Source organism: Alligator mississippiensis, chromosome 11 (genome assembly GCF_030867095.1).
Source record: "Alligator mississippiensis isolate rAllMis1 chromosome 11, rAllMis1, whole genome shotgun sequence".
Lineage (NCBI taxonomy): Eukaryota > Metazoa > Chordata > Crocodylia > Alligatoridae > Alligator > Alligator mississippiensis.
The window spans coordinates 11,368,313-11,656,670 of NC_081834.1; the positions used below are offsets into that span (position 1 = coordinate 11,368,313).

The 288,358-nt window shown below is 46.3% G+C and overlaps 3 protein-coding genes and 1 long non-coding RNA gene across 13 annotated transcripts; 2 read left to right on the forward strand and 2 right to left on the reverse strand.

The window, feature by feature from the left end:
- Positions 1 to 25,167: 25,167 nt before the first annotated feature.
- On the reverse strand, positions 25,168 to 49,696 carry LOC109280697 (uncharacterized). The gene is made up of 5 exons (XR_002087113.2): positions 49,441 to 49,696; positions 43,906 to 47,103; positions 29,990 to 30,110; positions 27,176 to 29,612; positions 25,168 to 27,093 (listed from the first exon to the last, which is right to left on the reverse strand). It is a non-coding gene; the product is annotated as an uncharacterized LOC109280697 (long non-coding RNA).
- Positions 49,697 to 67,275: 17,579 nt separating this feature from the next.
- On the forward strand, positions 67,276 to 102,234 carry RGMA (repulsive guidance molecule BMP co-receptor a). The gene is made up of 4 exons (XM_006265405.4): positions 67,276 to 67,578; positions 77,112 to 77,227; positions 94,583 to 95,094; positions 98,780 to 102,234. The coding sequence occupies exons 1-4, from the start codon at positions 67,565 to 67,567 to the stop codon at positions 99,488 to 99,490; spliced, it is 1,353 nt and encodes a 450-aa protein (XP_006265467.1). The 5' UTR covers positions 67,276 to 67,564; the 3' UTR covers positions 99,491 to 102,234.
- An 8,890-nt stretch (positions 102,235 to 111,124) lies between these two features.
- On the reverse strand, positions 111,125 to 187,153 carry CHD2 (chromodomain helicase DNA binding protein 2). Of its 10 annotated transcripts, none has more exons than XM_019477553.2 (39): positions 186,617 to 187,153; positions 186,117 to 186,251; positions 171,216 to 171,447; positions 167,776 to 167,862; positions 160,020 to 160,081; positions 158,618 to 158,740; positions 157,952 to 158,101; positions 156,999 to 157,132; positions 155,863 to 156,088; positions 154,626 to 154,726; positions 153,019 to 153,063; positions 152,713 to 152,888; positions 151,142 to 151,266; positions 150,052 to 150,268; positions 148,883 to 148,972; positions 147,738 to 147,928; positions 145,823 to 146,011; positions 145,135 to 145,297; positions 144,597 to 144,749; positions 142,954 to 143,025; positions 140,945 to 141,094; positions 139,411 to 139,559; positions 138,192 to 138,288; positions 135,798 to 135,890; positions 135,051 to 135,224; positions 133,883 to 134,058; positions 131,058 to 131,099; positions 128,952 to 129,085; positions 128,283 to 128,421; positions 127,990 to 128,140; positions 127,026 to 127,148; positions 126,291 to 126,434; positions 125,476 to 125,616; positions 121,226 to 121,360; positions 119,479 to 119,657; positions 117,453 to 117,552; positions 117,010 to 117,226; positions 116,178 to 116,427; positions 111,125 to 115,147 (listed from the first exon to the last, which is right to left on the reverse strand). In XM_019477553.2, the coding sequence occupies exons 2-39, from the start codon at positions 186,176 to 186,178 to the stop codon at positions 114,814 to 114,816; spliced, it is 5,526 nt and encodes a 1,841-aa protein (XP_019333098.1). In that variant the 5' UTR covers positions 186,179 to 186,251; positions 186,617 to 187,153; the 3' UTR covers positions 111,125 to 114,813. The 10 variants fall into 10 exon arrangements, with proteins under 10 accessions (XP_019333098.1, XP_019333096.1, XP_059570559.1 ...); XM_019477551.2 differs by having other exon boundaries at positions 128,946 to 129,085; XM_059714576.1 differs by having other exon boundaries at positions 151,124 to 151,266.
- Positions 187,154 to 204,324: 17,171 nt separating this feature from the next.
- On the forward strand, positions 204,325 to 221,441 carry LOC132243976 (uncharacterized). Its single transcript, XM_059714582.1, has 2 exons — positions 204,325 to 207,925; positions 210,464 to 221,441. The coding sequence occupies exon 1, from the start codon at positions 204,425 to 204,427 to the stop codon at positions 205,508 to 205,510; it is 1,086 nt and encodes a 361-aa protein (XP_059570565.1). The 5' UTR covers positions 204,325 to 204,424; the 3' UTR covers positions 205,511 to 207,925; positions 210,464 to 221,441.
- Positions 221,442 to 288,358: the final 66,917 nt, after the last annotated feature.

Genomic DNA, 288,358 nt, shown 5'->3' on the forward strand with positions numbered 1-288,358 from the left:
AAACTGGCATTTCAAAGGGACTGGCTAGGCACATACGGATTTTGCTATTTCCTCCAAGCCACAAAAGTGATCGAGAAAGGAGCCGAATAAAAAAAAAGATGGTGGTCCCAGCCCACTTTTAAGTGAAAAATTTGCAACTTCAAGTGCATTTTGCCAATACTGTCAAGCAAAATCCAGATGAGCCGTGCAGCTGGGGTGCACTCCTCCCTAGGACGAGGTGGTTGTTATTTCAGGAGCTGCAGGGCGCCTGCAAACTCAGCTTGTAAAATCCAAAAATGTGCCGTCACAAATTACAGTAATCCCTTCAGAAGCAAGAAGGTCTTGAAAAGTCAGGACAGGGAGCAACTCTACCTGAACTTTATGAACAACAGTGAACTTCCTTCTAAGGGGAGTGAGTATGATATGAAGCCTGGAAGATGCTAGTTCAAACCCAGCCAGGGCAGTGAGGGCCAGAAGTTGTTACTGTCTGGTTATTGTTTGTTAGAGTCTCAATCCAGTTCCAAGCTGACACGGATCCAAAAATCAATTACTACATTAATTGGTGGGATTATCAGCAACAAGGCAACAGCTCTGCATAGATAAGCAGTACAAATCTTCTGTCAAATCCAGGCATGGCCAATGAAGCATGAGAAGTACACTGCCCCGGCTCCCAACAGCATCTGGCCCGTGCTTACAGAGAGGACTTCATAACCAAAGTGCTGTCAAGCCAGTTTCTAATACTAGATTGAGCACTGTCTCCATCAGAGGATGCAAGACATGAGTGGTGGGCTAGGAATCTGGTATCCTGATGGTCTTCCCTCTGAGCCCCATGCTGTTATTTCCAACATATACATATGGCTCGCAGCTTTTCTGCAGTCCAGGGAAGAAAAAGAAAATCCTCACTGCTTTCCGAGCGTGGCTGCAGCCCATCATCCAGAGGAAGACATTGAGTCCCACAATTAAGAGCATCTGTCAGTAAAGCCGGGAATGTGTGACTCCTTCTCGCAGCTCTGAACACACACCTTGGCCAACAGCCTTGGCAATTATCGAGCATTTGGGAAACATATATTACTCCATGTCAGACATCATCATTGCTTGTTTACCTGGCAAGCAGACCTAATAAGGAGCTTGTTAAAAAGGCTTCAGGGATACTAAAGTCCTGACCTGTCGAGGAACCAGTTTAGATTGTTGTAGATGTTTCATAGTGGGGAGGCGGGGAGGGAGAAGCGGGGTTCAGTTAAAAACAAGCCTAGAGACAATATAAAACCAAGCATGAATTAAATAGTTCCCTAAAAACAAAAAGTGACTCATACAGGGGGCACAAACAGAAGTGGCAAATTAATTAGGGTTGCCAATAGAAGAAAAAGAAAGCAGTTTAATTAGGGTTACCATATTTCCAGGTCCAAAAAAGAAGAGGATACCTGAGGGGGTGGCAGGGCACGGCAGGGAGAATATGATGGTGGGGGGGGGCAGTGACATGCCAGTGCCCTGCCCATTATGTTGCTCCTCACTGACAAGCCACAGCCCCCGCACCAGCCCTGCTGCTGCCCCTCACTTTGGACCCACTGACCCTAGCCCTGCCAGTGCACCTCACCCCCCAAAAATAGCACCTGGCCCCCCTCCCTCCCTGCTGGTGCCCCTCGCTCCCAACCTGCAGCCCCCTGGCACTGCCAGTGCCCCGCACACCCAACCCATAGTCACCCGCCACTTACTCCCGACCCGCACCCCCTGCCCTCTCCAGCCCTGCCGGTACCCCGCACTCCCGACCCTCTGTGCTCCCTGCTGCCTTGGATCGCCCTCCCCCTGCTCCCACCAGCAAAGCAAAGCAAAACCGCGAATTCAGCTCCCGATCACGCATGTACCACATGTGTGGCCATGTTGAAAATGGACCAGAGGAGGAAATCCTGGACTTTTTGCTTGTATTTAAAAAACACAGCACAGGGGATCAAATAAGAGGATATGTCCAGGAAAACTTGGACGTATGGCAACCCTAGTGTATAGCCATAACCAAACACAAGTGCAAGGCTGCAGACAGCTTCAAAAATGGCCAATCGGGTACAAATTTGATCCTCATTGCATGAAGGGCCAGATGAAGATGTTTCAAAATACAGTGTTTTCTGTAACTTAGGTCTGTGCTGTCTGCCAGCCCATCACTGTTTTCAAAACAGGAGGGGGAAAGGGAGCGGGGGTAGTTTGGTCTGGGGGCATTCTTCAGCGCTCCAGTACTGGCTGGGGAAGCCCTAGAGCAAGGGGTCCCCCCCACCCTCCAGTGCTGGCTGGGGAACCCCCAGAACCCCTCTCTCTCCTCCATCCTGAAAACTTTGCAGCCTAGCAGGGAGCAAGGGCTGTGCTAGGGGGAACCAGCTGCAGGCTCACAGCCAGCAGCTAGATCCCCCTCCGCACTGGATCCAAAAGTGAACTTCTGTTTTTTCCAGGGGGTCATTGCAACTCAGAACGCCTCCTGCAAACAAGGAGCTGCACTTCTGTCTGCACCCAGGCTGCCTACCTTAGACCAGGTTCCACCGTTTTTAAACCAGTCTATGTATGCCAAACTTCTGTTCTGTTTTGGGGTTTAAACCGGTTTCTGATCACTTATAGCAGTAAAAGTGTAATATCTGTACCCAGCCACAGACTAAAGTAAGAGCTGAACTTGCTCTTTCGCCCAAATAGGCTATTAAGGATGCAGACACTTTACAATAGCTCACAGATGATCAGCTTAGCAGAACCTCCAGCTGCTCTGGGACTGGGTGGAAACTGAGTAGCGTCACCTTTTTATTTCTTTGCGGGGATGTCAGAGTGGAAGGGAGAAAGAATTCAGGCTCTAGATTCAGCTCCTCCCTTACAGGGTCTAGCAAGGAGCGGAAGCAGGGTGTGCTACTCGTTGCTCTCTCAGGGCACCTACACACATGATGGAGCTCTGCTCCAATGCGTGCTAATTAGCGCACTCCAGCAGCCTCTGCGTCACATGTTTTCAGCATCCCTGTGTTTCAAAATGGTGGTGGGGGTGCTTTAACTAAAGCTCATTGAACAAGCATTAGTTAAAGCACCCCTGCTGCTATTTTGAAGCATGGGATGCTGAATACACATGGCACTGCAGGCACTCGAATTAAAGCACCCCCCGACCCACCCTGGAGCACATGTATAGATGCACTCAAGTAGCGGACATCAAAACACTGTGACATTTCAGTTAAAGCGGGGTAAAGTCATGGCATCCAGACACACCAGTTTGTCCTGAGTGACCACAAGTTAATATAAGTACCTTTATTGAGACAGTGAGTTCAACATTTGAACCTCAGATCTTCTCTATAATGGACTGAATTGTCCAAATGGGCCTTCCTGTGCTATGCATGGTACCCAAATGAGTTGCTCACACAGTGTGTCTGTCCCTTACATTACTTTGAATGTTGCCTTTGCATCTTCCTCAGTTTCCAGTTCTAATTCCTGCCACCACCATGGATTCATGTATGGGGCTCTGGGGCTGAGAGACTCTCTAGAAGTATTGCTGCAAGTGCATAGATGGGTCACTGCTGTCCTGTCTTTGGGGACCTCATTCTCAGACTACTGCACCATTTGCCAGGGGTGCCAGCCAACCAGGGCTCTTTTATAATCCCAAGGAGTCTTTAATGTGATTGAAAGGAGGGATGGGCCACCAGAAAAAAATGAAATCTCTTTCCCTATTGCAAGACTGCCGGAAGCAAGCTCTGCAGAGCACAGAAGAACTCTCCAGCCCTGGCACACATGGCTGTTTCAGTAGTGGCCAGCCCAGTGAGGACCTTTGGCTGACAATGGCAAAGTCTTTCTTACCTTTGGCCAACCTCTGCATGCAGCTGGAGAGCGCTGACCTGGGCTTGGGTTGTTTTCCTGCTCACCCCACCCACCCGTCCATCCAAGGAAGCCAGCCATTTTTTTCATAATAATTTCAGCCCTCTGGAGCCTTGTCTGCAGTACTTCATTCAAGTTTCCCCACCCTTCCTAAGCAACCCGTGCTCCTCCTGGCTTTTCATAATCCAAGGAGGAAACATATGGATTCCACAGAGACCCCATATTCAGATACCAGGGTACTATATTTTTTAGGAGACCAAACCTTCATGCCTTAGCAGCAAGACCTCAGGATTGAATAGACATGGACTCAGCCTTGTGTGCCCAGTCCCAGGGTAAGTTAGCAAGGGAGATGTATTCACTGCCTATTCTATGTATCCATGCTTGGCCGCTTTGTCCCTGAGTGACAATACAGCACCAGGGGTGTAGGCTGTAGTCACGTTGGTCTAAAGACATAGGCAGACAAGGCATACAGCACCATCCACCAGATCTTGGTCTTCCCATGTTGGCACTGAAGTGCCCTGTGCCACAGCCTCCCCATGTGTTCGTTATGGTGGAGGTCAGCAGCTAGATTCAATTCATTCCTGTTAACAAAGGGGCTGGAACTCTTTGGTTGAAGAGCTTACATAAGTGCAAAGGTATTATAAGCACATTGCTGAGATGCAAGCAAACCTGACAGACCGCAATACAAATAAGAGGGAGATTTGACACCGGCCTGTCTCAGCAAAGACGTCTTTGCTTTGTCAACAATCAACTGCACCTTGTCAGCTGCTCAGCCTTTTCTCCCAGGTGTCACCATACAACCCCACTTGTCCTCAGCTAATATTTTGCTCATGCGTTAGGGAGAGTAGAGACACAGGTCCCAGGCTGAAGTTTAATGGTCTACACCCCCCCCCCCCCCATTAATTCAACTCATTTAAAGGTTTTAGTTTTCTAGCCTCTTTTTTTTTTTTTCCTAACGAGGAGCATCAGATAACCAGTCCCACTCTGAATTGCTGGGCACCCATTAGCAAATTTCATGCAATATTTACCATGTAGAATTATCAGGATTAGGTCAAGATGTAAAGACGTGATGGCAATAAGTCCAGACTTGCTTTTTATTCCTTCTCCAACTGATGAAGTCTAAGCTGAGAAATTCCTGCTACCCCTCCCCTAGTGTAAATTTAGCTGTCCTTTGTCTCATTTCTGGAGCACGTCTCATTGCAGACCTGGATTCTTCTCTAGTTTCTCACTCACCGGAAGAGAAACGTGGTCAAGTTCAGCTTCCAAGGACCTCTTTAAAGGTCCTCTCAGAATACACTTAATAAATACACTTAACAAAAAGGCCATTTGTCCTTTTAACAGCTTTCTTCTCCGATTTCCAGGTTTTATTTTCACTTCTTTTTCTTTAATTTGCATGAGAGTTAAGCCATTTGAACTGAGAGCTGGTGAAAAAAGTTCCCTTGTTGGTAGTCTTGGGTCAGCAGAGTAAAGCCTGAAGCTTACACGAATACATGGATGGCACAGAGGGCATTAATGCAACCTAAACACACACACAGCCATTTTGCCTCTCTGCTGAGGACCCCTATAGCCCCTCCGTGCCTAGCCACTTCAGTGAATGTACCAGTTAAAATGCCAGCTCTGGTGGCTATTTTATGAAATGACAAGAAGGAAGTGCAACAAGAAAGTGAACCAAAACCTACCACCTGCTCGTTCATTAGACTATCAGATTCAAAGACCTGTGTCTCGCTATTCACTCAGCTGCTATGCCTGCCTGCATCAGCACATATGCTGATTTTCCCCTTGTTTCTTTAATTTTTCTCTTTCTTCGAATGTTTTCAGATCCAGAAGTTCTTCAAAAATGTAAATCAAAGCTTCTCTCATTTCTATCAGCAGAGGTGAGATTGTTCACTGGGCCATTCATTTTTCATAGGGAAAAAATCCACTCAGCCCTTCCTATATGTGTTACTTATAAACAGCCCCAAAACCTCATCTTCCAGAAGTTTGTTCTGCCCTGCATTTTTTCCCTGAATGTCTTAAGAGTTCCTCTTATCATTGAAGCAAGATGAGAAGAGAAAAGATGATCCCATAATTGGCCCCTAGCCTAAGATTTTGGGCACCCAGCTCCTATTATCCACTCTGTGCAAGACAACCTGGGTGACTTTGGTCTAATCACTTAGACTCTTACGTTACCCCACAGGTAACATGGCAATAATAGTATTTCCCTGTCTCATAGTTCCTACGGAGAACCAACCATGGGGAAATGTGACAGAGAGCCCTAATGCAAGCACTTCAAGGACACTCTGAAGGAGTCCTGTTCTGCCTGCAGTATTGACCATAAACGGTGGGAAACACAGGCTGCAGAGCGTGATGCCTGGCGGCTCCGAATCAAAAAGGCAACAGCTTTCTTTGAATGTCAGCGCAGAGCCAGCATCGAGAAGAGGAGCAGGAGGAAAGATATACCCTCATTTAGAAGCATATACGTGTGTAACCAGCCATACGTGTGTAACCATTGCAGCAAGATTTGCGTCTGTAATTGGACTGATTAGTCACCAGCCGGCCTACAACCGGCATGGGCAGTTAGCTTCGTAATATCTTCGCCTGCAAAGAGCCGCCAAGAGTCCCTACAGAAAGGGGGGAGTTGTCCAAGCCCCTCCGCTAGCTAGCAGGATGGAAGCTCAGCCCTGGCCCCTGTCCATCTTCAGCATGACCCTGGCTGTGGTCCCAGGGGGATTTGCAGATGCTGTGGGCTGTGGCAGGGGATGCTGTGCTATCCTGGGGTCGTTCCAAACACATGATTCATCTTCTGGGTTGCGTAAGCCTGCAAGCTACTGGTACGGTTTATTCATAGCTGGCCTGTGGCACATGGCAAGCCCTCTCCCACACGATAGCTCTGCTTCAGTTCCTGCTGCAGTTTGATACAACTGTATTTATGCCATGACCCATGACAGAAGCCTGTTTTCCCTGGCTGGGCTCCATCTCAGCCTCTCCCCTGGTGCCTGCTGTGAGTCCATTTATTTTTCTAAGCAGTTTCTCTCTGCTGATATTTTCAGCACCCTCTCCATGTGCTAGAGGCACTTCATCCTATGCGATACATGGCAAGGACCACGGAAATATTTCCTGTTGCTGCAGAGAGAGGCATGACTTCCAGAAACAACAAATCATGGCCGCGCTTCAAAAGGCCTGCCACTCACAGTGGCAGAGAATGTGCCCATGCTGGTGAAGCGGCTGGGGGCAACTATTCATCGCTCCATCTTATCATGCAATTGCCTCCTTTTTCAAGGCATGTGTCCCAGCTCCCATTGAGGTTTGCTCCTGCAAGAGCCAGCTTTGAGAGGTGACACACATGCAGTAAATGGCTCTGCTATTGCAGAATTCATCTGAAATCCAACAGTATCACACACAAACAACAAGAACAATTGCACCAGCTCCATTTATACCGGGACCGATATGTTATTGGGAAGAGCAGATTTCCACCCCTGCATCATGCAGGGTCCTTGCTGGGTGCAGAATGCGCCGCTTGGTAGACCAATGGCCTAACCCTCAACAACACAGATCCCAGTAAAGCACTAGGTTATAATGGGTGTGATGCTTTCAGGTGCCCCACACGCCCTTTAGTGCAATAGACTCCGCCGCAAATTCACTGACATTAGACAGAAACTCAGGACAAACCCAAAACATCCCAGCCGAGTCCATCTCAGTTGCTGTCAAGACTGCCAGTGCCTTTCCTTTCATACTTCCCTCCTTACAAAGGGGGTACCCCCAAATCTGTTCACGATGCATGGTGGTGGGTGGACACTCCAATTACAGGTGGATGGGAAGGCTATGCCTCATGGGAAAAGGAAATGGGAAGAGCATTTTTCTGGCCTTTTTCCCCTGTAAAAGTGGGGAGATTTTTAGGGAGAGCAGAGATGGGCGACTGTAGCAGACATGGGAGTGTGAACAGACAGACCAGATCCATGATCCAGGCTGGATGTAACGAATTCATGGCATCTTGAAGGTGAAACCAGTTTCCTTCCTCAGACCTGACTAGTCTGCCTTCCTTTCTCTGCATTTAGGTTCGTTTGCTCTCATGAAAGTTGGGAGGAGCCAGGGGCTGGGGAACAAGCATGTTCGGATTGTACCAGGAAACCTAAGCAAAACACATCTGCTCCTTCCCTCTGCCCATGAAGCCGCTGGGTGGTGGGGGCAAGCGGATCAGGAAGGGGAACATGAGGGGGCCCCCAGTGGCTCTGAAGACAGTAGATGTCCTCAGGTGTGAACATGTTATTGCAGACATTCTTGTGAGTAAAGCAGTAAGACATTTATTACCTAAAGAGAACTGAATCCTGACGAGTGATGTCTTCATCTAGCTGTCCAAGCAGAGGTTATTTTGCCCAGAGGCAGAGGCTGTTTAATCAGGGCATGCATAAGACACTGACTTAGGTTTTCGAGGTCCTCGCAGCTCCGGTGAAAAAGGGAGGGGGCAGAAGGTACGGACGTTTCACTGGGGACGAGCGTCCCATGCGAGCCTCCAAGTCCTTCTGCCCCCGCCCCTGCAACTCGAGCGAAAGGGCCTCCTCCTCCTCCTGTCTGCATGCAAGCTCCTCGGTGCGAGACCTGCAGAAACCTGTTCCCCCTCCGAATGAGCTCCTGTCACTTATCTGGCAGCTTTGAACAGGGCGGAGGGTTGCCGTGCTGAAAAGCCCCAGCTCTGGTGATGAACAGAAGCGTGATCTTGGGAGAGTTTCCACAAAGAAAGAGCGAGCAAGGTGCTCGGTAGGAAGAGCGGTGAGGGTTTGGAAGAGGTCAGTTATGAAGAGGACGAGGACCTAGACTCCTGGGCTCCACACCGGACTGTGTTTCTTGTGTCACTGTGCGGCTGCAAGCAAATCAAATTTCTCTGTGCCCCCATTTCCTCATCTTTACAGATGAGAGAGCTATAATGACACTGCAACAGCGATGTCAGCTCATGGGAGACTATCGCCCAGGACTGCCCCAAATGGAGGAAGACTCTGCTGCGGGGATCTAGGTACTTTGAAACCTTACGGCAACAACAGGAGATAGAAAAGAGGGAGCAGGAGAAACAGCGTGTCACGGACCAAATCATGAATCCATTTCCACCCACCCCGCACAGAAACACAGGTCCGGGCTGCAGTAAAGTCTGGATCCTAGGTAAGTCCCATCAGCCATCTTCGGACACAAATAAAACAATCAAGACAATCATCCTTGATGGTGAGGGATTGCTGCAGAAGATAATGAGACACCCTGCCTCCAGGGAGTCCGAGGCTTCATTTATTAGGGTTGGCGAAGTGCTGTGTGCACCGTGAAAAGAGGCACTGTCACATAAGCGTCACCATCGATTCCTGATGCGCCACACAGCTCTTCTCTTAAAGTTATGAGGCCAGGAACATTTCTGATACAATTACTCCCGTCCACACACACACACATATTATATCATTCCGGCAGGTCTCCACACTAACTTCTAAACTCTGCCTCATGCTTGCAGGGCTGATGCTTGTCCCTAGACACTGAACTACATCCTCCCAATATATTCCATATTAGCAACCTTTAAATGGCAACATCTTCCATTCCCTAGTCATCTAGGTAAGCGTTGAGCTTATAACCCAGATGTGAAGGGTGTCATATTGAATGTAATAGTCTGAATGTTTGTAATAGTTGCCCATTAGCCAGTTTAGAAAAAGACAAGATTCATCTTCTTATCTAGGCCATTGTTTTGGCCTACATGCAGAAGGTCCTGCCCTTGCTCAAAGTCTTAGTTCTTGAATTTTATCTCTAGAGGCCTTTAACAAGGTTAACATAAAAATGACCCTTAAGCAAACATCCCGAGAGATCAAATCCTAGGGGCTTTTGAAAGGGTTGGAAAGAAAGATCACTGCAGTGGTGTGGAAATTCCCCAAAGTAACTAAATGGTCAACAAAAGAAACTGAACCCAGCGGAAATCTGTTAAGAAAGATCCGAGCCCAAATTTGGGAGTAGTGACAGGTTTGGGTAGGAGGGGCCCAAGACGGCAACTCACTCGATAAAAACTGTAACCTACTGTCCCAATTTGGAGGTATCCTCACTTGCAGAACAACAAAGGAAGAATCGCAAGTGTAGGCCGGATCAGACTGATCACCTGAACCACCCTCTCCGTGAACATGAATCTCTTCATTCACGCTGAAGCCGCGGAGCGCCAGAGTGGGACTGAATGAAGGGGACTTGTTCCTATCACTGCTGAGGCCAACCCATTGAACCATACTGCTGAGGCAAGCCCATTAAATTGTACTACTGAGGAATGAAACCATATTTAGGTGTTTGGCTTCTCGGAATTCTAGGATTGTAAGTATAATATAGTAATAACTTTTCTGGTTAAAGTTATATAGTTAGTTGTAATTGTTTTAAAGAAATGTATTTAGAGTATTGTTCCATGTTTTTTTTTTAACACATAAAAAGTGGAAACAGGGAGAGATTACCAAAGAGGAGTATACTTCCTCTGCTAGCGCTTGTAGGGAGGCAGTTAGACGGGCCAAAGCTACCATGGAGCTGAGGATGGCATCCCAAGTTAAGGATAACAAGAAATTGTTTTTCAGCTATATAGGGAGTAAAAGGAAGGCCCAGGGTGGAATAGGACCTCTACTAAATGGGCAAAAACAATTGGTGACAGATAGGGGGGACAAGGCTGAACTCCTCAACGAGTTCTTTGCCTCAGTGTTCCTAAGCGAGGGGCACGACAGGTCTCTCACTGGGGTTGTAGAGAGGCAGCAGCAAGGCACCAGACTACCATGCATAGACCCTGAGATGGTACAGAGTCACTTGGAGGAACTGGATGCCTTTAAGTCGGCAGGCCCGGATGAGCTCCATCCGAGGGTGCTGAAGGCACTGGCCGACATCATTGCAGAGCCACTGGTGGAAATATTTGAACACTCATGGTGCACGGGCTAGGTCGCAGAGGACTGGAAAAGGGCCAGTGTGGTTCCCATTTTCAAGAAGGGGAGGAAGGAGGACCCGGGCAACTATAGGCCAGTCAGTCTCACCTCCATCCTTGGCAAAGTCTTGGAAAAAATTATCAAGGCTCACATTTGCGAGAGCCCGGCAGGACAAATTATGCTGAGGGGAAACCAGCACAGGTTTGCAGCAGGTAGATCATGCATGACTGATCTAGTCTCTTTTTATGACCAGGTTACAAAATGCCTGGACACAAGACTAGGGATTGACGTCATATACTTAGACTTCAGGAAGGCCTTCGATACGGTATCCCACACCATACTGGTGAACAAGTTAAGAGGCTGTGACTTGGATGACTACACAGTCCAGTGGGTGGCGAATTGGCTAGAGGGTCATACCCAGAGAGTCGTGGTGGATGGGTCGGTCTCGACCTGGAAGGGTGTGGGCAGTGGGGTCCCGCAGGGCTCAGTCCTGGGACCGATACTCTTTAATGTCTTCATCAGCGACTTGGACGAGGGAGTGAAGTGTACTCTGTCCAAGTTTGCAGATGACACAAAACTGTGGGGAGAAGTGGACAAGCCGGAGCTCAGGGAACAACTACAGGCAGACCTGGATAGGTTGGACATACGGGCAGAAAACAGCAGAATGCAGTTCAACAAGGAGAAATGCAAAGTGCTGCACCTAGGGAGGAAAAATGTCCAGCATACCTACTGCCTAGGAAATGACCTGCTGGGTGGCACGGAAGCGGAAAGGGATCTTGGAGTCCTAGTGGACTCCAAGATGAACATGAGACGTCAGTGTGACGGAGTCATCAGAAAAGCTAATGGCACTTTATCGTGCATCAGCAGATGCATGACAAACAGATCCAAGGAGGTGATACTTCCCCTCTATCGGGCGCTGGTCAGACCGCAGTTGGAGTACTGCGTGCAATTCTGGGCGCCGCACTTCAAGAGGGATGCGGATAACCTGGAGAGGGTCCAGAGAAGGGCCACTCATATGGTTAAGGGCTTGCAGGCCAAGCCCTATGAGGAGAGACTAGGGCACCTGGACCTCTTCAGCCTCCGCAAGAGAAGGTTGAGAGGCGACCTTGTGGCTGCCTATAAGTTCATCACGGGGGCACAGAAGGGAATGGGTGAGGTTTTATTCACCAAGGCGCCCCCGGGTGTTACAAGAAATAATGGCCACAAGCTAGCAGAGAGCAGATTTAGACTGGCCATTAGGAAGAACTTCTTCACAGTTCGAGTGGCCAAGGTCTGGAACGGGCTCCCAAGGGAGGTGGTGCTCTCCCCTACCCTGGGGGTCTTCAAGAGGAGGTTAGATAGGCATCTAGCTGAGGTCATCTGAACCCAGCACTCTTTCCTGCCTATGCAGGGGGTCAGACTTGATGATCTATTGAGGTCCCTTCCGACCCTAGCATCTATGAATCTACACTTCTTCAAAATGATTACAATATAGTATTTGTATATATAGTTATTGTATTCTTAATGTTTGTGGTATTTCTTAAAGCTAAGCAGTGTTATATGCGTAGCAAAGAAATTTAAAATAAAATTGTGTTGTATGAATTAAGTGTGCAATCATTGTGAAATCGTGCAAATCAACTAGATACTCCCCCATCCAGGCGCATCAAACGAATCAGTAAGTTGTGTGGGATCTTTTCTATTCCATAACCCACTAGAGACAAAGGGGTACTGGCCATGGATCCTGAGACACGCCCTCTGTGGTTCATTTCTGTGCATATTTAGCATGTTCTTTTGCCAGCAAGAAGCTTTGGGGAGCAAGAAGCAGCAGGCCAGAGCCTTCCAGGCCCAAGGCAAGTTGCGATAAGAGATGTAGACAGGAGTTGCTAGAAGAATGCTCTGTCTGTGAGACTGTGCAGCCAGAGCCCTTCACAACAGGAGAAATGGCATGTTTGACTAATCCCAATTTAGAAACACATTTTTGGGAGCAGCTCAGAAGGCCCTTGAGGCTGTTTACCTTTAGTTATACACCCATTGGATAAAGAGAGAGAGAGAGAGAAACTCAAGCACATTCACATTCACTCCACCTCCCTACCCTAAGACATGTCAGCGTAACCTGCCTTATTGACGTTTGAAGCCACAGGCTCAGCAGCCTAGCGAACAACCATGCGGACCCTCTCCTGGTTCAAGGATGTCCCAAAAGCAGGATGCCAGAGAGGCTATTCTTAGGAAGGAGATTGAAGAGGATGCTTAGGGAGCGGGTTATTCCCCTTTCCTTCTGCCCGGCTGTCTCCTTGCAGACTCCCAGGAGACTGCGTGATTATTTTTCTAGCTTTCTTGGCAGCCACTGGCACCAGGAAAGGTGGTTGTGTGGTAAAGGGGACTACACTGAAGTGATGAAGAGTGGTTCAAACTGGAGATATCCCAAGTTAGTTGAGGGAAATGAAAGTTTCTATAGGCACTCAACACACTGCCCAGCTTTGGGGGACAACAGAAAGGGCCTTCTGCTCTAGGACTTGGATGCCAAATGAAGGACCCTTTAGGCTCTGGAAACATGAAACGTTTGTCCCAGGCAGTCATGTTACCACTTCAGCCTGTCTCCTCAGTGCAAAACGGTCCATCTCAATGCCTCAGAGCAACTGAGGATTTTTTGCATTTGCACAACAAGACGTGAGACCCCAGATGGCCTCACAATACAACACTGCAGAACGGTTAAAAAAGGCTCATCCTACAACTCTTGTTGCTCCTCTTTTTATTCCGGTCATGTCCAGCAGCCAACAAGGACTTCAAAGCTCTTGGGGGTGGTTTTGAAACTCGAGGAAGGGAAGGTAGCAGCTGGGTCTAGGTTTCCAAACACATAAAGGCTGACGAGACTGGTTGCCTCAGGGGCTGCTAATGCCTTTCATCTCCAGGTCATCCACTCAAATCTGGCCTAAATCAGTAACAACAAAGGTATTATATGAAATGAATTGCTGGTCTCAAGTCCAATTTCTTGGTCATGCATGTCCACATCACTAAATCTAGCACTTATTCATTGGCCCCTTATATGGCAATTTGAGTGCAGAGGCCAAAACCTGAATGATAAGCGGATCGCCCTCTCATCCCTAGAGGTAAGCCCTCATTTGGCATGGGTTAACATGAGGAAAGCTCAAAACTGTTGTCCCTCCCATTCATTCCTCTGGGTTCTCATCCTGGAACTGAATTTGCTTTAATAGATACAGAATCTGAAACTCGGTCTTAACATCATATAATCTAGAGGCAGAGTCAACACCTGGTCATGGGCTGAGTCCCTTTATTGGAAAGAAATGATGAGCGAAGTCTGGGAGATCCAGGATAGATATATTTAGGTTGGATGGTCTTGGGGAAAGGGATGGACTTTATGTTCTGTATTTATGCAAGGCCTAGTACAGCTCCTAGCACAATGGTGTTTTGATGTGCGCTCTAAAAGCTATCATAAATGATCATACTAATACATATAAATAATAGTTTCCTCACTAGCATAGAGCATACTAATGCCACAATGCTGGTGGTTCTTAAAGGGAACTAACTTCTCCTTTCCCAACTGCTTTAAAAATAAGACTTAGGCAAAACATCACTTAAAATCTTCCCTTAATACAGAAGCAACTCCTTTAGCTTCCACACTAAAACACCAGAGCAATTTCACACAAGCAAAAAAGAACAGCACAAGGGTTTGGGGTGTTTTATGAGAATGGGTGAACTAGAGCTGGTGGCTGTAGACAGCACCAGTCTCTTGGAAAAGACCCGAACATGTTATGAACCTACTTTTGTGGGATCACCAGGACTCTATGGTAACAAATATAAAAGGAAGGTCTGAACTGAAGCTAGCAGGCACAGACCAATCCTTGCTCCCTGTCCCTTAATCTCCCAGATTATCTAGGGCTGACCGGAAGACTTCCAAAAATGTTCACAAAGTTTCTTTCCTACTTTGAAGCCTGTGATGCCTCATAGCAATAGTCAGGGTTTCCCTAATTCCCAGTCTGGGTTAAACACAGTCATAGAAGGAATTGTTAATGGGTCGCTGGACTGAATTTAATCGGCTAGTATAGAGGTCGACAACCTACGGCCCAGAGGCCAGATCCAGCCCACGAACATGGAGCTTCAGTGGCATTCAGCAGTGGAGGGCTTCAGCTGTGGGCACTGTCCCCATGGTGCTGTGGGGACAAGCCACAGCAGTGCCTGAGCCCTAGCACCTACTTATCCACCCCCACCCACCTTCGATTCGGGGCCTGCAGCCAGACCGGGCTATCTACCCCTGACCTCCAGGAGTTGCATACTTAGTGGAGGGGCCTCACTTTAAGGACCTTCATGGCCCATAGGCAAAAGTTTAACATATGCATAAAACCATGCATCTAAACACAGGAGCTGGTCTAAGCTGGAAAACGCTTTGCCTCTGCTTTATAATCCTATTTTTCACAGCTACACTTATCTCCCAATTAGAAGGCGAGCTGCAAGCAGTCAGGTAGGGGTTCATTTGTTAATACAGCTCATTGTATATTGACTCCAATTTAAAAATAAAAGATTGCTGGTCTGAGTCACTGATTGCAGCATGCACTGACAATAATTCTGGGGAAATTGGTCATTATGACTGTTGATGACCATTAGAGCACTGACCTCTTTTGACTTTACCGTCAGCTTTAAATATCGAATTGGTGATTAACTACTCCTGATAACAACCTTTCACAGTGAACCCAGGGCTTCTCCTAGAAGGTAGACTCCAAACTGGATCATTATCAGAGCTTGTCATTTGTCAGTGTTTAAAGGCACTGGAACTCAAGGGTGAATATTTAAGGAAGGGCATGTGACAGCACTGGCTTTGTTGGTGTTTTTACTACTGCCGTACCTTTCCATCAGCTAGTGGTATGTAGCTGAGGGAGAGATGTTCTGCCTGACCTCTTCAGCAAAGCATCAAATCAACAGCAGCTGCTAACAGAGCAAAGCTGTGATGAGCTGAAACACCCTAGGAATTGCATGGCCAGGCAGCTGAATTTGAGTCACTATATCCATGCCAGTGAAAATGTCTTGATAGGTTTACAGGGGCTGTCTTAAGAGCTCCCCAGGAGTTGTACTTCAGTGCCAAGTCCTGCAAAGAGCAGGTGAGCACTGCTAGTAAGCTGCCCTTGTTCCACATCTGCAAGTACTTTAGGATCCTAGAGAGAGGATCCTTTGTAAAAAGACTATTTTTAGTGACTGGAACTGGGACAGAGTTATACAATGCTTACCCAGCACAATCCTGCCAAGGGAAAAAGAATGACTCTTTGTCAGGAGGACTTATATTGGAGATAGTGGAGGTGCCAGCTCTTGGTGGAGATTGGATGAGAGTGAGAGGTTCACTAGGCAAAAGCAGGAAGGTGAACCAACATAGTGATTATAGGAAGAGCTGTAAAGCCCACAGTGGGAGTATCCATCTGCATGATCTGGCTGACAGATAGTCAGGAGATCCAGGTTCTGTTGTTTGCTCTACCCCAAGCTGCTCGTTGAGCTTGGACAAAGCATCTACCCTCTACCTGCCTCAGTTTCCCTTCCTCCTCCTCCATAAAGAGAGATTTGGGGAAGTTTCACTACAGCAAAAGGGTTGTCACTTTCTCTTGGAGTCCAGCAACTTCCACAACTAGAGAGAACTCTAAATCGGCAAATCTCAAGAAAAGTGAAGCAATTTTAATGAAGAGGTTCAGAATGCATGAATAAGTAAAGCTAAAAGACAAGCAACATTTCACTGTTACAGTCAGATGATTAAAAATGAAGGAAGTATGTAGGCCAGATGCATTTGGTGCTACCCCACTCACTGAACTCTATCATGCAGCTCATTTACAGCAGTGTTTCTCAACCCATGGATCACAACCCAAAAAGTGGGTTGCAAGAATATATGAAAGGGTCACGAACAAGTTTTAAAAGTCGATCAAATGTTTAAAAATGGATTCTCCTTTAAAAAAAGGAAACAAAAAACCAAACCATGGGAAGCCACAGCTTTTCCCTTCCAGGCTGTGAGAGCTCCAGCCTGCAAGGGGCTGCTTGGGCTCCCCCACACACTTCTTGCCCCACACATTGGGGGGCTACAGTCTGGGGGGAGCAGGTCAGGAGTGAGAGGCACCATGTTAGGACTGGCCATTGATGTTTACAGATAGGTCCTGGTACAAAGAGGGTTAAGAATTAGTGGATTTAGAGGATCCTGCAATAGCAACCCCTACTTCTCAGCCTATTATTGATAGAGACCACTCCATTGTACCACTCCTAGCATAAAGGCTTTGCAATCTTGACTAGGCCCCTGATCTATCACAGTAGAGAAGTATCATACCTTTTTCCCTCTACAATCTTTCCCAAAGAAAAGTATTTCAGGTGGCTCTGAAGAGGTGGGTGCCTTATTCGCTGTTCTGAGAAACAAGGAGAGATCAGAAGAGTCTGCCTTTCACTATAAAACAGCAACAAGAGAGTCAGACTTATAACACCACTCCACACAGTACACACTTTTGCTTTACATTCAAGCACTGTTAACCTGTTTCAGAGAGGCCACAGCCATCAGCAAGAAGACCCAAGCTTGCCAGTCCCCGAGGGACATGCAACATTGCACCCTCTTTGCAAGATTCTGCCAAGTCACTTTTCCCTTCCTCTGCTTTCACAAACTTTCCTCCTTCCTCATATGCTGCACCTCTTCTCATTAACTCTCCAGTTCCCTTCACTGAGGTCCCTCTCATCCTACTAGTCACAATCCTCCCAGTTTATGTGTACTACAGCAAAAAGGCTTTGCTATAGTCAAGCTACTGATAACCCACCATCCCTACCCTCATCATCTGCTTCCTACTAAATGCTCCACATTTACAGTAACTCCTCCTTCCTTTAGTACTGCCCAGCTGGAAACATCCTCCACTCAGAGGACCCAGTCAGATTTTTGCCTCAATTAAGCTAAACTGGCATCAGGCTCAGTACGTTTCCCAGGGTTGACCACAATGCTCACTTAAGACACAAGCATCCTGCCCTTCCCTCCAAACAGGGAAGATGTAAAATAAATAAAAACCTGCTCCAACAGCGCAGCTGCCCAGAGCACGAGCGTGCAGAGCTGCTGGAAACTGCAGGGGTTGAGGCCATGGCTGTAAATCCCCATTGTGTTTTAGTCTGAGAGCTGTAATAATAATAACTGTGTTGCAGTGGCAAAGCATTAGTCTTCGCAGCATTCCTGCGAGCTAGGTAATTAGGTGTCATTATCCCCATTTTAAAGATGGGTAAATTAGTGCGTTCCCAGGTGAATGGCCTGATTTTCACAAAACACTCGGCACCTCACAGTCAGAGCTGCGTTTTCAAAAAGACGCAACTCCTATTTAGGCACAAGAACAAAGGACTTGATTCTCGCAGGAATCCAGGCCAGGTTGCAGTCTCCTTTACAGCAGTTGGTTGCAGTCTCCTTTACAGCAGGCTTTCAAGAGGAAGCTAAATAAGCCCCAGTCTGATTAGGAAACAGTATGCCTGAATTCACCTAGGGCAGAGGGTGGCACCCTAAAGCCCCTGGGTCAGATCCAAGCCATAGAGCTGGGAGGGCTTCAGCGGTGTTTCTGTGGCAGGGGCTTTTGTCCATGCAGCAGACAGGTGATGAGGACAAGCCCCGTGGTAGCTCTGCAGGGAAGAATGACTGTGGATCCAGCAACTCGAGTCAGGTTGGAAGTGGCCCATGCACGAAGCTAAGCTCCCCTAAAGCAGACCTTACTGCAACAGCCTCATGGGTCCCTCCTGTAGGGGTCTGGGACAGATGACCCTTGAGTTCCCTCCCAACCCTATGACTTTGTGATTCTCCCACATGCTTCAGAGTCCCTGTGGCACCACTTCTGTCCTCAGCCATGTGATCTCAGGGAAAAAGAGAGCACAACTGCTAGAAAGAGCCAGCTGGAAACAAAACGAGCAGGACCACAAACCAGCAGCTTGGACAGGGACCTTCAGATGTTTGCAGCATCATCGGTGCTCCAGGACTTTTACATTTTTTTTTTTAATATGGACACTCTCTACCCTGGGCTACCTGGCTATTCCCTCCCTCTCAGTCTCGTCAGCTCAGCATCACCCCAACTGGTCCTTCTCCTCCCCTCCCTGCTGTCTCTTCTCTCCATTTTGCTAATGCTTCCCCCAAAAAGAAACCAAACTGAAAACCAGTGACAGTAACATGCTACTTCCCCACTATCCCACCCATCATCTTGCTTGTAGGGTCTGTCCTTCAACACTTTGCCTGTCTTGTTCGTTTACAGTGTAAGCTCTTTGGGGCTTGGACCGTCCCTGTGTCAGTACACAATTTGCCGCGGCCAAATCTATTCCAGCTTTGAAACAGAGTAAGATCCATTATGTAAGTAGTAGCCTTTCTGCTTAGGATCTCAGTTGGCATCTCCTCTGTGGAGCCATCTCCGTGGGGCATGTATCTGGCACATTTTATGGACACCCCCAACACCTGCCCCTTCTGGCAGCAGAGGGAGACCTGGGGGCACACCTACCATGAGTGCACCAGGTTGCAGCCCCTTCGCTTCCTTCTTGGGATCTTCTGGCTGAGGTTCTGGCTGCTCCGCTTTGTTTCTGCAACCCCATCTGTGGCCCCACCAGATCTCCGGACCTCCTATTCAACCTCCTTGCCAAACTGGCCGTCTACCTGACCAGGAAGGAGGCTTTGGCCAGAAACCCCTGGTGGCTGTGTGGCCACCTTTCTGGCCCTGATCCATTCACATCTCTAGGGAGAGTTTCACTGGGCAGTGTCTGCTGGCTCCTTGGACTCGTTCGAGGGCCAGCAGGCACTAATCAGTGCACTCTGCTTCATGTCCCCCCCAGATCACTCATTACTGATCTTTGACCTGTACTCCTGTCCCTGTTTTCACCTACTTGCACCAAGTAGTTAACATTTAATAGCCTCTTCTAATAACAGAGGAGTCTAACAGTTTCTTTGTGGGCCCAGCCCCACAGTTACCCCCATGTAACAAATAGGCCTATCTAAGCTGGTTTGAATGCAGTGTACCAGCTACCCAAGACTGAACTGGAGCTAATTCTCTGTACAAGAAAGACACTGAATCCAAATTTAGAAGCCAGGGAATCCCAGCCCCCTAGGTGTATGGTCAGGCCACATCGACTCCAGCTGGCAAGTTTTGCTTTCCTGGGGAAGCAGATTTCAAGCTCACCTTGGATTTCAAAGTGACACTTGACCAAAATGCTCTATTTACAAGTCAAAATAGTTGCAAACCCACTATATCCAGAGACTGATCATCTGACTGAATGGACCAGAGATTTGTCTCCCTGTGGCAATTCCTCTGCCCTTATCTCTATTTGCAATGCCGTTCAGTTTACAAACCGAGGAGCTGCCAATATGCCACAGCTGGAAAACTGCAAGGTTTGGGGCTTTATGATTCCCGTGACTCACAAGGGATGCTCATGCTTAAAAACCTCATTGCATTTCTTTTCCCACTGACATTTTATCAACTGCAGCACCCAGGTGATTTAGACAAACAGAGCTGTGATCTCGTGCTCAACAGCAGATGGCAATCTGCTGATGGGAAGAAAAAAAGTCATTAAAATCATGAAGCAGGTTAGCAAGGAGATAGCGAAGGGAGAGGAAAGCATTTCTTGCATGGTAGATAGAACGTTAACTCTGATTAACGTGGTCCGCCACTGCTTGGGGATTAACAGGCAATTATCTTACTGGCCACAAACTTATTAATAAAAGGAAAAGAAGAGATGAACCCGTTCCAACTGTCCATTTCAGACTTGGGTTCCACACACTGATAAAAACAGGGATTTTCACTGATTTCCCTGGGATTTGGGTGTAAGATACCCTATTACAGTTATAACCCCCAGTGTACTTAATAAACCTGGCCATGAACCAACTGGTAATGGTGGTTTGCTGAATGAATTTCAGTCCCTTTCCCCTGGAACAGACATCTGTTTCACAAAGAGACACCCTCACAATCAGTAAAATGTTCATGCCATCCTCACCATCTCAGCAAAGGGGCCAAAGACTGGGTGGCAGCGCATAATAGGGCAGCTGGGCATTTGGAGAGGTGGCAATACACTGGGGCAGAAGTGCCTTCTGGGTGGCTGTCATTTTTCCACCATCTCCCCCCAGTATTCACCCAGGGCTGCTGCTCCAGTTGCCCTGCCCTAGTTACCCTATTAGTGGGAAGGACAACTTCAGTACCCTTGAGGATGATTGATCCAATCAGCATTAAAATACTTTGGCAATATAAGGAAACAGAAGAAAAAACATTCCCAAGTCTGGTGGTGATGATCACATTTCAGCAAAAATCGCAGTCCCATGGTCCACGTGGTAGAGGCACTGGCAGAGTCTGGAGCTATGCACCCTTCAGGAGCAAGGAGGTCCGAAAACCAGTTTTCAAATAAGAAAAAATGGCTATTTCTATTCCAGATCTCCTTCCTGGAGATCATTTTTTTTTGTTGAACATCTTGGAGATGTCTTCAAATGTCACCAGAACCTTTGATTTAGTTTTAGCTCTCTCTGTGGGGAAATATATATATATATATATATATATATATATATATGTGTGTGTGTGCCTATATCTATGAAACCAGAGGAAGTGAGTGGAAATCTGAGAGCTGATCTAGCTACTCAAGGCCTGGCAGAAGGACTATACTCTTGAAAATGGCTGGCAAGCTTTCCTTAGCCTTCAGAATCATAAACAGCAGGGGACTTTTCAGCCGGCGTGGCAACACATTTGCATCACTGTAGGGACATGCAGTGGCAGTCAGGGTTGGTATTCTAACTTTCTAACCCTAGGCTGTGTTGCATCCCAACCAAAATCAAAACTACCAGGAATTGCCACATTTCCAAGGGCATTTTCAGCCAGTTTGGTGACCTAGAAGGTCTGGATAGTTCAGATACGCTGCATCCAGGGGGAACACCCTAGCTATTGGGACCCTCCATATTCTTGAAGACAACAACACTCTTGCATTTTGAAAGGTTTAATTATTGTTCTGATCCTGAAGTAAAAAGCAGATTGAAATCTGGACTTTTTGTTAAGCAGAATTCTTATTTTCTGGCTGTCCCGATTCCTGGGGAGGGGTGGGGGGGGGGGGGTTATGGCTTCATAAAATTGCAAACAAAAAAACATCCACTGGGATTGGCCTCCTATTCTTCTTCCCAATGAACAAAATCTGTCCATCAGCAGCCCAACTACTGCTGCCTGTGATCTTAAGCCCCAGTACGTTGAAAAAAGGAGGCTGTCGCTTTTCAGCAACGGTTGCTAGGAAAAGATTGCAGAGCGAATCTAAGTGTCATAAGGGATGAGATCTGGGATGCAACAATGTGGGTTTTGCTTTAAGATGAAAGGACTCGCTCCAGCCTGTGGCTTCTCAGACTTCCAGTTGCGTCCTTGACTGTTTTGTTTCTGGCTGGTGGTAAGTGCCAATGTGGTTCTTCCCCAGAAAGTCATGTTTTCCATTTAGAGATCGAGTCCTGAACTGTTTAAGAGAAACATGGAAAAGGTAGCTCTTTCCACCAACCCCCAGAAGATGCTCTGGTGTTCTGACCTCTCTCTTTCTGATAGGCCCTTCGTTACCCGCATATCTAAGTGCCAAAAATGTGTTGAGCCTTGAGAACTTTATCTGGAAAAGGGATAGTATTTTCCTTTGCATTGATAGTGTTTTCTTTCCTGCAGCACCCTGCACAATGAAGCCCTGATTTTAAGAGCCCTGGGCCCTATAAGCTCTAGTAGAAATCCCAATAATAATAATAAATTATTACGTGATCTAGTATCCTGAATACTGGGCCTGGAAATCAGGATCTCCAGAATTCTGCTACTACCATGAACACTTAACCTCTCTATGACTATGCAAGTCATTTGGCCTGACTGCCTCCGTTTCTCATCTATAAAATAGGGATAATCATGGGGGAGAAGGGGAGGGAGTAATGGCAAACCAGATTATCAAACCATGGGCCTTATGAAGGGATGGAGGGGATTTTGAATGACGATCAGCAGCCATTTGCCTTCGGCACGGGGCTGCTGGGCTGACTAGAATTGAATAGGCTAATGTCATAGCCTGCATCTAGTGGCCTAGCATGAGAAACGCTTTGAAATGTGACTTCTTATAGCAAAGGCAGATGCATGCTTTTCTGCACAAACATCTGTGCAATAGAAGCTACAGAGAATTTCAGCTAGCCCTGGCCCAAAACAATGACAACTCCTGCACCGTTTTTCCTTCTGTAATGTATATTATTTAATTCTGCCCTTAATAGAATAGCAACGGTATTTATCAAATGAATCATTTCAAGTCCTGTCAAATGCAGCCGCTGCTGGGTGAAACGTGCCCAGAGGTATAAACTCAAAAGCGAAGCTGAGCGAGCGCATCGCCAAAGTCCTCCCAAGGAAAGAAAAAACAACCTGTCACCACTAAGGAATCATTCATCATCACCTCAAAGCCAAAAAGGGCCCTTTTATGGCCTGAATGATTCAGGCTCATTTTGTCCTGCTAACAAGAAGGTTCTGTGCTGAAGACGGTAGCGTTTGATTCTTTAGCCGCTAGTTTTAATAGCTGCAGCAAAAACAATCAACTTGATGTCACTGACGGCTTTTGAGATGTAGACTAAGGAGCTCTGGAGGGCAAAACGCATTAAACAACCTGGAAGGCCCTCCCTCCTCCTCCTCTTCCCTCCCTGCACTTGCCTTGTTCCTTCTGTCTCTCTCCTTTTTAAGTCCCTTTTGTGGACTTTGCCCATTCTCTCCAGCACTGAAAAGTCCAGGCAAGTGAATCTCCTCCTCCTTTTTGAACATTGTGTTTGCGAGGGATAGCAAGGCATTCACTGAGCTGGGGTCCCTGCCATGCTGCTTTGTTGGCTGGCCCTACATTGTGCTCCCATGGCAGTGCAGGTGCACAGGGGTTTTGTCTGGGGGTTATGTGCACACTAATTAGCCAGAGGGAGGGGAATGGGAGGGGGGGCTGCGGCTGCAGCTTTCAATAGGGACGTGCACTGAGGTTCGGCAGGAACCTGAATCAGCCTGATTAGCTCAGTACAGGCTTGATTCAGCTCCCATTCAAGACAATGGAAAAAGCTTCCATTGATTGAATGGTGCAAGCTCAAGCCTGAGTTGAGCAAAAGAGGCACCCTCGCTACATGCATGTGCACCTCATGGACACTTTTGCCTGGGGGGAGACTGTCCTGGGATTGAAATAAAATGTGATCCAGTCTCCTCTCCTCTCAACAGCTAGGAATGGAGATTAGGTATTACCGTCCTGAAGCCAAAGGATAAGCAGACATGAGATGCATAAAATACCTGAAATATAAAATGCTACACAAAGCCTTGGCATTCAGGCACAACATACGCTAGGGCAGATCTGCACACAAACTTGCATTAAAATCAGTTGAAATTCACACTTCATGTTATTTCAGTGCAAGTCTGAGCATGGACGGACTTATTTTGGAAAAAAAAAAGTCTGATTTTGATTTGACTGAAATCAACTGGGGGGCGGGGGGGGGGGGGGGGAGGCTCACACTAAACTGGAATAAAATAAGGTTAAGCCAAAACAACCATGTCTATATACAGAAATAAATAGAAGGTATGTAAAAAACAGTTACCAGTAGGTACTTCACTGCCACTTTGTGTATACACCAACTGTCTTGTATTTGACTACAGTATTGTTCAAGGCAGCACTTGCCTACATTTATAGTTAAACCAGATTCAGTGCCAATTCTACCACACCTATCAGTGCTGTTTAGTAGGGCTGTGTGAAATTTCACCGGCCGTTTCATTTCGACACTGTTTCGACCAATTTCAAGGTCGAAACAGCAAAATCGGAATGAAACAAAGGCAGTTGAAACACCCTCAAAACAAAGCAAGGCTAGTCAAAATGTTTCAAAAGTCAAAACATTTCGACTATAGGCTGGGAATGGGAAGTCAGCCCAGCTGGGTTGACCCCCCATCTCCCACGCTAGATCCCCATCCCCAGCGCTAGATCGTACCGGGGGCAGTGAGGCAGCCCAGCCCAGCCCACCCCCCGCTTGATCTAGTTCCAGGGATGGGGAAGCAGCCTAGCTGGGCTGCCTCCCGCCCCTGGCTCAATCTAATGCTGGGGATGGGAAGTCAGCACAGCTGGGCTGACTTCCCATCCCCAGCAAAAGGCTGAAACACCATCGAAACAGCCGTTCTGTTTCAACAAAATGGAATGAAACAGCTGTTTCAACTCAAAATTAAATTTGGATCAGAACGCTGTTCTGTGGAACTGTCGAAACTCAAGGCGAAATGTAACAGTGCCATTTTGCATAGCCCTAGTGTCTATTGTCACCAAAAGGTCATTTTTTTTTCTGAAACAGGCAAAGCAGAAGTACCTGTAGAGTGGGGAAGGGGAGTAACAGGAGGGAGAGATTGTTGTTTGCATGTTTATGTGAATCTTCCTCAAACTTGGGCCTTTGGATACAGCATTTCCAAGACTCAACCCATGCCTTGGATTTGGTCCTTCCATTTTGGACACCAGCCCAATCATGGCAACTCTGAGCTAGTAACATTTTATATACATTTTGCAGTGGTAAAAATGACTGCACAGATTGCAAGGCAACAGAGATCTGGGGAAGTATAAAGGGTTAAAAAATATTACACAAAATTCTTAAAAAGGAATGTTTTCAAATAGTGAGACACATTTTTGGATTAAAAAAAAATGGTGTACTTTGGGTTGAGCTTTGGGTTAGGGTGAAGCTGCTTTTTTTTTTTACTTGACCTGAACCAGATGGTGCTTCCCTCATTAAATGAGGGACAATTTTTCAGAGATTTTCTGTGAAAGTTTTTGACAAAAGGTTTGAGGCAACGTAAGACATTCCTGGCAACATTTTTAACTGTCTGTCCCAGCAATGCTTAACACTGTACTTAATTCAGTTTAATAGGCTGCGATTATATTAAATAAATACCAGCTGAACTGATTATTTAATACATAGTTATAGCTCTTTTAACAACTATGCAATTGACTGTTATATCTTAATAAAGGCATGTTTCCCAACAATTGCCTGATGTTTTATTTAACATCCGATAATTTTTTGCACTTCTAAAGCACTGCCAGGAGTTTCACAACTGTCATGCTGGTCTCTCCAACATCCAGAAGGAGCACATGCAGCAAACTTCACCTTCCTTGCAATTTGTCCTGGCCTAGCTCCAAGCAAGGTAATTACACTCCACCTGTCACAATGACATTCCCCTGCAATTTCAGGTGGGTACAGAAGTCTTCTTCCCATCCTTTCCTAACCTGTAATAGAAGCGTGTATCGCTAAACAGCTGCCGTGTTCCACCCCTGAATAAACCTGATTACAAGATGTTAGAGGTCATTCCAGTCGCAAAGGTTTGTAAAGAGTGTAGAGATCTAAAAAAGCTCTAGTAATGTACGGCCCTGTCCTTTAAATACAAATAACTTCCCATTCACTGATGTCCAGGGATCTTCCTGATGCTTCCTTTTTAAATCTAAGATGAAGAGTCTTGCTTTGTTTTCAGGTGCTTGAGCTCTTCTGCACGTAGCTAACGGACATCTTTATTGCAGCACTGTCAGATATATTAAAATGATCAGGAACCATAAAAATAAGGACTCGTTTCTAGAAACTTCATCTATTTGCAATTCTTTGTGAATCAAATAACAAACTGTTATTAAAAGCACTTCTGTTGAGATCTGACACGTGCATAATAGATACAGTTTCTGCCGTACAGTTGTTTAACCTCAACAATCACTTAGCATTTCAAAGGGCAGTGTCAAAATAAAAATGATATATATCAATATTTAATTACTTACCAGTGCTATTAATAACACGCTGATAACCAACAAAAGAGGCAACATTTAAATTCATACAAACATCTGCAGATATTGGGAGTACATCCATTTACTTGCACTAACAAGCACATTTAAAAGCTCAGTTGAGCAATTCAGCATTCAAACAAATAGCAGATTAGCCAATTACCTGATTTGTGTGATTATTTTTGGGGTTTGTTTGTCTGTTTTTGCCTCAGGAAATCAATCAGCCTGAAATTTTGCAGGCCATCTAAAAACCTAATGAAAAAAAATAAAAATACTACCAGGTAAAATTATCTGTTGACTGGTTTGGAGGTTTGGGGGTCTTTGGGGGGGGGGAGGGGTTTCTTTCAACCTTTTACTCATCACAAGCAATGAAATTAATCTGATCTGTCTCGTTTTCCGACGGTTGTGCGTTCCACTTTCCTGTTCAGACACTGGGCTGCTGAAGCTGGTGGGAGGTCACAAATGCTCGATGTTTGATCCCCTTCAGGAGTTAGCACTCTGGATTCCCAAAGTCGGGAATCGTCATCTCACACTGCTGTAGAGAGCCCAGGATTTCGTTCTTTAAAACCTCCTGTTCTTATTTCTCTGTCAATCACTATTTGACTGAGCTTTCTTCTGACAGCGTTGTGAAGTCCAGGTTTGTATCAGGATCTTTGCCATCCTCCATCTCCATGCAATACTGCACACAGAGACAATTATGCAGGGGTGTCCATGTCTAGGAAGTAGACCGTGCTTATAGATAGTTGTTGAAAAGAACTAACCTTGAATCCAGCGGAGAATTTTCATCCTGTTCCAATCAGCACGGTCTTTATTCACTCCATGATTGCTGCAGTTCTCCACTATTCCATATTACGACATAAGCAATAATTCACGATTTCCTGTGTCTTCTCCAGGTTTCTCAGCCTAGCAATGTTGTAATAATAATAAAACGCAGAAATAACAATGAAAACGGAAAGAAAAAAAAAAATGAGGGACTTCTGTTGGGCCAAGGAAGCCGCTGGACTAGACTATATGTCTGGAAGCTGCTCTGTTACATAGCACAGTAGACAAGTATTTTGAACAGAGACCAAATGACTACTTGGGAACCCTCTCAAAAATCCGCCAAGTTAGAGTATCTGGACTCTGAAAACAGAAGGAAGAAAACTGATTGGCTTATGCTCAAAAATGGGTAGAGTGTTGAATCAACATGGGATTTTAGATTAAATATTTACAGAGAAATTCCCTCAAATAGACTTCTATAAGGTCAAATAAGACTACCATGTGTGCTGCAAGACAGCAAGAAATTCAGCAAGTTGGGCCAGATTCTCATCTCACTTAGCACCTACTATTACACCGATGTAACTCTATGGACTGTTGGGTTATTAATTCTTTACGAGTCCCCCAAACATGCTACAGTGCAGTGACTATATGAGTACAGGCAGGATTCAAATCAGGACAGTTTTCAGCAAGTATTTAGTGAACAATTCTGAGAGCAAATCTCTTTTAAATATACGCACACGCGTGCACGCGCACACACACACACACACACACACACACACACACACCCTCAGCTCCCACGGCCAGCCCTCAACATATTTCTGATAATACTTTATTTATGCACCTGTGGCATTTGATACTGCAAATGTCTTTACCCAAGAGAAGCCATTATGTTATATGGTTAAGATTCTGATAATTTGATTAGCTTCAGTTTCCAGGAGTGTTAATACCACTGGAAATGTCATCTCAAGAGCTGGGAATTCTCATAAAATATAACAAAGCAACTTCTTTGCAACTGTGTGTAGAGTTGAGAAAGGGCTGGCTTTGCCACTGAAGGACGTCTGTACACGATTTGGTATGGGGTGGATTTCTCCTAGGCCAGATTCTGGACAGCAAGCTTCACAGATAATTATCGTAACAGGAGGACTTGGTTTAAAGAGAATGGAGGATTTGATTTAAGGTAAGCCTGGGCAATTTAGACACGCTATATAAGTGGGCAATGTTTTTAGCCATTCCAAGCAGAAATGTATTGGGTGTTTTACCTGTAAAAATAGAAAAGTCACTCTCGTTCCTACCATAAGGCAGAACTGCCAAGCATGAAGCAAGGAACCCAGGTCCTCGATTCCCCCACGCAGTGAGGATGGCTTCTCAGTATGTAAGTAAGTAGAAATGAGACACTGATAGGGTTTGTCAGGTTGGAACAGGCCCCTGGTCCCCTGGGTGGCTCTGAAAGTCATAAACGTTGGGTGCTTCAGGGGAAAATGTAAATCTATTAGAACATACACAGCTGGGCAAAAGTACAGTAGGGGTAGCTCTTCTAGGACCCTCTCACATGGTACTTCTGTACCCTTTGTCGTAGCTTACTACTGGCCCTGCCTCATGCCCAAAGTCAGGGGTAGGCAACGTTTTGGGGCAGAATGTCAAAAACACCCACAACCTCGATTTGTAAGATGCTGATGTGCCAGGGCAGATGGTGGAGGAGCTGCAAGGGACCTGATTCTTGTTGTGGCCACGCAGCCCCGGTCCTTTCCCTACCATCCACCCCAAGGCACACGTGCCAAGCAAAATGCCTTCATATGCCACATTCTGGCACCCGTGCCGGGGCTTGCCTACCTCTGCCCTAAGGAAATGCATAGCACGGATAAACCAAAAGTGACAATGGAATCCTGAATCCAGAATCCTGGATCCAAGAAACATTTTGGGAAAGTTCAGATCCAGTCACCACTTCCTTATTTCTGAGTCAGCAATCATAAAAAGTAGATGTTCCCCATGAAAAATTGGGCCAAGGAAGAGAGAGACACTGGATTGTCTTTCCCTGACCCCCTGTTGATCCACCCCTGAGAAAACAGCATTCTTTAGCCACACTTTTCAGTCAGTGCTCATCAGCTGAAATCTCACCCGTCTGCAATTAGAGGAGACTTACAGTGCAATAAACAGCACTGAGAAGATTTCAGCACCCCCTGGAGCAATCTAATTTTGGTGCTATGACCCCTTTAAAGTTGAGCAAGCATATACTTAGCAGGAAGCAGCATTTATACAGAAGACTCTGGGTTACAGAAGAGGAATGGGAGGGAAGGAAGAAGGGAGGGGAGTAGAGGCAGAGAGTTGTACGTCTCTTCTTTGAGAAGGTATTGAATGGGTTTAGACCATCCTTGGAGCCCAAAGGTCCTAAACAGGTCCTAAGCAGGGAGTTACATCCTCAAAGAAGTGGGCAACCAGTCACTGAAACCAGAGAGATAGAGGCATAGGGTTAGAAAAGGAACTTCAATAGTTATGTAGTCCAATCCCACATCCCAAAATGTCATGAGCCTGATGAATGCACCAGTAAGGGCTACAAAAGGTCAAACGCCTGAAGACATTTCTTATGGGTGGAGGGAAGACACGCACATGGCTTTTCCCATTAAATGTAGAAAGGTCGCTTCCTCCATGGTACTAACTCCCCAGGCCTGTGGAAGGATATCTGCCCAGCACCTTTTCCTTCATGGCTTCTTGTGGATGATGAAGTCTGCTCTCACTCTCACTCTGTCCTTGAGGCAGCCTCCTCTGATCTTGGCTGCTTCTGCATTCGAAGAATATCACTTCTCCTATAGAAACATTACCTTCTCTCCTGCCCAAGGCTCCTCTGTCTCCAGGGGTCCTTCTTCTGAGTTTCACCCTCTTAAGTCTCTGACAATGTTGTCCTGCTTCTGGGGACTTTCCACTGTTACCAACCCCAGCTCTCTGCAGAGAAGTTAAAAAAAAACCTGGGTCTTAGCCAAGTCATTGCCTTAAGGTGTTCCCATTTGACTCCCATTGAGTTTCAGTGACCCCCTATTTTCCCTGATCTAAGATACAGGTGACAAGCCTTGAGAGCAGATGGTGGGTGAACACAATAGAGGCTAGGGATGAGCAAAATTTCGCTGGCCGTTTCATTTCAACACTGTTTCAACTCATTTCGAGGTCGAAACAGCAAAATCAAAATGAAACCAAAGGCTTCAAAACAGCCTCAAAACAAAACGAGGCTAGTCAAAACGTTTTGAAAGTTGAAACGTTTCGACCATAGCATTGGGGATGGAAGTCAGTCCAGTTGGGCTGACTTCCCATCCCCAGTACTAAATCGAGTGGGAGATGGGAAGTCAACCCAGCTGGGCTGACTTCCCGGCCCCAGGCGATCTAGCAAAATGTCAAAACAGCATCGAAACAGCCTCACTGCTTCAATGAAGCAAAACGGTGCCGTTTCGCACAGCCCTAATACAGGCATTCAATGCTAGAGCAATTTCACAAAATCAAGCATAGGAGGCTGCCTGTATAAGTCTCCCCAAAAATGCACTCCAATGAAGGTGGGTTGTCAGGGGTCAGAAGGAGTAGCATGGGGTCTCAGAGCCTGCTGCAAAAGGAAAGAAAAGGCCTGGATAGGCACATAGATGGTTCAGTCTCTCCAGAAAATTATCCACAGCTGGGAGGACCTGCTTCTTTGTCCATCAGTGGTTTGCAAGCAATGTAAACACTGTTCCACTTTTGAAAGGACTCAGAGGAAACTTTGTGAGGTTGCATTCAAGGCTGCTCATATAAACTTCCTGAGGAGATAATATGGCTCATAATTTTTGCTCCGCTTTTAATCCACTAAAATTCTCTGTGGGCCAAATGCCAGATCCAAACTTCTCACAAGCGTGGTGGAATTTGGATTTAGGGGCTTTGAGCATAATCTAAAGCAATAAATATTAAAGGCAGCCTGAATTATTACAGTGATATTTCTTCACTAAAACTAGAATTGGCTGAAACTATGTCAAGTAAGATTTTTTTTCCCAAGCCAATTAAAAAAAGTAATTGCTTCTTTAGAAATGGGTCAGTCCAAGTCACCTTCTCCATGGAAAAAAAAATCCTGATTATGCAGTCATACAGGAGGCAAAATGGTCTGGGAGCAGAAAGTCAACATAGCATCCCAGACTTGTGCTACCCAAGCTTGTGCTATACCCAGCTGGGGAAGCTGCAATAACATGCAAAGAAGCTCGACTGACTTGTAACCACTGCAGGGACAACAACAGGGGACTAACAAGCTCCGTTTTAATTCTTGTTTCTTGTACCATCAACACATTGGCCAGCGATTCCAGTGATTTTTATCTGAGGAGATGATGTAGGAGACCGGAGGTGGACAACTCTGATTTCAAGACATGGGGTCAAGCTTTAGATAGAGAAGAGTAGCTATTCTGCAGTCTCTACATATAAATGGGGGGGAAGGTATCCCATTTTCATTTTTATGGGGTCCCTTCCCTGCCTATTGTCAAAAGTCCACCCCAGTTTAACAGCCCGTTGAACTGGCAGGTTTAAGGCAGACCGGTTTCACAAAATCAACCATAGGAGGCTGCCTGTGGGAGTACGGGAGTCCAAAGTGCACAGGGGAGTGCTATGGCTAGCATCGCATGCACCACCCCCCAGCTCCCTGCATCATCAGCTCCCTGCACCCCTCCAGCCTGAATGATCAGGGGCCCATTTACAGCCGAACAAAAGTCCAGGACATGCCTCCTTATTTATGCTGCCAGAGCTGTAGCAAGACACTTCAGCCAGTCTGCCATAATGCCCCAGCCTCCTGGCTGTAATGACTTTTTAAAGGTATCTTTACCTGCAACATCAGGCTACAAGTGAGATTGTTCCAGATAACGGAAAACACACTCCAAACTACATCAGGCACTTGACAGAATGACCAGAAACGTAAATAATTTATCTTGGCTCGGAAGGGAATTGCATACCATCTCCTCTGCTGTTTGATCCAGCACCTGTCACCTGAAACCACCAGCTTTCCCCAGCATGAATGCTCAGGTTACATAATGGGAATAGTGGTTGCTTGATGCAGCTCTGTTCAAAATCTGACCCAACCATGCATGATGCATATGGTGCCAGAGTTGGTTGACCTTCAGGGCCTGCTGTGAGGACCTGCATCTCTCCTTAAGCTTCAGTCTCATGTGATAGGGGTTTAGTTATCCACTGTGTGGAAGGGTATCTGCTTAAAGAGGCAGCAGATTGCATAATTTGCTTTTAATTTATGTCCTTGTACCTAGAGAGTGTTTAATGGGGGAATTCAATACACCTAAAGATAAACTCATATTTGCAGAGTGCCTATGGGCAGGCAGACTGGCAGACAGTTGCTTATATTACAAGTCAACTTATGCCAAAAACTCAGATGAGCCATTAAAGATGCCTGGGTGCTCTGGAGGAAAATGCATTTAAAGGAAAGGCTTGGAAACTCCCACGCCACCTATGAGGACCCTGGGCAGGACATGCGGAGTCACTGTCATTGCAAATTGATTTCAATCAGTCATTTAACCATGTCTCACAGGTTCTCTGACTCTTGACCTGCAGGCCTAAGAGGTCCTTGTAGACACGTGTTTTATTTAATCGATTTAGGATTAAGACAGAAAATGAGAACTTATCAAAAATACACCAAAAGGACGGCACTCCGATAACTGTATGGAGACACAAGCCAAGTGGCAGCCTCTGTCCCAGAAGAGGCTCTTTTATTTATTCAGTCCCAGCCTAACCTTTCATTCAGCCCTCGCCTCTGCACAGCCCGACGAGAAACACAGGGCAACCACTCTAGTCTCACGTTTTTTACTTGGACACCCGGGGGTTTATTTTAGGGCTTCAAGGGCCAGCAACTGTGTGCATGCAGAGGTCAAAAGGATCCCTCTGGTTCTTATTTTCCACACGTCGTATTTGGGGCATTCCTCTGTCCAAAGCATCCTGGTATTGCTAGATGGGGATTTTCTATAAACCCCTTGAGATGTGATGACCCTTGAAGATGGCATTTCTTCCTCTTCAGGCTGAAGTTCATCTGGAAACTGCCTGTCTTACCGTCATCTTGGATCTATACTCAGTGTCTTTACTTCCATTAGCACCCTAGCCGCCAGGCTATCCTAATCTCCCGAAGCTAGAACTTGGTCCATTGCCTGAAAGATTTTTTTTTCTGATACTCATTTAAAGGGGCTTCCTCTTTTTCCCCCCAGGGTGTTTTGGCTGAGTAGCTTGTAGTTTCCTTCCAGTTTGTCTCAAAGGAGGCACTTCCATTAAACAGAACAACAGCCTGCATTAACTACAGAGATCCACTTCGCTTAATTAGGGCAACACCAAAAAATACGTGCGGACATTGCCATACAGAAAAGTCTTTCCCCTTATTAATGTATTCATCAACAGAGTAATTAAATCTGTATTTTAGCCTTATCCCAAGGAGCCCTTGGGATATTATTTGCATCCTCAAAATTCATTATTTGAGTGAGCAACGGGAAACAGAAGCAGTGTGGGCAGCTGATTACCCAATTTGGTGAGATATACACATACCATTATGTTCAATAACAAAAGCAAAGGATTTGTCTGTAATTTTCCTTTCAGTTAAAAATGCATAGCTCAGCTGTTCGCCGGAGATATTGCTACACGCAGAAAAAAGTGTCTGAGTCTTCGCTTTGAGGCACATTTGACGTTGACTTTCCTCGCTGCTCTTTTTTGACATCAGTCACCAGTCAGAACAATTTCCTGCCTGTACTTTAGCAAACCTTGCATGGGGTGCAGAGCTGGGCATTTAACCCTGTCTGGGAAGACAGGTTCAGCCCTGGTTTACATCTCATTTCGAGCTGACTGAAGACTTGCGATGCAAGCACTAGCTCACCCAAATGTATACTGAGATTATATACCTTATATTTGCTTGTTTGAACTGAGATTGCTACACCTGGATCCTTCTGAACTCTCTCAATTAGCTGGCCAGATCACCAGTAAGGATAGGAGAGCCATTCTAGAGAAAATTAGCCCTGTGAAAAACCTTCACCCAGTTTTAGCTACTACTCTCTTCTGGTCTGTGGTATATTTAGGCCTGTGATTTATTGCAGCTGCAAAGGTGCATCCACAAAAAAAGAAGGACACTCCTGGCTCATTGGTCGCAGACCCCCAGGGCCTCCATGCCAATGGAAACTCCAGAAATGCTAGGTTTTAGCCATCACAATTTTAGGAAATAAGCTTGTGGAGAGGAACTGAAGGTGAATGGTCAGGTAGCAGTAAAGTTGCCAATTCTGTTTGAATCTATTCCAGGAGGTTTCCAAAATGCCAACAAACCCACGACACACAATGCAAATGTGCCCGCATGCTTGCCTATATCAGTTACGGATTATGGTGCGTAGACGTTATGTCAGGAAGGCAAATGCACATTATTATTACATTTTAAAAACCCACGGTACTACTGTATCAATCGGATTCAACATTTAATATTTATTCTAATGAATGCCCTATCATTTATCTCCCAGGTGACTCTCAGCAGTGTCCTAGAGATTTATATCCAATTCCTGGAGACTCCAGGGCAATCCTGGAGGGTTGGCAAACCTAGGCAGCAGCCCAGCAGGACGCTGATCTCACCAGCTACAATAGGGCTGCAAGATGTCTTGTGCAAGATGCGGGAACAGAATTACAAAGTCAGGGTGGCAGCAGGATAGCATAAGGGTCGTGGCCTGTTAAAAGCTGAGGGAAGTGATAATATAATAGTATAGTGAGCGTAGGAGAAAGAGCAGAGAAGGCAGGAGCAGCAGGCAAGGGAGGAATGGAGACATTTGTTTAAATAAGGGCACCTATACACATGCCCAACACTTGCTATGACATGTTCTAATAAAGCGCCTTCGTGTCACATGTATTCAGTGTACCTGCGGTTCAAAGTGGTGGCGGGGGCTGAATGAGCTTTAGTTAAAGCACCCAATGCCATTTTGAAGCACAGGATGCTGAATACACAAGATGCTGTGTGCATTTTAATTAGAGCGGCTCTTGGGAGCCACTTTAATTAACGCGACCCCGCACCCTGGAGCACTTGCAAAGATTCCCTACGAACCAACCAGAACTGCAGCCTGAACCTCAGTGTGAACCAAAAAAGACAGACTGCATAATTTTCAGATCCTGTAGAATTCCCTTATTCTCCCATGCATTTCTTGCTTCTGCACAGTGCTGGACCCCTATAGAAAAACCTCCTGAATTTGAAAGTGAATGATTGTTTTTCTATAGTTTTCATTCCAACCGTCTTACAGAATCTGAGAAAATGGCCATCATCGCGCTATTAAATTCTGTAAGATGCTTCATGAAGCCTATAGAAAAATCCTAAGTCACTGCTTCTGCAGGCTTTTAGAGTAGTTCCATCTCTATTAACTGGTATAGATCTTTTTTCAAAGGGGAAAATACTGCCAGGAAAATGAGTTTTCCAGCCTATATGTTTAATACTCAAGAGGCTCAGGTATGACTGCATGGTAGGCTCTGACTTTATGGTGCTTAGCATTAGGAAAAAAAAAATGTCCAAAGATCTTGAGAAGCAACCATCGCTACTAGAAATATAAACTTTAAAACACTCCCCTGGGGGGAGCTGGCTGCATCTGACATCTTCACAAAGATTTTTATTTCTAGTTCCTGCAGTGGTATTTCTTTGTCAGCTTCACTCCCCCCCATCCCCCCTCCATTTCCATTTTACCCTTCCTGCAAGGGTGAAAGGGTTAGAAATCCTCTTTTTTTATCTTTTTTTGTGTAGAGGCAACATCCTATTTGCTCATGAACAATAATACAGGAACAGGGAGGAAAAAAATCTACTGTGGCATCCGGACCTTTTACAATCTTGACAGCTAATTTGGTCCTCTCCCTTATTACGGAGTTGAAGGGAGGTCAGAACTGCAGGGGTACAAAGAGCTGAAAGCCGGTCTTACTGAAATGGACTTACACAAACCCTAGAAAATAAAACCTGCTTAGAAATAAAATGCATTTGAAGATATTAAGATCGAATCAAATGTGTTTGAAGAAGTCATGTTTCCAGCCTTGAATTACATTTTGTGCCGACTTAAAAACACACAACTGTCAGGCCAGGCAAAAGTAAACGTGAACTCCTCTGTCATGTCCAAGCAGTCATTTATATATGCAAGCCAGCTTTATCACTTGAGCTGCACACCGAAGACATACGCAGTTTGAGTGTTGTGAACACAACCAGTCAAATGAGAAAACACTTTGGATACAGAGGTTAACCTGCTGCCTTCTTTGTCAGCCGCTGTCTTTGTTTTTTGCAAGTCAGCTGGTGAGTTGGAGCTGTATGCCCGGGCGAGAGATCCTGTGTGGAATTGTAAAGTTAGTGTTGCGGAAATGTTTCTGTAACACTTTATTGGATCTGCTCATAAAAAAATCACTTCAAATAGATGGATGCATGGAAATGGAGCTCGCCTTGAGCCTGCTGAAAATTTAGCTAAATAACTATATGGCTGCCCAGATACTTGGGTGACAGGCACACCAGACACAACCGTGGACAAATGGATGAGGTTAGCCCAGGAGAAGACCCCACTATCCCCTGCCACATGCTGAGATCATTTGACACCCCCACGTTACACAGCCTCTGTGCTTCCCTTCCCTGGGGAGGAAACCAAATTTTTCAGAGGAGAACAAGTCCTCCTTCCTGCAATAATATCAACAGAGCAGTGCTTGTGGTAGGAGTTTGCCAGGAAGGGAGCTTCAAGCTGAGGATGTTGGTCACCAAAATGTCCCTTCCCCTTTCCTTTAGCCTTCTGGCCTCTCTCTCGCATCCCTTTTCCCCACCAGGTGTCCTGGATCTGAGACAGAAGTTCAGTAAACCAATTTAACCTAAATCAGTTCAGCCTGATACTACATCCATCCAGGTTTATCCGTGGGCCATTTTGAAAGCGGTTTACGTGCACTGAACTTCTGTTATGTTACAGATTTGAACCGGTTTCCAATTAGTTATACCAGTTTATGTGCACCTTCTGTCCCTAGCCCTAGTCTCCTTCTTTGTCCATCTTTAGGGCGAGTGGGCCCAGTCCTCTCTCTCATGCTCTGAATAACAGCTAGCCCCTTGTCGGGGAGCTGCAATACTCACTGCCCAGACACAGCAGCAAGAGGACGGCTCTCTCTGCAGGCACCCGGGGCTCAGCATCAGTCGTAAGGCCTGAGATAGCCCAGCAGCGTGCCAGGCTAGGCAGCAGCTCCAACAAGGCTCTGCATCTCCAGGCCAATTCCCTGCAGGGGCAAATGCCATCAGGCTGCAACAGGCTCCCTCATTCCTTTCCTGGGAGCCTGGACACCACCCCTGCCATGGCTGAAGTAAACCTCCTCCTCCCTTCAATGTGATTAACATGCTCTTCCCACCTCACCGGGGACAGTAAGCAATTAAACCTTAACAAACTCGTAGCTCTAATTCTTTCCTGGCCTGCCTCAAATTAGCTGACAGATGCCCTCCAATTCGTTTAAATTCAAATCCAGCCTCTTCCTCTAATAAAGCCAAGGGCCAGCCTGCAGCAGGAGGTCTCCATCACTGTTCATTATGGGAGGGAGGGCAAGAGGGAAAGCTCAGAGGTTGTTTTAATTTTCTGGCAGCGGGCTCTCGGCAGCCCCTGGGCACACACTTGCTTCCGACCATCACCTTGAAGCTAAAGTCAGCACCACAGGTGAAATCCTAGGAGCTTCACTACCGACTTCAAAGAGGTTGGGATGTCAACCTGAATCCTCAGATTTTCTCCAAGTTTTTAACTATTTAGACTCTTCTAGCTACCAGAATCCTAGACGTTAGAGAAGGAGAGGACGTGCAGGAGACCCCACTTCAACTGGCACTTTCTGCTAATGTCGCATTTCCCCACTTCCAAGTTCAGACTGACATTAAGTGACTTGCGGGACGGGGCCTTCCATCACTTGCTTCGGGAGACTGAGCCCGTCGTCTAGACAAGTGTGTTTTTCAGAGGGACAGCCTTCCATCTTCAGCTCCCTCTGTGCAAAAATGAAGTTTGTTTCCTACCTATGGGGACTTTCTACCATCTTGTACTATCTACACTTTTCCCAGAGCCTGATGAAGGGACTTTGATCCCGCAATCTTGCAGAAAAGGACAATTTTCTTGCCATTTTCCAGTTGGTCTAATAAAAGGTATAATTTTGGAACCAAGAGTCCTAGTTTTTTGTATGTCTTTTTCCGGTAGCACTGTTTTAACAGGATAAGATCGGGAGGTGCTCAGACATGACAGGACCAAGGGACAGAAAATCACTTCGGATTGACGGCATGTGCAAGGGCACCCCATCGCACTGATGCCCACCTGCCCCCAAGGATCTGTCTAGTTCTCTGTACCATTTCCAAGGCTCCCTCAGGGAGAGATGCTCTTGAGGACCTGCCATCCACCCGTTCCTCCTTGCACGCACCAAACCCCGAACAGCGGGGATCCGACCTCTCTGGAGGGGTGCGCTTCACCACCACTCTGAAGACCTGAGAGCAGCTACGAGCGACACCCCCAGAATGGCTTCACTGCCACATTTTTGGCTTGCTTCGGGTCAGCAGGCATGAGTGGGGGAATGCACGAGCAATCCCCACGGGAGGGAAGAAGTGGCAGCAGGAGTAACCTTTACCCCTCGTCCGGCCTCCTGTTACCTCTACACAGGGTCTATGAGAGGGAGGCAATGGGTAGTTATACCAGGCTCCCAAGCTTAGAGCCTGCCCACAAAGTAAGATCATTCTCTATGTCCTGTTTCCCAAATGGAGGTCCCTACTAAAACGTTCCAGGCTCCCAAATTTCTCTCACCGGGTACATGTACCAAGCCCAGGAAGAAATAACTTGCAAGGCCTTTCCTGAGGCTGACACTCTTATGCTGAAATGCACAGGCTCACTAGAAAGGAAATGATGAAGTGATGGGAGAGCATCTCCTTTGCTCCGGTGGTTGATGCCAGTAGTGATTCATGCCACGGGACTGTGGTATTCCTGCCAGCTTCCATCCCCATCAGTAAGAAGCATGCAGTGGAGTTGGCTGCCGTCAAGCGATCCTGGGTCTCCTTGATGAAGAGACTTAGGGAATGGGAAATAACCGAGGTTGAGGGCAGATTGTGCTTTGGGCTTCCTTTTTGTGGGTGAGAGCCATGTGCTCATGAAGACAAGGGGCCATCCACACCAGCGAGTCCAAGGGGCAGGCTTGGACCCAGGCGGGTGCCAGGGGAACTTCCCACACACAGTGCACTTCTGCCAGCCCTGCAAACCTTCTGCTATTCAAGTTGTAGGCCCACACACAGCTTTCGCAGCGTACCTCGCCGTCGAGCTGGCAGCGTTCCCAGCCCTTTCAGATTTGGGTTTCCCCTTGAGCAGAGCCGGTGAACGGTGCCAAGTGCAACGCGGGCTTCACGAGAGGACAAGCAGTCACCGGAGGCTAGGAGGGGACTCGCACGCATCTGACAAAACCGTGATTTAGCTTGCGATAGCCAGGAGGTCAGGCTCGATGATCTAATAGTCCCTCCTGGCCTTGCACTCTATGAAACTATGAAACTTATACTCTGTCTCCAGATGTGGAAGCTCTACAGCAACGGGCCTGAGCAGAGTTTGGAAGGGGGCTGCTGGATTCAGGATAGGGTGAAGGTGATACTCAATGTTTCCATTAAGCCATGTCAAATCCATCCCATTGTAGAAAACCCTCTGGAAACTTCCTCCTCGGTTACCTTGAAACACCCCCCAGCGAGTTTTTATAAGCAGGAAATATACTGGAAAGCAGTTTAGTCTGATCTGTTTTAAAGGGAAGTATTCCTCATCTCCCCCTCTATGTCCTTAGTCCCAAACTATTTATGGGCTTTAATTCTCCCTCTCTCTGTCCTCTGCACCCTGGATTTTTAAGCTTCACAGACACCAAAAGCCCCTTTCACTTCTAGCCTTACGATGTCACCCAGAAATAATCTGTATAAGGCTCTATGTTATCAGTGGGGCTTTCTATGAATAAAAAGGCCTTTCTGTGGCTAATACCACTACATGCTGTCCTGAGCCCTTAGAGAAACCAACTTAAGAGAAGGATTTTGCCTGGGGTGAAAGCGGCTGAGGGGGGAAGAAAAATAAATCCAACCAAACCCATCGGAATTAAATTCCAGGTCATAATTGAACTTCACAAGCTTTTCAATTCCTTTATGATTCTCCTTTTCTTTTGTCTAGGACTTTGCTAGCTTTTCTTGCAGTATGTTAGCTGCATATTATAGAGCAAATAGCCCGGCAGTGATCAGCCTGCCTGTATTCTCTCTGTGCGCTAAGCTGGGATTTCTCATTTCATGCATCATTTACAGCTTGTAGCAGCGATTTTGCAAACTTCGTACATCACCTTAACAAAGCAAAGGGGGCTCAGTGGCACAGAGGGAGGCAAGTGTATTAGCCTTTCACCTTCAGAGGCCTTAGTTCAAATGCCAGCTCAGGTTACCAAGGACAATGAGCCTGATAGTCTGTAATCATTACCCTTATGGGGAACAATTGGCTGCATCATAAAATGACCACACCATTTGGTGCAACTGAGCCCAGCCACCACTCATGGGAAACCCAGGCTGGAGTTAGGAAGGAGGGGTATTGGCAGAGGACTGCAACAAGCTGGAGCTGAGATGCTCAGGGATGAGATGCATGCAAAGATCCCATGACTAGAGTAGCTGCAGGTGCTGCCTGTTGAGCTAGAGCGAAGGGCTGGGAAGGGAGGAATTAAAATATTGCTGGGGACACTCAAGTGTGAGGTGCAACAGCAAAGATGTGGGGCAGGGGATGTCAACATAAGCGGCAGATACAATAATGGCTTTTTTGTAAAGCCTGCAGCAAGAAGCAGGCTGAGAGGATCAGCTTGCTTCATACAGGTTATTACACTGCCGTCACTGCTATGGTCTTCCCTGTGGGTCTCCCTCACTCACTACCCTCACCTCTACTGCACCTGTTGTGAGAGCACACCATTCAAGAAGCAGCCAGGACTGAAGGTTATGCCAGCTGCACAAGACGCCACTTCAAAGGTGACCTTGGTGGGGTCAGGATCTCAGCCTTTGAATTGCTGCAATCCCTGGGAGTGTCTTCAAGGCAAGTAGCATTCATAGGGCAATAGAAGCAGGATCTAGGCAGTTTGTATAACGTTATTTCCCCATCTATCTTCGTCTAGATGCCTCATAGTCATTTGATCTGCCTGTCCCCATTTCTCACTTTTGTCTCCAACCCCAATGGGCCAAATTGAGATTTAATGTTTGTCTCCCCCCTGCTTTGTTCTCGGATAGATGATGCAGTGTGCAGTACATAAAAATGATGGCCGAACAACAGTACAAAATAACTAGGATCATCATTTTTCGTGGGAGTTCTGCTCCATGTGATACCAGGCAGCTGTAGATTTATTTCTTTAATTACCCTAGAGGAAATCAAGAGTATTGATACTGGAAAAAACCCAGCAAGCAAAATCATACATGTCGTAACACTGCAGCAGATACCACTGAGTTTGACGTGCGACTCTTCTTGATCCTTCTAGGAAGAAAAGTAGCTGCACTGTTTTTATCTTGTATCTAACTCTCCCCCAACATAGTAAGCCCTTAGCATAATTGGACTCGGAGTACATTTTATGGTGATCACTGATTGTTTTTAGGCATAAATCTCCAAACTTTAGAATCATAGAAAATTAGGGTTGCCAGGGACCTCCACAGGTCATCTAGTCCAACACCCTACTCAAAGCAGGACCATCCCCACCTAGATCATCCCAGCCAGGGCTTTGTTGAACCAGGCCTTAAAAACCTCCAAGGATGGAGATGCCACCACCTCTCTAGATAACCTGTCCCAGTGCTTCACCACCCTCCAAGAGAGAAAGTTTTCTCTAATATTCAACCGAAAATTCCCTTGCTAAAACTTGAGACGGTTGCTCCTTGTTCTGTCATCTGCCACCACTGAGAACAGTCCAGCTCCATCCTCTTTGCAACCCCACTTTAGGTTTGGTTTAAATCAGCGGTGCTCAACCTCTGACCCAGAGTTGAATCTGGCCTGTGGGGCCATGTCATCCAGCCCACAGGACTCACCATGGGTTGGAAATTTGGTGGCGGGGGAGCACTGGCTCTGGAAGTGGCTCTTGAAGTTGTGACATTTACTGCTGCCGTGCTCCCACACCCCCAAATTTCCAGACCTGTGGGGAACCCAGTGGTTCAGGTGCCACGGCCCCATACCCTGGCATTTATACATCTGCTCCCAAACTTAGGTCTGTAAAAGAGAATGATGTCTCTCATTAGAGGCTCTGTCTGTCTCATTCCCACTCAGTCTGAACATACTGGGCAAACAGGCACTATCCATTGGACTTTGGCATTTTCCACTTCTAATCCTGGGAAGAGCGAGTGGAAGGCCTGAATGAAAGTCCGGATCACAGCAATTATGCCCAGCAGCGAGTGGCCTACAGAGAACAAACCTCACTTGCTCTTAAAACATGGTTTCCTTCAGGGTTGAGACACCCAAGTGGTGTTGGCTGGCATGAACCTTCACTGCCATTGTCCCTATTGTCACTCTTTCAGGGCTAAGCAGAAAGCCTCCACTGTCAGGCTGATACTTGACACTGGTGCTAATTTCACTTTAAAAAAATAAAAGGAAAATCAATATAACATCCCCTCGCACCTGGTGAGAAAGAGCAAGTTGTTTAGACTATAGGGTGAAGTCATAACGGGGAAAAGATGCCCCTGTACAGTCATGGATACTCACCTGCTGGAAATCACAATGAAGTGCAATTACCCATTGTCATTCCCAGCTGTAAGTCTGCTCTAAGACTCTCAATCCTTCTGCTATTGCTTCCAGTTCTTACCTCTGTAAATCTGGAGTGACTTTTATCAAAGTAGTTTAAAAAGGATTCCCCTGGGTGGGAAAAATAATCCTGCCTATCTAATTTACCTAGCAATTTGCATACCTAACCCATAAGGCTCTGTGGGAGCCCTTGCCTAATCCTTCCCAGCTGTGGAGCCAAACCCATGGATCTGTTATCCTGCACTTCTTTGGGAAGGAGTTTCACTTAAAAAAACATGCTACTCCACTGCATTTTTGCTTCTTGGAAGACAAATGGAAACCTAAGCATTTCTTCATTTGCATTTTGAAAACAAGGGCTTCTAACATCCAGTCCATTAACTCACTTAATGTTCTCTCTGAGAGACTAGTTACCCATTGTGTGTTTTGTTGCCATTAGGATATATTAAATACTATCAATTGCGATGTCTCAGTATTATACTGGTTGGAGACCGGCCATGATCGCGCTTCCACCCAAGCAAGCTGTATTATTCTATGAACCTTCAAGGCATTTGAAACATCTCTTACAAAATTCATGAACGTGAAAAGTAGCTTGTCTATACTTCTAGGTGTTGGAAGCTTGCAAGAAACCAAATTCTGATTCATGCCAGGTCACTGGCAGCTACTAAATCTCAATCAGACTCACGAAGCCCAACTGATTACCATGCACGGTGCGCTCTTTCTTTCTAATGAATATAGGCTTACATACATCTCATGCATTATTTACCAAAGCGTGCTTATTATTATTGCAATAATTTAAGGCAGTTTGTTACAGGCACAGCTCTGGGCAATTGCAATCAATAGAAGAAAACCAAACAAGCCAATATGCATGAAGCACAGCTGTCTCAGTTAACCCTTTCTAACCTTGGTGCACAAGAGGTGGGCAGGTGTGGGGAGCAGGGTGACCAGTTATCTCCACACCAAGATCCTGCTGCCTCAGAAGAGAGTGGGGGAGCAGGGTGGAGGAGAGGCAGTACCTGCATGGCTTTAATCCTTGAACCATCTCCTACAGCAGTAGTCACCAATCAGTGGATCGCGATCAACTGGTCAATCGTGGAGCCTCTGACAGTCCATCTCAGTCTCAGTCCCCCGTATCCATAGGCAGAGGGAGAAAAAATTATTTGGAGGGGCTGAGCATGTGTGCATATGTGCACGCACATGCTCTGCCCCCAGTCCCCTCCCAGCAGGTAAGTCTTTGGGGAAGGGGGTGAGGGGAAAGAGATGGGGGGGCAGATTGAGGCCATATGGTGAGGGAGGGAGCAGGGCAGGAGCAGGGGCTGGGGTGATTGGAGCCAGGCCGGGTGGTGGGACAATTGGAGCCCGGGTGGCTCGTCCAGGGGTGCAGGGTGACTCCCACCACGGTGCACACCCCAGCAGAGGTCCCAGGGGGTGCACATATGCCCCCCAATCTGTGCACGGGGTGGAGGCAGCTGCCACTGTGCGGTGCACTTTGCACCCAGGTGCAGCTGCCACTGCCTCCAGACCTGCGCGACTCCACGTGGTCCAGCTGCCAGGCGAGCAGGGGTCACGGTGCAGCCCAGTGATGGCAGGCACTGGGGCAGCTGCAGCAGGGTGCAAAGCCCAGCACGCAGCAGCAACCACCTCCACCCCATGCACAGATCAGGGGGAACATGCCCCTGGGGCCTCCTCTGGCATGAGCACAGTGGTGGGAGCCCCCCACATCTCTGAACGAGCCGCCTAGGCTCCAGTTGTCACAGTGTCACACTAAGACTTGGTAAGTAGGGAAAATGTATAATTATGTATATTAAGCACTTGATCTCAGCCTTATATAGCATAAATATAAATATAAACTGTTATTTCTACGTTTTCTTTGAGGTAGATCCTGGGTTGCACGTTAATTCAAAAAATGATCTTGTGCTTAAAAAGGTTGGAGACCACTATCCTAGAGAAAAGTTTTCCATGTATCATGTGCACCTCGTGCATACGTAGCTGTAATCCACTCCCCAATGTGTGCTTCACATCAACCTCTGTGCTTCATCCACAGAGGATACGGTTACACTATAGCTTGCAGACAGGGGGTAACCGTTCTTTAGCTCAAGAGGTAGAGCCTTATGTTCTTAATTGTAAAAGTTTGGGGTTCAGTCCCTCATCATGATAAAGACAATAGGTGTTATGCAATTACTGCAAGGCCCATGTCTGATCCTTCTCAGATGGAGATCAACAGAGCATCTCAAGGAGACTTGAAGTAGGCTCCTGAATCCATCAGGATCTTCTCCAGCATTAGATGAACACAGTCATTTCGTTTCATCGAATACTGGTCTCATAAATACTGACACCCGCAACCCAGATTGGTCGGAGATGTTGGTTCGATGTGCTCTTTGCATTATAGACTCATTAGATGAACCCATAAGCAATCCTCAAAGCAGACCAGAACCTGGGACTTCCTCTTTCCAGGCAACTGCTCTCGTCATTGGGCTATGGATTCATGCTCCTCCTTGCTTGCTTTCTCCCTGGCCTCCTGGGGGATTTCAGTTATGAAATTCAATATCTAGGTTGCAGCCGTATTGGTCTAGAGGAAAAAGGAATCAGAACTCATGGTAGAGGTGGTCTCTTTTATTAGACCAACTAGATGTTTGCAAAAAAAACCTTTTTGTAAACATCTAGTCGGTCTAATAAATAAGATCATCTGTACCGCAAGTTATGAAATTATGCATTTGTTCAGTGACCCGACAACATGGAGCACAGTGAGGGCCATCACTGGAAAGATCAGATCCAGTGACTTCACCACAAACGAGTACCAGAAGGTACTGCCTGGGTGCTAAGTGGACCCAGTTTCAGCAGGAAGGATGGGAAATCCACCCATTTCAGCCCTGCCCTACAGCGAGGTGGGGAGAAGCATGGGTTTATATGCCCTCAGACTGAGTTTGGCATGAAACCTGGGCATCTCACTTGCTGGGACATACTCTAACCACTAGCATATTGTCTCCAAGGTAGGCACTAGCACCACCACTGCTACTGGTGCCTTTGAACGAAGGGTGCTGTGGCTCTTGTGCTGTGTGCACAACTCCACTCTGTCAGGGTTTGTAAGGCATAATCTGAGCACATATACCAGAGCAGACCCTCAGGGGATGTAGACACCTAAGCTTCTGCTACATCCTGGGCCCAGAGATGCCACCATCTTGTGAGCTGGGTGTCTCAGTGCCTAACTCATGGTGAAGGATTTCCCAAATTAGATGTCCCAAATTAGAAGGTAACTTTATTGGCAAAAATTGAAGCACCCCGGGCATTTATACACATGGTCCAGGAGGGGTGCTTTAATCAGAGTGACTCTAAGAGTATCTTGTGTAAAATGGTAATGGGGGTGCTTTAACTGAAGCTTGTCAAACAAGCTTTAACTAAAGCAAACCCATCACCATTTTTCACCATTGGGATGCTGATGCACAAGATGATGGAGTCTGCAGTAATTACTGCACTCCAGCAGATTCCAGCATCTTGTGTATCAGCGTCTCACGTATCCATTAATCCAGTATCTCGTGTATCGATGAACTGAGACTGCTCTAACGTGCTGTAATTACCGCATGTCGGAGCAATCCCACTACATGTGTATAGGTGCCCCCAGAGCCTCTCAGGCATCAACATGAACTTTGGCACCTAAATTCTACCAAAGCACCTTTTTGGATCTGGCTTTAAGTGACTTGCCCAAGGTCACAAAGGTAGAATGTGGCAGAGGAGGGAATTGATCCCAAGTCTTCCATGTCCAGGCTCCCCCCCTAACCAGTGACACATGTTACCTCTCTTTTAGCGACTCTTACAACTCTCACAATTGACTTCGGTGGCTCTGTTGATATAAATAGGAGTTTCCAGGAGTCAAAGTGGTGACCAGTCAAAATCTGAAGCAATTCCTGGTGAAGAAAAACGGCATGCACCACTGTCTCTCTTCCCCATGCTTCTGCTCCCTGCTGTATACCCAATTACCCATCAAAGCAAGCGCTGTACCACAGTCAGAGACAAGTACCTTCTGGTAGTTGCTTGTGGTGAAGTCACCAGATTTGATCTCTCCGGGGATGGCCCTCGGGGTGAGCCGTCCAACTGTGCTCCATGTTGTCGGGTCACTGAACAAATGCATTATTTCATAATTGAAATCCCTCTTTAGATTAAACCAAGATAGGGTTTCATTAGCACAGAGCTTGTTCCTTCTATCGCCGCCGACCACTCTGGGGAAAAGACAATTGAACCCTTTTACATTACAGCAACAGGGGAAAAAAGAAAAAGATGAGAATAAAATAGTCAAGTTATGAAAATTGTTTCCAGAGTAGCCATGACCCTGGCCTAATGGCAGGGATTTGATGACTGCTTTCTGTTCAGCCAAATCCCTCCCAACACAATTGCCCAAGGGACACTGTTTCTTTTTAACAGAGAAGGAACTGGGAATGACAGGGTGGAGGACCTTGGCTCATGGTGTCTGCTGCTGTTTCATGATGGATAAAGAAGGTATGAAGAATTTTTGTCCAAACAAAGTGTGTGTTTTCCCCTATTTGTATTTTACATTAGGGAATTTGTGTTTTGTCTAGCCTTGAAGCCTGGAGGGTGACTGAAGAACTGGCAAAATTGAGACACCGGAAGGGATTCAAAACTAAATAACTGTAAAGGGAAACAATTTTTTGGTTAGACTGCTTTAAACTCTTGCTTATTTCATTCCAGGATCTAATGAACACCCTGTTAAAAAGAGAAGACAGAAGGGAGAAAAAGGTGATTAGGAGCAGTCAGCATGGCTTCACTGGGGGCAAGGCATGCCTGACCAACCTGATTGCCTTCTATGATGAGACAACTGGTTCGGTGGATGCAGGGAGGCAAGTGGATGTGGTGTACCTTGATTTTAGCAAGCCTTTTCATTTTGTCTCCCATAATAGTGTCACGGGCAAGTTAAGGAAGTATGGGCTGGATGAATGGACTCTAAGGGGGATGGAAAACTGGCTGGAGCATCAGGCTCAGAGAGTAGCAATCAATGGCTCAATGTCTAGTTGGCAGCTGGTATCAAGTGGAGTGCCCCAGGGGTCAGTCCTGGGGCCAGTTTTGTTCAATGTTCATCAATCCTGGAAGATGGCATAGAGCATACCCACAACAAGTTTGCAGATGACACCAAGCTGGGGGGAGTAGTTGATATGCTGGAGGGTAGGGCTAGGATTCAGAGTGACCCAGACAAAGTGGAGGATTGGGCCGAAAGGAATCTCATGAGGTTCAACAAGGACAAACACCAAATCCTGCACTTAGGATGGACAAATCCCATGCACCGGTACAGGCTGGAGGCTGACTGGCTAGGGAGCAGCTCTGCAGAGAAGGTCCTAGAGGTTACAGTGGACAATCAGCTGAATATGAGCCAGCAGTGTGCCCTTGTTGCCAAGAAGGTGAATGGCAACCTGGGCTGCATTGGTAGGTGTGTTGCGAGCAGGTCAAGGGAAGTGATTCGTCCCCTCTATTCTGCACTGGTAAGGCCACATCTGGATTACTGTCTTGTTTTGGGCCCCCACTACTGAAAGGATGTGGACAAATCAGAGAGTTTGGAGGAGGGCGACAAAAATGGTTCCAGGGCTGAAGGACATGACTGATGAGGAGAGGCTGAGGGAACTGGGCTTACTGAGTCTAAAGAAGAGGAGACTGATAGGGGCTATAATAACCACCTTCAACTACCTGAAGGGTGGTTCAAAAGAGGATGGAGCTGGATTGATCTCAGTGGTGGCAGATGACAGAACAAGGAGCAATGGTCTCAAGTTGCAACAAGGGAAGTTTAAGTTAGATATTAGAAAAAAATTCTCACAAGAAGAGTAGTAAAACACTGAAACAGGTTACCCAGAGAGGTGGTGGAAACTCTATCCTTTGAGGTTTTCAAGACCCGGCTAGACAAAGCTTTGGCTGGGATGATCTAGTGGGGGAAGGTCTTGCCTTGAGCAGGGCGTTGGACTAGATGTGACCTCCCGAGGTCCCTTCCAACCCTCATTCTATGAATATAAGGGAGACTTATATTAGCAGATCCATGGTCACTGCTCACCATGCCCTGTGATAAATGGAAGCTGAAACAGAGTAGTTTCACCCTGGATGAAACAACTGCTGAATTAGAACAATTTAGCTTCCACTTACTGTGGGATAGAAAAGACGGATGAAACAGTTATCCTTACCATTTCTAAGTCATTATAATTGTCTCGTTTGCCCCATACTCCTGAATTACAGCTGTGCTGCCTCTCTGAACCCCGTGGGGCTGGTATAAATGAGAAAAGAACTTGTCCCAATGGGCTGAAGTTCCTCCCTGCCAGCTTTCATAGGGTTTCACTAGGCATACATCAGTCCCATTACACGTTAGTTCGAAGTCACCCACTGATTTCTAATAGACGACGCCGTTGATAAAAGCACAGAACGGTCCGGCATGCAGCGCAGTTGGTTCTGCTCAGTTTTTGTGGTGGTGGCTGGGGATCTTGCTAGCAAACCTTGAGGCTTCTTGACTTCTCTGCCAGGTCAACTAATCAAATGCTGGTAGATGGGTAAAAACCGTGACATACCTGAGCAGGGAAGGCCAACTTCATCCTGATCTGGGGAATTCTTCTCCCAGCTCAGGGCTTCTTCCCCAGGATGCTCCCTTGCTTCACAAACTACCACTTCAGCAGGCAGCAGTTGATCCTGGACTATTCATTAAGCATCTGCCTCCAGCTGCCTGCTGATCAGGCTGCAGAGAAGGTTAAATGTCACTGGAGTCTCCCAGCTTAAGCAGCAAGACTGGACCTGCCCTTCTCCAGCTGTATCCGCTGCGCTCCTGGGCACAGGCCAGGCCCAAGATAGAGGATCTGAGAGGATGGAAAAGGAAATTCTGTGCATTCCTCCTCCACAGTGCACATGCCAAGGGAAATGCAGTGATGAGCAGCAGGGCTGGGGCTTTTGTCTTGGGCTCAATACTATATATAACAATAACAAGGGGTTCAGTGAGAGGCTATCGAGTTGCCTCCAAATAATCCATACAGCCCTGAGTTATAAAATCACTCACCAGGCAGCCTAGTGAGACAGGTGAAATATGAGGACAAGCTGGAGTCCAAGGCACACCCTACAGTGACTGAATTCTGGCTTAGGAAAAGCACCTGCCCATTCCCCGAAATGTTCAGAGCATGTGCTTTTAATTTCATTTGGTCTTTACGTCTCATCCCAGCCGTGCACTATAAAACACTTGTACGAGAATGCTTGTCTGGCATAGATGAACCTTTCCTCCTAAGCCTTTCTAAAGAGGAGAGAAGTATATTGCACCCAGAACATTATTGCTGACAACACCAGATACATAAACAGCCCCCGCATTACACCAGAGACACCAGTACACCGGAGTGGGGAGCAGTATTGAATTCATTATCACATACATGCAATGGTAATGATCACCAGGAGAATCCACAATAAACGTAAAGCATTCCTGATCATTAACTACTGCACTCACGTGAGTTGGAAGATTCAGATTCAGACACTGTGGTTATTAAATGTCTAATGGCTATTCACACATGAGAAGGGCCATATTAATCACGGTGTCCTGGCCAAACACCAAGCTCAGTAATCCCACTGTCTCCCTAACATCCTCTCACTTTATCCAAAAATGTCAGGATTGCTTTCTCCTGCCTATTACCTTCCAGTTGCAAGTCCTTCATCTCCTCTCCTAAAATGTTGTGTGGTGTCTGTGAGAATTGCTGTCCCAGGAGAGTTCACCGCCCAGGTGGCCTGACTGCAATGATGTAAAAAAGTGGTTTTATCCCTCCTGGTAAAGTCTGTGAAATACTAGGGAATGAAAAGTAATCTGAATAAAAAGTACAAGGTAATGTTCTCATCAGAAAAGCAGCTAGCGTAGCTACTGGGAGCTTTTGATAGTCAGGTCCCTCATTGCATGCCTAAGCACCAATTAGTCTCCCTCTGTTGAAAATGTTCATCAAAATCCTGAAGAAAAACCACATGGTGGAGAAACTACTGCACACCCAGACCCTTATGCAGATCTACATGCACTGGTCTTGTTTTCCCATCTCCTGTATCTCCCATTATTGCAGCCACGAAGACAGCTCCCTGCATGGCAGTGCTACAGTGGATGCTGCTGGTCACTGGCATCTTCATCACTGCTGTGGCGTCTCTGGGACCAAGCTGAAATGTAGCAGCAGTGGGACGTGTTAGGGGCAAAGTGCAGGCAGTAGCAGTCTTGAGAAGTCATGATAGGGTTTAGATGTGAGGCGTGAAAGAGATGGGAGAATCTGAGGCCTCCAGAGCATCAGCTTCATTTTAAAATTCTCAGAGAAGGGAAAAGATAAGTGATGCAAAAGACTGGAACATCTGTCATCAAAATCAAGGAGCTTTTCTTCACTCGTGCCTCGTGCATCTGACCCTGGATTATCCACTCTGCACCTAGACACAGTGTACAACTAAACTAGCTATGTGGGTGATATTCCCTCTGGAGTACGGAGTAAGGTGTGAGCGCAGATAAGTTTGCCCCACAGAGGAGCCCTGCAACTCCCAAGTGGAGACCAAGTACACAGATCTCCTGACTCTCAATCCACTACCCACAGTGAAGTACCAGTGAATAAAAAGTGATCTGAATAAAAAGTACAAGCTAATATTCTCATCAGAATAGCAGCTAGCATAGCTACTGGGAGCTTTTGACAGTCAGGTCCCTCATTGCATGCCTTCCAAAAATCATGGCTGGGGGCAGGATCCCTGGACATTTCATGTTTAAACACTGTCACCTTCCAGGGAGGACCGTTTCAGGCTGGGAGGACTCCAAGCTCCCAAATCCTTTTCGGTATGATGACCTGAAGCCAAATTGAGTCAGGCTGTGGCTGCATCAGACTTCACTAAGTGTGATGGGGTCACGTTTGGTCACAGCATGCAAGGAAAAGCCAGGTGCTGTGAGGAAGCAGCATTGGGGATTAAACAGCAGGCCCTCTTCCCTCTGAGTCACAGCTGAACCAATGCCCAGGGCTGATGTCAAGGGAGAGAGCTGTGCTGCCCCGGGCCTTCAAATATCTCAGGGTTTTAAACGCATAGTCCCAGCCCTGAACTCTGCCATACTGAAATCCCTTCAGTCCAAGTGGATGCAGTATTCCTCCTCCCTTTCTGTCTTAAATAACCCTGTAGATTTGCTGTTCAGGCACATCACAGCTTTTCTCTTCTCTCCACACCGGCCTCCCATGGTATGATGCACACAAGTTCAAGGTCTCAGTCATGGTAGCAGCCGGTGGACTGGGCCCAACGTCTCGGAAAGCTCCAGGTTGAACATGGTGATCAACAGTTTTGCTCCTCTGGCACGGTGGGATTCTCCACCCCTCCTGTGTCAGAGAGATGCAACTTTTCAGACCTTGCAATGAACTTCCTCACCTTGTTCTCCGGGCAAGGTGCCTTTCTAACTCCCAGGTGCATGAAGCGCTGGCACAGCCTTCCAGTGGGTGGCTAAGGGAGGGCAAACAATATAATTCATTTTAAGATAAGGCTGTATAAGTGAATGTGAGGAATTATATAATACAATAACAAGGGGTCAGGATCAACAACCTTTGAGGCTCCTATTTCTTTGACCTTGCTTTCTCTAACAGGAGTAGACTCCAAAACGTGCATGTGTCTTTAGAAACCTACTTCTAAAATAAGACACTCCGCTGCACGTACTTCTCCCCCTGAGAGAATAAAAAAGCATGAGAGACGTGGGTCACATCACTCAGTGAAAGACTGCAAGGCACACAGGTGCTGCGGTGGATACGCGTGGTATAATAAGACCCTTAATAGAAGACGGAAAATTGATGGGTCTTGAATAGCTGCCACATTTCAATGGCAATGGCTGTCCAGCGGCAGGTGAAGTGATCCCCGTATATAGCCCATAAAGACAGCACAACTGATCCTCTAAAAATGCAGGTCCTTACCCTTGCTCAGTGATTATAAGAAAAACAGGCAGGGTCATGATCCAGGCCTCCACTTATGGTCATGCCCTGGGCTATATATATATATATACACATGCTTGTCAAGAGAGCTCAGCACTGACAAGTTTTGCTTCCTGTTGTGGATTGGAGTTTGATTAGCTGGGGTTTCTTTTAATGTATATTAAATATCATGAAATATTAATAGCCACATTAAAGAATAATTTCTCTTAAAAAAAACCCCAGCACAATAGCAAAAAGTGTCCAGAAAGGAGAAATCAAAAAGCTCCCTAACAAATGGAACAATTAATTATTTAGATTAAATAACCACACTCAAGATAAAAGGGCGACACTTATAGCACGATGAAGTGAACTTCTGCAGCAGGAGTTTCGATCTGGGGACTTTTTGGCAGATGGCGGCAGTAGCGTTAGCCCAGTCTGTGTGCAGGCTTGTTCTCATTTTTGTCCTTTGACCCCCGGAGGCAACCATGCCTTGTTTACCAGAGGTTAGGCAGGCCATCTCCTCTTTCCATTAACCCTCTAAGGAGGTGAGAGCGAGATCATGAATGGGCTTGTTGTGCTGGGTGTTTGCTGCTATTAGGCTGAACACACAGCGGCTCTGAGGTGTGCTCAGAGAAGGTGGCTGGGCCAATATTTATTGATAGGAGAGAAGCAGGAGACAGAAATTTGACATGTGGCTGCTGGGTTGGTTTTTCTTTTGCCTGTTCTGTGTGTGCTGCCAGGACTAGCCAAGGTGACACTGAAGAGTAAATATGCTTGGGTTCCTTCGAATACACAGTGCAAAGGAAGAGGGATAAAGGCGGTGTTTGCCACCTGTGGATGGGGAGATGAAAGCTCAGGGAGTGGCCTGTTATGGGCCAAATCCCATATCCCTATTGGCGTAATGCCCCTGGCTTCCATGACATTATGACAGGAGAGAATTTGGCCTTGCATGTGCTGCACAAGCTCTGTTGAAGCAGAAAGCAAAGCTACTCGGTGCAGATGCAATGAAACCCCAGACTGGTGGAGAATCGCAACACAAGGCCAGACTCTAGTCCACCTAAGTGGCCATCTAAGTGGACTAAGGTCCTGGGTACAATCCCACTCCACCCTGTCCCAGTCCCTGAAAATCCATTAATGCATCAACTTCTGCAACATACTTCAAGCATGAGGCAGAAAAAAGCAGCATGGAAGAGGACCCACCCACCTTTGGGATTAACTATTGTTCAGCCACTAAAGCAAAGTGCAACAGAGTCACATGTAAGTGTCCAAGTCCATTTACACACCTGGAAGAACAGATCCTGGCCCACTGTAACCAATCTGCTGGACAGCCTAAGGTTCTTGGTAGAGCACCAGTGCACTGGAGATCCAGGCAGACTGCAGGTTTGTCTCCTGTAGCAGGTGCTGGTGCTTAATGACTGACCAGAGGTATTTGCCAGTGATACCAGCTGAACATGGCAGTGCAGCTGAAAGCAGGCCATTTTGGCCATTCTGCTCCCAGCTGGTACAAAGTGCAGGGACAGCATCAGTGGGGCAGGAGAGACAGATAATCCATATATGTGCAAAGCTGGAAAGAGGTTTGATTCAGGTCCCACTTATAGGGGAGGTCAGGATGGATGAAGAGGACAAAGGGGCATTTACTTTATCCAGACTAAGCTCTCATCCCCAGGCTTCTCCAGTCTAACCTGACTGCAAGATTTCTCCTTCTCTCTGCCATGGCTTCAGATCAGATCGTATGCACCAGGATTATTTCACTCGCTTCCCTTTTCCCGCTGCCCTCCTTCCCAAACCTCGGGACACCCTCTCGCTCCAGCTGCACAAGCTGGGTCTCTGGGCTAGGAACAGGTGGCTGCAAATCGCTCCCTTGTCCTTTGAAGTCCTCACCCAAGCCCTCCCCTGGATTTCACTAGGTTCAAGAGGGGAGTCCAGCATCTCTCTGTGTTTGCTGCGACTTTGAACTCCCACCCTCTGCCCTCCGGTTGCTAATTGCAAAATCCTGCCAGCCCCTCCTGCTTGTAAATACTCCCAGCTGGAGCAGAGCTGTGAGATTCCTCTTATCCTGTTTGCTTCGGCTGGGGGTGGGCAGGCCTCTCCTCCAAGACTTTCTTCTCTTGATTGAGCAGGCAGCGGAGATACAAGAGATACTGCATTCAGGGAATACATCCAGTGCCATACCTAGACTCCTGGCAGCCTCGGGCGAACTTTTAGTATTGGGCCCCTCCTTCGCCAGAGATAATGAATTTTTGGTTGCAAAAGTCTTTATCCCATCTATGGTATCAATGTCTTTCAATAGGTCGTTCTCAATTGATAACATTGCCAGTCCCATATACATGCAATATTAAAACTTTTTTCTGCGATTGTAATTTTTTTTCTAATTTTCAGGCCCCCTTTCTGTTCGGACCCTGGGTGGCCACCCGGTTCGCCCATGCCTGTGTCCAGGTCTGAATATAGCCATTCAGCGTATAGACACTCCACACTGCAAAGTCCTAGGTCAAATTTAACCTTGGAAAATAATAAAATACAAAAATCCACTTCAGAAATGATACCGATCCTTTGACATCCAAGCCTCAGGAGTTAAATCTAGTATTAAAATATATACAATGTCTTTTCATGGAGCAAAGCATATGTCACCACTGGAAAAGGGCCAACAAGGACTGGAAAAGGGCCAACGTGGTCCCCATTTTCAAGAAGGGGAGGAAGGAGGACCCGGGCAACTATAGGCCAGTCAGTCTCACCTCCATCCTTGGCAAAGTCTCTGAAAAAATTATCAAGGCTCACATTTGCGAGAGCCCGGCAGGACAAATTATGCTGAGGGGAAACCAGCACGGGTTCGTGGCAGGCAGATCGTGCCTGACCAATCTAGTCTCTTTCTATGACCAGGTTACGAAACGCCTGGACACAGGAGGAGGGGTGGATGTCGTATACTTAGACTTCAGGAAGGCCTTCGATACGGTATCCCACCCCATACTGGTGAACAAGTTAAGAGGCTGTGACTTGGATGACTACACAGTCCGGTGGGTGGCAAATTGGCTGGAGGGTCGCACCCAGAGAGTCGTGGTGGATAGGTCGGTCTCGACCTGGAAGGGTGTGGGCAGTGGGGTCCCGCAGGGCTCGGTCCTGGGACCGATACTCTTCAATGTCTTCATCAGTGACTTGGTCGAGGGAGTGAAATGTACTCTGTCCAAGTTTGCAGATAACACAAAGCTATGGGGAGAAGTGGACACGCCAGAGGGCAGGGAACAGCTGCAAGCAGATCTGGACAGGTTGGACAAGTGGGCAGAAAACAACAGAATGCAATTCAACAAGGAGAAATGCAAAGTGCTGCACCTAGGGAGGAAAAATGTCCAGCACACCTACAGCCTAGGGAATGACCTGCTGGGTGGCACAGAGGTGGAAAGGGATCTTGGAGTCCTAGAGGACTCCAAGATGAACATGAGTCGGCAGTGTGACGAAACCATCAGAAAAGCCAATGGCACTTTATCGTGCATCAGCAGATGCATGACGAATAGGTCCAGGAAAGTGATGCTTCCCCTCTATCGGGCGCTGGTCAGACCGCAGTTGGAGTACTGCGTGCAATTCTGGGCGCTGCACTTCAAGAGGGATGTGGATAACCTGGAGAAGGTCCAGAGAAGGGCCACTCGTACGGTTAAGGGTTTGCAGACCAAGCCCTACGAGGAGAGACTAGAGAAACTGGACCTTTTCAGCCTCCGCAAGAGAAGGGTGAGAGGCGACCTTGTGGCTGCCTATAAGTTCATCACGGGGGCACAGAAGGGAATTGGTGAGTATTTATTCACCAAGGCGCCCCCGGGGGTTACAAGAAATAATGGCCACAAGCTAGCAGAGAGCAGATTTAGACTGGACATTAGGAAGAACTTCTTCACAGTTCGAGTGGCCAAGGTCTGGAACGGGCTCCCAAGGGAGGTGGTGCTCTCCCCTACCCTGGGGGTCTTCAAGAGGAGGTTAGATGAGTATCTAGCTGGGGTCATCTAGACCCAGCACTCTTTCCTGCTTATGCAGGGGGTCGGACTCAATGATCTATTGAGGTCCCTTCCGACCCTAACATCTATGAATCTATGTATCTATGAATCAATGAACTGTCAGCTCCAGGTATCAGGTCCAATGGAGTGTCCTAATGATACCTCAGACCCACACAAACTCTGTATGAACGCACAGCTACAATCACAAATAATCTGGAAGTGTAAAAGTAGAGGTTCCTGCAGCAACCTCGACCCTGCTGCATGACAAGACCCATCTGCTGTCCTGTACATGTCGGGGTTGCCAGCTGCTTTGGAGTGCAAACAGTGTCTGAACAGCTCTTCCTCTGGACCCCTGCAGTCCCATTCACTACAATTGTACACACTGCCTTCTCTCCCACTTGCCATCCTTGTCGGTACCCCAGGAAATGCATGGGAAAGGGGCAGGAGGTACGGTTCATTATTTATTTGCAGCAACACCTAGCATAGACCAGGACTCCGCTGTGCCGGGGTCTGTACAGAGACTAGAAAGACAGGCTCCTATCCATCCAAAATCCCACAGGCTTCACTCCTGCAGCCAGTCGGTACAAATGGGCTTTACCTGTCTGGGGGACCACATTATATATTTTTGGGGGTATATTTGAAGGGCACAGGGGACAATCTGATGTGTCTCTTAATGCATCCGAGCAGCTGGAAATGAAAAGAACCAGCCTCCGGGTCACCTCCCAGCTTCACCAAACCAGCAATAGCCGTGCTTCAGACCTCAGCTTGGGAAAAGCTGCTCTGCTGCTAACAAGATAAACAGTAATATTTAGTGTGGCCCTTAGTGCCTTCTTTTCCTAGACCAGGGTTGCTTAACCCCTGGCCCATGGGCCAGATCCATCCTCTGGTGCCTTGTCATCCAGGCTGTGGCACTCCCCACAGGTCTGTGGGGAACCACATGGACTGTAGCCCTGCACGCTAGATAGGGCACGCAGGGTGATGCACAGCCTGATCCCGGTGTGCAGGAGCAGCGCAGGGCTCCCAAACCTGATCCCAGTGCAAGAGACCAGGCAGAGGTGGCTCAGGGTCCCCAGGGTCCCATCCTGACAATGCAGGGCACAGCAGGGGTGGCACAAGGCCTCCAGAGTTTGATCCTGGCATGCAGGACCAGGCGAAGGTGGCGCAGAGCCGCAGAGTCTGACCCCTGCACTTGGGAGCAAGCGCAGGCAGGGCCCAAGGCCTCAACCTGGCACATAGGGTCTAATTTTCCCCATAGACCAGCCCTGTACCCCTCATTTGGCCCACAGAGTCAAAACGTTGAGCACCAGTGACCTAGACCAGATAGAGCAAACACAAATAGTGTGTGGGGATGGAGCTCTAGTCAAAGTCAACATGCCCAGTGCTTGGCTATGCCAATGGCACATGCAGTACCCAGCAGTCCCAAACCACGGAGAATATAACAGAACAGCTGTTCTACCCCTGCACAGCAAAGGGTAAACTCTCTAAGCCTCTCACCACCCCAAGCCCTCAAATGCATAACCCCCTCCCACTGCCTTTACTATGAGTTACCAACCAAAATTGATGCTGAACTGAGAAATCCCCTGCAACAGCCGCCAGCCTTTTCCTCTGCTCTGGGCACCTTGAATCTATTGCATCGCTTCTCCTTGGGCTTTGTTGGGATCGGGACCCTCAGCAGGTAGGTCCAGATGCACCCATATGTGGGATACATGAGGTGGGGCACCAGCTCCCACAGCAGCTAGCTTGTGCTGGGGCTGCTGAGGAACAGCCATCTAATTGGAAGGAGGCATTCTCCAGGCCAGCCCTCTGACTGGAGAAATTAGCTAGTTTATTCCAATAAAGATGCTAATACCGTGGCTTTGTGAAAGGCGAGAAATTTCCATTGTCATTCAGAAGCAATTTGTAGCGGATTTGAAGCCTCTGAAAAGGTGATGTGCTGGTGGCTGGGTTTGTACAATGCCCGGCCCGAGATTCACAGCTGAGCATTCTTCGCCTCCATATGCTTCAGCAGTGTCCAATTTGTATTCTAATGGGGAGGAGGCGCTGGAGTGGAGCGGCGAGAGACAGCCAGCGCCTGCACAGGGGGGCCATCAACTCTCCTGGGTCAGAAAAGGGGGGAGCAGGGAGGCGAGACCTCATCAGACATTCACGGTTTGCTCTTTCGTGCTGGGCCTCTGGGAGCAGGAAAGCAGAAAGCCTCTGTGCTGCTCCAAGCCCCTTGGGTCTCCCTCTCAACTAAATGGGTTGCGGGGGCTTTGCTTGGTGCAGGGGGACTGGACCCGGTGATCTTCCGAGGTCCCTTCTGGCCTTATAATCTACGTTTGCTAAGGCACCGATGGCTACTGATGTTAACTCTTTCTGCTTCCAAAAGCCCTTTGCCAACAGTTAGGGGCTGAATCCTCCCAGCTGCCAAAGCAGCCAGATACCATTAGCAGGAGCAGTATTAGTATTGTCACAATCGGATATTAGCACTGGTTGGAAAGAAAGGGTAGAAAGCACCCCAGAGGAAAGCCTCTTGCTCAGGTTTTCACAACAAATCAGCATCTGAGCCTGGAGACCTTGGTCCCATTGGGAGGCCTAGCCATCATTTAGTTGAGGCAAAACCAACTCTTTATGCCCCACAGACTAGGGGTGCACTGATAGACTGTTTTGGTCGATACCCATGGCCAATTTTTAAGGAGCCATATCAGCCGATACTGATCCGATTGTTAATATGCAGCCCAGCAGCTTGAAGAGCAGCATCCACTTGGTAAGCCCAGCCCAACCCCCCCCACCGGGAAAAGTCCAGCACTGCCCCAGCCCCAGCCTGCCCTTGCCCCCCACACAGATCTGGGGGTACACACCCCCCATGCCTCCCCCAGGGGTGCGTGTAGTGGCAGGAGCCGTCCTGCCTCCCCAACTCACTCCGGACGAGCCACTCATGACTCCGTCCCGCACCCCGCCCCGGCTAGGCAGCACCTGCTCCTGCCCCTGCCCCTGCCCCACTCCCTCCCTCACCACTGGGGCCTCAATCTGCCCCTCCGCCTCTTCCCTCACAACAGACTTACCAGCTGGACAGTGCTGGGCTGTGGTCCTGGCCGCCTGCATGCTGCATGCATGCATGGGGGCATTTATCAGTGACAGTATTGGCCACATCATCCAAAAAAAGCTGATTGCTGATACTGTCAATTTTCCTTATATCGGTGCCGATCTGATATGGGACCGATGTATCGGTGTGCCTCTACCACAGACCCCTGCACACCTGGGGCAGTGGCAGGCAGCAGAAGCTGGGGAAGGAGGGGGAGCCCTGAGACCTGGGCTGCTGCTGTAGCCAGAGCAATAGAGGAAGCAGTGGCTGGGTGGGAGCCCTGGGACTGCATGTTAACCCTTTTGGGGCCACCAGTCAAACAGTCAGGCCTAAAGTATTTGTCTGTCACATGCAGTCTGCTCATGCCATCTTACACCAGGGTCCCTAGGAAAGACTACCTTTTCTTTACCAAGCAGCAGAATACCCTGGTGAAACAAAAAGAAAGCTTAAAAGGCAGCCATGTCACTTCTAAAGATAAGTCACCAGTTCCTGAGAAGAGAGTGATGTAAGGATAGTGTCCTTTATCCACAAGGACCCCCAAAGTACCTTCCAAATTGCAAGCCTCTGGAGTTAAATGCTACAGTCCTTCCTCAGTCAAGCAGATCCACTGCAGCAGAAGGGCAGTGAGATGATTTGCCTAAATTCAAATGAAAAACAAATCCTCCCATGCCCACCCCACCTTACCTTTTGCTGACTTGCTCTGAAATAAAATGCAATCAACATCGTCGTCTGAATTGAAGTTAGATCTCAGTACAGCAGGCTCCATTACCGCTGGTCGTGCCGGCCTCCTCCGCCTGACCCTACACCTCTTGCTCTTTACATCATGTGATGTAAAGTTTAGCAGTGACAGCAGAAACCTTCACAAGACAGAGCTGATGCAGGGAGGCCAGGCACGCTCGACACTTCTCTGCCACTATATCACCTCTACCACCCTATCTGAGAATAACCTTATGCTGAATTTCACATTTACTGTGAGCCACAGACTAGTGAAATCAATGTCACTGCCAAGGCTTGTTCTAATATAAATGTCATGTGAGGGCCCAATTCAAGAAGCTACTCAAATACATGCATAACTTTATATGGCAAATAACCCCATTGCATTCAGTTGGGTTATTCACATGTTCAAAATTCGGCCCAGACTCAAATACCCTGTAAACTGCAGCCGAGCAGATGAGGACCATCAGAGCTGCCACACTGGAAAGTAGGCTGGCTCCATCTATTCCAAGACTGTCTTTTTTGCAGTGATTCAGGAGAGGGGTTCACTGCAAAGAATAAAAGCCCAGTGTGGTTCAACATCATGCCATGAGAGAGAAAGATCTTCCCGGTCCCAGCTGTTGATCAGTTTGGTAACCTTTGTTACTGGCTAAACTATTTGTATACAGCGAGTGTCTGACCCTTGGTTTTTGCTATCACTAAGTTATTTTTTCACTTTTTCACAGTCCTTCATGTTTGGTCATTCAAAACAGTTGCAAAACTTTCTAAGGTCCCGGTGGGACAACTGTTTTAAACATAGAAACAACCCCTGTTAGATCAGTGGGGCCACCTCTGTGGTTAAAGCTAGGTGCTTGTTACATGCTTTTCTGAACTGGGGTAAAATGTTTCCCCCAGACATGTATCAGTGCCAGGGCTGGTTTCTGGTACCTCTCCATTGATTGTGTGCTATATTTGCTATTCAGGTTGCTGCTGTATCAGTACCATTTCTCACTGTCTGAGGACAGTGTTAGGTTAAAAGTTATAGATTAAAAACGCTAATAACAGATTGCACACAAGGCGGAAGGTTTGGTCGCCAGCCAGTGTAGCTGGTATGTTTTATGCATGTGTGAGATTATGTTCAGTCATGCTGTCTGGCCTAGGCCAGAGCTTGGATAAGGCAACACTACCTTCTACACACCTGCTGAGCGCTTCCCAGACATTGTTTTACAAGACGAAATAAATTAACTCAAAAAGCAAGAAGCCTTCGGCAGAGACGCAATGTCATCCTCTGTGCTACCCAGGAGTAGCAAGTAATTCTTAGCAAGAATTGCATTTTCAACAAATTGGGAATTTCAGTGAGAAATAGGAAAAAATGAAACAAAACGTTCACAGATTTTCTCCCTGTTTGTGAGCTGCTCTTGGATTATCCAGCCGGATATAAGGACTCCAAGCTCACTCTACTATTTTTGCTATTCTTTCGCCTCAAGGAAAACAAAGCAAAGCTGGCTGGCTTTGTGTTTTAGCTTTGCTCAGTCTCCGTTCTAGTCGGGGATCTGACCGTTGCTAGTTTGAACCTGGGGCTAATTCACAGCCATTGTCCACCTTTGTCCAGTACAATGCTGCTGTCTGATGCTCGACACAACATGGATGCAGAGAAGGGAATGTTGCTACTGAAAGAAAATGGTTTTCACTAAAATAAAATTTTAAAAAGCACGCACCCTAAGGTTTTCCTATCCCTCTCTTTGCAATCTCTTCCAAACAGTGCTCTGCCAGCCTTTTTCATGGGGGAACTTTGAACTTCTCTCACAACACCACACCTCTCAAGAAGCTTTGGCCTTTGACAACTCCCTTTTTACCCAGATTGGTACACCTACTCTAAGCCTATGGTGTAGAGTTTCACATTTAGGGTATACCCTTTGTTATGGGCTCCCATACAGCCACGGGAAAACAAGGCAGGCAATGAGAGCTGCTCTCTTTAATCTATCCACTGCCTCTGCCACCACAAAACGGAAACACAATAGCAAAACCCTGGATTGGACTCTCCATCACTGGCTTGATTTTTGCCATTTCTTCAAAGATGCCTTATTCAGTGGTCGTGTCGGGGGAGAAAGATGCTTCCAGATTTTTAGACAGTGTTTGTTACTGGTTCAGAATACTAATTTTGGACCAAGTCCTTGGAACGGTACATCTCAGGTTCATAGATTTTTTGATATTAAAGGGATGAATCCTGGATTCGTCAGTAGAGGGGCTTCCCGGGGAGAATGTCCAGCCTCTGGGATACTCACGCTACACAGCATCCTTGTCGATCGGCAGCTGTATGGGGTAGGAAGATGTCCCAGAAGTAGGTAGGCTCTGGGCTAAGTTTAAAAATCAGAAGAGAGAAGCTCACAGCAGATGGTGGCTGCATCTCTGCACAGGGCTGCTCTCCAAAGAGAAAAAGGGGAAGGGCGCGATGGAGCAGCGATGAGGCACTGTCCAATCTAAGAACACAGGGGCAAGGGTCAGTCACTACACATGTGAGCAAGGAAGGCCCCGACGGGAAGGAAGGATGCAGAAGACGAGCCGCCTCCAGGCTGTGACTCAGGAAATACACATGCCGCTGGAGCAGACAGCTCTCCCATTCATGACGGAGCCCAGCCTGTGGCCACTGCTGATTGCTAGCAGTTGAGGAGAGCTTGGTAAGGCCAGCACTTACCTGCGGGCTCTGGATACCGCCACTTGACATCCCACTGGACTGTACTCAGTTATATGCAAGCAAGCTCATATTCGTGTGTCTCTGTCCTTCCACACCCCTCCCTTCCTGGGGGACATGACTTTGGCTTGCATCTCCAGTCGGCATCTGGGGGACAACTGCCCGTCGGTGTGTAGTCCTACAACTGTGGGTGTCGACCATTCGCAGACAGCTGGGTGCTCACTGTGCCACTTGGGGCCATTACTGTCCATGAGTCCCTCTGTGTAACCCAGGCTGCCTATTATAATGACTGTTCGCCCTCCCACTGGGGCCCCCGGTAGCTTTGCTCTGTGAAGCGCTTTGAGATCTATGGATGAAAAGGACCATATAAAGAGCTAGGGATGAATAAGTATAATACGCTTCCCTTGTACTCCACCCCCTCCCTGCTGCCAGACCTAATGCCCATTAAAGTCAATGGCATTAGCTCTATTGAATTCAACTGGCTTCGGACCAAGCCGCTGGTGCACATCGCCACCCACACTGGTGGGCAATGCCATTGTAGAGCCATCTGCTCCTTTGTTGCTACCTGATCCCCTCCCTTTGCAACAGTACTCACCCCCACCACCCTTTATATTGCTGTGCCCCTGCTTTAGCTGCCTACTCACCTGCAGAAAGTTCGACTGGTTCAGGAAGCACTAGCTGTGCTGCCACTGTTTGTTCACTTGTAACTTTTGTACCTAGCAGAGGAGGCTGGTTCATCCCTGGTTTAAGCTAGTGAAACTCCAGGGGCAGGAGCACTGTCTGTGGGACTATGAATGCAGAGAGCAACTGCAATGCCCCAAGCAGCTGCTTTCTCCCACATCCTTGCTTAGGCGTGAAATACTCTTCTAGACCTAAGCCCTAAAGCTTGAACCCTGTCTTTCACCCAACGTCTATTCTATTCTACTCTGTTTAAATACAGTGCGCCTTACCACAAAATATGGTAAAATATTTCAGCAGTCCATTAAGTGACATGACTAATATCTGTAGTGCAAAAATCTAGAACTCTTGGTTCAGAGATGATACCTTTTATGAGACCAACTGAAAAATTGCACACAAAAAAAAGATATGGGAACTTTTTACCATCTTTAACTTTCCCTGCACCTGATGAAGGGTGTGTAGGCCTAAAAGCTTGCAGAAAAAGATACATTTTTTGCAATTTCTCAGTTGGCCTAATAAAAGGTATCTTTAAACCTAGAGTTCTGGATTTTTGCATTTCTTTTTGACTCAGACCAACGCGGCTGCCAAATACATCCCACGTGACATGGCTAATATCTGTCACCTGCGATTTGTTTTTGGGATCCTCTCCCAGTGGGAGAAGAGGTGGCCAGTGGAGTGTCTTATCCCAGTCTGGAGTTCCCTCATTTAATATACACGTTGCTGCGTATTTCTAATAGAGAAGACAAGGTCAAAGAAACACACCTGGCACTTTGGAGCAAAAGGTGCCAACTCCTGCTGAGAGGCCTAAGATTAAGTTGATAAGCATTAGGTAGGCTGCCAGTGGAGACTTCTAATAGTTTCCTTACTTATTTATACACCATAGGATGTGTTAAATGTATTTGACTCCAAGGCACCTAGCTGTGAGCACAGCTGGCTTGTGGAAGTGCCTGTTCTCCTCACCACTTCTCGCCCCCTCTCTCTGTTTATTATACTCCCTCTCCTGTTATGTCTTGTCTTAAATAAGATCTCAATGTCTCTAAGGCAGGGTCCCCATTTTACTATGCATCTGTGCAACATTAAGCACAACCGCTTCCATTGTCCAGATGGAGGGAGGTTATTAATCTTACTGTAATGCCACTGCAAAAAAAATTACCCTTATTAGTATGCAGTGATGCTACTAGGTTTATGCCAGGCATCAAACTTTTCCTAGCCCCATCTTCGTTCTTTGCTGGATGAGTCCAGATAAAAACTCTCCCTGGTTCAGAACTAGTTGCTTGAAAAAGGGCATCTCTGACCTCCTGGGGTTTTGCAGCAGGGATGTTGATATTTGTTGCTGTTAATGCACATCAGTTTTCTAATTTGTACCTAATGCACCCTCAGCTATATCATTAAATTCTGACTACAGACATGCCATTTTTTTGTGCCGACTTAATCAAGCAGTTGATAGCTGTCGTTAGCATTTGTTGCCTTCCTGGCTTGAAAAAAAAAAACAAAAAAACTCCGCTTTGCAAGGAGCTGTTCCTACCCTCTTCTCTTGCAAAGGCAATCACATATTTAGCATGTTCACAGCTCTGGGACTGCAGTAATTAATTGTCTGTCTGACACACAGGCTTCCCTAGCCCTCCAGTCATTCATTTCTGTAATAAATAAATAAGAAATAACAGCAATAATCATCAAAATGAATAGCTCCCTGATGGTCCATTCCAACATTTCTGTGCCCAAGCCCCCTTTCGCTGCAGACCTGGATGGGTCACAGGGACTGCGGTAGCACAGCTTGGATCTGGTGGGGGAATGGAGGGGTTCCTAGCTGAGCCAAGTGGTCCTGGATGCAGATGAAATCTTACTCACATTCTGCCTCCCACTGAAGCCACTGGGAAGCTCTGTTCCTAGGGCCCGGCCTGGTCCCCCAGTCTGTTGTGTGACGTGCTACTTAAATTGAGACAGAGGCATCAACCTCTGATCTGTGAGGCTGACAGCACCAGATCTTGAGCACAGCCCATCTCTGCTTTACTTAACTGCTTGGATGGACTCTCTTGTTTCCTTTCCCCTCCTCTGGTCTTTGGGTCTTTCCCCCTCTCCCTGAAATTTCTGGCACCCAGAGCCATGCCGTGCGTAGAGGCTCCTGCGCATTCATACAGCTGGGTGATGTTTGCCCAGCAAGGATCATTTGAAAACATAGCATCAGCTTGTCGGAGCACATAGGGGCTTCGCTGCTTCGCCCAGCCCATTCCCCACCGTGCCAGGGAATACCATAACCATACATGTAAAGAGCTCTTCATTTGCCAGTCCTGTTCTACCCTATGCTGTGCCAGGCAAGGCAAGTCCAGACGTGCTTGGGTGTGTATGAACACCCACACATGTGTGCAAGGGCAGTGGGGGGGGGGTGTATGGATACCCACACATGAGTGCAGGGCCAGTGATAGTAGGCAGGGGGTCTGTGTGTGCATGTGTATCTCTGTGGGTGGATGTGTGTGCACATGTGTGTGCATATATGTGTATGTCTGTGTGTATCTGTGTGCATGTCTGTGCATGCATGCATGTGTGCATGTGTTATGTGTGCGCATGTGTACGTGTGCTTGTGTGTGTGAGCATGCGTATGTCTGTGTGTTCATGTGTGTATGTCTGTGTGTACATGTCTGTATCTGTGTGCATGTCAGTGTGTGGGGGTGCTTCTGTGTGTGTGCATGTGTCTGTACAAGTGTGTATGTGTGTGCGCTTGTGTGTGCATGTGTCTGTATGTGTGTATCTGTGTGAATGTCAGTGTGTGTCTCTGTGTGTGCATGCATGTATCTGTGCATGTCAGTGCGTGTGTGCATCTGTATGCATGCCAGTGTGTGTGTGTGCATCTCTGTGCATGCCACTGTATCTGTGTGCATGTGAGTGCATCTGTATTCATGTCAGTGTGTGTGCACATATATCTGTGTGCATGTGTATGTGTATGCCTGCCACTGTGTGTATCTGCATGCATCTGTATTCATGTCAGTGTGTGTGTATCTGCGTGCATCCGTGTGCATGGTGTGTGTATGCGTGTGTGTGTGCATCCGTGTGCATGTCGGGGTGTGTATGCGTGTGCACGTGCATCCGTGTGCATGTCGGGGTGTGTATGCGTGTGTGTGCTCCCCCCGCGCGCCTCTCACTGCAGGTGCAGCGCTGCCGCCGCCCCAGCGCCGGGCGCCGGGAGCCGGGGCAGGTCCCGGGCGTCTCCGCCGCCGCCCCTCGCTCCTGCTCCTGCTCCTGCTCCTGTTGCTGTTGCTCCGGCCCTGGCGGTGCCTGCGGAGCCCGGGGCACGGCCACCCCCAGCCGCCGCCTCCTCCGGCCCGCCCCCGTGCATGCTAACTAACCTTCTCACACCAGCCCGGGGAGCTCGCAGAGGGAGGGAGGGGGCTTGCCCGCCTGTCCCTGCCCCTCTCTCGCAGACGGAGCGATCTGCGGGGGATTCACTCGCTTTCACACCCTGCCCTGGCTCCACCAGTCTCTCGCAGACATGCAGCTGGAGAGGAGGCGGCGGCTCTCGCTGTCCCGCTGCTGAGCCCTGCGCCCCGGGGGCTGCTTGGGGCGGGGAGGGGGTGCCCCTGTGCGGACAAGCCCTACCATCTCCCCCCGCCCGGGGCTGGGAGCATCCAGCTGCCCCTCCCTGCCCTTACCCCCCGCGGGCTGGACAGGCTCATGCAGCCCTTCAGGTAAGCCGGGAGGATGGGGAGGAAGGGGGGCTAAGCCTGGCAGGGGAGCTGCTGGCATGGGGCAGGCTCCCTCTGCATGACTTTCCATCCCCTTTGCCTTGCCCTGACTCCCCCTTTCCCCCCCATTGCTGTTTGATTTGCTCTCCTGCTGCCTGGGGACCTGTTGAGAAGCTGCTGCAGGTCGCAATTCCCAGGGACAAGCTCGTTCCCTGCCTCCATCCTTTCCCCTTGGGGCTGGCATATACCCCCCCGCCCACCTCCCCTCCCATCCATCATCACCACCACCACCCTGCCTTGCTTTTGATGACTGTCCTCAAAAACGCACCAAAGGAGCTAGATTTGAAGGGGGCAAAAAGTGCCCTTCATTGAGAAAGGGACACTGAAATCAGTTCCCCCACCCAAATAATAATTTGCTTTTCTTCCCTGGCAGCAAGGCAGGTGCCTGCCAAGCCCAGAGGGAGTGTGATAGGCAAAGAACTGCCATCTCTATCTGCTCAGAGTTCAAAATGTTTGCAGAGCCCCATCCAGAGTGTCTGCCACTGCTTGTGGCTGTCAGAGCCCGCTGGTCCCTAGAGAGACCCAGCAGTAGTTGTAGAGGAGAGAGAGGGCTAGGCTGCTTCTACCTTGACTCTTAATGACCAGCGCCTTCTTCTGCAGCATCCCTGATTTCACTTGGTAGCAAGCTGCACATCAGGGACAGCACAGCCCCGAAGCCAGGGCATTTAGAGAAAGCACTCAGTGGGCTGGCAAAGCAGCCTCATCCAGGATGGCTCTCAGTCCGAACCCGACATCTCTAAGGAAGCCACCCTGCATTTGCAAGACAGGTGCCTTTTGGGTTGCGGTGGTGCCAGGTCCCCGGCAGGAGCTGGAAGTTTGCTGGTGTTTTGATGTGATTCTTGATTGCTGCCTGTTGGAGTAATTGCCTCCCAGTCGCTCAGAGGTAGAATCAATTTCCCCAAATTGAGATTTTAATGGGAGCTTGCAAGCTGCTGTTATGTCATGTGGTTTCAGGCGGCCTTGGGTTGCATTTATTTTAGAAACTGGATAGTTTTGCAGGCGGTGTAGGGAGAGCAGTGCCACCTACCGGGTGTTAAGGGCCCTGGAGCGGTGTGTCTCGTCCAAGGGGAGAGCACATGTGCCCCTCTGAAAGCTTTTCAGATGGACAGCATCCTCCCCTGGGAGGAGTGGAACTGATGTGGAAAATCTGCAGGGAGAGAGACACTGAGATTTGTACGTGTCTCATTTTTTGGCCATTACTCTGGCCAAGAGGTAGGCAGATTTTTAAAAAGGTCTACTGATACTTGCCCTAGCCTGGCATTAGCATGTCAGCACAGAGAGCAGAAGTGGTGGGATGAGTCACATGCCTGCCCCCATCATCAAATGTCAGCACCAGAGGATCTGAGTGAGGATGGCTGTGTGACAGAAAGCAACTTAAAATGCATTTTCTGCCTGCTTCTCAACCTCCTCCCCCTTTCTTCATCCATAATATATTGAAGATCCAGCTCTCAGAGCACTTGGGGGCCAGAGTCTATTCCACCGATTGGGCATTTAAGTGGATTTAGGCACATAAGTGCAATTCCATTCCACCCTGTTCAAGTCCCTGAAAATCCATTAATGCATCTACTTTTGTAACACACCATTATCCTGCCCTTAAGACTGAGTCACAAAAAAAGCAGGGAGGGGAAGGAGGACCCACCGGCTTTTGCATTAACTGGTTTTCAGAGACTTGAGCAGGGTGAACTAGAGTCACACTTAGGTGCCCAAATCCATTGACACACCTAATTGGTGGACTAGAATCTGGCCCTTGGTGTTTCATACCCAAATATTGCGTAGAAAGCTCCAGTACCTTTTATGGATGAGATCTAGGTGATGTCCTTAGATAACTTATTTGGTTGGGGAGGGGAGGATTGGACAAAATACATTTGTGGGAACTCCTGCCATTTCTCAAGACAAAAGTAGATTTTAAAAGCAGCAGGGAAAGAAGAGGCAGCATTACTGTCCTGCTCTGTGCATTGATTTCTGTCTCTTCTGATAGATATTCAATCCCTTTTGATCTCTGTGCTATTTATTTTTTGGCAGTTAGAAGTTATGCAGATTTTTCTACTGAGCAGCACCCACTTCACCAACAGGGGCGTGAAACCAGCTCATGGGAACAGCTGCTTATTATAAGCCAATGTGAAGTAAATGCCATAGGAAGGGGGTACTTACTCCAAATAGGAGATAGGGGGTGAATACTAGGCTCCCTGTAGAGAGCTAAATGTATAAAAGAAGATTTCCAGCCAGCCCTCTCCCCACTGGAGAGCAAGGAAAGGTTATATTATGGATGTGTGTGAGCCAAGCCAAGTCAGGGGAGGGGGGATTGCACTGTCACCTGTCAAACAAGGTGGCACGAGCTCTATTTCTCATACGCCCCATCCTTGTCTGGCCTGCTTGCCTTCGGAAATGACACCCTATAGTATTAGGGCTACATGTTGGAGGCAGGCATTTCCAACAGATGCCCCAAAATAGCTTTGCCCTCCTCATAGGGGATGGAAAAGCTTAAGCAATTAGTGTTTGCAAAGGGATTTGAGATTTCTGAGTGAAAGGTGCAATAATAACAATACTAATAACACTAGTATTACTACTAATAATATACTTTCAAAGATATACATTCAAAAAAAATCTCAGTAGCAGCTAATTATTATCACATTACTACTGGTGGTGACGGCAGCTTCAGAACTAAATTTTGGTCCAAAAGTGACAGCACTCCTTTAAACTGCGACACTGATGAGCCCAGGCTTCATGTAAGCAGTTGCACCCAGAGATTTCTTAAGCTCCAAAAAAAGCTGCTGTTGCAATGAAAGACCCTCTCCACACTTTGCCAAGCACAAGTCAGCCTGCCTGCAAAGCCTTTTTCAGATACCATCTCCTCTGACCTGCTCCATTAAGATACTGTAACAACTCTGCGCAATGCACTAATGAAACCTGCAATAGAATACATTTCCTATTAGCTGCTTTGCTCAGACTTTGTAGTACAGGGAAAAAAAAAAGGTTAGTAGGGTTAGCATTTTGAGACACTTATCCAGCAGTCTCAAGAGTTCCCGACACATAGACAATACCAGCATCTAACTTCTAAGGGCTAAATGCAGACTTAATGAGAGTGACTCTATAGCCCCATTTTTGAGGGAAAGTAGCACAATGAGTAATTAGATGTCCCATAAAAGCTCTCATTTTAAAAAGTACCGTGGCATTCACCTAATCACTCTATTGAAAACTCTCGAGGCTTTGCTCATGACTGCAGGGGGATAAAGGGGGGAAGGAGGGTTGGTTCTGTTGTTTTAAATGCTTCTTCCTGGGAACAAGCCTGCGGTTTTATTTGCATGTACCTTTTGACATCACTTGTCAGTCTTCCCCAGATGGAAATCCATTCTGTTTCACCCCAAAGACTCAATACATTCCCCTTCCTTTTCTTTTGCAAATGATCTGGGCTCTGTTATTTAAATCAAATCCCAGCACATGTTGTTGATGCATGTTTCATACCCATACTCCTATGGCAGCGCAGTTCAGGAAAGGACAACCACTCTGTCCAGGGCATGAATAAAACACACCAGCCCATTTGAAGACATCTAATCATGCCTCAGTGACCCACTGTAGTAATTAATGGTGTGTATTCCAGCAGCATCTGCTCACTGTGTGCCAATGATAGTTTCTGCAGAATAGCCATTGGAGTAACACGTCTGGGCCAGAAGTGTGTGTTGTCTCCTCCAGCTTTTGCGCTGCAGACAGTCCCTGTCTTTTGGGCATGGTCGGGTCCCCGAATGCGCTCAGGAAGGGCCCATCTAATGGTTCTCAACCTTTATGGATTCAAGGAACCCTTCATTAGACTCGAACCATCCTCCTTTTGTGAATTGAGTGGCACCCCATTCAAAAATGAATTTGTGTATTACTGTGCTCACCTCCTTACAGAGGAGAGGGGCTGGGCAGTAGGAGTGGGGGATCATTGAGGCAGGGAAAGCCTAAGGTACTAAATCTACTTAGGTAATCTACTTACCTCCTCTTACCTGGAGGCACCCTTCAAGGGATCTCGTGGCACCCCAGGGTGGCCTAGACAGCCTGATTGATTGTTGCTGATCTAGATTTTTGGCATGTTTGGAGAGGGTCTTTCATTTTGACATCTACCCTTCCAGCCAGTTCTAATTTGAATACCTTGTCTAGTTTTAAACTTAAGCTCTTTGGGGCAGAAACTGCCCTTTTTTGTACATCTACTTCTATTATTTATTTTACTACTTCCCCATATTCATTGTATTCACATTCACCACAAAAATATGTTCATTCATCCAAATTCTCAGCACTGGAGGTTGTCAAGAGGCATGTGCACATACACACCATCTTTCATCTTAATGTGCCTGTCTTTGATAGCTAAACATGTGGGGTTTGTTTTAATCATATGGAAACACTGCAATAGCAGTAATCTCTCATCAGGAGCTGCATAAATGTCCAGGCATGTGTGATGTAGATAATTCACGATAGAGGAGTATAAACTATAGGCCTCTGCAGTCCAATGTGTTAAATGACATTTCATAAACTAAAATGAAGCCATTCATCCTTAGAAGAAATGACAGCAAACCAGCTCTTTTGGGGCCTGATTCTTCACCTGGCATAGTAAACAGTGGGCACATCTACACGTGCGCTTTAAGGCACAGTAGCCTATTTTACTGCACACTAAAGCATCACACAAAATACCATGCAGTTACATTAATGCAGAGTAAAATAAACTCCTGAGCATTAAGCACCACATAAACAACGTGTGCTTTCAGTATAAGGCAGCCTAATGCGCATGTATTTAGTACCTCACATTGGAGGTACTAAATTTAATCCACATTAGGAAAAGCACATTAATGCATATGTAGACACACCCAGTGTTCACTATAAGAGTTTTGTCATTGACTTAGATGGGAGGAGAACTGTGTCTTTGTAAACTTTCTGCACTTTGCTAACATTGATGATTAAGTTCCCTAACCCCTGCAAGGTAGGTGAGCATTGTCACAGAAAGGTGATGCACGTTTCTTAAGGGGCTTGTTAGCTAAAGTGACTGATAAATAAGAGTCGTGTAGGTTAGACAGACTAGTGAATATAGGCCACACAGCAAGTTTGTGGGAGAGTTAGGCAGAGAACCCAGGTGACCTGACTTAGTCCTCTGCTCTAACTACTAGCTACAGGCAGCAAAGAGTCTTCAAAATTACCCATATTTACTATTTTAGCAGTATAATTATAGGTACTGAATAAATTCATTAGGAAGGCTGTAGGGGGAATTATCCCCTGTAAACCTTATGGTTCAAATTAGGTTTACATTCATTCAGCCCCATTGAAGTCCATGGCCTTGCATCACGTATCTTAGAACAGGGGGTTGTTTGGTATCTAGATACCAAACAAAAAGCCATGCAGCTGGTCCCTGGTGTCATTTATTTTGGGGATTATGGTATTTTATAGCTTTTACTGCCAATACGAATGCCCTGGGAAGCAGCATACATTAACTAACATTATACTGACAACCACTGCACCTTCATAATCTGTGTGTGTGTGATATGTGTGAGCGGGTGCTATAGTATATATATTCCATCCAGGAAGAGCACACACCAACTGCTGAAACTCCCTTAGCCTGACGAAGGGTTTTTGAACCCAAAAGCTTGCTTAATAACTATTCTCCAACTATTTGGGTTGATCTAGTAAAAGATATCAGATTCACCCAAGGAACCTTGTCTGCCTATGTCCTTAGACCAACACGGCTACAACCTACACCCCTGCATAGTATATATATATATGTATCACACATAATTAAAGAGAGGGTCTCTATATAAAAAGGACAGAACATTTTCAGGAGATGACAAACAACAGCTATGGGATCCCGTTAGGCTTGGTGCTGCTCTTATTGAATTCAGGGGTAATGGAAAGACAGGTTTGACCTTGTCCATCATACTGTAGGAGGTCCCAATCCCTGTTTACTAACCAGATGGCTCAGGTACGCAGCAAACTCCTACTGCGGGGAGAGGGGGAGCTCAGCACAAACCAGCGGCACTACCCCAGGGACAAATCTAGCCATACCAGTCCATACCATGCTCTGCTGTGGCTACATGTGTCCAAAGTCTCACTATGGGGAGACTTCATGAATCATCCTGTGTTTCATGAGATGCCTGCACCAGATACCTGCCAGCCAGTGCTCATTTATATCCCAGTGTCCCTTTCATCAGAGAGAAGTGGTTTGGGAACCCCTGGTCTGATGCAAATTCAGGTCATTATACCCTGCCAGTCTATATTTTCCTATTGGCCTCAGTTGGATCAAGGGGGATTCTTTGCTCCCTGAGCCAAGCTGTTGTGCAGCATTGCTATATTGCACCCCAGAGGTGGCTGCATTTCAGAGGTGGGTGCATAGTGCTGGTAGAGAGCTCTAGGATCCTGCCTGGGGGAAAGTGCTGTGCGAATGCAAGATCTTTGTTGACTGCAGTGTTCAGATTTCAGGAGAAAAGATATAAGGGAAAATGCAGTCAACATCTCCTCCCACTTCATTCCACATCTAAAATCTCCCTTAGGCAAAGTTCAGATCCGGATTTCAAGCCCCCTGTTTGGGGTCATTTAAAATCCCAGGCTTTGGGTCAACCCACTAGAAAGGTAACGGTCATTTGCCAGATGCAGAACGGGATCCCATATGAGATATCAAAAATACCCACATATTAGGTCTTTTTGGAGTTTTGGTTTGGAGCCATCTTGTTTTCACCAGTTGTCCCCAAATCAGCATTTCATTTGCAGCCTGCTTCATACAGATGAACCAAAAAAAAAAGGGAGGAGCGAAACTTTAAGAAGTGGAGCCAGCTGCATCAAGCCCTTGCCTTTTGGCAGCACAGTTCTCACTAAAACCAAAGGCAGGAGCTTCACAAGGGTCTTATTTCAAAAACATAACATTGTTTTACCAGATCCCAGTCTATCCTTGCACGGCCTCAGTTTCCCACACAGCAGCAATACGTGAGAGTCATACAATCAGCCCGGTTTCCTGTACACCCATGTGGCAACAGAATTGTAAAAGTTGACAGTTCAGCAGTTTTGTAGATTGTACAAAAAAAGCAATGAGATTTTAGATCCTGGTACAATTCAGCAGCCTGCAACCCATCAGAAGCCATGTTAGTCTAATTAAGATTGTACCCCATTAAATTAGAGCACAGCTTGTATTGCCTGGGATGGAAGAAGTATTGAGACCTCTGTTTTTTAACCCACTCAAGCTAGTGCTGCCGGCTGCCTACGCATAAGACTCTTGCCAGTGCCATAACATTAGGCTACATGGTCAGATCAGGTTCAGGCTCCAGCCCGCTACGGCCCTGGAGGCAAGAAGGCTCCTAGTCTGCAACCACAAACTGATTCCAGGTATAAACACCTCGAGCCTTGTCACTCTGTCGCACCCTGGACAAAAAAACTCAGGGTTTTCACTCAAGCTGCCTTTGTGGATTGTCAACCCCTACCATTTCACACCGCAGCCAGACAGGGCCATTAGCCCAATCAACATCTCCAAATCTTTGCTCCTGCTTCATCTGCCACACTTTACCCCAGGCAGGATTTTTGTTACAGGGGTGATCACAGGGACTTGCTGGAAACCTTAAAGGAACTTAATCTCAGCAAACTATACTCAAGGTTATGGGAGGGTGGGGGAGGGATTTCCATGAAGAACAAACAGGAAAAGTAGTGGAGTTGTGGAGCCTGGCGAGTTTTTTTCTGAGCTGTAGAAGGAAAAATTTGAATGACAATAGTTCCTTTGTTAAAGGGCACCTGCGGTCAGGAGAGAGACTAGGTAAAGCAGCACCTTTCCTTGAGTACAAGTTCTGCGAGAGATGAAACTCTAGGGCTTATTTGCACGAAAATGCACGTGAATTCACTAGAACGGGGGAAGTTAAATGAGTTAAAGCCATGAAACCTGCGTGGGGACGCGTTCCAAAGTACTGGGGTCCAGTTTCACTGCAACTTAATGCTCCTTCAAGGGGTTTTTTGATATAGGCTAAGGAGTGAATTTAAATAGCTACGCAGGCAGAAGTCCCACGTGAACACTTTTTTCTGGTACTAGTGCGACATGCTTTCGTTTAGCTACCCCAGTTGCAAGCAACATAAACTGAAGCAAGAAGGCAAGTCTTCCACTAAAATACGAATGCCCAGCAGAAATGTGGGAAGCACCGTTCCTGCACACACGTGAAACCGGTACAGCTTTCCCATATAAGCAGGGACAAGATGAAATCAAGACCAACTCTGGACAAGGAGGGTTCGGGTATAATTATCCCATCAAACGTCTGGCAGAGCCTTTGCCTGGCTATTTAACATCATTCTTGAGAGTAGGATAGAAAAGGTGCAAGACGGATCAGTCCTCCCCTGGCTGGGAGCTGGACTAGCAGACCAACATCACTATGACATGACTAATACCATAGGTCATTTCCATCTCTAGGGCCTGCCAAACGAATGGAGAGTATCTGTCAGACCTGCTACCTGTGCATTTCGGAGTCAGGCCAGCTTCATTCAGACCTCTCGGCAAAGCTGTGGGGGAGCAGGCTGGATTATTATACACATTGCCAGATATCAGACGTGGCAGGGTGGCCCTGGGGGGGACTGAGCACAGGGCTGGGAGCCAGGTGCTCCTGTCTCCTGGATCTGTGCCATGAACTCAGCAAGGTAAAGAACTTCTGCACTCTGTGCCTCAGTTTCTCCCTCTGGAAAACAGAAGTGATGGCCCTTTTCCTTTCCCATATCAACCTTTACACAGCCTTTGGTAAGCTGCGAGTGCCCAGAGCTCAGCATTACTGTCTCATTCTGCAGCAGGCCAAGGGGACCCAGCTGGCTTTTCACATCCCAGGCACTTGCTGGCAGCTAGAAAAATCATCTCTGGGCTTGTAAACTGAGCCGAAATTTGCTCGGGAAGCAGCTGGGGGAGAGATATGGGACCCCGCGGTGTCATTTTTACAGGCAATCCTGCTGTAACAGCAGAAGGAAACGGTGATCCCCAGCCAGAGAGAGACGCTCCAGCCTGGCCGGGATCTGGGTGTATTTCCCTTTGCAAAGGGGCGTTTGGGGGCTTGGGGGTTTCTGCGGTTAGGCCTGTAGCAAGGCTGGCCCCTTCCCCTCTCTCCCATTACTACAGGGCATGGAATGAATTAATTCCTCCGCCCCTCGTCTTCTCCCACCCCTTTGCGTCCATGGCTGTAACAGGAGCCTGCCCAGCCCGGGAGGCGGTGCCCCTAGCTCCTGACTGGAGGAGCCGGAGAGAAAGGACGAGCTCTGTAGGCATTGGAAGGGACTGGGATGATTGATGGTTTGGGCTGTTTTGTCAAGGGGAGAGGAGAGGAGAAGAAGGGGGGAAAGAAGTCTGTGCAACCCTTCAGCAGCACAGAGGCGAGGAGCTTGCCTGGCCTGGCCTGACCGCGTGCTTCTTTTCAGTTCTCCTCCTTTCCTCTCCATTGATTTGTTTTTTCCCTTTCTCTTTCTCTTTCTCTCTCTCTCTCTTTTTTTTTTTTAAACTCTTCTTCCAGGGAGAGGCTAGTGGTTAAACCTGGAGCTGGATGGATGGGTATGGGGAGAGGGGCAGGAGCCACAGCCCTGGGATTCTTCCACATCCTCCCTGTCTTTCTCTGCATCTTCCCTTCAGGTAAGGAGCAGCCCCTCGGCGTCGAGACTTCCCTCGCCGTGCAGCCGGAGCCCCCCCGGCCGCGGGCCTGGCTCTCTCTCCAGCAGTTTGGCACATGGTTTAATGTGGCAGCGTTTCTCCTATTCTTTGTCTGCCAGGGTGGCCCCCACGGGCTCCCTCGAGCAGGGGGGTGAGGAGGAGCGAGCCCAGCGGGTGCACTGCTCCAGGCAGGCCTCTGCAGAAGGGAGACTAGGACCCTTGACATGTGCCAGGTGCCAGAGGCTGCCCATCAGCGGGATGCACCGGGTGCAGTGGGGTCTGGTGCCTGGCACGTCCCCTTGGCTCTGTGCTGGAGGGCACACCTCTTGGCCTGGCTTCAGGCACCGGCTCGTGCAGCGGTCTTATAGGGAGGGGGTTCAAGTACCGCATGCCTGCTCCCCTTCTCCGCTGTGTGCCCACGGTACGTGGGGTGGCACCCGTTTAAACGGGGAGTCACACACCAGTGAATCCAGCTGGGCCCAGTCGGCTCAGGGTGGAAGGGGCCAGCTCCAAACACGCTGCCTCCTTTCCCAAGTCGCTTTGGCTTGTCCTTGCCGTGGGCTTGTAGCCCTGCCTGTCTCCTCCCTCCTGCCATTGTCCAGGTAGAAAACTTCAGGTTCTTGGGTGGGAAGCGGTGGCTCCCGTCTGCCCGTGCAAAGCAAATGGTGAGATTGCAACCAAATGGCAGGGCCAGCGTCTGATCTCCCTTGCCAAGCCTCCCCCCCCGCAGTCCCTCGCCCGGCTCATGCCCACAGCCACTTGCAGCTCTTCCTAATCTTTCTGTTTGATAACAGTTCAGGGCCACCCCCTCCCCTGCACCTTCTCCCAGTTTGTTTGGCTTGTGTCAGAAAACAGGAGAGAGCTGCAGAAGTACAGCTGAAAATGCCATCTGGTTCCAATGAATCCCCCATAGTTTTTCACAATGTTTTTTGGCTGATCTCTGCCTGCAAATTCCTTCGAGCCCTGAGTGCTTGTTTTTGTTGGGGGAGGGGGAAGCAGCTCCACAGAGGCGGGCTTGTTCCTTCCAAAACTCTCCAGTTTCTTTACCTCTTTTTTTTTTTTTTTTTTTTTTAGATGGGGGGGTGGTGGAAATGGAGCAAGAGAGAGAGAAACCCTTAGGTTAAATCTGCCAGTTTGCTTTATTTGGAGGTGGGGGGGATTACTTTCTATAAAACTCTTCCCTTGTTGATCGCAGGTTACAAATACATGGGCAGCCCAGGGCTATGGAAAGACTCCCACATGCAATAAATAAATATATAATGCATTACCCCCGTCCTCCCCGCCGCCACTACCACCTCCCTTAAGCCTCAACGCAGGAAAATAAACCTTTTGAGCGAAACGTTGGCACCGGCGCTGGTTTGGGGCTTTCTTTGCCCTGTGCAAACGGGCAGGCAGAGATCTGCATTGCTGGGAGCTTTTGATCAGAGCTGATGCCTGTTGCCTGACATCTTCGCCCAGCGTTGGGGCTGAGTTTGGTGTGCAAGAAGGAGCCTGCTTGGTTTGCTTGTTTGTACCAAGGGCTTTTTTTTTTCTTTTCTTATTCTCTCCCCCCCCCCCCCGCTGTTATATCCGTTGCAAGGAACTAGCAAAACAGGGCGATCCAGGGAAATTGTGGGCAGCGTGCAGGGGGTCTTGGGCACCAGGGTGGAGAACGCTCCCTGTTCCTGTACCTTGCTCTGCATTTTAATAGGGGTCCAGGAAGGGGGGGGGGAGGTAAGGGGGCCTCTGCACCTGGGTGTCTCCCCCTGCTTCTGCCTCCTGTAAGCATCTCAGCAGCACGTTGTAAAGAGGTGGCATAACCCTGCTGCAGTCTTAAAACTGCTCCTGAGAGTTATAGTAGAGCCCAGCCCAACAGAGTGCTCTGTGTGCGAGCCTAGTGCCCCGCCAGGTCCGACTCCTCGGCCCTGTATTTATTTTTCCCTTTTTATAAGACTTCAGCCCTGGTGCAGCTCTGCTGTCCTGCTGCTTTGACACTTGACGGCTGCACGGGGGTGACTTTTGGTTTGCACGGGTGAGGGCCCGGACCTTTGCTTCTCCTCTCGGCTCCCCCTGCCCAGCTCGGGGGTAAGTAACCTTGCTGAATGCACTGGAGAAAGCTGAAAGGGCGCTTGGGGAAGAGGGACCAAATCCAGGCATTTGCACTAAGCAGACCTTCTGTGGAGGAGACCAGGGGCCAGATTTTCCAAGGGTCACACAGCGGGGTCAGATTCCTAAGAGGATTCAGTGTCCAGCTGTTCCCGGCCGTGATCCTCAGCACCTACTGAGCTCAGCTCTCCTGAAAGTCCACCCGCCTACTTCAGGGGCTCAGTGGAGCTGTGCTCCTTGGAAAGCCTGTCCTTGGGAGTTGTGCCTGAGACTTCAGGGGTTGTCCCCTGCTCCCAAAGTCCACTTCTGCATCTAGATGGGAGAAGATCCAGTTCCTCTTTGAGACTCTTGACCCCCTTTCTCCAAGGAGTGGGCATTTATGCCTCCAATCCATCCAGGCAATGAGGCTGATTCCAGATAAGGATCCAGGTTTATCAGATAGGTTGATAAATGGCTTTTGTCTCTTAGCTGCAGCAAGGGATGTGATCTCAGCACTAAGCTGAAACTGAGAAGGGGGGCTTAGAGGTTGTTAAAACAACACCTTCTCCACTCTTAAAGTGACAGCCCGTGGAGCGTTCTGGGTCGTGGGGAGACAGGGCAAAGCGGTGGCGGTGGAGAGGGGCTGCTAGGGGAGAGAAGAAGGAAGGGATTCAAATGCAATCCTGGAAATATTTTGTCTTTGCGGATTTCTTCTCCTGCTGAAGCTGGTCGGTTAGTTAGAGCGGGGAGTTGTGTGTGCTTGCCCATCTCAGGGGAAGGGGAGCTCAAAGGAGGTGCCTTGTTTTTAATGCATGTGATGTGGATTGCTGCTTTTTTTTTCCCCCACAGAAATTGCCTCTCTTTGATTCCCAGCCCCTGGCAAATAGGAGCTGGGAGCTGTTACTGGGAAAGTTGGGTTTATAATATCAGCAGCTGAGGTTTCTTCTTCTCTGTGGCCTCAACAGCTGCAGGGAGTCAGGCGTGCACATAAAAGTGATCACAGAGCGGTGCAGCCATAAAACTTCCTAACCTGGGGGCTTGCTTGGTTTCTGCACCAACCTGCTGCCTCCGAAGGGGGGCAAGCCACAGCGACGATGAGTTTGGGGTCTCACAACTGAGCCCCTAATAGACACACTGCTTGAAACAAAGCTCTCCTTGGGTTGGTAGCGTGCTTTTGGCATTCTCCTCGGCTGAGGCTCCACGCTGGGAGAGTCGGGGTGTTGCTGCGGGTCCGAACAGGCTCAGTGCAGAGCGGAGATCAGGACCGAGGTGCTTTGGCAAAGCCGAGCGGGTGTCAAGTATCAGAAGAGCAGAGGATGCCATAAGATTGGCGTTATGTTGCTTAGCTGTTTGAAGGCAGGGTGACTAATCTACCTGGCTTTGCTGTTTGACAGAGCTGGGGCAAGGGTCAACCCTGGACTAACAGAAGGTCCTTCAAGCCAGGGCTGAAGGGTATTAGCAGAGCAGGTGGGGAGCCAAATATTGAAAGAGAAACCGGAGATGGAGGTGCAAGGACCAAGAGGACTGGAAGAACAGGCAGCACCGCATATCAGGAGCGATGCGTGCTGGCAGAGAGGGCAAGGTTTGGGGTGGGGAGCATTGCCAGTAGAGGAGGAGTTGCATTGGCAAAGCCCTGCTCTAGCATCACACAGTGCTACGAGTCCTTTTTCTAATTGAGGACTAAATTCCCACATAAACATTTTCTTTAAAGGCATCGAGACCTGCAGTTGGCCGCTCTCATAATTAAGAGCAGGAACCCCATAGCAATGACATTTTTGGCATGAGCTGCAGTGGGGGTTTCAGCTGGAGCCTGAGGATTTCTTTGCACTGGAGAGGTGCAGCTTTGCTCGCAGGATCATGGCTCCACCAGCTGACATTTCTGTAGTGAGGGGGAAAATTGAATTATGTCCAATTGCCAAACCAGATGCCATCCCCACGATGAAGTCATACGCCTCTTACGGCAAAAGAACAAGCTGGCTCCCTATGCGCAGGCAGCCCGCGAAGCGCAGACTGAGCCGCTCTGTCTCGCGTCCTGGGCATGGCTGTGTGGAGCTGCAGTTGGGCGGAAAAATGTTGGACCCTCTCTTCTAGCTCGTTCCTCGTGGCAGATGGTCCCTTGGGCTGAGAGAGGAGCTAAAGGCCCTGACTTGATCCCATGGGAATCAGTGGGAGTTTTTAATTCATGGGCCCTAATTCCTCTATGGGATCAAGGCAGACAATGCGCTTCACTTGTGTCCTGACTGTTTTGCAGAACAACCTGCCCAGGAGGCGGTCGGTGGGAGTCTGAAGCGTAGCTTGGTTTCCTAAGCTTTTCCCTTCAGTCTTTGAGGCCGTAGAGAGCTTGGTGGCTCAGCTCCTGAGAAACCCAGCTCTTGCCGGAGCGGTGGAAATCGTGTGATGCACCCTGGATTCAATTCCTGGGGCGTGTGGCAGGGTGTCCATGATAGTGGTCCCCCGCACTGTCCACAACGATATGACAGGGCATAGGGGCAGAGCACAAAGCCCATCTCCCTTTGCTGGGGCGAGATGAGGGTATGGAGGGGAGGGAGTATTACAGAGTCACGGGAAGCCTTGATTTGGTATTTTCCATTTAAAATCTCACTGACTCTATTACATTTAGACTTTGCGACTTGAGACTGCATCAAGCTACACATCTGAAAATTAAGAAATAAGCCAGTGAATGTCTATAAGCCACTAGTTTTGGAAGGATGTCTGGTTTTTGCCTGTGACTTCCATTGCACCTCTAGTCAGGGCAAATTAGGCTTGCATCAGGCTGGGTGCAGCAGCGGTAGGAGTTGGGTACAGGAGGGAGGCAGGTGTCTGGGAACAGAGCTGTTCCCACCCGGCTCAGTCTCCAGGACAAATGGAGACGAGACTGTTTGGGGAGCTGTGGGGGTGTGGGTGCACTTGTGTGCCTTTTCCATAGGTGGTGCGGGGCTCTGGCAGACATCTGTGAAAGGCAGGCAGCTGGCGATCCACACCCTGTGCAGAAATCAGCGCCTCCGACTGGGACGTTGCAATTCTTGGCAGGCTTTTAATTGTCTGTATTTGCCTCGTTCGGATTTATGTGCTCCAGGCTCTTCTCTGTCTCGTCGTTTTGTGTCTCGTTTAGCTCAGGCTTGGAAGGGCTGACATCGCACAAGAACGCAGTTGCGCTGATTCTTCCTAGAGAAAGCGCACGCGTGTAGGCCTGAAGTGCTTTCCCTTACCACCCTTCACGGCACGGTCTTGTCCCCGTCCTCGCACAAAGTGTTGGAAGGCCGAGCGCCCTGCTTGTCCGTGCCCTAAATGCAACCGGAGGGAGCCCTGGGCAAAATGCTGCCCATGTGAAACAGGTGGCTTTGCTCTGAGCCCATCCCAGCGGTTCCCTAGGCTTGGGGATGGAGAGACGCCCACTATCAGCAACCCTGAAATCCCATGTAAGAGATGACAAGCAAAGGCAACGGAGGCTGCAGAACATGCCTCAGTTCACAGGCCGCTGTCAAAACCTAGCCCAAAGGCCCGCTAGGCTGGTGTGGAGGATGCTGAGCCTTGCGGTCATAGCACGGGGTGACGAGTCGGGAGCACTCCAGGCCTCAGGCATAAATTGGGCCTGTTCTGCACCCTTATAAAAGCACTTGAAGTCCTCGGCTTATGAGAAGACCCCGACTCATCCCACCCCTGCTAAGACGTGGGCTCAGGATTTTGCATCCCTGGCCGCTGATTGCCAGCCATTGGCCTAGGTGTGCATTACAAAGGGGAGCAGGCTCCTCAGAAGCTCTTACAGATGTGGAGACTGAGGCCCCTAGACTCGCCCGCAGTCCCACAGGGAGCGAGCGGAAGGGCCTCCCGAACACCAGCTCGGCCCTGTAGCCGCAGGATCGGGCTGCCTCCGTCTAGTTGCAAGCTGCGCTGGCAGCTGTGCCAAGAGGAGCGCTGAACCCTGAACTCGAGTCTGAAGAAGGCTGAGCGTGGAGGAGGGGCTGAGCCGCGTCCCTGCAATTTCAGATGGAAATGCCTCGGCCCTTTTTCAGCCTGCTTAACGATCTCGCTGTGAGCTTTGAAGTTCACCTTTTCAAGCGCGGTCTGTAATTCCTGGAGCAGCATCTCGCACGGGGTGGGGAGGGACAGTCCAGGGGCCCAGTTGAAAGCTGCAGGCCTTTGATTGATGGCTCCCTCCGCTACAGCCGGCGCTTCCCTTTGGCAGGGAAGGGGCTGAGGTGAGCGCTTCCCTTGGCTGCCGAAGAAATACTTGCTAGGACCCTGTGGGAAGGGAGGTTGGCAAAGAAGAGGAGAAGCATTTGCTTCCTTGCAAGGCATTCTGGGTTCATGGAAAGCTGATTCTCTGCGCAAAAAAAGCTGACTAAGTGACAAGAACAATCAAGGGCTATTTTAGCAGCATCTCTCCGGGTTGATCTGCTGGCTTGGGGATTTTTGTGCTGCGAGAGGAGGAGACGAGACGTAGGGGGTGACTGAGCTCTGTACTGGGGACAAAAGGACCCCCCTGAGGTCAGCCCAGGGACTGGCTGTGTGATGCACGGTGGAACTAGGAAAGACCACTCAAGTGGTTTTGCTCCATCTCCCTTTTGTTTTCTTTTGACTTAAGGAAACACCTTGAAAAAAAGCCTTCCCCATCTGCTGCAGCTCATTCCTGGGCAGGGCCGTGGGTGGATTAAACAAAGGAGGTGACACGGATTAAATTCTGCTGTTTCATAGGCGTAAACTGGGAATAACTCCCATCCAAGGGCCTTTCACCTTGAACTCAATGCATTCCTCCCAATTTACACCCAGGTGATACTGTGCATGATCCAGCTCATAACAACCCAAAGTGTCCCCGTCCAAAATGCTACCCGCTCCCCCCTAAAAGGAGCACGGCCACTTTAAGACCATAGGGTTTATTTCCCCCCTTTAGTCCCCTCTCCCCCGCCCCAGTTCAGTGCAACTGAAACCTGATCTAATCCCTTTGCACATGGGTAATTTATTGGTCTATTGGGCTTTTCTTGATGGCAAATTGCATTGTCTTTCTTCCTGGGTTGAGGCTTTGGAGCAGTTTGCTGCATTCCTGCAGCTCCTTTCTCAGGGCTGATCTTTCACACCCCCTCTGAGCACAGTCACATCAGTTTTATTGGGCCTCTTTGTTATGCAAACAAGGCAATAATAATCAGGCTATTATTCTGCAAGATTGTGCTTGATTAACAGTTCAAAGGAGGTCGCTGGAAGAAACCGAATGCTGCCATGATGCACAAATCCTTTCACACTGCCTGGGTCAGATGGCCACTGAGCTCTTCCTCGGGGCTTGGCTCCCTTCCCCTTCTCCTGTTGAAACATAGTTGGACTCAATTCAAAGGAACGCCATCAATCAGTCAAGCTGGTGGGACTGGAGCATTCTGTTTTCCCTCTCCCCACCACAGAGTCACGGCCTTATATTTCTCTGCCTTGTGACAGGACGCAGGTTCCCAACCATGGAAGTGGCCCACAGGGCACAGCATCAGTGCTTCCCCCCCCTCCTGGTCCCCATCTCCACTCTGGGACATGGAGTAGATGCAACCCCCCAAACAGGTACTCACTTGCACACTGGAGGGAACTTCTGATGATTCAGGCACACAACAGAAACACAGCACGAGATTTATTACGGTCGAGGTTGAAGTACGGTATTACTTACATGTTTCCATAGTCCCGGACCCAGCCTTTTCCTTCTGCCCACAGACACAAAGTCTCTTCTCCCCACCCTTTAAGCCCTCAGCCCTTAAAGGCACTGATGAAAGACATCCAGCTTTTCATTCCTGCTTCCAAGCTGAGATCTAGGCAGCAGGGCTCGGCGATTCGTGTGGCAGGATGACCGTGCTGGTTCTGAGATGAAGGTTTAATGCAGGGAATCTCTGGAAATCATCCGCTTGGTTCCTCTTTGCATTCTTGGGGAATTGGCTCTGTTTTGTGGCTGCAAAGAGCAGCATTGTGTTTCCTCACTGCATGTGTGCACACCTGTGTGGGTAGGAAAAGCTGTCTGCGGAAGAGCTGAGCACCTGCAAAACCAGTTGAAGCCACTGGGATCTGCACGGTGTTCAGCACCACTCATTTCTAAGTATAAGGATAGTTGCATTTATTCAGATCGCCTAAATAATTGTGTGTTTAGGAGCTTTGTCTTAGGTAGTAAGAATACTTGTATTACGCCCTCTAAGAAATCTTGTACTGTGCATATGACTCACACAACACATATATTCTCTCTCTCTCATGCACACACACACACACACACACACACACACACACACTTGGAAAGGAGCAAGATGATTTATTTATAGCATGTGGGGATGATGGAAGTTTATCAGTGACTCAGAAGGATGTTAAACAGTGATTTCCAATGATAAACATTTTTAAACTAGCAGGCCCAGGTAGTGTACACCCAAGAGTACTTAAAGAGTTGGCTAAGGTCTTTGGCTGACTGGTGTTAATTTTGAATAGCTCTTAAACTACTGAAAAAATCCCAGAAGACTGCTGATATTCAAAAAAAGGGAACTAGCATGATTTGGGTTACTATAGTATAGCTAGCCTCATATCGGTCATGGGAAAGATATTGGAAAAGTTGATGCAGAATTCAACAGAGAAAGATTGAATTGCTGGGAACAGGACTAAAACTGTCAATAGAGTTTTATGAAAAATAGGTCTTGCCAAGCAAACTTGATTTCACTCTGATGAGATTGCACGTTTGGTCAATATATGTAACTGTGCGTGCAACCGACTTAGACGTTTGTCAGACTTTTGGCTTAGTGCTGTACAACATTGTGATGAAAAAGCCAGCATTATGTGAGAGCAAGAAAGCGCGTGCTGAGTGGATTAAAAGCTGAGTAACTGACAGATCTCAAAAAGTAGTTGTCGATGGGGAATAAACATCCAAAGAGGATTTTGCCAGAGTGGGTTGCAAGGACAAGCTAGAGTCAGTTGTGTTCAACACGTTTGTCAATGATGTGGTAGTACATGTGAAATCACTGCTGACAGAATGGGTGGAGGTGCAAAGATTGGTGGAGTGGTAAATAGCAAAGTTATAACAGGGCAACCTGGTTGGCTGGACCCCTGCAAAGAGCATTTTAAGAAGTCCTAATGCAGAATTACGGAGCGATGAACAAGGGATGCTGGCCAGACCTGCAGAACAGAGGACGGATTCTGAAAAGGAGTGAGGATTCATTATGCACAAGTAACTCAACATGAATGCCCAGGGTGATGCAGTGGCAAAAAGCTAATGAAATCCTTGGACATATAAACAGGGGAGGAGGGAAGTAATTTACCTCTGTGCCCAGAACTAGTGAGACCAAATAGTAGATTACTGTGTGCAGCTCTGATCTCCATTGTAAATTGGAGAGGATGAAGTTAAAAATCAGGGAGCCAGAGCAGATTCCTTCCAGCAATAGACTTCAGGACCTCAGTCTGTTTGGCAAAAAAGATTAAAGGGTGACTTGAGTACAGAAGATAAGAATCGTCAGCAGGAGAAAGTGCCAGGTGTGACATGGCTCTTTAAGGTAGCAGAGGACAGCAGAACAAGAACCAAAGGCAGGGGCTGAAGCCATACAAATTCAAGTAAAAAACAAGACATAGATTTTGTGATGAGGGAGTGATTAACCACTGGCACAAATTACCAAAGGAAGTAGCAGAGTCTCTCTCTTGACATTTTCAGATGAAGACCATATGTACTTCTGGGAGATGGGCTTTAGATGAGCACAAACTATTGGGCTCACTGCAGGTATAACTGAGTGCAACTAGAGCCTGTGACATACAAGTCAGATCAAATAATCTAATAGGTCCTTACGGCCTCAACCCCTACGGGCCAGCTCCTAAAAACAGGATGTATGGCTGGGGCGGGCAAAATGCGGCCCACCAGGTCATTCTATCTGGCCCGCGGTGCCCATAAAAAAATTTAGAAAATTAATATTTATCTGCCCCTGGCTGCCTGTCATGCAGCCCTTGATGGCTTGCCAAAACTCAGTAAGCGGCCCTCCACCCGAAATAATTGCCCGCCCCTGATGTAGGGGCTTAGATTTATTTAGATGCCTGGAGTCCAACTGATTTCCATGAGAGTTTAGGCACCTCAATACCTTCTGATTTCAAGGCTGTGAATCCAGGAAGCCCCTAAGTATCCTTAAGTGCCGAAATCATTTTTGAAAGTGGGGCATAATCTCCCAAATTACTTAGGCACTTTTGCCTTGTTGCCTTACACATCAAAGGAAAACAGTATAACTATGCCTGCTCTTTACACTCCCACCCTGAGCAATGAAAAGGACCCTGGAGGCCTAGCCGTACAACACATTTCTGTCACAGAAGTGTATTTTGGGGCCCTTATTTCCCTTCTAGAGTCTACCCAAGCTAGCTGGGGTACTCATAACCCTGAAGATGCTACACTGAGCTCCAGTGCAGTACCAAGGTCTCTAGCAGGTTGGTTCAGCCCATGCTAACACCAATGCCTTTGCATCCTTACTGCAAGCATTACCAGAGCTATCTAGTAAGGCCAGCATGGCCATGTCTACACATGCTGCATTCATGCCTCCAACAGCAGAACAGACAAACCCATGGAAAAAACTGTGCTCCTGGTGCTGAGCAGTTAATTCTCCTTACAGACCCTTTTGCGGCTGGCATTAGTGTCCCAGGGTCAAAGGCACCAAGGAAGTTTGATCATGGCTGGGAACAGCACATTGAGTTTTGTCCAGTTGTCATGGGGATTGCTGCATCTTAGATGTTCAAGAAGATGTGTATAAAAAATGTAGATCCCTACCCCAGAAAATACCTTAAAATCTTCACTTGCTGCTCCTCCTGACAGGTGTGACAAGCAGTTTCTCGATCGTGCAAATCCTTACTGGCCCAGGGTAGAGGCAACCAGTGGCAACAGCTGCTGCCATTCTTGGCACCCCTTTAAAATGGGTTTTCGGGGCTGGTGCCCCAGTTGCCCACATCTAACTATGCTGCTACATCCCAGTGAGTGCAGTAGCTCAATGTGCAATGACTGTCTGGTCTTCTGAGGACTTCTGGAGGGGCTGGACCAGGCTGAGTGCTGTTGCGTCCAGCCTGCATTTGGCAATGAAAAAAATAGTGCTCTAGGGCAGTGGTTTTCAACTTGTGGTCCATGGACCCCTGGGGGTCCACAAACTATGTCAAAGGGGTCCGTGAAAGAGGGGTATGATCAATCAAGAGTATGTGAATACCCACACTTCCCATCCAAAGGGGTCTGCACCTGCATTTGAAATATTTTAGGGGTCTGCAAATAAAAACCACTACTCTAGGGGCACTGTGATGGAGGCACTAGGTGAAGAAAGAACTGGTGTGATGAGTAGGTGATTTTACATTAGACAGGTGGTGCAACCTATAGCTCTACGGACCTCACATCAGTGAGTTACAGCAGGTTACGGACCATCTCTGTACTCAAATTTAGACTTCCTGTAGCCATGAACTGTCGAACCCTTGTTGGCTCGTAACTTTTATCTGCTAAACCAACTTGGAAGAAGGTGGGCACGTATTCAGTGCCTTCCTAGGATTATTTCTCCATAGAAAAGATCGCTCAGGGGAACTGCATCATAGGTGGGCTGAGATTCATAGATTCATAGATGTAGGGTCGGCAGGGACCTTGTAGATCTTCAAGTCCGACCCGCCGGCAGGTGGGAGGCAGGTGTCATCCACATGACATGGGCCATGGTATGGACACTAATATCTGGATACTAATATTCTTTAGGAACAAGCCTCATTTTGCTCATGAAGGGGTGCACTTTGCACTTTGATGAAGGGGTGGCAACAAGTCCTGGCTCCTTGAACCGAAGTTGCATACCGTGCCTAAGCAGTCAGCCCCAATGTGTGGGATTTAAATGGAGGAAAGTAGGTATAGGGTTAGCAGGTATTCGGGAGCCCACACAGGAAACTCATTTCCTTGTGCTGGCCTGTACATTCGAGAGAGGCTCAACACGGAGACTCGAGCAAGGTGTCGTCGGGATCTAGGCTGGGCCCGCCAGGCCCGCGCCGGCTTGCCATGTGCTTGTCTCAGTGATAGCAGCAGGGGGGTGAGTTGCCGTGCTAAGTCATCTACGGTTGAAAAACAGATCCATTGTGAGGAGATGGAAAATAGATTATGTGAAATTGAATAAACATCGTTTCTTGGCTTCCGTTCAAATGAGTTTTCGCTCTTATGCCAAGCTTCTGCCATAGGAGACGTGAGCAGAAGGCAGGGAGTGCATGGCGTGCCGGGGGGTGGGGGGTTGCTTTCTCTTTCCTCCAGAGATCGGTTTGTTCCCCGGCTGCCCCGCTGTGTCAGAACCGTTGCGGGTTTTCTCAGCCCTGACACGTGCCCTGCCAGCGGGTGAGTCACGCAGGTGTTTGTGTGAGCCGGAGGCGTCAGACAATCGCGGTATTGAACAGGTCAGATTGGGAGGCGCGGAGAGAGGGAGGCCTTGCCAACAGATTAAAAGAACAAGGCCACAAACAGCCGACCTGAGCGCGGGAGCAATTCACTTCCCTGTGAAATAGGATTGACCTCGCCGCCTTTATCTGCCAACAAGGGAGAGATTAGGCAGGAAAGGCCACATCCCCGACTCCTTCCAGGTGCAAACACAGGGCAGGGCAGGCTGCTGTTTTCCAAGCCCAGGTGTCTAAGTGACACACTGTCTGCTTGGGCAGGGTACAGATGCATTTGCAAGGTACAGAATTGCGTGTGAAGCCATTTCTTCTGCATGTGCATTGCAGACGGACCAAGACACAGACATGCGTGTGCACGTACATGGTGCATGCAGTGTCTCAGGCACCTGGTGTTGGAAATCTGGCCTTATATGGGGCCTTGAGTGAAACAGCAGCGGAGAATATTTGCCAAAGCCCAAACAATAAGATCTTTAAGAAAAAGGCTCCCCCTTCGGGCCACAAGAGGGAATGAAACAGGCTCATCTGTTTTTTTACTTAGTACCTTATAAAGTAATGAGTTGCACATGGGCTTTGTAGCAGCCACCCTGCACTCATGTGACATGCCTCGAGCTGTAGGTGTTAAGAGACCCGAAAGAGCAGTGCTGAGGTTATGCCCTCCATGCCAGGGAGGGTGAAGAGAGATGGGTAGAAGGGAGCTGGGTTTTAACGTGTCACCTCTGATGCAGCAGCAAAGCCCTTCCTGCTTTGTCAGCCCGGGATAGTGTCTCGACGCCAGCACGGAGCTTCACCTGCATCTTCCGACCCAAGTTAAATATGCAACCCCTTAAAGAGCAGCATGGAGTACCCTATTGCTGATAATAGCTGGAGTCAAGCATTGGGTCAAGCTTGCTAAAATCAAGCATCTGTTGTTGGCTGCGGAGGGAGAATCTCAACTAAGCTATAGATGGGGAGTATTATGGCATTAGGCCACAGGTAGATAGATGGTTTAGTGGGTGACCCTGATGTCCCAATACCTGGCCTTGTGTTGCTGCCCTGCTGTTCCATCAGTTCATTACTTCTCCCCTCTCAATGTCCCTGGTGGCATGGCAAGCTTCAGTCTGAGTGGCTTTGTTCCCAGAGAAAGAGAAGGATTTTCCTTGCATTGCTACCTGTTTGCATTCCACCTGCCGGCAGAGCCCGTGTTTGCATCGTCACAAGGTTGTATTGATACTCCACGTTGTGTCGTGAGCTGCTGTTTGTATCCCCGCAGCTGGTGCAGAAGCCCTCTTGCATTGCGAGCAGAAGCACAGCTACGTAGGCACCGTGGCACCCTTATGTCACGGGAATCCCGCTGTGCAGTGTTATATCAGCCCTGTTTGATCACAGATACTCCCACTCTGCAGCTTTTATTCTGCTAGCGTATGTATGGGCTGGAGTTCAAAGTCCTAAATCCAGGCACCAATGCATGTACTACTGGGGTAAAATGTGACCGAACATCCAGAAAATCTCATCAGAGTGAAACACGTGGCAAAAAGACTTCCCTACGGGTCTGTTGCTTGTGGTGAAAAGTTGGCTGTTCCCTGACACAGACTCAGTGCCCTCCACCAAGATGCAACCCCAGGAACAAAAAGGAAGGGTCGTGAAACACTGTGGATTTATACTTGTTTTCAGCCCATAAAAATGCTGGAGCTCTGCAGAAATCAGAGCCGGTGTAACAAATGAAAGGTTACGACCAAGTTACCTCTGGCTTCTGACCAGTGAAGCGAGAATGCAAAGGATTTCCAGAATCCTTCTTCCTTTTTAAATGGACACGAGTGAGATAAAAGCAATCCTATACTCCCTGTGCTTTGACTCGCACCTGAGCTTATTAAACTTGCCTTTTAAAATTCCAAGTAAACTTTCCACTATTTCCCTTTTGCATTTCAGTCTTCTTGGAAAGCAAACCCAAACTGGCCTTTGCATGCGGGATCATTTATTTATAGTCCTGTTTCCCCTCCTAGGGCTCCAGCACCACTTGTGTTTAGGTTTCCAGCACTACAAGGGAATGTTTAAAACATACTGTTTTCACTGAAACAATACTGGGTTTTGTAACCTTTTCTTTTTTTTTTAAGCAAATCTTAAATTATTTTGGCCTAAACGCCTTGCCAACCTCCTCTAAACAAAGCGCAGGACAGGAATGCATATGCAAGGCTTGGAAAGGCACCCCAAAAGCATCTGGAAATGTTGGGTTTTGTTCCACTGCCTGTTTTGTATGATCACGTGCAGTTTCCGTTTGCTGCCAGACTCCAAAAGGGATTGATTCAGCTAAAGGGGAGGGAAACGAGAGACATTTTAAGTGGCGTAAGGCTGGATTCACCCAGCAGGGTTCCAGATTGGAGCTGGTTGAGAGCTGTGGATGAGATGGTCAAGGGAGGCGGCGCCTGCAATGCCTTAGCGGAGCTGCTTTCAAGTGCTGCCCTGGGAAATAGGCTTGCAGAGAGAACTGAGCCTAAGCTCCCATTGTGCCGCCCCCTGCGTTGGCTGCTTGGGGTGTGGGTTCCCACTGCATCCAGGAGAAGCGAGCCACAGACTCACACTTGCAGCTGGTACTTCAGGCACTAGGGAGCTCGAACGGACACTCAGGGCAAAGTGTGTGCCTGCAGGGGGGAGCAGCGATGAGCTGGTGAGATTTTTGCATCATCCAGTGTCGTGTTCTCCGTGTCTTGGGAGTAACTGGAATCCAGCTGGCTAAAGGGAATGGGCTGTGGGTCCCTTTGCCTCTGAGTCACTAGTGCCTGCTGCTCAGACTGGCAGCTATCTGGAAGTCCTTCATAACTTCTAGTGGCATCTGGTGGGTCTTAGTCCAAATCTGGCATCCACAGATCACTAAAAGCACTGCTGGCACTGCTGCAAAGAGACTGAGGTCTGGCTCAGCCCTGGAAAATAGACTTCCTTCACTGACTATTAGGCTCCTGCAGCTTAGAGAAGAGCATGGGAACGGCATCTGTGTCAATTCACTGGCGACATCCAGTTGCTGACGGTGGGAATTTTCAAGACGTGTATATGAAACCTACTCACTCCCAACCATGTATCAAGTGACCTCCGATTAGCTGCCCGGGCCCTTGCTGTACTTGTGTGGCATCCAGGTGCAGACAGGACTCGTTGCCACGCAGTTCTGACACAAGTAATGGGGCATACGTTAGCCTCAGAGGTGGCAGATTGCGCCTAAAAGCAGGGCTTTAGGGTCACCCCAAGTCACCGTGCACAGCTGGCACATGCTTTGACTGATGTGTGTACTCCCCCTAACCCCCAAGAGCAATCAGTCTCGTGAAATAGTCATTAAAGCAACCCAAACACCAGTATACTTGCCTGCCCCTTACTGTGCTTGATGAGAATGAATGAAAAAGGATCATCTTTTTGACCAGGAAGAGCAGGTGCTTGCTCTGGGGTGGTTGAGGAAGCTGCATTTTGTCCTTCAAGGCAGCCAGGTCCCAACATAGACACTTAAACCTCTCACACAGGCCTTTTGGCTCCTCAGTGCTGCTTGGAGCACTCAGAGGAAGCACCCAGGTTTGGAGAGCAAGCCCCAAGCATGCGGAGCCAGGAGCCAAAGCCTTGCTGATTCAGTATAAGGCTGCTCTAGTAGCTCTCTGAAGCGGGTCTGGTACCTACATAACAGGCCAGAGGCTGATTAGGGTTTTGCCTGGTTCTTTTCACATGTTTTCCTGTGATGCCTTTATCTCCATGCAGCTTTATGAAAGCAGAGAGGTGGGGCAGGCAGGCCAGAGGTTGGCACGCACTGTTCCCAGCATTAATAGAGCCGCTAGAACATGCATTGTGTCAAGGTGCTTGGTACAGGAGATCAGGTGATCGATAGCTGCTTGAGAAGGCTCCTTTGTACCTTGTTCCTTCCCCGCCCCTGCGTTTCCCCCCTGCCTTTCCAGGCTCTTGAGATGTCCATGGGCGTGGGTGCCTGGCTTTTGAGAAGTCAGGGCCGGAAGGGAGTTTGAATGCAGCTGAGGGGACCCTCAGCGGGGAACCCAGCACAGGGGCGAATGCTGAACCAGCGTGATTTCATGAGAGGAATTTCGTTTTCCAGAGGTGATTAAATGGCTTCAGGGCAGGAGTGTGAGCAGCCTGGTGCCCAGGGCCATTGATTGCCAACTGGGTGGAGGGTGTCACTCTTCAAGGCTTGTCTGCACGGGGCTGGGATTTGCACAGACGTGGATGTGCTGGTGCAGATGCTGGTGCTGCTCTGGCACCATCAACTGTATGTTGACAGGGGCCACAGCTGGAAACGGGGGGAAGCTGCACTTGTGCATGGCACCTTTCGCACCAGCGTGTCACATCCATACTAGGGGCTCAGCCTGGTGCAGCTACATCAGTGCAAAAATCCCCGTGCAAACAAGCTCTCTGAGTATGGGGGAGCAGAGAGGCTTCATGCTGAGCAGAGGCCCCTGGCAAAAACCAACCTAGGTGGCACAACCTGCCCAGATACCACCCTCCACAGTCGGGCACATTACTGAGCTCCAAGTGCCCGTGGCTGTGTGCACCATGGAGAAGCAATACATTACTCTGAGACAACAGTAGCATGCAATGACATCTGACTCAGGCATGTCAGGGAGGTAATCAGAATGCAGATGGGCTACATAGCTGTGGGCATCATTTGGGAGTACAAGTGTGCAGTTAAATTCAGACCTAAAAGCCACCCATCTGCTGACATCTCTCCCGAGGCTTAATGGCATTGGTCCCTGCCAACATGGGCAGTCCCATAGGATCATCCTAATTCCCCACCACAACTGGTTTCTTCCACACTTCTTGTCTTAAGGAGTTGGTGGCAGTGCTTCCTGGCTACTGTAGTGACAGTGTTTTGCTGGGGGGTGTCGGTAGTGGGTGCTGTAGGTGACTGATGCATTGGGCCTCCTGACAGCACTTGTGTCTTCTCTTCCCCAGCAACGTCTCCGTGCAAGATCCTGAAGTGTAACTCTGAGTTTTGGGCCGCCACATCTGGCTCTCACCACCTGGGCACCGAGGAGGCGCCCGAGTTCTGCACGGCTCTCCGGGCATACGCCCACTGCACCCGCCGCACCGCTCGCACCTGCAGGGGGGACCTGGCCTACCATTCTGCCGTTCATGGCATAGACGACCTCATGGTCCAGCACAACTGCTCCAAGGATGGCCCCACCTCACAGCCCCGTCTCCGGACGCTGCCTCCGGGAGACAGCCAGGAGCGCTCCGACAGCCCGGAGATCTGCCACTACGAGAAGAGCTTTCACAAGCACTCAGCGCCCCCAAACTACACCCACTGTGGGCTCTTCGGGGACCCCCACATCAGGACTTTCACAGACAGCTTCCAGACCTGCAAAGTGCAGGGGGCTTGGCCACTCATAGACAATAATTACCTGAATGTCCAAGTCACCAACACACCTGTGCTCCCCGGCTCCACAGCCACTGCAACGAGCAAGGTAAAGCATGGGCCCAGCTGTCTGTTCCCCCACCACCCCATGGGGGTTGTAAAGCAAATGGCCCTTTAATAACCTTTTTCCTTCACTGCCTCCCATCAAGCAGTTGGGGTCCCCACACTTGTGCTAGGTTACCTAGTGCCCTGAGACAAATGCCAGCCCACCTGGGGGACACCGGGTTGGGCCCACAAGCCCCTCTGTGCAGACTCTCCCAGCTCCCAGCACTCCTCGCACTTCCTCTCTCCAGATGCTGAAGGCCCAGCCAGTTCCTTTGCAGCGTCTCAAAGCCTGGCTTGCAGGCACTGCCTCAAATAGGTCTTGGCCTCTTTGGTATGTCTGCAATCAAAAGAAGTAATTAGTGCCAGCTGTAGGACTCACACTCAGGCACGCACACATACAGTTCGTTTCACATATGTCACCAAACCACCATGGACAGATCAGTCTCTGATCTAAACCAGGTGAAAGACTCAATCCAGTTTGTCTGATTTACCCATTCACAGGAATGTTTCTTGCAAATCAAGGGAAGTGGCTTTTCCACCCTCTTCAGCACTGGTGAGGCCCCACCTAGAGTACTGTGTCCAGTTTTGCTCCCCACACTTCAAGAAAGATGTGGACAGTTTGGGAAGAGTCCAGCACAGAATGACAGAAATGATTAGGGGCCTGGAAAGCATGGTTCATGAAGAAAGGCTGGAAGAACTAGGATTACTTAGTCTGGAAATTAGGGGGGATGTTGTCCAATACCTGAAGGGAGATTATAAAGAGGATGGAGACAAACATATCTCTGTGGGTGAAGGGGCAGGAGTAGGAGCATGGCATGCAGGTACAGCAGAGGAAATTCAGGAGGGATTTAAGAAGAACTTCCTGACTATGGGGGTGGTCAAGTATTGGAACAGGCTGCTTAGAGAAGTTGAGGAACCACCATCCCTGGACATTTTCAAGGGCAGGCTAGACAGACACTTGGCTGGGATGGTTTAAGTCAGGGATGATCATGACTTAAGCAGGGAGCTGGACTACATGACCTTGTGAGGTCCCTTCCAGACCTGCTTTCCTTTTCTTTATGTCTAGTCTTCCTATCCAGCCCCTCACAACCAGGAATGGTTTTAATGCTGGAGGAGAAGCTATTTTCCTGGTGGAGATAACGAAGCCTCATATACCATCTTCCCTCCTTACCTCTCATACCGTTCTTACTCCTTGTATGTGTGTGTGTGTGCACACGCATGTATGTGCACATGTGTGCATCAAAAAGAACAAAACCTTTTATTCTGGGACCCTGCACATGTAAACAACTGTCCTGTGCCTGTTTTGATGCAAACCAAAGCCCAGGACAATCAGACAAACCCAATATCTTTTTCTAACTTACGTGTGTGCAGACACACGTGTGGACATGTGTGTTTTGGCGGTGCCCTCTGGTGGCCAGATCTACAGGAAAAATAAGGCATGTTGAATGCCAGACACCAGCAACCCTCACTACAGCAAGAATAGACTGCTAGCTCCTGTGGAAGAGCCAGAGATTGAGAGCTATAGGGGGATGCTATAGCAATGGGCCTCTAGCATCCCCAGATGTTTTAGTTACTAATTGTCTCTCTTGTCTGCAGCCAGGATGAGATATTTTGTGGGGCATTCTGGTCTCTGACAGCCAAGATAAGCGTCCTACAGGGACCAGGTAAATCAAACACAGAGCCCCAGCCTGAATGTGATGAGATGTAAAGTCACATGTTTCAAGCATTAAATCCAGGGCCTGGTTGAGCAAATATCTGGGACTGAGAGATACTGTTGCTGCTGGTGAATTATTCTTTGTTGATGTGCTAAAAAGCTAGGAAGGTGCACATGCATGCCAAAGAAAGGAGGGAATAGTTTGCAAGAAGGGATCCAGATGCTCCAGGGGCCATGCTTCTATAGATCATGATTTCTTGTCTGCTTTTGGTATCCCTGGTGATTCAGCCATAGGCTGCCACTGTTTCTTTTGAGGTAGGAAGCAATGTAGGATCAATGAAGGAGGCATTGTAAAACACCCAGGGCCATTTAAGCCTCCCAGGAATTATTTTGGGCCCTGTACAATGGTTTCCCATCAAAACACCGTGCCTGGATAGCTGCATAGGGAAGTCATGAGTCATCTTCTAATGTGGTGACTCAGCAGATGACTGAGCAGGCAGAGCTATGTGAACAGGTGCACTTAGCTCAGCACACCGGATCTGGGAAGGATGGCAGCTGCCTGCTTCCTGCCTGCTGCTCTGCTCACTGGAGTAAGGCGTTCTCAGTGACAGCGTGTGACCTCCAGCAAGCCTAGTATAGACCTGCCAACACCTGACAGCCACAGAGAGAGACATCTGGGCTGGAAAAGAGACACTTGCTTTTTAAATCCATGCACGCCTTCCAGACAAGAGACCCTGGTGCAGGGGCAAAGTGGGAGAAATGATTGCAAGTGGCAGGGGTGATTGTTTTTTGGTGGACAGCTGCTTTAGGAAGTGCCACCTCATACATCCCACCATTCCCAATGCTTGGCTCCATCACTGATAGCACTAGGAGACCCAGTGCTCCAGGCCACAGGTGGGGTTTGAAGCACCATACCCTGCAAACCTGGCTGGCCCAGGGTTAGAAGCCAGGCTGTATTACAGCTGCTTTCTTTGCCATAACCATGGCTGAACCCGTGGGAGCAGCAGCAAGAGATTTGGGACATGTTTGATGTGGACACCCCTTCTGCTAAGATCCAAGGGGAATGCAGGGGCCCTGGGAAGCTCACTTCAGCTCTAGCAGCAGCACAAAGAACGTAGAGTTTCTCCCAGGACTGATCCAAGTGCTCCAGCAGAGCAGCAGTCAGAGCCAAGGTTGTAGGTGTTAGCTGTGAATTTCAGATCCATGTGTGATCCTCACGGAGGTCTGGACTGGACCTGTTCTGTTGGATCAGAACTACCCCTTATAAATACTTAAATAAACTCTAAACCTTTTGTTCAATGACACGAGGCCTGCTATAGCCTGACAAAAAATCCTAACCAGAGAGAGGTCTGGTTTGAGGGCACATCCAGGATCAAGAAGCTCCTGGGATCTAATCCCAGAGCTCCCGCCATCATGTTTCAAGTCTGTTCCCCTCTCTGAATCTGTACAGCAAGGAGCAGAGCGCTTCCCTGCCTTGCAGGCTTCGGAGGGGGCCTCAGTCCTAGTCAAGGGGTCTGCAGCAAGTGAAGCATGCGAGGAACATGCCAAACTATTTGAGGATCAGTGTTTGGTGGATGAGAAGGAAGCCCAATACAGCCTTTTGGAGCTCTTTTGTGTCTTTTCAAATCAATCCCTTATACCCTCTTCCTCCACTGAGGCCCCTAAAGAGGAAGCCTCAGAAAGCCCCGCAGAGCCAGTTTGAGCAATGGTGCATCTGAAGCCCAGAGTGGATTAGTGTTTCAGAAAATGGTTAAAAATGTCCTAAAGTGAGGGGACAAGTCTTGTTGGTGAATAGGAAGCAGCTGGGGCCCTAAGGACTGCAAGGGTGACTTTTCCAAGACTGCAAGTAGAAATATTCTGTATAGAAAAGTTTGGGGCTGGGGATGAGGAGCGGTGAGCCCACCCAGAACTCTGTCTTTACAGTGGAGCCGGCAGGCTTGTTAAGCCCTTTCATGGGGGAGTTGGATGAGTCTGCCAGGCTGTTGGCGCTGGTTATAACCTGGCCCCTTTCCCTTTTTTCTCCTTCCCTCTACAGCTCACCATCATCTTCAAGAGCTTCCAGGAATGTGTGGACCAAAAAGTGTACCAGGCAGAGATGGATGAGCTCCCTGCTGCCTTCGCGGATGGCTCCAAGAACGGCGGTGACAAGCACGGTGCCAACAGCCTGAAGATCACAGAGAAAGTATCCGGCCAGCATATTGAGATCCAAGCCAAGTACATCGGCACCACTATTGTGGTGAGGCAGGTGGGCCGCTACCTCACCTTTGCTGTGCGCATGCCCGAGGAGGTCGTGAACGCCGTGGAGGACAGAGACAATCAGGGTCTTTACCTCTGCCTGCGGGGCTGCCCGCTCAACCAGCAGATCGATTTCCAGACCTTCCGCTCTTCTCAGTCCACGGAGGGTCGGGCTCGGAGGAAAGGGCCCAGCCTCCCCGCCACCCCCGAGGCTTTTACATATGAAACGGCCACAGCCAAGTGCAGGGAGAAGCTCCCTGTGGAAGACCTGTACTTTCAGTCCTGCGTCTTTGACCTCCTGACCACGGGAGATGTCAACTTCATGCTGGCTGCTTATTATGCCTTTGAGGATGTGAAGATGCTTCATTCCAACAAGGACAAGCTGCATCTCTATGAAAGGACACAGGACCTGGGTGCGGGCAACCTGGCCCCCTCAGGGCATCCCCAGGCCCTCCTCGCCCTCTTGATGGCACTGGTGTGTTTGAGTCAGTGCTGGTCAGTGTTCCTATAGGTGTTTGCCCTGTCTCACCTTGGAGGGCAGGGACAGGGGCAGCAGGAGGGGATGATGGATGAGATGGTTGTGCTGGACAAGGAGAGGTTGAACAGCAGGTCCAGCCGGGAAGTACAAGATCATTCCCGCATCTCAGCCCCTCCTTTCAGACCTCCCTGGGACTTCGCCAGGGAGCACGCCTGCCCCAGAGACCGGTCGTCAGCTTGTGCGGGGCCTTGCCCCCACTTCACCCTCTCCTCCCGCTGTGAGTGAGGAGGCTGGGATGGCCCCATCTCCTCCTAGCTCCCTCGTGGTCCTGCAAACGGTTGTGGTGACTGTGCTGTTGGCGTTCGTGCAAGTGGCTTTGTGTTAGGGGTGTCAGCTGCTGCTGGGACGAGGGGACAGTGCTCCGGCAACAGGGGCTGGTTAGATGGGCACACACTAGGAAACCCTCCCAGGACACAGACAGCCAGGACCAGGTTTTCAGCCAGCTCCATGCTGCTCTCTGTGGCCACACGAGCTCTGCTCCCACATGCTCCTGCTAAGGGGCGTGAGTTTGGGAGCGCGCGCCTACAGACGGCCCCCAGTCCTGCTGGCACATCCGAGTGCAGAATATCACACCTAGGGCCGACAACAGTGCCCTTCATGGCAGAGCACCCCCAACTGTACTGCTTCTGTCCTTCATGAAAGGCCTACCCCTCCCCAGCACCTTGCTCAGTGCAGTGCGATGTGCTCGTTCATCCTTCGCTACCCAGCATCGTGTCCGAGGTAGCAGTGGGATTTGCCCTAGTTCCAAGGACTTCTCCCATTTCAGGCCAGTTAACCCTGCGATTCTCTTAGTAGCCACAGGGTTTAATCCCAGGGTCTTTTCCTGCCCTCAGCACCCTCCACCCAAACCCGGAGAACTCCAGGTGCTAAAGGAGAAACTTGGCCAGTATTTCAGTGGCTTCTGACCCTTGCCCGTAACCTCATCCCAGCATGTCGAGGGCTCAGTGTGCCATCACCCCTGGATTCGACCAGCTCCCAGGCTGCTCCAAATTGGTAACCCAGGGGAAGCAATTACATGGGCTGGGTGTTTTGTGGGGAGGCCCCCAGGAAGTCCCTGATTTGTATGGTGGGGTGAGAGGTTACGTTCCTCCTCCTGCCCTGTGCTGACAGGCCAATGCACCTGGGGCTCACCCCTCTTCCACCTCCCAGCGGGGAGGCTCTGAATCAACGGGGCTGAGGCAGAACCCTAACATGGCAGTGCCCAGGGACCAGGCAGGGAGTTTTGCTTGACATTTGTTTGCTGCTAGGTCCTTGCTCCTCTCCTAGTTCCTGGGCCTTGGCTCGTGACTCCACTTCAGCCCGGTGGCACCTTGATTGTGAAGGAGGTGCTGCTGGAGCAATCCAGGCAAGGGACAGAGCGCTCCAGAGAAATCTCAGCTGCCCAGATCATCTTCTTCCTGGCTCTGAGGCATCGGTTATCTGCTACCCACAGAATGTGGCTCCCCTTCCTCTTCCCCGTGTCCTTTCCTGGTCCACCTCATCGCCTGCTGAACAAACAAGACCATCTTTACCTCCGTCTGCGTTTTGGAGACCTCCATGGGCATTCCCTATTCAGCTCCCCCATGGGAAGTCCCTGATGACCACCCTGGAAGCATGTGAAGCTTGCAGGGGCAGCCAGTGATGGAGGGATGGTCTCTTAGTGGCACCAGATGAGCCAGCGCCAAGAGGAGGTGGCATGTGCTCCACCGTGCAGCCTGAACTGGTGCCGTGATGGCAGCCTGATGTAAATACTCAAGTGACTGTTCATTGTGTCCTAACAGCTCTAGAACTACATTTGTAAAGCAGCAGAGAAAGTGTGTCATTGGATGTAATTTATATTGTCTCCTTAATATATAGAGCCCTGGCGTTGATCTCGTGTGACTCTGCAGATGAAGAGGTGTCATTGGTTTTTAAATGTTTAAAAAAAAAAAAAAAAGAAATGAAAAGATGTGTTTACTACTTTGCTCCTTGCTTTGTTCGCTGGTGGCCCCTGTTTCTGTCTAGGGAGATTCTACAATAGGGATATCCCACCAGTGGGGAACTGGAGAGGCCAGTCGCCAGCCCGTGCCCCTGCAGAACTGGTGGCAGCTTGAAAGGGAAAAAAAATCAGCTAGCTCATGCTAGAGTTAGTCATTTTTGTTCCTCTAACTCCCCGCTGCTTCACATAGAAATTGGAGAGGTGAATATTTACAGCCACGATCAAGCCGTGGGGTACCTGCCACACACCTGTGTACCCCACCAGAAGCACCAAGTATTTAGGGCTGGTCTCGCTACAACAAGTAGTGCCCTAAATACATACCCCATTTCTATTAGCCACTCAGAATCAGACAAAATAGCCACATGATTCCAGAAAATAGTGCTGCTTGCTGTACCGTCACCATAAACGTCCCTTGCCATGGTTGAGCACTGTAGTCCGGAGGAAGAAAGTCTTTCAGGACATTAACTGACTCTGTATTGCCCAGTTCCTCCCAGTCAAGTCAGTGGTTGGGCTATCCCTATTTTAGAAGCAAACAGTTAAGCACTTTATTTTGGTTTTGTTTGACCCAGTTCTGGTTAAAGGTGAAGTATGGCCAAGGAAGACGTGATGGTTGGGAGATGGGGGGTAGAGAAAGAACCTCCCAACTTCTCTTTGTGTTTTGGACCTGTGTGGGATGTTACCGCATGTACATACTGTAAATTATTTATTGACAAAAATGCAAGTAAAGGGGTTTTGTTTTGGTTTTTTTTTTGGACAACAATTTTGTGAGTCTTTTCTTCTGGTCTGTGTCATGCTTTATTCTAATCAGAAAGAAAAATAAGAGACACGTAAGTGTGATAAACTGCAAGATACAACTCTATGAGCTACCATTCCTCAAGGAATTTGCTCTCTCTCCATCAGCGATGCTCCGTCTTTCCCAAATCACAATCCTGTTTTCCATCTCGACACTCATCCCACATTGGACCCTGCTGTTAAGCCAAGATCCCCTTCCCCATCAGACGTATGGCAAGAGTTGGGGAGTCATATCCCTCCACACTGAAAGCACACATTTGATAATGTTGTAAGGCAGTGTTTCTCAACCCATGGGTTGCGACCCAAAAGTGGGTCACAAGAACATATGAAAAAAATCGCAAAAAATGGACCAACAAACATTGAAAATGGATTCTCTTTTAAAGAAGAAAAAGAGTGGGAAACTGTGGCTTTCCCTTTGCAGGCTGGAAGAGTTGCAGCCTGCGAGGGGCTGCTTCCCCCGCACTGCCCCACACACCGGGAGCCTGGGGCCTGGAGGCAGAGGTCAGCAGGTGGGGAGTGAAGGGCACTGGGTCGGGACTGGCCATTGAGATTTACTAGTGGGTCCTGATACACAAAAGGTTGAAAACCACTGCTGTAAGGAGCTGGGGAACATTAGTTCAGCTGGAAGAGGGTGGGTGCTGAGGGAGTCCTCCAGCACCAGCCTGCATCCGAAGCTCCCATGGTTAATACCTTCACTTCTGATGGCCCATTTCAAGCCCTGCTGAGGCCCAAATGGGGTCTGTTATTACCCTGCCCTGAACAGAAACCCCACTTTTCCCCATAATGAATAACTGAGGAACTTGCCCTACTACCTGCATGGGACCAAGAGCTTGGACCCAAAAGACTGGGTACAGGCAGGAGCAAAGCATTTTGATGGGATGGAGACAGCTTACAACTGCAGGACGCAAGCTACCTGCTGGGGTGAGGGTAAGACTGTCCCTCTGGTTACTTTATATTGCCGCTTCTCATGCCGGTTTTGTAAGCCCGTGGACAGAGCTTCGCCTCCCCTCTTGAGATCCACCCCCATGAACCTAATGCAACCATTTTAATCAGGCCAGATCTGGGAAATGCTATCATATGCTTTCACATAGCCCATTGCCTAGAGTGGGACAAGCTCATGCCCCTCTATTTCATCTCTTCAGGGCTACAGCCGTGCCTCCCAAGTCGGCCTGCTATTTTTCCTGTGACTTAAAACAGGATGTCCTCTTTTAGCTTTAAGTGCAGGTAAATCAACTGGCTTTCGCTCAGCAGAAGGAATGGGACAGGGGTAGGTAAACAAGGGCTTGAAACGGTCTGCTGTCTTCCTTGAGGCAAGGGCTCACTGTTCAGGTGCCTGGGAGCACCCAGAGCCCCTGACCTGCAGGGCAGGGTCTGTATCCCTCCCCTTCCAAACCACAGCAGGTAGGAAAACTGCCAGCCCTTTATCTGGTGGCTCTCCCTGACTAAACAGCTCTAAAAGGGGGCTGTAAAGCCCACCAGAAAAGATCTGACCCATCCAAAGTCACTCAAGCCCCATGGGGTTTTCAGGGATATGGAGCAATTGTTTCCCCCCCTTGTGAATCCAGTGCTAGGCTGGCAACTCAGGATGCAGGGGCTTTCTATGCCTGCAGACCTGGCCAGTGACCCAACATGGTTTTTCACCCCCTTGGATGAAAGCAGAACACATTCTTCATGCCCTAATCTTAAACCCAGCATTAAGGACCCAATCTGCAAAAAGAAGCACAGCACAGCACAGCACAGCACAGCACAGCACAGCACAGCACAGCACAGCACAGCACACTCTTATATGATCTTTCTGTGCCTTCTGCTCTGTGCTCCTTATTATATGCTCCTGCCAACCAATTAACACTTTATTAGCACCCAAACCTGTGCTGTAGCCCAGCTGGTGCAGTCGTTAACCCCCACCAGTAGGAGGCATACATAGGGGTGATTTAGTGAGGCCTGATGTTCTTAAAAAATAAAGGTGGGCTCTTAATTTAAGTGAGCTCCTTGGAGAGGAGGCAGCCTGCCTGCCTGTCTCACCGGAGTCAGCAGCCTGGGCTGGAGACTGTGGGGGAGCCTGAAGTTTATGTGACCCTAATTTACAAACTGCCTCATCTTTGCTAGGCTCCAGGTGATTAAGTCAAGGTAAGGGCATGCCTGATTTCCCAGTTTAAAAAGGCCCTCCAGTCTAGGCTGCAGCTGTGGGGGAGAGGAAAATAGCCTGTGGTCCTGCTGGTGTTGAGGGACCAGTTTTAACAGAGCAGCTCTTGCTCTGCAGACTGAGCTGTGCATCGTTCCCAAACCAGGAACACCCAGGCATCCACGAGGGTCTGGAGATCATCCCCTCCTTTACCAGTCACGTCAATCAAACCCTGGGGCAACTAAGGACAGAAGTGCTCCTAGATGGTGACTAAATTGCCTGGTGCAGAAGGAGCTCCCCAGAGCCAGCAAGTGGCTCTGCACAGCTTAAGGCTCAGGGTCACCAGCTGGTGCAGCAACCACTTCACATACCTGCCCAGGGGGTATATCACGCACAGATGCTGCTGTGGGCTGTGCTGGTGATGCTATTTGCCCACCCTTCCCTTTCACCTCCCACCTGCTGCTCTCTGCAAAGCTCCCCACGGGGCATGCTGCTAAGCAGGGAGAGAGAGCTATGTCCCAAACCCTGGGACAACAAAAGCTGCAAGGGCCCAGTCGTTGCATGCACAGGCTGGCACTACACAGAGCCCACTGCCCAGTTCCCAGTGCCAGGCAGCTGGGGCATGGAGGATTGCTCCTCCTGAAGCTTCTGGTGGCTGGAGGCAGCTTCCCTTCTAGGACGTGAGACAGGATCTGTTCTGCTCTGGAGCTCATGTGCATGCCATACAGCGGCTTTAATGGTGAGGGGGCTGCAGCTGCCTGTCTTGCAGTGCAGGGGACTGGCTGCCTTTCCAGGCATGCCCAGGTGCCTCTTGCCTGCAAAGTCCTGCCACTTCAGAATGGAAGTGGGCCTGGCCATGGCTTTGTTTGGGGTTTGCTGCCCTCTGAAGGACTGTCCCTGAAATAGCAGGTGTTGAAAGCAGCTGGGTGCTCATGTCCACCCCAGCATAGCAGAGGATGGAGCTCTGGGGCAGCCCGGGGTGGATGGGAAACGGGGGTAGGGTGCTCTTTCTTCCCTTGCCTTCATTATAATAAGGAATTTTAATAGGGGGGAGACAGTGCTGGGAGAATTGAAATGGGGTTGCCAAGAGCTGGTGCTACTTGTTCTGGAGCGAAGTAGCCGGACTGTGCAGAGCTCATTCAGGTGGGGTGTGAGATGTGGGCGGGGGCCTGGCTGGGCCCTGGCACCAATCCGCTGGATGCTTGCAAACTCCAGTGGATTGCCCCTCATTTTAGAAACGACTCCAATGCTCCAAGTGCTCCTGGACTCTTATTCCAAGTTCTGCCACTGACTTACCTGGTGACCTCAGTCAAGTCTCATCATCTGTCTTTTCCCCAGTTTTGTGTAGGCCTCCTCACATACAGTCACACCTTTTCAAGCACAACGATGCCAAAGGCTGGAAAGCACCAAGTTCTGCTCCAGCTGCATTGCTGCGGCCCTCCTTGCATTTTCCCGGTGCTCAGGCTCGCCCTGCCACATAACCCAGTACACTGGATCTCTCTTCTCAAGGGGGAAAATCGACTCCTATGTGTAGCAGGGCAGTGCAGATGGTCACGCATGTGGGACTGCTAGGAGCTGTGGGTTACCTCGTGGGAGGGGACGCTTCCCCTGGTTGTGCTGTGGGTCTTTCTAACCCTCTAACTGTGGGAGCTCTTGCAGGAGAGCAGGCGGGCAGCTCCCATCGGGGTGCAGAGCAGGGTTGAGCTGACCCCTGGTTGTACAGCTGATGCCTTAGGCGCTCTCCCTATGCTGGCACCTTCTTGGAGCTCAGCCCTGACTGTGGCATTTTTCCCCTGTGCCTACTCGGCACCCCCACGGGATGCCTGGGCAGCAAGGGGGACTGTCCCAGGTACAACCACTTCCCCTCAGAGCAGCTCCCAGGTGAAGGTCTTGGCAGGGCTGGGCGCTCAGCTGAGCCGGAGGCACAGCGTCCATGTGAGCAGCCACTCCCCTGCCAATAAGTGATGGGGACGTGCCTGGTGCCAGGCACAACGGCTCCCTGGCCTGGGGAGCCAGCAAGTCTCTTTCCAGGATGACGCAAGTGGCCACAGCCAGCTTGGTGGGCGCATTGCCATTGGGGATCAGCTGCGCTCTGGCATTACAGCCCCTGTTCTTAAAATAAAGTCCCTGGGCGGCCCCTGCCTGCAGGGACACGTGTGCCTCTGGCTGCTTGCGTGCCTCCTCCGTTTCGTTAAGGGCTCCTGAGCTGGCTCCAGCCCCGTGCCCGCCGAGGGCTTGAGGCATGCTGGATACTGAACCCATGGGGGAAGGAGGTCGATTCCCACTGCAGAGTGGGACACCAATGCACAAGCACAGTGGCCTGGCTAAGGCTAGAGGGTGAGTGAACAGCAGCCCCCAAAAAAACAGACCCCAGGAGCCATGACATCCAGTTCTTCACTCCAACTGCTATCCCTCACCATCCTGCTCAGTGGGATCTTCTCGGGGATGCCCTCCAAAGGGAGGCAAAGGACTTGCCAGGAGCCCAGGGGCAGGCAGGCAGGCTGCTCATTAGCAGCTGGGGGTCAATTAACAATGAATTGCATGGTGAGGACCCATGCGTGGTATGACCCAGGGGAAGGCTAGAGGCTCCTCTGTGGCTTCCTTCCAACTACAACAGACCCAAAGCTAAGAAGAGCTGCTATCAGCAGGGAGAGAGAGGAACAGAGATCTCAATGCAGTCAGGGCACACAAGGGGACACCGGTCTGTTTGAGGAGCAAGGAAGCTCTGGGAAGTAGTACTAGGGTGTAAGATCGAGTTGCAGAGCTTCATCCCCCTCCTATCTGCACCCAAAACCTTCTCACCAGAGTGCTGTAGGGCTTTCTACCCAGGTAGCTGATGTGGCTTGGGGCATAAGCTAAAGCTCAAGGCTCTGCTGTCACTTGAGCTGGTAACCCACCCACTTTGCAATGAGGCTACATCACTTGAAGGCCGATAGTCCCCATCACCTACCCACGATTCACTCCGGGAGCTCATGACAACAGACACGTTCTACGATTCACAGGGACGGCCACAGAGCACTTTTGCAACACAAGAAATGGTGTTGCGTGTGTCCCCAGTGGCGCACAGAGGGGAGAGCCGCACCACTGAGGACACCAGTGAGTTGGAGAGCGCTTTGCACTACACCTGCTCTCACTGGGCTGGGCTGACCCGGGAATTGGTCACAAGAGTTAACTCATGGAGCCCAGAGGGGTGGGGAGGGAGGATACAGAAGAGCCCCAAGAACTAAACTTAGCCCTTGTGGAAAAGAGGGGGGGAGGGTCCCGAGTGGGTTTTGTGCAAGCCTTCCCCTTCCCCAGGCACACTCCAGCCCAGAGCTCAGCTCTTCCCTCCCTTCGGTTGCAGGCCTGGGCCTCTTTCGAGGGGAGACTGCCCACTGTGCCAAATTGCTAGAGCGAACAGCTGTGTCAGTGTTTCCATTATAAAACCCATTTTTCAGGGGTGTAGAGCTCAGCTGTGAAATTTCACTCCTGGCTGAAACTTGGCTTGGCTCTGACGCCAGCCGCGAGAACGGAACGGCCTGAATCCAGTGGCTACAGGTGTGAAAAGCAAAAGCCTTTTTATAATGAGTGCTCACAGCTCGGAGAAATAGCTTCATGCCCGACCCTGGATTTTGGCCGGGGTTGGAGCTATGGCCTGCACCGGCAGCATCTCAGCTTACATGGGGGAGAAGGAGAAAGCTACTGAAAACAGACAGGAGCGGCTGGTGGTTGGGTTGTTCTGCAAGGCTGGGGGCACGTGCTCATCCCTGGCCCCTGGTCTGCAAGGGCAGTGGTGGGATTACGGTGGGGTTGGTGCACCTACCGCCATGCTGAAAGTGGATTGGGGTTGGCGGGCTCCTCAAGGGCCTGAGGCGGGTATGTGCTCAATGTGCGGGAGTGGGCCAAGTAGTGTTGAGGGAAAGGGGCCAGGGGTGGTGGGAGCTCAGCTTGTGTGCTGGGAACATCACTTCATCCTGCTCGATGATTCTGCCATAAACAGGAACCCCTCTGAAGTACAACCGCTACAGGGTCTTCTCACGTGCCCGGGGGAGGCTCATGCTGGCTGGGTCAGTGTCTGCTGGGTTGATGCTCGCCTAGATGCGTCACTGCTGCACGTTCCACCGAGTAATTTAGCCCTCTACGTTGGCCAAGCCTTGCGCAGACAGTAAGCGGTTCAGATTGCCTCAGCCCTGGTTCCCAAACTGCTTCTCGGGTCGCTTGCTGGTTATATGATGTTGGCCCTGGTCTCCAGGTGTCCAAGCGGCTCATTGTAAACAGCCTGGTTGTCTGTAAAAGCACTGAATTGCCAATATAAAGGAGAAAGGAAACAGGAGTAGCTGTCAGGAACTAATCCCCCATCATCTGCTAGTTGCCGGCTATGAGGAATGCTTGAAGGCCTGAAGGAAGGAGGCAGCTGAGTGCAAAATCCTGGGATGAAGACGTAAAAGGAGACTTGTTATTAGGGTGCCTAACCTGCCAGCGATGTGAATGTGAGTTAGGCAACTAATACCGTTTGAGGCTCCCGGCACTGGCATATCTTCAGCCAAGGAAACAGAGCACCAGGAGGGAAGGGGGACTTGTAAGGTCCCTTCCAGACCCGAACATCTATGAATCTATAAGGCAGGCAGGCAACACATGCACGGGTTGGGGGAAGGGTCAAATGGGAGTAATTGGAAAGGTGTGGGGGCAGGAAGGTGAAGAGCAAAGAAAGGATTAACCCTTAGGGAAACTGCATTAAAACGAATACCTCTGTGATGTTACCTTTCTGCACGGCACTTGCTGCACTCACCACTGAGGTCTTGCGTGCTCATGGATAGGAAGGGAGAAGTTGGCAAGGTCACAACCGAAGGGGATTGTTTCCTAAGACCATCAAAGACAAGGCCCCCTGCTATGAACATGGATGGCAAATATCCACCCAGGCAGCTAAATAATCATGTTCAAGTGTCTTCCAGGACAGCACATAGGTTAGGAGCATTGCCAATCATAAAGCGATCAAAAATCATGGGATTGATTTGAAAATCTTGTGTGCGTGCACATCTATATACACCCACACCTGGGCCTGTCTCTGCCTCCTGGTTTTCAAGACTTCAGGATGCCTTGGAGTTAGGTTTTACACTTTCCTCCACAATTTAATGCATAAAAAACAACTATGCTTGTTTTTAGCAGAAGCAGATTTGCTTACAAGCCTCTGAATCTAGAACCTGGGGCTTTAAGAAATGCATCAAATATCACAGATAAGCTGGCACCACTGCATTAGATGGTATTTCGGAGCCACCTTGGTTGTTGCTTTCGTCTCTGGGGTGCAGACTGGTTGTTCTGTTTTTGTTCAGCCCTTAGCAGTGCAACAGGTACATGGGCATGGCCCCTACACTGTCCCATTCAACCCATAAATAATTCCACTTATCTTAGAAACTTGTGAAGGCCTCGTTAGAAAGCTCGTCTAGCCCAAGCCAAAGCTTTCGTGCCTCAAGTGGATCATTTTAAGTAACTCCCCTAACTCTTCATGCCAGACAGTTAACACACCTGACAGCCTTCTACCTTTAGCTGTATTCTTTTCAATGACCATCTCTTTCACCACATCGCAAGAAAGGACTTTGGAAAAAAAATAATCCCCCCTGCTGGTTGTGTCTTTTCCCTGATGGGGCTTATAGTTACATTTTCTTTACCAGGGCTTTGGTTTTGATGTTTATGCCTCAAACAAATTGGATCCCCCGACCTTGGGAATGACATTGCTTTTGGTACCTTGCTCAGCAAGGGGATCCCAAGGTGACAAAACAGTAGGCTTGCTTTGGATGCAGCAGCAGAAGGGTGCTCTCTTGGACCATGGAGCAAGTGAATCCCAATGACCTGCCCTGTTCCAGGTCTATCAGCCCCAGAAACGAGGTAGCAAGAACGCCCAGAGACATCCCAAGCCACTGTGGATATAGCTGGGTATGATCCTGCTGACAGGGGCTTGGACTAGATGACCTCCTAAGGTCCCTTCCAACCGGGTCTTAAGCACAGCGCCAAGGGCCCCCTCATCACCTCGTTCCCAGGGGTGATACGCACAGAGTAGGAGTGGGTGGCTGAGCCTTGTTTCCTCAGAGCTGAGGTTTAATATGCCAGAGTATAGACATGCCCTTTGGGTTCAACTTCTTTACCTGTTTATCCCCTGAATTAAATTTGAGGGCCAAGAGGAGAGACCACTGCTGCCTTTTGGTGGGATGGGAGCTAATGGCCAACACTGCAGGAGACGGGAGTTGAAAAATATTGGAGAGTATCCTTGAGAGATGTGCTACTATCTCTGCTAGTGAAAGGGAAAAAAACCCCAAGATACGTCCCAAGTGAAGGTCAGCATCGTGCCAGCCAATCCGAAACAGGCCTATTTTAAGTCAGAGAGAAAGACACAGCCTCGCTGGAAATTTTTAGAAGAACAGATAAACCTCCGCCCTATGCAGAAAGTCAGTGCCTGCTAGTGGAAAATGCCAATGGTATACCAGCTGCACAGACCAGAGCCAGGGTTTTAATACCTGCTATTAGCTGCTGCTTCCTAGTATGGACATGGGCTGAAGGAGTTAAAAACCCCTTCCTACCCCTTCCCCCCACAAATTTCCAGCCTTGTGTTGGCAACGGCCTTGTCCAGACACCTGCAAGGGTGTGAGTTTCGCCCAGAGACACGCATCCCAGAGCTGGGGCTGGAGCGATCCCAGGAGCTGACAGCCGTGTCGCGTTATGGATTACACACACCAGATGCAAGGAGCTGGCGAGGTTCTGAAAATCTCAGTAACACTTTTTAATATACAAGAATCAAAAGTACAGCAGTTTTACAATGTAGGAAAATTTAATACATACTATATAAACAACATATTTACATCAGAAATCACTAGGACAGTGGTATTTTTTTTCACAAATATAAATTAATATTAATTACTGTGTTTTGTTTTGTTTTGTTTTTAAGTCAACAGGTTTAAAAGTCCCACAATTTTACAGTAAGAGTCCTTCTCTCCCCTGCGGGAGGGGGGAGCCAGGGAGGAAATGGATGCAAGTAGACTTAGGACTTCTGTGTGGACCCTTTCAATGGTCTCCAAGAGCTGTTAAATATCCAAGTTGTACTGTACCAACAAGACCTGCTGACACCAGGTTTTGGTCTGTGGGATTTCCATTGTCTAGCATGAATTTGCAATGGACTCGAGCTCTACACCATATCGAACAGGGTCAGGCTGAGAATGTCTTTAAAAAAGAATAAAGCCACACAAGAAGCTACTACTTTTTTTCCTGCTATGAGGCTACAGCCGATCCCGTAGCTGGTTTGGTAAGAACAGCTGCACCAGATGTTGACAAAAGCATCACACTGACATTGATGGATGTGGGCCTGTCTCCTCCCAACCCTATTGACATTCAGCTGACTATTCCTGAATCGTTGATTTTGCAGTCCCTGTTTTAGGGCACACATGGGAGGGCGATTATTTCTCTAGTGTTTATTTTCTCCAGCTTCTGTAAAACCAAAGCCAGCCAAGACACACCTGCCACGACAGAACTAAAAAGAATCCATAGTTCGGCATCAGGCAATCATGATTTCTGAGCGTCATTCTCAGAAGGACCTGGATAAAGTTTCAACTTTGCATTTCGCTTCTTTTTTGTTTTAAAAAGAAAAATCAAAACAATTTCATACTGACTGGAACTAGCCAGGGCCGAAGCCCTCTAGTCGGACACCGCAAATCCCTCTCTTGCGGGGGAGTCGCATCTGCTTTGCAGCAACCTTAACACTGGTCCGGCTGGTACTGCCTTTTGCTACAACTTTATGGCACAAACATTGGTTAGGATAGCAACATTTGATGAGTGCTAATGAAGAGTAAATCTTTCTCCACCCCGCCCAGTGAAGAGCTGCCTTCCGCATCTACACGATGAGCCAGCTCCTTTCTCTGAAAAGCAAGGACCCCTCTGCAAATGCCAGCATGTAAATGCTTGGCTGTCACAGCTTATTGGAAACGTGGGAGGACTGCTCAGTCCTGTCCCACCCCCTTCTCCCCTCTGTACCACAGCAACTTAACACTACCGGGACTGCCCCAAAGGAAGCAGCAGCTGGTTCCCCACCAGCCAGCAAAACCGTTTAGGTTTGCGGGAAGCTTACAAAGAAAAGGAAATTAAAGAAAAGGGTGCCAAGCTGCCAGAGACTGACAGGATGCACAACCTAATGGAGCCTGGTCCTGTCGTCCCATGATGCCCCCCATTGTCCCTTGGCACTGAAGGGGTTAAATGAACAGGACCGAAAAGCCGGATTCAGTGGCCCAGACGTGCCCTATGCTGGTCGTAGGGACTCCCCATCCCTTCACTGTTCCCAATTTGCAGCAAATCGCAGTGACTCTGTGCAGGCGCCCACTGAACCCAGACAGCTCAGTATATATGCAACGCACCATGATCACAGGCGTTTCAGAGCACTTAACTCGCTCGGTGCCAAGTAGACAGGAAATTTGGGAATTATTAGTGTTCATCTGTGTGCAATTTCCAAGTGGCTAACAGGAAAACTAACACCTTGTCCTCAACCGCCTACAAAGCAGCGAGGCATGCCCTTTACACCCACCTTTCAAGAAAATGCCATGATTTTGCCCAAATAAGGATCACATTGGCACCCTTCCAGCAGCCAGTGGTCTACCCTGGGCCTGCCTCAAGAAGAGCAATTTGCAGCCAGCTTCATCCTTAATATAGAGATAGGCAGCACTCAACAGGCTGGCTGCCGGGGTCCAGTCAGACCCTTGCATGTCACCTGGAGGGGCCTTGACTCCTTGCTGGAGATGACAGCTGCTTTGCAGAAGAAGCCCAGGCTGTGCTTGGCCAGGCGTCTCCGCTTTGCCCTCCTTTGGCTTAATAGGAGTATTGAAGCAAGTCCCTGCAGCTGGCTATTCCCCCTACACCACACAGTGTTTTCCTAATACTTTGAGAAGTGCAGCAATGCTGGACCAAGAACCATCCTTCTCCCTCACCCCATTACAAATTTGTGACCTGGAGCACCAAGGGTTGAAAGCAGAGTCTGGGACCCCTCTGCCTTCCTCCTTGCTCTGTTGCTCACCCAAAATATAAGTGCTGAGCTTTTGTGCAAGGTCCCACTGTAACACAGGGGTTCATTCAACACAGCCACTTCCAGCTTCTCAAGCGTTACTGCAGATTGCTGGGACTTTGGCAGAGGTGACCAGCCCGCTGCTTTGTGCAAACACAGATTACTCTGTGGAAAACTCTGGGCAGCCAACTCCATTCAGATTCAGCTCTGCCCTCCCCCAGGGACACCCGTGGGTGCCCTCTGCCAGCAAGCAGCACACTGCACAGCTTCTCATCCTCAGATCACTGGAAGAGGTGTGATCCATTCTGAGATGCAAAGTGGGGATGGATTTCCCCAGTGGCTACAGCAGGTCAGTGCTAGAGAGGAGAAAAGCTAGGATTCCTGACACCCTTCAGAACCATTCCTCTGCCCTGGGACCATGCAGCTTCTAGCCAAAACATGCCCCACACGAGCATCTGAAACATCCCGACTGCCAGTATTAAGTGAGAAAAGAGGGGTTTTGTTGTGGATTCCTAAGCCCATCCGCTGGGAAATACTGTCACTAACCCTCTTTGCCCCCTCACCCCCACTTCCCTTCCCACTGGGGTGAAGAGTGAACTGAGAGTTCATAGAGGGAGTCTGACCTTCACCTGCTCCACACCTCCAGTGGATCTGAGATTTCCCAGCTCCTGCCACTAAAGCTAATGTCTTCCACCCCCATCTGTGCCGCAGGAAGGCGTGATGACACAGCAAAGCAGAGCCACCCTCTTTGAAATGGATAATGACATGAGAAATGATAACGTGGGCAGGAAAGCAATGGATTGTCACCAGCACCTCCCTGCTCCTACCTTTCCAGTCACCCTGGAGAGGCCTCAGGCCCCCCCTCCTACTCCCAGCTTCCTCTCCAAGGCCTGCGAACCAGTTCAGTTACGTACTCCAGGAGGAACCTTTCGTCTCTCCCCAAATCTTTCCCACCCCGACCACGATTACATCTGAACCTCAGCCTGACTGGCCTCTCTCCACCCCACAGCAGCATCCGTCATGTAACATCAAGCACAGAACCATCCGCAGAGTCCTCAGCAGCATCGATCCACATACTTGGTTGTGGGGAAAGCTCTGCAGCTGTGAAATACTCACAAGAGTCTGTCAGATTTGGAAAACAAAACTCTAAAGCAAAGGATGATACCTGCACCTCCCAGCAAAGAAGGGCAACAGATCTGGTTCCAAAGCTCAGCTGGAGAAGGGGGAAGTCAACAAGGAATCCAGACCAGAACTAAGAGCTGGGGAGAGCCCCCCTGCCTGCTCCCTCAAATCCTCTGTCGCCCAACAGGATGATAGCAGCATGTTCAGAGTCTCCGGTTACCGGTTTGAGAAACCAGCTGCTCTTGCATCAGACCAAACATTTCAGACGCGCTCACTTCCTCCCGATCACTTTATGTTTTCCGCATGTTCCAGTTATAATCTGGATTGTTTTTCTGTTCTAATGACCTGTCCAGGGGCGACCGGTGATCGAGGGGCGACTTGGAATCGTGAGGGGATTTCTGAGACGGGGGCGAGCGAGGGTCCGAGACTTGGGGGTGAGGAAGAGGAAGCGGCTGTTTGTAATCCCCCGATTTGTCTATGTGGAAGGACCGGTAATGGTCCGAAGGTCCCTGGCCATGGTATCCCATGGGTGGCCTGTGATCTGACATCCTCCGGAAATCCTGCTGGTGGTAATTCTGGGGCCTGAACTCATCGGATCGTCGCCGCTTGGAGTCGTGATGGTGTCTAGACAGAAAACACAAACAGGAAAGTCAGCTCGGCAGCAGGCATTCGTACAGTTCCTCCCATCCTGAAGGACTCCACGTTTGGGCTAGTTTTGGCATCTGGATGACACTTTGGTGACTTACATAGCCCTGGAGGTGTGCTCTGCAGGCACACTGGACAAAGCACCTTTTCCTGAGGGAATGTAAGCAGCCCAGAAACGGCAGAAATAGTGCCATGGGTGGCTACTCGTAAACAACGGGAAAAGCAGACGCATCCTCTGCGCTTATTTATCCAACTCATTTGCACGTTAAGCAAATCCTAATTGCACACCATTACCTCACCCACTGCTAGCTAGGCTGGAAGGCAGCAGCTCTTCGTAACAGCCCACAACTACCCTGTGCAAAGTGCATTGGAGCACATTCAGGAAGCCGACTGTATCCAGCTGAAACTGCTGGATACAAATCAGGTAGACTGTCACTGCTCGATTTAGAGATTACATCCCCTTCCATCGCCATAAGGTCCACGGGACTTCAAATCATTACCTCTGTGTGCAGGGGAAAAAGAAACTAACCTTGGGACAGGAAGGGAAGGATTTTCAGGGTGAAGCCAGATGAAAGCTGGACATGGCTGGGATGACCAGAGAAAAGGAGAAACTGAAGGAAGTCATTTAAAAAGTTACCCAGTCAGCTTCCAACAGTGTTTGACAATTCCTGGTCAGGAGCACAAGCAAACTATGAGCTAACAAGGGATCAGCACTCTCTTATTTAGAGGTTAACAAAGGGGGGCAGGGGGAGAAGACAACTACAGTCCAGATGCCAAGACAGAAATGATGTCCAGCCCAGCGTAACCAAGCAAGCCAGAAAAAGAAAGAGAAGCTCAATTAAACATCAGGGCTTGCACTCGGACTGAACTCCACGCCAAGAAACCCAGGTAGGTCACTGAGCTTCTTGGCTCCCCCTTGTGGCAGCCAGGACATAAAGAAACCGGCAGCTTGGTGACTGGTTACCAGCTCCTTCCAGCCTGTTTGGGATGATCCAGATTAATTAGTTACCTGTCGTAATAATCTCTGTGTCCTCTGTGGTCTCGCTCACTATTGTACGGCTCATACGGCCTTTTGCGGGAGAGGTTATTTGGTCGGTAGTTCCCAGAGCTTCGGTGAGGGTCGCCGCGAGACCGGCGATCCCCATAGTGGTGATCCTTGTACCAATGCTGTTCGTACTGGTGATGCCGATCTCCACCCCAGACCTGGTTGCTGTTACCACCATAGTTAAACTTTCGATCTCTCTGCCAGTCGCCTCGATCTGCAATTTAGAAAGTATGGGCCTGATGGTTTCATTCAGGCATGGGCCTGATGGTTGTACCCCACCCTCCCTTCAAGTGCAGGCCAAAACATGACTCAGGCCATAAGCCTCAGTGAGATGCTTCAGTGTTAGTTCACCCCCTACTTGGAGCAGTGGTTTCTGCCTGTCTCATTCAAGATTTCAGTGTAGCTTTGTGGGTCTTACAGGGCTCTCCTGAGGCTTACACCCAGGGATGCTTAGCAAACTAGTAATAGCTAAAAAAATACCAGAAGGGAAGAGGAATCTTTAAAAGGGGTCTTGTGGCAACAAAACGAAATTAACTGGGACCAATATAATTCACATACAAGGGAAAATGTCCTAATTCTATTTTCCTATATTGTCCTCATTCCTGTAGTACCTGGGTAACTTATATGGCTAACATCCGGTTGATACTTTCTTTTGTCATCTCCTTAGGGAGACTGGGACACTTCCAACTTGACTGGATAAAAGCCCCAGAGGATTTACCGCTGGGAGAAGACCTGGGCTGGGGATGAACAGTGGAGCCAGGAGCACCTCTCTTTGATGCCCTGGTATCAGACTCACCTGTGTTACTGAAGTGTCTCTTGTTGGGGTGGCTGTAGTTATCCCGCTGGTGGCCATGCATCTGCTGCTGAGGGTGGGAGGGAGGCAGGTGGAGTTTCTGAGAGTGCAGGTTGTGAGGCATGTGAGACTGAGACATCACAGAGTCATGGCTGGAGCCTGACGGTTCTGGGCGAAATGGCTTTTTGGCTCCAGACATATCCTCCTTCTTCTTCTGCTCCTGGAGAGGTCGAGGGAGAGATTTGCAGCACAACAGAAGGCACAGAAACACCGCTCTCCACTTTAACTGCCAGCCAAATGCCTCCGGCAGGCTGTGAGCAACTGTTCTCCTCAAACAGCACCAATAATGTTAACAAGGGCTGAGGCAGGAGAGACTTCCAGTGAGGAGAGAGCGCTCTACCCAGGATAAACCCTCCCTCAATGAGGAGGCACGCTTCAGATCTTACCTCCTCCTCCTGGGACCTTTTCTTGTGAGCCATCTTGTAGAGCCTGTGCAGTTTTCTGGCATCAAATTCGGTGAACTTGGACACAAAGATCCATAGGTTCCTGAAGGGACATGAAGATTTTTTCTGTTAATTATGAAACAGCAGCATAACTTCTGTCTTCATCATTAGAACAGCGGTACAAAACACAGAGCTCGCATCCTTCACACTAGTTTTACCCGCACATACTGAAATGGCTGTTTTTTTGTTATTAAATTACATTGCACAAAGGAGAGAGTGCATTATATACATCGTAATGGTGCAAACAACAATCTTCTCCAAATGTTATTTATAGTAAAAGAGCCTGAAGGCCCCTGCTGAGATCATGACCCCAGAGTGCTGGGCACTAAACTAAGACATTCCCTGCCCCGAAGATCTCACCGTCTAAATGTACAAGATAGACAAAGGATGGGAGACGTGACACACTGGGAGTTATTCGCCCCACTTCGCATATGAGGCACCAATTCACTAAAATTGAATGCCAGAGTTTCATATGGCTTATAAACTACGCTAAGAACTGGACCCAGGACTCCAGAGTCCCACTGCAGCAGGTTAGCCACAGATTTATCTGTCCTCCAAGACAGTCTTCCAGCTTTTCCATCAATAATCTTTGGTCTGGTCTCTCCTCAGATGGTGAACCTTAACAACAGACCAAAGGAATTAATAAATATGGGCACAAAGACTGGGGAAAAATCCCTTTCATCTTGGAAGGGGAACTGTCAAGACTAATCCACCCACCCATTTTAAAAGGGAAAGTGCCCTCTAGCTGTGCTTCTAATTCAACCTCATGGGAGATTTAAAATCCAATATCCTTTCCTTCACTGATGTTATTAAACTACTTTGTCTACTCCACTCAGGTGGGACAGTAGCTGTCACCTTTCTGGTTTTTATATAATGGTATTTCAAGATCATATCTGAGTGGCAAGCCTAGACAGAAGAAGTTAGGAGTTTCAAGCCAGTTCCTCAGACCGGAGTACCCCCAGGTCTGTGTACCCACCAATCTGCATCTGGTTTAATTAGAAGATATAGTAGGCACATCTAGCTTAAGAGTGGTTTGTTTCAATTTAGCTCAAGCAGATAAGGAAGTGATTTAGACTGATATTAGTATCTCTTACACATAAGGGTATGGGTCAGGGGTTAGCAATGGAGCCCCGGCCCATGGAGCCCAGGCTGCTTGCGGCAGGTGGCCAGGAGGCTACGAGCCCTGCTGCAAGCAGCCTGGGCTCTGTGGCAGGCAGCAGCTGCCCAGAGCCCAAGCCAGCTGCAGCCAGGAGGCTGCAAACAGCTGCATGGGGCTCCACAGCCCCCAGTGGGTTCTGTGGCCATGGTGGCTGCACGCACGGCTTGGGGTGCACCCTGACCTCTCCCACACCAGGTGCCCCAAAGTGAGCATACGACTGCCACTGTCATGGAGTCAGGGCTCCAGGCCCTGGTGCAGCTGTTTGAAGCCTCCCAGTTATCTGCTACAGCTGCCCAGACCCTGGGCCAGCTGTGGCAGACAGTCTGCAAACAGCTGCGCCAGGCTCTGATGCCCTGGCTGGGCTCTGTGGCATCGGCAGCTTCGTATGTGCCTCCAGTCGGACGGCGGGGGAGGAACCAAGGTTGTGCTGCCCCAGGCCCCTTCCCTGCCATGTGTCCCAAGGTGCACGTGCACTTGTCCCCAGCAACAAGGATTGGGCCCCTTGCAGCTCCCCCACCATCTATCTTTGGCACACCCAGTCAAGGCGTGGGTCGAGGCCGGGGTGTTTTTGGTACTCTGGCCAAAAACACTGCTGACCTGGGTATAGATAAAGCCATCATCTCAGACCTGTGGAGTCTCAGCCCCCCATTTCTCAGTGGGTAACTCTAGAACAAGCTGGTGAGGAAGTCTGGGAATGCCACACAATCTGGACTTCCTTTGCCTCCAGGACTGTAAAATCCAGCATCCTCTGCACACTCCTTTCATTTCCATATTCACAAACTCACCAAAGAAACCCAAAGGGCGTGTTACCTTCTCCACAGCTTAATGTGATCCTGGTCATTATACGCTTTAAGGCACTCTGAGATGCGATCCCCAATTTTCAGGAGGCAGGTGCGGGTGTGCTCCAGCTGTTCCTGCACCATCAATCCCTTATCTGGCTTATCCAGTTGCTTCAATGCCTTCTTCACTGGCCTCATCCTCTCTTTGCACTTGGAGAGGCAAGACAGAGCAGAACTTTGTTAATTTTTTTACTGGTTTTGCTAACACTTCTTGGGCTCATCATGGCTGCAGAAATTCATTCATACTGCCTCTTAGCTTTCTCTGCCTTTAAAATAAGGAGATGTACGCTACAGAAATGGTCATCTGTAAGACACTTTATGATGTAATGAGGCAGAGATGACAGTCTCCTCACAACCATTTACTTACCCAATTCCCTTCTGGAGGCCAATCATTTGCTCTGCAGATACTGAACATGCACTGAGCCTACTATCCTATGGCTCACATGGACAAGCAGGGAAGAGTTGGAGCATGTCTGCACTAAATTAAAGGCACTGGTTCAAGGGGCATTCAATTTAAAACTGCTTTAGCCAATTAGGAGAGTTTTACTTATTGCTTTAACAAAACTGGAAGAGGAGAAAGGAAACCATCATTATTTTTTACTTTCTGCATGTGACCACGCTTTGCACGTAGTTGGCAAGTAACTTGCGTGCTGACTGTGGGTCTTGGTTATAACAAAGGAGAGAAATGCATAAAAAATTAAGAGAGGGACCAGAAAAATCACAAAAACCAAGGGACAGCTGGGGCAAATGTAGTACTTGAAACCAATAAAGTCATCTTCACAGGCATCCAGATTTCAAGCTCATATCCCTTTAATTATGTAAGGCAAGCAGATAAGAGTCTAATGTAACAGACTGTCTTTGGGTCTGGTATTGCAGTCACCTATGCCAGGCAAATGTGCTGCTGCAGCACCCTCTGCATTGCTGAGTTTCCTTTACAGAGTCTGGAACGCACTGGCAGTCGACCTGGCTCAATGAGCCACTGCAGCTCCTCCAGGCCATAAAAGGTGCTTCTCAAAACCCGCCCTTCTCTATGCCGCCAGCACAGGAATAACCTATTAACTCCTTGGTTACTGAAGGAAATGGCCCACCACACACAGCTACAGAGTCACAACCTTTGGCTGATGACTGTCAAAGGAGCCATGGGAAATGTAAACCTTTAGTATGGATGAAGAGGGTGCTGCACTGCCCCTTCTAAGCCTCCATTTTACGTTGTTTTGGATGGAGGGATGTAGCAGGCATTACCAGTGCAACTACATGGGGCAGAATTTAGAAGGGAGGTAACTCAAATCTCTGCTGCTTTATTTCAACATTGTGATTGCTTTCTGGGAGGATGGAAGCACCCAGGTCCCTATTTGGAGTCTTCAGCATTCCTCCACGGCAGGGCCCATGTGAGATCAGCCATCTCCACCCCAGGTGAAGGTCTGTTTGGAGTCCTTAGGGAGCTTATTCACAATGCTCTCAAATTAGCTGGATGGAACTGCTGCTAAACAATACAGAGAGCATGTTTCCCTCTAGAATGGAAAGCATTAAGTCTACAAAACCCTCAAAGGCTGCCTGTGCAGAGAGGAGTCCACATTAGGGTAACAATTGGTAACTATGTTGTGGCACCTTGGCACTTAGATTAATAAAGCCCCAGAGAGTAACCAAAAGTGATAACTGAGTGACGGCACATCCTAGTTTTCCCTCTGCAGCTCTGGTCCCCAAAAGAAAATACTTACTATGCTGAATGTTTCTTGGTCCAGATCATCATCCTCATCTTCGCCAATGGGGATGGGTTCACTTCCTGCAGTAATGTGCACAGGACCCTGAGATCTCGTCCCTTTACTTCCAGATTTTGCATCACTGCTTTTGGCCTATAAGAGAACAAAACTCTTGATTTTGAGTGGTCCCGCTAACTATTCTCCTTGCCTGCCTGTCTTATTGAAAACAGGGGATGGGAGCCCAAGAAGGGTGGCTGTGCCTAAAGGAAACGATCCTTCGGACACAAAGCAAGACGATCCCCGAGCGAGGCAAAAGAGGGAAAGGAGCCAGGAGGCTTCCATGGCTGACCAGAGAAATCCAGGGCAGCCTAGGGCCAAAAGGGGAGCACATAAAAAGTGGAAACAGGGTGAGATCACTAAAGATGAATATACCTCCTCTGCTCGTGCCTGGCAGTTAGGCAGGCCAAAGCTACCATGGAGCTGAGGATGGCAACCCAAGTAAAAGACAACAAGAAATTGTTTTTTAGATATATTGGGAGTAAAAGGAAGGCCTAGGGAGGAATAGGACCCCTGCTAAATGGGCAGAAACAATTGGTGACAGATAGGGGGGACAAGGCTGAACTCCTCAACGAGTTCTTTGCCTCAGTGTTCCTAAGCGAGGGGCACGACAAGTCTCTCACTGGGGTTGTAGAGAGGCAGCAGCAAGGTGCCAGACTGCCATGCGTAGACCCTGAGATGGTGCAGTCATTTGGAAGAACTGGATGCCTTTAAGTCGGCAGGCCCGGATGAGCTCCATCCGAGGGTGCTGAAGGCACTGGCCGACATCATTGCAGAGCCACTGGCAGGAATATTCGAACGCTCGTGGCGCACGGGCCAAGTCCCGGAGGACTGGAAAGGGGCTAACGTGGTCCCCATTTTCAAAAAGGGGAGGAAGGAGGACCCGGGCAACTATAGGCCAGTCAGTCTCACCTCCATCCTTGATAAAGTCTTTGAAAAAATTATCAAGGCTCACATTTGTGAGAGCCCGGCAGGGCAAATTATGCTGAGGGGAAACCAGCACGGGTTTGTGGCAGGCAGATCGTGCCTGACCAATCTAGTCTCTTTCTATGACCAGGTTACGAAACGCCTGGACACAGGAGGAGGGGTGGATGTCGTATACTTAGACTTCAGGAAGGCCTTCGATACGGTATCCCACCCCATACTGGTGAACAAGCTAAGAGGCTGTGACGTGGATGACTGCACAGTCCGGTGGGTGGCGAATTGGCTAGAGGGTCGCACCCAAAGAGTCATGGTGGATGGGTCGGTCTCGACCTGGAAGGGTGTGGGCAGTGTGGTCCCGCAGGGCTTGGTCCTTGGACCGATACTCTTTAATGTCTTCATCAGTGACTTGGACGAGGGAGTCAAATGTACTCTGTCCAAGTTTGCAGATGACACAAAGCTATGGGGAGAAGTGGACACGCCGGAGGGCAGGGAACAGCTGCAGGCAGACCTGGATAGGTTGGACAAGTGGGCAGAAAACAACAGGATGCAGTTCAACAAGGAGAAATGCAAAGTGCTGCACCTAGGGAGGAAAAATGTCCAGCACACCTACAGCCTAGGGAATGACCTGCTAGGTGGCACAGAGGTGGAAAGGGATCTTGGAGTCCTAGTGGACTCCAAGATGAACATGAGCCGGCAGTGTGACGAAGCCATCAGAAAAGCCAATGGCACTTTATCGTGCATCAGCAGATGCATGACAAATAGGTCCAGGGAGGTGATACTTCCCCTCTATCGGGCGCTGGTCAGACCACAGTTGGAGTACTGCGTGCAATTCTGGGCGCCGCACTTCAAGAAGGATGCGGATAACCTGGAGAGGGTCCAGAGAAGGGCCACTCGTATGGTCAAGGACCTGCAGACCAAGCCCTACGAGGAGAGACTAGAGAAACTGGACCTTTTCAGCCTCCGCAAGAGAAGGTTGAGAGGCGACCTTGTGGCTGCCTATAGGTTCATCACGGGGGCACAGAAGGGAATTGGTGAGGATTTATTCACCAAGGCGCCCCCGGGGGTTACAAGAAACAATGGCCACAAGCTAGCAGAGAGCAGATTTAGATTGGACATTAGGAAGAACTTCTTCACAGTTCGAGTGGCCAAGGTCTGGAACGGGCTCCCAAGGGAGGTGGTGCTCTCCCCTACCCTGGGGGTCTTCAAGAGGAGGTTAGACGAGTATCTAGCTGGGGTCATCTAGACCCAGCACTCTTTCCTGCTTATGCAGGGGGTCAGACTCGATGATCTATTGAGGTCCCTTCGGACCCTAACATCTATGAATCTAGGTCATAAATGATACACTGCTATTTGGCAAGGGTTTTTGCGGGTTATCTTTTCATAGATTGCAAGGCCAGAAGGGACCTCGGAAGATCATCAGGTCCAGCCCCCTGCACTAAGTAGGAAAAACAACTGGGGGTCAGGTGACCCCAGCAAGGTGACTGTCCAGTCTCTTTTTGAAGATTTTCAAGGTAGGCGATTGCACCACCTTTGGAGGGAGCTTATTCCAATCTGAATGCCCTAACTGTGAAGAAGTTTTTCCTAATGTCGAGCCTGAATCAATCTTCCAGGAATTTATGGCCAAAAAATCCCCAGTGGGGATTCCCTTTTGCAAACAACTCAATCCTCTGGTGCCCTGGCCAGGAAACAAACCCAGGTCTGCCACATGGCAGGCAAAAGCTGTACCACTGATTCATCAACGCCTGGGCATTGATAGCAACTGTATTTATGGGACCAACTGTATAGCTGGGAGAGAGAAACTTCTGGGACTTCTGCATGCCAGTACACAATGGTACCCAAAAGCCTGTCTATGTCCCTCCTAATGCTACAATTGGTCCAATAAGACAGCAGCCACAAAAAAACCTTCCCCCTCAGATTCTTCCTGGATATTACAACTGTAACATCACCCCAGCACTGTTATTTCCCATTCCATCTGAAGATCTCAGGGTGTTTTCACAAGTGAAGAAATTAAGTTTTATGTCACCCTTGTGTAATCTGGATACGAGTGAACTCATCTGCAAGGACCTGCGGACAGAGTACATTGGAGATGTGGAATGTGTGCCCCTACGAAGGGTCGGGTTTCAGCACAACGGGAGATTTAGAAGGGCTTGCAGCTCCATTTGAAGTCAGTTGGAGCTGCGTGTCCTCAGAACCACTGGAAATAAAGCTCAATTGCTCTGAAACTGGGTATTCAAGATCACTGGCCACTACTGAAAATTTTGACTTAAGTGCCCGAGGTTACACACAAAATCTTTTAAGAGCCATCAGCACGACTATTTCACAGCTCCTGGTCCTCAGTGTTAGCTTTGAGGCCAGGTTGCACCTCAGTGGAAAATGAACTTTACACCAGTATTTTCCAGAAGATTTAAGCTTTGACTTATGACCTCAATTTCAGGATGGACTGAGTATTCAGTACACATCTACTCCATGAGCAGGTGCTTCTAGAAATCATTAGGCATCCTTTTGTCTAGTCTGCATCCTGCCCAGGGCAAGTGACCAGAAATTCAAGTAGTGTTTTAGCCATGCTTTGTCCCAAGTCTGACACTCGTGCTGAGAGAATCAGTCAGTGGATATGGGAGCAGACATGACATCACATCGTGGTGTCTGTGGCTCTTGGATTATTCTGGGTAGATTTTACTTAGAGGGGATTGCATAGGGACCTGCCAAGCCCAGGACCAAAGTCCAACACCCTCAGGCTCCCGGCTTGTCTTGCTCTGTTCAGATTTCAGCTATTCTTCTGTTTTCCATAGGGGTCTGGGACACACATTGCATAAACTGGTTTGAGCCAAATCAGTTAATTCTGATACTACATTCAAGCAGGTTCATCTCAGACCAGTTTCAGACATTTTCAAACCGGTTTATGTGCACTGAGCATCTGTTCTGTTACAGGTTTAAATCAGTTTGTGATCACTTAAGCCGGTTTGTGTGTAATGTCTATCCCTAGCCTTGGGGATTCCTCCCTCTCTTTCACTTTCAAACTCTGAAAATATGTCACTTTCCCATTCTTCTGTGCAGAAATTGTCTTCCTCCTTCTCCAGCTAAACCTCTCCATGAACTTCTGGGGGCTTGAAGGGGGAATAAGCCCTCTCCTGAATATTATCCTTTGCTATTTCATCCCTCTCTCAATTATATAGCTCTACAAAAATCAATACGCAACAACAGACCTGGGATTTGAATATAAATCCTGAACATGATTTAAGGCCTGGAACACCTGGATCTAAAGGCTCCACATGAAACACAGCCAGTACCTTCTCTTTCTTATCCTTTGTCTTTTTTTTCTCTTTGTCGCCTTCCTTCTCCTTTTTAGTGGTTGTCTGTTTCTCCTTGTTCTCTTTGTTCTCTTTCTTCTTCTGTTTCTTTTTCACTGGGCTCTTTTCCAAACCATCCTCCTGGAAAATCAGTTACAGCACAGATTGAGCTATTGCTCACAAAACCAGAGTCCCTCACTTCACACACCCTTGCTTCTATGAAGCACATGTTCTTGAACAGCAGCTAAGTCTTCCAGCTCACTCAGTTTTTCCTTGCTCCTTTTAATCTGACAGTAAAGCCAGTGCAGTAATCTGCTTAATCCCCTATAAACTTTCCCTCTTAAGGATATGAATTAAATCAACCTCAACCTGTAGTGGGCTGGTGAAATACAAACAAATATACTGCTCCATAATCCAATTTACCTGTCAGGAGTACAAATCAGATAGCTCTTAACGTAGCAACTGATCAGAAGCACGAGCAAACCTTCAAACTGCATGCCAAGCCATGCACACACAGACTCCCTTTCATGGAACAACACAATCTTGATAAACTTTGCTTTTGCTAATGGTAAGCTTCCTGATACGGAAAGAATTCTCTCCTTTACAGGGTCAGAAGCCTTGATCTATATCAAAGCTTTATTACCTCCTCCATGCACAAGTGATTAAGCCCACTACTTGGGCAGATCTGCTAATCTCCTATGGAAGTTTAACACTAGGTTTTCTGGTGGTCACTGGAAGCATTTGCTCTTGGTGCTGTTCAGCCTATCTTCTGCAGCACCAATGTAGTTCAGAAATACTTGGAAAAACCACTTCACCTTGGATTCACCCACCTTGACTTCACCCTCTTCTGATGGGTTGTCCGAGTGCCGAGGTGAGGACAGTTCATTCCCATGCTCATCTTTGACTTTAGGAGCTTTATTCTCTTTCTTTACACGTGGTTTCCTCTTCTTTAGTTTGCTCTACGTAAAGAGAGAACCCAGTTAGGAAACAGCTTCAGCCACAGCTTCAGCCAGCTTCCTGGAAAGAGAAACGCCACTTTTCCTTCAGATGCTCTGGGCAATGGAAGGTGGCAGCCAAGGGCAAAGAGCACCACTAATGGGCTGTGAGAACCCACTATCAGCCAGCAGCTCTTATGTGGGCTAGAAAGAGAAAATGCATCAGAGGCCTGAGGGAGCTATCCTGAGTGCAAACAAACCTACTGCGAACGAACAGACCGTTGACACTAAAATGCTACTGATGGGACTGAGAAAAACTTAGGGCCTGCTACCATTAGGGGGTCTTCCAGTGAGTCACACATCAAAAGCCCTCACTTATAGGTAAGAAAAAAAGTGACAGGCCTGTAAAGTTAGTGTAGGGCCATATTGGGTTCTCTGTGTCTTATCCACTAATACCCCCTCCTTAATCTCGTTTTAGTATGATGAAGTGATCAGAGTTCAGACACATCCATGAACCCCTCATACAAACTATTTGATGAGTTGGACATTTGGGTCGTGTTGTTTCCTTCTACACAATGGCCAAATGCTCGTGGGGACGCTTGGCCACACTCTCACCTCTTCCCCATCTTTCGTGTTTTCTTTCTTCTCCAGATCTTTCTTCAGCAGTTTCAGCAGATAGTCGACTCGGGTCTGGAGCTGCTTTCCCTGAGGTTTCTTATCTGTCTCAACAGGTAGGATCTTTTGATAAAACAAAACACCAACATGAACCTATCAAACCATGAAGGGAACAGGTACACACTTCTAACGCCCTTCCTCCCATCCAGGAAAGCAGAGGAGCCTCAGGGAAGCTACTTTAGCCTGGCTCCCAGGCACAAACAGCGCTCAGCACAAAGCACTCTCGAGATGTGAAGAGCTACCACACCTTGACTGTTACTGAGGTGAAAGGGTATGTGTGAGCACAGTCTGCTAGGACCCTCCATTATGGGTTACAGGAGGCCCTCTCCAGCTTGATGCGAGTCAGAATTAGAGGAGTATTTCTTTAACCCTGCTGAACTCCCGCAATTGTGTCTGTGGCATTCATTTCAGTTTTAAATTGCTTTTCTTTGCATTGCATGAGGGAACTCAGTCACATCACGACTTAATCTGATCTCTGCTCCTGCACGTCTGTATCCACTAGCAGCGGCATCACCTGAAGTCAAAAGTTGACCCCAGAGCCTGAACCACTGTCATTATACTGAGAAGAACTCTTTATACTCATTAGATGTGCAAGGAAACAATCACTAGGGCCAGACTTCGTAATACTGTGCAGTTCGCCACAAATACCATTGTCACTGCTTTCCTCACACGTCGTTACAATGTGGTTTATATGGTGTGGTTCAAAGCAAATTCATTGCCAATCAAGTAACATAACTCTGGTTTCTGGTTTCCACCAGGCACGATGCAGCATTCCACAGAGGTCACAGTTTTCCTCAAATTGTTTTTCTGAAGCAGTTCTGAGAACATTTGCTTCTGAAGCCAAGCAAATGTGTTCTCCTTGAACTTGTCAAGGAACCATAGCAAGCAGCATCCTGAGACCTACCTTATCAGCTAACTTCAGTTCTGGGTCCGTTTTAATTAGCTCCCAGTTTCCATAGCCGTGCTCATAAATTCCAACTAACAAGCGAGAATCCTCCTCCACTCCCCAGTCAACATCAAAATGGGCAGCTTTGACACGACAGGTCAGGCAGTATCTGAGGGCAGTTCAAACACAAGACAGGGGTGAGGGGCTCATTCAAGGCTGTGGTGTAAAGTAAAACCATATTCCCGAGCTATCTTTTGGCCATCGCAAAACTCAACCACCCCCCATCTGTGCACCCAACTGTCCACGCTCACTTCTTCCTTTCCTCAAGGTCTGTGGGAATGGATTTGTACAGCATTTCAAACTCCTCTTCGTGCTGGATGATGGATTTGACGTTGACTTGGACTCCAGAAATCTTGATGGTTGGGCCCCTCCTTTTCCCAGGCCCTTTCCCTGCTCAGAAGCAACAAAGATTTCAATGTAAAACATTAATGAACAGACTGGAAAAATTTCAGATGCAATGATGGGCTTTTAAGTCCTCCCGGACCTAATCTGTAGAAGTATGTACAAGACTTTGGCCCAGTGCCATGGCAGCACTGGAATGTTTCTGGGTAGTAATTGACAGCACAGATCTAATGAAGGATGCATGCTCTGGGTTGATTCCAGCCCAGAAAGCAGTTAAATATGTCCTGGTTTTATGCTTGGCTTCATGCGCCAACCTGAAATAAGCTGATGACTTATTTCTCTCATTATAACCACCATCTGAAAGACGCAGGGATTCAAAACTGGATTAGCTTTCTACAGGTGAGAGAAGCAGCAAAATTTAAGCTAGCGCTTATTCTTCAGTGACAAGACCACTGCCCGTATTGTTACTAATCTGACCCACCATCTCATCTAGAACAGGGATGCTTCCCCCAGTAGCACCGTGGATCGACACAAAGACGTCAGTGGAACCAGCATGCAGTGCTTTCACTCACCCTCACCGGGATTTTCTTTCAGCTGCTCCTCATATTCTTGCATCGCTGACACGCAGCTGTTGTGAATAAGCTCCCCCAAACGTTTCAGATCGGCTACAGACTTGTCCACCAGCTCAGCATCCCGGGCAATGCACTCCAGCCTGAGAAAGGGAAAAAAAGGACCAAAGGCTTCAGGCTCAAACTCTGGCTGCTAACAGTGCTCAGACTATATAACTCCGAGCCTCCTTGCTAACTGTACATGGTATAACCTCCCCTGCATGAAGAATTTCTCTCTGAGCTTTTAATAATCCATCACATTGCACACAGTCTATTTTTCAGGATTCAGGCATGATGCTTTCCAGATAAAACTGACCAGTTTCTATTATACTTGGGAAAACATTTATTTTTAGCTCCACTTTTTTTTTTCTTTTTACATTAGCTGCCCTTAACTGAGAGCCAAAACATCTCTCCCAGTGTCAAGGGCATCTCTGAATTAGCTTTTCATGCTACGACTCCCAAGTTTCTCACCCTTTTTTGTCCAGTGCACTGAAATTCCTATGTTCATCTTTAACAAGGGTTAAATCCTGGAGTAATACTGCTTAGTTGAAAGGCCATATTAAGCCTTAGTGTCATGTTTCTCAAGCTTTCTAGATGCAAGGCACCCCTCAATAGACTCGAGGCACCCTTTGAAAATGCCATCTCTTAGTTTTCACTCTTTTTTGACTACAGAAAAGTAATAGCACAACTCTTCTGTTGCAAAAAACTCAGACAACAGGTCAGAATGTTTTTAACACTATGGATTCCTGTTTGAAAACTCTGGGTTGATCTCATTAATCACGTGTGCCCACCTAACAGTGCTAACATTGTGTGGCACCCCACAGCACCCTTGAAAGGATCTCAAGACACCCCATGGAGCTGCTGCCTTAGTGTTTCAAAGTTCAGAACAGATGAAGCAAGAAGCAAGTTACTGCTTAATTGTGGGCTGGACCAGGGTAAAGCTGTTTAGCAAGATGCATGCATCGGCACCCTCCACACATCCACTGTGCTGGATTAAGATACCAGATTGCAGGAAGGATGCAGAAGATGGGATATGATGCTACCTTCCACAGAGCCATATACAGGAAGGACCCAGCATCCCACAACACAATGCGACATTCCCAGTCCCAAAGAAATACTTAGAATGAGGCATCTCTGAGTATGCCTGGCTGTAAACAAGTTCACACCAAATCCACTACAGTTGTTCAACAGGGCAGGTACATCCTGCACGTAGCCTACTGCATGTAACCAGCAGCTGCAGAGCTGCCCATTAATTGTATATTAAGCCATTAGTTTATCATGCTCTAAACGTAATGCAGCCAACTCCACTTAAACTGCCTGTGGGTTGTCTGAACAATTCAGTCCTCTGGACAACAGTGGACTTTCCCATTGTTAAAGCATAGAGAAAACTCCTGGATGCATCTGGAGACTCAGTCGTTGACTATCCTCTGTTGCTCTAGACTTTCCCTGCACTATCTGAACTCAAGATAAATGCTCCCTGCTCCCAAACACTCTGTCCCCCACAACAGAGCTGAAACTACCTAGGATAAAACGACAAGGGTAATAATGACAAGGTGTAAGGGATCCTGACATCTCAGAGCTTAAGGTGATGGCCACTGGGGACAAAAGGACATTTCCCCTATGGTACAGTAGAGCATGATGTTACTGTAGATGACTTACAGATCTTCACTGAAAGCTTCTCCAGTGACTACAGATGCCAGATCAGGCAGACTGTGTTTCTGTGCCTCCAATACAGAACTCCTACTCAATTATCCCTGAATAGATGGGCATCTGGCTGGGGTCATCTAGACCTAGCACTCTTTCCTGCCTATGCAGGGGGTCGGACTCGATGATCTTTTGAGGTCCCTTCCAACCCTAACATCTATGAATCTACAAAGACCCAGTGAGGCTTTGCTCCGTCCAAGCAGCCCAGGGCCTATCTACTACCTTGGAGACATCCATGGACCGAGCAATGCATGGAGATTCTCATGTCACCAGATTTAAAAGTCTCCTGCTCACCTCCCTCAATAACATCACATTTATAAATGCATTAGCCCAGATAACTTTTCTTAAGAGCAGAATCAGTTTGACACTTACCTTTCAAGAGGAAGCCCAAACTTCTTATAAGCCTTGATAAACCTAAACAAAAAAACCCAAATCTCAAAACAGAATCAATGTAATATCCAGCCCTACTTCTCCATGAGTCTTTGATTCTCTAGGATTCATAAAAGGGGTCCTAAATGTTAAATGCATTTGAAACATTGAGGTGTTTCATGAGCTCCCACATCCTTTTGTCCGGTCTTCCACTGCCTAAGCATCTCACAGAGCTGTTTTGCAAGGTTTAATTCATTAATGATGGCACAGAGCTTTGTAATCCTTGGCTAGAAGGAGCTGGAGGAGGACAGAGGGTTACTATTAATGCTGGGCATTTGTCATAGTGAAAAAAAAGGACAGTCATAATTTTAGTTAAAAAGAACTGTCTTGGCTCACACTGTGCTAGTAATTATTAAGTTTATTTTCCATGGAGAAAAGTGGTGTTAAATAAATGTCATTAGTAATTTCAAAGTTTATGCTGTAAACATAGAAAATCACTGAAAAAAAAGAGCCAAATGTGGAGCCATCTAGCAACCAGTCTTGTTCATTAGCAGCCAGACAAGGCTGAAATGATTTTTATTTTTGTAAGGCAGGGCGGGGACTCTTTTACAGTCACATGGCGCACGCACAGCTACAGATCTAGAGTTTACCAACTGTACCCCAGACTGAAGAATACTTCCTCTCTGAGTAGTCCCAATGACTTCAGCGACCGATTAAAAAATAAATAAAAAAGGAGTAACGGCTTCAAAAAAAATCCACCCCCAAAATTCCTGCTCACTCAGCTTTCTCTGCTTTCTAAAGAGTGAACCTCTAACTATTATACAATGAAACACACTCATCTCTCCATAGAATTTCAGGAATGGTTTATAGCCACTGCAACAAGCTAGTTATCGCAGATGTAAAATCCAGGGGCACAAAGATGCAAGGAAGTTGCAGGCTTGGGACCAAGCCTTGGGATGAAGCTACAGGCTTGGGACCAACTGGCTAAGCAGAAAAGGACCTGAGGTTACAGTGGACAATAAGTGGACAATAAGCTGGATACAAGCCAGCAGTGTGCCCTTGCTGACAAGAAGGCTAACGGCATACTGGGCTGCATTGGTAGGAGAGTTGCCAGCAGATCAAGGGAAGTAATGATTCCCCTCTATTCAGCACTGGTGAGGCCAAATCCGAAGTCTTGTGTCCAGTTTGGGGCCCCTGACTACAGAAAGGATGTGGACAAATTGGAGAGAGTCCAGTGGAGGGCAATGAAAATGGTGCAGGGTCTAGGGCACATGACTTATGAAGAGAAGGGAACTGGACTTATTTAGTCTGGAGATGAGAAGACAGAGGGGGGATTTAATAGCAGCAGGGGGGTTCGAAAGAGGATGGAGCTGGACTGTTCTCAGTGGTGGCAGATGACAGAACAAGGAGCAGAGGGCATCTATACATGTGCCCTGGGGTGGAGGGATTGGGGGAATTTTAATTAGAGTGGTTCTGAGAGTCACTCTAATTAAAACACCCAGTGTCATGTGTATTCAGTGTCCCATGCTTCAAAATGGCGGCAGAGGTACTTGAACTAAAGCTCATGGGAGCAGATGTCTGGCATGCGTCTAGGTGCCCAATAGGCTCAAGTTGCAACAAGGGACATTTTGGTTAGACATTAGGAAAAACTCTCTCACTAGGAGGGTGATAAAGCACTAGAACAGGTTACAAAGAGAGGTGGTGGCATCTCCATCCTTGGGAGTATTTAATGCCTGGCTAAACAAAGCTCTGGCTGGGATGATCCAGCTGGGGATGGTCCTGCTTTGAGCAGAGGGTTGGACTAGATGTGACCTCCTGAGGTCTCTTCCAACCCTAATTTTCTATGATTCTGTGATTCTAAGTTGGTGAAAACTCAAGAAAGCCTCTTGTCCTTCTCTGGCCGGGCCTTTGGACACTGCCTTCCAATAAAGAGCCTTTGGAAAGGCTTAAGAGGTTAGAGATAGTTCCAGCTTGGAAGTACAAATGGGATCCCTTGACCCCAGCTGACTTGCTGCCCCTTGGGCAGGGGGCTGGACCCCATGGTCTTACGAGGTCCCTTCCAGCCCTAATGTCTATGAAATCTATGAAAAAGGTGCCTTGGGATTCTGTGCGCCAGCCAAACTGATACATGTAATATGTTGAGGGTGGAGGGTACCTCACTATCACACCAGTTATTCTTGGGTTACTATTCTTGACTGAACATACCAGTTTGCCTTTTATTTAAATTAAAACTGAAAGGAAACGTTTCTTCTTTGAGGTGAATTTGGTGCTCAGGAACATTGCTTTAGCAACAGTGTCAAGACCAGAGATCTTGGTCTGAGTCAAGTGGCAGTTCAAGCTTCCCACACGCACCCTTGCCTAAATGCTGAATTAGGCGTACCCACTTGGAGGCTGGCAATTTTAGGAGTGTTTTTGGAGAATTACAGGTAGGTATCTTGCTGGAGCCTGACTAATGACTTTCAAGCTCATTTCAAAGGCCATCAGCTGGAGGCAAGCCCAAGAGCATGGAAATTCAAAAATGACAGGAGCCAGGGAAACAGAAGTCCTCCTCCTCACAATTCCTGCATTAAAATAACAACAGCCTTCTAAAGGCACAGAGACACATGTAGTGCCACCCCCTAGAATGGATTAATCCCAGAATAAATGTTTGCTCCCCCAAAGTATAGAGGACACCTGAGAAGAGAGATTTTCAGAAGATGGTGGCTCCAGTCCAACTAAGTGATTCAACACTTGCAAGTGCTTTACTCAGGAGGGAGGGACATAACCATGGTCATGTCTGTATCTACACAAACTCGCTCTTCTCCCCGTCTCCTGCACACAGCACTGACCTCCTGATTTCAGCGTCGGTGAATCCTTCCACAGTATCCTTCCTCACGCTCCGGGGACGGCCTCTGCGCTTTGGCCTTTTTTCATCATCAGTGTCATCGGTCTCACTCTCCGACCCGGAAGACCTCTGAAGCCTCCTCTTTGTTTCAGCATCTGACTCACTGTCATTTGTCTGAGCCTGAAACGTGGCAAGAGGGCAATACTATGGTAATAGGAACTACTTTGCTATCTCATTCATTTTTTTTTTTTGCAAGGCAACCAGCATGCAACTCTTTGGGCCAGGCTAATTCCAAACACCTTTGTGATAACACTGAAGGTCCTGAAGTCAAACTCATATACACCAAGGTGCCAGTGATGATCTCCACTTTCCCAGTTTCTAGAAACCCGAAGTCCCCAAGCACTGAATCAAACTGCTTTTACAGGTTTGAAGTCAACGCTTCCTATGCACCTTATCTAAAGCATGGGAATGAAACACAAGTTCCCTGTACTAATGGAGTTTCCTACTTAAACACCTAACTTGGAAAGGGTGCTCTCTTTTCTGGAAACCATGGTGAGCTGTGAAGCTCAGTGAGGAGATGGAAAACAAACATCCTGGAAATAAGTAAGGTTGCCAATAACAGTGCTGTTCAGAGTACTTGATAGCCCACTGTCAAACAACCACACATGGCAGAAATGACCTAACAATTGCTGGCTCTGCCAATTCCTTTATTTCTATGAAGACTACCAAAGTGAAGTGCCCAGTGGAAGGAGGGGCTCAGCTGGCCCTGAAAACACCCACAGACCTAAGTGGAAAAGAAGGAGCAGTTCCCTTTCAGCAATTTGTCCCATTTAAACCTCAAAAATAATCTCATATCTAGCCTCCGCCAAACAGCTTATTTGGCCTTGTGTTAAAATCTAGATGGATTCCACAGCTTGTATATTTTTTTTCTGTAAAGCACAAGATGAGTTGGACACATTACTATTTCATCATGGATCCAAAGGTTGTACCACAGACCCACGGTCTAACGCATACGCCACACAACAGACCTACCATCTGATTTCCACTCTGTCTCAAATGCCCTTTGACAGGGATGGTCTCAGATCCAGAAAACTATTCACACCAGAATGCCTTCTCCCTACTTTCTGCCTCCTGTGATATTCTCTCCCAGCTCCCCCCGGTACACGCTGTACCTTTTTGGTAGAGCTCCGGATTCTGGGTAACATGTAGATTTCCTCCAGCTCTTTCTGTCGTTCCTCCTCCTCAACTTTCTTCCTCTGCTCCTCAGGAATGATGTCATCCCAGTCCCTCTGGGACTTCTCATCCAGCTCAGTCTCCTCCTCCTCCATGGTTGCAAAGTTGGCCACCTTGTAAGCAAAGTCACACCCTTAGGGTTGGAAGCACCCACTGGCAATCTTACCAGAGATTTGTTAGTCCCATCTCAAGTTCTCTCTCGAGGAACTTTGCCAAGGCTTAAGTAATTACTTTAAAACCAAAGTCTTTCTGTTCCTATTTTTGCCTTCTCTTCCAACTATCAGTAGGAACATGAAATTTATAAGTAATATTGAGGCTTCAGCCTCAGCTTCTGTCAGGTTAGCCTCTTAGTTCCCAAAGATAAGTAACTCGTGTATTTTCCCTTCCCCAAGATCACTTATAAACATATCTCTAGTTTTTCCCATGCATCAAACTCATCAGACCCTCGCTGGGTAAAGAAAGTTTCTATTTGCTCCTGTAGAGCCTGCCAGGAGATTGGTTAGAGCCTTCCCATGGGAAGTCAATGTGGGGCCGGGCCAGTATTGGTCCGATCAGTCCCTTCTCAGTGAACTTCACTGATGTTGAATTTGGCAAGGGTTGCTCATAAACCCTCAACTCACCCACTGCTAGGGAGACAGACAGTCCCTCTCATTCTCCTGTCCTTAAGAAGCCTATCTGTTCTATACCTTGAATTGGGACAGGAGCTCATCCGTGGCGCTCGTGGACACTTCGTTCTCTCGTGTTTCAGCCAGGCGCAGAATCTCATCGATATCCATTTCCTAACAGGCAGACAAGAACAGTGTAAAACCAGAGTGAGATGGAAAGGAATGGGAGGTTTCACAGCTATATTTGGGGGGGGGGGGGGGGTACGATGGCTAAATATGCCTCACATGGCTATGAACAAAACAGAGGAGGTTTGGGAGACCAGCTAGTCATCTGTAGATACTTAAAGGGTGTTATGACTGAGGTCAGGGATTAAAACCTCTTAGGTAGTACAGGAGTATAAAGAGGGCAATTATTTGGGTTCATGAGCCACATAGGGAATTTTGCTGTGCTGTTGTGGGCCAGATAAGCAACCCAGTCCCTCTCTTCCCCCTGTAATAGTTCACCAAAACTCCCTATGGGGCCTTGGGCAGGCAGGGAGAAGTGTTTGGGAGTGGGATGGGTGGGCAAGGCCAGGATCACAAAATGGGGTTGTGGGGTAGTGACAGCACAGGGCTGAGTCCTGGGGCAGAGCTGCAATCCATTGCCTGCACGCCCCTGCGATGGGTATGGGCTCCATAGGCAGACATGCAGGGAGTAGATCATGGCTCTGCCCCAGCCCAGACCCGCTCCCTGCATGCCCCTGCTCCTGAAACCCTCGTCCATCTCAGGAGCATGTGGGCAGTGGATTGCAGCTCTGCCCTGGCCCTGTGCTGTCACCACCCCAAGATCCCAGGGTCTCCTCCCCCTGCCCATCTTGCTCCCAAACACCGCACCCCACCAATGTTCCCTCTAGAAGGCAGCAGTCCATGAGCGCGCCGCCTCAGTCCGGTGTGGGACACTTATTGAAGGGGGCTGGAGGTCGCAGGTTGGAGCTGAGAGGCTGGGGGCCGGAAGCTGGGGCTGGGGCTGCAGCCGAGAGGCTGAGGCCAAGGGCCAGGGGCTGGCGCGGGCTCCACCGGCTCTGGGGAAGTGCTCCGCTCCCCCGTACGAGGGCCGAGGAGTGGAGCACTTCCCCAGAGCTGGCAGAGCCTGCGCCAGCCCCCATCCCTGCCTAGCTTCACCTCGGGGAGGAGCCGCTGCCTTCCTCGAGTGAGGCTCTGCCAGCTCTGGGACACGTCCCCCAAGGCCATACCGGGGAGCGGAGCAGTGTCCCGGAGCCGGCAGAGCCTCACTCAGGGCAGGTAGTGGCTCCTCCCCAAGGTGAGGCAAGGCAGGGATGGAGGTTGGGGAGGGGGGCTGGCGCAGGATCCGCTGGCTCTGGGGAAGTGCTCCATGCCCCAGCCCTGATGCAGGGGAGCGGAGCACTTCCCTAGAGCCCACGCCAGGCTCCCACCCCAGCCTCTCCTGGTGCGTGGCCTTGAAAAGGCTGTGCGCAGCCACACTTTTAGTTGTGCACAGCTGTGCACACGTGCACCCTAGAGGGAACCTTGCTCCCCACCCATCCATGGCCCCATCCCAACTGCCCAGCCAAGCACCTTGCCTGCACGAGTCCTGCCCCTACAGTGAGCGCAGGGTGGATGGACTGAGGTGCCCAGGTAACAAGGCCAGGTCCGGCAGCTCTGGCTGCCAAGAGCCGCCACCATTGCAGCTGCCAAGAAACCGAGTCCAGGTGCCACCCGAGCCCCACCGCCCACCCGGAGGCAGCAAGACTGATTGCAATGCCATGGCCCAGACTGTCCCCCCCACACACCTGGGCTGAGTAGGACTGATGGACCTGCTTGCAGGCCAGACAAAATCCCTTAGCAGGCCAGATTTTGCCCGCCCCTGGGTTAGATGAATAAAGGGAATATTTAAGTTGAACAGCAAAAAATTTCAGTACGAGTCCAATTTATTGTGGATCTCCCCCACCCCCAAACAAAATGGTGGCATGCTATTTGGGCCATTAACAGAGCTGTTCAGAGTACTGCTGTCAAACAACCATGCATGGAAACAGGGTGAAAGTGACCCAACAATTTTTTGCCTCTGCTAATTTCTTTATTTCTGTAAAAAATACCAAAGCAAAGTGCCCAGTGGAGTTTCCTATTTTTCATAAATTGTTCATAGAGTTGGGGGACTCAGCTTGCTCTGTCCTGGACAAACACACTCACAGATGTATATTGAGAAGAAGGAACAGCTCCCCTTTAAAAACTTCCATCACTGAAAGCTCAGCTGTGACACTCCCATTTTTACAGGGATCATCACAGTTGGCTTGCCCATTGCTCCCTTCCTTCTCCTGCTTTGGAAACTTGAATTCAGCTGCCAGGTTTCCTAAACCATCCTCCCCAGCCACAAAACAAGAGGGTCAGTGAACCAGCAAGCCTCTACCCCATCCCAATCTACAGATGAAATGCTGTTCACAAAGAGCCTCAGAGCCCAAAGAGGTTACTTGAAACTACCTGAGGTTCTGACTCTTCCCCTTCTAGCTCCTTGAAGAGGTCTTCTGCTCCAAACTTCAGAATAGCTGTCAGCTCCTCTTTGTTGAAAGGATTTGAGCTGCAAGGAGGAAAGAGGAGGGAAACAAAGGTTAAAGTTGGATCTCTCAAAGGCACCAAGCCAACTCTCCAGCAGCATAAAAACACAGCTATGTTTCTCGCCATTTGCAAAGGTGCTTGGTGTGTGTTTTCCCCTGCACTAACGAAACCCTTGCCTCCTGTTCCCTGGCTCTCTCTTTCCGGCCTGCCAGGGGCCAGGAGTGCTGAGAAGGCAGCTGATATGACACCTAAATCTGTACTCTAAATCACAGCTTATCAAGTGGCAGTACTGAGTGCCTCCAAAGGGAAGAATTCCTGTGTTTGGAAGGTTATCTTTATTAAAGGCTTCAGGGGTGGGCTGAGGAGGATGAAATGAGGAAGAGCAAGCAGAGAAAGCTCTGGAAGGGATGGAGGCTGCCAAAAGGGAGGTATTATGCAGGTCTGGATTCCAGTGCCTTTATTACTCTCATGTCCTAAATCACTTAACAAATAAACTGAAGGGGAAAGGTGGGGAGACCCAGTAGCAAGGTAATCCAACAGCCTTCCCCACAGCCTCCTTCTCCTGAAGTTTGCAGGAGAAAACAACCCTTTCTCTTATACCTGCCCAACTATTTGGTCTTTCACAGAGAGCAACAACAGCTAGAGGAGATGACTACAGCTGCAAGGTTTGTGTGGCCACTTTCCCCCTCAGTTGCTCCAGCTGCAAAGGGGAAGTGACTAAGGATTACAATATTTAAATAGACATTCTGGTGAAGAGCCAGTGAAAGACTTCAGCTGATCCTAGTGGACTCCAGCTGTGGAATTAACATTCTTCACATATTAATGATTTGGGGGATCCTACAAGATAAAAATGTGCTAGCCATACAGGGGAGAAAGATGGAAAGACAGGAAAAGGAAAAGGAAGTAGAGAGAGACTGAATAGGAAACAAGAGAGGAGGAAATGCTCTTTATTTCCTGGCTAGCTTTGACACATCATGGGGCTTCTATACCAATGACTACATGAGCCAGAGTCAATGGCGAACTACCACCATTAGTGCTTTTCTGGCAGAAAAAACTATCCATGGACTACCCTGAGACTCTGTGAGAGTCATGCTGATTATTTCACACGATGCTCCTGTTTCCCTCTCCCTCCTCAGACACTTACTTGGATCTCCCAGAATTGTTATCCAGTACAGTCCGACCTGTGGTGTCCATACGCTGGATCACCAAATGATCCAACACCATCTTTTTCTTGGCCCTCTCGATGATCTCCTCTTCTACTGTTCCCTTTGTTACCAAGCGGTAAATGTTCACCTAAGGGGTAAGGAAAGAGAAGGGATATTTTATGGACCTGTAATATGTCTGGCCTAAACTACCCCGCAGCCTGTGCTACTTCCTAGGAGTCTCAGGGCACTTCCCAGAAGGCAGCAATAATGTGTCTGCAGATCTGCTTCTTGCAAAGAAGTGTTCTTTATTGTGCATCTAACCAGGTCACATAATACACATGCCTCTAAGCCTGGAGGGACCCTTATAATAATGAGTTGAAGGTCTGGTAGCTTTTTCACTGCAAACTATTTTACAGGGATTTAGACAGTAAGGAAACTGGTAAAGAACCTCTTGTGCCTTTAGCTCAAAAGGGACTTTTTCGCTAAGTCTGCTACAAGTCCAATAATGTGACTCTCTCTTTCATGGCTCTCAAATGTTGTGCATATGCCCCCCCTCATTGCCCCACCAAGACAGGCAAATGCAGCCCTGGTGAGACATGTGTTCTCTGCCCCACCAAAACCTATAGACCAAGACGGTTCTTGGCAGATCTCCAGAACACTTTCCACGCTGGAGTTTCTGTGATGTTCTGGAAAAATGTTACTCACAGATTTTATGGTCAGAGGGGGGCCAATTTTTGATCATATAGTTTGATTGCCTGAGTAGAACAAGCCAAGGAATTTCACCCAGCATCATGTCTATAATGAGTGAACTACAGCATTTACATATTAACAAGGCAGCACAAGTGAACCACAATAAAGTAGGTGGAATACATGGTCACTCTCTCTAGCCCCATATTTTGTTCTATCCAGAGATGTTCAACCGGCTTATCAAAGTTGGGAGGCCTCGACCTGGGGAGGCAGCTGATGTAGCCCTATCATCTGCCCGCAGTGTTGCCTCTTGGTCTCAGACTGGTCCTACATGTAGTGCACCCCAGCCCCAGCCCTGGCCTTGTGCACTGCTGGCAGCAGACAGGGCCTGTCCAGGGTATATAATGCATGTGGCAGCCAGAATGGACCAATCCTACACACTGGATCAGGCACAAAAGGCCAGTCTGTGGGCCCGGTCCAGCCCATAGGATCTGATGAGTTTGATTCCCCGGGCCTAGACCACTCCCTACTTGAGTCAACCACTGGATACCACAATTGCATGAGACCAAGACTGATAGGACATGTTTGCTAGTGGGCTGTAGTATTAATGCAAAATCTGCTAGGAAGCTTGCAAGCCCACTGAGAAAGTCTGGACCTGGCTTTGAGCAAAATCAAGCTTGATTTTTTGCATCTCAGTTTGAGTTTCCACAGATTCCTGGACCTGATGGGAAGGCTCAGATTCTTGGGAGTCCATGTAAAGGGGATATGTTGATGTTTTGTAGCATCTGCTGCACTATATCAACAGACTGAGTTCGCAGAGGTTCTGAACCAGGCAGCTAATCTGACCTGCTTCTTCTGTCCGATTCTGTGAGCCCGGGCCTGAGCCTGCAGGTCATTCTGGGGGTTCCAATCCGAGTCAAAGATCACCACGGTGTCTGCAGAAGCCAGGTTAATCCCCAGTCCACCAGCTCGTGTTGACAGCAGGAAACAGAAGTCCTGTGTACAATGCATGATAGGTTGGTACAGCTCTGCTTGCAAAAAAATAGGATTGGTTGCTTAAAACACGTATGTCCGAATGCCAGTAAAGGAATACAGCTTACAATACACCCGATAGGGACTTGCAAACTAGGCTGAAGAAGAGGAAGGTATAGTGCAGGGGCTGGCGACATTTTTGGGCAGAGTGCCAAAAGCGCCCACAACCTCAACTTGCAAGATGTTGGTGTGCCAGGGGCACATGGCAGGGGAGCCACAAGGGGCCTGATCCTTGTTGTGGCAGCACAACCCCTGCCCCTTCCCCACCATCCACCCCGTGGCGCACGTGCCAAGCAAAATGCCTTCATGTGTCATGCTCTGGCACCCGTGCCAGAGGCTGCCTACCCCTGGTGTAGTGGAATCTATAGTTTAGGAAGAAAGACTCGGTGCAGAACTAGAGAGATTCTCAAAGAGGGACTAGGGTGGGGAGGAGCAAGGGAGGGAATCCAGAGAGACCAGGACACTGGGAGGAGACAGGAGGGGAAGGACAGTGGGAGACTATTAGGTTTTGAGCATGAGGACAGCATGGTAGAAAGATCTTTTTCTCTTACGAGGGAGTGCAGAGAAGAATAGGGCAACAGAGAAGTCTGATGAGCTCAGAGACAAACAGGAAAGAGATGTAACGGCAGAAAGACTTCCCTTCTGCACACCGTTGACATGTCAATCCTAGCACTAATGGTCTTGCGGGGTGTGGTAGGAAATCAGGATCCCCTGACTGAAGCCACCTGCAGCCTGCAGAGAAGCTTGTCACTGCTGGTGGCTGCCATCTGACTTACAGTTAGCACCAAAGGGAAGACCCGGAGAGGAGATGTGTGACTGCAGAATCAGCCAGCAGGTGTCGCTACGGGCGGTGGAACAAGTGGCTCAAAAGGAAAGGCACCTTGGGTTGGCTGCTTCTGAAGGTCACACCAGGCAGCAGACAAACACATGCTCCTTTTCGTCACCTGGGACCCCCTCAATATGAGGTCAACCCCACACTAATCACACCTGACCTGACCGTCACTCTGAGGACTGCCCAAGTCATTGGCTGTGCCAGCCTGGCTCTCAGGGTCTCCTCCAGAGGGAGGAAAAAGCAAGTTTTAGGACACATGCCCGCTTTCCCCTTCTGCCAGCCCCCTGCCTGCATCACAGTCAGCTTTTCACCTTCGTTTTGAATAAGCTTCCTACTAGCACAAAGCACCCAGAGAAGTCTCCTTTCGCTCTTCTCAGCCCAGTCCTCAGGAATCACCAGCCTGGATTTCCAAGCAAGGTCTTGTTTTTTAGAGGGCTGGACTGAGTGGGGCATAAACAAGCCCGTGACGTGCACCTGGTCACACAGTGAGTCAGCAAGCAGGCCCAGAGGGAAGAGATCGCAACCCAGGAGCCTCTCTGCACCATAGCTCTAGCCTTAACCTTATCCTGCAGTCACCAGACCCCTCTGCCAGGCTGCGCTTCCAGCCATTGCCCACCCCCTCTCCCAACAGTTCAAACCCAGAGGTGAGTGTGCACCCTAGCAAAGTCAAGTCATTTTGTGACTGCTTCAGTGCCAGGACTGAGATGGGGAAACTCCAAGCAGCTTTGATCCTTGGTGGTCAGTGAGCATCCTGTCTGTACCTAACTAGACAGACCCCCTTGCTTTCTGTGGCTTTAGGGTGTTTATAACAAGCAATGCTGACAGCTGTAGGATACAAAACCTGCCAGTGCCATGCCCTTAATTGTACCCAGAGCCCTTTAAAAAAAAAGCCACAAACTCACTCCCACTCAGTAGCTATAAACTGCAGCTGCAGCTTAGCTGTGAACTCCCACAGATCAAGCGTCCTGCCCAGGTCCCCTGGCCGCCGTACCTCAGAGCCATCAGCGTTGAAGTGATCCAGAGCCTGCTTCCGGATCTCGCCTTTGATCGACCCGTCCAAGCGCTGCAAAGACCAACAGTAATGGTGAAAGGAAGGAAAGGAAAGGACCCCTAAAGAATCGCTGCCCCGAAGCTCTGGGAGCTCTGCAGGCTCCTGCCCTGCCTGCTGTCAGCTACAAGCTTTTAATCATTAAAAATAACTGCCAATTAAAAATAACTGCACTGCTATAACCTGACGTGCTGCGAGGGCAGGGGGACATGCTTAGACAGCAGTCACACGGTGGGTGACACGGCAGCTCTCGTTACAGGCTTCCCGCCAGGATCTCTGTATTTACAGCCCTCAGTGGGGTTTTAAGAATCAAGGCCTGCTTTGCAGGGAGGAGGGGCTTTATTGTACATTTGCCTGTGTAAAGTGTGTCCTTTTTAGCAAGCTCTGTGCACATGGACACTTGCATAATGTCTGGGCTGAAGGCTGTCAAGCCAGCATCCATCAAAGAGAAAAGGAGTGGACAGCCACACTAGCCAAGGGAGCCCATTCATGTTCCCACTCAAGCAGAAGGCAGCAAGCATATCCTGAAGGAATCAACTAACTGTACCACAAGGAGAAGCCCAGTCCAAAGCTCAAGACTCCCTGCTGAAACCACCCTGTGAGCAGACCAGAACTGTTCACATCCCTGGAAACTTCTAGCTCGAGATATATGCGCTGCAGAAACAATATGGGCATGTCTACATGTGCATTTAATGTGCAGTAAGTGGATTTTTAAGCCAGCATCTACCCGTGCAGGCGTTAAAGCACAATAATACTGTGTGTGGACCGACTTGGGAGTAAAGTTAGTCCCAAGTCAGTCCACACACATATACACACACGCACTATTACTGCGCAGTAACGTGTCTACAGGTGCGTTACTGCACAGTAACTACTCAGGCATAAATTTGCTACCTGCATCATGTAGCAAATTTACACCCAAGTTGGCATAAGTCACCATAATTACAAGTCACAGTACGGGTGCGCATGTGTAGGCATGTGCCCGTACTATGCAGTAGTTTTTGGTTACTGCACAATAACCTAATTACTGTGCAGTAAGTGTGCATGTGTAGACGCACCCACTATGGAGGAAAAGATTTCTCTGGAAACCACATGGCATTCTGGTAATCAAGGTCAACAGAACAGACCACTGAATTGACACACTGAACTTTCCACCATACCTGGGTTTCATATGTGATGAGTAATAAGGACAACATGAATAACAGCACTCAGCTCTTCAACAAAGCTTTAAATGGAAGTCAGTAACATTATCTCCATATTACAGGTGGGGAAACTGAGGTAAAGGGAAATGGTGTCGCTGGCTCCAAGATCAACCAAGCAGGCCAACAAAAAAGCCAGGAACTAAGCCTAGATCTCCTAATCCTAGCTCAGCTATCTATCCTCTGCACCACCCAGTCTATGCAGTGCTCATTCCTTTAACCCAATTAGCACTTTGCAATGGGGGAATATGATGGCATTTCCCAGTTCATACAAGAGACTTTTGCTTTAGTACCAGCTACCAATCTCTGAGAATCTGGGCACTCAAAATGGCCCATGCTCTTGATCTGCCCTTTCCAGTTAACCAGTGTACAACTGCTTGCAGTCCTCACCTGAAAAGGGTAGTGCTTGATAGCCAAGTACTCTGCCAAGATGTCCAGCATCCTCACCATCTGAGAGAAGATCAGGACTCTGTTACCCCTCTCACGCAGCCTGGTCAGCAGCTTGTCCAAGAGAATTAGCTTTCCACTGCTCCTGATCAGAGACTAAAGAAGTAACAGTCATTCCAGCTGATCCTTCCAACCATTCCCCTGTAAGTCCCGTACAGACCCAACACATACAGGGTAACGTTTCCCTCATGACACCAACTACATCATACAGCTTTGCAGTGCAAATCAAAACACATCTGTTCAAAGTAGTCTAACTGTCAAACTCAGATCTGGTGTTATATGCCCATCCTACCCTAGATGACCAGTTTAAACAGGCACAGGGTCTTCCCAAAGCAAGGGGGAAGGCTGGACAAAGAGTAGCTTGGCTGTGGAGAGAAAACAGATTTCCAGCAAGTGGAGGCCAAAGTACTTGCAAAACTTTTCTTTGGCATAAGTGTGGAAGTAAGGGGGGAGGAAAGGAGAAAGCCAAACAACTACGCACCAGCAGTATCTCAGAGCCATTCTCCCTCTCATTTTCCTCTGGAGGTTTGATGAGATAGCAATGGTTGCAGCACTTCTTCAGCTCCATCACAATATTTAGGAAGCCAGATGTGCTGCCCCTTGTCCCTTTAGAAAGAGCCTTGTAATTTCTGGTCAAAATCCATCTGCAGGCAGAAGAAAACAAAAAAACATTTCAGTGGGGAGAGAGACAGACAGACTTGTGTCCTCAGGAAAAATACCTTTGAGAGACATTTTTGCTCCGGCACCAGTTTCCCCAATGTCTCTCCATTTCATTTCTCCCCCATGACACTTCTGCTTGCACTTCACCTGAGATCCCAATGCTGCTCTCTCTGAACTTCTTTAACAGTAAAGAACATGGAGCTTCACAGAAATGAAAAGTGTGTGGTCTCTCCCCTGCAAAGTTGACCAGCTAAATTCTATCACTGCCCTCTCTTCAAAAAAACCAGCATGTCTGTGAATTACAATGTCCATCCAAACACAGGTGACCTGGGTACAAGATGCTATGCCATCTTTCCCAGCTTCTTACTAGGATGTCTCCTCTGCTGAAGCAGGCTGCCAATCATACTGTGTTTAGCAGATTTTGGGTAAAGAACGATCCACTAGGCACTAATGAAGAAGCCCAAACCCACATCTACTGGTCACTGTCAGTAACTCAGAAAGTAACTTACTTATAATACTGCTTCTGCAGGGCAGACATTTCCACCCGGAGAATCTGCTCCACTTTGGCTGGCAGGGATTTTTCCACATCCTTCTTCACCCTGCGCAGGAGAAAAGGCTCCAGGACTTTGTGAAGACTCTGGTAGCCGTTCTCTCTCCCTTTCCCATGATCATCTTCAAAATCCTCCCAGAACTCAAACCTGATGGTACAATTTAGGAGTTGGGGGTTAGAAAGCCTCTTGGCTTGCCATCTCATTATCTGCCCTTATAGACTATGCCTACCAGTTGAGGAGTCGCAACTGAATCAAAAGCAATGTACTCAGTGCCCCTGTGAGTGAGCGGCACAATTGCTTTCTTATAGCAGAGTAAAATGAAGACAGGCTAAGTGGCTTGCCCAAGACAACAAATGGCAAAGTTGAATACGGTGCTAACCTTAGCTTCCTATTCTAATCACTGTACAAATCAGCCTTCATTGATGAACCATGTCTCCTGGACGAGGGACCAGAATTTTAGCTGCATACAATGCATCACCATTCACTCCAGCAAACAAAAGTAGGGTTACCAAATAAATACGGTTAATGATCTCTAGTGTGTAAATATAAATATGAATCATCTTCCAAAATAAAGATATTACTAAAAACGTTAGCCAAAAAATCACCATTCAGCATAGCATTTGCAGACACTAGTCTCCTTTTCACAACTTTTGAGGTTAGCCTGGAAACCTAACATTTACTCTGATCAGGTCAGGTACTACTGAATAAATATGGGTCTTTGCAATACTACCCTACCATCCCTTCCTTCCAGTCCAGATTTCTTCTGTGATTTTTGGTTTCCAAGCCAACTACTATCAACACCTCATCTGTCCTTAATAGTTTTCCTCCCAGTGGTATGCAGAAGGATACACCACTGAGCTGTAACCACTTTGGGGTGTAATGTGTCAGTCGTTGAAGAGCCTGACCCAAAGCCAGCTGGAGCCAATGGGAGACTGAATGGTGACCAGAAACAATTTGACACAAAAACTGAAATCCTTCAGTCGGTCTCAGACACAGTGCTTCCCCTAGCAAGCTGCAATCTGTGCCAGAACATATTGCAGAGAGACCTATTTAGCCATGTTAGTGGGCAGTCAGTCAGAAGCCAGAGCAGATATGCACCTTCATACACTAAATAAGATACATATCTAGAGAGGGAATATGCTTTCATGAACCCAAGTTCACTTCATCAGTTGCTGAAGTATGCGCATATTAAAAACATAACCCCCCACCATCCTCCAAACATCTTTTTCACATTTTTTCAAAAGTGCCTGTACCAAATTAATTAGCTGGAAGGCAACATTTTCAAAAATGCCGAGTCCCATTATCAAAACTGCCTTAAGCGCATGGACCCTCAATCTCATTGAAAAGCCGTTTTGAAAATGGGACATGCATTTTTTAAAACGTTACCCTGGATCTCTGTGACACTATACTTGATCTCCTGAATTAAAAGCACAGACTCTCTCACATTCCCCCGCTCTGGGCTACCCAGTGCTTATGTGACAGCAGGTTTTGTATTTGCCACAGTCCTCCCTAAAAAGGATCTGGTTTTACTCCATTTTAAAAGTCAATTTCTTTCTGCTCTCTCCATCTTTTCGTAAGAGCTCCTCAGGAAACTGAAAACCTGCCCATTTGCACTTGGCAGAGACTGACTCGTTCATCTCTTCTTTTTGCAATCCAGCAAGAGCTGCTTTTGGGGTTGTTTTTGGAATCGGCATTACATGTTTTATGCACGTGCTAACTTCCCTCTTCCAACCTCTGCTCTAACTCTATTCACACTTCATTCACAGGTGTGCATGCTTTTCCAAAGCTACTCCATGCTGTACACTTTCATGTCTAGTTAAGAAAGTGGCTTGGACACATGCTGTTTTCTCCTGAAGTACACAACAAGACTTACTTCTCTGGCATAATAAAGTGCAGCAGTGACCAGAGCTCCTTGAGAGAATTCTGCAGTGGGGTCCCAGTGATCAACAGCCTGTGATTGGACTTGAAATCAATCAGAGTTTTATACAGCAGAGAGTCATCATTCTTCAGTCGATGGGCTTCGTCCACTCCCAAAAAGGCCCAGCTAATGCTGCCCAGGACAGCCTGGAGCAAAAAACAAAGCCAAAGGATACACCAGATTAGACAAGCACCATAAGCATTTGGCTTAACCTCTCTGTGCACCTAATCTCAGCCATGTAATCCCATTATGTGCTAGTGCAATTCTTATACCATGCATGGTGTTTGGGCACCTACTGATTTCAGGAACTCTTGAAAAGAAGTTATTTTATTATCTTGTCTTTGACAGAGAGACGCCCCACAGCAATTATGATTCCACTTAAATGGGACAGAAATGTTTAAAATTAGCATGCTATCTAATGCCCCAAACTTAAGGGCTGTAAGCAGGTCACTTCTCTTTCCATTTTAACCAGGGGAGTTGGTTCTGTTATTCGTGCTTCAGGACAGTTTCATTTTTCATGAAACAAACACAACAAATCCCAAATGCTCTGTCCTCCCTGGATATTAGAAGAGCCACTTTTCACTCCCTGCCCCATCCCTCCTCACTTCCGGAAGCTTGAAAAGGCCCCGGTGGGTCACTCGCTCTTTAGTAAAATGCCCCACAGCTGTACATCCTTAACAGGGCTGTCTGCTGCTTCTTAAGAGGACAGGCCACCTGTTACAAGGGCTTTTCTGCAACAGACTGGCTTTAAATCTTCTAAGTTCCTACAGCACACCTCTCCCCTACACCTACTTATCCCCCTTTAATCCACCCCTATGAGCACAGATTAACCCAAGCAAAGCAAGCCCAGATTTCATGATGATGGGTGCATTATTTGTGTGTGTAACGGTAAACACTGTGATTCCCACTGTGTCCTATCGCATGAACACTATATTCTCTGTTTTTAGTAGACCAAGTAAAAGCAAGCAACATCTACAGGTTCTCAGCCACCACAGAGGACACAGCTCTGGATCATGGCTGGATGCTTTACTCACAGCAGAAGTCACAGGGTTATGCACAATAAAGAAGTCCACATAAACACCTCTTTGCTTGTTACACACCTTATCTTTGAGGAGGATCTCGTACGTTGTGATGAGCACGTTGAATTTCAACCTTTTTGTCTGAGCATGGATCCACTCATATTCACGGATCTGAGAGGGGAGATGACAAAGCTGAGCAAAGACAGGTCTACAGTTGACTGCCTTCCTTCAGAACCATCCTTCTCTCCGAATCAGAAAAGCCCAACATTTGCTTCCCTCAAAAAAGTCTTCCATTTTCTATAGACAAAGTGGGGCCACAGCAAGGCACCTGCCAGTTTACCCACAGGCAGACAAATGACTCCCTAAAACCTTGGGTTTGCACGCTTAGTCTCCTGAACCTGAACATGCAACTGTGCTTTCCGATTCCTTCATCAGCAGCAATAAATGTGTGCAAGGTCAGAACGTAGCTGGCAATCCAATGAATGCTCCAGTGTGCTCTGTTCAGCAATGCTGGCTTGGAGTTGCACTGAGGTACTGAGCAAAAACACTGGTTCAGTCAGCAAACGAAGCAGGTTAATTAGCTGGCTAAATCAACCCAGAGTCAACAAGTTCAGTAACAAGGGACCAGTTTTCTTTTAACGAGACACATTTTTCTGGCCTCATGTATATTTTAGTGCCATAGCTGCAGAAGCCTGTAAAATTTGTAACACCATATGACCACCCCTTCTTTGTAAGATCCACAGGAATCCCACTGTAATCTATACACCTTACAACTGTTCTTGCAGAGAAGGTAATGCAACTGGGTAGGCCTCCGCAGGGTGAGCTGCTAAAGGATGGTCTTAATTCACTAGTCTCTATTAATTTGACACTTGCGGTCCCATCATGAATCACAACCTGCAGCTTTTCTATACTGCCCAATAAAATTGCATCTTTCTCTACCTTGTTGCTCAAATAGTAAGACTGCACATCTACAGTCAGCAGGTTGCAAACCACTGTAAATATTAAGCCTCAAGACTCTTTATGGGAGACAACTATTATATATATTTTCCTGATAGTAAAACTAAGGCAAAGTCTTTTAAACTCATACGTGGTCTCAAGGTTATGCCAGCCAGGGTGTCATAACGTACACACACTGCAACAAATTCTAGTGCAGTTTGCCTTTCCATAGAGGATCATGCTAGCTCTGATCTATCTAAGCAAGCTACACTGCGGCTGTTGTTCTACCCACCCCTACGCCTCTGTTCACGCACCGTATTCCTGCTCATCAGATCTCCTATGTACACGACCACATTTATCTCCGGTGCCCAGACTTCAAACTCTCTCTGCCATGAGGTGAGAGTAGACAAAGGTACCACTATTAGAAAGGGGCCGTACAACTGATGCTGATGGAAGAGATAGGAGAGGAATGATATTGTCTGGATAGTCTTCCCCAAGCCCATTTCATCAGCCAGGATCACACTGTTGTTCCTGAGACGGAGAACAGAAAACATATATATATACATATATATATAGTTGTAGCATCAGGCTACAACCGATTTACTATGCACCAACAGGGATATAAACAATGAGAGAGATTGAAAGGTGTACATTGCAAAACGCCATTTGAACGCTGGCTGGAAAAGCCCAGAAGAATCCACATTATACTGTACTACAGAGAAACTACTTCCGAGTGACGAGGTCAAAGCATGGGCCACATTCACACAAAATTGGAAAATAAACACCAAGCCAAAAGAAGAAAAAGAAGCCTGTGGGCTAGCGTGGAATAGAGTTTCAAAGGGGCTAGCTCAAGCTCGCCAAGAGAGAGATTCAGCTTTTCTCATTTGATTGAGGAATATGGGATTGGACCAGGCCACTGGACTATCAAACTTCAGGGTCCATCTCCACAGCAGTGGCTCACCCACCTCTCCATACAGCCAAGTGGATGATGCTGGGAATAAGGAGGGGGGAAAAAACAAATGAGACAGCAGTGCTGGGAATATGCCTCCTCGTGTACCCATGCTCAAAGTGCAATGGGGTTCCCCTCTTAGTTTTGGGAGCTGTTTTTTTCCTCTTTCAGTTCATAATAAAAAAAATTCCCTTTTTGCAAAAAGGCCTAGGTAGTGTTGCTGGAGGGATGTGAGATCCTTGAGAGCCTTAACTTTTAAGGTGCAAGAAGCAGGTTAGGTGAAGACAAAGATATAAATACCATAGGGCCACATCCTGGTGTGGTGCAACAGAGATACATCAGAAAGGGATGTGGCCCAATGTCTCAAAAAAATAAAATAAAAATAAAACTAATGCTGCAGCCCCAGACAAAACTAGAGTATTACTTAACCAGATTACCACATCGTCTGCACATACTTGCACCACGAGTGAGCAAGCCAGTTGAGGCCTTCCAGCTGGTAATCTCGGAGCTCCAGGTTCTCGCCACCAATATAAGAAGGTTGTTTCTTCAAGGCAACAAACCTAGGTCTCTGCTTCAGCACCTAAAAAGGCAGAATCTTTAAGCTTGCAGTAGGAATAAGGGCTTCAGACTCAATGCACAAAAACAGTACTTCTTACTGTGACACACGTGTGAGTACGTATGCAAAGGTAATTCTGAGTACTCATATCAGCAACAACAGCTTCCTCACACACTTCTGCCCGAGCTCAGACATTCAGAGCCACAATCCAACCCGCCAAGGAAACCCTGTAAAGCTGCGATGTGTAACCCACACTGACCAGACCTTCACCATATCTCTGCCTCCTGCTCTCTCATTCTACCTCTTTTATCCCATCTCCCATTTTCCATTCTCATTCCTTCCATTTTATCTATTTTGCCAAATCCCAACCTCCCCTTTTTCTTGGGCATGTTGTCACATTTCTAAAACACCTTTTTCTCTGAGAATTATGAAGCGCGTTACAAGCATTAATGAAGTTTCATATTCCACCCCACCCGCACCCCATGGCGTACATAAGTGTCACTGTTCCAATTTACAGATGGAGTAGCCAAGATACAAAAGGGATGCATCTCTCTAGCTACTGTGACAGACAGTACAAGAACAGCTAGCATTCATTCAAAAGCATTTCTAAACACTGACATGGCACTAAGCAGGGATCTTTTCTTCCCACAGAGAAACATGGCATTTACATGCCATGCTCCATTTCAAATTAAGAGAAGATGCAGCAGGTAAAACGTGTTTTCTCAGGGAGCCAGGATGAGAACTCTATTACGCTCACCTCCCACCAAAATAGAGCTGGGTTATTTCAGTTATAAACACCAGTTAACTCCTGCCAGGTCCTGACGATGCAATCTATGCTGGCATGGCCCTGGCAAACTGGAGAGGCATCACATAAAGCCCCAAAGGAGGGAGACGATTCTTTGTATTGCTGAGCATAACAACATTCAGTTCTGACTAGTTCAGAGCCACCAAGAGCACTAAACAAAGCTGTCTAAAACACCATGCCCTGGTGTGGCAAATGTGCTCCAGCTCAAAACTACAGTACCTCATGTACAGATGCACGGCAATACAGGGCCCCAGGATAGGGCCTTACAAACATACTCTCTGCCACGCAATGCATGTAGTAAAACAAAAGACATCCTTTGATAACAATCACTAGTGGCAGATGATAAACTTAAGGAGCAGAGCTGCCACTGGACTTAGCGCTAACTCCACCCCATCTGCCTACTTAGTACGAAAGAGCTCCCGGAAGAAAGTCCCAGGCCCTGTTTTCCAGGGTAAGTGACCTGTCTTGAGAATCAGGATAAGGCACTAAAACAAACGCAGAGAACCCCTGAACAAAGAAACTGACCTGTGGGAGGGGGAAAGGGGACTGGGACGTGCTGGGAACATCTTGCTTTTCTGCTCCAAACCCCCGCCGAATGCCCTGAGAAAACCGGAAGAGACCTAGATCCAGCACTTAGCAAGCAGACAGCAGGGAAGAAAGCGCACCTTGCAATCCCGCGTGGGAATGTTTTTGGAGTTGTTGCGATTGTTGAAGCTGTCGATGCAGTGTTGGAATTTCTTGCTGATCAGAGCCTCGTCTTCCCAGCTGCATTCTGCGTATGGCAGCCCCATCCACTTGCACAGATACTCAGGATCGGTAGAGGATGTTTTCCGACTGTGAGCTACAGCACAGAAACAAAACACCGTGAGCAAGAAGAGACCAAGACAGGGATGCTATCAACTGCTGCCACTGCAAGACAGGACATGAATGAGAGCCCAGCACATAAGAAAGGGAATTAAAGGCCACTTTACCTGGGAATTCAGAATGTCCCGTTGCAGACTTGTTGGTTTTCATAGCTATGTTTACAGAAGCAATAAAAGAAGGACTTTAGTGTCTGAACAGCCAGAAGAAAGGGCAAACAAGATATTGTGGAGCTCCCATAGTTATACTAACAGTTTTTTTTAATCTCTTCAATATATTCAAAGATTGTTAAAACACAACAGTCAGTTCTTCATGTCTAGTTTCCAAAGGCACCAGGCAGCCCCCACTAAATCGGCATTACATTACTAACTTACTCAATAACTGACCCAGCCACAATTTGTCACTAGGCACAAAAACCTAAGTTCCAAGCTGACAAGTCACTCTTATTAACAAACATGTCAGACCACGTGGTCCTCCCAATGCTGTTTCTCACCCACTTTCTGCATATAAATCTCCAACACCTTTATGAACAATAATACTCAGGAAACAGCGACTATCAATCACATTTTACAGTTCGGGTCACTGAGCCACAGAAAACCCAGCTCTTCTGTGCATTAATCCTGAGATTCCTGTATCTTATAGAACGGATGGCAGAGAGGCTCACTCTTACAAAATCCAATCCCCACCCCCAATAAATTGAATTTTGAAGTCCTGCTCTTCATCCTCTAGGAATATTTACTAGGGGTGCACCGATAAATATTTTGGGGGCCAATACAGATAGCTGATATTTAAGGAGGCATATCAGCTGATATCGATCTGATTTCCCATACAGCTACCTCCAGCTGGTAAGTCCGGTGTGATGGAAAAGGAAGGGGGAAGGAACAAGGGGGGTGGGGGGGCGAGGATCAACATCCCCCACCCATGGTGAGGGACAGGGCAAGGACAGGGACAGGCGCTGCCCAGCCGGGGCAGAGGGGGGCTGTGCGAGCCATGGCTGGGGGTGGGGAGGGCAGCTCCCACTGTTGCTTGCACCCCAGGAGGGCACGGTGGGGGGCATGTGCCCCTGGATCTGTGCAGGGGACTCTTCTTGGCGAGGGCTGGTCTTGGAGCAGGTGCCAGTGGTGCTGAAAGGATGCTGCATCCACCCCAAATGTTGCCGCAGCTCAGCTCCCAGCGCTGCTGCTGCCAGCCACCCGGCGCTGCTCCGGCTCAATGCCCCACCTCGACCCACGCGCCGGGAAGAGCCAGACTGGCAGCTGGCAGCGCTGGGAGCAAAGTGGCAGCAAAATTTGGGGTGGATGCAGCATTCTCCCAGCGCCCGCTCCGAGCGCCCCTAGAGCCCTAGGCTGCAGCCCGCTCCACCCTGATCCGGAGGCACCCTCCCTCCCCCAACCCTTCAGGGGTGCAAGCAGCAGCGGGAGCTGCCCCCCACCCCAGCGCCTGCCCCCTCCCTCACTGTGGGGGGCTTTGATCTGCCCCACTCCCCATGCCCCTTCCCTCCCCTTCTACCACAAAGGACTGGCCAGCAGGAGGCAGCTCTCCATGCTGCTGGCTGTGCTCCTGGCCGCCCAAGTGCTGCGCTGCGGCTGCGCACAGCACGAGCATTTATCGGCCCCATCGGGCCGATATCCAATACAGCACATTTTCTTTATATTGGTACCGATCCGATACCGGACCGATGTATCGGTGCACCTCTAATATTTACTATTCCACTTACCAATCACTCTCTCCACTATTTGATACTGTTTATTCAGCTCTGCAGCCAGTTCCTGTTGGCAGTTGTAGTATTCCACATCTTCGGGGGACACCTTGGCTAGCCTGGGTAGAAAAGACACGTGTAACAACTCTCCTGCACGCTTCCTACATAGCACTCATCAAGGCCATGCGCTGAAAGTCTACCCAACCCAGGCAGTTTCATGAGTTAGTTAAGTAACTCCTAGAACAATGATTCTCAGCCAGGGTGACACAGCTCATCCTGGGGTCCCTTGGGAGCCTTTCAAGGATGCTGTCAAGGGGTGCTATGCAATATCAGTACTGTTAATTGTGAAAACATGATTCACAAGATAAATTCAGAGATTTCAAACAGGAATCCACAAGGTTAAAAAAAATTTGGTCCTCTTGTGGGCTGAGTTCTTCGCAACAGAAGAACTACTCTAATCTTCTTCTGTAGTCAAAAAACCTGTGAAAACTAAAAAATAACATTTTCTGAGGGATGCCTAGAGTCTGAAAAGTTTGAGAACTGTCCTAGGATCACTGTCAGTCACTTATCTGATGCACTTGATACACCTCTTAACGTTTCTATAGGAACACGTTACTGACAGCCAAACCCCACCAACGGCAAAACACAGGGGAACTTAACAGTTTTCCCTTATACTTTTGCAAGCTGCTCCTCTACAAAGCCAAAATTACATGAAAAGCAGCTTTACACAAAAAGAAATACTCTGCGTGTCTGTCTCAGGACATATAGGGAAGGTGTTGTCAACAGGACCCTAGCTTCCATAGAGACATGGAAAAGTTTTCTACCAGAATCTCTGTTATTGGAGAAGGAGACTGGTAAAATATTCAAAAGAACCAAATGGGACCTAGATGCCCAAACACCTTATCAAGTCACTTGGGTCCAAAGGAGACAACGTCTTATGGAAAGTCAATGGAATTAACACTTAAATCATCACTGAAAATAGGATTTATGGCCCTAGTTCACTTTGATACTTTAGCAAGACTTTACTGCTGGGATCATCTGGCGCACATGTTCCTACCAGAAACTGCCCCTTACATTACTTTGTAGAGAGATCTGTTTCCACTAGACAGGATCCAAAGAAAAAAGTTCTCCAAGGCCTACCCTCGAACAGAAAAACCCAGGGGAGGTGACCCTTCACTTTGGCAGAGCTCAGGTACTGCCTGGCATGAAATAACCTCCCATGTCTGCCATCTCATTTGTCTCTAGGGAAACGTACCACTGTTTGATTTCCTCCTCTTTCTTCTTGAAGTTTTCTAGCTTTTTCAGACCCTTCACCTTCTGCTGCTGCAGGGACTCTTCACTTTCCCACGTGCTGTGGATGTAAGACCAGCCCTTCCATTTGATCAAGTATTGAACTTCTCTTTCATCCTTCTCAGGGTCAAAATCAGCACTAGGGTCACCATTGGCTTCCGTAGCATACACGGTGGTGGAAGCGCCAGTGGCTGGAAGAAAATTGAGCTGCAGTTGATACATTTGTTAGCCAAGTGCTCAAAGTGAGCTGTACTGGAGAAGGGGCCATTTCCTAACTAGTGCATCTTTGCAGGAACAAGAATAATATCCTACAGCAGTGATTTTCAAAAGTCCTAAAGTGACGGGAAAATTTCAAATCACTTCTGCTGCTGCGCAGCTCCTACCCCTATCTTGTGAGCTGACAAAGCTGGGCAACCCAGCCTGACAATGATGGAGTACTGCCTCCTAGCCCAATCTACTACTAGCCCCAATCTCTCTGCGGAAACCCTGATGACCTGTCACGAACGCCAGGGGTTCTGTGGAACAGTTCAGAAACCACTGTCCCACGGCATCTCTGAACCTACCATAATCACATACAAGTCTCTCCTTATACCAGAATCCCTCTCAAAGCCTTCTGCCACAAGTGTTTTGTTCTTACACCTTTTAAAGCTCTCCTAAAAAGTTCTAGTGCTGTTCAATCATGTAAAATCTTTGGAGGCAGGGCTCCAGCTGGTGTAAAGTATTCCTGTTCCAGCAATGGACTTAAAGCAACTTATACCAGCTGAGTGGATTTCTTTCGAAAACAGGCAGCAGAAGGAAGCACCTGCTTCATTCCTGCCTCCCTTATTTTTCTGCAGGTTTCTAACACATGCACAGGAAACTGTCAGGCAACACAGGGAACATTTAGGTGTTGTAAGGAACAGACTGTATGAAATGTACTGCTACAAACAAAAACCTTCAACATAAAATGAAAATGGAAATGAGAGGAAAGAGGTTCTGGAATTTAAACATCCTCTGCCCTCCAAAAGACTAAACATGCAGCAGCATTACACCTGTTCACAAGACTCAGAGAGCAAATGTGACCAGATTCATAACCCAAGACGGCATCCTGAAGTAACATACCTCCTTTCTTTCCAATCTTGACATCCAAGACTTTCTCAATGGTCTCGCTGTTGTCCTGCTGTTCGTCCGCTCCTTCCCCGGTCATCTCAATCAGGTCATCCGAATCAGTCTCAAAATCATCATCTTCTTTGTAACTGTACAAGACCAAGCTCAGATGAGAAAATGTCCTTAACTTTCTTAACCTACAGGAAAATGCATGTGGCAGGGGAAGGGATTGAACAGACCCCTCCAGCATTTATGCTAGGATTTGATGTGGAGTGCAATGCCTAAATTTCTCAGAGTAGCCATTCAGCCTAGCTAAAATTTTACTCTGCCTCTTAAAAGACAGAGATAGATATATTGCATCAGAGCTGCAGTTCACCTAGTCCTGTATCCTTGCCTCTCACAGAGGCCAGAAGGGGTACAATAAAACCTGCAACAGACAGTTATGCAAAAAGCTGCCTACAGGGTAAGTTTCTTCCTATCCTTCATTAATGAAAGGTTAATTTCTGCTCAAAACCATGAGCCTCACAGAGTGCCAAGTGCCTGGAAAGGGGCACGCAAGATGCTGGGGACCCTGTTTCAACCTTTGTGAGCTTCTAGCCATGGGCAAATATTCTGCAGGTTGATATCCTGCAGGTCTGATATGTTTCCATCCAAAAGTTTGCATCATCATAGCATCCTTCCTCTGACCTCAGAGCAGACCAGAAACATTAATAAAGCCTCCCAACACCCCACTGAGATAAACCAGTAAGCAATATAATGGACATCAAGAGCTACAGAGAGGCTAAAAATCAGAGGCCCTGATTCTGTGGAAAGGGTTGTGTGAGAATCAATGGGTGCACATGCAACACAGTGAGTCACCCACACCAGTTAGATGGGGACCTTGCTGCGAATCATCCTGTCAACCAGCTGGTGGCCCAAATCCCAAGTCCCTGTTTTGCTCACAATGTGCCTCAGCAGCTCAGCTGTACCTGACATTTTTGGCTGCTCTGCGGCGAGTTTGCCTTTTCGGAGTCTCATCATCATCATCATCATCGTCATCTTCTGATGAGTCTTGTTTCTTTCTCCTCTTCCCACGCTGGGGTTTGTGGGGCTTTTTAACACTGGTTTTGGCCACTGCTCTAAAATGATTATGAATAGGAAGATGTAATACAGTATGCTTTAGGCAGGGAGCATATTTCAACAGCTTTGCCCAGCCCTCAGGTTCTGCACATCTCGAACTTGATATTCCAATAGTCTCAGTTTCCCCCTCAACTCCATGGAGATCAATGGATTACATACAGCTGTGTTAAACTGGTGTAACGGAAGCAGAATCAGGTCCCCAGCACCACAACTGAGAACAATATTAAGCCTCTGCTTAATGGGCCTGCAGAGATTTCCCCCTCCTCCCCAGTGCAGGACCGGTCCCTCCAGCATACTTTTCATTCGCTTCTAAATTACTCAAGGGATGAGGTTTCCAACCTCTTCCCACAGGAGGTTGCTCCACAGCCTCAGCTGTATGTTAATTGGCTCCATTGCACATACAGGCTCCCAGCAGCAGTTCCCTACAGAAGGTCATTCACCAGGTATCTCAGGAGCAGTGAAGTTAGAGACATCCCATATCAAAGGGAAAACGAGTGAACCCTATCCCTTCTCACCTTCTTGGGGCAGGTCTCCTAGCTTTAACTTTCTTCGGCTCCGGTTCACTTTCTGCACTGGTGCCTTGCCCCCCTCCATCTTCATCTTCCTCTTCCCCAGAAACCTCCCTTTTCCATTTATTTCTATGGTAAAAAACATAAATCAGAAGGGACGCTTGCACTTCAACAACATTGGCTGACTACACGGAAATTCAAGTCAGCTGGATCACGGGTTTATGCCCATGGACTGGAGCTAGACAAGAGAGAAAGTTCAGCCCCAGCATTGCTAGACTGATTCATCACTTGAGGGAAAAAACCTGGATGTCACACTATGATTCCCTACTTCCACCATGCACCTAGACACTATAATTACATAGTTTTTGAGGTCAGAACAATGTCCAAAAATACACAGCTCTGACATGCTTAACAGAGCTGCATTTCTAATGATTTGATATGTAAGGACTTTCATTCCTTTTATTTTTCATTTCCGCTCAGGCATTCTGAGCTGATCTGGGAAACCTGCAGGGGAAGTTTCTGAAAGCATTGCTTTCATATTTCTAAAAAGTATTGGCTTCAGCTTAGTGAGTGTGGTCTGTATTATGTAAGATCTCTCCTAACCTTATTGCGTCTTATGTTATATACAATCTCATTTGAACTGCAAGCAGGTAATTAAAAAAAAAAAGATTAAAGAAAAGGAACTAAATTTTGTGGCATGTCAGTGTTTCAAAGTGTTCACTAGTATGGAAGTCCCTCTTTTGTTGACTACAGGCCTATTAACACATACTGCAAGAATACAGCTAGGTTACACAAATCCAGAGGAATATGGCTGAGTCTACTGGGATTAAAATTTTGTGAAGGGTCTTTCTTTTTTTTGAGAGAGAGAAAATCATAAAAATCTCATGCATCTAGAGACAAATTTGTGATTTTTTGCCATGAACTAGAACATTTTCTTAGGACTGTGAAATTCAGCTTTCTTTATTGTGTTGAAAACCTGAAAATCAACAGCACCAGACACAGAAGACGTGAAAGACCAGACAGGGAAAACTAAGCTCACCAATGCAATTTCCCCATCAGTTATGTGCAAAAAAAAAAAGTAAACAAAGGACACAAATTGCTAAAAGGAACAGAATATTTTGCATGGTCTAAGTCTTGCTTATCGTGCTTGTCTAACTCTATCCTAATCATGCAGTTCATCCAAGAAAAGATATCCCCTACGAAAATCCCTGCCTCTTGTATATAAGATTCAGTAACTGTTTCAGGGTTAATATATAGATTTCAGTAACTGTTTCAGGGTTAATCATCCAAAGCATTACTAATAAGCAGAATTATTTCATAAGGTTTTGATCTCTAACTGACTGCCCGTTTTCTACGAAGACGTCAAATAAAACCAAACCAACTCCAAACCCGCTCCACCAAAACTTACGTTTTTTTCATTTGCTTCTGGCCTCTTCTTTTGGGGCTCTCATTTTCAGATTCGCTACTTGCCTTTAATTAAAAAAAGAGATCAGACTGTAGACTTTATTCCGCACTGTTTCCTTTCGGAAGCAACTGAAACACACAGGCTGCCTAAGCTAGAAAGCAACTCAAAAGCAGCCCATGAACTCTTTCTTGTGATACTAAAATTAAAATGGGATGCAAGTGTGTGACCATGTTACTGAAAGGTGGCAGCTACCAGCACCACTCAGTGGCCTGAAGACTAAAAATGTGACTGTTTTCTAAATGCAAGGGATTATAAGGGCAACTCAGAAGAATAGACAAAAAACCTTTGTAGAACATTGATCTTGGACTCACTGAGCCCAGAAAAGCAACAGACTACACAGCCCACCTACCTCTCAGCATCAGTCTCTAAGCACAAAAAACACCTGATGGCAGCAGCAAGATGCACATTATATACCATTTCCTTAAAGGTGCAACTCAAGAGAAATCTGATTTACTGCCTCCAGGTCAGAGGCAGCAGATGCACCATGGAGACAAGATGATAGGCTAGGATGTATCTATTAACGACTTCTACATTTTAACATTAAGGGTCATTCCTTGAATGCAAGGATGATCTTGAGCTCTTTGATCAAAGCCAAAACTCGGTACTTTTCAGGGGATAGTGTATGACTAAGGCTCAGCTATTTTCTCAGGCTACTGCCTGATGAGGCAGTGATGAAGTATGCATGCCAGCCACTGTGATTGTACTGAGTCTTGAGATAGCTGGACCCAGATCCTGAAATCAAGCCACTTAATTAGAAATGTTCCTGCCCATCATGGTCATGAAGAAAAACCTGTGACCCAAGCGTGCCCTAAGAGACGCAAAAACTAGAGGTGGTCAAAGATAACACTTATTTTTAAAATCACATGATTTTGAAGCCAATTTAATGGGTTTGAGGGTCCTGACTCATGATCTTTGAACACCTAAGGATAACAAAAATCAAAACTAGTTATGTTCATCAATAAAAACTCAGACTTTTTTCTTTAAATATAAATTAAGCTCAGAATGACGGATGGAAGCATTTTAGGAATGTAAGGAATGTAAAAATTATACAGTTAAAATTAAATAAAAAAACCCCCAATTCTTCATCATCCAGTTTCCAGAGAAGACCTGGAGGTCTTAATAAAGCAAAGGAAATGTTGCTAGAATCACATTTGTGCCTTACTGTTTTCTTTTCCCGCAGTAAAAATAATTAATAAGATGAGTAAACAAAAAGGATACTCTGCTGCTTTCCCTCCTCTTAATCCTCATGAAATTGAATCACTCCTTGCAATTAGTTCTTAGCCAAGAAATGGATTCCCTAACAACTGCCATATTTTTTTAACAGTAGGTTCGTTAACTTTGAGGTGCTGAGACAATTAAAAACACAACTGAGCCATATCCCTAACCCCATTTTTTTTTAAACTGAGCAGTCCTATAAAGAGGCTATCCAAAATAGGATCCTGATATGAGACAAATCACCTTTCCTTTTGGTTTTGACACCCTCATACAAACACAAAGCATAGAAAAAACACAGTCCAATGTGTCCCAGATCGTGTCAAAATGACAGAAACAGCCATGTTCGATTTGCTCTGTGCAACTTGTTCATTTGCATTTCTCCTTCCAAAACCATGCTTTGCTACAGCACTGAGACATACTGCAAATGGCAATGGCTTTGGCATGGCCGTTCACTAAGAGTATATCCTTTCACTCTATGCTGATACTTGGATTTGCACTGTCTGCACATCCAACCCATCGTACAACAGCTGTACCATGAGCAATGAAGGATTAAGGTGTCAAATGCAGTAATTTTTAAACACTCCTGGCAAGGAACACCTAAGAAAACTGTTCTCTAAAGCAGCGGTGGTCCAACCTTTTTGGCAGACATGCCACGAATTAATCCCCATGTCTTCCCCAAGTGCCACTCCGATCCGCTTCTGGATCTGCTGCTCTGTTTTCTGCTCCCCACACTATCTGCTGTGCGCAACACAGAGAGGCTTCCCACACCATTTGTGGCATTCATACTGTAGGTTGGCCACCCCTGATCTAAAACAATGTTAGCCTCTGCCGTTTGATGTTGGGAAAGACGTGAGATAGCGTTCATATTTCCTGCATACTCAATTTGACAAGCTACTTCTTGCACCAAAACTTGCGGTGTGTTTCAGGCAATGCAAATACCACATAGATTGGAAGCTGTAAGATGCTCAAGTGGTCCAGAGAAACTTGAACATCCCAACTCCATGGAAACTGAAGGTGCTCAATGCATGATCCATCCCTATCCTAAGACACTGAGAACAGCCAAACAAAGCTCACAACTCAGTGACATTAATGGAAAAACTTTTTTAAATGGCACAGGCCAGAAGGTTCACTAAGGAGACAATCCCACAGACACTGGGAACATACCCCTTTTACCTGTTTTTTCTTACAACTTTTATGTCCTTTCTCTGTCTTCCTTGTCATTTAGGAGGGTTATGTTAAGCTGATCTGAAGCACTGAACACCCTACTGGCCACAGACTAGGTTGGCAGAAAGACAAATACCCCTTGCTGTGTTTTGTATCCATTTTGCCAAGGCCAATATAACCAGTTATAAATTGTATTTTGCAAAAGATCTGTATTTCTGAACCAGCATGCGTTGTTATCTGCTATAAACATGAAATTGGTCCCCTCCCTTCCCTCCCCCCCGCTATCTAACAAGACAAAGACTGGCTGATAATGCTGAGTTGCATCACACTAACTACATCTTCTAATTTCAGGCCTCTCATCATTCACTGAATAAATGAGCCCACAGATCCCTCTTCTCTATGAGTTCTAGTATGTGAACAAGTATAATACAATATGCTTGGTTAGAACCATGGGTCCCTTTTGTTAGTTATCTTTTCTCCTTGTTTCCAAACATTTCTCAACCCTTTCATCCATCCCCAGTTTTGGGATTTTTGTTGTTTTTGAGCAAGTTTTCTCTCTTTCCTTTGCTGCACACCTACTTCTTTGCTTTCTCTTTTGATAAAATACAAATAACAAAATTTATATTTTCACTCTGTACACAGAGATTTGGGTCATATAAGATAAAGTGTGGAGAGGGCAACTGTTTTTGTTGCGCTCTAACTGTGGCTCCTCTTTCTCTATTCTAACAAGGCTCAATTTTCTGCCTTCTCTATTTCTTCCAATTCAATTGCCTTTCTGTTACCATTAAAACTACCCAGGTGATACTTAAGTCTTGGATGATTCCCTAGCTTTCTGTATATTTCTGATCTGACCCAATGACCCTGTGGCTTCATCTCAGTCACCTTCGGCTTAATTGTTGAGATACAGCCATTTGTCTTGGGTAACATGAGTCTGGAGTTCAGCTCTATTCCCTGAAGCCCAGCCAACCTCCCATATGAGTCACCTGTCTACTAGTTGTTTAACTCTGACTTCATCCCCGCAGCCTCTTGGGTTCGCAGACAGGCCTACTGTCACGTCTGCAGTATTGCTCATAAGCACCCTTTGGCCCAACTCCGCCTCTGCAAAAATCTTCTGCTGCATCACCTCCTCTTCCCGGGACTAACCTCGCTCTCTGTACGACAGCATCTGACCCCACTCTTCCAGGCCCCGTGCAGGAAGTTGCTACCTACTTGCTCCAGACGCACAAAAAAGTGAGCATGTGCCCATCTTTGTTCTAACTCGCCCTCCCTGTCATTTTCAGCATCCCGTTCAAAAGCCCTCCACAGATTTGCTCCAACTAACAAAATTTGGATGAGATTTTTCATCTCTACTCTGACCTCTGCTGACCAAGTAAAAAAGGCAAAGTGACCAAAAGGGCCTCTAAATGCACCAGGGAAGACTTTTTCTGCCTGCATGAACTAAAGGGAGAGAGATAGCCTATGGATGCCTAGTGGAGCAATTCATCAGGCAGAGATAAACTAACTTTTCAATGCTCTCCCTTCCAAAGATGCCCTTTAAGGCCTACAAGTAGAGGCAGGGACAGAGGGAGCTGCATTGCTCCCAAAACTGATAGGCATGGGCTGTCTATTAACTTAGCTCTTGGAACAGCCTAGATCGGGGGTGGTGGAATGATGGCTTTAACCCAGTTAGCTTTTCCTCCCCTAGAGATGCAGTGTGAAATGTCTCACTTGTCTCTGTTTCACTTCAATTTTACTTGCACTGGCCTTCTTAGTTTTCCTCCTGGTTACTTAGCAGCTGTGACTTTCTACCGGGGGAAACAGACTTCCGTCTCCTGCTTCACTGACTTTCTATCCCATTTCTTGCATCCTTTGCAAATACTGCTAAATGACTTACTCCCTAACTAGCTTTTTTATGTTCCTGTCTCCCTGCATTGTTTAGCTCTACTGTATTTTGAAACATCTGTTCATGTAAGCAACACTATAAAAACTACAGCCATCCTGCATTTTGAATGTCCTGTTCCTGAGGAGTACAGATCAGAAGCTCTACGGTTTTGCTGGACTGTCCGTGATCTACAGAGTCCTTCCTCTTTAGTAGTCCAGAATAAAAACCAGTGAGTACCAAGCAGTGTGTTCACAGGCCTACAGGAGTATGCTTAGATCACACTGCAGAATAAAAGGTTTTAAGAGTCACTGGGCACGTCTACACATCGCCTTTTGGAAGTAGTAAAGCACAGCACAGAATGGGAGGTTACTGCACCATACACATGGCACATGGGTAGATTTCCCCGCTACGTCGCTGTAGCAGCACACTACACCCGAGCAGCATGCCACTATGGCAACATAGCTGGTGATCATGCGTAAGCACATGCGATCACTATGTCACCGTAGTGCACCGTACAGCGATGCAGCGCATCGCTACATCGCCATAGGGCAACGTGTAGATGTGCCCACTATGTTTCATTTGGTAGCAACTCCAGGTCCCGTTTTAGACTACAAAGGAGTTAAGCAGCTACATAAGTCCCTGAAAGATTGAGCTCCCGTTCCAGATGTGCCCCTAAGTTCATTACAATGAATAAGGCCTTGTCCATTTTATGTCTTGCACAGGTCCAGGTCCAATGCCAGAATTTAACAAATAAGGAACAGTAATAAAAGTCCAGCTCAGCTCATCATCATTCAAGCTCTCTATTCCTCTCCCTCACCTCCTTCCCCTCTATGCTGTACTCCAAATGCTGGAGAATCCTGACTGAAAGGTTAGGTTTTCCCTGCCTTACAAAGTATTCCACTAGGCAGCAGCAGAGGAGCTTGCACGTTACACATTATAATAAGGCAGAGGATAAAAATACATTCAAAACTGTGATTTTTTAAAAATAATAATAAATCAAGAAATTGTGAGCAGCGGACTCCTGCTGTAACACAAGCCTCCAGCTTTGCAGGCTCTTACTCATTCCAAACAGGAAACAACTTTCTTAAGTTATACTCACAAGTGCAAGCTAATTTACTGAATGCCTCAGAATAGCAAAAGCAACTGTTGTGAACATCTCACTTCCCTCTGGTGTGAAATGCTGCCCTTTTGCTCAATGTGAGAAGGCATGGGTGGGGACTGTTCTTACTTCAAGCTCTCACCATGCCTCTTCATTCCTGGACGTTGCTTTAGAGTCAAAAACGTTTAAGAAATATGCAAAACTTCTCTTTCACTTCCTTTCTGGCCCAAACCAGTACAGATGGCAAGTCATTAGCATCTCTGATGTCTGCTGGGTGACTTGCGTGATATATGTTCGATGGTGTCAGTTCAGTTCCCAGAGGGCAAGCGTTCACAGCACAAAAATAACCCTGCCCAAACCAGCAGGCTCAGCAGAGACCAGAGATTGAATGGTCCCTAGAGGCTATCTAACGTTTCAATCAATCCCTTCAGGTCAGAGTTTAGGAGACCCTTTAGGGCAGCACACAGGAAAGTTGAAAGAGCTGATACTGGAGATATTCTGCTCTGTATTGATAGGATTTCAACCTGAGATGCTGCCTGATCGAATCGTTTCATTAACTGCACAAACACTTTAGGAAACAATGCAGATGAAAAGCTCCTCTGCACTGTGCTGGAAGCCCCAGACATCAAATGAAAAAAACAATGCTGTTGTCAAAGGGTCTGATCCTGCAAGCTAAAAAGCACTCTCATTAGGTGCTAGGTGCTTTCAACTCTTACCGACTCCACTGGGAACAGAGAGTGCTCAGCACTACACAGGATAGAGCCCAAGGGCAACTATTCTCCACAGTTAACATTTCCAAATTCAAGACTTTCCGTCTTCTGTTCACTGTGAAGCCCCAGCGCTGTGCTACTGACCAGTCACACCCTCCATCGGACTCTGCTGCAGACGGGAGCCGCCCTACAGGAATCAATCAGTCCTGCTTTGGGTGGAGGGGAAGAATTTGGTTGCAAATTTTCTCTTATTTTTTTTGGTGAGGGGAACTGAAGGATTTTTTTTTTGTTTTTTACAATATTGTGTGGTATAGCAAAGTTTTTACATCTTGGATTTTTTTTTTTTTTTAAAGGTGCCTTATTTGGTAGGAAATGAAGATATCGAAAAAGAAAACAAACATTTGCAAAACCACGTAATATTGTAAAACAAAAAAAGACGGGACTTACCTGAGCCCCCTACAGGGCACACGGCTCTGCAGCGGAGATCGGTGTTGGGTGTGACATCGCCAGCATAGTGCATGCTGGGGCATCGCACAGAGAGGCCGCCAGCGAGTCTGGGCTTTGCGGAACTTGAAAAGGAAAACAAAAGCTAAGTCAATGAGGTGCCAGATGCCTTTTTTCCCCTGCTGCTGCTATTTGGGACATTCAGCGCGAGTCCGGGATTTTCTGGAGTTTGGCTCTTGGAGACAGGAAACCTGGATTCCACGCGCTCATCTGTGACACTGACATCATCGGTTAGGCACAAATTTGCAAACCTATGTGCATAATTATTAGCCATTCAACTACACAGAGACATCTGCCCGTAATAGCCTGATTATCATAGGACTCAACAGGGATCCCGCTCCTCTGGAAACCTGGCTGTTTATTTTTAGGTATCTGATCATAGTTCTAGGTACCTAACCATAGGCCTCCAACTTTGAAAAATCTTGGTTTGCATCTCTCTCTGTTTCACTTCCCCCCTCTATAAAACAGCAAAAGGGATGCCGAACCCCCTGGGAGAAGTGCACGTGAAAAGTCCTGCATGGTAAACACCATTTAACATGCACAAACACAGCAACGGCTAATTTCTACATTTCTTCATGTTCTGCAGGACAGAATCATTTAGAGTTTTGACTGCCAGGTTATACTGAACTCATGCACCACTGTCCCTCACGTTAAACTGAAATGCAAATACTCCAAAAATTCAACCAAAAAACGAAAAAAAAAAGAGATGTAAAAGTGATGGTTCATAAAGCTGAATATACACACAAATGCATTTTTCCCCTGTGATACACTCTGGGACATAGAGCAAAGACTGTTTTATTGTTGTAAGGTGTTTCTGGGAAGTTTCCTTTAACAAAAAGACTCCCTTTCTCTGATGCATATTTCTACAGCAGAGCATGATTTGCTTTAAGACCCATCTCTAGCAATCAGATCAGCACATGCAGACCTTAATGCCCACAGGGACACTGACTCCACAGGCCTCTTTCCACATGGATCCAACTGCAGGACTGGGGCCTTATTTTGCAGAACCCAACATCCATGGATCAGTACAGATCTCAGTGCTTGTTAAAAGGTGACACCAATTTGAACTGCCTTTGTCCTTTTCTTTCTTTTTTGTTTTTATATGTTCAATATTCCCTCATCTCATCTTTTTTGTTTTTTCCTTACCTCATCTTTTATATTAAATCGCGACGGCTCTTGTCTGCTTCGGTTTGACCTCCTAACCCCATAAACATCAGGATATTCTTCCCACATCTGCAAAATAAACAGACCATCAGAAGGCCTGCTTCACCCCAATTATGGCTATTATTTTTGAGAGGTTTGATAATGAATTTCTGATCAACTGATATGAAACCAGGAGGGGCCATAAGGGGCAAGGGTCAGTTAGATAAGTTCTGGAAACTTGTAAAACAAAACTGAAAGCATCAATGGGGGGGGAGGGAAGGGTTGTTTGGGTGGCTGGGGATTTTTTAGCTCTTTGCCAATCGCTGTTTTGTAACAGTATGTTTTAATGGGAGGTTCTGCTGAGCCATCTGAACTGAGATGTCTTTCCTCCAAGTTACTTCAAAAAGCCTTCTGCAGGAGAACAGGTTTTAGAAGGACCAGGCACTCCAGGTAATCCTGCAGGAACAGAGGAGGAAAATCCTTCCATTTCGCAAAAAGAGCAAAACAGAAGAAATCTCTCTAACCTTATCCCCTCCCCCCACCCTTATTTCTACCTTAAGGAAAATTTCCCAAGCTAGCTACATCCTCCCACCCCATTCCCAGAAACATGTGAGTCACCAGCAACCAAAATGAAAAAAAAAAGCTACCCAAGATAGCTGTGAGGTTTGTATTCTGATCTGGATACTAACTGGATCTTATGGGGTCCTGGGAGCAGTAAAGCCAGGAACTGTATCCACTCCTGCTGATGTAGGATAATAGAAAGCAGCTGGATTTGTTTGCCTTAATCAGAGCAGGTGAACTTCATTACTTCAAGAGCTCATCACTGCAAGAGTACTGGCTTGCCCCAAAGACCAATCTGAAACTGGTAATTGGGTTTGTAAACAGTAAATGGCATGATTCGTTTTAAACATGGTCCATCATGATTGCTAACAGGGTTTTGCCCTTGTCATAAGGTTAGTTTGCAGATTTTGTTATGTAGATGGGGGGTCTCTTAAAAATGCCTGCATAACAATGTGGGCCAGACCTTCCTCCTAGCATCCTGTGAGAGGACACTGCATAAACCATTGCCCTGCTTACTGTGGATGCTGCACAGTGCATGTACTTCTAAGTCCTGCTGTCTCCCGATGAAGTAAGATGGTGTGGCTGCTAGCCTGGAAGGAGATGTTTGCACGGCTGTGTTGGGGACGTGGGACACCAATATCAGTGAAACAAGCTATTTAGATGTTCCTGCATGAGTCTGTATTGGTTACCTCTTACTTCTCCCATTTGATTTTTATCACTTTTCAGTGATAGTCATCTCTATAGCAATATGCAGGAAAAGGAAGCTTAAAAACACTGGAAGCAGTAAAGCCAGGAACTGTATCCACTCCTGCTGATGTGGATCAGTACTTTTACACTGCTGCAAAAGTGGTAGCTAGGATTCAGGCATGTGCTGCACCCTACCAGCATTGGCTGGTACATTTACATGGGAATATGATGTGACCCAAAAAGAGATTAGATTCCACTGAATATACTTAGGAATAAAAGACTGGCTAAAGATTTATTTTGTTAATCATAGAGGTCCATACAAAGGGATTACCTTTTCACCTTTTAAACAGTGAAAGAGCAAGTTCTGTGACCCCCTTTTCTTTTTGATGCAAGTCCGATCGTGGGGGCTTGGACCTCACTGTCATATACATGCATGATGTAGTAATTCATTATACTGCAGGGCTTTTAAGGGATTTGCCTGCTTGTAACAGCTACAAACAACTAAGCAGAAAGCAAACCTCCCCCACCTACATGAAACAAGGCACTAATAGACTCTGCACACCCACACTTAACTGCCTGGCCTAAGCATATTTGCATCTGGGCTTTCAGGGGCAGCGGGCTCACTTTCCAACCTTGCCTGGTTCATGCTATATAAAATCCTGGCCATGGATGTGTTTCAGTGTTTACCTCCCAGCCTTATGCTGCCAAGAGCTCATAGTGGAAGAAGGGACAACTTCCTTTGGTCCCCACTAAACAACAATAAAACAGAAAGTGTAGTTTTGTGTTACTGTTACCACCTTACACATGCACCCTTCCTTGCCCCCCTGAAAACTAAGATTTAAGCTGGCACCGTAATGGTTTACAAGGGTTTGAATTTCTGTAGTTAACCACCAGAATGCTCTTTCTCTCCCTGCAGACATCTGAAGAGTTTAGGCTTTAAACATTGTTCTTCCCTGAAGCCTGGCAAACAAAGTAGCTTTTTCCAAAAAAACAGACTTGCACGGATATATTGGTCATGGCCAAACAAACATTTCAGGGAGATAAGAGGGAGTGGGGAATTATCACACTTCAGCTCCCATGCAGTGAACGGCTGGTGTGCATGCTTTCACCCTGCCACAAGTGAAAGCTACACTGTGGTAGTTACCTCTCAGTGAAAGAGGGCTGAGCTTACAGTGATTTTTGCTTCCACTTACCATGGGGGAAGAGCAGACACACAAGGCAGTCAGCACTGAACAGCATTTTTTGATCGTCTGGCCACACCCCTTGTGTTTTGACTTTGCAATCTAGAATTGCAAACACTAATGGAAATGATGACAATCACACACCAGGAAAACAAAGACTGCCTAATCTGACCTGAGCATTTTTGTTAGTTTGCTATCTTTCCTGGGTTCCCACTGCTAAACAGAAACCCAGCCTCATCTTTCTCAGCCCGCTCCCCACCATGCTTTTACTATTCAGGCTGCAAAAAAAAAAAAAAAAAAAAAAAAAAATGAGAACTGCTTTAAAAATAGTAACCTAGATAAATTCGGTAGTCTTAGTTGTTTCTGTACAAGGGGACAGCTCTTGACCTGGAAAATGTAATGCCAGGGAGCAGAAACATCAGCAAGTGCAATTCCCTGCCTTTCCCATGCTGTTAAATGGAAGAGTGATCACAGTGAGATAGGAGAAAAATTTTGAAGGGAGGGCCATCGTAGGGGAAAAAATAAAAAAGGTTGAGAACCATTTCTCAACAGGAATCAGGCAGTAAAAAAAAAATCCACTTCTTTTTTGAGGCACACAACTGATGGAGCTAAATCTCTCTGATAGATAGTATGCAGCGCCCTTGACTACTAGCTCCAGGTTTTCATCTTTGGGCATTTTCCACTATGAAACATTACTACTTTTACCATCCTGAAGGTGAGCAGGGGCTTGGCAAAGCCTTTCTCATGTCTGCCTCTCTCTCATGTCAGTCAATCCTGTCATTATTCCACTCCCAGAGCATACATCTCAAGCTGTCAGGCTGGCACAGGCTGCCTGACTGACAAGGTACTCAAGGAAGCTAACTGCAAAAAGGGCTGGTATTTTGGGTTTAGAAAGCTGGCAGACATGGAGTCAACCACGGTTTTGCTAGCACGCCGCTTTGTGTCTTGCATTCAGAGCAGAGGGGTTGACAGCACGTGGCAATACGTAGCTCCTTAACGTGATGGGGATGATACCTTTTTCACATCTGCTATCCTTTCCTTCTTGGAGGCTGGCTTTTCCTTGGCTTCAGGCGGGGTCTGCTGGGATTTTGAGCCCGTTGACTCGCTTTCGGACTCGGACTGGCTCTCGGAGGACTCCGAACTGCTGTTCGAATCACTGCCATGCTCACTGCCCTGCTCACTGCCCTGCTCACTTTCAGACTGGCTTGCAGAGTCGGAGCCAGAGGCCTCTTCAGATGCCGAGTGACTAATGGTAAAGACAGAAGAAATGAAAATGTATTTCTCTTAAGTTCTTTAGTTTCAACAATGGCTGAATAAACCTGAATCGCATCCATCGCGCAATCCGTCTGTTTTCAGAGGCCTCCCTGGAGGTGTCAACTCACACCGGAGACTAACAACGACACATTGCACTGCCACGCCTGTGCGGATACCATTCTTGCCCAGTGGAGGAAGCGTGTTTGGTACGAGGGAAGGGACGGGCTTCCTTGCACGCTCCTGTCCCTCCCTCTGCTCAGCTAAAGCAGCAAGGAAGCACACTCTTGAGAAGACTTGATCTGTTCAGAGCAAGAGGGAGCATCGCACATGATAGGGACATGCCACAGGTTACACTGCTGAATTAGAGAGGATTGTGACCCATAGATTTGGCCTGGAACGCCATTCATCTCCCATGTGGCAGCGAGTAAGGTTCATGTGACATAAGACCAGTAGGCTAGTATGTTGTCAGAAAGGGGCCAGCACTAGCCGCGTTAATGGTAAATTTTCCAGACAAGTTAAAAAAAAAAAAAACAATGGAAAGGGGTTTCTACATAAGTAGCTGGCTGGCTGAGTTCCTGCTGAAATGGTTAACCCTCCTGGGATTTTATTTATTTTGTAGGGCACATAAGTATCTCTTCTTTTTCAGTCTAAATAAGGATATTTGGTTTAAAAAAGTAAATTGCTATAACAACAAACACACTGAAGTAATTCACCTGCTTCTATACTCAGAGGCTTCCAGGTTTCTGATGTACAAAAAGGAATGGTCCTTTAAGCACAGATATACCAAGAGTTTTATGCACACCTATATCACTGCATTGTGAGGGTTCTCCAAATTAAAATGGTGAGGCCACGCTATTTTAAAAACCCAACAATTCTTGGCAACCAAAGGTTTGCGCCGCACGGCCTGTCTCTTTCAAAGAGATGCACCATGCTGCTTTTCTTTCCATTTCTCCAGGCGCTCTCACCTCCAAAAAAATCAAATGGGAGACCTACCACCCAACTAAAGAGGAAGGAAAACTGGTTACACCAGGTGACACAAAACAAGGACTGAAGGGGGAGTTACCAACCCTAGTAAGACTATCTGCACCAACACCAAGCCAGAAAGAGAAATAATATGAAAGAAAATGAGACCAAAAACTCTTTTTTGTCCTTCATTTATTCAAAGTCTAGTGAAATGAGGTTCTGTTCTGCAACTATGTGCTCTCATAATCAATATTTTTATTTTTATTTTGTTTTTCAAAAATAAATAAATAAATTGCAGGAAAGTACAGAAAAGCAGAGAATGTAGATTCATAAGGGACCTTTCTAATGTTTCCCCTTCTATAAAATTATAAACAGCATTAGGTTTTTTATTACAGGTTTGGTTGGTTCAAGAAAATTCAATACATTAAAAAAAAAAACCCCAAAAGAGTAAAAGCGGGATCAACAGATAACATATACACATCATTCAATATACAGTATGCATTGAAGAGATACAGTAAATTAAAAACTGTAACACTTTCATGTGTTAATAGAAGGGAGTTAACCACAGACATAAGAATGGGAGGGTTCTTATGAGCTCATGTAAAAATAAAATATCCTTTCTCCAGGGCCTATTAAGACTATATCCCCAGCTCTTAATGAAGACATCTCCGTCGCTCCCTGAGTAAATCATCATCCCTAAAGCATGCAACTGCTTTTTCTCAGAGATCTGGCAGAGGGCAGCAGTGAAGCACTGCATGAAAAATTGATCCAGAAATTCCTCCAGTGCCGGGCACTCAGCCAGGCTTCCAGACGCCATTTCAGAGCATTTTTTTCTCCCACCATCTTATGATTTCACTGCTCTTGTGGCTTCTGGTTTGCTGTATAGTCCTAAAATGGAGGAACTTGAAATGTGAAGGGAGGGAAAAAAAAGTAGCCGTCAGTGAAAATTTCAACTCTACATACAGCAATGGAAACGCAGTCTTCTACGTCGTATTTCAAGATGAATGATCACTGATGCCTGCTCTCTTTTCGCTGCTTCAGTCTGGTTTTAAAAGGGGAAGGGGTATTCAGTATTCTTTTCTCCCTTCTCTCTCTTAGGAACTGGAAAATCAAATCAAATCATAGTTTTCCAGGCCTCTTCATCAGCCATATTGCCTTTGCCATAGACCCAGAGCATGCAAAACAAAACTGCTGCTGAGTGAGAAAGCTATGAGCGTCAGTCGAAATAAAGTTATGCTCCCCCAAACCTTTGAATACCACCATGGTAAATTGAATACCACCCCTGGTATGCTCCCCCAAAACTTTGAATACCGCCTCTCATTTTCCATCATTGCAAGCGCCTTGTCCTTATCATCCAGGCTCTTCACAGGTCTGTCCTTCACTATATAACAGACCAGGTTCTTCTGCATTTCCCTCCATGCCAGCCTCATTTCCCCACCTTGCTGCACTTCTCCAACTCCCCTTGCCCCTTCTCTTACATATGGAAAGGTCCTCACCGATTTTGTCCAAAACATTTTTCCTCTCCTCTTCCAAATCCTGACTCCAGACCACTTAGCTCAACAATTCCTTTTGATCAGAGCTCATTGTAAGCTGTCTCGTACACAAGCAGGTATATTTTATGGGAAATGTCCCCAGCGTACTGCCACAGTGCTCCTGGGGAGCTGTATTTCAGATGCACCATCCCCCGTTCTCTAATGGCTCGATGTGGCTGGACTACATGGCCAAGCATTCCCGTGAACTGCCTACATCAGGATCCATGCAGTTTGCCCACCGAGCTCAGGCTTTCAGAAATAATGGTGACCTGAGCTACCCAAACCACAACTCCCATGAGGCCAAGTCCTAATATTCCCAGACTGAGAGCTTTTGGATTCCAACAGAAATATTTTGGAAGGTATGAAAAATCAAACTCTTTCTGATTAAGGCCAAAAAACTAACCAGGTCATACTGGTATTACACAACAGGTATTTATTTAAAAACAAAACAAAATAGAACTGATTTTAAGTCTTCTCTTTCTCACTGCCCGCTGTCTGTTATATTTCTCAAATCTTCTGGGGTAGGAATGCCATCTCCATACTTACTTACTAACATTTCCTTTTCTTTGTATTTTAATGCTTGTATTTTAATACACAGAAAGCTATTAAAAAAAATAAAAAGTTAATTCCAGAAAGTGGATCCTTTCTAACCATCTCAGAGACAACCAGGAAGTTCCAATTCCCTTAATAAAGTGTGAAGGATTAGTCAAGTTGCGTGTCCTGTTAGTCCTGGGAGCTGTAGTACATAATTGGAGATTAAACTTCCCTCTTCTAGTGTCTATTTTTGGGAGATGATCTTTTGGGATGCTAAATAAGGGACATCACAGCATGGCTTCTTTCAATTAGGCTATTAGCTAATGTATCTGAAAATCAGTTCCCAGTCCAACACCCACCAAAGGCCAACCTGCTTTTAACTTAGGTGGGAGTTCAGTTGGACCTTTTATGGCAACCAATTTTACAGTGGGGTGCCTGCGTACAAATTTAGCTTCACCAAGACTCAGCAACGGTGGTAGTTCAGGCTGTGACTTTATGAGAATAATGTTTCTGATCTCATTAAATTCATCCCTTACTAAAGAGGAGGAAGAAATCATCCTCCCAAGAAGCCTAACAGCAGAGCTAGATTCCAGTTGTGTCAGCTTTTCACAACCATGATTCTTAAGTTTGCCAAAAAAAAAACCACCCCAAAAAAACAAACAATCAAAAAAGTATCAGGGCCTACATCTTAAGTCAGCGCTGCAGCATTTCACCCTTGGGCCATGCAACTGGATTTTGCATAGGCTTTTAATGCACCACAACATACTTACCACACTTAACTGGAGAGCAAAAGTTAGGGGCATGTTTTGAGGAAATGCAGTCTGTAAAGCAAAAAGCTACAGGAAGACTATTTCAAATATTAATAAACTGCAAGGGTTCTTGTGCCAGTAGTGGTAGGATTCTGCCTGACACTCAAATTTGGCATTTTATATAGAGGGCAGAATAAGTACTCTTATCCCAAGATCTGACCACAAACCAACCACCTCCCACTGGAAACACCATTTGAAGTATACTGTGCAGATGAATGCTCTGCTAGGTCCTCCAGGCCAGGGCCCATGCACCAGGGTTCAATATCCTGCAGCCTGGGTTTCTAAAATCATGTAATATCATAATCCATGTGTTTGGTGAAAATAAGCTCAAGATTTCACATTTGCAAAGAAAAGCTTCACAATGTGGTCCAACTGTAACCAATCCCTGTGCCCGAGCCTGCAAGCAGCCATTAAAGCCAGGAGAGAAGCTTAGCTGAAGACCTGCTGACTGGAGCAGACAAGGTCTCTGCTGGCTTTGATGCTGAGCTAAATCTCCATGGAACTGTCTCCTCCTCAGTGAGGATGGGATAGCCCCTCGGTTTAATCTTTCCTCTCTGACTTTTTGGATCCACAGGAGAGTTTTTGGGGTTCCCTCGAATACCTTCCATTTGTGACTGCACAAGAGCACACTCTTCACAAATCAGCAATCTTCTTAGCAATCGCGTGCTTTGGTCATCATTGGGCATCTGCATTAGCACTCATCTGAAGTGAGAGGCAGTGTGTTTCAGGCCTGGATCCCAGAACTGAATTGGGGGAGTTCACACGTTGCAGATTTTCTTTGCAATTCTAGAGGACTAGAGGGCAACCTGAAAAACAGTGGTGGGTCACTGGCCTGGTTTGATTTGATTCAATCCACACCCTGCCTATGCATTTCTAATATGGGTACTACAGAACAATGTAAGGAAAAGAGAGGGGAAAAAAAGGAGGAATGCTCCTTTAGGCAATGTGAAGAAAGTGAACATGGTGCTTTCAATACAAATGCAGCAGCTCTGAGCTGGATCTGAAGTGGGCTACCATGGCTGTCACTGTTCAGCCATGCCTCCTAGTACTTTTAAATTTCGATAATGATTCTCCTCTGCATATCTCTGCCACTTACACTTCTGGCTTTCTGCTGTCCACGGGACATTTGCTTGCCCATCTGCAAACAGATGTGCAGAGGAGGAACATATTTTAGCCATAAGGGTTGACCAAATTCAGGCTGCACCAGGCAACCTTATACAGTGCCCTACTGAATTAATGGCAGAAGTGGGATGTACTGCAGCTCCTTTAATCTTAGAGATTCCCCTGTGCATCCCCCTGCCCCAATTAGTGGAGGGGCCCTGCTTGCAGCTCACTTCTGATCATCTGATTAAATCAGCTTTAGCTAAAACCGCCAAAAAACCCGGCTGAAGCACCCAATTTTTACAGATGCTCCAAAGCCAGGATGAAGTAACATCCTGCTGCTTCCAGTAAAGCATTTTTTTAAAGGTTTGCAAGCAGCCAGAAAGTAGGAGATGTAATGCATTGTGCTAGGGCCTTACCCAGCTGTGTCACAGTCAAGGAATGCGGGGAATCAGAATTCCTGATTCTATTTTGGGCTCTGGAAGGAGTACAATTTGGTAGTTACAAACAGCAATGCTGAGCACATACACTTGGCACACTGAACCTGAAAACCTGGATGGGTAAATGGATGAGACCATTAGCTATCTAATTAGAGATAGTGATACAGTTTTAATCCCTGCTCATGACTTCATGCAACCCCTGAGGTACCATATCAGTAAGACGGGCACGTATAGTTTACCATCTTCTAAACCAGGAGCGGAAGATCTGCTCAGTGTTAAGGGTTGAGAAGTGGACAAAATTAACCAGCCAATGCAAAGAGCTCTTCTTAGGGGCTAGAAAAAATAAAACACTGTAGTACCTTCATCCTGTCTGCAGCTCTGCTTGCATCTGTGAGCATGCTTACTGCAACTACAACTGAGGAGTAGGGGACTAACAGCACACTTTGGCACAGATGGAATCTTAAAGGGATTTGCAAAAAGCAATGCAATTTTCAGAGACTATAATTAGGCCAAATTCTGAACTGGTTTTCATGGACATAGCAAACAGCACCCTTTTTATGGCCACAGGAATTCTTCTTCCAAGAAGCCAGCCCCTTCGCCAAAGCAGAGGCTTTAGCACCCTTCCAAGAAAAACAGAAGAACTATTTTGCTTCAACCTCATTTTCAGGAAGTACTAATCCAGTTTTGCTGAAACTCCAAAAAAAGCTCAGCATGGAGCAAGCAATGAAAATTTCAGGTTGAATGACTAACAACTGGTCAAGTCATAAGCAACCAAATATAGGAGGCTGTAACAGAAAGGGTTAGGTCAGGGCTTCCTAAACTGTGGCAAACATACCCCTGGGGGTTACACAAGACACATGTGGGGGGGGGGTACACTTGGGAGAAATTGTGTAATGGCAGATCTAATTTTCATTATAATAATTGGCATTTAAGTGGTTAAAATATAAAACATATACTGGCAGGGTTACAGGGGCAGCTGGTAAATCTAGAAGGAAGGAATAAGAAAAAGTTGGGAAACCTCTGGGTTAGGACCACCCGCTCTTACCTATAAAGTTGCATAAATTACTGTTTTTTGTTTGAACGGCAGCCAGCACCATAGGGCTTTCTCTAATTACCCCTAATAGAGAACTGCATGGTCACTCACAACTGATACCCAATCTGTGCAAGCCCCTAATAGGTTTGCTCTAGTTTAACTTCAGGGGATGGACCCCCCACAGGAGTTATGCTTCCAAAAGACTTTTCCCAGCCCCTCAGGCCATAGGACCATACAGTATTCTGGCAAACTGCCTCTTCTCCCCATGCAGTTCCTGGGATAAAACCAATGCATGAGCCTGCACTGCGCTAAACACACCGCTCACACCAGTGCACCTCTCTGAAGGAATTCCTTGCTTTGGAAAGCACGCTGGGATACTATGAAAGCCCTGTTCCTAACTCTGCTTTTCAGTACATGGATACCACACGCGTTTGCATAATAAAGGACATTCAAAATCAGAATAGTAGCTCCATTACTCTGATCCCCCGAGTCAATGGCTGCAAATGCAGGATGTTTGGTGGGAGGAGAAAAGACTCAATGTAGTTAACAAAGGGAGTCACAACTTGTCTGTTTGATTAAGGAGAATCACTGAAAAGCTGCAGAAACAGCCTCTTCCCAGTTAGCCCCTAGTTAAATGAGAGCGCACTTCTAGTTTTTAAGGCTTCCCAAGGGGGCAGAAGAGCCTCCTGCTGTCTGCAAGATTGCAGCATGGGCGGTGGAAGCATTATAGTCAACACTCACTTAAAAATGGTCCTGCTCCCATAGCACCCACTGCTGAGAACCTTCTTTCTAATAACTGCACAGAATGGGATAAAAGGCATCTTGCTCAGTGTGTACACCCACTGGCTAATATGCATACTCTTCCCTGAGGCAAGAGCCAACAGAGTAGAGACTAATCCATACGTCACTTCATCATTTTAAACTGCAGCTTCAGACGACTTTTGCCTTAACCATGTCAGAGCACAGTCAGCAGGAAACATAATGGCCAGCTCAAAAGAGATTCTGCATGGGATTGACTGCATGTTCACTGCAAATGTGATGCCAAATACTTTGAAGGAAAAGGTGATTCAGCACAGCCACAGCTATTCTAATCAAAACAGTTAACTTATTTTAATTAGTAACAAAAAGGGACCTTGTCTAAGCACCTGGGGTCTGGATCAAGCTTGCAAGTCTTCAGATAAGGCTGTATGGGAAACAGGGCACCCAAATATCTCTACCAAGATGTGGAATTAGAGTCCTCTTTCCATTCTTGATTAAACTTAAGGCAATCACTTGAAGTCCAGCAGCCAATGGTTTCTGATGAAAAGTGGGCCTAATGTGGGATTGTATTTTAACTGATTTTTTTTGTTTTGTTTTTGTTTGTTTTTTTACAGGCAGTTTTGGCTGAAGGAATTAGGATTCTGCTCTATGAGCCTCATCCCCACCCCCAGACATCACAGGACATTCACAGCTCCCCACACAAGGATAGAGCTCTAAGGAAGTGGCAGATTCAGAATGAAGAGGCAGAACAAAAAAGATTAGCTGTTTTACAAACTCAGTACATTGTCTTTACAAGAGATTAGGAATGATGTTGGTCTATGCCTCCAAATAACACACACTGCAGGGGCCCAAGCATTTGCAGCACAGTATTTTAAAGAGCTGGCTGAGGCAGCAGGCTGCCTCTCTGTAGTGGGGAAGACAGAATTGCTTTGGGGTGGGGTAAAGGACAGCACTTAGCAAAACACCTAAAAAAACCTTCTGTCCCAATAAAAAGCTTCACTTGAGAAGTTATTAGTACAGCAAGTTATTTCTCAGCTGAACCAAAACTTCATTTTGCTTCCAGGACAAAAATGAAGCTGGGGGGGAAAGGGGGGAGGGAATAAATATCTAAAAAGCTGCTTGCTATTTCACTGCCTCCTCCAATTTTGCACCTTATTCAGCAATTATCCCCCAAGAAGCAAAAGAAGTCAGAAGCCTTGGAAATTGAAGTCCTAAACAGCATTGCTACAAAGAGAATACTGTTTCAAATTACTGTTTTTGAAAAATCTCCCCTACTCACTTGCTAGTTCCTTCAATATAAAGCCCCTCCTCCGTACTCCAGGAAAATAAGATGTTGACAGAATGACAAATTTAGAAAAGCTTGAATGCAAAATTGCCATGGAAATTTTTTTTTTTTTTTAAATAGTTAAACCCTTTTGCTATCACAACCAAGAACCCTTCACAGGACTCAGAGGCAATGATGAGTGTGTTATAAAATGCAGAGGAAGTGTTTTCAAGCATGTTTTAGTGCTAATTTTTTGTTTTGTTTTTTTTTTGCTAAATATCCAGAATACTGTAATCAACATGAAGCAGCAGGCCAGGCATCCTTTGAGAGAGGGAACACAGTGCCAATAGTTTTATACTAAGAAGACAGCTAGTTTGCATCACCATGGAGGAAAAGGGTTTTGTTCAGTGGACTGGTAATTCAGAACAGAATCTTTTTTTTTTTGGCTTTTACTGCCCTCCTGAACTGATCTGCTGGGTACCCGAAACCTTCATCAGATGAGAATTCGTTGGTCTTTGAAACACACTTAGACCGGGATCCAAACACAACACACCTGAATTGGCAAGAACTGACAAATGTGTATATACTGCAACAGGAAGGTGAGATTTCAGCCTCTGTAGACAAACCCAAGCTAGCTTTAAGGCTAGCTAGCTGGATCCACAGCAGCACAGGCCTCATAATCCTGAGCACTTTTTAGTGCAAGTATTCCAGCCCTTGTTTTTAGCCAAATTAGCTAGCTGAAAAGCTAGCTGAGGTATAGCTAGGCACACTAAAATCAGCTCTGAATGCAATGGGGAGGCAGGCTAAAGGCAATAGGTAGCCTGTCACCTTTACAAGCCATTTCAGTGGGAGCTGAGCTGAGGCTGAACTCTGAAGTGACTTTGATCCACCTCTTCAAAGGATTAGAGATTTTATTTCTCAGTTGTAAAAACCCTGTAACACCCAAAGCTCCCTTCAGCTTCAAGGCTGTAGCGATGGCTGCCTGGGCAGGCCTAACACAGGTGGAAACAGCCAAGTGTAAAGCCATACACAAACTCCAATGACTGTCTTAATGCTGCACTACCTATACAGCCAGGATTTTCCAGGATGTTTTGTGCACAATCGGAGCCATTGTGAACCATGGGATTGCTTGTGCATCTTGCTAGGCATAGCAGGAGAACTAGAAAACTAGTGGAGGACAATTAGCATTACTCCTTGTAATCACTGTTAATCAGCAGGTGAGTGGCCAACACATTTTAATTTATAAATCCTAATTACGTCAATAAGTGTGGCTGAAAGCACTCCTAAATCTGCGTCAGAGATTGTGTGTGAGGTAGAAGGGTAATGCAGCATACAGGCAAGCACCTGGGTTAACTCTGAAGTGAAGGTATCGCTGACAGTGATAATGAAAGCAGTTCCTACAGAATCAGATGCAGCTGATCTTTTTATTCTCACTTTCCATAAAACTCAGGGTAAGTGTTTTAAGGAACTGCACAGCACCAATTTAAATCATTTAAAAATGGAGGGGGTTGTTCACTAAAGTTCAAACTGAACTTTCCAGTTAGTTTGCAAGATGTTATCAAAAAAACCCCAAAAAACCCAACAACAAAAAAAAGCAGTCTGTATTTTCTTTGCTCACTGCTGGCTATGATCAAACAACAGGAAACAGTTTAAAATCTCTGAATCATGCCTTTGTAATGAGATAAGTCACTTCCTGAAAAAGATGCCAGTGTGAAAAAGCAGCAGGAGCAAGACCACAAACATTCTTTCATGTTCCAGGCAGGTTTCTTCATCATTCAGTTCAATTCTTTGCATGTCACTTCCTTTGCCATGCCTTCACTTTTAAAAAAAGGAAAAGTTTCAGGCTACAATTATCAAAGGGTAAAAAATAAATAAATAAATAAATAAAAACAACAAAAACACACATGCAAACGTCTCTTCATGAGGTTATAAAGAACCAAGGAAAGCCCTGCTGCCAAATTTGGCACAAAAGCAGCACTCTTGTCACAAGGAAGTCAATTGTCCCTAGAGCACCAACATGAATTTGCAACCAGAAAGGACTACAAAGCATTTGGGGGATGGGAAGGGGGAGGGGAAGGGGGGTCTTCAGCATTTTCTCCTCCTGCCATTTGGGGGGGGGGGAAAAAAAAAAAAAAAGTGAAAAAAGGATAAAAATAATCCCCTATTAAAGAAGGTAGACAGAATGGGGAAAAGCCAGAGAGACTTTTAAAAGTAGGCTGAAAAAAAAAAAATGCATAAGAAATCACCGGCCGTACAATATATTGAGCTTGCGACGAGAAAAGCCTTTCTAAAGAAAGAAAAAAAAAAAAACCAAAACAAAACAAAAAAGGGAAAAATTCCCCCCAAAATACCCGTGTGAGTTTTTGGCTTCTGAAAATCACTGGCAGGGTTTCTATTAAAGAAGCGCACTGGTGACAAAGAGGAAGTGAAGGCAGGGCATGGGGAAGGCGGCGCCTGCAGGAGGGGGAGGCCCTGCCGGGTGACATCACTGGAGGCCGGGCTCTGCTTTCACAGAGGCGCCAGTGTTGACCCTCCTGTTACCAAGTGAGCTCCCAGCCAATCAGCTCGCGCAGCACAGACAAGATGGCCTTTGAACTCCCCACCAGCAACTTCCTGCTGTTTTTAGAGTGCACACAGTGCAATGCAGTATGTCTGTCAGCTCTGCGGCACAAAGGAACAGCCATTTTGTGACTGAACTGGACCTGCACCAAAATGCCAGGCGTTCCCTAATTTCTCTCCTTTTCCTTCGGGGTGCCTGGCTGCTTTCTGAAGCATCCTCCAGATTCAAAAATTAAAAAAAAAAAAATACCATCTCATTTCCCCAGCCAGCAGAGAGGCTGCTTTTTCCACATCCCTTCTCCCCCCCCCTTCACCAGACAAAAAAAAAATCCCTTTTCTATGAAACTGCATCTTCATAAAATGGCTGCCACAGAAACGCAGCCTATTCTGCTCTGCAAGGCTGCAGTGCTCTGCAGCTCACTTCCACCCAATAAGCCCTGCTACGGCTCTAAAGCTTGCAAATCTGAGTAGAAAGCAGGCTTAGCACTGACCCACTCCCAGCAAACATTGCCAAGTTGTGTTTTATGCTCTGCAGAAGTGCAAGCTGGAAAGACAGGCAACTGTTTGTGCGGCTCGTGTATTCCAGAGATGCACAAACTGTCCTTTGCATTCACTAGGACTGAGAGAAAAGGATCAACCATAAAGAAATGCCCTAGGATTTGAGGAAAGTTGCACATATGCAATCAATGCATCTTTGCCTCGTGTCACCCATTCTTTCCGCACAAAATTCCCACTCCCCGATTTACAGGTGTGCCTTATGCATCACAATTTGTGCTTTGGAGAGCAGCTTTTGAACATTAGGTGACATTAAGAATGTGTATTGTGTAGCTGCTACTCCTCACCGCGTCTTCCCTTAAAATAATAAATCTGGCATCTTCTGCCTGATTTGAAAAGGAGGTTTTGGTTTGGTTTTTTGTTTTTTTTGTTTTTTAAAAAAAGGCAGAAGATGACAGCTTTTTTTATTTTATTTTTTTTTTTTAAATAGTACTACCATCAAAATTGTTCCAGTACTTAAGCTTCAGGTTATGGACAGGTGTTGGTATCTCTGCAACATGGTAGTTTTAGATTGGGTTTAGAAAGTTAAATGGAACCAGTGAACCCTAATAGTGATAGTTAAGCAAAGTGTGCTGGGTGTATAGTGACAGACAGGTGTTGCTATTCATCTCAAAGGCCCCAAGAATGATCTAAATGCAGACTTGTTCACACTTGGAAGCTGTTAAAGAGTTAAATTTCACATCATTGTCCCTCAAGAATAATTTCTGTTTCAAGACAGCTCTCAGAGGAATGTATGCTGGCTTGGCGTATGTTTTTTTGCTTTCCTAGGGCTGGAAATGCAAGTGTGACAATTCCTATCATATTCCCCAGTCATTGTACTAAAGTACTCAACAGACAGTGAGTGTCTTCAGGTTCAACACTTTCTCTAGGCCTGTATTTTTGCTTTTCAGAAGCTCAGATCAATGGCACCAGTCACTTGCACCTTACCCACCCATTTCCATCACAACAGCCTGCAATCAAAGATTATACAATACGACTTCAAACATTATGGACATGTTTCTGAACTTGTCCCAGAAAAAAAAATGACAAACAACTGATCAGAAGCATGCTATGGGTACACACCAACATGTTTCAGTGTTACAGTAAAGCAAGTTACAGGCTTTTACTTCCTGGAAATCATTTCCCCTATATCTTACAAGTCAACCTCAGGAAGTAAAGCACGTTTTACGACATTCAGCTGACTCACAGCTCAGAAAATAAGCTTGACATGGTTCACTCATAGGTCCTGTTCAATTGTTCCCACACTTCAGGCGAGTGAATGTTACCAGGAGTAAATTTATTCTAGTGAAAGACGGAAAAGGGGAGAGAAAAAATGGTAACCTTTTTTACTTTTGTTTAATACAACAGGTGTTACACAAGACAGCTTGATCAATGAGGCTAAACACATGATTTACAAGAAAGCAAAAATTACATGCGAGACTATGCAAATAAGACCTCGGGGGCAGAAAAAGAAGAACCAAAGGTTGTGTGTCTGTGTTCCCTATTATCTCTAGGTATCACCAAAACTTCATTTTGTATTTAACACGTTTGTCACACTTCTGAAATGCCTCTATTCAGATTACCATAAAATGATTGTTGCTGCTGCTTTTGCAACTGATCATGCACATTTAAAGAGACATCTGAATTAAATTGCTAAGCAACTTTTCTTTTAAGTAAAGCCCATTTGACCCCTTTTAGATGCATTTCACAAGCATTAGTTGCAGTAAAAGAATAGCATAAAGGTTGGAAAACAATGCATAGTGTACTTTTAAAATGCAAGCCCTCGAAGGTGCTGTTTTAGTATGTTTTTAATATCCTTTTAAACTGATGTAGCCAACAAACATTTTAAATCAAATGATATTACCTATTTCATTGTAACCTCTTTTATTTCATTGCAATTGTAAAGCATTCCTAAATGCCATGCAAGAGCACACTTTAAAGAATTCTTGTAAAATAACCTCATCAGAAACATGTTTCTATCCCAATATTTCAAGTTCTCATGTCCAAGAATGGATTAAATACTGGCCATCAAGAACAGCATTCACATACATAAACCTTATATAGTGCACATGTGATACAAAAGATAGTTGTGGAGAATGATTTTATTGTTGGAGTTGCTTCAAAAAAATACTCAAAAAATAAAAACAGGTCATAAATTAAATTATGTTAACACAAAACCGAAATTCAGCATACTTACAAGCCACAGAAGAGCAGTGCAAAATTTTTAGACTCGTTTTAGAACAAACACACGAATTAAAAGTACAAAAATGATACGTTTTACAAATATATCCTGTATGTCCATCAAATGGAAACAGCTTTCCAATGTTTTGTATCCTTCCCTAAATCAAGGTTAAGTTTGCAAAATCTGAAAAGAATTGTATTACTTTACATAAAAGTTAATAAAAAAAACCCACAATGAGCAAAAATATAAAACCAATCAAAGGACTCCAAGGCTCCCATTAACAATCTCAGGTTATATATTATGAGCATGAAATACTACCACCACGAGGGGAGAAGTTTGGTAAAATTGTATCAAAATATCCTAAAAATACCTAAACAGTATCAAAGTTCTACAAGCCCAAATAAAATTTGAAGAAAGGGGTGTCAGTCAAACAGACACTTTTCAGTTTATATTTTAAAATGAGGTTTTTTTCATTCATCTGACTTCCTCTAGTGTCTATTTACTATAATTTACTACTACCAGGCTTCTGTATGGCCCTCAGTTAAAGTTTAGACTTCTGAGATTCTTCAAAGAAAAATCTGCCCTGTATGTAAAATGGTGCAATGCAGCAATGGCTAAACCGACAAGGTCATTTTTCACAGCACAAAAACCTAAAACCTGAAATTCAGAAACGTAAAAAGCATAATACTGAGAAAAGGACTCCCTTGTATAAAGGTACGTTACCTTTTGACTGTGACATGGGCCCTTAAGTCACAACACAACTTTCAGAAATTGCTACCAAAAAAAAATTTAGGGTGTGGCATGTTAACAATCTCAAGGTCATTCCTCAAAAAAGAATCAAAATCAGTAAAATATTCTGTATTAAGTATTGACAGGAGCCCAGGGCTGTCCAGGTAAACAGTGTATTCAGAGGTTTTTACAAAAAAATAAAATAAAGTTGACAGATCATACCTCGATGCATGGCTGTGGACTGAACCCTCCTCTCCTTGGCTTTTGTCCTTATTTCTCATCATCTTTTAATTCTTAAATATTAAGGGGGGTGAGGGGTGTCTGTGTTTGCTTTGAAGTCCTGTGCCCAGGTATTTACTGTCAAAAGTTGAAAGAAAGGTAAGGTCCCAGTTTGTCTCACTGGCTTTCGTTAGCAGGAACAAAGTCCTGACGCTGCAATGATATTGTTATAACAATACACAACACCAATCGACACGGGGAAACGGAGATTCAAAACAAGAATATTCATTTTGAGAAGGGGGGGAAAAAAAAGAGAGAGAGGAGCACACACACACACCAGAGGACCATCCTGCAAACTTTCCCAAAGTAACAGTGGATGCAAATAATCTCTGTATTTTATTGCGTCATCCCAAGGCAGCTCAAATCCGTCGGAAAAAAAAAAATAATCAAAGGACTGAAAACGGCAGAAATTGGAAAACGAGGATTATTAATTGCCCACCTACCTGATCCATGCACCGGCGCCAGGACCCAGGCGATTTTAGTTTCGGGTGGTGGAAAAACATTAGATCCAAAATATTTCGAGGCAAAACGATCGAACAGAAAAACGTAGGAAAACGGCAAGGAAAAACAATTAAATAGATGCTAATCCACAAAATAGGTTGCTGTTAAAGCAGGAGAGGCGATAATTAGTACCAAAAATGTCCGGGGGAAAAAGCTCATTAGGAGAGCGCACAAAAATGGAGGTACGCCATGGCTTCTAAGCTGGAAAAACAACGACCTGGGCTCTCTCCACGGCTTCTTCTTTCCAGCAAGGCACGAAAAGAGTGCCCTCAAAATGTGCTTTTCTGCCCGAAAAGGGCTCGATCAGCCCCCGACCGGTGCCCAGGAGAGGCAAGGGGCCGTGGGGGCCCCCTGAGGCTGCCCGAAAGTTGGGGAAAGTTGCGTAAAGTGTCGGGGAAGGCACGGAGCGGAGCGCGCTCTCTCTAAGGCACAGCCGCCATCTAGAGCTCCTTCCCAGCTCTGAGCTCTGCCTTTGATTGACACTCTCTACATTTACCCCACAACTCAGGTGATGTACCATAGACCCACCCCTTCATTTCTACCAAAAAAAGAGAAAGCCTCCACCTCAAGGGTGCCTGCCACCCCCCAGCCCCTGGCTCCCCCAGACCACCCCAGCTGGAGGGGCACCTTAACCCCAGCTGGCTCAAGCACCCTTTGCCACCCAGCAAAAAATGCAATTTGTTCCTTTTGTTGTCAAGATTTGCTAAATATTTCAGTCCTTGGGCTAAAATTACTTCCTCCCTGGACAGGAAGTGCTGCTGGAACAAGCCATTTTGAAAGAATTGGAAGTGGGGCTAAGAGGCACACATGCAGCAAGTGCCCACCTTGGGTGTCCACCCCACCCAGTGGGGAGCAATTCAAATATGTGGGGTTACAAGTCCATTTGCAAGGGGGGATTTCCTCCAGTTGCCACTGAGTGCCTGCAGGCTTGGGGACTGCAGCCACTCCAGCCCAGAGCAAGCAGCTGCCCAGGGTAACTCTGCTCAGCTCCACAGCGCCTCCCTGGTGGCTCTGCTGGAGAGGAGCAAAATTGCAAGAGCTCTCATTTTCCTGCAGCAATTCAAGGCATGGTTGTGAAGGCTGCCATCTTTTGCAAGTCCATCCCCAAGTCCCATTTCTTAACCCATTCTTGTTAGGAACAGCCTTCAAAACTCCTGGGAGTAGCACTTGCAGAGCCACGTTGTGTTCAGGGCCCAGGGTGAGTGGTGCCAAACCAGCCAATTCTCAGATACAGCACCCTGGAGTTGAGAAAGAAACCCCAGGTTGAGGAACTGGAGGGAGCCTAAGCACAACACCATGCCCTTCTCCTCCATCACCACCATTCGTTGGTCCGCACAGAGGAGCAATAGCCTGCCAGTAAGTGTCACAGGGGCTTTTCACACCATTTTAAATAGATTTCACAAGGTGCTAGAACAAGACATTAGTGGTCCAGATTCGGGGGCAATGTTCCAATTTGGTCTCATACTGATTGCATCAATGGCACAGGGTCTCAACCAATGCAAGCATCAACTTCTACCAGCAAGACCAATAAGTTCTCTTTTAACTCCTCCACATCTTTCCCAACCAAACCCTCAGTCAATCCATCCCCTCTCTCCAGTCCAGCCTGATCCCCTATAGTACTCACTAGAGTAGGTTGAGCTCCTACACTGTAATACCAACTTACTGACATGTTATTGATCAGATGCTTATAGAAGAATGCTAGCGACCCTGTGCACTTTTCCTAGATTAAAAAATTAAATCCATAAATGTAAAAAACAAAAGACATTGTAATGCCAAAATGGATTTGTACAGTACTCAGGAAATCCACTACTGTGAAAATTCATCCTTTTTTAGACAGACCTTAGAACTTAATTCCACTATATAATAAATGGTGGAAACACGTAACTTGGATGACAAGTGTGTATGTTCAACATCACAAGACAACAGTTTGGTACAACCGCTATCACCGCTATTAAAAAGAATCCAACAACTTATCAATAAAATATGATCAACCCACATGATTAAATCGCAACATTCCTCATTTGGAAGAACCCCTTTGTCTACACTGTCTCAATAAGTAGCACTAGGTCTGTCCTGATATTCCAATGTAAGAGAAAAAAATTGGACTACCAGTTCAAGAGGAAGTTTCAAATATGAAAATGTTTCTCTAGATCAGATGGCTATAGTAACTATTACACAAAAAAGTAAGTTGAAAAACTGACTATTTTTATAGTCAATTTAAGCCCATAGCAGTTAAGCTTTGGTGTTTTACATGTAATAATAAAAAAGCAGATCAGAATTGCTCTACTTAAAATTTCTGGCATATAAGGGGCAATTATTAAAGCAGTTAAGTGTATATTAGAGGACAGACATGAATTTTGGACATTTTGTACAGACCCAATCTGAAGAAATTTGAATAGGTTGTTTAGAAGAGCAAAGGTAACAAACTCCAAAATAGATTTTTAGAATGGCATGCGCACTTTTTTAAATAACCCCAAATATAAATCAAGATTTTGACAGAAGTCATCTTCAATTTTAAACAATATACTGTTCAGGAAAGTTGTTTAGAATTCAGTAGGGGTGAGCGCACACACAGGTAGAGACAAATAAGGAAAACAAGGTAACAGAAATGTTGGAAGAACTCTTCAGTCAGACCAACCACAGTTAAGAGGGGCCCTTCACTGCAAGCCAATTGTCATGTTTTATTGTCAAGATTGCAAATCCCTTACTTGAAATTTGTTCCATCCTATAGCAACTTGAAGTTTAACAAAATTGAATATTTTTAACTCGCCAAATACAAAACAAAACGAACAAGCAAACAAACAAACAGCTCCCCCCCCCCTTCTCAAGTAGTTGCTGCACCCCTGAACACAACCCTAAACAGACTCTTTTTGAAAACTGTGACGAAGTGAAGAGCCTTGGAACCAAATACCACATTTCAAATGAAGCATCTCATGCCATCAATATTCATCACATTTAAATATTTCTTATTTTTATACTACCACACAAACAGAAAGTTAAGGTACCCAAGCATCAATACATTTTAAGATTTTTTTCCACCACAAAAGACAAACCAAGAATAAAGTGTAAAATATTTTTTATTAAATAAATCATTTGTTATATCACAATAATACATTTAATCTAATTAGGCAGCAATGCACCTGATGCCACCTTAAGTTCCTTGTTAAATGCATGTCTCCTGAAGCAAAACAAAACAAAACAAAACAAAAAAAAAAGACATCCACCCCTCTAACAGATCCATCTTCTATTCACCAATGTAATACCCTTAGGAACTCAACTCAGTCCAATGTCCATTTTGGAAAGATGATTGCAAACCCAGTTCTTCTCTGATTTAGTAATACTGAAGTCCATGTTAAAATGCCCCTGTCTTGGATGGATATATCACAGCACACATGCATTAGTCCATTTCCTCAACCTCTCAATCAACAGTGGAACTGCCATCTTGGTTTCCCATTCGTAGACTCCATTTGACACTCTTCATCTGACTGGATTCTTTATAAAAAATTAAAAGAAAAATGCTGTTGGAATATAGGTAATCTTATCCTTAAACTAAAGCAGAGATATTCAAGTACTGTTCTTCAAAGACATTTGAAACATCTATTTCACAGTTAAAGCTCATGAATTTGGTTTGGTTTGGTTTAATTACACATGCCAGAACACCTGGTTTTGTCAAAGGCTAACATGAGTACATCCCACAATAAGATAGCCGATTAGCATTTTTCCTTTTTAAAAGGTATAATAAAAAATTGAGAGGACAATTAAAAATGTAAATAAAAAATGGCACATGGAAAATTTTGTAAGAAATTACATAAGGTAAAAAGGAGTTTTGAACTCTAGCAACAAGCGATACTGTATTCACCTAAAGTTGAGGTAAATAAGTTATTACTGTTAAGTACTTTCAGTCAGCATAGACCATCTCATGAGGCTCTGAAGTGGGAGGTAAACTTTGTTACAATTAAAGTTGGTATTTTGAATTACAGTCTCTACTTCAAAATACCAAAGTCATAAAAGGTAGGTTACCAAGACAGGTATTACTGGAAAACACTAGAAATTCCTAGAACAGCACCTTCTTAGCTTCAACAGCCTAGCCTACAAGAAACGCATGGCAATTTTCTATGCAATTAACATTTGAAAATATATGGAATTATCATTTTCGTGGTTTCTGGGAAAGGAAAATGTCAAAATGAGATGGAAATAAAGTACAAGTTACAGTACTTTGAGTAACTGCCCTCAGCATGGCCATCAAGATGCTACACCAGCCAATCATACTTCCTCCAACCCTCCAAATTTACTCATCATGCAATGGCAGCAGTCTGGCTCAAAGCAACAAGTGGCAAATGAAGCCCTACTGTAACTTATATCAAAATAGGACATTTGGTTCAATATCAATCTTTTTCATTGACTTTCAAGGGAAAAAAAAATGGACTTTTTACTTTTGTAAATGATTTTTGATCCCAGTAGACAAAACTGAAACAGGAACCACTACATGGCAGAATAGCAAACAAAACTTTAAAAACCTACACATCACCAGGCAAGTACCATCTACTGGGGGAAAAAGCTTAAAATGTAAGAAAGGTTTTTCATTATTATTCTCTCTTGATTTTGTTTATTTGCATCTCAGTTTCGCTTTTGTGGCCTTTTATTTCCTCCTGGTTTTTGTAGCGTACTTTTTTAACTTAGCCATTAGTTCAGTTTTACAACCAATACCACCAGCATTTGGTCTGCTTAGAAAGTTCTAGAATATTAGACAGAAATGCTCCTGAAATTCTGAAAAACACCACAGAACTGAGTGCAGCCATCTAATTTGCTTTTTGGGGGTTGTATTTGTTGGGGGGGGGGGGGGTTGCCTCATCAAGAAAGTTCCACCATTTTCATTTCAAATATCCATGTACAAGTGAAAAATCCTACAAGTTAATGAAGAGGTTCATTTCCCAATTTCATAAGTGCTATTTATACCATGGTCCCTATGCTAGCATTCTTCTAGGGGCAAAATGTCCCCCTCTCCACCACTTTATTACAATGTACTTCTACATCAGTGAAATGACAGACCTACACTTTTGCTTCAGATTACGTTGTACAACGTGGGTAACATACAACACATAGCCCAAGTTTGTTTTTTTGTTCAAACAATATGACTACTTAGGCAAGCAAGGGGGTATTTTAGAACAGTATTATCCAAGTTTAACTTCATACTAATTTATCAAATCAAACATGCAAGCCTAGATTTAAAGCAATTTAGGCATCCAAAAATGGGCCTATTTAAATTTTTTAAAAAGTCAATTAAGTCTAAAGGCACCAAAAAATGAATAGCCATGTTTTATCAATTGCCTCAGTCAAATATGAAGATTTAAGCTAATATCCAATCCATAAACAAGTCATTAAGTTCTTACTACTTCTGTTAAGAAATAAGGGAAGCTTAATCATTGGCTTGCTAACCAGTCTGGTCTTCAAATTATGCAAATCTAATTCTATTCTTCTGCCTGAAAAGCTAGTACATTTGATAAAAGACATCTAATCCTAACTTCTTTTGGTTCAGCCATACTTGGTTACACCAACTAGGCTGATACAGATATGGGGGAAAGAAGTGGGGAGATATCTTTCATTATAAAATAACTGATATTTTCCTTTTAAAAAGAATCCCCAAATTTAAAGTTTATACATTCATTAGTATTTCTGTAGAAAGATCCACCCCCTCCCTCCCAAACCTGTTATAGCACAGGGCAACATATTAATAGCATTCACTGACAAGCTACGTTCATTTGGACATGAGATCTAATGCTAAAGTTTTAATTAACATTTTTCAGACTATTTGCCTATTCTGTATGGTTTTTACAAGCAGATTTAAGGAAAAAGCCAATGTCTGCCCAGAATGGATTCCTCCTCCAATAAGCTTTAAAAAAAAAAAAAAAAAATCACTAGGTATTTATTGGAATCAGTGACCACAGAGTTGTCAAGTTTTGCTACTTGAAGCTTACACTTTATTTACATCCTTCTGTAGAATCAGTAGGCTAGACAGCCACCCACACTTCAAAATGTTCTAAGCCTACTGGCTATTGTATCTGGTTCTGATTAAACAAAGTTAATATTCTAGCTAGTATACAGTGCAATTCTATTAAGTTTCCCCCACCACACTGCCAAAATTCATGTCAAACTATCCATTAAGTAGGAACAGTCAATTTTTATGGAAAGGTTTAAACTCAGTTTGGATATTTTTAAGTTCATCTTATCATATTCTTACATCACAAACCAACTTTTTGCCCCCATGTTGAAAGATGGACAAGAGCCCACAGAAACAAACAAAAATGAAATCTGTTATAGCCCCAAGTGTTCTTAGTGTGTTCCCTTAGCTGTCAAAAATCCTTGTTTCACTACACTACCACAAGTACAGAGCAAACAGTCAGAAGACTTCACTTTTGCCAAAATTTACAGAAGTAGGCTCTCTCTGAATGGACAGAGGTCTGATAGACTTTTACACTAGTACAAAGATGTCACCTCATCTTCACTGAAGGATAATGAAATGGATGAAATTCTCCATTCAACAATACTTGATGAGACCTTCAAGGAAAAGAAAAATGTAAGACTGCCTTTTACAGTCTCAGAAAGCCTCAGTGTGGTTCTGGACCACTTCAAGAAGTCGGGGGTGGGGGGGGGGGGAGGAGTTAATTCCTACTGATATTAACATACCTCTTGCCTAGCTAAGGGTAAGGTTTTGTAAGACTGTCCAGTTTCTCTCCTTTCCCACTGAGACAATGCTGATTTTAACTATAGGTGCTCATATAGCACAGCAATGAGCATGACAACTTCGTACAAACGGCTATATACAGTTTTGGCTCAGAAAAACTATCCCCCAGATTCCTTGGATTTTATTTTACCTGAAGTTGAATCCAAGAGTTTTTGCTGACATCTCATGTTTTTAAATTAACTGTAATGTCTAGGGAGTACCTCTGAAACTAAGCATTCTAGATGGCAATGAGAAGCCCAATGCCAAATACAAATGTTTATTTGTGAGCACACAGAGTTTTCTCATTCAAAAACAACTTCAGTGAGGTAATGGTTTGGGATTAAAAAATGTGAACTTAATCTACCTTTGAACTTGACGAAAAATGACACCAAGGTCTTCAAAGACCAATAAATTAAGTTGTGCTCATTTAATTTACAAATACATGTTAAAATAGCTCTTCCTTAAGATCGGTTCAGGGTTCCAAGTTGAGATATAGCCTACTCTAGAAATTATATAAAAGAAAGGTAGACCTCTGCAATGTATGCCTGAGATGTCACTAAATTACTGCTTGAGAAACAAGAACCCTGATTACATGAGTTTTAAAATCCAAATTAGAGGAATAATAAAGCATAAGAAACAAGAAAGCAAAAGTTACCACAAAAGGTATGAGGCATGCCAAGAAATCATAGAAATATTTATACTTTTAAACAGAGACTTTAGCATGGCAAGAAGGAAGGTGATGAACACAGCACAATGGTCTCTACTGGATAACATGGCAAAAGCGAGCTCCAAGAAGGAATTTCAAGCTGCAAACATTGTTTAAAACACAGCAAAGCATATTTTGATCCAAATGTAGGTAGCACTGTGGAAAACAGCACAGAATAAAACTGAAGAAACAAGAAAGCTAACAGTACAAACAGGAAAAAGTTGAGGAAAAAAAAGCACATGTAATCTTCAAAAATTAAGTCACCAAGCGCAAGACCCCACAAGCCCTAGTGCAACAATCTAGCAAATTCTAGATTGTACAGCTAGGCTTGCGAACGCCGCTTAATGGCCTGAAGACATGGGAAATTTTATTCAAAATGAAGTTTTTTAATTAATTAAAAGGAATAAAATACTATAGCCCCTAGCATATTTATTTTCAGATTTAAAATATGGTCTGTGCTACACCTGCACCCACTCACTTTGAGTTTACAATATGCTCTAGCTTTATCTTGTCTTGACAAGAATGACTAATTTGGAAGTTATCAGGAAGAGTGAGCAGCTTTGGCAGCCACATGCGGAGCAATGGGGTATTTGGCACCTGCGGAGGCACAGAAGGCAACATGCATTGCAAGGTAAGCAGAAACACCCAGATAATGTGGTAATACAAGTAGTAGTGAAACTATTAAGATGACTGAATGTCACCTGGTTGTTTCAAAGTTAACAGATGCTGGACTGTCTTCACATCTTGGAAGTACTGCCCGCAGTCTAAGGCACTACTGAATCAGTTAATATTTCACATTTGGAAGATTATCTTCAAAAGTAAGAAAGATGAAGACATTAGAATCTGAGCCAGTTCTGTAGCAAAATTTGAATTTAATAGTAAATTCTGTCATTGCAGGACCTTAAAATGCACTAAACACCCTGATTAAAGCAAGGACCAAGGTGCCTGAAGTTTTTACAGGGACAGTCACGAAGAAGCCTGGTATCTTGGCAGATGAAAGAACCCCAAGAGAATTATGTACTAAAGGCAGCAAAATCTTGCCCCAGAGTATGGTTCTTCTGATAACCAGAAACTGAAAACAAAATGTGATTCCCCATGAAATGCCACTGCCATTTTCATCCAATAATAATACCTATGAAGTAACATCAACCCTATTCTCCTATTCAGACCTGGCAACCTTGCCTGTTGATTGCACAGATAAGTACTCCTAAACAAGATCCTATAAACTACCTCTTTAAAACGATAGTTCATACACTCAAAATCATGTATTGTCCTTTGTGAAGCTAAAGGCCTCTGATCCCAATTAAGTAAAGACATGAGAACAATCTCAGAAAAGAAAATTCCTTTGAGATGGTTACTAACCAGTCTGCTGAAGATGAAGAACCTTTGTTGATGTTAACTGGAGAACGCAAGGACAGCCCCTAACAGGATGCTTATAACACTGTTCATTCAGCTGTGTCGTTTGCTACTCTGTACTACAAATGTGTAATACAGCATTGACGAAACACAACAGTACTTTTAGCAAGTAATATATTTAATGCATTAAAGGACTAAGTTAAAAAAAGGATTACAGTAAATCCTACAATACATGGAAGAGACTTTTAAATAAGCAACTGAGCTATGTAAGATGCCATGTAAAAATTGCATTCTTTTGTGTAAAATCCCCAAATTAAGAGTTTGCTACTCTGGTCCTTTCAAAAGTCATTTTTCTAAATATACTAAAGTCAGTTTAAAATAATTAAATAAAAAACCTTTATCAAGTTAAAACACTACATCCACAGAGAATATATTTTAAACCATATGTAAATGTATTAGCAAGAACAGCTTACCAGTGCTTCAGTCAACATCAGCTACTTTGTATATATTGAGTAGATCAATCCCCTTCAACATACCTGCAGGGGAAAATTAAAACACCCAAATTCAGTCAACTGAGATTTAAAAACAGCCTACCCCAAAGCCCCCATTCTGTGTAGTTGAAATAAATACTCAGCAAGAGAGAACAGTGCAGAAAAGGTTGAAGCATTTGGAAGGGAGAAGGCACTTGGGCCAAAATTGTAACTCTACAGACTGTGGTTTTAGATCCTGTTAAAATCACCACTAGTTTACAACCACCCTCTGCACCTAGCTACATTAAAGCCCATAGACACAAAGGTGCAGCTGAAAAAGGAAGCTGAAACTAGCCATCTGAAAACCAAGCAGATGGAGGAGACTAAGGCACCCATGTAAAGGGGTGCCTTAGTATCAGGCACCCTGATACTTCCAGTCTACTTCCAACTCATCTAATCTGACAGCAATAACTGGAACTCTCAAAGTTCCAGGTGATACTGCAGTTAAAAAAGGATCCTCAGGTGATCCTCAGTATCACTCAGGTAATAATAAAGTTAAATAAAGTACAGGTATTCAACACATTTTGCCATGCAGCTAATGTTTCTTATAACGCAGCTGTAAGAATACAGCAAAATTCTATATACCCAACACATTTTTCCACATAGTCAGCTAGAATGAACTGAAGGCCTATCTTTATAAACATCTACTCATAGCCCATATCAGTATTAGTATATTGGTCCATCTCCAAGTAGGTAAATACGTAATTACAACATGGAGAGCAAGATACCAAAAGCTCTTTTTTGCACTTGAAAACCTTCATCTGAATCAAATGGTCTAAAGCAATAAACTATACAAGTTATCCTACAAAAAGAAGAGTCAGAATAAATTATTCCCTTATGCTTCAGGTAACACATTCCTCTTGAAAAGTGTAATCTCCAATATGTCATAATATATGAATACATCCAATGATTTGGGAAATTCTGATGCAGTTTTATAAATTCCAATGCTTTACTTCAGCTCTCTTCCTTACAAGTTACCCTCTTCATTTAATACTTACCATTCAACATCAGATCTTTCCATTTTATTTATCATTTCAAGTAAACCAGCTTCAACAAAAACTTATTGAAATATGGTTACTTTACACATCTGGATATTCTACAAACTTAAAATGATAACCAGTATATGCCAGCCAATTTATGCAGATACCACTGATGTGGAGCTTATAGGTTTAAACTACGCATTTAAATGTGATTCAACAGATCCTATTTGATCCACTAGGATATGGAATACAACAGCCTGTTTTTTCAGCATACTTCCATTTTCATTCAGTCAGCTAAAGGAGGTTCTTTTTCAAAGAAATTTAGGCTGGAACTTAAAGATTTTTAACTATCAGGCTATGAAACTCTAAAACAACATTCCAGTAGTACTGAGGCAACAACCACCAACTGTTAGGATGAGTATGGTTAGCTTATGAAAGACACTGTATGATATGGTTGCCTGAAATAGCAAAGGACTGGACTTGAAGACCCAATGGTTCCTTCCAGTCCTATGTTCCAAGCAAAGATGGCCAAATTTGAGAGGAAACAGAAACAATATGCTCATTTGTCCAATTAAAAAAAATGTACAGAAGACTATCACTTCACTATTTAAGTGAACACAATGCAACAGAAACAACTTTAAAGTAACTATATAAAACCTATGGAGAAATTCAAAGCTCATCTAGGCACGTCTAATGGCATTTCATAATTTCTTGGCATGAATTACCTACATTTAGCGATCTTTTTCACTGTGCATTTAATATCTTCTTAAACCAATTTCATAACAACCTTACTAGCAGTTAAGTCATTCTGCCTTACTCAAGTTACAGATCTGACCAAAAATGCTTTGCATTCAAAAACGTATCTAATGTTATCACAATCACACAGTTGATCCAATTAAAGATCACAGGGTAGATTTGCACGTTATGAACAAAGGAGATATGGATATCACAACAAAAGATATCACCCAAAGAAATCCAGAGCCCCTAAACTCATGAAAGGCAACAGAACAGTTACAATGATAAAAGCAGCAGGATTGAATATACTGAATTAAGGGTTCTTTACAAATCAGTACAATTTTGGTAAAAAAAACATCAAGTAGCACTGTCTACCCCTAAGTGACTAGATGAACTAAGAAAGGTTTACCGCAAGCAAGTAGTGAAATGATAGTAATCAACTGCATTTCTTGCCTGCTAATAACTAGTGTACAGTTTCTGTAATTTCCAGTCATGCACACTACACTTGCAATTTACAAGGGTGTTTCAGAAAGTAATGGCAATTTAAAAATAAAACCATGTTGCGTGAAATGTATGGCAAACTACATGGCAGCAGGGAACACTGATGGTGGTATTTTTGAACATGTTCGTCATTTATGACTATGCAGAGAAGAGATATGGTCCAGTAAATGATCACCGCACACAAAATTATTTTATTTCAAAATTGGAGTTACTTACTGAAATACCTTTGTACAACTTCAAATCTAATCACACTGATTTGCCAGTACAGTACTAACTTACTTAGAACTTTATCTTACATCAGTTAAGAACAAAAAGTGTTCACAAAGGCATAAGATCCACAAATTAGGATAGTGGTCATAAGTAAAACATAATTTTAGCTGAATAGTAGCACTTTTAGCTAGTACATGTAAATTTCCCACTTACTGCTAAAATTATTTTATCAACTTTAAAAATAGGATATTAGTCTGACTAGCTGTTGTAACCTTTGTAGAACTCATAGTAAAAAACTTGTATCACCCCAAAACAGGAAAATAAGCAATCATTTGAAATTTGCAGCTCACCTCAGGGATTTGTACACGTATTTCCATGAATTAGAAGCTCAGAAATATTATGCTCTGCTTCACAGAAGGGGGTGGGGGTGTCTCATGTTGTGTCACTTGACAGTGGCTCTTCAACCAAAGGGCTGGCATTACTAGTTCTAAGGGAGTCCTAAGTGAGAAGACAGCAGCAGCCCCTTTGGTGTGATGTTGTACTAACCATGGCTGTATGGGGGGCAATTAGTTTGAAACAGCAGTGACACCAACAGGCCTGCACATAAAATGCCATTTTAAGGTTGCCATGTTAATATGCTGCAGAGTGCCTGGAACACACCTTTCCTTGATTCCCTTGTGAGATGTATCAAATCTACTAAGATCTGCAACAAAGAATTACTGCCATATACATCAGGATGTACCATCCTGAATTAAAATAAGGGAGAAAAATGGAAGTGAAGCTCCAAAGAGTAGTCAAAAGAATTCAGAAGTTAAAAAAATATAGTTTACATTACAGGATATTTACTACACAGAATATGATGTTGATATTAGAAGAATGCAGAGCCATTAAGGTCAAGGTATTCTTTTTTCAAATGCCTTACAAGCTTCTAAATCAGTCAGGGTGAGCCAGCCCATCATAAATATGTATCTTTAATTATGGGTAGCTCAATCAATATTGAATTTTGGATCGTGAAAGGCTTGATAAAGGAGTACAAACCTCGAATGTCTCAAATTAAGTGGAAGTATTACTACAAATCAGTGGTTCTCAAACTTTTTAGACTCAAGGCACCCCACGTTAGGCTCAATGCACTCCTCAGAAAATGCCCACTCTTAGTTTTAACTTATTTTTTTAGTAGGAAAAATGAAGCATTTTCTGTTGCAAAGAACTCCAAAACACCACAATAGATCCAACTTTAAAATAAATAAATAAATACTGTGGATTCTTATTTGAAAACGTTAGGCTTATCTTGTGACTTTTGTTTGCACATCTAACAATGTGAGCATTGTATGGCATCGTGCGGCACCCCTGAAAGGATCTCGAGCCACCCCAGGGCGTCATGAAACCCTAGCTGAGAATTACTTCTAGTACTTCAATGAAAGTTACAAGCTTCTCTTAGCTTTATCATTACTAAGTTATTAAAAAAGTCTGTGCTTGGTACCGTTCTGTTCCACGGCGCTTCAGATTCACACCACATATCATGTTCTGCTCTTCACAAAGATGATTTCTGATGATTCCTAATTCACAAGTTTCACACTAAGCGTTTAAACGACTGATTTCTGCTGGATTTTTACACAATGTATGCAGTCAACATTTAATACATTTTCCAGCAGTTTACCTATACTGTCTGTTATCCACATATATTATGCAAACGATCAGCAAGTCAAATATGGGCAAGAAGTCCGCATTCAAGTAATACTGGGACTAACGCGAACCTCCAATTGCATGAAGCAGAGGTGTTCTGAAAACGTGCTCATAGAAGTCACACATTTTAATAACTAAAGCAATTAGCTGGAATATGTCGAAGTTCACACTGAAGCCAAATGCATTCTCAGCTGGAAGACATTTAAAAGAACCGTACTGCTTTGTCATGGTATCAAACAGTTGCTCTTCTTCAGCACTAACAGGCAAAGTTAAGAGTTGCATGTCAGGATTCTCAGTCTCCTCATCAAGATGACCTTAAAAGTTTAAGATCTGAATTTGGTGTTAAATACCACAGGGTACGGAAACCTGTGAGACTGAACCTGTTAATCTAAACAGAGACCGGCAACTTTGAATTACGTTAGAATCACATTTCTACCTGGCATCACGTTACAGTGCATCAGTCCAAAACTCTATCTTAGGTGATGTCTCAAATTCAAACATAATTGAAAACTACTGTCTGTATGCTGCAGACAGGACAATATGATATTTGATACGGCTAGTGTTCCAAGTTATTCTTAAAAAAAAAAAGATAAGATTTTAGTATATAAACATTACAGGTTGTTTTGTTTGGTTTTTTTTAAGTGCACAAAAACCCGAACAAGAATCAGATTCAGGTGACCTCAAAGCAATAAAATAAGGGAAAATGTATCGGTTCAATTTGGTTATACATGCCCAATGAGACTTTGTACATGTGCAAGTGTATATACAGAAGAATAGGAAGTTCCACCTTTTTGGTGCAAACCAGTTTCTTAATCCTTCATTTTTTAAACATTTAACATAAAATTATTTCAGCTGTTATAAACATATACGCTTTTTGCATAACCCTAAGAAAAGATGGATTTAAAGGCACATCAACATTATAAATGGTGTTTAGTATATAGTCTTTAAATATTGGGGAAAAAAAAAAACAAAGCTTGGTCAAAATACAGTATTTTGTGATGTTCGTGCTTTAAACAAAAGCTACCATTTAAATTTTTATTGTTTATTTTGCTCAAAAAGTGACTTTAGGGGGTTAACAGTCACTATAGCATACCTGATACGTACCATACAGAATTTTGAATGCATCTTTCCATCAATGCTTAATAGATGACCCAACCAAATCTTCAGAAAGGAACACGAAACAATACCCAGCGCTTCCTTTAAACAAAAAGAAAAGAGAGGGAGAAAAATAAACAGATTTGTTTCAAAGAGTAACTTATCTACATTCCAACACCTCAGCACCTTGAATATCTAAAATTGTACCCAAAAGAACATATTTGTGATGAGTGTTTTAAACCCTGTCCAAACTATATGGAATAACAACAAAAACGTTGTTTTACGTGTTCAAGCTCAACCCAAGGAAAAAAAAGATGCTGCTCTAAGAAGCATTTTTTAATATATAAATACCCAATATTTTATATTGCCACATTTAAAATTCATGGTATGCTTAAGTGAACTAGTTTTTTTTTACTGAACATCAAAATAGACCATTCACATCTTTACAAAATTCAATACATATTTTTCATTTGGAAGGAAAAATAAAAAAGTAATATTCTGATTAAAGATGACAATTTTCCTCTCCCAAAATGCCCTCACTAATACGTATAATCTATTCACTTTTTCAAGTGTTTTCACCAACTCAGGATTTTATACAGCAGGACTGTTAAACTTGATAATTTTCATGAGGAGGCTCCTAACTACCTAAACAAAATACGCTGTAGAATCCAAATTATTTTAATTTACCCAATTTTCATTTAAGAATGGCGTTTTCAAGAATGTCTATTTTAATTTTTCTTTGCATAGCAGAAGATTACAGTTAGACAAAACTTTAGAACTGAAAAAAATCTTAAAGTAGAAATGAACACAAACTATGAAAAGAAAGAAAGAATAAACCACTCTTACCTAACAATTACCTTTATACAATTCTTCTGGAAGACAGTCAGGAATCAAGGTACATATTTGCCGAATTCTACCTTTAAGAGAGAAAAAAAAATAAGTTTTAGGGTTTTTTCCCCTCTTTATATAAGTTCGTCGCAATAATTAATTGTAAAGTTAATATAAGCATATTTCAGAAATTTAGTGTTAAGATGAAGTCAGAAGTACATCTGCAACAAAAATCTGAAAAAAATCCCAGAATGTTGGTCTTTCTACATACTTGGTTTAAGATAGACACTGGAATGAGGTATATTTTCGACATCACATGCACAAAGCTTTACTGCATGAAAAGAGGTAAATTTGACTTTTCTTAATTTTTACTACTACCATATTAATAAGAGTAAAAATAAACTGCAGTGAGTTCTGCGCATTTTAGAAAGCAGAACCAAAGTTATTTTTCCAAAGCGTGACTTTTCCAATTTAACCCAGAACGTCCCTCAAATCCTTCCCTCCAACAAAGCCCTTAAAAGCAAGCAATGCAAAATTAAAATAAACCCACCCCCACTAACAGCAACCAGTGTTGTTAAAATGGCTTCTGTCATCGGCTTCTGTGAATTTTAAGCCACAAGTTACTTGATCTCACCAAGTAAGATATCAGCTTTGCCCTTTAGAGTACAGTTTTAAAACTTGCAGCATCTTTGACCTTTAATCAGCGCCCAGACTACGCTCTTTCACACTAAAAGCCCATCTGCATTAGCTCTAGCCAACTTTTGTCATCTTTTGTCAAAAGCCTTAACATAACGCTGCAGCAGTTACATCCATCCCTAGTGCTCCATACCTAGAAAAAGTTTGAAAGATCATTCTACAAAAATATTATTTTAAACTCATTTGCAACATCAACAACTAAAAACACCTATATGTAAATTCAATTCCTCGTATCTCTTAAAGTACAAAGGAAGGATCTTTTAACCAATTAAAAAAAGAAAAGAAAAACCCGTTAAGAAATGAGATCAACTTGTTTGTTTTCCAAACCAAATTAACTACTGAAGCTGAAACAACAGTTGAAGAAAACCACAATTTATTTATGTATATGTTTATATTAACATACTAAAAAATAGCAGACACCCACCTAAAGCTAGAACTTTCTTTCACCAAACTATGCATGTCACAGCCTGCCCAACACTGCAGGAGTGTTTCTGTAATCATAAAATCATCATAATCCAAATCTAAAATAAAGACACAAACACTTTCCGTGGAAGAATAACAATTATCACGATCCATCAAATTTCTTTTTAAAATTAAAAGCCTATTTTCGTCTTAATGCCCCAATTAATATTTATAAAAGCTGTCATGAAACCTTAGATTTACCTTTCAATCGCAGTCGAAAAGAATATAAAGATTTTAATAATCCCGTATGACTCAACACCAAATAAAAATGCAACCAACATGGCTACACATCATCTCCATTTAATGTAAGAGTACAGCTGCTGAACATTTACCTTCCCATATCTTACAGCAACTTTTACAAACCAGGAATGTGAACGTTTTCCAAAACCTGGGGAATCGTCACTGGACTCGAGCCAACGTCAAGCAAACATTAAATGCTCCGTTTAAAACTTTTCTTTTTAAAAGTTGCACAGTTATCGTTACACGGAGGCTGAATTATTAAACAAGTCCTTTTTAAACGGCACCAAAAACACGCTAATACAGAGGGCTGCAACCTGGCTACCTGCGACACGCGTAAAAACCTACAAGACAAAAAAAACCCCTCAATACTTCTTTCTGGTTTGTTTTAAAGCTACTCACTGCACAGCGTACAAATCTATCCGTCCGCTCGACGCGTCCTCTCCGGTCACCCTGCTTCCCCCGAAACGGCAGCGCTGTCACCCCGTTTCCCTAGCTCGTATCCAAACGCCGGCGTTTCCGCCCCCCTCCACCCCCCAACTTTCCGCTGCAGGCTTGGCACCGCCAAGGCCATTTGGAAAAAAGCTGCCCGAGTGGAGGCAACGCCATTTAAATCCATCTCCGACTTCAGGTTCAACTTCTGCCTCCCCCCACTGCCCGCCCGCCCCGTCCTTCTCGTCGGGCGAGCCGCTCGCGAATGAAGCCGGAGAGGTCTCCTCCTCCGCCGCCTGCTTTCCGCGCCCGGCTCAGGAAGAGTTAAAAGCCAACACCCCACCCCCCCACCCCCCGAAAAAAAAAAAAATCGGGGAAAAAAATTGTTTTACGTTTTAAGAGAAGCAGACGTGGCGTCTTTGTTCTCCCAAACCACCGCCTGTTCAAACAGCCCTGTGAGGGTTTGCAGGGGGGGACGGGGACATTTAAGCAGGGATGGAGTGGAGTCAAGCCCCCCCCCCGTCCCCTCCCCCATTCGTGCTGCAGCGGAGTTCAGGGGCTGCCCTGCGGACCCCGCCATGCCTGTGGGGGGGGAGAGGACAAGGCTGCCCCCCCCCGGGGTGAGTTGCCCGCAGCAGTGCGGCATTGGGGGGGTCCCTGTAGCCGCAGCCCCCCCTCGCTTTCAAGGACATTTTGGGGACAAAGGGACGAAGCGTCTGAGCCACTTACCCGGCTCCCCGCCCGGCGAGCCCGAGGGCACGGCGCCATCGCCCTCCGCCGCCCCGCGCCTCCCCGCCGGGTGCGAGGGGGAGACACCGGGGCCGCGCCCGCGAGCCGAGCTGCAGCTGCCTCCCCGGCCATCTTGCGCCGTGTGTGAGGGAGACTCTCGCCCGTCTCTTCTCGACTCTTTCCTCCCCTCCCTTCCCCCTCCCCCCCGCGCAACATGGCGGCCCGCTCGCTCCTCACTGCGGCGGGGCCCCCAACCGTCACCTCCCCCCCTCCCGTCCTACCCACCCACTCCCCTTCTGCGCATGCGTCCGCGGCTGCTCCCCATTGGCCGCGCGGCTCCCTCCCCTACGGGGCCGCAGCGCGCCGCGCCGCCATTGGCCCGCGCGGCTCCCTCCTTCGAGCCAGCGGCGGCTTCCTATTGGCCGCACTCCTCCCCCGCCCCCTCCCCTCGGCTTCAACGGTCGCCGCGCGGCGAGCTCAACCCGGCGCTTCTGATTGGGTGCGCTCCCCGCTCGCGGCCCCTCCCCCCGCGCTTCCCTGCCTTGAGGCCACCTCAGCACCACAGGAGCCCCGGGGGCTGGGCTCCCCTCAGCGCTCCCTGGGCCTCGCCACCGCCCCCTGGCACTGTGGTGCACCTCATGTCACCTCTGCCTCATGTAGCCCCCTGGCCTGGGCTCCCGTCAGCGCCACCTCCGCCATCACAGAAACCCCCTGGGCCTAGACTCTTCTCAGTGCCTCACCTTAACGCGAGAGAAAGCCCCCCGGGGCCTTGCCAATGCCCCGCGACACCGCGGTGCGCCTCATGTCACCTCCGCCATCACAGAAACGCCCTCACGCGCCTGCTCGACTTGCCGCAAGAATCACCTCACGCCTGCTCAGCCACCGCCAGCTTCACCCCCGTAATTCAAACCTCCGGCACGGAAAACACCATCTGAGCCAGGCTTGGCCCTCTACATAGGAACCAAGCGGACCTCTTATTTTGGAAAATGCCCGAAGTCTTCTCTTTTCTAGGCCAGGTGGTCCCGTATCTGTCGGCCTTTCTTCATCTGGCTTGCTCTTCAGGGCTCTGGTCGTACGAGTGGCTCTTCTCCGGACTCTCTGGAGGCTCTCCACGTCCTTCTTGAAGTGCGACGTCCACAACTGGATGCCGTACTCCGGTGGCGGCCTCGCCGATGCCAGGTAGAGCGGGAGAATACAGGCCGTCCTCGAACTTACGACACAATCGGTTCCTGAAAACCACGTCTTAAGTCGAAACATTGTAACTCGGAACCAATTTTCTCATAAGACAATGTTATAAATGGGGGATTGGTTCCTGAACCAAGGCCCGATACCCTGTTTTCACCAGAAATACCCCAGAATTTTGTACTGGATCAATTATAGATGAGTAATATAGCTACATTAATATATTTATATTGTAAATAGCAATCATTGATTTGGAAGGACTTTCTTCAGGTGACTTTGCTGGACTTTTTGAAGGGCTCTTGGTTAGACTTTTTGAAGGGCTCTTGGCTGGAGTCTTCTCAGGAGTCCTGGCTGCAGGTTTTTCTGGCGTCCTGTCTGCTTTCCTAAAGAAAGTGTCCAAGGAAGTTTGGACAGATGTTCTCCAGGGAGACGAGTGACACAGCAACTTGCTCGCTGGCGTGGCGTCGCATTGGATCAAACATTTTAAGTCGAAACTGGCAATGTAAAGTTGAAACAAGGAGTCAATTTATAAATGTTGTAAGTGTGAAATGTTGTAACTCAAAATGTAGTAAGTCAAGGACTGCCTGTAACTTCCTGCAGCTTATAAATATATATATCAGGGGAGAGCATCAGGGGCAAGGCAAACAACTGCTCACCAATACCCCCCAGGGGAAAACCGGGAGCAACAGTCATACCTTTCTAGAACAAAGTTTCAGGCTGAATAGAAGGAAAAACTTCACAGTTTGTGTGAGCAGACTCCCAGCGGGAGTGGTGCAAGCACCTACCACGGAGATGTTCAAAAGGAGACTGGAAGCCCACCTTGCTGGGGTCATGGGTGACACATGGGGGTGCATGCAGGTGCTCGTGCACCCCCTGTGATTGGCAGTGTACCCCCTACAAAAAGCGCTGCTGATGGCACCTGCAGGCAGTCTCTGCTCGCCACCCCCTCCCTCCCTGCCAACACCACCAGCGGCGTTTGCAGGTGGTCACCAACTGCTGGTCGGTGCTTGCCGCTGCTAACGCCACTATGGCTGCTTGCAGGAGCTCTCCGCTCTGCCTGCCCCTGCCATGGACAGCATTGTGGCTACCTGTGGGAGCTCTCTGCTTGCCGCTGGCACGTCCCTGCTGCCGACACCACCGCTTGTGGGCAGTCACCGTGCCCCCCCAGACTTTGTGGCATGCATCGTTCATGGCTGGGGTTATCGGATCCCAGCAGTCTTTCCTGCCCAGAGCAAGGAGGCTGGACCCAATGATCTCACGAGGTCCCTTCTAGCCCTAAACTTCTGTGAATCTATGACCTTTACCTCAGTCTGACCTCGGCATCGCCCAACTGTGCCATACAAACCACTTCATACACCAGCAAGACCTGGGCATCATTCCCTACTTTGGATAATGATAACGAAAGCACTTCACATGTCTGTCTGATCTGGGCATCAGCCTTATTGGCCTTTCCTTACAGATAGCTGTCACAACCCAAAGTTGTGATTTTTTGTTTGTGTGTGTGCGCTTCGGCACTGCTAAATTATTTCCCGCCATTTTTGTCGCTTTCTTTGCACGGTAGAGCTCTCTGCTGCTAGAGAACTCTGGCGCAACGGGGGATTTCCCGCCGAATTGCAGCTTCTTTGCAGGGTGCATCTCTTTCTTGCACCGTAGTGATACACGTTGCAAAGAAGTTCCCGCCATTTGTATTAGGATCCGCCCCATGTTATTGGCCGATTCCTAATTTAGGCACACGTGGCGGCTAGCGATTGGCTTGCTAGCCGTACAAAAGGCTTGAGTAGTTTCCGCCCAAGCCGGAGGAGGGAGGAAGAGAGAGAGATTCTGTGTGAAGATCTCCAAGCGCTGTGGACCCTCGCAGACCCGGCGCGCCTCCCCTAAGCAGGCAAGAGCTTTCGCTTCTCGCCTCTCCCCATCGCCGAGCACAATCCTAGACGTATCCCTTTCCTGTAACTTCGGACCCTGTGGAGCCTAGCAAACTCCGGGGAAAACTTATCGGACCCGCGGAGCCTGAATAACTCCAGGGAAACTTTTCGAATACAACTTAACCGGACCTGCGGAGCCTAGCAAACTCCGTGGGAGTAATCGATTTGTCAGAGTCCTCCAATGAGGGTCCAAGCGGGAGCTGTGCCTGGAAACTTGTCCAGCCTACACCAATACCATCTTTGGGTGTAAGTAAACAATCTTCTCAATCAACCATTACGCCTCCGTAACTAATTCTAACTCGCGTGCGCAAAGCCGCTTCGCGGTTCTTTCCCACCCCGCGTGTCCGGGCTGCCGGCCACAGCCCGCGTGCACCAGAGATGGGTCCGGTACGACCCTGGTTCACCCCCGGCTTGCCCATGGCGGCCAGAATGGGATCGGAATCACCGCCACACATGGCGACAAGGGCGGGATCGGGGCCCAGCCCGCACAATAGCAACTCACACAAGAGCCTGACTAGCCATCCTTCTTTGCTGGCCAGCTTCAGAAAAACTCCCTTCCCCACTATACTAGCTTTTGTGTCAGCCTAGCCAGGGCAACACCAATGCCATACAAGCTCCCTCACCTGCCAGTCTTATATGGTCATCACTCACTGCCCTATTAATTTCCACAGAAACCGTATCACACACTTCCTACTGACCCTCACCAGAGCCAATACCATAGGCATCTCATGCCAATCTGAGTAAAGCACTTTTGCCTACTTCAAGCAATGCATCAGAAACTCTCACATGCGATCCTGGCCTGGGCATCCACTATTACCCCAACCAGTGCCACAAAAGCCACCTTACACGCCAACCTGAGCATGACATGACCTTTTATACTATCATTCTGATATGTGAGGTGCTTTCTGAAGCTTTTGAGCACTTGGTGTACACGTGGTGTTCTATAAAAGCTTCAGAAACCACCCCACATATCAGAGCGACCTGGGCTTCAACCCTACTTGAGCTAACATCTCAGAAAACACCTCATATGCCTGAAGCATTCACTGCTATACCAGCCAGTGCCACAAGAAGAAGTACACACTCGGCTGACCTGAACATCACTCCATATCTTAGTCCTACAAACAGTCGGACCCCCTTAGCACCCCCCAGGCCAAGATAGTCCCACAGAAACCACCACACATACCAGCCTAATCTGCTCATATACCTCTACCTTAGCCAGTATCATAGATACCACTTTACATGCCATGTTTGGCCTGAGCTTCAACGCCAACCTCAACTGGCACCACAGAAACCACTTCACACATCAACCTAGTCTGAACATTGCTCCCTACCTAGCCATGCCACAGAAACCATCCTGCACACCAGCCTGGCATGAGCGTAAACAAGTCCAACCAGTGCTACAGAGACACTTCCAGAGACTAACTGTGGCATCTGCCTCCTGGCTGGGGCTACAGAAATTACCCCACATGCCCTGCATTGTCCAGGGCAACAGCCTGTATTTCAGCCACTGCCACATAAGCAAGCCAATATTTCAGAACCTACTTCACATGCCAGCCTAACCAGGATACCATCCCTGTTTTGGACAGTACTACAGACACCATCTGATTTCCCAGCTTGGCCTTTGCATCACTACCTAGTCTGGCCAGTGCCGCAAAAGCAATTTTACATTTCAGCCTTACTTAGACCTACTTAGACATCCAGACTATGACCCACTGATATTTTAGCTGTTTTAAATATGCGGCACACTTTTTCTAGCATTGGCTTGTCTTCTGTACTATGAACTTAACTTTTAGTTATTTATTCTTACAAAAACCTTGAAATTCTTTACAAGTAAAAGAAATTGTATAATGGATTTAAAAGAATAAAAGCAAGTTCTTTGCTATTCTCGTAAAAGATGTCTATATTAATTTATTTCTTCCTTAATGCAAATTGTTGCCATGTCTTTGATCTAAGGACAGTATGGAGCATCCCAAGTATATAAAAATCGGGAGTCGAGTCCCTTAATATCATAGTATTAGTTTAAAAATAATGAAATAAAAAAGAAAAAACCCCAGGCATTTTATATTTGCCTTCTTCTTTGAGCAGTTGGTGTACACTCAAGTCACATATTCAAGCTTCTATAAGAGCTAGAGACTTATTTTTTTGAACGAAAACAGATTTTCAGATATGTACATAATTCTGGGAGCTGCTGTTTTAGGAAAAGCCTTGTTATAAAAATAACAATAAAAAGATGAGAGGTAGCAAGGTCGTAACCACTAAAAACCAAACCTGCAGTTTGTATGCATTTGTTGGTGAAATGTCATTAGGTGGGTACTTACCCGAGCTGGGCTTTTTTTTCTAACAATGGAAGCCTCAGTTCTGACTTTCCACTAACACTGCTCTCCTGTCTCCCTCTCACATATATCAAGGGACCTACATAAATTGTGGCAAGACACAGGGTTTTTTGGTGCCAGCTCACAATGTGCAAAGCAAATTTAATGGGCTTTTCGCAGCATCCCCACCCCTTGGGGCTGATTGGTAGAGAAGACTAGGGCAAAGGAGCAATGACGGGTGCCATCTTCATTGCTGGCTGCCCTTTGTGCCATCCCGCCCCTCAGCGCTGATTGGCAGAGAGGCCCCATCGGGGAGGGGAGTGAGGAGAAGGGACGTGGGGGCAATTGCCAGCTTGTCTGCTGCCCTTCATGCCACCCTGCCAGCTGTTGTGATCCCCTCCATGGCAGCTTCTTAATGGATCCCATTAAGAAGCAAGCATTTTATTAAGTTTTGTTGTTATTGATTTTGCAGCGTTCGTGGACAATCCCAGATTTTGCAATTTCAGATGGAAGCAGATGGAATTTCCCAGGAAGAGGAAGAGGAAAGGGAACGTGAATGCCCTCCATGGTGAAAAATAGATACAACATACTCTATTTAAGGGTATAACCTCGAGCTATACATTTGCCCAAAGTTTGCACATTTCCAAACTTAGTGTAAGCAAAGCTCATTAAGTACACAGTGGGCACATCTACATGTGTGCATTTACTGTGCAGTAACTGGAATTACTGCGCAGTACAGGTGCATGTCTACACAATAAATATGGTGACCTACACTGACTTGAGCATAAATTTGATACCTACATGATGCAGGTATCAAATTTACACCCAATTAGTTACTTCACAGTAATGCACATATAGATGACTTACTGTGCAGTAACACTGTTTATTTACTGTGCAGTAACACTGTGAGTGTGGACTGACTTGGGAATAAAGTTAGTCCCAAGTCAGTCCACACACAGCATTAATGTGCTTTAATGCCTGTACATGTAGACACTGGCCTATTCCTGCTTACTGCACAGTAAATTTAAGCTGGCATAAATGCATGTGTAGACATGCCTAGTGCAGACAACACTGGTTACTGAACATTGCTTATGCAGCTTTCAGTTCTTTGGTATTAACAGGCATGAGACTGACTAGCTCCATTTATTCTCAAAGTTTCTAACAGCAGCACAAAACTGACTATAAGAAGCCTTGGAAAAAAAGGGAGCTTGTTAGCATCAGAGCTGCTATTAGAAGCCTTGAAAATGTGGGTGGATGGCAGCTATGATACTGAGTAGTTCCTATAATTTTTTCAAGGCTTCTAGTACCAGTCCTTTGACCACTGCTTCCCCTTTACTGTTTCTGACACAGTCAAATAGAATACAATTATTTATAAAGTGCACAGTCCCGGTTACAGTTAGCAGTTAGTTTACTGGAGTACAAGTGAGTCAGAAAGTAGCCATCAGGGGCTTGACAGATGTTATGCATTTAAATAGTTTATGTACTTAACCAATATGGAGAAAGCCAGTGTTTTTTTAATAGTATGTGCAACAAGGAAGAAGTTGGGACAGACATTTTGTTCTACAGTTAAACAATTTATGTACTCAGCTGGTTTGCAGATAAATGATGCACACCATTTACTGCTTCTTAGTGGAAGAAAATGCAGAAAGACTGTTTTGTACATACAGAAAAGTTGAAGACATACACTCTTGTAAAAGTGAACGCAGATGGCAGAAAAGTTGCTTTGTAATTTTGCAAACCAGTGTCCAAATCGTTGAAAACACTATTCCCTTCTGATTCAGTGAAACTGTGTATGTGTATGTAGTTATTCATATATGAAAGTGTTTGCAGGATTGGAACCCAGAGGTTTTGCTCCTTGGAAGAATCCCTGTGGTAGAAGATAAAAAAAACACCAACCTAACTAAATACTATCAAGCCAGGACAACACTAATACACAAGTAGGACACAGAAATTATTTGTATATACATATTATAGCAGATTTTGAGGGATTCAACTTCATAGCAAGACTAAGAACAGGGATTCCAGTCTTTCTCATTTTCATAGTTTATTTTTAGGGTGCATAGGTGCTTTGTAACTGCCTAGAAAATTGCTTATTATATATACGGTCCTTCAAACTGTGATGGTTTACAGTAAACATAAGCAAACTAAGTGAAATCAAACATTTAAAAATAGTCACAGAAGCTTGCACACTGTTCATAAACATACAAAAAGTCAATTACTGCATTGCTTCTACATGTGACCAAAAAAGAAACTGCGGAGAGTATGAACAGGAAATAATATGGGCTGTAACTTACAGTAGATGATGAAAATGGTGAAATCCACTAAAAGTCCTTTAAAGGACATGACACTTTTTTCAGAGTTAATCTTTATAACCAATTCTTGAAAAATGGTATTTGATGTTATTTTGTATGTTGCTTTAGGTTTAAACTAAAAACTAGTAACCATAACATTTAGATGGGAAAGAATACTGCATTTATAACAGATTATCATTAAAACATGTGGGGTGCCTATACACAAGCAGTGAGGCTTCTCTGATGCACTGGAGCATGGCAATTACTGTGCTACAGCAGCCTTCTATATCTCATATATAGCGCCCTCACACTTCAAAATGGAGGTGGAGGCACTTTATCTAAAGTCAATTTGACAAACTTTAGATAAAGTACCCCTTCCACCATTTTGAAGCGCAGGGACGCTGATACATGAAAGACTCTGGGCACTTTAATTAGAGTGGCTCTTGGAGCCTCTCTAATTAAAGTGCCTTCCCCCCACTCCCAGAGCACGTGTATAAATGCCCAAGATTCCCTGATTCTCTGCCATGATCCTGGCAGAAGCGGTAGCATCCTGGGGGTACTCATAATGCATATGACCCCTATTTCATATACTGAGTGTTGGGTAATAATATGAAAGGAAACTAATTTAATACTTTCTTTTTTAAGTGATATATTTACAAAGAGGCAGCAACTACAGTTACCAGTCAAGCCATATTTACACAGACTAGCATTCTGTTGCTGTCTTCAAATACTTCCCTCCTGCAGTTCCTGCTCATCTATCAGAGTTGCTACTGTCTGGGCTTATCCACACAAGATGCTGACTGCACAACAGCCTGATACTACTGAGTAATAGCATCACATGGCAAAAACTGGGATGCGATGCTACTGTGCAGTAGTATTAGGCTACTGCACAGTAGCATCACTAAAAAGGTGTTTGCTGGCACTACTGCACAGTAACTCAGATTACTGCACATTTATTACTTGTCTATACAAGTTCTAAATAAATGTACAGTAACTACTGCGCAGCAGCATCTCATGTTAGACGCGGCCTCTTAATCTGGAATTATGTCTAGAACTATCTCAGATGACCTATGTACCACTATAGCATGAGCTATTGCCTTTTGCTGTTACTGTGTGTGACTATTTGATGTTTGAACCCAGACCTTCTTAGCTGTTCATGGAGATCTCAAGTCCTAAATTCATTTCCTTCTCATAGGAAATAATTGTGGATCACCAGTCTACTGGTCCACTTTGCAGGTTGCTGTCTGTATCTAATACCTGGAAGGGTTCTTTGATGTGGTCCAGTGTTGCCTGGCAGGGATCCCTCCCTATCAGTTTTGCTTTTTTTCTTAATCTGTTATCCACCTTTTACTGATGTTTCTCTGTAGCTTCCCAAGGAAAGATGTCTCAGCTCAAATTCCCATTTGGCACTGAATCTTTTGAATTCTGATGCAGTGTACCGTTTCTCATTGTCTGATCATATTGTGTCAGCTATGGCGTAAGTTGTAAAATGTATCTTCAGCTTCCAGATCACACCCAGAATGTCTTCAAAATAGCCCCCATTCCAGAAATTGGAATATTCATCTACAGTAACCATTGTACTTGTCATTTCAAGTGAATAGGTTCCTTTCAACCTTTTCTCAGGGTTGTACTGAGAATTAATAAGGCTGTAGAGTCTTCTTCTGTTGCCAGTCACCGGACTGTATACATTCTGCACTGTTCTATGTACACTCTCAGTTCTCACCTGGTCAGTATATCCATCGTCCTCATATCAGTCTTCCCTCTCTAGACCCAGGCATGAAAGATGCATTTATTCCAGACCATCAGCCTGTAAATCTTGCGAGATTACCACTTGGTATTTTAAAAGAATATTCTGCCTTGTACACATGGCTCATTCCTCACCTGGTAGCAGGGCGCAGGGGGGAGGGTTTTCTGTGGTCCTTCCTGTTTGGAGGATGAATTGTTTGACTCCTGTAACAACCCATCCTGCTCACCCCATTATCCTTTGTTCTACTGCAATGAGAGATAGAAAGGTTTTAGAGCATGTTAACAAACTTTATCTCCTGTTCCACAGAATCCTTTGTTTTATATTGGAAGGTATGCCCCATTCAGCATAGCTGCCACCAACAGTGATTTTCCTGGGCAATATGTCCTCCTATCATAGTGCTGGAATCTCAATAACATGTGGTAGTTTGGTTCACTTACCAACAATATGTGGTAGTGCTTCAAGACTAGTGTTCTGATTTTCTTTACTCTTTCAAATACTTGTTCTTGATTCTCTGAACATTCCCAGCTGCATCATTGACAAATCTCTCACAAGATCTAGAAAGATACACTGCTGAACTTCCTTCACAACCTTTAGTCTGGACATTTAATAGCTCTCAGTTTTTCAATCTAGCCGCAGCCCCTCAGCAATTAATGGATTCCCAGTTGTAAGGGAGTTCAGTTATCTTCAGTTTCTCTTCAGTTATATGCATTCAGCTAAATATTTTATTTCCTCCACCGGCTAAGGAATTGTCACAAGTTAGTATCATGGTCCTGAATTGCCTGTGCCTTGACATCCCTTTCTCCTACCAGAACATCATCAGTTACTATCTTGATGCCTGAGAGTCTTCCTACTGTCTAGTTTGGTTTATACTGGAACACCTTCAGGATAAGGCTGATGCCCATAGCCATTCCCACCCAATGGTACCTGCCAAAGTGTGGCAAAGGTTTTTTGGGTGACAGAATAGCTCATCTAGTTCAATATGCCAGAGCATATTCCTATTGTGGCCTGTAGGTGTTCATCTCCTTAAAAAAATGCACTTCATTTTGCTATACTGCTAGTTAGAGACCACAGTAACTTTTCTTCCCCATCCCTGCTGCATTAAAAATATTCTGATGCTGTTCTGCGATCAAACCCATGGCTCTGTTCTACTGCCTGGCAGCTGGCGGTATTCCTGTGCACCTATTATATATTCCAGGTAACGAAGTTTCTTGTTTTATAGATTTGTTACCAACAACCTGCATTTGTCCACTAGCCTCAAAATGGTTTTATTGTACATCATTAGCACTGGGTCACGTTTCTTCACTCTAATATTGCTGCTTATCAATGTTGCTGGGATTCCATTGAAGATGGCTTTGATCCAATAACGTAGTTACAAATAAGTTAGCTGAATTACTGGTAATATAATTCTGCAATGGGTGTACATTGAGTCTCTGTGACTCTCCTAGAATGACTCTGCAGACAACTTCAGCAGACATCTTGACAACTTCAGTTACTGCACTCAAGTAGGGTTTTTTTCCTAAAGGCCCTTGTATTCAGGCATAAAGTGGTTTGGTTTCCAACACCCCTTGAACCACTGTCCAGAGATAAAACATTTTTTGCTTCTCCTTTTATATGTTTTTTCACAGTATATACACTGTACAAGGATGCCGGCATCCTTGGTTGTTGTAACAGGGAGCCACTTCCCAGCCCATTACAAGCAGGACCCCGTCTACAACTGGGGTCTCTGCTTTACTCACCCAGGAGCCACACCGGGCTTCTGCAGTTGCTGGCAGTCTCATCTGGGTATGGCTGGGAGCTGACCATGACACCAGAGACAAAGGGGACCCCAATGTCCCTGCCTGACCTAGCCAGGAGCCGCACCGGGATCCTACCACCACCACCAGCCAGCTCATCTGGGAGACAACCCAGAAGTGCCGACAAACCCCAACTTCTGGCAATCCCCAGCTGCTGGCAACCACGTGACTATGGAGCAAGAGATGATTGGACCATGAGAAACCCAGTGGATTTAAAAGTAAGAAGGCTGAGATGCATAAACCCCTGGAGAGGGGAGTGCACGGTCTCCTGGAGGAGAGCATAGCATCTCTGTGCAGAGGCCCAGAAGACCAGGCATGCTATGAACCTGGGTCCCAGCCTAGGGCAAGCCTCAGATGATTGGAACGCATAAAGAGTAAAGAGTAAGCAATGAAGAAGAGCCAACCACACACCCCTTTAGTGTCAGGCTTGAGACACAGGGGTAAGCATCTTTATGCAGGGAGTGACTGCGAGGCCTCTCTGGGAACCTGACTACTGAGCTGATGGGCAGGTGATGGTGGTGCCAGCTAAAAGGATATTGCCAGGGAAGGTGCAGATTTGATATGGCTGAGGACGGTTGAGAAGAAATTGATAAGGCTGTAAAAAGGGATTGAGTTGATTGATTAAAAAATCCCTCACTCGAGGTCTCCCAGGGACCAAGTGACTGATTCTGGACTCTTGTAATGTGCAGCCAGAAACGCGGACCCCTTTTTGTTTTGATCAAGGGCATGCTTAGAAATTAAAGGGGCATAAACTCAGAGTAATTGAGCCCTGGGGAACTTGTGACATGGAAAGGTCTAAACAAGCATTCAGTGACTGAGCAAACACTGTCCACACTCAGAAGGTCATAGGTCCAACCTGGCAGGTGTGGTAAGAGCAGGGTGTAAGGGAGGTGGAGCCCTGTGAAGAGGACATATCCCCTGTCGAGTGAATGCTGTTTCCCTTTTTGTTTCATGATTCAGCTTCCCTTCATTTGTTTCCATCAAGGCATGGCAGGAGTGTATAAGGAAGCAGGCAGCAGCTTTCAGAAAGAGATACAGGATCCATCGCACCCTCTGGTAGTCGTATTCTCTGTAGCGTTTCCTGGCTTCTTTTGGTTTAAGCCTCTGGTTTTATTCTGTATCATTGACTGTCACTGTTTTGATTTGTTCCATGGACAGTTCACTATCCTTGCTATTTGGATGCATTTTTCAAGAGTTTTGTCTCAATCAACTGCCCATAAAGCGAAACTGTCTCCCATATATAATTCTTTTTTTTAATTATGTAACTTTTAATGTCTGCAAGGTTATATGTGGGTGCTGCAGTTCTCAGCTCTGTAACGTGAACATCCATTCCCTCTTTTTTCTGGTTTTGGGCAGAAAGCATAAGTATCTCTCAACAGGCTCATTCTGCCTGGGGTCACAGTACTCATCCAACACCTTTATCTGTTGTTCTACTACTTCAGGCATTATTCCAGGAAAAAAAAAAGTCTTACTCTCTTCTCATCTTTATTCCCTGATGAGGTAGTAATAACATTTTATCTTCATTTTTTTATCATTATCCCCCAAAGTCACTTCTGTGTACACACCGTCCTTGCTTCCACTGCTACTACGCTTGTGCAAGTTTACCGTCTATAAATCCAGGATTTCTGCTGGTCTGAGTCCCTTCATGCTGCCTGTTTGTTCTTTTTCTAGGTGCTGGTTTTGTTTCCCTTCCTTGGTGTGGGTGTCTGTACATAAATTGCTGCCACCCTGTTTCATGTACCCTGCCCTGGATAGTAACATAAGACGACTTAATGTTTCTAATAATAAACAGAACTATTTAAGGAGACACTCCAACTGCAGCTAGCATTCTGTTTACATGAAAATGAACTAGCTTCCTAATCAAAAGTCTACTTGAGCCTTGTTGCTTATCATGCTGATGTGGTTAAGACATATTGGTTTATATAGATGACGGCACACAAGAGAATGAAGTAACTAGTGCACATCCAGCCACCTTTGACTCCACAGCTCAAATGATCAGATACCTATTTACAACTGAGTTGATGGAAGACAGCTTTTGGCATGAATCCAACTCAGACCCCCTGCACCCAGTGCAGAATATCTTAACCTCTCAGCTACTTTATCTCCTCCCTTTATGCTGTCCAAATTCTTTCCTTCTGCTACCTTTGCTTCTTCCTCCAAGGCCACTACCCATCCCATAAGAGTAAACAGAGCATATTATATTTTGATTGTGTTCCCTTCTTGCCCCATCCTACATTCTTATTGCCAAGACGCTAGGGAAAGTGATAAAGGAAATGTTTCTTTCAAATTATATTGTTATTATATTTTTTTTTATATTTAAACTCTGTGTCTTTCTACCTTTTTCCCATCTATAATTCATAATTTAAATCACAATAATAGCTGATGCATCTAGATCTTTCAAACATCTGATATTAGATGCACAATTTCTGCCCACAATCTCAGTTCTGAAAAATCTAGGATTCAGGCATTGTCTTAACTAAATCAAATGAAAAACTGACTATTGATTTAATATTATTTGGCTGGGAAGCATTGATTGATTTAACTAAATTGTTTTACAAACAATTAAAAAAAAAAATCAGAGTAACTTCTGTGTGCAGATTGGGCCCTTGTGTAGTATGCAGAAAATATAAGCCAAATTAGTTCTTAGCAAGATGAATAATACAATACATACTGGGTGTATCTACACATGTGCTTTAATGTGCAGTAGCCTATTTTACTGTGCATTAAAGTGTTACATACAAAAACACATGATTAGGCTAGTGTGCAATAAAATAGGCTACTATGCATTAAACAGCACTTAAAAACCATGCACATTCATTACTGCACATTAAGGCAGCCTAACGTGCATTTCTTTAGTACCATAGGGCACTTTTACACATGCTCTGGTGGTGGGAGAGGGTGTCACTTTAATTAGAGCCACTTCAAGAGCTGCTCTAATTAAAGCACTGCAGTGTCTCATGTATCAGTGTCCTCGCATTTCAAAATGGCGGTGGGGGGCACTTCAACTACAGCTTGTTCAACAAGCTTTAGTTCAAGTGCCCTGACACTATTTTGAAGTGCAGAGACACTGATACATGAGACATAGGAGGCTGGCTGGAACACAGTAATTACCACTCTCAAGCAGACTTGACTAATCACAGCTCCAGCAGATTTGATTAATTAATCACAAGTAATTACAGCGCATGAGAGCAACCACAACACTTGTATACAGGCACCCCAACATTGGAGGTACTAAATTTAATGTGAATTAAAAAAAGTGCCTTAATGCACATGTAGATGCACCCAATGTGTATGTATATTTATTTCATGTTACTGTGTCTGGTTTTTTTTTCTTTCATGTCAGGTATTAGTGCACTACTCTATAAGCAAATTAACATGATGAAACTTAGCCAAATACTCCCAAAATGTAAGCCTTATTTACCACTTCCTAAGCTAATGTTATTCTGTTGACTTAAATGAATTTCCTCCAACATGTAGCACTGTAAATGTGAGACAAATCAGGCCAAGAAGTCAGTTATCCATGCATTTGGATACTTCTATAAGATAAAATAATACTGCACAATTTGTGGGCCCAATGTTGCTCACTGAACTCACATGAATAGTTTGTTCCCTGGGAAATAATCATAAGCTCTATTTTCTGTTATATTACATGTAATTTTTAGAGGTAGGAAGAATAAAAAACAAGACCTTGCGCATTTTCCTCAGGTACTTGAGGTAAAAACCACTCCTTGAGTGCGGTAACTAAAATTGTTGAGATGTCTTCCGAAGATATCAACAGAGCGATTCTAAAAGATTCAGAGAGACTTACAGTACACCCGCGGTAGAAGTTAAGATTTTAAAGTTTACATCTGTCCTAAACTTTTCCAGAATGCAGGAAACAGGAAATGGGTCTGCTTTTAGCCACCGTTTTAGTTGTAAGCTCTAGTTAAGGCTATAAACAGGCACTGCCAAATGAAGCAGATCAGCTGTGCTGGGATTCACTTCTTTGTGTAAATGGAGGTTGTCTGTGGTCCCACGGGGTTGGGCTCCTCTGGAACAAGACTCAGGACGTACTGCTGCGAAGGGGGGAACACTGGGTTTCCCTGCTTGCAGAGGTGTGCTGGGGAATCCAGGGCAATCTCCAAGGCATGCAGGATCAGACCCCCTGAGGTCCCAGGAAAACCAGTCTGGGGTAGCTGGAGAGCATGGGCAGCTCCAGATTACCCACATTCTCCCACCTTAAAACAAAGACATCTGCCACAAAATACCAGCACAAATTAATACTACCTTTTGTCACGGCCATAAATTTGGGCATTTCTGACATGACAAAGGGCATGGATGTCTGTTTGCTTTTGCTTTGTGACACCATAAAAACGTTTATGGCTGTACAGAGGTGAAATCTGCTTGAAGCCTTGGAATCACAGAATCATATACAAGTGGGGCTGGAGGGACCTCAGGAGGTCTAATCCAAGCCCCCGCTGAAGACAGACATCCCATCTAAGCTATTCCAAGCCAGTGTCTGTCCAACCTGCTCTTAAAAGCTTCCAAGGATGGAGATTCCACAGCCTCTTTAGGTAATCCTTTCCAATGCTCAACCGCACTCATCATGAGAAAGTTCTTCCTAATATAGCACCTACATTTCCCATGTTGCAATTTAAGACCCATACTGTCCCCTGCAGCCACAGAAAATAATCTATCATCATCCTCTTTTATAACCATCCTTCAGGTGCTTAAAAGCTGTTATCAAACCCTCCCTTCCACAAATCTTCTCTTCTTCAGACCAGATAGTCCCAATTCTTCCAACTTTTTTTTCATAACTCACATTTCCTAGACATGGACTTTGCCTTCCTCTTCATTTGACAGAATTTAGTAAAATACTGTTCTGACTCTAAGGCCTTTGGGCATTACCACAATTCAAATGAAAAGTAACACTATATTTCAAGCTATAAAATTCAATTCTGGATCTAGGTTTCAGATTCAGGCTTTGGTTTTAGCCAACATCTCATAACTACAAACACATTCAAACACACATATCACATACATGCACACACACCATTTTATTTTTGTGGTTTAACAGTTCCCTTTTTATTTTTGTGGTTTAACAGTGGAAACCAAGATCAAGCCGGTATGATGGCTTTGCTAATATTTTTATTATATTTAGATTTGGAATTAGAAGTCTTCAAAACAACAGCAAAAGACTGCTTACCAAGAATAATTAGAAAAAAATGCTCATCAGTGTTGATGAACATATGGTGAGAAAAAAAAAATCTGCTAAACCAAACTTCAATGCTTTTTCTTTTTACTCAAAATGAAACTATTTTAGCCTATAAATGCAGCTATGACTTTTCATATTCCTATTTTACTAGGGAAAGAAAGTTAGAAAATAAAGGTAATGAGGCATAAGTAAAAATAAGAGGGGACAATATATTTTGTTGCTTTTGTTTTCCTGTTCAAGAATTCAAGTTCTTAAAAAGTTACGGCTATTCAGTGTTAAAGGCCGGTACTACTTTGCCAATACTAGTTTACAGAGGTCACGTCTGAGAACCATGTCCAGGACTTTGTAACTCTGGCATACCCATATCTCTGCTTCAGTTTTACATCTGTAAAAATAGGCTAATAATACTTACTTGCTGTATTTCACATTGGTGTGTTGAGAATTAATTATGGGATTGATCTTATAGGGAAGTCTTAGGGCTTATATGTGTACTTTTCTCCTGCAATCAGGTCCACTACTTTTAAAGAGTGATAAAAAGGTAAAAAGTTCTGTGTTGATGTTCAAGATTAACATCCACTTATTATAGCTTTCTTTGCCTTCCTAACTAAAAGAAATAATAATTATGTGATTCTAAGTTCACATCCTGTATTTCATCAACACCTAAAAGCGGCTCTTAACTTTAACTCAGTGAGAGTTTGAGGAAGCAAAAACAGACAACCTAGCTCCAGTCTGAGTAGGTCTTATGAGGCAATTTTTAACTCAAAATTAAGACACTGAATTTTATTATATAGGATGCTGAAATTACCTGTTATAATAGGTGATAAGAGCTCTGAACAGCAAATCTGCTTCACCACCCAAACAGCTTTTGCTTCTGTTACACACATATAGTCGTTATCAGTTTTTACGTATGAGGGTATGAAAGTGGAGGTACGGGTACTTTATATAATGTGGGAAAACAGATATAAGAACGTAGAAGAATGCTCAGACAAGTTTTGATTTACCATTCTTGACCATGATAAGTCAGTGAAATGATATCTAGGTATGCGTGCCTGTTTACATGTGAAATAATTGGTGCAAGTTTGAGATGCTGCTGAGTTCAGTTTAGGAAGTACAGTATGTATAATAAGTTGAGGAGTTTCATTTCCCAGAAACTGACTTAGTATTTCTGAGCTTCAACATGGAAAATGTGAATTAATATTGTTTTAAGGAACTTGCCTGATTGCAAATATGAGAAGACTGGGCGCACTGCTTAAGTTTTAAACATGATAAAAAAGGAAGTAGTTTCAAACTGAATCTTTTCACCAATGCTTTGTATCTGTAAATACAATCTGGCCAGTGACAGGGATGTTTTGTTATGCTTAAGAAGTTCATCATTTTATCAAGAGTCCAAAATGCACTTGGCAAGGATAAGATTGCTGTGCCAACGTAAAATTTCAACATAAAATACTGGTTTCTTTGTCTGCCAAGATACCACTCTGTTGAGAGGTGGAGGGTTGGAAAGAAGATAACATATTTTATTCCTCAGAGAAATCTGGAAAAAGTTCAGGTTGTGAGAGTATTTTGAAACTAATTACCTTTATGTTGTGGTCCAGGCATTAGTGTAATATGAGCAGTAAAAATACAACATTTTTTCTGTTCCTTAATTGGATAAGTACGCAAGGATTTCCAGCAAGATTACTACATATGCAAAATTAAAGCTCAGTTTATACAAATACTAACCTATGAAGCTTTGAATGATTGTTTAAATATTCTCAGAGAATGACCAGAAAAGATAAAACAAAATCTTTTTAAAAGATATTTTCACATATTGGAGGAAATTATTTTGAATATTATAGGTCTCAGAAATGCCAACTTCAACTATAATTTTACTTTCCAATAAATGTCATGCCTGATTCTTGTTGAGGAACACTTCTTTCATAAGTTACAGTGATAGGGATATCCAAAATAGGTAGAGTTTATCTTAAATCTTATTAACGAGTAATGAATTTCACTCAGATTGAATTAAATGGGGTGTAGCTGCTCACAGATGCAGGAAAGACCTACAAATTCTATAATAATGCAAATATAAAATTGACATTTTTATCTTCTGTGTCAGAAAATACAGTCATGTTTTGGTTCTATAACAAACATCTTCTTGCTCCCATTGTATAAAGAGTATTGTAGGCTATTTTCTTCTATTATTGTAGACAAAGCAATATACTGTTCAGCAAATTGCCACTTACAATGATACAGAACTTTATCTTTGTATGTAACCTTAAAAGAAACACTCAGATATATATATATATATTTACTGCATATGCATGCATATTTTTATGTGGTAAATTACACTACTGTAATACAGTGTAGAAGAGAAAACCCTATTAAGTAATTGTCCCAAAAAAGACGTCATTCTGAGGATTTGTTCATTTCTGCGTAGCAGTAGATCAGTAAAAGATACAGAGCTAAATCTATCCTTGATCAAACGAGCTTAGAGCAGGGATAGATTTAGCCCAGAATTTCCAGCTAATTGGTTCTGTAACCTCATCTGAATAGTAAAATCTTTTCAGTCTGGTTTACATATATTCTAACAGGTTCTACACTGCTAGAAAGAGCCTTGTTCAGTTAGCATAATTCACCAGGCTGAAGACTAGAGAAACTTTATGCATTTCCTAGACTTTACCACAGCCAAGACTGGAATTAGGATCCTTCTGCATTGCAGGCAGCAACTCTACAAGGTGAAATATAGTATTCCTCTCTCACCTGACCAACACACTGTTAAGTGTGGTTCACCTTGAAGTAATTATGGACATATTTTACAGGATAGTCAAACCTGATCAGAAGATGACTTCTTCAAGAAATACATGTGGAAAGACTATTGGTACCATCCTGTTTGCCAGATGAGGTTGATAGACCTTGGTCACTGACTTCAAGTAGGAGCAGAAATGGACCCTATGTCAAGGCAGCTAATACTGCATATTCAGTACAAAAGGAACATTTCAAATACAACATCCTATGAACTTATTGTCAATTCCTATAGCAGAGTACATCATTTATGCAGAGAAACTTTTGCTGGGGTTGTGTTGGGAAAAGCCCCCTAAACTAGCAGTTTCAGAGTTAACATATGACGATTAATGGGGCAGACCCACCTTTCACAACTATTGTTTTAAGCTGTAAAGCACATTCATAAATTTCATAGATATTTAGGGTCGGAAGGGACCTTAGTAGATCATCAAATCCGACCCCCTGCTCTGGGCAAGAAAGAGCGCTGGGGTCAGATGACCCCAGCCAGGTGCATGTCCAGTCTCCTCTTAAAGACCTCCAAAGTAGGGGAGAGCACCACCTCCCTTGGAAGCCCATTCCAGATCCTGGCAGCCCTAACTGTAAAGAAGTTCTTCCTGATGTCTAATCTAAATCTGCTCTCTGTCAGTTTGTGGCTGTTGTTTCTAGTAACCCCAAGGGGTGCCCTCGTAAACGGAGCATCTCCTATTCCTTGCTGCCCCACCCTCCCAATGAATTTGTAGATGGCCACAAGATCCCCTCTCAGCCTTCACTTGTGGAGGCTGAAGAGATCCAGGTCCCTCAATCTCTCCCCGTAACACCTTACCTGCAGGCCCCTAACCACCTGAGTAGCCCTCCTCTGGACAAGGTTATCTATATCCCTCTGGAAGTGCGGCACCCAAAACTGGACGCAGTCCTTCAGCTGTGGCCTTACCAATGCCACGTAGAGGGGAAGTATGACCTCCCTAGACCTGTTCGTGATGCACCTGCTAATGAATGATAGAGTGTGGTTAGCTTTACTGATCACCTCATCACATTGATGACTCATATTCATCTTGGAGTCAACTATGACTCTGAGATCTCTTTCCACTGCTGGGCTGCTTAGGAAGTCATCTCCCAGTCTGTAAGTGTATTGGAGATTCCTTCTTCCAAGGTGCAATACCTTGCACTTATCTTTGTTAAACTGCATCCTATTCTGCTCTGCCCACTTTTCCAACCTGTCCAAATCCGCTTGAATCTGTTCCCTGCCCACTAGTGTGTTTACTTTGCCCCATTATTTGGTGTCATCCGTGAATTTGGACAGAGTGCTCTCCACGCCCTCATCCAGGTCACTGATGAAGGAAGGCATTGAACAGCACTGGTCTGAAGACTGAACCCTGCGGGACCCCACTGCCCACACCTTTCCAGGTCAATACTGACCCATCCACCACCACTCTCTGGGCGCGTTCCTTATGCCAATTCACCACCCACCTGACCGTGTAATCATCTACATCACAGCTGCTTAGTTTATTTATGAGAATGAGGTGAGACATGGTGTCAAAGGCCTTTTTAAAATCCAAGTAAATTACATCAACCTCGAGTCCTGCATCTAAACATTTTTTGACCTGGTCTTAGAAAAGAAACAATGTTAGTCAGCCAGCATCTACCTGCTATTCAGACTAGGTAAACGCCATAGCATGCATTATTAACCTTGAAAATATGATCCAAGGGTTTCTTTGGAAGCCTTAGGGCTACAAACATAATTATTTAAAAAATAAAAGCTGTGATTCTGGTGTCAGCTCATGGCTCCTGGAGTGAAGTGATCAACTTTGAGGAGCAAAATCTGGGAAGCAGTCTTAGACACTTTACAGACCTCCAGAATTGGAAGTAGTCTACAGAATTCCCACTCCTGTTTAGTATAGACACATTGGGCACTTAAACATAAGATAGACCTTTACTCTAATATGTGCTAATTAGCATACATTGGAGCAGACTCAATTAATTGAGTCTGTTGCGAGTCTAATGGAGCGTGCTAATTAGCATGCTCCAGCAGCCTCCGCGTCATGTGTATTCAGCATCCCTGCATTTCAAAATGACAGCAGGAGCGCTTTAACTAAAGCTCGTTGAATGGCTCTGAGAGCTACTTTAATTAAAGTGCCCCCCCTCCATCCTGGAGCACATGTATAGATGCCCATTAGTTCAGTGCTACGAGGGACCAGAGGCAGATCTGGGGTGTGGGGGGTGTAGTGGTACAGCTGCACCTCCTTCTGATTCCTACTCCACCCAAAGTTCAAAACTAACGGTCTAGGAGGGGCAGTGGCATTTTTATTCAGGCAGTAATGAGAGAGTTAACTGACTTCATGGGTCACTGTCATCTACCTGATTCCTGCTAATCACTCTCTACTCCACAGGTGTTAGTGGCCCTCTATCCGTTTTAATGATGTTCCACTATTCAAACTAGTCTTTCTTCTGCAATTTTGTTATCTGTTAGCTAGTCCTAGTAATGTCTCTTCTATTTCATAGCCCTGCCGATTCTCTTTAGAACTAGCTAAAAACCTTAACTCAGGTGTGGTAATATTAACTCACATGTAGAAATGACTGACAGTGAAGTACTGAAGGGGCTGTCAAAATGCTCAAGAAGGCTAGATTTTTTTCCTTGAATCTGAATAAGAGATTTACATTTAACTATAATGACTACAGAACTAATGAAACAATACCTTTTGATTATTTTGCCTAGCTTGTTGTGCTTTTTTAAAATTTTATATATAGCCTAACAAATGAATGCACATTCCAATAGCTATATGTGTTTTTGCTTTAATATTAAACTGAATGATATAGTGCTAACCCCCTAACATATTATTAGTAAAGCATCTAGGTTCTCTTGAAGTAGAGAAAATACGTGTTCTGTTATACGTGATGATGTGCCACCGCCCTTTCCAAAATCGAGATCCGCCCATGCACAGGGCTAATTAGCATGAGGGCAGCACCATATGCACACAGCTAAACTGCTTACAATTCAGGAGACAGCTATCTCCTGAACCAGAAGCTGTGAGCTATATAGTCATATTCCCTTGACATCAGGCAGCACCATACTGTGTCTGCTGATGCAGCAGAACACTTCCTTCTACTGTCAGAAGTTGTGGGGAGGGAGGGGTTGACCAATCTGAGACAAATTTTCCAAATTCAGGACAAAAATCCTGTTTCAGGAATGTTTGGGGGATACTAGGACATAACCCCAGAACTGGAAACTACTCTCTAAACTTTATTTGGTTGCTTTATCTTGGAGCCCAGACCCTACTTAAATGTCTATTTAATCCAGCTCTGAGTAATTCTGTTAAAGTCAGTGGAATCAGTCCAGATTTCCACTGGCATAACTGAGAGCAGACTGTTGTGTTAAGAATTTGAAGGAATTTTGTACAACAGAAATTTCAGTATGCTATGGCATAGCTATCAGGACATACCCTTTTCACTAGAGAGAAAAATACAAAAGCTAGATGATATGTAAAAGACAAAGCAACAAGGAAATGTATGCATCAGTATTTCTTGCACGATCCTGAAAGTTCATTTTTGCCTGCATAGTTTTTTAATAAGCAGTATAAGCTTTTCAGTGTGTGCTTCAATTAGATTATGCAGAACAGTGTTTTTTCTTCTTCTCATCTTCCTCATATTTGTTATTAAAACCTTCTGAGGAGGTGGGATGTTGGCTACTAAGAGAAAGTTAGACAGGGAAATGTCTTTAAGTATCAGCGAAGGCTCCAGAATGGAGGTTTTCTATTTTGCTCTATGTGCAATTTTCTTGCAATAAAAAATGACTCAGTATTATGACCTATATTTGAACCTTGTATTCTGACCCAGAACACAAGGTAAATAAATTGATGGAGCATCCTGAAAAATGCAAGTTGACAGTATGTGTTTGCCTGTGTAGGATATAAGGTCAAATGTCTGAATGATCTGGAATGATAATATGAACAAAACTGCTCTTTGGGACTTTCAAATCTGATTCATTTTCTTAAATCCCATAAATTAACTACCGTATTACATTGCCGGATGGCATAACAGGTTCTGATATCATGTAGTCAGGAACAAGGCTTGTCCAGTATGAATGAACAGCGCCGCACTGAGGAGCAGGGCTGGACTTATGTGGGGGCAACCGTCCAGGATGCTGTGGTCACGGGGGTGCCACGCACACACATACACACACAAAACCTCCGCCTCCCCGCTGGACTGTGCCCTGAGCCCCTGCCTCTGCCTTTTCCTGCAGCAGCGCTGCTGACTTGGGGAGTGGTGGGAGAAGTTGGCTGGCCGCAGGGCTCAGCAATGATGAGGAGGCGAGACAGGGTTAAGCAGGAAGGCTGTGAGCAATGCCTGCTGCCCCCTGCCCACGACTGGCTCTGCAAGTCCTACTATTGCATGAGCCAGCAGCTCCTGCTCCTCATGTTCCTGCTGCTCATCATCATGGGCACCTACCTGGCACTGCTCACCACCTTCTTCACTTCAGGGCTAATAAAAGATGAACCTTCCCCTATTCCCTCCACCCCTTTTCCCTTTGCCCTGCTTGGGTACCACCAGGGTGGGAAGCAAATCTCCCAATCCGGCCCAGCAGCTTCCTCTGGGGCTCTATTTTTGAAACTTTTGCTAATACTACAACATTCTTAAACTCAAAGAAATGGTGCCAAAGTACAAGTTTGCCCAGGGTGCCTTTTTCCCTAAGGCCAGCCCTGCTGAAGAGATCAAAAAAGGTCACTTAACATAATGAAAATTAGAGCCAAAAGAGAGGCTGAAGAAGAATTACTTAAATACTGAAAGCCTACTCAAGCGATCTTAACAGAATGAGAGCATAAGGTTGGATATGTAAGAAGGTATTCAAAAGTTTGGAGAAAACACATTAGTAAATATTGATAAGGTGCTTTAAATATGCAAAATATAATAGAATTTTAAAATATTATTGCAAAAATATTTGTTTTACAAGACCAGAGAAAGATGCATTATCGAAGCACCTGAGCATCAAATGTAGTTCTAGTAAAAAGCAAGTACAACTGCTTCTGCTTATCTAAAGGTCCATTAGATTTGCAGAGTATAAAGTGTCAATCATGAAGATAAGGAAAATGCATTTATTTGCATTGGTCTACTCTAAAGCAGGTGAGTAGTTGTGAAAGAAAGAAAACTGTCAACTCAAGAGCTGTCAAAGAAAGAGATGGAAGAAGTGCCTGAAAGACTGAAAAATTAAGCTGCAATAATTCCTGTGGGCCAGATGATGCTGAAGGAGCTGTAGAACAAAGTATGACCTTGGAAATTTCATGCAATGGAAGAAGGCATGCAATCTACTCATATGTTTTATTCATAATTCATGACATTTTTAAGTCTTTTAATTCTGGATTCAAAATATCATTGACCTACATAAAATATAATTAAAAAATAAATAAAACCTGCAACTTCCTCTCATTCCAAAATGTGAAAATAACTGAGCAAAAGTCAAATACAAAAATATTTCCTCCACCCCAAATGATAACATTAACCAGACTCCGTTCACCCCAAAGCCTGGGGTAAATTGGGGATCTTGCAGTGTGCTCTGAAAACCAATTAAATCTATTATTTTGGACCATGGAGTATGGAGAGCGAGCTCCAGGACTGAGGACCGTTAAAGGAAAATGTCTTGCTGTTTGCTCTCACACTTTTATGCATAAACTTTTCCAGCTTGAGCACCTTTATTTGACCTCAATATACACAGGTATAGAGCAGGGGAATAATCTCTAACTGGAAGCAGTTACCAATTTGTGTGGGCGTTTTAGATCAAAATTAATACTTTAAATTCCTCCTGGAAACCAAGTCAGCTGGTGCATACCACAGAGTGCTGGTATTTGTGGGTCCAAGGAGATGCACCACATTTTCTACTAAAACCATTCTGGAAGTGGCAACTGATCATCTTTTTTCCAGGGTTGGCCTCTGCTTCCTTACATACTGTACAACTACTAGTCATGAAAGGCATGCGGGAGTGGCGCCTTAGTCAGCCTGACATGCCTTCTGCCTGACTTCAGACTAACAGGGCTAACCACCTTTCTGCTCAAAAACTGATTTGTGCATTACCTGACTTGCCATGGACATGGCACAGGTCATTGTTAACAAAAAATATTGAATTTTAATTGGGTCAATAGGGCTAGTGCCACCTGCAGCAACCTCTCACGACGTCTGACACAAGCGTCTCTATAACCAGTCTCACCTAGGAAGAAACAAGGAAAAACAGCTGCTCATCAACTGGAATACAATTAAATTCTGTTTGCACAGTTTAGTTACAACCTTATCCAAACTATACTGGAATTGTGCAAGCATTAAGCACAATAAATCGCTGCTATCAGGGACATTTTCTGCAAACCAGGTAGATGTACCTTTAAAATTGTAGGAATCTGCTAGAGTGAGTTGTTATGTTATGTAGTATAATAGACAAGCACCGTACATGCTGTGCTCTTCCATGGAAACTTTACTTTTGTTCTTCCACGATTTTTTTTTCTGTCCTGGTTTGTTTTTCAGTTTTCATTTTCCTTTAAATGCAAGCCACTTGAACTGAATGTGGGTGGCTGCTGTTTGGGAACCGCAAAACTAAGAATTTCAGCAATAACGCGGAGATCAAAAGAGAGAAGGCAGGCAAGGAAGAGGTCTTAGATTATAAGGAAGCATATAAAACTGAAACGTTCATCGACACCATGCGTGTCTCTCCTGCTGCATCAACTCTGCTTCACAAAATGTCTACTGCCTCTGCAGACAGCAGTCTCGCAGACATGTCAGCATCTTGCCTGGAAACCATAAATGTACCTGCACCTTTCCGGGGGAGGGGGTGTCCCGCTATCTGTGCTTTCATTTAGTTTTATTTATTTCTTTATTAGTTTTGCTTTATGTTTAGATCCTGCAGAGATCCTTGCCAGGAAGCCCTTTGCATGGCTCCATCCTGCGAGCTGCAGAGATGGCAGGAGGCAGACAAAGCTCTTCTGACTGGTCTTTTCAAACCAGTTTAATTGGATTCTGCTGCTTAAAAACACCCATGGAGGTCACACCCAGAAATGTTCAAGTAATTGGAAGATGAGAAATGGGTGTGTGCAGTGGTTGCTCTAACACACACACACGTATTATGTAAAAAAAAAAAAAATCAGATTAAATGACACAGTGATCTCTTGAGAAATAACTCTGTTAACTCAGTCAGTATCATTGAGATCTTACACTATAGATTTTTTGCCTCTAGGTTTCAAATATAAAAGGACTTTTGTACAAAACACTCAGCTGAAGTACTGATGGGATCCGTATATTGTAGCATGTGGTATCTGGTTTCTCACTGCAGTACATGTTTTTACAATGAAGGGGGAGGGGAAGAGGAGCAGCTCTTAAAGAGTGTGCCAATAATCTGTTGCAAAGTACTGGAGCTCTCTGAGCCAATTAGTCCTGAAGTTAACCATTTAATTGCTGAAAAACGAGTGTCAGGCACTGAATCAAAGAGATTAGGAACAGAAAAGACTACATATGGTATCTAGTCTGATCAACCGCCAATAAAAGATTATTCCCTATAATGTGTTTTTCTACTGTAATACCATTCTTTACTCTTAATACTTTTGCTACTAAAACTGGTAACTGGAACTGTCTGCTAAGAAAGCGCTGTGTGTAAAATAAAACAAAATACAACTAAACCAAAACTTTGTTCATCGTGTAAAGGGGGTAAGAGCTGTCTCCAGAGCTGATAAACTTCCACAATAGAGATCTATGGTCAGATTTATCTCAGGATCTATGTCAGCGTCTAGTGGCACTGACTTGTGACCACTGGAAGCAGAAAGTTTGGTAGGAAGTTTGGGTCAGTGGAAGGCAACCCAGCTTGTACTCCCCTCCACTGGTAAGCTAGTGCAGTGCAAAGTGTGGATGGGATGAGCAGGGATCTGACCTAGCAGGGGAGACCAGACTTTGGGCTATTCAGCACATCACTTCAACAGCTTCTGCTGGCAGGGTGGCTGCAGAGGCCTGCTGTAATTTAAAGCTGCTCCCCTACACAGGCATCAGCTCGGAAAGAGTGAGGACATCTGCTTTCCTCTGAATAAATACCTCCTCTTTCCAGAGCCAGGAAAGGGCAAGAAGCTGTAGTTCAGATCTCCAGCCCCCAAGCCAGTGATTCTCAACCAGGGTGATGAGGCACCCTGGGGTCCTACCAGATCCTTTGAAGGGTGCCATGAAGTGTGAAGAGCTAAGAGAGGTGTAAAGAGATAAGCAGATAAGGCAGGATCAGGTTGGTTCCTGCCTGGAGGTTCCCCCACCCCTACTGTCCAGCCCTGTGTAAGGAAGTACACTGTAATATATAAATTAGTTTTTAGGTAACCAGGTTGTAGCCGTATTGGTCTAGAGGAAAAAGCAATCAGGGCTCGTGGACAGAGGTGATATCTTTTATTAGACCAACAAGATTTTTGCAAAAAAAAGTCTTTAATTGCAATTAAAGAAATGTTTTTTGCAAAATCTTGTTGGTCTAATAAAAGATACCACCTCTGTCCACGTGCAATTAAAGAATTTGTTTTGCAAAAATCGTGTTGGTCTAATAAAAGATATCACCTCTGTCCACAAGCCCTGCTTGCTAAATGAGTTTTTGAAATTGGGTGCCTCAGGTGCAGTGAAAGGTGCCTCGAGTCCAAAAAGGTGGAGAACCACTGCCCTATGCTCTACCTTTGTGTGCATGAGTGTACATACTAGGGGAAGAAAGATACAAGGTACAAGTAACCTGCCCAACCTTTGTGACCGCTCACAAGGGCCAGACACAAAGAGGCTGAAAAACACAGGCACTTGAGGCCCTTGTCACCTTCCTTTTCATGCACAGGGGTGGTTGCCATTCAGATCCGAGAAGGTTTTCCATCCTGCCCAACCTTTCCACCACGGGTGTAAATAACTACATATGGGTCAGGACAACAGTAGATTGGCCCCTTGGTGAGGCTAGCAACCCCAAGGGTATGCCTACACAGTACAATCCAGTGCTTCAGAGACAGACCCCAGCCAGATCTGAACAAGCTAGCTCAGGTGCTGGCAGCAGCACAGCCGTATTAGCATCACCTTCCACCTGGGCAGGGCAGAGCGCCACTCGAACACAGCTCTTTTGCTTCCATTACTGCACGACTCTGCATTGTGCCTGCAGACATATCCCAACAGGACTAACCGCTCCAATGAGGATGGGGGATGGGGTGAAGATAACACCACATCCCACTCCCTCCTACTAGGTATAGTGCACGCCACATCCCTTTAAGGGATGGCAGAGCTGGCAGTGTAGTGTATTCTTCCAGACCTCCAGATACATTAAACCATAAATTTAAACTTCTCAAACCAAACAACATGGAAGGGGGAGAAATCCAGTGCCAAGAAAAAAGCAGATTATTTAGGCCTGAGAGAGAGGCATGCAGAGCTCTGGCAGCACAAGCGCTCTCTTGTTCCTACTGCCTCCCACAGCTGCACTCACTAAATATATCCTGTGCAGAGAACTGCGTTTCTCCACCCTTTACCGGGGCCAATCAGATTTTCACAAACAACGTCAGGATCCCTCGGGACATGCAAGCAGTCAGCAACAGTGCCCTAGTTACAGGATATCGTGCAGGATGGAAAAGACTAAGAATATTCCTCCATCTGAGTGAAAATGTCATGGCCACAGATTCTTTCAAGAAGGAATGTCTGGAGCTGGTAAATGAACCTTTGGGGTTGATAACAATATAGGTGCTTCCTCATTTGGCCTACCCATTTGCATGCTGCCAAAATCAAGAACTGAAAGTCGATCCCTTCTGACAATTGTTCGATAGTCTACGTGACAGGAATTGCTGAGTTTCAGTCCAGTTTTCAGAAAACCAGTGTCAGCGCAAAAACAAAGAAAGAAATACATACATATAAAAATCCCACCCACACAGCACAGATGGCACTAACTGCCCACAAAAGCTTGGGCACAGTCTTAGCTAAGAGATGGCTCAAGGGCTGAATGTTTCATAGGGACAGATCACTAGATTTTCACACCTGGAAGTGCTCCTTCAAGACCAAGATTGCAGCACACTGGCACAATCCTGGCATGTGGGGGAAGCTTGAACAGTGACTAGCTGCTCACTACCATTCTGGGCATCAATAAAGGGCTGTCATCTCTCAGGATAACCAGTTGGCACTTTCACAAGCACCTTCCTTTCCTTCTTTGTGCCCTTGTGACAAAGTAGGTAGCAGAATTCGCAGATTCGTTGGAGTCAGACCGGCCGCACTGAGCACTTCTGCTTTGGCCCCAAACTCTGTGACCTCCGGACTGTCAACTATGTGCCTACCGCCTGCACTGCGCAAGCCTCCCTGACCAGCACTAAACTGACACAGAAAATGTAAAGCAGCTCTCTAAAGTTAGGGTCCTCTTCTATTCTTTGTGGCAGGGAGGAGAGGGAAACACGCAAACACCAGCCAAATGTGAGCAGGAGGGGAGAGAAGCGCACAAGACTTGCTGCCCCATTTCCTCAAGGCCACCTGCAGAATAATCATATCTGTTCATCTGAACTTTCACAAATAATGACATATAACTAGTTGGTCTGGGTGCTGTGCAGAGACTAGGGAGAAGCAGTCTAGGTAGCATGCAGGTGTTAATGTGATTCCTTGTGGCTTTAATTTCATTGCTCTTTTTAATACCTTCTCTGGTACATACATCCACTAGATCACTGGCAGCACAGTCACCAAACTTCCTTCCTTTTTCACATGCTTGTGACAAGGTATTTAGCAGAATTTGCAGAGATGCTGGAATCTGACAAGCCACGCCATGAGTGCTTCTGCTTTGGCCTCAAACTTGCAAGCTCAGGGCTGTCAAGAGCACACTTTAGCACCTGTGCCACCCCAGCCCCCAGTCACCAAACCAGTTGTGATGACAGGAGAAGAGGGGAGCTCTTTGGACATGTACACCAAGGTTCCTTTCCTCCTTTCATGCTATCTTTCCATATTTGTTGTATCCTCCTGCTGCACCTTTGTACCAATCAGTTATAATATTCACCTAATTGGGTCCCCATCCTGACTGAGGGCCAAGTGCTATTCCTATCTGAGAAATGAATATGACATGTGCATTCTGCTATCACTAATCCTCTGGCTCAAATCTGAATGGGAGGGAAGACCTATGTGATCTTCCTCCCCCACAGACTGCCTGCTGACATGGATTTTGATCCCTCATATCCTTTGCCTCCTCCTTACCTCATCATTTGTTCTTTAGCGACAAAGTGAACTTGACAAAATCTGGTCTAAAATTTTACCATTTATAAAAGGGAGGGAGAGCTGGATATACCCTGTAATCCAGATTAGCTGGGAAGAAAATTAAATACCCCATGCCTGATCTTAGTCCCTAGGTTTTTTAGGTAGTTTTTCTTTTTGTAATCTTAGTACTCAGAATTTACCATGTATTCAAATCAGATCTGATTGAAGAACATTTTGCAACAACAAGAAACCGAAAGTTAACTAGGGTATAAAGTGCAGTCATATGACTCATGTTTGTCTTGGAAAACATTAATTAGGAGTCCTCCTTTCGAGAAGGACTACTGGATATAAAAAAAAATGACCTCCCCCCACCTCTCTTGATATAGATATATACACAGCATAAGCCACCACAGTTCTAAAGTGAAGTAGGATTAAAACTGGATGATTATAAAAATTAGCTCTGTTTAAATACTTCCTCTTTTCAAACTTGGGAATTTCATAATACTAAGTTGGGCATTTTATAATACTAAGTAACCACAGCCACTGGTAAAATCACTAGGAACTTGTGGGGTGCCTGTAGATGTGCAGGGAGACTGCTTTGACATGTTGTAATTAAAACACATCAGAGCAGGCTCGATTAATCAAGTTTGCTCAGTTTGAATCAAGACTCCAGCAGACTCAATTCATCAAGTCTGCTGCAGTGTGCTAATTCGTGCGCTCCAGCAGCCTCCATATCTCATGTATCAGCGTCCCTGCACTTCAACATGGCAGCGGTGGGGGCTTTAACTAAAGCTCATTTGAGTTAAAGCATCCCCGCTGCCATTTTGAATCGCAGGGATGCTGATACACAAGACGCTGTGGGTGCTTTAATTAGAGCGGCTCTTGGAGCCACTCTAATTAAAGTGTGTGGTCCCCACCCCCACCCCTGGAGCACATGTTAAAACATTCTTGGGTACTAAGAATGTGTGAAAAATGAAGCCTCTTATTTCGTGTGCCTAAATATTGGTATGGTGTTAGGTTGTTAGATTAAGTTTGAAAAATAGTGACAATTTTGCACGTAGGTTTCTATTGTTTGTACTCAAAGGGCTTTTTATGTTACTGTTTCTTCCTCATTCATGTTTCACCTTTTTTTGCAACTGTTCTTTGCTCCTTTCTACCTACCTATCCTTCCCTCTATTTTTCTTAGTTTTATTAAGAGCCTTGTCCTTTTGCAACTGAAACTAATGAGTAGACTTTAGCAGAAGGCGGGTTTTTAGTCATCTCCTTTTCATTCTTGCTTATTGTGCCTTTCGACAGTGAGAAGGAAGGGTAACATTAAAAAATGGATTGAAGATGGAGTCCTTCAAGTTATTATAGGCTGACCAAGTAATAGCACAAGTAATAGCACTGGAACAGAACTAGCCTTTTCCCATTCCTAAGGACTGGAGAGTCTTGGAGCTGATGTATTTCTGTTTTTTGGAGGAAAGAGAATCAGTTGGCTGAACTGCCTCTGCAGTAAGCCATCCAGGCAAAACTGTGGCTGTAAGCTGTGTGGCTCCTAGGAAAACTTCCTCCTTGCCCTCCAACCTCAAGGTAACCACGGACCACTTTACTGGAGGGATGGCTTGCTCGCTGGTGGGAAAAAAACTTCTATTTAAGGAAATAGCCCAGTTGAAGTCTAAGCCTCTTAGCTCCTGAAAACAAACATATGACCGACTTTTCACATTGGCAGCCATGGTCCCTCTGCTTTACCTGTGGCAGGTTAGGGTGTTACATCTTGTGGTGTGCCAAGGTTGAATTTTGCTAAGACATTAGGCAATGGATTTGTGTAGGATAGTTTAGATAGGGATGAACCTGCCTCAAAGCAGGGGGTTGGACTAGATGACCCATGGAAGTCCCTTCCAGTCCTACTTCTCTATGATGCTATGACCCTACGTGGAGCCATGGGTACTCAGCTCTGCCAGTAGCTTCTGTAAAAAAACCATAGACTCCTAGCAGAACAGCACCTTTAAGGACATATCTTATTCCCACTTATTTGCAGGGTTCTGATTTATAGCAAAACCGTCACAAAGAATAAAGTGGTTCAAAGAACATAAAACAGCTTGCCCTGCAGCCCTATGGGATTTGTGAGAGCAACTCCAGGGGAAACAGGGACAGAGGAGAAAGATCCCCTGCTCTGTAGAGCCATTTGTTGTTGCGTGGAGGTGCAAGAGCTGCAGGGATTACTGTAGTCTTGAGACTAACGTAGCCGCCACAGCATGTGCTGCTGCTGTGTGAACCGGGAGGAGCGCTCCCAGGAGGAGCCCTTGGGCCTCTGCTGTCTTGAGTCCTGATACCCAAAGGGGTAGAGAAGAAAAAAGACAAAAACAAGGAAGGAGTTTTCCAATTCTGTACAGGGAAAGGCCTAGTTCAGTTCCTCTAGCATCTAGATCTTCTTTTTCTGCAAGTATGTCAGTAGGCCAGGGTGAAAGAAGAAAGGAGGCTGATACTGAAAATGATTTTAGGAGGTGCTGGAGGGGGGGAGAAGAAGCAGGATCCTTCCACTGTGAGCCTACACCACAGATTTCTGTTGTGTAGAGTCAAAGGCTCCTTTGAAGATAAAAGGTTGGGGGAGCAGAGCCAACAGGATTTAGCCTCCAAAAATAATTCTGGTTTTGTATTTGAAAGTTATTAATATTTCAGATAGTGACACTGCTGTAGGAAGAAAGCAGTGTCCTTGAGTACTCACCCTTGGCTCTACAGGAGAGGAACCTTGATTTCTGCCAACAGAAGTTGCAAAAACGACAGTATCTGGCCTCTGCTTCACAGTAGGGACTGTCTATATCAGGAACCACTGTGGACACTGCACAGCAGATCATGGGGACTTTGATGTAGACCTTTGCAGGTGTGCTGCATAACATGGATTTTCTTGGACTTGCAGGAATGCATATCCCTTCCAGTGGACTGTAGGACTATTTTTTAAAGAACAAGGAAATACACATGAAAGGCTTCATTAGATGGTGTGAAGCTTACTGGCACATATAGGATCATAGAAAATGAGGGTTGGAAGGCACCTCAGGAGGTCACATCTAGTCCAACCTCCTGCTCAAAGCAGGACCGTCCCCAACTAGATCATCCCAGCCAAGGCTTTGTCTAGCCGGGTCTTGAAAACCTCCAAAGATAGAGAGTTCACAACCTTTCTGGGTTACCTGTTCCAGTTTTTTAATCCCCTCCTAGTCAGAAAATGCTTCCTAAATATATCAGCAATTATATATCAGCAATTTATATCAGCAGTTGCGATGGATGTTACCTTTGAAAACACCACTAACATTAAAAAACACAAATCAAAGTAAAAGCCCTCAGGAAAATGAGAACTAAGGTTGCACATAGCAAACAAGACACTGACTCAGCCACGTTTTCACCTGCCCAGACAAGAGAGACGAAGTCTCACCCTGGCAGACCTGAAGATCCACATTCCAGTACACGGCACAAATCCTCCGGAGATGCAAGCAGACGAGCTGCTGTGCTGCGCTGGAAATGGAACTGTGATCTACCTACTTCACGACCCAATCCTCCTTCATAAACATCTGCCCTGGACTTTATTTGTTGGTAAATAAGAGTTCAAGCACACTTTAATTAGGAGAAGTAGACTGGCATATCAAGAGAAGGAAGAATGGCTCCACTCACCTTTGCTTGGACGATACACTGTCAGTCTTGCTCACACATTTTTTTTTTAAACATCCAGTAGTCAGGACTCTTTAAAAATCGTAGCGCAATTGTAGTTATAACATGTGTTAGCTGAGGGGGGTGAAGTGCACTCCAACAGAAGGTAAATACGATGCACGGATTTTAATGGGCAGAGGAATTAATGCATAAGGGTGCAGTGGATTCTCCATTACTTGAGGCCTTGAATCAAAGCTGGCTATCTTTTTAAAACAGGTGGTTTAACTGAAACAGAAGACAGGGACACAATGAAGATGTTGCCAGGTGATTTTCTTTGTTCTGTGTTAGGCAGGAGGCTGGACCAAAAGTGGGGATGGCAAACATACAGCCTGTGAGTTGAATCTGGCTGAGGTCATGGCAGAAGCCCTGGCAAAGCTCTTTCAGAATTTGTGGCATGCAGGGGAAATCTCTGATGACTGGAAGAGGGCCAACATTGTGCCCATCTTCAAGAAGGGGAAGAGGGAGGACCCGGGCAACTATAGGCCAATCAGCCTAACCTCCATCCCAGGGAAAATCCTGGAAAAAGCTCATTAAAGAATCTGTGTGTGATACGCTTGTGGAAGGTAAGAATCTGAATGACAGCCAGCATGGCTTCGTCACAGGTAGGTCTTGTCTTACCAATCTCATCTCCTTCTACGACCAGGTCTCTCACCACCTGGACACAGGAGACGTGGTAAATGTTATATACCTAGACTTCCAAAAGGCTTTTGATCTAGCATCCCACGATATCCTTGTGGGAAAACTGGAAGATTGTGGACTCAGCTGCTCGATGGTTCAGTAGGTAGGACAGGGTAGGACGCAGAGCATTCCCACAAACAGATCCATGTCATCCTGGTACAAAGTGGCCAGTGGCATCCCTCAGGGGTCCATGCTTGGACCAGTGCTTTACAATGACTTGGATTGAGGAGTGAAAAGCTCACTGGCCAAGTTTACTGATGACACCAAGTTATGGGGCAGTGTGGTCACATCAGAAGATAGGTTGCATATACAGGTGGACCTGGACAGGCTCAAGAGTTGGGCAGACCAGAACCAGATGAAGTTTAACATTTCCAAGTGTAAGGTGCTCCATCTGGGGGCAAACAACCCTCAACATACATACAGACTTGGTGGTGACAGCTTGACTTGCACCACAGTTGAAAGGGACCTAGGGATAATGACTGACCATCGCATGAATATGAGCCGTCAGTGTGAGGCGGTGGTCAACAGGGCAAACAGCACGCTGGCATGCATCAACCAAAGCATCTCATGTAAAACTAAGGAAGTGATACTCCCGTTGTGCTCAGCACCGGTGAGACTGCAGCTGCATCCAGTTCTGCATCCAGTTCTGGGTGCCGCATTTCAATAAGGACATGGAAAAACTTGAGAGGGTGCAGAGAAGAGCCGTCGGTATGATCAGGGACTTGCAAGGCAAGCCATATGAGGAAAGGCTGAGGGACCTGGGCCTCTTTAGTCTAAAAAAGAGAAGGTTGAGAGGGGACTTGATAGCAGCTTACCCATATCAGAGGAGTGCATCAGGAGCTTGGTGAACAACTATTCACCCCTTGAGAAGACCAGGACCAATAGATACAAACTCCTGGAAGGCCACTTCCAGCTTAAGACCAGGAAAAACTCCTTCACAGTCAGGGTGTCCAGACTGTGGAATAAGCTCCTTCCAGAGGTGGTGCAGTCACCCACCCTGGAGGTTTTCAAGAGGAGACTGGACAGTCACCTCGCTGGGGTCACCTAACCCCAGTTGTCTTCCTGCCTAGAGAGGGGGGCCTGGACCCAATGATCTGTGAGGTCCCCTCCAGCCCCTAACATCTATGAATCTATGAATCTGGCCTGCAGAGCTGCTCTGTCTGGCCCTTTCGACTCCAGTGGGACACACTGCTACTTCCTTGTGCCCCAGGCTGGATCTGGCCAGAGGCATAAAGTGAGCCTGACACCCCTGGACTAAACAACCATAATTTGTAACTAGAGATTTTTGTCCCTAAAAACCTGTGAATGTAAAAACTGTAGGGTTTGCATTAGCCTGCTGATTCAACTACAGCTATAATTGCAGTTGTTGCTAGGAGAAACCATTTTATACCAGGAGACAGTGCAATTGTTCCAACTTCCACGTCTGTTGTCCTGGGACAAACCCTAAAAAGACTTGTGGACTAGGAAGTGCTAATAGTTTCTCTTGGGATAGCATGAAGTATATCTGGATGGTTGTCCCAGGACTGCATCTTTGAATCAATGGCAGAAAAGTAGCAGTGCATGCAGCTGCTCACTAACCCCTGCTTAGAACAGCCATGAGTGTACAAGTCAATCCCAAAAAATTCTGTTCTGTGACAAACAGGCACAACTTGTCCCAGGACAAATGCAACCTCTATTTCTAGCTGGATTTTGAAATGTTAGCTAATACATGTTCGCATACATTTCTAACTGTGGACAAACACTAAGAGCTGGGCGTGCACTAGAACAGCATTTCTCAACCTGTGGGTCATGACCCAAAAGTGGGTCGCAAGAATATATGAAAGGATTTTGAACAAACTTTATAAATGGATTCTCCTTTAAAGGAGAAAAACAAGGGAAACTGTGGCATTTCCCTTGCAGGCTGGCAGAGTTTCATCCTGCAAGGGGCTGCTTGCCCCACCTACTTCCTCCCCCATGTCCCACACACTCCCTCCTACCCCGTACACTGGGGACCTGGAGCCTGGGGGCGGGGGACAGTGGGTTGGGAATGAGGGGCTTTGGGTTAGGACTGGTCATCCCTGTTTACAAATGGGTCCTGGTACAAAAAAGGTTGAGAACCACTGCTCTATAACAAAAGCAGCGAGGTCACCCAGTGAGCAGGGTCTGGGTTGCTTTAGTTATCACCATGGGGCCTATTAAAGGGTGCTACTAGTGGGCAGCACAGGGGGAGTCCTTGACTGGATGGCAGATGCAATGCAGGGCGTTAATGGAGGAGGATGACGTAAGGGTAACACTGGAAATAGCAGGCCTCTGACAAGGAAAAAAAGCACAGAATGGACAAAATGCAAGTCTGGAAGGGTAAAGATATGGCTGTTGCTTTACTGCTGCATGCTCTACCACAGCTCTAGCACAGATAAAGCACTTGAACATGAGTCTCCGTTCTAGGATGGCCATTGAGGTACCTCAAGAATAGAGGACAGTTAGGTCCCTCCTATTTCCTGTAGTAATGACCAGAGAAAGGATATATAAGGTTTAGCTGTGGCAGTATCTATATATCTCGTTCATTTGGAAGAGACAGAGCTCGGGGAACAGACACCAGATATGGTTAGGGCTGTTAAAACTATCCCCATTCCTGGGATGTCACCACCATGAATGTCATGTGTCTCCCGAGGCTGGGGAGGCCACGGCGAGCTCCGCAGGCAGTGGCGGTGGCAGCGGTGGCAGTGGCAGCGAGCAGGGAGCTCCCACAGGCAGCCACGGTGGTGTCGGTGTCAGTGTTGGGGGGGAGGGTGCTGAACAGTGAAAAATAAAGGACATAAAGGCATCTGGATTCATATCAATAGAGGATGGAAGACAAAGGACCAGAAAACCAGACTGTCATCTATCAAACTGGACGAATGACCATCCTACTCCATTCTTCTATGAACACGAATGCAAGCATCTTGCACTGTTTTACTCGGCGCTGGAGTAAGTGCCTCTGTGAGGTGCACTGACACCGACACTCGGGTCACTCGGTTCCCAACACCGTGTAATGTCACCTGTTTGTCAAGCTACAGAACTGTCAACATAATTCGCGTGAATTCAATGGGACCAGCGGAACTAAGGGAATTCCAAGACTTTTTCCTATGATTTACTGCCGCAAGAATGAGTATAATTATCAGCATGGTGGCCGGCGGACAATAGAACGCCTCTGGTGTCGGCTATTTCTTTATTTTAAGACATCCAAGTCGTCACAGTCCATAGATTAAAAAAATATTATTATTGAGCAATTCTTGATGCTCGTTTCACTTCTAAACCTCAATTCTGCAGCTCAGGAAGCTGCAGGCAGGCACCGTTTGTCCTCTGCCTTTAGCATGAAACCAGAATTCAAACCCTTTCTTGGAAACAAAGGTGCTTCCCAGGAGCCTGGCATGCAGCCTGCATACCAAGAGCCGTCTCCAGGCAACAGCAAAAAGATCAGTGCTTGAGCCTCACCCGTGATGCATCAGCCGTGCAAACAATTCCTGCCACGTAGGCAAGACTGTGCAGGGTAATGGAAAAATACTGCAGGGTTTTTCTTAAAGAGAAAGAGTCCCTGTTTTCTAGCGCTCTCCATGTGAATGCTGAAGGAGAGGCTATCCACACCCTTTTTTTTCACTGGACTTGGTTCATAATCATGTTAGCATAGCTCTAAACTGTGGCGGGGCAGCTGAGCTACACCATGTAGGAGGGGAACAAAGTAGAGGTTGCTTTTACAGAGCTGCGTTCAACACTAACATGGCTTCCTCCCAGTGACGCAGTTAAAATTACTCGAGACCTGAAGCCAAAAAATTGCTTTCCAGTCCTTGACAGGCTCAGCTTTCAAACAAACTGCCTTGGTAAATCTCTAAGCAGCAAGGCAAAGAGAAAAGAGGATACCTAACAGAAACATCACAGGGTCGGGCAGTAAAAGAAATATCATGGATTACAGCCATGTTTTGGTTTAGTTTTGCCCGGGTTTGATTAATCCCATTGTCACGTGTGGCTAAAATTGTTAGCCAGGATTGCTTTCTGCTCATTTTTCTTCAGCTGTAAATAGTCGCACATGCAACTCTGATAGACACTGCCATACAAATCAATTCGTATTATAGAATTAAACAGTCATCCAAGCTAGCCTGCATTTCATTTACTGCAAATCAGGTCTCACAGACCTGCGGGACTTATCCTTTAGGAGCGGGGCACCAGTAAAAGCCCCCTTCACAACTGCCTCATAAGAAAACTTGAGCTGGTTTTGCACACCAGTGCACAGTGCCCTTTCTGCATTTTGGAATCTGTTCCCATGCCTGTTACACATTCAGAATAATATAAGAATTCATTTTTTTATGATTTTACTCTCTCTCGTCTTTAATGACGAGCTTGGAGTTCACCTGTTTGGATACGTTCTGACCTATTTCTGTCTTTTCCTATAGTCCTCCCTGCTTCCCCTATCAGGAAAAAAAAAAAGAATGAGTAACCAGGCCACCCCTCCCTAGCTTGCTTAGAAACAACCTCATGACTGCACTGACATCTTTGCCATAATGCCTGTCATACTGTGCAGGTATTGTTCAGGTTGCAGCGTAATCTAGATAACCCTGGGCTGTGGCCTCTACTGGGGTTGCCCGGATTTCTGGGCATCCTTGGCCAGACTGTGCCATCTTAGCACCTCCAGCAGCTTATTCGTTGAACTTCTGCCATTAGCTGCCTTGTTTTTTGTCAAAAAAGCCTGTTTCGATGTGCCTGTTTCCTCTGCAAAATCACTGCTTTAAGCTGTAAGCCAGGTGCTCTGTGACTTCACCAGAACGGCAAAAGAAAATGAAGCGCTTGCTCAGAGGTGGGAAGTTCAGTGTTACTGGAGCTGCCTCCTCTTCTTGCTCTCTCTTTTAATGCATACCACTGTTGTTTTACCTTCCATGTAAACTCCACAGGGGAAAATAATCACATTTAATAGATGCAGACATCATTTTATAGCTGTCCTCAGTGTTGAAGTCCAAGGGCGGGTGGGGGGAGCGGGGGGAGGCATAATCAGAAGTTGTGACCTCTAAATAAAGATAGACAGTACCTGGCTTCCTACCTTTTGACCATCTAGTACAGCTTGGAAAGTGAAACCGGAGGCAAACAAGCTACCTTATGCACAAATTGAAAAGCAGAGGGCTCTGGTTTCTAACAACTCTTTTCCAAAGCCCTGAGAAATTACACCCTCCGACAGAACACAAAGCCTTCTCTCCCAGCACCTACAAACGTGTCCTCCAGACGATAGCTGACGGTGCAGGTCAGAACTAGTAACAGCTCGGGATTCGTGCAAGCCTGGTTAATGGGGGGCTGGCTGGGTGTCTGACTGTGGGCTTTCCTGGGCTGCATTGCTTGTACCAAGAGAGATCACGCCACCGCAGCCCGTGGAGTAGCACAGTAGTTGCTCTGTGCGGAGCTGGCGGGGATCACTGGAACCTTCGACCGCTGTTCCAGAGCCAGAGGCGAGCAGCAGAAGGACCACAGTCCTGCACATGCATACAGCTGGCTCGAACAGAAAGGCGTCTCCGTTCCAGCAGCTTTTCACACATTACTGATGCAGTCTGCTCTTCCAACCATCAGACACTCTTCTCCCAGGAATGGGGATAGTTTTAAGAGCCCTAACCATAGTTGGTGTCTGTTCCCTGAGCTCTGTCTCTTCCAAATGAACGAGATGTATAGATACTACCACAGCTAAACCTTATATATCCTTTCTCTGGTCATTACTACAGGAAATAGGAGGGACCTAAACATATATTCCCCTTCTGATGTGTGGCTGATGGCACAAGGAAGTGTACCATCCTCTGTGGAGTGCTCATTTGAAGGGTTTTCTGCATGGGGGGGGTTTATTTGCGCTTCGAATTTTTGTTTTATTTCAAATTAAAATGTGTTGTGCTCACACAATGTAAGTCTTCTTTCAAATTATCTGGCCACTTTTTTTTCAAAATTGGATAGCCTGCTGAAGTGGACACACGTGTGTTTTAGATTGACTTTGGTCCTGTGGGGATCCTCCCATTGCTATCCCATGTTACTTTGCTTCACATCTGTCTTACGCTCTCACTACTGCTTGTGTCATATACACCAGGTATAACCTCCCCTCTGTAAATGTTGACATGAAGCCAGGTGTGTTAGCACAAGTTTATGGTTGTGCACAGATCAATTTGCAGCGTCAGGCCCCACAATCCCCAAGTTTCGCTGTGTACCTTGTAGTCTGAACAAACCTCTGAACGCAATTCAAACCCAACTTGAGCTTTTCATATGAAAGCATAAGTGAGCGCAGGGTCACTTGGTGTAGTTGTCTGTTCCTTTAAAATGGATCGCAATCTTGCTCACATCAGAAGTGCATCAAGCTTAGTTGATAACCCCACAAAATGCTTTCTGATGACAGGTTTTATGTGTAGTCAGGTGCAAAAGAACAACCAGGACAGAAGCATTACATGCAGTGACTGATTTTTCTGGGATCTCTGCATTTGGTATCTCCCCAGGCCAGATTCGCTGTGTCAGCAGCAGAATTGGCCCCGTTGGCAACTCACGTGGCTCGTGACATGACATATGTTTCAATGTGGAAAAGAAAGGAAGCAGGACCAGGAATGTGATTATAAATTCTTTCAAGGATCAAAGCGTCATGCATTAAAACATCCAGCCTTTGTTCCCTGCCCCTGCGAATAGCACTTCCATTCACACACAGGCTAAAAGGGTCATTTTCATGAAAAGCATAAAGAGAAAGGCATAGTGTGACCCCAGTGATTCAATGCAGCCTAGAAAATTCTCAGAAGTGAGGTTCAGGGCTGGTATCTGTTGAACCCCACCAAGAAATAGGACAGTAAGGCAGTGCATAAATACAGATGGCTTTAGTTGTCCTCCCTCCCCCAAGACAAGCTGAGCCAGTTTCCCTCACTCTTCTGAGCATCTTATGTAGTGGATGTGCAGTATTAATAAACCATATCTGGCTCTTTCGACAACACCTTAGGTAACAAGCAACAACCATTAATAAATTAAGCAACTGTGGCGTTGATGCCTACACAGCTGGATGGGTAAAAAATTGGCTGATGGGGCGCACCCAGAGGGTAGTGGTGGACGGGTCGTACTCAACCTGGTGAGATGTGAGCCTCCAGGGCTCGGTCCTTGAGCCAGCACTGTTTAACATCTTCATCAATGACTTGGACGAGGGGGTGGAAAGCACATTGTCCAAGTTTGTTGATGACACTAAGATGTGGGGCGAGGTGGGCACATTTGAAGGGAGAGAGACACTGCAACTAGATTTAGACAGATTACAAAAGTGGGCAGATGAGAATAGGATGGGGTTCAACGTAGACAAACGTAGGGTGCTGCACCTTGGGAGAAGGAATCCACAGCACACATACAGGCTGGGGCGTTCCCTTCTTGAAAGCACAGAGGCGGAAAGGGATCTTGGAGTCATTATTGACTCCGAGATGAACATGAGCTGCCAATGCCAGTCCGCAGTCAGCAAGGCCAGCCATACCTTGTCATGCATCCAAAGGTGCATCTCAAGCCGGTCCAGAGAGGTGATACTCCCCCTTTATGCGACTTTGGTCAGGCCGCAGTTGGAGTACTGCGTCCAGTACTGGATGCCGGACTTCAAAAGGGATGTGGCCAGCCTGGAGAGGGTTCAGAGGAGGGCCACCCGCTTGGTGAGAGGGCAGCAGGACAGGCCCTACGAGCAGAGACTGAGGGACCTGAACCTGTTCAGCCTCAGCAACAGGAGGCTGAGGGGGGACCTGGTGGCTGCCTACAAATGCATCAGGGGAGATCAAGAGCCAATAGGCAGAGCCCTTTTCTCCCCAGCATCACCTGGGGTGACAAGGAACAGTTGTAATAAGCTGATGGAGAATAGGTTTAGGTTAGATTCAGGAGGCAATATTTTACAGTTAGGGTGGCCAAAATCTGGAACCAACTTCCCAGGGAAGTGGTCCTTGCCCCTACCTTGGGTAAATTCAAGAGCAGGTTGGATGATCACCTGTCTGGGGTCTTGTGAACCCAGCATTCATTCCTGCCTGTGGCAGGGGGTCAGGCTAGATGATCTGTTCAGGTCCCTCCTGACCCTAGCTACTATGAAACCATGAAACCGCTCCCACAGGAGGGCCCTGGATGATTTTTGGACTCCAGGCTAAACTCCCTGGGAGTAGTGCTCGCTGAAGATAGGAGGAGACTCTGTGGGTATTTTTAGGCTGAAAGGTTATTTTGGAAGAGCTTTTTTGTCAAGTCTGCCCAGAGCTCAGTTGCACACACTCTGCCAAGTCCCCTCCCCTACCGTGTGCTGTGGTAGCTGGGTTGTCGTGCAGGTGAAGCTGCGTCAGCACTTCCATTAAAGCACCTTTCCCCTCCAGTGTATGTCACAGGCAATCATTGATCCTCTGGATCATGGTGTACATGTAAGAGGGCTAGTTAAATGCCTAGTGAATCTATTTGTGGTTGACAAGCGCAACTGGAGAGCAACACAGTGTAGATAGGCTATAAAAACCCACTCCTAGCTGACACGTACGAGCCCTGAAAACAGCAACTAGAGTAACTCCTCCTTAGTAAGATAGATCTGGCTGGATATCCAGCCCAAACCTCACAGTTCAAAAACTGAATACTGTGTTTTCAGCTCAAATTGCTTATGGGAATTTCTTTCTCAGCACCAGAGGCAGCATGGACTCAATCAAACCTTGCAGCACCGACTAAAAGGTACCAGTGGGCATTGCCAGCTTCAATGCCACCTGGGAAATTGCTATTTTAGACTCTGCTTAGTACTCTGCTCTCAAGACAACAAGGGCTCAGAGCGCTATGAAGTCAGCAAAGGAGAAGAATAACTGTACTGACTACTGTACTGTGTTGTTATTGCCAGAATAAATCATGACCAGGTCTTCTTGGCTAAAGAGTGAATCAGGACGATGAGGAGAGGGGGTGGATGTGGGAGGATACCCCATTCAAACAAGAAGTTATTACAGCCCCTGTTGTCAAAATGTACTATTTTAAAATACCCACAAACTATGCAATTGCTCGTATCAGCATATGGGATCTGTGTTGCCCCTGAAAGGGCAAATCTTGGGTGTTGCTAGAGCCAGTTATCTTACCTTCAGCCAGCAGGAGTTTGTTCCGATGCCATGTTTCTAACTGTATAGCTTGTTGGAAAATTTTAGTGGGGTTTGGTTGGGTGGGGACATGACACATGGTTCACTTGCTCACGGTGCTTCATTTCAGCTCAGTTGAATGAAGCCTTTTATATTAGTCATGTATTAGTTTTCTAACTTGCTTTGCATCTTTTCCTGGCCAAATCCTCCCTTCTGTTGTAGGGCACTGAAGGAAGAAGCAATAAGCTGCTTCTCTTCTGACCTGGATGTAGCAAGAGGGGAGGAATCCAACCTTGTGCTCCCAAGAGCACCTGAAAGGGGAGTAATTACCATTCTGGCCAGTGCCCTTCATCACCCCAGTCTGACTCACCCTGCCTTCTGCTGGCATTCATAAAATCATAGAATAATAGGGCTAGAAATGACCTGACAGAGGTCATCTAGTCTAACCCCTTATTTTATCCCAGTCTAAACCATCCCAAACATAGAAATAACCATAAATACCACACTGGTATAGTACAATGTAAAGAATACATGGGTGACACCACTCTTTCCCATCTTCCCAGTGCAGTTCTTAGCAGCAGAGGCTGGAACATGCCCTATTTCATTGAGCACAGCTCACTGGATCGTTTTGTTGAGAGAGAAATCACAATGCGTTAGGATTAAATCAAACATTTCTAGTTCTGCTCTGAATGAGGCTGTTACAGGTCAGCAGGTAAACAAGTAGCCTTGGGAGGAGAAAATGGATATATATATCAGAGGTAGAATGAGAGGATCATGGAGAAATAGGACTGGAACAGACCTCAGGCAGGATCCAGGCTCCAGCAGGATCATTCAAGTCTATAACTGGAGCTGAAATCACAGCTCTGTACACACTGGATCTCGCCTCTGATTGTTGCAGCTTGCCTCAGCTCAAGAATGCATTTGTATTAAATATAGACAGAACCACAGCCCTGAACTGCTAGGATGGGCTCATCAATTTGGATCCCATCTGTTCCAGATCCTGTCAAAGATACAATGACAAGGAAAACAAGAGTGGGGGAGTTTCCCAGGCAGACTTTTGGAGCCTGGTTTCCAGTTTGTACATGCACTGATTGTGTAACGGTGTGTGCAAATACAGGCATTGTATGTGCACGGGTCAGACACCTTACACAAAGGATCACCAAGGGCTGATTTGTCCCCTCCAACTGTGTATGAGGAACTGGTCATCAATTGGTTAACATGTTATTAACTCCTGGATGGAATAGGAATGGCTCGGCTCTATTTCGTAAATCCTAATCTGGTACCAACCAAGGAAGATTTTCCTTTGGTTCAGGTGACAGCAGCAGGATCAGATTCGATCCCTGTTGTAACTATGCAGGACTTAGTACTCTGACATACAGCACTGACTAGTGTGGAGACCTCAAAGACCCCTAATCTGCTACCAACACCATTGCTGAGTGGACCGTTAGGGCCCCACATGGCCCCGGTGCTCCAAGGCTGGAAAACGAAAGGGATCTTGTTGGCCTTTAGTTTCTTGTCTTTCCATGGGACTGCAGCATTCGTCATGAAATTCCTCATTTTTAAGAGTTTGTATCAGCCTTTCCTGTTGTTTAAACACAGAGCTATTCTGTCGGTGAGTAAGAACCGGTTCAGCAGGCTGCAGTAATCTGCCTCCCAAGGTCACTGCAGTCTGTTATGAGTCAAACAATGCCCTTTTCCTTGCATAATTCTTTGGCTCTTGACAACATCCTGATAGTGAAGAAATGTAAAGAATCACAAAATGTGCCAAGAGTTCTCCCTTCCTCTCATTGACACACCAGGACTCATTCTCCTCCTCTCCTGAGATGAGGATATTGCTGATGCAAGAGAAAAGGCCTTTCTTTTACACCAATCCCCCAGAGATAAATGTAGCCAAAAGTGGGATGCAGAGCAGGTAACAGACACATTTGGCACAAACAGTGGAATCACAGGCCCAGGAGAATTAATCCCTGTCACTGAGAGTTAATAGGCTCGTATCTCGAAGAAAAATTAAAAAAAGAGGAAAACATATTAAGAAATCAGAGGAAGGGGCTGCTAATGTGTCTCACTTGCTACGAGTGCTAACAGCCGCAAGAGACTGCAACTGCCCCAACTATTAAGTGAACAGACTGAAACGAGGCACAACGTGAATGCAAATAAAGCCAAACTCCCACCGCCGAGTTTCTGGATCGCAGAGGATAGAGGTGGGAAAGACCTATTTTATCTGCCAGCAGGAGCAGGCCACAGCCCCTAATCCCAGGATGTAAATCAAACTTGAAACTGTCCTAACGCACTTCACTTGCTAATAATAGTGTGCTGAAAACCAACAAGGACCCCGCAAATCCTCCAGCTCCCAGATCCCTGCCTTCAGTGACTGCACATTGCACGCAGTCGTCCTCGCCCGTGAAGGACAAAAAAAATAAATAAGTGGCTGCACGCACCCCTTGCCCCCTTCTCAGTGAGCAGGAGCCATGCTCCGAGCCGGAGAGGGGCCTTTGAAAAGAACAGTCAAGTAGAAAACCACAAAAAAAGCATCTTCCTTTTGCACAAAAGGGGTGAATTTTGCACAAAAGCAGTGAATCTTACAGGCCAGCGGTTTGATGACCTTAGCAATTCACATGTCTGCCTGCGCCTTAACAAAGGCTCCTTTTTGCCCCTCCTCCCGGCGCCATTTTTGCAGACCATCCATCTCTTCCCTGCTGCTTTCTGGGTGTTGCCTCGGAAACGGTTGTACTAGGGCATCTAGAGCCCCAGCTACATGGCGGGAGGAAAGGTCCTGAAGGAAATGGGTTGCTGCCATCTAGCGGCATTAAGGCACCCACTGAGTTTTAGCCTGGCCCTCACCTTACACCCACTGCATCTGCTCACCCATCTACATTCACCTACCCATCCACCCACAGATCCCTGTATTCCCCCAGGCCTCCAGCCCCAATCTATCAAAAACAGGCATTTCCTTGCTGAAGTCCCTTGATTCTTATTCCAAAAGATTAAAGATATGGTTAAGTGACCGTGGCAGACACGTCGGGCTATCCTCAGTATATTAGTTAGCCTTGGATGGAGCATTCACTGTACGCTACACAGCCATAAGAGCAGCGAGGCGAGGAGCGCCTTTCCCAACTCCATCTGGTGAGAAGGCTGCAACCCTGTCTTGCAGACTGCCAACTGGTCACCATCATCAGTGCCTGTTCTTGAGATCTGCTCTCGCCACCTGGAAGCTGCAGCTAATGCAGAACGCTGCGACCCACCTTGCAATGGGCATGGTTCACCAGCAACACACAACTCCAGCGCTCCAGAGTCTGCGCTAGCTCCCAACAGCTAGCCTGGTACAACTCATGGTGCTGCTTTTGATCTACAAGTCCCTTAACCAGCGTGTCTCAACTTTTTCAAACTGCAAGTACCCCTCAATCGACTCCAGACTCGCCTTGGAAAATGCCGTCTCTTTGCCTTCACTCAATGTTTGATTAAAGAAAATTAATAGCACAGTTCTTCTGTTGCAAAGCATTCAGAGAGACCGCAGCAGGTCAGCATGGTTTAAGCACTATTTGAAATCTCTGGGTTTGTCTTGACAATCATGATTGCACACCTGTGTTATCATGTTATCACCTAATCATGTTTGCACACCTAACAGTGCTAACACTGCGTGGTGTCCCATGACACCCTTGAAAGGATCTCAAGTATCTTGTTTGAGAAACACTGCCCTAAGTAGTCTGGACCTTATGTACATAAGGGACTACCTTCTCCCTTACGTTGCATTGAGATCCCTCAAGTCAGCCAAGAACAATCTCCTACATGTATGTTCAGTATGTCAAGTCTGCTTGGCAAAAGTTCATAGAAAGTCATTCTCCGCAGCTACTTGTCAGCTCTGAGACTGCTTCCCTGTTGAGGTCTGCCAGAGCCTGGACATCTTTAGGAAGTGCTGTAAGGCCTCCCGATTGGGACAGGAACTTACTAAACAAAACTAGGATGAAATGTTGTTTGGGGTCTCTTTACTGTGATATCCTTGTTCCCTTTTAAGGTCCAGACTACTCAGGGCAGTGATTCTCAAACCTTTGATCCTTTCAAAACATTCCCCCACCATGCAACCTTTGTGGGGAAAGGCAGCATATAAATCAAATAAATAAATAGACTCAAATAGAATAAAATAGGTTTCTCTTGGTGGCGGCTCTCAGAGCAGATGCCATTGTCTTTCTGCAAATCCTTAGCTATCAGATGCCTGAATATGGAGTTCTCACTCTGTCTTTACTTAGAGAAACCAATGATAATTTGGCTTGACTGAGGCCTACAGGATTTGGCCCAATAGATTGTTATAGCCTGGATTATACCTAGTTGACGCTAGTCACTCAGCTTACTATCCCTCATTGAAGACAGCAGTAAGGGCCATTGCAATGCCCTTTAAATGCCACCCCAAAACAAATGTAAATGTGAGGCTGCTCAGGAAGTCAGACAGCTTGGGCAGATGGTCTTTGCCGGTATGGTGTAGGAGCGGGTGTGCTTAGAAGAGGTAACTCCCTCTGGGAAGCAAGAAGGAGCACCACAGAGACAGAGAGAGAGAGCAGGAGTCTCTAGGACAGCCTGAACAGGCTGAGAGCTTTCGGGCCTAGCAAAACTGGAGGACTGCGAGCAAGGAAACTGTTTTTCATTGGTTTGATTCCTCCTCCATTCAGGAACGCAGGACTTGACTTAATGCATTCTTTGTAGATCCGGATGGTATCTAAGAAAATGCCTGACTCCATCACTAATCTCTCTTCTCAATGCAAATAACCCACAAGACCCCCATTTTTGCTAGGGGGAACAGCATTTTTGCTTATACTGACAATCTTTTTTCATAGGTGGATTTCAAATATCAACCGCTAGCAGACTTGAGAGTCCCTAAAAGCCCTGAAAACTTCTTTAAATGTGTGGGGAAAGAGCCGTTTCCTATTGACCTCCTAAAGTTGGATGAAACAAAGTTGAGGGCTCATGTCTAGTTTAGCGTTTCTCAAACTTTTTAGACTCAAAGTACCCCTCATTAGACTAAAGCCCCTCCTTTGGAAAATTCTGTTTTTTTGTTTTCACTTGCTGTTTGACTATGAAAAAATTAACAGAGCAATCCTTCTGTTGCAAACAAAGACCAGAGCAAGTCAGAATGCTTTTTACACTGTAGATTCCTATTTGAAACCTCTGGGTTTCATCTTGTGAATCATGTGTAGGTATTTGCACACCTAACCATACTAATGTTGAACAGCACCTCACATCACCCTTAAAACGTGCCGCGGCACTCTCGTCGAGAATCACTGATCTGGCCCATGGTTTTAGTGCATCGCCAAGGTTTTGCCAGCTGGTCGACATCTGAAATAGAATTAAGATTTCTTGCTTCAACATGGTTCGTTATCTAAAACCTGGGAAATTCCATACAAAAGCAATAGCAAAGGAAGATATATGTGACACAATTTAAACACTGAAAAATAGGAAAGGTCACTGCAACCTAATTCTACAGCTTAGTGGGCATGCACGACAATACAGTTTGTAAGTCTAGGATCAGCTTCTGTTTCTCAAATCATGCCATATAATATATGAGAACAGTTTGACAACTTGAGATAACACATTGTAACATTTGCTTTAGCTTATTAATGTGAGATGGTGCTTGAAAATTCAACATGGGGGAAGACGAATGAGCCTGTACGTTTAGTTTAGATTGTGTGGAGAGTTCTGGTAGCAGTTTTCAAGTATTTGAACAGTTTTGTGCCACAAAGAAGGTAGAGCAACATTTGTTCTCCTTTACTAGAAGGTGGGACATGAGGCAATGGCTTTAAACTGCACAAAAAGATTTAGATCAAATCTCCGGAAAAACTATCCTAATTGCAAGAAAAGCAGAATGATGATCCTAACTGTCTAGGGAAATGTGGCAACTCCTTCACTGGGGGGTTTCAAAGAGGGGCTGTGGAAGCATCCCCTGGGATGGTTTAGAAAGAGTGAATCTGCATTTGTGCAGGAGGGGGTTGGACCTTCTGATCTCTGGAAGTTTGGGGTCATATTTGATGAGACAGCTGTCCTCTGCTGGTTGTTCAATTATTTTAAAAGGTCATTTTCTAGTTACAGCAATTCATAATGCAAGCATGCTGCCCTTGGCGTAGCACACCAACATCTGTCTGTCACAGGAGTGGATGTCACCCCATTAAAAATGGGAAGATCACCACTGTCTCTCAGTTGACAATAATAGACAGCCCCCCAGATGAATGATTTGCATACTGGACAGTTGCGATTCTCCCTGACAAAGTGTAATCTTGCTGCAAGATAAAAAAAAAAAGAAGACTAGCAAGAAGAGCTGTATGTGTTCATGAAACTTCTGAAACCAATAAATGGGATGGAAATAAAACAGCGGGGCTGGATATTGATTGTCATTTGGAACTGTATTATTTATGGCATCTTGTGTAGGCCTGACACCGAAAAGCACTCAGAACCTGTAATTGAGCCCAGATATTTGTCATGTCCCAGGAGCAGACTCTTTACAAGCAAGGGCTAAAACTGGTTGAAACGGGAGGGGGAGCTCTCACTGCACGAGCTGCAGAGAAAATACTATTTGACTCAAGCAGGAAAAGAGAGAGGAGCCCCCAACTTCTTTATTTTCCCCACACACAAAGATTGCTTCCCCCAAACACTAAACTGGAGCCGACGTGCACGTAGCGAAGGTATGCAAAAGCCCTCTTCCCTGGACTGCATTATTGGAGGGGTCGCTACTTCCCCCGTGGCACCAGGCTCACAGGACAGGACCAGCAGCTGCCCGATGAGTTTGAAGAAGGAGGCAGAGACCCTCTTCCCTGCAGATCCGAGGCCCTTGCTGCTGTGTCCTTCCAAAGAGAAGGGAAGGGAAGACCAGGAGCTGACCATACCGGTGGCGTAGAGGTGGCATGTTTAGAGAAGGAGCAGTTGAGGCTGCTATTTTACTCATAGGGAGGGAAGAGAGAGGAGAGAGCTGCTGGGCTGCTGCTTACAGCTCCTAGTGAGAGGGGAGCAGGGGCCCAGAGCAACCGAAGAAATAGCAGGGTTTTTTAATATTATATCTTGGGCCAAATCAGTCAAATCAGTTCCAAATTCCATTGACTGAGCAAAGCTCAACTGTTCAAATCTGTGGTACTACCACCAGCAAGTATCCTTCCTCCCACACTCTTGAACCTGGGGTGTCAGATACCCTGGCAGGCATCTACATGCAAGCCCCAAGCCTGAAGTCCTTGGAGTTCAGATGTCCCCTAGCCTTGCTTGCCCCTAGCCAAAGGGCTGAAGGAGCAAGTTAAGAGGGAAAGCCTGAGATCAATCCCCTATTACTATAAACTGTGTAGCTGAGATCCTCCCACTGGGAGGCTTTAATAGACCGTCACAGTGGGACCTGCCTGCAATGCAATGGACAGGCCTCTACCCTCATCTAAATCAAGTCATTCAAGACCTAGAAAGAGGGGATTCTCCCCTGCCAGGTCAGCAAAACCTCCCGGGACCAAAACCATCATCAGTTGGGAGGAGCCAAGGGGTCAGCACACAGCAAAGGAGCCCTGCGGAAAGGTGGGATTATAGGAGAAAAGAGGAGTCACTGGAGTGCATTGTAGGGTGGGACACATCTGGCCATCCCTCTCTGTCCATCTTTCCTGTTGATGCCCTACAAGAAGCTGGGAAGGTCCCTCTGTCCCGACGTCTGAGCTTCCTGAGCATGACCTGTCCTCCTACACCCATCGGGAACAGGCTGCACAACTACATCACTCAGTGAGGAGACACCCTTGACCCAGGGATGACAAACAGTCTGGTCCTTCAGCTACAGAATAACAGACGGCAAACTCACAGCGTACCCAAACTTGTGTCCCACGCTGCCCGGCTCAAAGGCTGTCAGGGACTATAGTAATGGCAAGGGTGGGGGGGGGGGGGTGGGGGTCATATAACCACCACAGAGAGACAGACAAATGGGTCTGGATATAATTCCCCAAGCTCCTCCCAGTACCTCTGTTCTTGTAAAAAGTGATATGTCAGCTTTAACAACTGAGGGAGAGCAGGGCCTCAGCGTAGATCTAATGGGCAGCTCTCCTGCTTTGCCTCAGTTTTCCCACCTCTAAAATGGGTGAAACTTCCATTGTAAGGCTGGATCTCAAGGATCACACTCCCATGATCCCCATGGGTGGATCCCACATTGAGGTGAGCCCATGCTGTAGAGAAGCATCACTGCATTCATTTTACAAAATGAGGCAGAGGATGCTTTTTCCCGGGGCTATTCAGCATTGTCAGGCCGGGTTGGAAATGGAACGATGGTTCCCCATCCTGCCTGCTGGCCATTAGCTCTCTTGCTGCTCATACAAATACAGCCATTCTCCTCTCATAATATTTGATCTCTGTTTCATTTCCTATTAGTCCCACAGGAAGTTCTGCGCCAGTTTTTGGATGAATATTTAGAGATCTCGAAGGATACGTTATTCTTTGCTGTGCAAAACAGATTCCTTTCAAGAGCCTCTCATGTTACCTGCTCAGACAGTACTAACCTGCTGCTGATGTGCTGACCCTTCTTAAAAATTGTCATTAGTCATTTCTTTAAAGGGCTTCTTTAAAAAAAAAAAATCAAGTCAGTTCTCTTCCCAGCTCAAATGATTGCTGCCCCCTGCCACCAGCCTCAGTATTTGTCTGCTGATGGGAAGTGCTCATTAGAAGTCACTTCCCACAGCTGCCAGGCCCCTTGCTTGCAGCTATCACCCTGAACTACTTTCCTTCTGCTTGAGCTGTCACAGTCATCTGCCCTCTTATTTTCTTTCCCTTTTAGCTGCAGTCCAATTTCCATGATGGTTTCTCCGTGTTGATCAGACATGACAAGCAAATGTCTCTCCTATGCGCGGAATGCCATTAGCGGGCTCGTGACATTTCAGTGTGAGCGGTCCCTCTATGTCTGCTTCTGATAAGCATGAAGAGAAAGGAGACAAATGAGAATTAAACCCCAAAACAGACTGTGTAGCGGCTGGGTGCTAGACAGACACTTGCAGGTGTGAGCCAGGAGGAAGGGCCCTGGTTTCAGTGTGGTTCTGCTACCTGGACAATTATTGTGAGCAGTAATGACAATATAGCATGCAGGAGGAAGAGGGGATACCTTCCTGCTGCCTCTTCTTCTCGCTACTTTTACCTTGGCACAATATGTTCCTTGGGCCACACCTTCAGACGTGATTTGCTGTTGCCCTGCCCCTTGCACAACCCATTAGCACTAGTGCAAAGGGATCGCTCGTGCTTTGCCTGGTGCAAATGGCGGTATACGTGTCATCATTTAACTAGGTGCAGCACCGTACCTAGACTCCTGGCGGCCCCGGGTGAATTTTTAGTATCGGGCCCCGCTTCGCCAGAGAAAATCAGAATAATAATCAAAAAATCACCTGGGCAGTTACTGAATATTTAGAGCCACGTGTCCTTCAGGCCCCTTTTCTGTTCAGACCCCTGGCAGCTGCCCAGTTCGCCCATGCCTGTGTAGGCCCTCGCTGGGCGCAAGGGCCTGTAGACATTTTATGATACAAGGACCATAGAGGCCCATCCCTGAATCGGCACCGAACGGTATAGAGTTAAGCCCTCTAGTGATGTGTTATGAGCACTGCAACGGTAACAAAGGGATGCGCCGTGTCTATGAGGTTTCATTCCATCCATTCCTTTGAATTCCTTGCAAATTAAATTAGGCTTTGTGTGACTCTTCAGAAAAAAAAACCCTTTCATATCAAACAGGGAAGAGAATTGAATGCTAAACACTTACCTATTTAACATCTGGGCAGTGCTTTGGAACTGGAAGGCTCTGGAGTAAACTCTGCATTAATTATTAAACTATTGCTATGCACTCCCTGGGTCGTCTGTACTGCTGGGAGCCTCTGACAGGTTACCCCCAGCCTTTCCACAACAGAAATAGACTGGAACCTGACACACATTTATCAGCAGCCGGTGAGAACGTGGTGGCTGCTTTCCAAGTCTTTCTTACGCTCTCCTGGAAAGCGTATAGAAAAGCAGCTGATTGTCATGATCCAGGAACCTTTGCGGGGAACGTTTCACAGCAGAGAGACCCCCTTGTTTCGGCTGAAGAGCCTTGTTGCATTTTTCATACGAATACTTCGCTGCGTCGCTCTTGTCATTTCAGGTTCTCTGAGTGCTTTACCCAGATTAATTAACGAAGCCTCACAACACTGAATAAACACAGATCTCTCTGTTCCTTTCTTACACACACAAAGTATAATGCAACACATGCAGAGAACAATACACTTTGAGGCTGTATCGGGGGAGGGCAATTATTTTGGGTAGAGGGCTGCTTCCTGAGGTTTGGCAAGCCATTGAGGGCTGCATAACAGGCAGCCAGGGGCAGATAAATATTAATTTTCTAAATTTTTTAGGGACTCCATGGGTAGGACAGAATGGCCTGGCAGGCCGCATCTGGCCAGCGGGCCGCATTTTGCCCACCCCTGGGCTATATCCTGCAATTGGATCCACAAGCGGGAAGTCAGGGGTGCTCCTTATGAATGCTGGGGTGTACCTCGGCGGGGCCCACTGAGTTCATTGTATTCCCTAGTGAAGCTGATTGCAGGCACAAAGCCATGTAGGACTTCTTTCATGCTAAAGGTATCTCTGAATACTCTTTTGAGTCAGTCACATATTACAACAGGCAGGAGGGACATTACCTTAGGCAAGACTGTTAGATAAGGTGGTTGAAGATGATGGAAAAAAGGTGATCAAGGAGTCATCAACCTGAATATTGAAGATTTGACTCCTCACACCGAGGTACCCATCACTGTGAAGAAGAGGCAGGATGGGTGAACAGACCAAAGCCCCCAGAGAGGAAGGAGGATTTGGAACATGTTTGTGGAGGAAGAGCTGGTAAGTGAGATGGTCCAATAGCCAGAATAGACAGCAGGTGGTCTGGAAGATCAGCTGAAACCACCAATTTGACATGATCAGGAGGAGCACTTCACACCATCAAGCCTGCTACTAACACCAGTGAGCTGCAGAGAACTACAGCAATCAATTGATCCGCCAATTCCTCTGGGAATACCTTATTAATTACTACTGTGGTCTATTTTGTAGGCACATATATGCTCCCAGCAGTCTCTCTGGACTTCTCTAAGCTCACTGAGTTTCTCCCTGCTTTCCCCTAGCTCCTTCCATTTGGTCTTTGCTGCCTCTCTTGCTGCTGTGAGTCCCATGAATCTCTCCCCATCCTCCAGGGTCTCTCTTTGTTCAGGCTGATAATGACACTTTTCCACAGCGGCCCTCAGGCCAGCGGGATTCTTACTAGCAAGAATGAATTCATCCTCTGCAAGGCAGAGTCCTCTTCTTGTCTACTTTGCACAGGTGGGGAAAATTAGTCACAGAGAGCTCAAGGGACAGATTTTCAAAGGTTCCTTTGGATTTTGAGAGCACCAGTAGCTCCAGCCAAAGCCAAGGAGAGCTTTTAGGCCTGCAATACCTCTGAAAATCAGCCCAAAGTAGATAGGTGACCAAGGTACAGCAGCCAAAGACTGAGGCATGAAAAGTAGGAGGTTGCTTTTTTTCTCTGGCTTCCCTTTCGGGACCCAGAGGAAGGAAAGCCCAGCGGAAGTGGGTAGTAGCAGGAGTGCTAGCTGGGTATGGCCAAGTCTTGCATCCCTTGTTCAGGTGAGTCATAAGTTAACGGACCACAAAATGAATATGAGCCATCAGTACGATGCTACAGTTAGCAGAGCAGACAATGTGCTGGCATGCATCAATGGATGCATCTCAAGCAAAACTAAGGACGTTATTCTCATGCTCTACCTGGCATTGGTGAGGCTGCAGCTGGAGTACTGCATGCAGTTCTGGGCACCACACTTCAAGAAGGATGTGGAGGAGGTTGAGAGAGTCCAGAGAAGAGCCATTCGTATGATTAGAGGCCTGAAGAGCAAGCCATACGAGCAAAGGCAGACAGATATGGGACTGTCCAGCCTGGAAAAGAGAAAACTTCAGGGGGATTTGGTGGCAGCTTACAAATATATCAGGGGCGAGGTGAACAACTATTCACCAAAGTGCCCCAGGGGAAAACTAGGAGCAACGGTCATAAACTCCTAGAAGAAGGTTTCAGACTGGATAGAAGGAAAACCTTTTCCACAGTTTGTGTGACCAGACTCTGGAAGAGACTCCTGGAGGTTGGGGGTGCAGGCACCTACCCTGAAGATCTTCAAAAGGAGACTGGACACACACCTTGCAGGGGGGTGGTTTGACCCCAGCAGTCTGTTCTGTCCTGAGCAAGGGGGCTGGACCCGATGATCTCATGAGGTCCCTTCCAGCCCTAAACTTCTGTGTATCTGTGAGGTCTGGCACTGATTTTACCCAAGCTGCCGCTGTGAGAAGGGCTGCGACTTCAATGGTAGTGTTAGAATGGTGTTGTAACCATGATGGTCCAGGAATTATGCGAGGCACAAGAACTTTTTCTGGATGCTATGCTTTATTGGACTAACTGCAAGGATAAAATCAGAGAAGCTTTTAAATGCCTTGCACACGTTGTGTTCAGTTCATCTATGGCAATGATTCCCACCCAGGGTGCTGCACCACCTTGGGGGGCCTTGAGATTCTTTCAAGGGTGCCATGCAGTGTTATTGTTACACATGCAAACATGGTTCTCAAGATAAACCCAGAGATTTTACATAGGAATCCATTGTGTTAGAAGTGTTCTGACCTGCTGTGGTCTTTTTTGAGTTCTTTGCAACAGAAGATTTGCTCTATTATTTTTCTGTAGTCAAAAAATGAAGGAAAACCAAGATCTAGCATTTTCCAAGAGGTACCTTTGGCCCAAGGGGGTGTGCCTTGAGTCGAAAACAATTGAGAACCACTGTTTTATGGTGAATTAAATCTATGACTTGGCCAAGGCCACACAGTAAGGCAGTGGCACAGAGGGGAATAAAAACCCATGAGCTCTGCTTTCCCATTCTCTGCTTTTACCACTGAGACCTTCCTCCCTCTGGTCTACCCAGCTGTAGTTACAGTTCCCCAACACTGTGTTTTATCTATGTTACGGCTCAGACTCTCAGCATGGAAAACAGTCTCTCAATCTTACTCAAAATGTTCTCTTGCCCTAAGCTAACAGAGACGCGCGCGCACATTATTTTTCCAAGGATTGACAAGGAAGGCAGCTGAGAGGGAGGAACAGAAGATGGCACTGCTGAGCCAGTGGATTTGCACAGTACTCTGATTCTGAAGCAACCTTTGTTTAAACAAAAGAGTTGTCAAGGAGATAAGTTTGAGAAGTACGAGACAAGCATCCCGCATCTGGCTCCTTTTCGGGGTAGTGACATAGTGAAATATTGATGGAGGCGACTCCGTAATGATGTCTCCCACCAAGGGGAAAGTTTTGAAGTCTATAGCTTCTCTGCGCTACATGTGGCACGGTTGGGATGAGGAGATGGGATCTCTTGCAGAGCAGCATGGGCAATTGGTTGAGGATGTGTGCGGCTAATGAACAGGCAGCTGTCAGACAGCATCATGGGAGTTAATGAAATGTTCAGCACCAAAGGCGTCACCTCCAGGTATCATTTGTGCCTCTCTCCTGGAGTCTAATCCACTTCTCAGCCGCCTCCTGGGTTGCTTCTCTCTCTCTGTGCCGAAGCTTTCTTTGTTTGAAACAACAGCGGCAGCCAAATGTAACAAAGGAACGATCTGGCGTCAAACTGGGCAAAATGCAGCCAGCCTCTTTGGCTGTTATTTTTCCTATTAAGGCCGAAATTACCAAAATGGCAAGCAGGCAAAAATGAGGGAAATAATTTCCTCCCACACTGGCTGTAGCTGTGTGGGCATTTTTGCGTGGACTGTGGTGGGAGCTTAAATTCAAGCTGAAAAAAAAAATCAGTTTTCCCTATTTTTCGAGCTACTCAACCCCTGTAGTCCAGGGAAACATGCAAACAGATTTCAACCACTACACAGGTTGCAAGGCAAAGGACTATCGAGTTCAGGGTGGGGGGCCCCGACCTGTGGCATGGTGTCACAGGTGCCACCAGCAGCCTCTGCATGGCATGTGGCAGATCAGGGAAGGGGCAGGCAGTATAGTAGCAGATAAGGCAGGGAGCAGAAAGAAGAGCAGTAGGTCAGGCAGGGAACAAAAAGCAGAGCAGCAGATTCATAGATTGTAAGGGGCTGGAAGGGACCTTATAGATGATCGGGTCCAGTCCCCCTGCACTAGGCAGGAGAAGACAACGGGGGTCAAGTGACCCCAGCAATGTGACTGTGCAGTCTCCTTTTGAAGGTTTCCAGGAAGGGAGTTTATTCACAGTCTGGATACCCTGACTGTGAAGGAGTTTTTCCTGGAATTGAGCCTGAAGCAGCCTTCCAGGAGTTCGTATCCATTGCTCCTGGTCTTGTCCAGGGGTGCCCTGGTGAATGGCTGTTTACTGAGTTCTTGATGTACTCCCTTGATGTAGCGGTAAGCTGCTACCAAGTCCCCTCTCAGCCTTCTCTTCTGCTGGCTGGAGAGGCCCAAGTCCCTCAGCCTCTCCTCGTATGGCTTGCCTTGCAAGTTCCTGATCATATGGGTGGCTCTTCTCCGCACCTTTTCAAGTTTATCCACGTCCTGTTCAAGTGCAGCGCCCAGGACTGGACACAGTACTTCAGCTGTGGTCTCACCAGTGCGGAGTACAGCGGGAGTATCACTTTCTTAGTTTTGCATGAGATGCATCGGTTGATGCATGCCAGCGTGGTGCTTGCCCTCCTGGCCACCGCCTTGCACTGCCGGCTCATGTTCATGCAATGGTTAATCACAACCCCTAGATCCTTTTCAGCTGTGGTGCAAGTCAAATTGTTGCCACCGAGCCTGTAGGTATGTTGAGGATTGTTTGCCCCCAGATGGAGCAGCTTACACTTCTGAGTGTTGAACTTCGTCTGTCTAGCCTGTCCAGGTCTGCCTGTATCTGCAACCTATCTTCTGACATGACCACGCTTCCCCATAACTTGGTGTTGTCTGCAAACTTGGCCAGCAAGCTTTTCACCCCCACATCCAAATCATTGATAAAGATGTTGAAAAGCACTGGTCCAAACACGGACCCCTGAGGGAAACCACTGGCCACTTTGCACCAGGACGACACAGATCTGTTCATGAGAACTCTCTGGGTCCTACCCTGCAGCCAGTTTTCCACCCACTGAACTGTTGAGGAGCTAAGCCCACAATATTCCAATTTTTCCATAAAGATATTATGGATACTAGATCAAAAGCCTTTTGGAAGTCTAGGTATATAATGTCGACCTTCTCTCCCGTGTCCAGGTGGCGAGAGACCTGTTTGTAGAAGGAGATGAGATTGGTAAAACAAGACCTACCCACGACGAAGCCATGCTGGCAGGGAGATTGGGCAGGGAGCACAAAGGGCAGGGAGCAGAAAGCAGAGCAGCAGATTTGGCAGTGGAAGGGATCGGAGTGACCCTTGGGGAAAGTGCAGTGCTTAATTTGTGTCATGCCTGCCAAAAATGTTGCCCAGTGCTAATCTAGAACATCATCATGAGGGTGGCTTGGTAAGGGAAACACTCCCAGCTGGTGATGGGCTATTCAGAGGTTACTGGTAAGTGCAGAAAATCTCCCCGAGTTCAGTTGTTTGTTCAAATCAGGTCCAGGCTTCTCAGGGCTGCAAAACACAGCCCCCATGTTTCACCATCCAGAGCAAGGGCAGCAGGATATATAAAGAACCAGGGTTTGCCCAAGGGTTGAGGACTGTAATGCCCTTTCTTATTTTATGGGGACCAGCTGACTCAGCCATACAGTCCTAAGTTGTCTTTGTTACATCCTGCATTCCAGTATGTCACCATCATACCATGTTTTCATAGATTCATAGATTCATGAACATGAGTCATCAGTGTGACGAAGCCATCAGAAAAGCCAATGGCACTTTATCGTGCATCAGCAGATGCATGACGAATAGGTCCAAGGAGGTGATACTTCCCCTCTATCGGGCGCTGGTCAGACCGCAGTTGGAGTACTGCGTGCAATTCTGGGCGCCGCACTTCAAGAGGGATGTGGATAACCTGGAGAGGGTCCAGAGAAGGGCCACTCGTATGGTTAAGGGCTTGCAGACCAAGCCCTACGAGGAGAGACTAGAGAACCTGGACCTTTTCAGCCTCCGCAAGAGAAGGTTGAGAGGCGACCTTGTGGCTGCCTATAAGTTCATCACGGGGGCACAGAAGGGAATTGGTGAGGATTTATTCACCAAAGTGCCCCTGGGGGTTACAAGAAATAATGGCTACAAGCTAGCAGAGAGCAGATTTAGACTGGACATTAGGAAGAACTTCTTCACAGTTCGAGTGGCCAAGGTCTGGAACGGGCTCCCAAGGGAGGTGGTGCTCTCCCCTACCCTGGGGGTCTTCAAGAGGAGGTTAGATGAGTATCTAGCTGGGGTCATCTAGACCCAGCACTCTTTCCTGCCTATGCAGGGGGTCGGACTTGATGAACTATTGAGGTCCCTTCCGACCCTAACATCTATGAATCAGGACACATGAAAAAATATATATGACTCTAGGATTGTAATGGATACTCATTCATCAAAAGGGCAATGTGCGTGCACACACACACACACACACACACACACACACACACACGAGTTGATGTCACCCCTTGCTGCTGCTTCTGACTTAAGACTCCAGACATCTATTCCTGGCTCTGACACTAATTTATGATTCTGGCTTCATGAAGTCATTGGATCTTTCTGCCTCCACTTTTACCCCCATAAAGCAAGAATAAGAATATTTACCTACTTCATGGGACATACTGGAAGGATTCATTAGCTAGTGCTTGTAGACCACTTTGAAGATATGAGGCAATAGATATATAATAGGAGCTATATTTAGTGCATGTTAGATCAGTGTATAACTAGCAAAGAATGCTTTAAGACATGAATTTCATGCAACAATTCATAGCATCTGATGAAGTAGGCTGTCACTTCTGAAAGCTTATGCCTCTCTGAACAAGTTAGTCTATATGTTGCCACCCTGCCTGGCTTCAGACTAACAAGGCTAACTACCGCTCTCTCCTTATGGAACCGTTTTTTCGCAGCGTGGAGCCCAGGACCTCCCCTACACATCACGTTTATGCTGTGATTAATCTGTTAATCATGGCATAAATGGCACAGGTGTGACACGTGCTCCCAATTTAAGGTGCCATAAAATGGAAAAAACAGCCATAAAAATCTACGTGTAATGCAGAACGTTTTTGTGGGTGGTTTATATGGTGTTTTGAATTGAGTGTGTAGCAGGTCCCTGCTAGAGCTGATGATCAGCATTTTACCCATTTTATCAGCTCAGGCTTCAGTAGGGAACAGCACACAGCCTCTCTCCACCTCCCCCTGCAAACACCCCCCACATACTTACACTGGTAGAAAATAGCATACAGAAGACGACATGGAGAAAGTGAGGGGAAAATGCATTCTCACACAAATGCCTGGCTGGGCAGTTACTGAATATTTAGTCAGGGGTGTCCTATGGGAAACAGATTTCCTGGGCTACTCCTCTTCCCATTGAGAAGGGCTGTTGTTTGTGACTAGCACACTGCCCTGCTCCTGTCCACAGCTCCCAGGCCAGCCCCAGTTTATAAAAGGATCTTTTGCTTCAAGACTGTTAGCACAGACTGTGGTGACGGTGATAAAGCGCTTCTGGTCAGGCAATTTGAAACTCAGGGCAAATATCTGTTGAAGAGGATTGATCAGCCCAGGACCCACTCTGATCTGAGCTCCTCCTATATTCCAGTGGCTGGACTGGACGCCTGCTGGAGGGCACTGACCCAAAAGCCGGAGCCGGTTAAATGCCAAGATATATGGGATATATTCTACAGCAGTGATGGCCAACCTAGCATACGTGCCACCGGGGCACCGGCAGCCTCTGCTTGTGGCATGCAGCAAATCAGGGAGGGGATAGGCAGCACAGCAGCAGATAGGACAGGAAATAAAAGGCAGAGCAAGAGATAGAGCGGGGAGGAGGGGAAGGGGAGCAGTGTGGCACTCAGAGGAGGGTGCAGGGCTAATTTATGGTATGCCTGCCAAAAAGGTTGGCCCCCAATGCCCTAGAAAGCATGCTCATATGGTCTTTGTGGCTCCAATGATAGCAGGGCACAAGGCAGCACTGAATCGGACCTGATGAATACACCTTTGTACCACAGTTTTCTTCTAAGGAGTCCAGTGTTTTATGTTTTTTTTGTCAACTGAGATGCACAAAATCCCTAGGATTTTCCTGTATCTTGGTGGTATGGACAGCTTGACTGAGCTGCCTGAGAGAACGAGCGGCTTAGCAGACCCGGGCCCCAGTACGGTGCCCTAATCACTCAGCAGTATTTTGAAGGATGAACGTTGTTGAGAGGCTAAAAGGGAATATTTGGAAACCAGTCGAGTATAATGAAATGTGTGTGTGCATGTGGCTGTGCGCACTTGTGACTGAGTGTGCATGGCTCTGTACATCTGTGGGACACTCTCCATGTGCACCTGCACGCCCAGCTGCTCAAGGACCAGGGCGCCTGAGTGTCTATTTTGTGCGCTGTTGTGAAAGCACCAACCGACATCCCCAGGGAATGTATTGTTTTTCCTACCTAGACAGGATGGTCAGCCACTTCCCTGCTATTTCTCATTGTCATGGTCCCTGGCCAAGCAATAGGAATTGGAGCACTTCTGTGCAATCACAGACCTCCAGTGCAGCGCTGATGCAGACAGGCTGCCTGGGCAGTGCCAGGGTGGCAGATTGCAGGGAGACCACCAGCACTTGGCTAGTGGTTATAAGACACAGAGTCCTTTCATGTGGATTCTCTGGTTCAAATCGATAGTGATCAATGGCTAGGTGATCTGGCAGTCATTGCCTGCAATTCTGGCTGCACAGTTCACTCCTACGTTGGCCCCGATTGCTGCCTTTGCCAGCAATCTCTGTTGTGGCTACTGCCTAAACCGACATGGAAATCAGTCTCCCACCTCAGACATGGACAAGGCCCCTCCAGCTCAAGATTGAATGTCCTGGGCAGGATATTGTGCAGAAAGCTCATTGCTGCCCATGTTATAGAGACAGAACTTGATCTAGAGTAGAACGAACACGTTGATTTATATAAGAAAGAAACAGTGGGAGGGGGAACCAATAGGCAAGGTCTCTGTGACCTTGCCGATAGCCAGCCCCACACAAGCCAGGTTTTAGGACTGAATGTGTTATAGTTTTGCTAAGACAGGGGCTTAAAACCCATCAACCTTAATAACTTTCTTCTTTAACCTATTGATTTGTGGCTTTCGTGCACCAGATGGAAGATGTGAGAGAACAATGGACAAATTTACACAGGACTCTGGCTTTTTATTAACCTAATGTTTGCTCCTTCTAAAATATCACAAAGATAAAGTCAAGGTTTGAGGACTTAAAAGTCGGCTGCTGAAACAACTGGGAGCACTCCAATCTTGTGGCCCCACACACACACACGCGCACACACACACACACACACGTATCCCAGGACCGATTCCTCCTTACACTGAAGCAAGGGGAAGAAGACTGAAGGGCAGAAAAAGAGAAGGAATCTCAACAGAGCCACACTTACAGAGCAATGAACAAGCACAGCCGAGGTTTGTTGGGAAGGGGAGAAAGAGGTCTCGACTTCTCAGCTACCTTGTGTAGTGCACCAGTGTTGTGCACTTGTGTGTGTAGCACATTCTCTGCAGCTCTTCATTATATTTGCATAAGAACAGGCTGTCTGTGCCAACTAGGACATGTGAAAAATTAATTTCTTGGCTTCTTAATAACATACTATTAACTTTGCCATGCATATTGGATCAGAGAATCACCTGGAGGCAGCTTTTGTCTGTCAATAAGCCAAAAGGCAGCGGCTGTTTTGCTGGTGCTGATGCTGTTGCTGCTGCTTTGAGAGGACCCAAGAAGCTACTGGACAGAAGCTAAGAGTAATTCCTGGAGTCTCACGATGAGGGATGTCCCTCCATGCTGGCAAAATATCTGAGCCTTTAATAAGACTGTAGTGATTTGGCTTCTGTCTCCCTCCCCGGGCAGAGGCTGCACGTCTTATCTGAGGACAGAGAGAACTGTTTCCTCCTGCAACTGAGAAAAATTCAAAACAACTTGAAAGCAGTTTTATCTTGCAGTCCTGGACTGTGAAGGGGGGCAGAGGAACATTGAAATTCTCCATTCTACCTCGAATAAACACTAATTTGTCAACCGAACTACTCTCTCCCTCTTTAGATAATCATGAGACCAGGGTCCTGCTGTTTGAGTACATGCTTGGGAGCCGGAAATCCCAGCTCGCTGCCTCAGGGTCTCTGCCAAGCTATCTATGATACTTATCTGGCTCTTCTACACTACACTTGAACAGTGTGTTAGTGTAATTCACTTCACAACCCCCCGTTATTATCTGCACAGGATGGGTGAAAATGGAGTCAGGCTAAATGACATAGGCAAGGTCACACAGGAGGAGTCTTTGACAGTGCTGTGAACTGACAAAGGTATCTGAGTCTTGGGTTAATGCCACAACCACCAGATCTCCCTTCCCCAAGTTGGATGAATGGTGCAGTCTGTTAAATGGGTACAATATTCTTCAGCTTCCTTCTTCAGGAAGTTCTGAGAAGCAGTTATTCAGTGAGTGGAAATTGCTCTGAATATCAAAAGCCAAGCAACTATTATGGTCTGAGAGGCCATCTCCAAAGCAGGAAAGCTCTTTCATAGGCCATTCTTTCCTTCCAGATTTTTTTGTGACAGAGAGAGGCATCAGCATTGTTAGCAATCCCTCCATTCGAGGATGACCTCTACCATGGCTCAATGGATCTTAAGATGACTTAAGAGTCCAATCCTTGAGTCACAGATCCGCCCAAAGAAGTTGGAGGTCTTTCACCATGGACTACCGAACAGAAGCACAGGAGACTGGGAGCCAGGATGCCTAAATCCTGCTACTGACTTCTTGTGTGAGTTTGGCTACAAAGCTAATCCATCGCTGCTCCCCCTTCCCCATCTGTACAGGGGAGAAGATAAGAGGCTCATTACAGGGGTTTTGTGGGGCTTGAGGAAGGTTTGTTGGACCGTTGGACCAAAAGTGCGATAGTAAGCAGTTATAGTTAGAAACTCATTTCATGCGAATACCTAAGAGTCAAATACTGCCTTCCATCCTAACAAACCTCACGGCATTTTATCAGCCAAGCACACTGCCAAGCAAGCTCATAATAGAGTTCACTTCACCAGCCCGTTCAGGGCCAGCCCCTTGGAAGTGAAACAGGGCAGCTGGTTCACAGCCCAGGGCAGTACTACTACCCGTAGAAGCATTAAGGCATTTCTGTAGTGCTTGGCCAGTCTCAATTAGTTAAGCCTCCTGGCCTCTTCAGGAGGCAGACAGGGGTTGTTCCCCCGCTCCCCCCTTCACAAAAGCAAAATAACAAGAGTGGTCAAGAGAAGAAAATCTCCAGTCCCAAACTCTTGCAAAAAATCATATTCCTTCCATCAGCCTTGAAGCAGAAAGTGCCTTTAATCCTACATAGGAAAAAAAGATCAGCGGTGTCTTTATAGTCTTTTCTGAACACGACGGCATAATGATGTGAAGGGGATTCTGCTTTGTCTTCCCATGCCCTCTGCTCCCCCACACAACTTCTCCGGCGTTGACATAGAAACATGGTCCCAAAGCGTTCCTGGGCCACGAAACAATATGGGTGCTCAAAGTATACTGCTAACACAGAGCTGCTCACTGGTTAAGAGGACCCATGCGTTACTAAAAGCTCTTGAAATACAGCCAGGGAGAAGCTGCTTTGGCTGCGGTCTCTGAGACAGAGTGTTATTGTTCCTGTTACACGTGGCTCCGTGGGTCACTCCACTCTACCTGCATTCGAAGCTGCAACCAAGCTCTCAGCAAGGAGGAACATTTAGTTCTGTAAGCACGAAGGGCTCAGCGTGTGTGTTTACACATGCATTAGATCCGGGAGCAGTTTACTCATGAGTAAAGGCTCCCAGGCAGGCATCTACATGTCTGATGGCAGCAAACTGATCTCACTTCCTGGGGCCCTGCAATGGGCCCTTGCCATCACCAATGGGAGCTCTTGGCTCCACCGGGTGCTAGCCCAGGGGCTGGCAGGGAGCACTGGGCCAGAAAACAGCTGTCCCCTGGCCAGGGCTGGGACATTGCTCCCTTTCCCCCGGGGAGGCTGCCTGCTGCTGGAGCGGCCACAATGTCTCTGCCCCAGCAGCAGGAAGCTCCCAGCCCTGGCTCCCTGATCGGGATTCCCTGCCAGTGGATAGGGGCAGGGGGCTGGGACTTGCCCCAACCCTGCAGCTCTTTCCAAGCCCTGTGTCTTGATCACCTGATTGGGGCGCAGGGCTGGGATCTGCCCTTGTCCTTGCTCTGAAATTGTGGGGTGGGGGCTGGAAAGCTTGTTCCCTGCTCAGCTCTGTGATGGCAGAGCTGGGTGGGGAACAGGCTCTCCAGCCCCCGGCAGCTGGGAGCTCCCAGCAGTGGCCCCGTGACCGCAGAGCTGGCGCTGGGAGATAAAGGATCTCCCAGCCCCCTGCTCCTTGATCAAGATCTTGGAGTGGGGGTTTTAGAGCTCCCTGCTGCCAGGGCTCGGGGACATAGTCCCTGCCTGGGCTCCGGTGGTGGAGCTCACCCTGGCAGCAAGCAGCTCCTGGGGGCAGGGAGCAATCTCCTGCCCCTTGGCGACTGGCTGACTGGGAGCAGATTTGCTCCCAGTCAGGCGTCTACATGAGCGCTACTGCGCAGTTAGTAATCATAAGTAAATTTGCTACTTGCATTTGCAGATAACAAATTTACTTGCAATTAGTGAGGTTTATTGTGCAGTAAGCATGTGCATGTGTAGATGCACATGCTTACTGTGCAGTAAACTATGCTACTTTTCAGTAAAGTGTCCTATGTAGACGCACCCAGTGAAACATTTCTTGATCCCAGACACCTTCTTTTGGATGTCTGGGGAAAGGCAGATGTTAAACTAATGGGATTCAACCCCTTGTTCACTGGGAACCAGACCCCACCTTGTCCCCTAGTCATATCAGTGTTCCCACATTGTTTGTGCATTGTGTACCTGCTGCAGCATGATCAAGGCTGAAGCAGCAGCTCATGAGAGCTCTGCCCCTTTGCAGAACTCTTTAATGCTCCTACAGGCAGCTGTTTCCTGCAGGGGGTCCATTTCATTTGTAAAGAGCAGCTTATGTGGATTTTAAGTAATTACTCCAGAAAACAAGCAGACCCTCCTCTTCCTCCTTCATGGAGTCCCATCTACCCCAGGTTGTGTAGCCTGAATCACAAAGGCAGGCAGTGTGTCACCAGCTACAACAGCTCTAGCTGGGGGCTGGTTACCCTGACAGCAGATCTGTCAGGCCAGGATAGAGATCCCGTTGTTAATGCCTTGTTGCCTTTGCATTACAGTTACTCCAGACCAGGGGTGGGCAAAATGCAGCCCGCGGGCTGAATGTGGCCCGCCAGGCCATTCTATCTGGCCTGCAGGGCCCCTAAAAATTTTAGAAAATTAATATTTATTCGCCCCTGGCTGCCTGTCATGCAGCCCTCGATGGCTTGCCAAAACTCAGTAAGTGGCCCTCTGCCCAAAATAATTGCCTGTCCCTGGTCCAGACAGTGATAGCAATGCCTGCTCTGAAACTGCTCCCACGAAGGAAGCTTTGCTGCAGCTGCCTGAAATTCCCTGCTGCCCCCAAGGGGGATGGCCATCTTGTCCTACCACCCAGCTTTGCCAGTTTGTCCTTATACAGGCAGGCCGGAGGCATTGCTCTGTAAAGCCGTTCATCCTCTTTGAGATGCACCTGCAAGGGGAGGAGGCAGCTCTTTTGAATGGAGCCCATGGGCATTTGCAGAATAAACTCTGGTTCTTGTAGCCTCCAGAGCAGAGGTCTAAGGGAGAGGTGGAGAGGGATGACAGCTGCTGCAAACCTTGCCTGGGACGCTCTCCCTGCCAGGGCTCCTTGATCACTCTGCTGGACTCAGGCCAGTGCTCCTGCTTAGCTCATCCTCTCTTCTCCCCCCTGCACTGAAGCTCCTTTCCCCCTACCTCTCCAGGTGCATATGCAGATAAAGAGCTCTGGTTCTCACATGGAAACCCTGTGCTCCCAAGTCCCACTGCAGCTTTTGTTGCAGAACAGACAGTCCTTCCCTGAAGAAAGGATGGCTTCTAATCCTTTCCAACCAGGCACTGGGCTGGTCTTTCGTACCCTAGTGCCAGAACATTTATAAAGCGAGGCACAGCCTTCTCACACAAAGGAGATGCATGAAGGAAAGCAGTTATGAAACCTGGCATTTGACAAGACATGGCACAGCACCAGGGCTCCTGGCAAGCGCACCATGACCCAAATGTTCACATGTGAGCATTGCAGGTACCTGAACGCAGGTACAGGTGCTTAACTTTCAGCATCTGACTTGAAAACGTGGGCCCTTCTCACTGCTGCAGAGCACGAAACCAAAAGTAAAACAATTTCCCACAGCTGTGACGCTCCACTCTCAGCAAATTGCTTTTAACCTTCTCTGCTTTTGGAGTCATTTGTTTAACTTTGTGACATTTTTCCACCAAGTCAAATGAGGGAGCAGAAAGTGGCTAGTTCAAGGCTCGAGGGATAAATAGAGTTGACGTATTTGATTCATTATGAAACAATGCAGATAGTCATGAAGGGGATTCTGTGGCTCTGGTTCCTTGGCAACCTCGATGCCAGGAGACTGAATGTGTCTTCAGCTTTACGCAGGATCACAGTCGGCTATTGGCTATGCTCATCTGTCTCTGTAACCTGTGAAGGGAAAATGTGTGTGAATTCTGCTGATCAGCTTTGTTATATGTGCTCTTACAGCCCTAGGATTGTTACACTTGCTCTTCGGATCGAGCAGAAGGAAGTTAAATTCCGGCTCTAAATGGAGTGAGACATGGACTTGTAAAACGTGAGTTAAGGACTTGGATGGATTACTCAAGACATGCATGGGATTTAGAAAGAGCAGACAGTACTACAAACCTTTATTTCCAGCTCTCACGTCTAGGTCAGGACCTAGACCAGGTTTATATTGCTTCCTGAGGATAATGGCTGAGGAAATAAGCCCCGTCACTCCTTCGCTCCCTCCATGCGAAGGCAAACCTAGCATTTAGGCTAGGTGATTCAGCTTACAGCAGTCTTGAGCACAAGCCCCAGCAGTCCTGAAACACAGAGCCCGAAAATGCAATGGGATGTGCACTCGGGACCTCTAAGCCATGTCTGCTGCCCGACTGTATGGACTAGGAGTACTTATTTCTCTGTGACAGTTTTGGGCAAGGCCACAGACATGGCCTTCAAGAGCCAGATGTTTGGACTCCTGCAATTTTTTGGCAAGTCTTACACGCTGCTTCATTCTATGCAACTGCAGCACCCCCACGAGTAGCAGATATAGCTAAGGACAGGCCTGCTCATCTCTGCTAGACTACTCTTGAAAATGTCCAAGGGTGGAGAGTCCACAATACCTCTAGGTAGCCTGTTCTAGTGCTAGACTAACCTTGTAGTTGGAACATTCCTTCTCATCTCCGCTGCAGCTTGAGGCCATTAATCCTAGTCCTGTCCTCTATAGCTACAGAGAAAATCCCATCTCCATGCTCCCTATAATCATCCTTCAAGTACTTGAAGACTGTTAGCAAATCCTCCATCAGCCTAAATTGCATTACGCCTGCAGTTAGAACCAGAGCAGTCTGTTGCTGAAGATATATTGCATGTAAACATATATAATGGCCCAAATCCTCAATTCAGTTGCAATGGAGTTCATTTACTGGTGTTGATTTATACCAGCTAGGATCTGGCTCATTATAACATATCGTGAAGGGGTTGTTTTTTTTTAATTCATGAAAATTTCCATTGAAATTCTTGAGACTTTATCAGATAGGGACCATAGCATTTGACCCCAGCTCTGCAAATGCAGATATGATGAAAAGCTGCTAGTCAACCAGCAACTTCAGTTTTGAAGCTGAAATATGGTGGGTCATTTGTCACTTTTATGATGAGCATCACCTAGGAGAGAGCAGGAGGTGGTAACGGGTATTCTTGAATTAGTCCCTTACCTTGTCAGCTGGGAGATGGCATCTGGGGTGAGCAGAGAATGATGGGGCACACATGATGAACAGCTAATTTCATAGATATCATTTGTGATGCTGATTCTGCACGACCTGCTCAAAGATATTAAAAGATGTTGGGGCACATTCCCCTAGTGCTTATACCAGTTTTCCATCAGTGTCTTGTCACTGACTCTACAGGGGTTACTTTGGATTTGCTGTCATTTGAGTAGGGAAATCAGGTCCATTGCTCCAGAACAGGGCTGTCCAACTAGCAGCTTAAAGACTGCATGTGGTTCATGAGTGCTTAATTTGCAGCCTGCTACTGCCCTTCCATCCTTGGCACCCCATGCTTTCCCCTGTGGGTCTGGACACTGTCCCCTGCAGCCATTGCTGCTTCTGCTGCTATTGTTGCCTGTTTGCTACCAAGGCTGCTGGGGTCTCTGGCCTTCCCCTCCCTCCTTCAGGTTCTTCCTGCCATCCCCCTAGACTGTAGTGCAACCTCCTGCTCAACACAGGACCATCCCCAACTATATTATTCCAGCCCAGGCTTTGTCTAGCTGGGTCTTAAAAACCTCTAAGATCCTATCCATCCCACAGCTCTGCAATTTCCACATGGTTATACTGGCACAAATCAGCTGCAGGACTGCAGCCAATGCGGATAAGAAGAAAGCACCCAGAGAATGTATACAAATGCATAAGTATCTTCCCATGGAGAAAGACTAGTTCCTAAATGGCACTTTACACTTGCAGGAAAAAAAAAACCCCACAAAGGGAATGAACAACTGGACATCAAAGCCAGACAGATTCAATGAGAAGAAAGGCAGTGATTTAAATAGTGTGGGTGATTAACCATGGAATCAACCTTGCAGGCCAAGTGGGAGATTCCCCATCTGGTAGTATCTCGACCAAGAATGGCTGGAAGGCCTGTTTCAATCAAACATATGATTGGACTCAGTACAAGAGGAACTGGATAAAATCCTATGGCCTGGGTTATACAAAGATGACTTACTGGACGATGATCTAACACGGGGGGCATGCATGCTACAGCGTGGCATGTGAAGGCATTGTGCTTGGCACATGCACCTCAGGGTGGATGGTGGAGAAGGGGATGGGGCTGCACCGCTACCACAAGGATCAGGCCCCTCGTAGCTCCCCTGCCATCGGCCTGGAGGTGTGCTTGCACCCGCCATCAGCAACGAGCCAGGCAGCGGCTCCCTGACCTCGGTACAGCTGTTTGCAGCTTTCCCACTGCCTGCTGCAAGCAGCCTGGGCTCTGTGGTGGGCAGCAGGGGCCTGCCCAGAGCCTATGCCACTTGTGGCAGGGGCCAGGAGCCTGCAAACTACTGTAAAGAGATCTATGGAGGCCCAGCCCGGCTTGTTGCTGGTGGTGGGTACACGTGCACCTCTGGGTGGATGGCTGGGAAGGGGCTGGTGCTGCACTGCCACAACACGGATTGGGCCCCTCTTTACTCCCCTGCTGCCCGCACCTGGCACGGCAACATCTTATAAGTCCAGGTTGGGCTGTTTTGGGCACTCTGCCCAAAAATGTTGCCAACCCCTGCTTTAGCAGGCCATGTCTGGTCTTAAAAAAAAAATAAAAAAATCTCCGAATATGTTTAAGAGCATGTGTTTAAAGCATTTCATACGGTATCACAAACTCTAACGTGCCAACTGGCCCCGGGTACAAAGGGCTGAAATGCAGCTGAGTAGCTGCAAATGAAAAGCCATCTCATCAGTTAAAGTATCATATTGCCAGGAGGTGTTTAGTGGGGAATCCCACGGATCAGTGTTCGATCTGGTCTTGTCTGATATTTTTATTACTGCCTCTAAAGAAAGAAGTGAGCAGACGGATGACAGCATTCACAGGAGTGGCACTAAGCTGATAGGAATAGTGAGCACCGGAGACGACAGAAAAGTAGTGCAAAGGAACCTGAGTTGGCTGTGAACGTAGACTGAGAGCAACAAGATTAATCTCAGCAGAGGTACGTGGATGTCCCATACCTTTAGGGGCCTATAGGCTTTGCACGTGACACTCATTATTCCCCCACTCGTTGTGGGGATGTAATCCCTACAGAGCACCCTGAAGGGGCACAGGCTCGTTTCAAACCAGAAGGGATATGTATTATAGTTGCCCAGAAAGAAAACCGACAGGAAAATTCTGCAGCGCTTCTGCCAGGCAATCCATTTAAAACTGGGTCTAGCCGAGGATCGTGTCATCAAACACCGTGTATCATTTACATTCACTAAACTACTGTCACTCCTGCAAAGTATGCAGTGCTTTCTCTCCTCCGTGCATTTATCTCCATCCGCAGGCCCAGGAAAGCCCCTAGTAGCAGCCGCTGTTGACACGGAGGAAGTCAAGCTGAATTGCCACGGCTCCTCTGAAGTCTGTGCAGGCTTCTCTGGTAGAGCATCAAATTAATGAGCAAACGGTGGCAGCCTCTTTGAAAAGCTGCTGCACCTGAAATCTTTCATGCACAGGTTCACCCGTTACATGCCGAGCTCTGGAAAGAGCACTTGCCATAGCCTGGTCCCTCTTCTTCCCCTGTTTGCACGCACGTCCCCACAGAAGACCCCTGCAAAGCCCAGTATCCATTGCTCCAGCAAGGAGCAGGACAGGCTAGTGGACAGGGCCAGCTCTACATATATTGTGCTCTTCCAAGTGCCCTGGGAATACTGCAGAATAATACAGCCCGAGTCACTACCAACAGCTCTGTGGTACCCTCCTTTCCACCCTGTGGGAGTTTCCAGGGCAGCCACTGGCACAGGAAGCCCAGGCAGAAGGGGACAGTGGGGCAGTGCAGCCTGGCAGGTGGCAGTGAAGACCGAAGCCTAGAGTCAAGTGCCTTGACATGGCTCCTTCTTGAATCTGAAAGGGGTCCTGGTGTGTGGCAGGAGAGGGCTGCTTCTCCCTGGGCCCCTATAGAAAGCTCCAGGGAAATGTGCAGTTTCTTCTTTGCAGAGCACCTGCAAAAGGCACAGCCTGGGCCGACGGGCTGGGCTCTGCAGAGACCCCATCCACACAGCCCGCAGGGCCCTGTCCTCTTGCTGAACGTGCATGAGCCACTTCTTTAGCGGAGAGGCCTGTTGCCACGATTTGTGCAGCGTTGCCTCCCTGGCAGATTTAACACTCAATTAGAGATACACATGGACCGCTAGGTAATGCAGCCCCCCCCTCCCATCCTACCCCGAATAGAGGTGTAGCTACTCAACTCCCCACGGGGGATTTCACTCTTCCGTGAAATGGGGTCACAATGGCTTCAGTCAGGGAGTGAATGTTTCTAAGAAGCACTTTAATGCTGCCCTGCAGTGCCAGCTATTACTATTAATCATCTTCTCATCCTGCCTGTGGGCTGCAGGAAGGTTTAGCCAACTCCCGTTGAGTTCCCCAGATGGAAGGGTGCTAGGTATATGTGAGAGCAAACTGTTATGAGCCAAGATCAGAGTTTTAATAATACCATAATAATATAGAATTATTATAATTCAATTCCCAGTTTCTCCCGTCTCTGAGCCTGGGCAAGCCGCTGCCTAGACCACTCCCTAGAGGGACTGGGGCAATACGGAGGGACTTGCTCTGCTGAAAGAACGGGGGCACAAAGGGCTTCAGACCAGGTCCGAGGCACCTCGAATGACAGGTTCATGTGGGGAACAGCATGGGATACAGATGGTCAGAGCAGGCAGATGCCTGGAGGTCAGCGGGGGACAAGAAGCCTGGCTTGGACCAGCAGGGTGCTTGTGGCCACTTAGACCCCAGGTGCATTAGCAAAGCTGCAGGGAGAAAGCTTGCATTATGCTTGGCTCCAGGCAGCGCTTTTAGCCCCCCTTCCAAGAGAATTAAATTCCCTCTCAGATGTTTAGGTGAAGGAGGGGCCTGTGGAAAGGGAGCAGGAAAGTCTTACAGTCTAGACATCTTTCATCTCAGAGCGTCGGCTGCAATAAATCTGTTATCAGCACAGTGCCACAAAACCGGCCTTGCCTGCGGGATGCTAACTGTGGTGACAGCAGGTGTTTAGTGCTTTTCTGAGTTGTGCAATCTCTTTAGAACAAGCCTTATTTGAAGTGCTTCCTTCTGATAATTGCTGCTGTGTTAAGCCGGATGCTGGAAATGTTTTAAATGCCATTTCAGACAACACAAATAAGTGGCAGGGGGAAGCCGAAGCGACCGGAGGCTGGCTGAAGTGACAGTCTGGGGAGCAAAGAGCTACAGATCTGGGGCTTCTTTAACAGTGACCTGGAAAGGGCACAAATGCATTTGGCATTTTGTTTTTATCAGGTAAAGGACACCTGCAAATTTAGAGAAGAACACAGTCTACGTGGTATTTCAGGACCAGCCAGATACATTTTCTCTCTTCTTTGCTTCACTCTTTTCAAGCCAGAGCAGAAGTTTTCTGAGCAATTAACTGAGGGGGGCTGAGAGGCTTGAATTTTCCCTAAAGCGTGTTTTTCTCCCAAGTGTTTGTCAAGTGTTTGAGTTAAACCTCATTGTTGTTGTTGCCGATTTAAACAGATTAACCAAACCTCCTTTCCCAGACAAACTGCTCAATTTTTACTCCCTTGGTTCAGTAATCTCCTAATCCTGCTTGATCTCTGCTCAGCTTTAGCGATCTCCAGCAAAACAGACATTTGGCCAGATTCGAGGTGAAAACAGAGCTTCCTTCCCCTTGTTAAACACAACCTACAGCAAACTACAGACATCAGGCCCCTGTATAGCAGCCTAGGATGGGAAGGGGGCTCCTCAGCCATCGAGTCCAGTTCCCTGCATTTGCAAGCATGCATTTTATCCAAGGACTCCCCCAAATCACCACATCTAACCTTCACACACAACTGCCAGGCACAGAACCAGAAATCCCAACACCGCTCTTCAAAGCGCCGTAAGTAAAAGCAGGGGAAGATGAGGGCACTGTCAATGCCCTGCCACTGCAACGGCAGACAGTTAATAGATGCTCAGATGTTCCTAGCATTTGGACCATGAACACATTGATTTCCTCTCATCAGGCCTGCGGATCTCCCTCTTTGCTCATCTTTCCTGCAGTGAAACAATATTAGCTCTTGTCCACACTGTGGTTTGCAGACATCAGCAGCTGGCACAGGTGCACATGTATGGAGGCTCGCAGCTCTTTCTCTCACTTACCTGAGGGGTGTGCATGTGTGAAGCTATGCTGGGGTCCACCCATCAGTGTCAAACTGGGATCCATCTTCATTGCAGATAAAGCTTTGGATCCCAGGAGCTTAAGTGGTATCCATCCTATGCACTGAGGAAACTGCATCTGGAGTGCTGTGCTGGGGGGCTGGGAAGCCCTGTTACACCAGTTAGTGTTCCAAGTGCCGGGGTGGCAACTCTACACACTATCTGGTTAACAATGGGTTACACTGTCTGGTTAACAATGGGTTAAACAGCACGCTGCCCTTGTTAAAGGAGATGGGTCTGATAGCTGAGCTGCTGTCTCTGCATCTGGCACTTGGATCCTCTTAGCTGTAGGACTGTAAACTGGCAGCTCCTCTTTATAACACTGACTTGTCCTTTTTTTAAAAAAAAAAAGTTTTTATTGATTTTTTAAAAATACAACACAAAAAAAATCAGAAAAAACCCACATATATCAGCTGTATGTGTGAAACCAAACTGTCACAAACAGTAAAAGGGAAAAAAAAGAAAGAAAAGGAGAAGGAGGGAAGAGGGAGAAACAGAAGAAGAAAAGAGAAGTGAGCAATGAGCAACTCTCTAGCCACTAAAGTGCTCCAAGAATTTCCTCCAAATTGCACCAAACTTTTTGCAACAGTTAGGCCTGATAAATTCGAGTCTCTCCACAGATGCCAGCTGCGCCATCACATTGTACCAGGTTTTGACCTTCAGAGATGTCCTAACTTTTCCGATGCAGCAATATAAACCTGTATGTCCTGCTCTAAGAGGCTTCTTTACTATTCATTCCATCCAGGAAGAGCACACATCAACTGCAGACTTCCTCAGCCTGACGAAGGAAGCTTGCTAAATATTTTTTCCAACTATTTAAAGTTGATCTAATAAAAGATATAAGAACCTTGTCTGTGTATGACCTTAGACCAACACGGCTACAACCTACACTCCTGCTCTAGGGCCACTTGTATGGTTAAGGGCTTGCAAGCCAAGCCCTATGAGGAGTGACTGGGGCACCTGGACCTCTTCAGCCTCCACAAGAGAAGGTTGAAAGGTGACCTTGTGGCTGCCTATAAGTTCATCATGGGGCACAGAAGGGAATTGGTGAGGTTTTATTCACCAAGGTGCCCCCAGGGGTTACAAGAAATAATGGCCACAAGCTCACAGAGAGCAGATTTAGACTAGACATTAGGAAGAACTTCTTCACAGTTCAAGTGGCCAAGGTCTGGAACGGGCTCCCAAGGGAGGTGGTGCTCTCCCCTACCCTGGGGGTCTTCAAGAGGAGGTTAGATAGGCATCTAGCTGGGGTCATCTAAACCCAGCACTCTTTCCTGCCTATGCAGGGGGTTGGACTCGATGATCTATTGAGGTCCCTTCTGACACTAACATCTATGAATCTATGAATCTAAGAGTGCACTCTGGGAAGGATTCACTTTGAATATGTCCAACAACACACATATTTGCCAAAGGTCTCAACACTGTATTTACCACTATGCTAACTAACTCTCCTTATAATTCCTTTCCACAAAGGCTTGATAATAAGGCATCACCAAAATGTGGGATCAAGTGTTATCTGCAATGCCTCAAATTTCCAACATAGTACCACTGGCAGTATATTTAATTTTTTAAGTTTAGAGGGAGCCTAGTGCAGACAAAAAAAATGATCTTTTGTTCTGTAGACAAAGTTGAAGATCAACTGCCCATGTTTGAACATGGTCACTTGCTGATTTTCACTGGGATTCTGACATTTGGATACCTAGTTCCACATTGTATTTCAATCTTAAATAGATTGTATCAGGTTTGTTATGTGACATTATATATTCTTAAGAGTGATGGCACAGGAGGCAGGGGAGAGAAGCAGATTTCAAGGCAAAAAATAATACCTCTGAAGTATTTCATAGTCAGTAGGGTCGGAAGGGACCTGAGCAGATCATCAAGTCTGACCCCCTGCCATGGCAGAAAAGAGTACTGGGGTTAAACGACCCCAGCAAGGTGTTCATCCGGCCCCCTCTTAAAGACCCCCAGGGTAGGAGCCAGCACCACTTCTCTTGGAAGTTGGTTCCAGATCCTAGCCGCCCTGACAGTGAAGTAGCGCCTCCTGATGTCTAGTCTGAATCTACCCCCTGCCAGCTTGTGACCATTATTTCTTGTCATTCCTGGTAGTGCTTGGGGGAACAGGGACTCCCCCAATGCCTGCTGGTCCCCCCTGACTAGTTTGTAGACTGCCACTAGATCCCCCTCAGCCTTCTCTTGTGCAGGCTGAACAGGTTCAGGTCCCTTAGCCTCTCCTCGTAGGGCTTGTCCTGCTGCCCCCTGATCATGAGGGTGGCCTCCTCTGGACCCTCTCCATGCTGTCCACATCTCTCCTGAAGTGCGGCACCCAGAACTAGACACAGTACTCCAACTGCGGCCTGACCAGTGCCGCACAGAGGGGGAGGATCACCTCCTTGGACCTGCCTGTGATGCATCTGTGGATGCACGACAAGGTGCAGTTGGCCTTCCTGACCACGTCCCCACACTGTCGGCCCGTGTTCATTTTGGCATCAATAATGACTCCAAGATCCTTTTCTGCCTCTGCACTGATGATAAGGGAGTTCCCCAGCCTGTAGGTATGCTGCTGGTTCTTCCTCCCCAGGTTCAGCACCTTGCACTTGTCAGTGTTGAAACCCATCCTGTTCTCATCCGTCCACCCTGTAACCTGTCCAAATCTGATTGCAGCCTGTTCCTTCCTTCTAACGTGCCCACTTCTCCCCACATCTTAGTGTCATCTGCAAATTTGAACAGGGTGCTTTATACCCCTTTGTCCAAGTTGCTGATGAAGATGTTGAACAGCACGGGCCCGAGGACCGAGCCCTGAGGGACCCCACCGCCCACATCCCTCCAGGTTGAATAAGACCCATACGGCCATCACTCTCCGGGTGCGGCCCTCCAGCCAGTTAGTGACCCATCAGACTGTGTATGCATCGACACCACAGTCTCCTAGTTTGGCTTTGCTACACCTAAATCCTCGGGTCCAAACTGCTTTTCTAATATGTGAGGCAACCACATATATTGCCATTCAACTGTTTTTGAAAGGGTAAATGAATCACACAACCCAGAAAAGGACTTAATACAATTTCCTACTAGAAGCTGTTCTGCGTGCACAATACCCTTATCTCTATCCACGTTCTCCACATCCGTTTGTGGGCCCCATACTTCAGAAAAAGGGATTGCTCCAAACAGAGCAATGCAGGATGAAACTTCAGTAAGTCTGCCAAAATTGGGCTGCAATAATTGTAGGGATTAGAGAGTTAGACAGACAGTGATAAATAGAGCTTATGATGGTTGATAATGGATGGGAAATCTATGTACTTGTGCAATGTCCAGCCATACAGGAGAGCTATCAGTGGCATCAGTCATCCAGTACAAAGCCTGACTTACTAAGAAGGCATTATGATATTACTGAAGGTTTGAAAGATGGATACCACCTATTTCACTTGACACTAACTTGCTCTTACACAGTGCTTCGTGCCAGCAGAGCTCGAACATAAATATCATTATATCCATAATACAGATGGGGAAACTGAGGCACAGAGCAGTGGAGTCACCTGACTAAGGTTGCCCTGCAAACTTGTGGTCTCTTGAGTCTCAACCCACTGCTTTGTCCGCTTGTCAACCTTGTATCATGAGTGTGACTGTTTCAGGCCTAGACAACGTGTGGCTCCCAGGCTAAAATAAACAGCTGAGCTCTGCTGCAACACCACAGCAGTAGGTTTGGGGAATCTCCTCACGGGTCATACTGCTTTTCAGTACCAATGCTGGCTCATTCAGAGCTAGCCTGAGTTTCTCTAGCCAGCATTACACTCTGCCAGACAGATCTACTGTAAGAATCATTCCATCCCCTACTGCAATACAGCTGCCCTGGAGGTGCCAGTGGTTTTATGATGCATTGCTATGCAGCCTGAAGAGTTTAGGACAGGAGTAGAGGGCACAATATCCAGCTGTAATGAAGTATGAGTTGCCAAAGGAGGCAGAGCTTAATGCTACAATATAAAGCTCTTTTGGGTAGTAGGGCTCTCACCCTTCCTCTTGCACAAAGTACTGCAGAACCACATGTGCTCTGAACCTTTGGGTAAGTCTCTTGCATAAAACCAGCACCTACGCACATACCCAGAGCAGGACTCACATACCTGAAAGTATAATGCAACAGCACACAAACACTGCTTTGACCTGACCTCTCTCAGCTTACAATAATAATATAGCAAGGTAATCTGGTTACAGGACAAATTCATTCAACCAACTTAAGAGCCAGGACAAAGAAGGGGTTAAAAGATAATTGCATTTTTCATATCCAAGATGCTTGTGATTCTGGAGGGAGTCTGGCTACTTGGCAGTGACTGCAACATCATCAGTAAACCCCCAAGCCATCTGAAGCTGCAAGATTAGCAGCTCTGGTGCCAGGGAGTTTGCTTTCTGCAGCTGAGATGAAGGAAAACTGTCTACGGATGTGATCTGCACATTACCTACAAAAAATGATGAGTTATTTCTGAATTTCACTCGGGTTGCACTTAACCAGGACAGCCTTACTTACTGCCTGAATAGCCAGGGAAGCAGTGGGAGGCAAACTCATAATCAGCTTGTGTGTCCTTTGATTACTGCCATCCAGACTAAGCAACGATTTGTGGTTTATTGGTGTCCTTCCTTTCCTGGCTTTTAATGATTAACAGCTATACTGTGACACTGTGTACATTAACAACATTGCAGGGAAGAGATTATCTCCTTGCACCTGAGTTTTAATGCTCCTACCGACCTTTATTTAAGAGTCTGCTGCTTTATCTTATTGCTGACCTAAATTGCAAGCCTTCTGCAGTGGAGACATTGGCTGTAAAGAGCCATACTCACTTAGGGGGTTATATATAGATATATATATCTATACAGAACAAACAACATAATGCAATCGGCTAACTTGGAATGTACAAAGGCACAGACTCTTCCAGGTCTACCTAGACATGCAGGTTGCACTATATGGTTGACCCCAGGCTAGTAATCAGATCTCATAATTAACCTCAGGTCATCCCTGAGGGACCAGTCACTTTGGAGGGTTGGATTCTTACTCAGCTGTTAGCAGCAGGTTATGCTATAGATCACTAGAAGGTGATAACCCACATTTGCAGCATGATCTCCAATCTCTCCCATTAACTCAATTTGCGCTACTCATTCCTTGACTTTATACCTCTGTTAATGACCAGGATTTTGGTTGGACCTATCAGAAATGCCTTCCTTTAAACAGCGAAAACCCTAGATCAGATCTTTTTTCCCTCCACTTCATTTCCAGGTGCCCTGGGAGTTTATTCCTTAATAAAAGCATCACTTTGCTATAGTCCCATTCTACTGAACAACCCAGGGTCTTCTGCTCCCCTCCCTTTTAGATGGGCTGCGATAATGATGGTCTACCTCACAGCAGGTCTCTGAGGAATGATTAGCAAAGGTCTCAAAACCGTTTGACTAGGACAAGTGCTTTTAAGCGGTGAGAGTTAAATCTTCCACCCATTCCTGTCCCAAGAAATAAGCAGGACATTGGAGCAATGGACTGGGGAAAAGCTTCTTGCACAGCAGAGCCCAATGGCTGAAGCAACCCAGTGAGGAACCAACCTGCCCCTGCCTCCAGGGATTCAGCCAACTCTAGACCCTTTGCCACTGTCCCTAAATCCATCCAAGCCTCCTCCAAATCCCTCTCCTAGTCTGCAGACTAGAGCTACATCACTGGAGCTGCCAGGGAGCTGTCCAGGAACATGGTGAAGGTAGGCTTAGCTGTATATACACTGCTAAAGGAGCCTTGTGTATATCAAAAAAGGGGCTGCTCTTTATGAATGGGATGTGCCAGGCGCCCGTAGATCTGCCATGCCTACAAGTGATCTCAGAATAAAATTCTAGCAATAATTCATCAGTATGTGTGTGGTGCTTTACCGACAGCTTGGCTGCAGGTAAGCGCTAGGGTTAAAAATGACACTGAACAGGTGTAAACTGGGTGAACTCATGGGGTGGGGGGGAAGATAACCCCTGCAATCAGCAGGGGCATGTCTTTATAATGAGAAAGCAAAGAAGACGATCATCAGAAAAACTGAGACTGCCCTACATGATCTCCTATGTACTTCACCTTGCCCAAGGGGATTCTCATTTCAAACACAGCACAGAGTATATCCTCTTTCTACTCACTAGTTATAAGGGAGGAAATGAAACTGGGATTATCTCATTATTAATTGGGGGGCAGGTGGAGGCCTGATGCCCCCTTCAAATAGAAGATTGGTTACATTTCAAAGCAAGCACGGGTTTCCCATCCTCCTCTTCGATGAGCTGAGCCCCAGTTGCACTCTAAAGATAGAGCTAGATCAATTCAGAGAAGATGTTTATTTTGGGAGGGCTCACAAACTTCCTTGGCTCGTACTTATTATTCTTTTGTTTAGAAACCATGTGATGTCAGTGAAGGGAATTGCAAAATCACAAATTCCAGCCCAAGAATCAGGAACATTTTCCAGATCAAGCATGTGACATGTGTCATAGCTACAAAGCTCCCATGAGAACAAACCTCTGAAACTGCACACAAAAAAATAAAAATGAGGGAGCTTCCCAAAGCTGTCCTGTATTAACAGCTCCCCATTTTCAAATCATTTACTCTAAAAGTGCTCAGGACCTGAGAACATGGAAGTAGGAATGCAAAGCCAGTTTAAAAATCAGGGGTAATATTTACAGTGCATTTGTATTGTACCAGTTTTCAAAGATGTCCTAGGCATCTTATAATGCCATACAGATTTAAAACACTAAATATGTGAAGAGTGAGACAAATCTCTTGCAATTCATGTGAAACCATCAAGAAAAAGCCTTCTGAAATAAAAGGACCTTTCCCCCTTTCCTGCTGAGCTGTAAGAAGAGAAGGGGAAAGAGGATAAAGGTGCTATTTCTGCAACTGGGAAGTGTTTTCCTAGCAAAAAAGCAACCACTCACTCCCCCCACCCCTGCACACATCTGGATTTAGAAGCAAGGTTCCTTCATCAGTGTACTTCTCTGGGACTCAGCACACTTGGGTTCAACTTCATGTTCCTCCTCAGATGGCTTAAGCAAGTCCCTTTGATCTTCTGTGCCCCAGATGGCCAGTGCTATAATGACAGAACTTCTCTCTAGTTACGTTAGGAGGAGAAGTTCCATTAATGATCGAGAGGCACTCAGACTCTGCAGAAATCGGGGCCATGTAACTATCTTATGTCTGGCTACATCCAGCTACTGATGCTAGAGATGTCAGCTATAGAGGTATAGGACCCTGTCAGCAGCTGCTGCTATTTAAAAGAGATACAGAAGAGGGGTTTTGCTCCACATCGGAGTGACATCCATTAGTGAAGTGCTTGCAAGGGTCTGTAGTAAGAGGAGAAAAAAGCCAGCCACTGGATCCCAGCCCTACAGAGAGCAAGTATGACATTGTTCTGAAAAGCGAGTCTTCAAATCTTGTACAACTGTCTGTCATCTTCCTTAGTCAAGGTCACAGGTCTGCCCAAGCCTAGATGGCTCAGCAGGCTACTGTGGTTAAGGCACATCAGTTTCTTAGTCAGCATCATGCAAGGCAGTGCTGTGGCTGGCTTCATGTCCGGGTACCAGCCTGAATGACCAACTACCTGCAGAGTCAAACAAGGACAGTCTTTGACACAAGGCCAGAGTGAAGTTCAGGCATCGTAGCAAGACATTTTAATTGCTGCACTTCATGCATTTTTTTTGGAAGTCCCTATGTTTCCAGCACAGCCTCATACATGCTGGAGACTGTATGAGCATGTATTCTTTTCCAGGGTAAAATTTCCTAAGGAGGATTTAACATTTTCACTTCTGGAGTGAATTTTCCAGCTCCAAGGACACACAAATCTCAGGAGAAGCTGAGATGGCAGGGACAGCTGGGTCAGTTTATGAAGGTGAAAGTCTCCAGATGATATATTACCCTAGAGCTTCATGCCTCCATAGTCTGCAAGACCAACCTTTCCATTGGTTCAGCTTTTATGATGCCGGATGAGGAAGATCCTCTAGTAAATACCTTGTATCAGCTCATGAAAAAAATGGAGGGAGCTTTGACATTATTCTCCTAAGAATCAGTCACTAGAGATTTCTCTAGAACAGATGGGAAGAAAGCCCAATCTGTCCTAATTAAGGAACAAAACCAAATTAAATTGTAATCAAATAGGTCCTCAGTATTATGCTAGGAGTGTCCTATTGAACTGCAGAATAGAGACTTTGGAGAATAAAACCAGGGCCTCCAGGCAACATGTCTGAAGGAGGCCATGGAGTAAAACAACCTTCTTATTACTAGTTTGCCAAAACGACTTGCAGAATTGCTAGGTGAGAAGGCCAACCCCATCTCAGGCATCCAAAGGGCCACGCTCGCCCACCCCTGCCTGGCTACTCTGGTAGGCACCCCAGCTCCACAATGCCTCCCATGCCCCTGTGCTCTTGCCAATGGATGACCTGGAGTTTGGACCCAGGGCACATGAAGGTGAGCAACAAGGCAGATAAGCTACTTCTCTCCAATCAAGCCCATTTGTGAATTTAGTTCCCTCTGGGGTCATAGAGGTGTCCAGTCACCACTGGAGCAGAAATTATTGAAATGCATGGAAAAAACCCCAACCCACCTAACCATGAAATGAGCACTGGAAACAGGCCACTGATTTCTGGCTGGGTGGGGAACTTGATTATCACAGAGATTGAAGGAGTTCACTGGAAGAGATGGCGCAGAGGTAAAAGGGACTTAGCACACTGCTTTGCTTTCTTCATGCTACATCATTCTTTCCTTTATAACACCAACAAATCCCAGCCAAATAAAACCACTCCTAAGAGGGCTCAGAAAGCAAGACAAGGAGAATCTTGAGCTATACCATTTC

Coding starts and splice junctions, on each gene's coding strand:
- RGMA (XM_006265405.4), top strand. Junction 77,228..94,582: donor TCTCTGCATCTTCCCTTCAG/GTAAGGAGCAGC, acceptor TCTCTTCCCCAG/CAACGTCTCCGTGCAAGATC. Junction 95,095..98,779: donor CAGCCACTGCAACGAGCAAG/GTAAAGCATGGG, acceptor TTCCCTCTACAG/CTCACCATCATCTTCAAGAG.
- CHD2 (XM_059714575.1), bottom strand. CDS start 186,178: ATGATGAGAAATAAGGACAAAAGCCAAGGAGAGGAGGGTTCAGTCCAC. Junction 139,560..140,944: donor GAATCGGACAGAAGAAGCAG/GTCAGATTAGCT, acceptor CTTACCCCTTAG/GTGAACATTTACCGCTTGGT. Junction 117,553..119,478: donor CACATTAAGCTGTGGAGAAG/GTAACACGCCCT, acceptor ATGTCCCTTCAG/GAACCTATGGATCTTTGTGT.
- LOC132243976 (XM_059714582.1), top strand. CDS start 204,425: ATGCCTGTGGGGGGGGAGAGGACAAGGCTGCCCCCCCCCGGGGTGAGT.